The 221,432-nt window shown below is 41.0% G+C and overlaps 7 protein-coding genes and 1 pseudogene across 12 annotated transcripts; 3 read left to right on the forward strand and 5 right to left on the reverse strand.

The window, feature by feature from the left end:
- Positions 1–2,337: 2,337 nt before the first annotated feature.
- DIXDC1 (DIX domain containing 1) lies at positions 2,338–67,735 on the reverse strand. 4 transcript variants are annotated; one of them, XM_060017965.1, is made up of 21 exons: positions 67,634–67,735; positions 66,309–66,428; positions 46,503–46,632; positions 40,768–40,893; positions 38,604–38,835; positions 37,608–37,715; positions 32,124–32,236; positions 30,585–30,733; positions 27,822–27,911; positions 26,026–26,079; positions 24,303–24,353; positions 22,119–22,223; positions 21,693–21,746; positions 21,124–21,216; positions 20,984–21,043; positions 20,235–20,324; positions 19,727–19,888; positions 19,162–19,228; positions 8,146–8,251; positions 7,102–7,210; positions 2,338–5,565 (listed from the first exon to the last, which is right to left on the reverse strand). In XM_060017965.1, exons 2-21 carry the CDS (start codon positions 66,366–66,368, stop codon positions 5,485–5,487), a joined length of 2,040 nt encoding a protein of 679 aa, XP_059873948.1. In that variant the 5' UTR covers positions 66,369–66,428; positions 67,634–67,735; the 3' UTR covers positions 2,338–5,484. The 4 variants fall into 4 exon arrangements, with proteins under 4 accessions (XP_059873948.1, XP_059873949.1, XP_059873950.1 ...); XM_060017966.1 differs by lacking the exon at positions 67,634–67,735 and having other exon boundaries at positions 66,309–66,592; XM_060017967.1 differs by lacking the exons at positions 66,309–66,428; positions 67,634–67,735 and adding an exon at positions 65,964–66,157.
- Positions 42,983–44,005, reverse strand: LOC132429333 (Krueppel-like factor 17; annotated as a pseudogene).
- Positions 67,736–77,337: 9,602 nt separating the features above from the next.
- On the reverse strand, positions 77,338–84,063 carry C8H11orf52 (chromosome 8 C11orf52 homolog). Its single transcript, XM_060017174.1, has 4 exons — positions 83,928–84,063; positions 79,148–79,185; positions 78,039–78,091; positions 77,338–77,806 (listed from the first exon to the last, which is right to left on the reverse strand). Exons 1-4 carry the CDS (start codon positions 83,957–83,959, stop codon positions 77,558–77,560), a joined length of 372 nt encoding a protein of 123 aa, XP_059873157.1. The 5' UTR covers positions 83,960–84,063; the 3' UTR covers positions 77,338–77,557.
- Positions 84,064–86,143: 2,080 nt separating this feature from the next.
- Positions 86,144–88,643, reverse strand: HSPB2 (heat shock protein family B (small) member 2). Its single transcript, XM_060017969.1, has 2 exons — positions 88,444–88,643; positions 86,144–87,952 (listed from the first exon to the last, which is right to left on the reverse strand). Exons 1-2 carry the CDS (start codon positions 88,535–88,537, stop codon positions 87,501–87,503), a joined length of 546 nt encoding a protein of 181 aa, XP_059873952.1. The 5' UTR covers positions 88,538–88,643; the 3' UTR covers positions 86,144–87,500.
- Positions 88,644–89,325: 682 nt separating this feature from the next.
- Positions 89,326–92,934, forward strand: CRYAB (crystallin alpha B). The gene is made up of 3 exons (XM_060017970.1): positions 89,326–89,806; positions 90,940–91,062; positions 92,592–92,934. Exons 1-3 carry the CDS (start codon positions 89,606–89,608, stop codon positions 92,793–92,795), a joined length of 528 nt encoding a protein of 175 aa, XP_059873953.1. The 5' UTR covers positions 89,326–89,605; the 3' UTR covers positions 92,796–92,934.
- Positions 92,935–102,771: 9,837 nt separating this feature from the next.
- On the reverse strand, positions 102,772–107,928 carry CFAP68 (cilia and flagella associated protein 68). Of its 2 annotated transcripts, XM_060017175.1 has the most exons (4): positions 107,383–107,928; positions 105,127–105,357; positions 104,521–104,587; positions 102,772–104,081 (listed from the first exon to the last, which is right to left on the reverse strand). In XM_060017175.1, exons 1-4 carry the CDS (start codon positions 107,422–107,424, stop codon positions 103,912–103,914), a joined length of 510 nt encoding a protein of 169 aa, XP_059873158.1. In that variant the 5' UTR covers positions 107,425–107,928; the 3' UTR covers positions 102,772–103,911. The 2 variants fall into 2 exon arrangements, with proteins under 2 accessions (XP_059873158.1, XP_059873159.1); XM_060017176.2 differs by lacking the exon at positions 104,521–104,587.
- Positions 107,929–108,050: 122 nt separating this feature from the next.
- Positions 108,051–112,871, forward strand: FDXACB1 (ferredoxin-fold anticodon binding domain containing 1). Its single transcript, XM_060017972.1, has 5 exons — positions 108,051–108,248; positions 108,483–108,639; positions 109,502–109,705; positions 109,868–110,026; positions 110,814–112,871. Exons 1-5 carry the CDS (start codon positions 108,077–108,079, stop codon positions 111,994–111,996), a joined length of 1,875 nt encoding a protein of 624 aa, XP_059873955.1. The 5' UTR covers positions 108,051–108,076; the 3' UTR covers positions 111,997–112,871.
- A 2,622-nt stretch (positions 112,872–115,493) lies between these two features.
- ALG9 (ALG9 alpha-1,2-mannosyltransferase) lies at positions 115,494–211,178 on the forward strand. 2 transcript variants are annotated; one of them, XM_060017973.1, is made up of 16 exons: positions 115,494–115,648; positions 116,692–116,830; positions 117,663–117,797; positions 122,590–122,660; positions 128,284–128,372; positions 130,543–130,678; positions 134,681–134,768; positions 134,952–135,057; positions 142,420–142,542; positions 145,248–145,402; positions 147,794–147,923; positions 148,911–149,058; positions 150,220–150,349; positions 185,949–186,079; positions 207,276–207,394; positions 207,684–211,178. In XM_060017973.1, the coding sequence occupies exons 1-16, from the start codon at positions 115,518–115,520 to the stop codon at positions 207,719–207,721; spliced, it is 1,869 nt and encodes a 622-aa protein (XP_059873956.1). In that variant the 5' UTR covers positions 115,494–115,517; the 3' UTR covers positions 207,722–211,178. The 2 variants fall into 2 exon arrangements, with proteins under 2 accessions (XP_059873956.1, XP_059873957.1); XM_060017974.1 differs by having other exon boundaries at positions 207,276–207,441; positions 207,684–207,729.
- The last annotated feature ends 10,254 nt before the right edge of the window (positions 211,179–221,432 follow it).

A 221,432-nucleotide genomic window follows, 5' to 3' on the forward strand; every position in this document is an offset into this window, starting at 1 on the left:
CTCAGAGGAGGACTTCACCTAAGCGCTGTGTAGAGCACGGCCGAAAGGGAGGGGCCTAAAAAGGTGGCGAGAGCGGGGCTGATACAGGCAGAGTGTTCAGAGGTGGGCTGAGGGGCGTGGCCCGGTTTTGAGTAAAGAATGGGAAGGGTCTCGAGGACCAGCCGGGCGCGGAGAGCCTGCGGCCGAGGGGCGGGTCTAGGCGCTCCGGCAGAGAACTGCCAGAGGGCGCGTCACTGTGCTCGCCGGATGCGCTCGCAGCCTCAACGGACCCAACCGCCACCAGGTTTGGGGCTTCGCTGCGCGCAGGCTGTACTGGGTTACAAAGATTTAATTTCAGGTTTGTAGCCCAACAGGAAACCGGGGTGAACAGGTTTTCCAGCCAAATGATGTGAAGGGCAGCTGAATGGAAGATATATTCCCACATTCTAGAGTACTGTAGCAGGATTAAGCATATTCTATGTATGAAGCTACAAGTTTACAAAACAGATTTCTGTTTCTAATTTGCCATGTAATCCCGTCTACCTACATTTGTTAGGTACCCTTCTGTGTAGGGTTATCCTATAATTAGAAAATGTCTCATTTCTCAGCTGAGAGTGACATTAAACTAGAAGGAAGCACGTGTTATATTTATATCCCTAAATCCCCAGTGTACATCAAGAACACAAGAAGTAAGAAAAACCAACATTTGAAAACATGTTCACCTTTGCTGGTAATTAAACATTTGGAAAAATAAGGCAGCCAGAAGGCACTATATCATACCTACTTAAATTGGAAACTTTAAAAAGTCTAACATCTCAATACTAATGAGATTGAAGAGAAGGAGATGCATTCGTCCGGGAGGTTGTTTTTAGAGATGGTAGGATAGTAAGGAAAAAGAACCAGGGAAAAAATGTTTGCACATTTCCCCAAAATCCTATTCTAGTATCCTTAAGGCATCCAAAATAAGGTTAAAAAAAAAGTTTTAATATCTTCATGACAGAAAAAGAATTGGAAAAACGTTAACTATACAAAAATGAGGAAAAGATTAAGCAGGCACGGCTGTCTGGCAGAATAATATGCAGGGAGTACAACTGAGAAACAAAATTCCCAGATTAAATGGAAAGGCACATTTGAAATACTAAGAGTAGAGAGACTTCCCTGGCGGTCCAGTGGTTAAGACTCTGCATTTCCACTGCAGGCGGCGCAGGTTCAATCCCTGGTTAGGGAACTAAGATCCTGCATGCCCCACGGTGTGGCCAAAACATTAATAAAATAAAATAAAAATAGGAGTAGAGCAATTATATTGTTACCATAATGTAAAACTACTTATGAGTAACAACTGGAAGAAGCAACGTAAGAATAATTGTGATTAGTGAAAGGGCTTATACTGTAACTGTAAATTATTATAAAAATGTTAACGATTTTGAATTGGCTAAGATATCTTACTACAGTACTTCCACTGCATTTGAATAACTGGATCTAAATTACTTTAAATTAGTCTTTGTATGAGATGATCTTCAGTTTGCTGTTCAGTTACTTAGGTAGCCTTGCTTAAACCTGTTTTGCATCTTTCAGTGCATAGCGAGTTTGCATTTTGAATATACTCTTTACAGGTGTAGCTAAATCATGAGAGGGCACAGGTCAAACAGTCTAGGAGTGGTAAGTTTACCCCAGAGGTAAGCTAGGAATAATTAGGTTTGTCAAATCAGTCCTGAGACTTGTAGAATGATATTACTGATACAGAATGGGTTAGATGTAAAGAGGAATTAGTTGGTAGTGAAAGTTCTTTACATGTTTAATTTTAACATAATAATGGAATAACCCAGTTAAAATGGCTTGTAATTAATAGTTGAAAATATGTAATTGGAAGGCAAGTGAAAGCACCCAGGGCTAAAGATTTAGCTATATAAAACATTTAAAGTGATAAATGAAGGCTAAGTTTTAGGAAGGCATCTTTCAAATTAATTTGAAAGTTCTGGTTCTTTTAAATACACATTCCTGAAAGCCTCTTGTTAATGTTTCTTGCTTTTGCATTAGAGACTGTTTTGTCATACAGTTTAGAGTCTTGGGTTCTTACTTGTTTGCACATTTATATATAATGTCAAAAGAAGTGCTACGTAAATGAATTTTCTTTGATAATATAACCTATTGATATTTTGCACTTACATTAGAAATACCAATAGTAATATCTGTAGCAATAAAGTAATCCTTATCTCTCCAAGTAATCCTATTACTCCCCAAGTAATGAGTAAACATGCTACCAGGGAGATCACTTGAGGAAATTTACTTTCACTAAATGTAAATGGCTTTCTTGATTAATTTCAGTCAGTAAACACAAGTGAAAATTATTAATGGTATTTAGTTTGCAAACTCCATTTTATTCGTAGTTTGTTTCTGGGTTTTTTTAAAATTAGGTCACAAATCTGGTACAGACAGTTAAAACTGTTTATCACTTTGATAATCAGAAGCCTCTGGTATAACACAATATTCATGAAAACGTAAAACAGAATACATGGTAATAATCTCTTTGAAAGCAATGGTTGCAAACATCCATGTTTCTAAGAAAATATAACTTTACATATATATTTTAAGCAAGCTGTACCTCTTACATAAATTCAGACAATAGAAGGAGTGTGCAATCATAAAGCTTATTTTATGGAAAAAAATGAAAATTATTATTATTATGACCTAAATGATTTTAAGTAATTAGAGTCCTCTTGGATTGAATACAGAGTATAAAGATATTTTCCTTAATTTACAACCTTCCTGGTCAAAAAGAGCTGGAAAGTTGGTCAGTAAGCAGCATTGATATTACCAAGTAAGTTTAACCTAAATTCTTTAGGTAGAAATTGTAAAGTGTTCCAATTCCAGCTACTTTAGTTAACTGAGTGAGAACAGTCTTCAGTTTTTAAATGAAGACTGTTTAAGGAATTGAGCTTTTTACTTAGTTTTTGTGAGAGGGTCATTTTTTAAATCAGGTTTAGAGATTATTTCATGAACTCTAAACATTCTAGTTCCTTAGTTTTCTCAAAGAAAGAGAACTTCAGCAGTAGCAGGATGGACTGTCCCACACAAATGCCAGTAGGGGGTAATGCTCTGAATAAGTCAAAGGGCCTCTTAGTGTATCAAATAGGAGACAATTCAAACCAGAATGAATCAATGCACACTCCTCCTAGAAGGCTCCTCTGTTTAGAAACTGGAATGAGGATTACCAACACATTTTATACAAACACTCTGGTGTGCCATCCTGTAATGGGGGTGCTTAGTTATCACCCGTGGCATGCGATTAATGAGCTATTAATTCAACTTAAGCTTTCTGTGGAGGCACTAAGGCCATGCAGCTCCTTTTCCAAAAGACATAGAGATAAAAGACAAAGAAGGTAGAGGACTCTGAAAATTTTCTCTGATTTAATTTTCTCTGAAAAGTTAAATTCTACATAATAGTAAGAATGTTTGCTGAAAGAAAACTGATTTAAGCGACAGATGTTCAAGATAAACTGTACTGAAAATACAATAACAAATTTTGGCCTGATAACCCTCATGCTGTCTTATAGCAAAACACTAAAATACATGCAACAGAGAAACTGGTGACATGAGGACTTCTTCTCCAGATTTCCTGGGGGGGCTGGCTGGGGGGGGGGAATGGAGAATATACTGTTTTCTTCTGTTTGCTTTCATAATGAATTATTCTTGCTTATAAATGACTTTCCCAAATTTTCCCAGTCATTTCTGATGAGAAATCATTCTTCAGTAGGAGGAGACCAGGTAAACTTACATGAAGGACATCAGGTGTCTTTTGAGTTCCTTCCGTCAGCTAGAGGAGCCATCAAATAGGTTCCGTAAAACTAACTCCATAACTAAAAAGGCTGGTAGAATTGGAACAGGAGTAATCTGTCATTAGTATACTTGTAATAAAATAAAGCTTGTTCCGAAACCACAAGGGCTGGTAAGAAGAGCAGAGCCTGTATAAAAGCAACTGGGTTCTCTAGAAAATGGATCTAGTATACAGAATGTGAGAATATACAGAACTCTCACTCAAGTTATAAAAATAGACATGGTTCTTGGACAAAAAGCAAATGAGTAGAAAAGAATTCTCCAAACATGAACTTAAAGACACATCTATATAAAACAACAAAACGTCATCTCAGAGCTCCGATCAGTCGTCTGTTGAAATGGCTGAAAAGGGGAGATGAACTAGAGACAGACAGGTCAAGAACCCACAGCTGATCTGTCTGACTCTTCTGGTTGGCAGTGTACACTGGTGATCACAGGCAGAGAGACTGATATATCTGATTGGTTGATGGTGCTTGGTGAATGAATGAGAAAACTCAAGATATAAAGTAATCTCTGAAAGTTTAAATCTTAGCTTCTACACTTGACAGTGTTGCACATGAGAAAGGATTCTAGGTGTTATCACCCAGAATCAACCCTGCCATTCACAACTCATGCTCCATGCCCCCATGGTTTCTTTTGTGGCCAAAGGATCAGCCTAGACTAAATATATAATAGAAAATAACTCTGGCCTTGAAATGAAGAGGGGTAGACCAGTAACTCATGCTCAGTACTTATAAATCACAAATACTGAAGCTAATGGTCTGTTTCCTTTTGACTGCAAAGGAGATGCCATGAGCTAAAGAAAGTCATGAGAGAAAGAAAGTCAAGAAGACATGGGTAGCAGCACCTTTCCATACCCGCCTGGATTTGAAAGGAGACTTTCACTCCTTATTCCTTTCAAACACAAAGTTCATCAGTTGGAAGGAGAAAAAATGGCTCTAAAGTTAAAGAGTCCCCAGAGAAAATGAGCAGTACATGAAATATGCCCTCTGTGGGCTAAAGGACAAGTTGCAAAACCAGTTAAGACACAAGAGGCAGCCCAAGGTCTTACTTAATTATGGTTTTAGCGTAGTATATAGCACAATATGGGCAGCCCTTTTTCAATCCATTCAACAATTCAGCACCATCCATGTCCAGTCCAAAAAATTCCTGAAGAGTGGGCTTTCATCTTTGGTACCACCTTACGAGTTATTCTTGGTTTGCAATAGCTGCAAAGAAGCAAAAAAGCTGGTACCTTCACCTTGTCTGTGAGTACAAATGCTGGTACTCTGCTGCAACCACTGAGGCCAATTAAAATAATACTGTAACACACAGGAGTGATACATCCAGTTCCCAGGTTCCAGATAATAGCAGCCATGCCCATAAAGGAGTGGGATCAGCCATCCCCATTGGTTAAGGCCTTCGGTTTGTTGTCCTCAGAGTAGAATAAAACACTGTGTTCCCACGGACAAGGAACTCCACAAGAACCCATGGTCTACTTTTGGACAGGGACTTTAAGTACCACACGTGCCAGGCACAGAAATAGGACTGGCCTATAGCTGTCACACTTGGAGAAGCTTCTGTTTTGGCAGCACAAACTAAAAACTTCTTAGTGTATTCTGGTTTTAGTCTTCTCTCCTGAGTGAAGCAGCCAGGGACTGCCAAGTTCCACAAGCCCTCAATCTAATAGCATTAATTCTCTCCATGGTCTTCTTCCACCCAGGCTACAATTTTCCCTTCCCATCCAGGGATGGCATCGTCATCATGGAAAACCTGGAGAAAGAAAAAAAGCCACCATGAAAAAATTACAAGACAGGGAGTCTCACTAAACATCTGTGGTTGAAAAAGAAGATCTCAGACATAAAGGATAAAAAAGTATAGAGGAAAGCCTTGAGTTAGAGCCTATGTCCCTTTGGTTTTGTCCCTAAAGTTATAACTGGTTAAAAAATATATATACAGTTGACCCTTGAACAACACAGCGGTTAGAGACACTGCCCACCCCCCTCCCTGCCCTGGCCCTGTGCAGTCAGAAATCCACATATAACTTCACGGTTGGCCCTCCATATCCACAGTTCTGCATCCTCAGATTCAACCAGCTGCTGATTGTGTAATACTGTAGTAGGTATTTATTGAAAAGCGTCTGTATATAAGTGGATCCATGCAGTTCAAACTCATACTGTTCAAAGGTCAACACTGTATGTGTGTATATATACATATGCCTTATATATCCTTAGTTCCGCATCTATGAAATGGTAAACGCATCCCATCCCTCTAGTACTGCTTTGCTCATAGAGATTTATAAGAATTAATAAATTACTAACCATAGAGCACTCTGGGCTTCTCAAAAGAAAGCAGTACTATAAGCATTTAAAAAATGAGAAAGGGGAAAATTTTGGCCCGAAGCATTGTAAAGAAAGGGTTAGAACGAAGACCAATCTTAACATATGTGCATGCAGTTCTTTTCACTCATTTGTTCAATTCATTTCCTAAGCCACTAATAAATAGAAAGGGTTATTAAAACATTTCAGTGAGAAAATCTTTTTTTTTTTTTTCGGCTGCACCACGCAGCGTGCAGGATTTTAGTTCCCCGACCAGGGATTGAACCTGTGGCCCCTGCAGTGGAAGTGAGGAGTCTTAACAACTGGACCGCCAAGAAAATCCAGGAAATCTTTACAAAACAAAGTATTGGCTTTTCCAACCTTTTTCATTCTGTAACCACTATGAGAGCGCTCGTAATACGTCATGACTCAGAACTCTCTTTCAAAAAAAAAAAAGAAAAGGTCTGTTTTTGGCAGATATATTACAAAGAGAAGTATAAGCTAAGAAAATAGCCAAGGAGTTGAGAATAAGCATAGATGACTTTGCAGAATTTCCTCATTTTCATTATATGAGAAACTACCACCACAATATACAGTTTCATATATTCATGCCAGGTTGTTTATTTTGCTCTACATAGGAAGCAGAAAGTTTTCTAAGGTTTGGTTACAGATAGAAAAGAGACTCGAAAGCCAAGCATTTGTTCAATGTAGGTTCTTTATTTTCCCTAACAAAACTTTTTCCTTTTTAAAATAAAAATTCTATCCAAGTTTGATTAGAGTGATTAAGACCTTGAACTAAAGAAGCTATCAACTTCTTGGGCCATTCCCTGAACCTTCTCAGTCTAGAGTAATCAACTGGTCGGAGGCACTGGGAAACTCCTCTGACCTGGTTAGGGAACTGAGGTACTTCTGGGTACTAGTCCTTGAGTAGAAGTCTTTGGGGTTCAAGAACAACCAGCAATACCACCCAGACTCCCTGTGGATTCTGTACCTCCTCCTTGACAGTGCCAAACTCAGGATCCAGTGCTTTGAAGTGATACCGATGATTTCCCTCCCGGTCAATAGCTGCTTTAAAATCCTTCAGTGTCACCTCCCCCAACCTGCAACAAAAAGAGAGAACACTAAAATAGACTCTTTATCAGTAGGTTGGAAAGATAAGATGTCAGCTTTAAATCCAGGCTCCTGCCAAAGTCTCTGGAGGCAGAAACAATGTGGCCTTGTTAGGTCACCACCCTTGATAACCTAGATGATTCTGAAACAGCAGAAGTTAGGGAGCCAGTCACTATTAGGGAATGAAAATGGCATTACAAATGGGTTGATCTGAGAATTTAAAATAGATTTATTGCTTTGGCAGCAGCCAAATTACTTTTTTTCTGTTTTACTCTGAAAATAAGACACAAAGTCTCTGAAATCTAATTTGTTAAACTATCAATATGTCTAAGTTCTCTTGATTTCTTTATTTGCAACAATTCCATTTCTATAGGCTGGTAGAATTAAATCAAGTATCACCATCTTTACTTCAGAAAGCTCCCCTCTAACACAAACCAAGCAGACTCTTTAGGAAAGGGAAATCTTATCACCTCTCCCAGCAGTTGGTTCCAGAGTTCAAAAATCTTTATTTCAAAGCCATTTACCTTAGAAGGGAGTATATTAATTGAGTGTTTAAAGGTTTTTAACATGAATTCTCTATAGGTTAGCTGCAGTCATCAAATAGTAACAAAGATCAATGAGTAATAAGTAGCCCTGGAATGCCAGGCTGTAATCCAAAGCTATCAGCAGAAGCTATTTTGAACACTTAAAAAATTGCTTTCCTAACTTGGAGCATCTTTGCATATCAGGATTGGAAGCACTATTATTGTGTCTGTACCTTGTAATGCCACTGGTTAGTGGTGAAACTAGAACTTGAATCTCTATCTCCTGTGCCCTTCTCACTACACTGCTACTCAAACACCTTACAGCTGGTTAGATGGGCAGTAACTAATGATTCTGCCTTCCTGTCCTTTTTAAAGGAGAAATAATGATCCCAGAATCTCACCTCTTTGGTATATTGACCATGAAGGGCGTAAGTGACCGGTCAGTGAAATAGAGCACCTTCGTGCAGGCGCTGCTGACAGTTGGAGAGCTCTGTGAGTGAGACAACTCTGCAATCAGAGAGAGACTTTGTGGTCAGAACATTCAATTTGCTTCCAACAACCCATCATTTCTAGTTATTCAAAATGTCCCAGGAGAATGAAGCTGCTTGAGGTCATAGCACAGTTTTCACACTCTTGCCAAACACCTTGTCCACAGGGTGTGTGACCCACAGGAAGTCACCACTGGGGCCACTAAGACAAGAGGTGCTTCGGACATGGATGCTATCACAAGGACCATCATTTCTCACCCGTCACAGGTGATTCTAACAGGGGAACAGCAACTGTTCTGACAGGCACTGTTGCCAAGAGTCAAAAGAGGTCAGAGAAGCCAGGCAAGATTTCAGCTAGGGCAGAATAGACACACAGCAGGAGCTGCAGACACTGCCAGCATTTAGACTGCGGAGGTCAGTGGTAGAGAATGCACATGAACTTCATGAAAAGACAAATGATTACGAACAAGAAACACAGAAGCAAAGTAACCGTAGAAACTCAGATTCCAAGAGGCCTTATATTTCCAGTCTAAAAGGCAAAAAGTCTACTTTTATCCCTTAGCTACATAGGATCTATATGTGTTGGTCCCCGTGGTTTTTTTTTTTTTAATAAATTTATTTATTTTTGGCTGCGTTGGGTCTTCATTGCTGCGTGCAGGCTTTCTCTAGTTGCAGTGAGCGGGGGCTACTCTGTGTTGCCACGCATAGGCATCTCATTGGAATGGCTTCTCTTGTTGCGGAGCACGGGCTCTAGGCTCGCGGGCTCAGTAGTTGTGGTTCACGGGCTCTAGAGCACAGTCTCAGTAGTTGTGGCGCCCGGGCTTAGTTGCTCCACAGCATCTGGGATCTTCCCCAACCAGGACTCAAACCCATGTCCCCTGCACTGGCAGGCGGATTCTTCACCACTGCGCTACCAAGGAAGCCCGGTCCCCGGGGTTTTTAACTTAAATTTCTTAATCCATATCTTGTCTCTATTCTTTGTATAGGTACTTATGGAAAAATTTAATCAATGAGTTATTTGTGATTATGACTTTAAGAGAATAGAAGAAAAGACCAATTAAAAACTTTTATCACAAGGACCAAAAATAATTAAACTTTTATTAAAATAACTCCTGCAATTCCAGCTACACGTTTTCTTCATTTATTCTAGGCATTTATCCCAATCAAACAGGCAGCCACCAGAGAGCAGTTCTAGGAAAGGGTTTTTTGGTTTTTGTTTTTGATTTTTTGGCCGCACAGTGCGGCTTGTGGGATCTTAGTTCCCCAACCAGGGATCAAAACAGGGCCCTCGTCATTGAAAGCATGGAGTCTTAACCACTGGACCACGAGAGAATTCCCTAGGAAGGGGTTTAAAATAAGGAAGTAGGAGGGATGAATAATACAGGAGAGAAAGACAAGGGAACATTCTCTCTTTGCACAGCAATCAATCAGTTTTCAGAATTTTTTTCAAAGAATGCCAATTATTGAAACCTACATGCCATGATGTTCCTTTGTCTCCATCACCTAGAACAGGGCCTGGCACACACTGGCTTTTTAATAAAATAAAATATTCACTCTTATCATTAAATTTATGATGGATCCTTTCACTCATTCATTCAACAAACATGTATTGAGCACTTACCATGCACTAGATTTTGAGAATATAAAATTAATTATATGCCTCTGACCTCAAAGATTTCACAGTCCAATATAGATGACAGGTATGATAATAAATAATTACAATACACTAAAATCAGATTGGTACAAACTGCACAAGAAGACTGAAGATGAAGTAGTTAATTCTACCTGGAAGAGGTCAGAAAGGTCCCATAGTTGGAGAATTGTTAAGCAAAGCACCTAAAAAATATATCAGATATAGAAGTTGGAAAGGGCATTCCCAGAATGAAGGATACTTGTAAAGGCATGAAAGGGGATGGATCATGTATTTATAAAACTGAAACTCAACTAGTAAGGCTGGAGTGTAAGTAATACATTGGGAAGTAATGGAAGATGAGGATAATAAAGCAGGGCCCAGATCACAAAGGACTCTGCCAGGCTAAGATGTTTAGATATTAGTCTTAAGCTCTGGGGAGATATTCAAAGGAAGTGATACGATCAGACTGGCATTTTAGAAAGGTCAGTCTAGCAGCAAGTATGGGTCTAGTATGGGTTGGATGGGAGAAATTCTGGAAACAGTAATCCCATTAAGAGGCAATTAAAATAATCTGAAAGATGAGGAAGGGTAAGATATAGCCCTGGAGCTAGAGAAGGGATGGATTTAAGAGAACTTTAGAAGGTAAAAGTCTTAGTACTTTGGATATAGTTGAACATCAAGGATAAAAGGGAAAGGGAAAAATAACTAAGATTTATAATCTAGGAAAACAGATGCATGGTAGTTACCAGTACCTAAGATAGGGGAACAGAAGTATCACACATTTAAAATGTTTACTGGGTGCCTATTATGTATCAAGTACTAGAGATACAAAGGTAAACTAGGTACAATTCCCACCCATTAAGGAGCTCAAAGTCTAGTGGGGTAAAATAGCAAAACAGTTATAATATAATAAAATAAAACATGAAAATAATATTGCTATGGACTCAGTTGTGTCCTCCCCACATTCATATGTTGAAGCCCTAGACGCCCATGTGACTGTATTACAGATAGGGCCTTTAAAGAGGGATTAAAGTTAAATGAGGTTATAAGAGTGGAGCCCTGATCCCATAGAACTGGCGCCCTTGTAAGAAGAGGAAGAGACACCAGAGCGCTCTCTCTCCACCACGTGAAGACATAGCAGGTAGGCAGCCATCTGCAAGCCAAGAAGAGAGCCCTCCTTCAGCAGAACCTGACCACACTGGCATCCTGATCTTGGGACTTCCAGCCTCCAGAACTGTGAGAAAATAAATTTCTGTTTTTTAAGTCACTCAGTCTATGGTATTTTGTTATGGCAGCCCAAGCTGACCGATAAAATGTTATGTACACATTTTAGGTGAATTTGAAGGTAAGAGTATGTCAAATGCCACACAGAGGTCTAGTAGATAAAGACAGGTTTGGTAAACAGGTCACTGATGACATTAGTGAGAGGAGTTTCAGGTTACTAATGAAGAAGGCTGAGTTGGATTGCACAGGCTTTTCGAGTAAAACAGAAAAAGATTAATGAGGGAAAAATAGTCTTACTCAACATTAACTCATGTGATAAAATGATAATTGCTGTTTCAGGGTGACAATACTATAAAAATCATATACAAAAACCTCAGCGAATAAACGACCCAGAAACATAGCCTTGCGTATACATGTGTGTGTAAATTTAATACATGATTTTAAAAGGCATCACAAATCAGTTTTAGCTTTTAAGTTTAGGTTTATGATCCATTTGGAGTTGATTTTTTATATAGGGTATGAGGTATGGGTCAATGCTCTTTTTCTGAATAATTTGTTGAAAAGCCTATCCTTTTGCCATCAAATAGTTTTTGCACTGTTGTTAAAAATCAACTGGTCAAATATAAGTAAGTTTATTTCTGAACTTTCTACTCTGTTCCAATGACCTATGTGTCTATCCATTCACCTATACTGCACTGTCTTGATTACTCTAACTTTATAGTTAGTTTTGAAATCAGGTAGTGCGGCACTTCAACTACTTTATTTTTTCTTAACTTTTTTTTTTGAACTATTCTAGTTTCATCCATATAAATTTTAGTATCGGCTTGTTTATATCTACGAAAAGTCTGATAGGATTTTTATTGGAATTGCATGAAGCTATAGATCATTTGGGGAGAATGAACCATCTTCACAATGTTGAGCTATGTTTTCCCCATCAAACAAGGCTGCTTCTCAATTAATATGATGCTGATAAACAATAATTTTGTAAGTGGTAAAAAACTATGTAATAAAAACCAGATTATTTTTAAAATCTATCATCTCCCTTGTTTCTATTTGTTCCATGTTTTTTGTTCCTTTTCTCTTTTATCCTCTTTTTCTCCCCGCTTTTGGAGTGTGTATGTGTATATATGTATATATATGTATATATGTATGTGTACATGTATATATTTTGGTATTGTCTTCAAAGCCCAGTGTGTTTAGATTCTCAGTTTGAATACACCATTTCAACATGGAAACTATATTTTAAATAGTGAGATATTTTAATTCTTTTGCTATTGGATTGGGTATTTTTACAATTCCTTTTTATCTCCCCTATTCATTTTGTTATTTAATTCTTTAAAAATTTAGTGGTCGCTCTTGGATTTAAATACACATCTTTAATTAGTCAGTCAGCTTTCAAATGATATTTACTGCATCACATGTAATGTAAGAACTACAGAAGTGACAACAGTAGAGTCCTAATTCCTCCATCCCAATCTCTGTATTATTGTCATACATTTTACTTTTACATATGGCATAAACCAGTAATACATCAATACATTTTTTGCTTTAAACAGCCTGTTATCTCTTAGAGCAATTAAAAATAAGTGGGGGAAGGTCTTTTATATTTACCTTCATTTTAACCACTTTTTTTGCATCTCCCAGTTTCTTTCATATCATACTCTTCCTGTCTGATGAAATTGCTTTAACATTTCCTGCCGTGCAAGTCTGCTTGTTATGAATTCTCTTGGTTTTGTGTAAAAATATATATATATACTCTCTACCTACAGAATTCTAGCTTTTTATAGAATTCTAGATTTTTTTCTTTCAGTGCTTTAAAAATATCCCCCCACTATCCTATAACCTGCAAGGTCTAATAAGAAATCTGTAATTCTCATCTTTGTTCTGTATGTAGTAATTTTCCCCCTCTTCAAGGGGGAAAAGATCTTCTCTTTTCTTTGATTTTCAGCAATTTGACTCTTTTGTTGTTTTTGTTATTCATACTTCTTGGAATGCTCAGCACTTCTTGGATCTGTAGTGTGATGTTTTTAAAGCATTTCTGGAAAAATAATTGGCCTTTATCTCTTCAAATACTTCTTCTGCCCTGTTCTATCTCTTCTTGTTCAGGGATTCTAATTACTTGTATCTTAGTCCATTTGATATCGTCCCACAGCTACTGGATGCTCTCGGTTGTTTGTTTTTTCCTCTCTCCTACTCTTTTTCTTTTTGTATTGCAGTTTGGGTAATTTCTATTGACCTATCTTCAAGTTCACTGATTCTTTCCTTAGCTGTGTTGAGTCTTCTGATGACCCTGATGAACTTGCTGAAGGCACACTTTTTTTTTAAGTTAATTAATTTATTTATTTTTGGCTGCACTGGGTCTTCGTTGCTGCACGCGGGCTTTCTCTAGTTGTGGTGAGCGGGGGCTACTCTTCATTGCAGTGCACAAGCTTCTCATTGTGGCGGCTTCTGTTGTTGCAGAGCACAGGTTCTAGGCGAGTGGGCTTCAATAGTTGTGGCACACGGGCTCAGTTGTTGTGGCTCAGGGGCTCTAGAGCGCAGGCTCAGTAGTTGTGGCACATGGGCTTAGCTCCGCAGCATGCGGGATCTTCCCAGAGCAGGGCTCGAACCCGTGTCCCCTGCATTGGCAGGCATATTCTTAACCACTGCACCACCAGGGAAGTCCCTGAAGGCACTCTTCATCTTCGTAATATTTATTTTTATTTCTAACATTCCATTTGACTCCTTTTCATAATTTCCATATCTTTGCTAAAATTCCTCACCTGTACATGCATTATATTAACATTTTTACTTCAGCCATTAACACAGTTTTTAAAAATTCCTTTTCTGATGGTTTCAACATCCTAGTCATATCTGAGTCTACTCTTGAATAGACGCTTATTGACTCTTGACAGTAGCTTATATTTTTCTTGCTTCTGTGGATGCCTCATAATTTTTTATTGACTATCAGACATCACGTGTAAGACAGTAGAGACTAAGGTAAAAAAGGTTTATGTCTAGAAATGGGCACACTGCTTGTACTTCCCAGCCATTGGTGGGGACAGCTGAGCCAATCTAGTCAGGAATTGAGCTGGGATTGGGATTTTTGTTAAGGTTACTTTCAGCACACCATCACCTTCAAATTTCTCTAGGGTTATGTTTAGGAAGGTAGCTGGATTGCTGGAGGGTTTTTCCTCAATATTCCTGCTCCACCCTCAACTTTAGACTTTACTTGTGTGCCTGTGCATCAGAGTCAGTCTCTTCACACGTGTGCCCCTCCCACAGAGGCAGACTGCTATTGCTTCTTACACGGTACTTGCTCATCTGGTGGTGAGGGATAAGGGGGGCTTCTCTGTTGTCATGATCCAACCTCAGTCTTGAGGGTGGGGCTTTCTCAGTGATCCTACTCTTTCCCCAGTGGTAGGCAACCTCTAGTGATCTGAGCCCAATACAGTTTCCTGCCACTCCCCTGGGATAGAGAGTGCTTTCATCCTTTTTTCTTCCCCCTAGCTGAAATAGGTCTTCACCTTTACCTGGGAAAGCGAGGGAGGGGCAACAGAATTTGCTGCCCTTTCTTAGTGGCTTAAGACTTTTGTTCTTTAAGGGACAAAGGTCCAGATGGGGCTTCACATTTTTCCAGCAGTGACAGGTGCTCCCCTGCTCTGGGCCTCCACCACCAAAACAGGTTTTCTCTAGACTCTCTTCCCACAACAAATCTTTGTCATAAGCACCCAAATGGAAGTCGATGGAAGAGTCAGCAAGGAGGTGCAAACTATTCTTGCATTCATGGCCCCCAGGGTTCCTATAATCTCTGCAAAGCCTTTCACAATTCATTAAAATCTTAGCTGTGTGTATAGTGGTCCCATTTTCCTCCCATGCTCTGCCACAAGTGAACAAGTGCTGTAACCTATCTGTCCACTAAGGGACCTGTTTACATTTCTGGCTAGTTAGCTACCCTCTGATTTCATCTCTCTGATGGATTCAAGAAAGTTATGGTATTTTGGACTATTCAACCTTTTCTTTCTGTTAGCATAGGAACAAGGCTCCTTCCAGGTCTTTTTTAAAATTCACATTTTAAAAATTGAGGTAAAATTCACATAACACAAAACTCACCATTTTAACCATTTAAAGTGTACAATTCAGTGGCATTTAGTACATTCACAGTGTGGTGTAATCACCACTATCTAGTTCCAGAACATTTTCATTATCCTTAAAAGAAATCTTGTACCCATTAAACAGTCACTCCCTTCCTAATCCTGACATCTGTCTAATCTACTCTACTTTCTGTCTCTATGGATTTGCCTGTTCTGGACATTTCATATAAAAGGATCCATCCAAATTGTGCCCTTTTGTGTCTGGCATCTTTCACTTAACACTTCCAAGGTTCATCCACGTTGTAGCAGGTATCAGTACTTCACTCCTTTTTATGGCTGAATAGTATTCCATTGTCTGCATATATAAGAAATTGTTTATCCACTCATCAACTGATGGACATTTGGCTTGCTTCCACCTTTTAGCTATTGTGAATAATTCTGCTATGAACATATATGTACAAGTTGTTTTTTTGAACACTTGCTTTTAATTCTTTTGGGTATATACATAGGAATGGAATTGCTAGGTCATATAGTAAATTCTATGTTTAACTCTTTGAAGAGCCACCAAAGTGTTTTCTATAGTGGCTGTACCATTTTACATCCCCACCAGCAATGTACAAGGGCTCCAATTTCTCCACATCCTTACCAACAATTGTTATTTTCCATTTTTTTGGAACCACCTAGTAGGCATGAAATGGTATCTCACTCTAGTTTTGGTTTGCATTTCCCTAATAACTAATGATTTTAAGCATATTTTCATGTGCTTATTGGTCAATTATTTATCTTCTTTAGGGAAATGTCTATTCAAGTCCTTTGCCCATTTGTTATCAGATTTTTCTGTCTTTTGTTATTAAGCTGTAAGAGTTCTTTATACATTGTTCATCCCAGGCCCTTATCAGATATTTGATTTTCAAATATTTTCTCCTATTCTGGTTGTCTTTTCACTTTCTTGTTAATGTCCTTTGATGCAAAATAGTTTTCAGTTTTGATGAAGTCCAATTTTTCTATTTTTTTCATGCTTTTGATGTCTAAGAATCCAAGGTCATGAATATTCCCCCCTGTGTTTTCTTCTGAGACTTTCATAGTTTTAACTCTTGTATTTAGGTCAATAATGCACTTTGAGTTAATTTTTGTACATGGTATGAGGTAGCTCTATTCTTTTGCATGTGGATATCAGTTGTCCTGACACCATTTATTGAAGATACTATTTGCTGGTCAAATGATCATAGATATATGGGTTTTATCTGAACTCTCAATTCTATTCCACTAGTCTACTGTATTACTTTTAAAATAATTATTGTTGTTGTTTTTCCTTAAGAGTAAATGGCAAGACAGGAAGTGGGTTCAGAGAGAAGATTACTCTTTTAGGAGATTTGACTGTAGTGAAAAGGAGAAAGAGCATAGCCTTGCATATCTCACATGCCACACGCAACACCAGATGATTTGCATATAATATTGTACTTAATGCTCATAATCCTTTACGATTATCTCCATTACATAAATGTGAAAACTAAAATACAACATTAATTAATACTCTTGCCCATGATATACTCTGCTGATAGCTACAAGTGCATCGCAGATCTGTTTGATTCTATACTCCATCTTTTTTCCACTCTATTGTTTTGTGTCCAGTTTTGCACATGAGTTTGAAGTGCCTTTCAACCTACAGAGATACCCAGTTGGCATTCAAAAATATAGCCCTGAAGCTCAGAAAAGGTTTGGAGTTAGAGATGAAAGTTTAAGAATAATTGGCACATGAGGTGGATGGACCTAGAGCCTGTCATACAGAGTGAAGTAAGTCAGAAAGAGAAAGACAAATACCGTATGCTAACACATATATATGGAATTTAAGAAAAAAAAATGTCATGAAGAACCTAGGGGTAAGACAGGAATAAAGACACAGACCTACTAGAGAATGGACTTGAGGATATGCGGAGGGGGAAGGGTAAGCTGTGACAAAGCGACAGAGAGGCATGAACATATATACACTACCAAACGTAAGCTAGATAGCTAGTGGGAAGCAGCCGCATAGCACAGGGAGATCAGCTCGGTGCTTTGTGACCGCCTGGAGGGGTGGGATAGGGAGGGTGGGAGGGAGGGAGACGCAAGAGGGAAGAGATATGGGAACATATGTATATGTATAACTGATTCACTTTGTTATAAAGCAGAAACCAACACACCATTGTAAAGCAATTATACTACAATAAGGATGTTAAAATAAAAAAAGAATAATTGGCACACAAGAGTAGCTGAAGCCATGGAAGTAGAAGGGATCACCTATAAAGAATATGAGACCTAAGTCTAGACCTTAGTGGAACCTCAGGGCACATTCAAGGGTTAGACAGAGAAGGAGAAGAAGAGGAGGTTGTATCTACTTCATGAGACTACAATCCAGTGAGGGCAAGTACCAAGTCCATCTTGTCCATCTCTATACCTCCAGTGCCTAACAAGGGTGTTACATAATGGATGCTCAGTAAATATCTGTTGAATGAATAACTGTTTGGTAGTGAAGTTAAAGGAGAAAAATGTTTCCAGAAGAAGACTATTCAAGAATAGTAAATGCTTTTGAAAAGTCTATGGACGATAAGGTAACCACTTCGATTAGGCAACGAGAAAGTCAACAGTGATCCAAAAAAAAGAACACTAAGTGGAGTAACTGAGTCCAACTAGTCCAACTAGTGGTTTAAGAATTGAATGGGAGGTAAGGATGAAAAAAGAGCAATTGCAGACTACTCTTTCAAGAAGTTTGACATAGGGGAATAAGAGAAGTAAGCCAGTAGCTAGAGGGCTAGCAAGTTACACAAGTGTTTGTATTTCTAGATGAGAGACATTTCAGCTTATCTGTAAATATAGATATTAGATTAACACCCTAGTTTATAAGAAGCTCTGAATTTATTTGTAGTATTTTAAATAAGTAATTCATATACACAAGAGAATTATTCCAGGGAGGGAGAAATTTATTATACTTCTGAAAAAGAATTTCCAAATATTTAGCCTACGTACATTGGCAGTTTATACTAACCCAAAGGAAGTACTGAAGAGGATAACAATAAAATAAAAACCCTATCAAGAAAACAGAAATGACTGGGTCAAAACAATGCTAGAAGAAGAAACTGAAACAAATTTTGGTACTAACATAATCTGTTTCATTCCCAGTGTAAAGATCTCATTCAAGAGGAAAAGATACCTGGAGGCTTGAGAATGCTACCTTATCTACTCTACAAAAAATATTTTACCTTTCATATTTGTGCAAATGCTTTAAATGTTTTACTTTAGATTTTGTTTATTAATGTGGTTTTAAAAATTATATATTTAACATATAAATCTGATATGGTCAGCCTTTAACTATTTGGTTTTTATAAATTATTATTTAGATATTTTAAGATTAGGCCTGGGTAAACTATAAAAGGTAAGAAAACGTGAATGCTATTAGACCAAAAGGTAAGATACAAAGTAAAATAGAAATTACTAGGCAGGGTAGATTTCCAACCTGTCAGAATTAACAAGGCAAAAAGATGTAATGAGTGGGCACAGAGCAGGTTCAAACAAACGGAATGACCTATGCACTCAAAGTTTTAATGAAAGTCCACAAAGAAATTAAACTTCTTGCCTCTAGGAAGAACTGGAAATATTCTGTGCTATTTGGAACTTTAGGGTGATTTGTAAGTGTGTTTTTTTTAATATATATTTTGCTTTGCTTGGTGTAACTATTTTGAGCTTGTACATTTCCAAAGATATTTTATTTAAGATATTTTAGCCTCTCTGAATCAGCAGCACCTTGCACGTGGCCAAATGGTACTCAGGTGGTGGTGATGATGATGTTATGGGTCTTCACAGTCCTAGAAATAACTCAATTCTAGTATTGCTACAGAAACAACATATTACAAGAGTGAAGTACTACAAGAAAAACTCTATCCCCAAAATATCAGTAGCATAATAAATACTAAGTTTCTGATCTAATATGCTAGGAGTCCTTACTAAGCAATAATGAGTACTTACTTGAATTAGGGGGCCAGGACTCCCGGTATTCACTACCTGCTTGAGTTCTGGGTGACTTGCCCCGAACCTGGGGAGCCACACAAAAATCACGAGAGTTATAATTAATGGGAGAATTCAACCAAGAAACTTAAATCCTAAAAGTGTACTTAAAATATATACTTTTCTACCACATCTTTTTCCACAGTATATAAAATTGGACATGTTTATTCTAACAATAAAAATGTACATTTATAAAAAGCTTTTTAGTTTCCAATGTTTTCCCCATATATTTCCCATATATAATGCCAAGTTCATTCGGGGGGAAGAGGACAGAGAATAGGCAGTAAAGGGACACCTGTGGGTCAAGAACCACAGTTCCTTAGACAGTTACACAGTTGCCAAGAGCAAGAGTTACCCGTGAACTCCCTCCCTGGACTGTCATACCATGATGAACAGTCAGCTCCCCAGAGAGGAAAACCAAAGAGAAAAGCAACTGTATATCTTAGCACTGCCTTCATCTACATTAAAATTGATAAGACCAAGCTTCTTTGGGGGAACAAGAGAAACACCACCGAAAGAGGGTTACCCTTCTGTCCTGTTTCCTCTGGGTCTCCATGGCGTGCAGGCGCTCCATGAGGCTGGAGATGCCCTGCTCCAAGCTGTCGATGGTGTGGTGCTGAGGGTCGTGGCCACTGAAGCTGTTGCGCAGGCTGCGGAGGGCATCCCGAACAAGCTGCAGGTCACTGCTCTGTGGGCAAAAATGTGGTGCTGCTGGCACGGCACGCTGCCATGTTATTAACCACATCCCAACTGCTGGGCTTAAGAAGATAGAGGTGAGAGGTTTCCAAAAGAGATCTTTTATTTTTGAGGGAGGAGGTGTAAACTGTAGGAAATTTTCCTCCACAGATACAAGCCCACTGTTTGTCCACTAATTCTTAATTTTGGATAGCAAGTGCCTCACAACTTTACACACCCAACAGATGCAAGAATTGGGGAATGGGGATATGAAAGGCCTACTCCACTGGCGATGGCTAGGGTACTCTTCTGGTTTTGGCTGGAAGTGGCAAGTCTGTACTCAAATCCTAAGCACCTACCCCTCTGTGAGTGACTGAAGCAGCTCCTTTTCCTGCCACTGGAAGGAGAAAACCATTGCTTTGAGGGTTGTGACTGCTGCAGTGGGTCACCTATAGCGGCAAGAAGAAATGATGCTTCTATAATGGACAATTCCAAAGTAAGATGTCCCACCTTATTTTTCCTCTTTACACTGGTCACCTCCTGACACAGTGCAGAGATGTTTTTCCCTTTTGTTCACTGCTATATCACCAATACTTGACACTCAGAAGGCACCGCTGAATGCAGAGTGAACAAAATGAAAACCTCGCCTGGAGGCCCCAACCTAGCCTCTGCCTGGCCCCTGGAGGGCCTGAGAATGCTGCTCCAGCATCTCCTGCCTTTGCTTCAGTAGCAGAAAAAAAAAAGAACAATGACTAGTATTTTTTGAGCCTAACTCTGTGCCAGGTGGATCTACCAGGACTGTGTTTAGTAACTTAATGGGTTATCTTATGTACACGTCATAATGTCAGAGAAGGCCACTGTCATTTTCCAGATGAACGTTATTTCTAAGGTTCAAAAGTGAAGCAAATGAAGGTACACAATGGTAAGAAAGTAATAAAGCTGGAATTTGAAACCAGACTTTCTTATCCCAGAACCCGCACTTGTAAGTGCCTCGCCAAATCGCCTCCTGACAAACTGACCTGTGGTGTTGGTTCAGCCCTGAGTCGATAACAGAATCTCCCTCTTTGCCCTTGTAAACATGGGAGGGAGACCCCAAGTGGTAGGTTACCTCCTCTGCCTCTCTTTTCATACAGTGAGCCAGAAGGACGTCTTTGTGTTCCAGATCCACCTGCAAATCAGACACTCCATCAGAAAAGGACTTGTTCAGGTCAGAGGGGCAGGAAAGTCCGTGGCAGAACGTGTCCCCACCTGCTGGTAACTGGCCTCAGAGAGTTTCCGAAGTGCTTCCTCCAACTTGGCCTGGTACTGCTTCAGGAGGCGGTCCTTCTGCCCCAGTTCTTTCTGCAACAGAGACACAGCCTTCAGATGCACGGCAAAGCCAAGGACGTCCAACGCTTCACCTGCTGTGATGGAGTTTCCACCTGAGGAAAGCAGAGCCTCAGAGGGAACAGCCCTTTCCTCAAGCTGCATGGGAAGACGTTATATACCATGGGAGCCTCACATGGAGCAAAGGATTCTGGGAAAGGGAAGGAGGATGGGAACTACCATTAGCAGGAGGACCACTGCATGCCATCCATGCTAGCTAGAGGTAAAGGTTAAGACTGAAGTGAAGTTTCCAGACTCCTAGTTTTGTGTTCTTGCTCCTAGCCATGCTATCTACCTTCAGGGTTAGTGGATCAAAGGAACTCAGAAAAAGATTTCCTTGCAGAAAGCAAGAATGAGAACAGAGTACTTAAGTGTTGTTTGAACAACAGTAACAACAGGCTGTTCACCAAAGGTCAGATGGAAATAATTTCCAAACTGATATACATTCTTACTTTATATTCTCCCAAGAGCCGATTCCTCTCGTCTAGCTTCCTCTGCAGATCCACCTGCAAGAAGAATAAGAAAGCATTCTTTGGTGTGGAAGTATTGTCTGCCAATCCAGTAGGAAACCAGCTACTTAGTAACTGGAGTTGATGTTGGCAGTTACAGCATACAGCACAGAGAGGGCATGACTATGGTAAAAAAAAACACACAGCCGCTCTCCACATCTTCAGTGAGATAATCAGACTATAGAACCACAATGCAGCCTCAGTGTCTCAGTGCCCTCAAAGTTGAAGGGCTCGAGGCCAGTGTGGCAATGGGCTTTCACCTAGGAACAGAGAGGAGTCTGATGGGGAATAGATCTAAACGGACTTTATACTGTATCCTACTTTGCTACCTGGGGCTCAGTGAAGTCCAAGTTCACTCTTTCAACTCACGTTCTGGTTGTGCAGCTCATCTTTGTCCATATTTGCCCTCAGTAGTTCTTGTTTGAGCTGAAGGACAGACGTGTCCTGCTGAGTCAGCCTCTGCTGCAAGGCATCCTGGGGAGAAAGCACACTCACTACTGTGGTCCCAACTCATCAATCGGCCAGTTATCACTAAACTGGGAGACAAAAAGGGTACAGGGTCTTGCCACAAGGAGATGAGCAGAAATTTTTCAGTTCCCTTCCAGGACACTAGAATCTAAAGGAAAATCATGTCCATTGTCCTACCAAGCTGATGGAAACCTGATTTTTTCCTCCATCCATTACTTGCCCCTACTTTCCACTGCATTGCTGACAGCATGATGGCCTAGAGGAAGAATAAGTGGTCTTTGGGATCAGACAGACCTAGTCTCAAATTACACGTCTACCACTTGCTTACGTGACAGTGACCTTGGACAATGCACTCTCCCTCCTACCTCCCTGGCTTTCTTCTCTGTATCTTGGGCCTATAAATACTCAATCTAGATGAGCTCTTTTGCCCTAGAGGGCTGGGCCCTATCACTGTCTGACACCCTTTTCATATAGGAGCCCTGGAAGCACTGCCACCCTGCCTTCTACAGCCCTGCTGCTGCCCTGCTTCCACTGCCTTCCAGTGCTTAGTGTGGACCAGGACTGGGATTCTATTTCCATGTTCACAAATGTTCTTAGACTGATGCTTCCTCTTCCCAGTGTCATAGGATCCTACAAGCTTTAGGCTGTCTTTCTCTTAGCTTGGACCATCTTGGTTTCCACCAGGCCTCAGACAAGGTGGGTTGTACATACTTATTTAAAAGGATCAGCTATGACACAATCCTCCAACCGTGGTGACTTCAAATGGAACTAATGGGCTGGAGCTGCATCACAGGGGATTTGCCCTGATTTTTCTCTCTTTACAGACTGCAGAGAAACGGTGTAGGCTCTGGAAAATGTGGGAGCCCACTCTAAAATATGCTGTCTTGCCATGACAGTACATGGCAAGATGGTCTAAGACGCCCTTGGCACCAGTGGTGCAGAGGAATGTTTCCCGAAGTGTGCTCCATGGGATGTTAATAAGTGTTACATGGGGGAAAAAGCACTTCTGTGGTTAATAGTCTAACTTTTTTTAGGCCAAACTCTTTAGGACAGACCTTCTCTGGTCCTTTAATATGCTATTATTCGTTGTGACTCTTCAAGCCTGTAGAGCACTGCTTCTTATTTGAGCATGAAACATGCTGTTTTCTGGAGTATCTCAAAGGACTAAGGCTACAGAATATACTCTGGAAAACGATGCTGAGTTATACCCTAGTCTAGCCCATGAATGGGAGTATCGGGAAGAGGAGAGGGAAAAGCAGCAGCTTGAGAACATCTTTTTCCACTTCCAGGTATTCATTCAGCACATATACTCCTACTTGGGTGAAATAACATATAAGCAAGATTATTAGCTAGATCACTGTTTGTATTAGCAAAAGACTGGGAATAACCCAGAAGACTATCAGTAGGAACTGATTAAATGAATTATCCGATATACACATACTGGAATACTAAGGTCTTTATGTACTGAAATAGAATGATCTCTAAGATACATTGCTAAGTGAAAAAAGCAACGTGTCAAACTGTATTTATAATATGTAATTATTTGGGGAAAAATCACATACATACATATTTGGTGCTAACTGATAAGTTGCCTCCAGGAAAGAGAACTAGGTGACTGGGAGGACAGGGCCGGAAGGCCGACTTCTCAAGGATTATCCTTTTGTACTCTTTTAACTTCAAACCATTTGAATGTTAACTATTCAAAACCTAAGTAAATTACAATTTCTAAGAGTATATTCTTCTTAGAACTGAAGAAAACTGACAAAAAACTGTAACTGAAGAAAACTGTAATAACTGATTGTTTTCACACATAGAAACAATCAAGGTGGCAGAGGGAAGTGACAGCACCATGAGTCATAACCACCAGAAATAAGCCTCAGCAAGAGGTATATTCCTCCACCTGTCTCACTTCCCATCCACAGAGCCCTCTCTTTACTAGTAGCACGGAGCCTGTGAAAGGCCCCATCAGATGTACACAAGAAAAGACTATAGGACCCAGCTAGCCCCCAAGTACCCACTCTTATCCACAGACTGCTTTACTTTGTAAAGAGTTTATTTAAAGAGTTATATGTCTTTTTTTTTTACCTTTATCCCCTGTAAGTTTCTGCCTTCTTGTTTATACTTCAGCAGCTCCTTCTGCAAACCAAATATAGTTAGATCAGATGGTAGCATCTGGGTTGCTTCAGAAGCATTACCTCATTCCGTCAGTAAGAACACAAAACTCAGATAACCATTCCAAGAAAAATCAACCTTCCACCGAGGCAGAAGGCAGCTCTGCCTTCTAGTAAACAGTAAAGGTTGACCCACAGAAACAAACAGGACCCATTCCATTCTTCCCTGTGGCACCCAGGCTCAGCTGTCCAGTTGTCCAGGCTCAACTGCCCATGCTCTTTCTTGCCAAGAAATAAGATACCATACATTCCCATAGGCTCTCATTCCTACATTTAGCAATCCTCGCCAACAGGGAAACTTAATCATAAATCATAACAATCTAAATCCCTCTCACTGAAATATATGATCATATCTTAATATGGCTACCCCCAATTTCATGAAATAATTATCTTCATTTTTAATGTTCAGAAAGGATTAGAGTGCTTCTGTTCTCGAAGAGTGTATTGTTCTTTATGGACCAAACAAAAACACATTCAGCCCAATAATAAAATACTTAGTTAACCCTCCCTTACAACAGATTATGATTGTTACTAGGACAGAGATTATAGGAGAGGAACACCCACAACTCAGACTGTACTCTCTTCTTTTCCTATTGCACCCCATCAAGAGTTTGGAATTAACATATCTAAAATGGGGATTCTTGACCTGGACTCCACAGATGGGCTCCAAAGTTACTCCAATCAAAATTCAAGTCAGTGAGTGGGTGTGTGCGCTTTCATGCAAATTTCTGGGGAGAGGGTTAATGGCTGTAGTCATATACTTATGGCCTCAAAAAAGCTAAGACCCACTGAACTAAAAGAATTTTGGAAAGTGTTCATTAAAAAACACCATACTAGGGGTCTTCCCTAGTGGCACAGTGGTTAAGAATCCGCCTGCCAATGCAGGGGAAACAGGTTCGAGCCGTGATCCGGGAAGGTCCCACATTCCACGGAGCAACTAAGCCCGTGTGCCTCAACTACTGAGCCTGCGCTCTAGAGCCCGCAAGGCACAACTACTGAGCCCACACTCCACAACTACTGAAGCCCGCACGCCTAGAGCCCGTGCTCCTCAACAAGAGAAGCCACCGCAATGAGAAGCCCACGCACCGCAACAAAGAGTAGCCCCCGCTCGCCACAACTAGAGAAAAGCCCACGCGCAGCAATGAAGAACCAACACAGCCAAAAATTTAAAATTAATTAATTAATTTTAAAAAGTTCTAATCGCAAGAAAAAAATCTGTAACTATGTATGGTAACAGATGTTAACTAGGTTTATTGTGATTATTTCACAATATATACATATGCTGTATACCTGAAACTAATATAATGTTATGTCAATTATTTAAAAAATGACCATATTGATATTAGATCCACCATTTATTTTAATTAAAAAGATAAACAATATGAAACATTTCAAATATACAGAAAGGTATAAGCAATAATGACATAGATACCTATTACTAACCACTGAGATTAAAAAGGTATCACCTTTTTGCTATATTTAGGACATCTCTCTCTCTCTCAATTAAAGACATAATACAGATACAGCCAAAGTCTTGAGTCTGAATCCTTCCCTGCTCCCCATTACTGTCCTGAAGTTGGTGTGTGATAGTCCCGTAAATTTTTTTTAAAGGGCAAAATGTACATTTCCTGACATACCTTTAGGTCCTGATTCTCCTCCATACTCTGATCCAGACGACTTTGGATTATAATCTGAATGTAAGGCAAAAAGAGATGGTTATGTACCTATGCTGTAAAATTCAGAGGGCATTCATTCAACAACTATTTATTGAGCAGTTACTAGATGCTAGCCCTGTACAGTGGCTGCAAAGAACAGGAAACAGTTCCTGCCCTCCAGTGATGCATATGGCAGGGGTGGTGCGAGTAGATGAATGTAGATAAAGTTTAGAATGAATATGTGTGTGTTGTGTGCAGGGGCTGGGCAAGTGGAAAGAGAAATGACAAGAGATGAGGCTCGAGAGGAAAACGGAGCAGGATGATGAAGGGCAATGGGGAACTGATGAAAAGTTTTAGGCAAAGGGATGACAAAATAAAATCTGCTTTGAAGTCAAATTATTCTTGCTGTTTTATGGAAAATGAATTAGAGGAGGACAGGACAGGAATCAGGAAAAACAGTTAGAAGGCCACCAGAATACTGGATGGAGGTCTGAAATTAAAGTAGTAGCTGTGAGGATGGAGAAAACTGGATGAAGATATTTAAAAAGTATACTGAAAAACTTGGTGGCTAACTGGATATAGAGGGAAGGGCCGCAAAGGATTCTAGGATGAGATTCAGATTTGTTTGGGGTATTTGGGTAGATGGATAGTGATAAAGAACAGAAACCTAAAAGACAAGTAGTTTTGGGGATGGGGAGAGAAGGAAGAGAATGGTATTTAATTTAGGACTCATTGAAATTGAGATGCTTATGGGGCATATAGTGGAGATAAGCAACAGGCAGGTGCATGTTACATTTATAAATGTAGAACTCCATGGAGAGAGCTAGGCTAGAAATAAATATTTGAGAGGCAACATATGAGACAGGTGGGAAGCAAGTGAAGCCATGGCAGCAGGTATTACCCAGGTGAATGGACAAGATAGAAGAGGGCCCAGAGTGGAACCCTGAGGAGCAGCAACATTTAAGGCACAGGCAGAAAAAGAGAAGCTTCAAAGGGGATGTGAACTAAGAATGCCACCTGCCAAGTCAATAAAGACAGCCATCAAGCCACTGCAGGACAACGGCCTGGGCAGTGAGCCCTGAGAGAATTCAGGGTGGACAAAAAGAATGCCCGCCTCTAGCAGTCAACTGCTGCAACCACCTCTGAGGAGACTCAGGATGAGAAAGCACAGGATCCTGGCCCCAGATAGCTGAGGTGCACATCAAAGGAACGACTTCAGTGAGCCCAGACTCTTGCATCTTCCCATACATAGAAAAGCACGAAATTCCTTGAAATACCTGGTTTTCTTTTATTAAGAGTAATCTTTTGATGTTCTGACTACCTGTTTTTGTTGCAAAAACTCCTATATATCCTGGCTTCCCCCCTTCCTTTTCGGAGCAGTCTCTCAGAGTTATCTGAGGTGCTGTGTCCTGGGCTTAAGTCCTCAGTTTTGTCCTTAAGTCCTCACCGAATGACACATAAGCCTTGACTTTTAGGTTGTGCATTTTTTATCAGTCGACAGGGACCTGAATGTAGACTCCACAAGGAGAGGGCCTGAGGTCTGATCTGTCCTTCAGGTGGCTCTGGCTCTTTGAAACAGTGTCTGGGACATAGTCAGCACACAATAAATATTTGTGGGAGAAAGGAAGTAGTAGTCAAACATATATGAGGAAAACCAGAATAGTGGAAGTCAGGGAAGGGAGCATTTTAAGAGGGCACAGATGAGTGTCCAATGCTAAAACTAAATCAAACACTCAAAGCAGATTATTCAGTGTCCAGTCACAAAAGAAGGAGCTCACCAATTGTTCCTCGGGATTGACTCCTGGTTCACAGAGGGCCAAGGGCCTCTCCTGTTCATCTTCGGGTAAGGATCCACTGAGCAGTAAGGCCTGGACAACCACAAAGGCAGAAAGAAACTTAACTCCCATCAGATGATGGAGTCTAGAGTTGGCCTTGGTAAGCTCATCCCAAAATGAAACTACAACTGGGCTTCCTCTAGAAATCTCCCTGGTAACTGTGGACCCTTAGATACATCCAACTGCTCATCCTGAATCTGTCTAGAGTGCTTTTGTCCGGCCGGTGCTCCAGGCCTCTTTCACCTCTCTGGATACACCTGAATCCTCTGCTCCAAGGCTCCTTGGCCCCAGGAAAAAATTCTAAAAATAAACTTTCCTTTCAAAAGTGACATTTCAAACCAGAGCTGTTTAAACTGAATTTTACCAGCTGGAAAGTGAACTAGAAACAGTGTAGAATTATCCTGGCATAGAAAAGTTTATTATAAGGAATTATTTGGAATACATTTAGAGCTTGGACTTGGGTTTGTTTGATTCTTGTTTCATTTAAAAATTCTTCATTTTTGCTCCCTAGGGCAACCTGGATAGAACAAGAAGGAAAACGTATTTGCGGAAAGGTGTCCGTATTTATTTCAAGGCTTCACACCAGGCTTTGTTTTCATTAGAATATTGGCGGTGGGGTGTCGGGTGATGCAGATTTACCCTGAGGCTAAGGAAGCTCAAACCTCAGGGCGCCTTCCCAGTCCTGCCCCTCCCAGGGTCCTATAGCTAACATTGTAGTCTATTGTAATCTGTAATCTTAATTCTTAAAGAAGCCCCCCCGCAAATGGTATGCTTTAGGACCCACAAAACTTGGATCTACCCCTGCAGGTAGGTACAAGACCTACGGGCTCAGTGAAAGATTTAAAAATCTAGCACCATTTTGTATCAAGATTTTTTTCTCAATCCAATCCAAAGAGAAGAGATACAGAGGTTAAACCTTGTTTCAATAAATATAACATAAATGACATCATAAATGTTGGTATATAAAATCATTTTAAGATCCAGCCACTACCAAGTCTACCAAGTACTAATTAATAATACAATTTTAGCCAAGCAAATGAATTTGGTTATCCCATGGAGTTGTGGCAGGGACCTGGGGAGAACGACACTACAGAAATACGGACTCTAGGGTCAAAGTGTTCACCCAGCTCTAATAACATACACTAAAAAGTCAGAAATCCTGGACGTGGCTCAGTACGCAACTTGTTCATCACTGAAAGAGTTAAGAAGCCCAGTGGATGCTGTGAGTCCCATTGTATTCTGTAATGGAACTGAATTCTCATTGTGATCCTGCGGCTGTGAATTAAAACTCCTCTGTTTGCAGGGAATATTAGGATGCTGACTTTCTGCCTGTTGATTCTCTTCTTTTTCTGTCTAATCCGCTATGGGATTTCTCCCAGATTGAAAAATGCAAACCAAACTGAAAACCAAATTGATGGATATCTATGTTCATACAATGAAATTATCCTGGGGAAAACCTGGTTGAGTACAATCCCAAAATTCTCCATGCTTTAATCCTTCCTATTAAAGGACAGCACAAAAAAACCATTCCATTAACTAAACCATTCCTTATTGGAGAGACAGAGAAGGGAACTAAAAGGCAGACATTTAAAAATACAGAGCAAATGAGGGAACAGCAACAACCTCCTTGGGAATGTTTAGGCAGTAAACGTTCCTCCAACCCCTCTCGGTTCCTGGGGCATACATTATGCAAATTATTTTACCACTGCACGAATCTCCCTTTTTCTTTAGGAACGCTTTGTGTCCCCACCCTGTTGCTGGCTGGCTGGGAGTATGCCCTCCACCGCCTGCAGGCTGCCAGAGCCACTCACATAATGTGGGCTTTGTTTACGTGTCCATAAATATTTGACAATTCAGAAGCAGTGCAGTTCCCAGCACAAACAGAAAGGAATATTCCTAGGCAATTTCAGGGTCATCAGAACACTATAAGGGCTCCCCCAAACACGGACACACAAAGACGGAGGATTGAGGGGGGTCATTCAGGGTAGGAACTAAGTCAAGTGGGTCAGTTGGCCTCTGGGGGAGATTTGCTGGCACAGAAGGTATAGGAAAAACTGAAGGGCTTTGTTGCTCTTCTACCTGATCATTATGCCTTGGCGTCCACTTACAAATGCACTAAGAGTGAGCTAAATCCCTTAGCTAGACCAGGCAGAGACCTGCAGCATTACTGGCATTTACAGCCTTCCTGATGGTGAATTCCTAGGAGAAAATCCTGACTCTTCACAATGCCATTCTTCGGTGAAAGCTGCCATTGCAGGTCTGTGGCTGCAGACAGGGGAGAAACCCACCCACAAAGCAGAGAGCCAGAGTAGATGTTTGGTAATGGTGGATATGGCTCCCATGCTTGCAGAACTCCTAACAGCTGTGCCGTCAGCAAGAGTCCGTGAGGCCCATTTAAGCATACTCACTTGTAAGGGATTTTCTGCTCTTCCTGCATTACCCCCTCTATGTAAACTCCCCAATTCTGACCTCATACATAACTGAGTCAGTTTACTTTCAACTGATCCTAGTGACTCAAAAATAATAAACAATTGGTGCGGGAATTCCCTGGTGGTCCAGCGGTTAGGATTTGGCGCTTTCACTGCCATGGCCGGGGTTCAATTCCTGGTTGGGGAACTAAGATCCCACAAGCCATGCAGCCCCGCCAAGAAAAAAAAAAAGGAAAAAATTGGTGCACCAAAGACAAACTACGAGGGAAAGAGCTACCTGTAATCCTGATATCATTTTCTTGGCTTCCTCCATTTCTTTTTCCAAATGTTCTTGTTGTTCCAACAGCTGTTCTTCCCATGAAGTCTCCAGATAGGGCCGGGGGCTGCCTGGTCTCCAGTCCCGGGACAATGGAGAGTCTGTCTCCTCTACAAGAGGAAAGGAGGGAGTACAGTTCATGTTGAAGAAAACTGAGCTGCAGGCAGAAAGCAGTTACAGACCTGTGTGTTCACAGGGCCAGGTCACCTGCCTGCTGAACCTTCTCTCACGGCACAGACTGGACTCTCCACCAGGTGGGGTTGTGAGACAGAAGGAATTGGACATTGACTGACTCCAGGCTCACGGGAGTGACGCTTATTCTGTTGGGGAGATCCACCCTCTTTCAAACCTTCAGGAAGCAATAAGACTCCCTGGGAATCTTGGTATGGGACAGATTTTACTCTTAATTCTCTAGAATTGGCATTCCTAGAGCTTGATCCTGCCTGCTACAAAGGGGGAAGCTGTCAGAGGCAATGAAAACAAAATTCCTGTTGGTTGCTCTGGAGCTTCAGAGGGAAGACCTCAACTCAAATTCCTTTGACCGTTCTGTTATGACTGAACCCCTTTCACGTATAACATTGTGTGAGTCACAAAGGAAACAAACCATACTTGTACAAAGTGTTCCATCTCTCTCTCTGGTTTTATTTCCCTATCTTTACAGTCTCTTTGCTCTGATTTCATTCATAAGAATGAATATGATAAGTATAATCCCTCTGGGTTGTTGTGCGACTAAATGAGGTAACCTATGTGCAGGGCCCGTGGTAGCTGGTTCAGAGCCAGCACTCTGTAAAGGCCTCCCTCTCCCTCCCCAGGGTGCCAGGAATTTCTGACTCAGGAACAAGACTGACTTTTTCGTACTAACACCAGGGCTAGATGGGAAATGGAATAAGGAAGAATTTAATTCCAGTTTTCCTTCAGAGGGCTTCAGTTTCATTATACTCCTTACAGGCAAATAAAACTCTAAGTCTTGTGCTTTGCTTCTTCCATGCTTTCCTCTCTGTTTAATGTAAGAAAAAGATCGACTGAGACAGAGGAAGAAGTCTACACAAAGGGAACTCTGTGGTCCTTTGTGTAGCCTTTATACCAAACATGATGCAGACCTGCTCTGTGCTGTATGTTCTCACAGATGCCTCACCTCCTACTATATATTCCTGGCCCCAATTTAAGTTAGAGAAGCACTGAAGTTATTTGCATAACACAGAAATAATAAAAACTGTTAACTTGAGTAGGCTTCTGCCTGTTTCAAAGTCATCTCCTAACTCATAGGCAGCCAGCTAATGAACAGCCTGTCTACACGGCTGCAGGATATTTGACAGCTCGGACATCAGAAGTGACAATCTATGAGAGGATACAACATTCACTGGCTACAAAGCATTAGAGCTCTCTAGAGTGGACCCTGCATGCACAGAATATGGAGGGAGAAGGCCAAGGAGACAGTCAGGACCCCCAGACTCTTGAAGCTGTTCCTTGAGCCAACCCAGGCAGGCTGAGAAATAGTACCTGTTTTGTTCTCTATTCCTTCAGAAGGAATAATCACGAAATCTGCCTTCTCCTCCAACTGGGTTATAATAGAGTCGCTCTTTGCACTGTGGATAGGACTGGGGGAAGTCAGGCTGTGACCAAAGGAAAAGAAAGAGAAACAATTACTGCGAACCGTTGTTTAGAAGCCAGCTTTCCTAATTTATCCCAGAAACGTGTTCTTATTCATCTAACTCCTACTGCCTGACACAGTGCCTGGCCCACAGCAAGAACAAATGTTTGTTGAATGAATGATGAGCTTGTTAAATGAATGAAATGAATATTGAATGAATGAATGACCCAGTCCCAGGAAGTCTTTTCCACAACAAGGCTGCCTTTAAGCCTAGCTCACTGAGAAGAGATTTACCAGAAGGATGGATAATCTAGCATTTTAAAGAACCCTAATTTTGTTTGGTTTGGCTTTTTGTTTTTGTTTTTTACTTAACCACCACCTCCTCCACCATCATCCCTGGGCCCAAGTTCAGGGGCTGATGTAGTATGTGTTTTAGTAGCTTTGGGAGCTGGAAGGAAAATCTATTTCCAATATGTTGATCTTTCACTGACACATGCAATACCAGCAGAGTAATCACGGCAGATCAGCTCTGGGCTGATCCCAAGGTAGGGGATGGTGTGGAGGGTGCCTCAGAGGGGAGAAACTGCTGGAGTGCGGACAGTGCCAGGCTGGGCAAAGGAGCAGTGACATATCAACAAAGCTAGGACATGATACAGAAAAGGATGATACGTCAAAAGGGGAAAAGACCTGCTAGGGGATGGTAAAGGTTTACTTGATTTACTGCCATCAAGGAGTTATTCATATCTCTGCCACACTATTTTCAAATTGTCATCAGAAACCTTGCAACAATTCTTAAATTCTGGTATAACTACTAGCCTTGGAAGGAACTGTTTGCATTTTTAGGGAAGCAGAATTTTAAATCCCCAGAAGCAAATCTACAGGACACGATGGGAATGTGGCTGATGCTTCCGTCTGAAGAGCCATCTTTCTTTGCACCACACCTTGAGAACATCAGCACTGAAACAATCTCAGGGGTTGTGGGGTCTGCAGACCCAGCCCCCTCTCAGGAATTCTTTCCAAATCCATCACCCAGACAACAGTGAAAGTGTCTTGGATTCATTGACCCACTTAATGTGCCCCTGAAGTCTCCCAGGCTAATCCTCCCAGCCACGATCAGGAGTTAACATTTCATCTTCCTAGAAACCACTAAAAATAAGAGCCAAGCACACTGGAGTTAGCAAGAAATTTCAAAAATCTCTGAAGCAGCCTGAGGACTAGTGTCTCAACCTCCTCGTTGTCCAGAGTTTTGGGCTTTGGTGGGAATGACCTCAACCAGTAACACACCCTCATCCTTATTAGAACCACAGAAAAAAAAATTAGTTTTTTGCTTCTTCAAATTAAAAAAAGTCACTTAATCATATCTATAGATCTACAACCCAAACAGGCAAGATGGGTGGAGAGAGGCAAGAAGTGGTATTCAGAAAAGGTAATTGCTTTACAGAACTCTCTTATCCATCTTTCACCACTTAGGCAATCTGACTTCCAGGCCAACATGCATTAGCTGCTGGAAAAGCATTAGTCTAAGGGTACTATGTCATTCATAAGAAGAACAGATTTATGACACTTCAGGCCTCAGCATCCGCCTTCTTATAGAAATGGGGGTCCAAGTGCAGAAAGAGGTCTGCACCAGCTGCTCCTCTTTGAGAAATGATAAGACAACACTTTCTCAGCTGACAAGGTGTTATGGCTGACATGTTCCCTTGCCTGCATTTAGCTGGACCACTAAATGTGGGTATGTGTGAGACGAAGGGGGGCGGGGGCGGGGTGGTGTGAACCTAGGATGCAGGCGGAAAAATGCTTTCCTAAAAGCAGAGACGCATGCTCAGCTCCACTGGCTCCCTCCTAAGTGAGCTGTCTCCCATATAAGGGCAGAAAGAGGCGGATGTCGGCATATCCAACCCCACTGGGGGAGTGGCAGAGCAGCCAAAGGAAAACAACATTTCTCTTTCTTGAATTGGGGCTGCCAGTGTGTGAGGCCACGGAGAGGTAAAACCATGAAACTAACTGGCCAAGTCAAAAGGTAAAGGATCTGAGGAAGAAAAATCCTGAGGCACGCGTCAGAGCAGGCATCTTGCCGCCTCCCCAAGACGAACCTCACGGATGAGGATGGTACACTAAATCCTCTGCCTCAAGTCAGACAAAAGTATTTTAATGCTAATTAATTATATGATTTAGGCTCTCCCTGATTAGCTTTAAAACCCTATTTTATAAACAAGTAATTTCCTACTTGCCATCATAATCCTGTCAAGGAACAAGTGATTACAATATTAATTCCCACAGGTCTAACATCTCTCCAATCTTATCAGACAAACAATCTCCCAGAAAAGCTACCTTCAAATTAGAGTCAAATCAATTTTTTTAAAAAAAACGGGTGCTGGGCAATATGAGTTCTGTTCCGTCCTGAAGTGCCTCCTTCTGTAGAGACCAGACAGGGTCAAGGTCCACTCCTTCCCCTATGCTGGTTGCAGCTTCCTAAATCCACTGTATTTTACAGTGATAATCCCAGGCCAGCAGCCTGTTCTCCCCAATATAGCGCCCCCACCGATCCCCGCCTGTCTCTGGCTAACAGCATCCTCCAGTCCTGGCCCTGCTGCCACCCATGCCCCCCACCTCCAAAGCCAAAGTGGCTTCACCTCACCATTTGACTTGCGTCCCTCCCATGGTCCCCCTCGTGGCTCCGGCTTCAGCAAGTCGGCTTCCCGGGGTGAAGTGGGAGGCTGAAAGTCACAGCGCTCCCCAATTCGGGCATGTCTCCCCGCGCTGAGGCCCGAAGAACGACTCCACGGGCAGGCCAACTACCAGAGCCGCTCGCCCCGGTCCCGAGAGGGAGGAGGGAGGACAGAGAAGCAGGCGTCTCGGCCCCAGGGACGGGGATGCTCCCGGTTCTGAGGCGCGCTGTCCCAGCAGCTCAGACACTGCAGCAGCCCAGCCTCGGCGGAAGCCGCCTCCCCTCGCAGGCTGCGGGTCCCCGGCAGCGGCATCGTGGTCTCCGCGGCCGCGCGGCTCCGGGCGTGCCCCCGGGCGCAGGCATTTCAACCCATCTCCGACCCACCGGAGAAAGGCTGCCCGCAGCTCCGGCTGCGCGGTCGAGTCCCGGTCGGGCGGCAGGCAGCGATCCCAGCTCCGCACCGCCTCCCCGGTCCCACCCTCCCGACGCCCTCCCCCGCTTCCCAGGCTGTCACTTGCGGGCAGGCAGCGCCGGGCTCGGACCCAGGCTGGCGCTCGGCCGGCCGACTGAGCTCGAGGCGGAGCGGGGCGGGGCTGCGGGGCCCAGCGGGAGCCCCTGGCGAGGCACCGGAGAGGCCGCCGGTCGGCAGAGGGAGGGGTCTGTGGTCCCGGTCTGGAGAAGCCCAGAACTGATAGCGGTGCCTTCTCCTCTCTGAACCCTGCCTTCGTGGGCACGGAGGTCGGGGTGGGTCTAACGCGGCTCCTTGTGGGAGGGGGCTCCCCCGGAAACCCGCCGAACGCCTGTCTCCCGCACCCGCCCCTCGGGCGTTTCATGTGTTCTTTTTTCCCAGCTAAGGATCGTTTTGCTTGGATATGGTGAGAGGCTGGCCCGAGGTCTACAGGTCTACGAAGCAACAGGCGGGCAGTCGGGCAGGGCTTTGCCAGGGTGTCTCTCAAGGAGCAGGGGGAGGGGATGGGACATAAGGGCCTGTCTTTCCTACCTTCTGAACCACTCCCCGTTCTGAATCACATACCAGGGACCTCCTGGCCTTCATGGATCACTTAGACATTAGGTGGACTCCCCCTGAGTGGGGGGTGGCGGAGTGGGGGGAGGGGTGCAGAATGTGCCAGAGCCTTCTGGGTCCCAGCGTGCTGCCTGAGGATCCCAAAGAGGTGAGTGAGAGGTTGGCTTAGAAGAAAACGACCAAATCAGGAAGGAGAGAAAGAGGAAAGCAAACTATTCTTTGACCCCTCGCCTAGAAAACTGTCACTGTCGACCCACTGGAGCCTGATTTCCAATGGCCCCTAATTCACACGGTCTCATACCCCTGCTCCCAGTCTGAGTTCTGCCAGACAGGAGGAAAGCAGGTGCTCTCAGGAAAAAATCTAGACTCTTTTTTTCTCTAACTCTGGCAAGCACTATCAGGCACAGAAAAGTAAAAGGCCTGAAGCCATGCAGGAAGCAACAGATCTCATTATACAATGAAATATCCTTTGATTCTGTACCAAGTGATAGTCCAAGCAGCAAGCAAGGAAGGAATGGTTTAGATTCTCAGTAAAAGCACATCTATTGCTTAATGGGTACAAGGGTTCCTTTTAGGGTGATGAAAATCTCTTTGGACTGGAGAGAAGTGATGTTGCACAATATTAATGAAGGTACTACATACCACTGAATTGTACACTTTAAAATGATTAATGGCTAATTTAATGTCATGTGAATTTTAAAAATAAAAAAACACAACTATTAAATGTGAAAATTAAAGTCGAGCAAGGTTACCAGTATATTAAAATGATGGAAAGAATTCCATGTGACCTCAGCAAATTAGAAAATGGTCCATCAAACTAAGATGGAATTTTATTAGGAAAAGAAATAGGAGGAAGGAAACAAACACATAAAATACATACGTATTAGACAAAGAACAATTAGGCTTAACTATAACAGACTAATCCTGGGTTGAGGTAAGAGAGAAAAGGTTATAAGAGCATAAATTAAATATGATTCAGCAATGAAATGAAGTTAGTAAATAAGCTAACATGACCTGGGGATGTGTTTATAGGAGCATGATTTACATGAGCCAGGAGAATAATCTTTTTCTGCCACTATACTTGGCATTGATCAGGCTTTTATTAGAGCACTGTGTCCTGTTTTGGTCTCTGCATTTGGCTCTAAGGGATATAGACAACATTTTTCAGCTAGAGTCACACACATTGTTAGCCCACTCAAATGTGTACTAATCGGCCACAATTCCCAGCCCTGTAAATGAAAGGTGGGAACATTCTAAAGGCTCTAAGACAACTCTGTTCATTTTCTCTTGCTATGAGCTTTATACAGCCTTCTCAGGCCATAACTTAAGAGTCAGACTCAGGCACAAAGGCAGTGCAATGGAACTGGCTCTCACAAACACTGGCAGCTGATACGCAAATATCAGAACCATCGGGCTGGGCCCTAGCAAGTCCCAGTCATGCCCCCACGTGGACACAGCAAAGCACTGGCACTGATGTGTAGGAAATTCACAAGCATCCCAGCCTACCCTCCTGTCAGCACAAAACCACAGACCGTGCTGAGGGCTACCCCTTTAAAGCCAAACATAAACTGAGGGAAAGAGAAAGGGCTTCCGTGCCTTATTGCCTGTTGCATTACTACCTGAAGCTGACAACGCTGAGAATCCCCACAATTCAGCTCTTAGGGAGGACTGTGGTGGTGAAGAATCTGAGGCCACAGTTACCTGGAGCAGCTGGACTCGGATGGGGACCTTTGCTGCCCTTCATACTGCTGCACCAGGGCTCGCACGCTCCAGCATGGATTCCCAATCTCCTCATCCACGCTGCTGTTCCTAAAGGCAGAGGGCACCAGCGAAGGAGAAGGTGTCAGTCCTTCAGGTCAACCCAACAAGTACTGATAGACACCACTTTGGGAGCACTATGGGAAAAAAGATGAATAAGGCAAAGCCCCTGCCTTAAGGACACTTGAAACCTAGTAAGAAAGGTAGATACAAAAAAACAGTAATTTCACCAATCTCTGCAACACCTCAGAGTCGTGTTCCCTCTCAGCAGACGCACACCCACAAAGCATTTCCTGCCATGACTCTCTAGGACAGCCCGCCCTTTAGGATACACTCCAGGGGGAGACTCAGGGGATGAATCGGGATGTTGCTGCCACATATATCTCCCAGTGCAAAAAACACACTGTGCCAAAGGCATCTATTTAAAACTCTGGGTACTTCCCTGGTGGTCCAGTGGTTAAGAATCCACCTTCCAAGGCAGGGGACATGGGTTCGATCCCTGGTCAGGGAACTAAGATCACACATGCTGCGAGGCAACGAAGTCCATGTGTTCTAGAGCCTGCATGCCACAACTAGAGAGAAGCCTGCGGGCTGCGACCAAGAGTCCGCGTGCCACAACTAAAAGATGCCGCAACTAAGACCAGATGCAGCCAAATAAATAAATACATGAATATTTTAAAAAATAAAATAAAACAAAACTTTGCACACCAAAGCAAAAAATTACATATACGATTCCTTTACTTTCTACTAAAGGCAAAATAAACATCTCTAAAAGAGAGGGCCTTTTTTCTCTTTTGGAGTGCCCTCTCCAACCTCCATTCCATGCTCTTTTCTGCAATGTGGGCTGTTTAGGTGGTATTTCCCTTTACTGCACTATATCATTTAAGGGAAGAAATATCAGAGTGGGTTGAGTTCCCATCCCCAGATTTCCATCCTTACCTCTGTCTGTATCGAAAGACATCCCGCCCTGACCGTGACATGTCGTGACACACATCAGCTAGGGCGGCAGCTGCTCCCTGGGCCACAGCAGTGGCACAGTGCGGCTGGTGACTCTGCAGAGGGGCTCTGGCGTCCTGTCCTTGGTTCACTGTCCTGCTGGAGCCCGGTTTGAAATGAGCTGCCAAGGCCAGGACCAGCCTCATGATAGACTTCAGGTTGCCTTCCACGATATCTGAGGATCGGAACAGACCGAGAGGTCCTAAGAGAGAGGTAGAGAGCTGAGGACTCCTTCAGTTACTACGTATTTGCTAGTGAGCAGGTAAGCAAGGCAATCAAGCTCTCTGTGTTCAACAGGGAGACAGAGTATTTGAAAGCAATTACAATAACGTACAATAACGTACAATAACGTGTGAGAGGAGAAGTACAGGATTCTCTGGGAGCTCAGAGAAGAAGCATCTTGTCTAGTCTAGAGGGCTCTGGAAGGGATTCCCTGAGGAAGTGAGTTCTAAACTGAGACGTGACTGACCAATAATGGTTTATCAGATGAGGGAAGGGAAGGAAAAGAGTATTCCAAGAAGAGGGAACAGCAGGCATGAAGGTCTAGAGGTGAGACAGCACGACACACCCGAACTGCGCCCTCCAGTATGGGAGCCACTAGCCACATGTGGCTATTGAGCACTTAAAAGGTAGCTGTAGTCTGAGCTGAAACGTGCTAGTACTAACCTAGCACACACACAGAAACAGAATGAAAAATCTCATGAGACTTAGTACAAAAAATAGAATGTAAAATGTCTCATTAATAGTGTTTTACATTGATCATATGTCGAGCTGATAATATTTTGGATATGTTGGGTTAAGTAAAATATATTATTAAAATTATTTTCAACCATTTCGTTTTTTTTTTTTAACCGTGGCTATTAGACACATTCAAGTCATGTATGAGACTCACGTTATATTTCTATGGCACACGCTGTGGAAGAGGAACAGAAAGCAGCTCAGCATAGCCAGAGCTCAGAGTTCAGGGGGAGAGGGTGAAAGATGGAGGAGGATGAACAGGAGGTGAGGTCAGAAAGGGCATGGTGAGCCAGAGGAAGGACTCTTAGGATTTTCTCCTAAGGGCCCTCAGATGCAGAGGGATGGCATGAGCATATATACTCTTAGAAAGATCATTCTGGCTGCGGTGTGGAGAGCAGAGGGGAGGGGGACAGAAATGGATGCAGTGGGACTAATTAGGAAGCTGTTGCACTTCTCCAGGTAAATGACAATGATGTCCTGAACGGCAGTGTTCCCTCAAAATAGCCGACTTTAATGGGCCAGATCCCCAAGCCCACTCCTCATGGGGACCAGATCTGAGATATTATGGCATTCTAAATTTTGTCCTAGAAAAAAAAGAGAAATGCAGGCAGAAAAAAATATAATAGGTCTGGTTAACATAAGGAAATAGGTAAAATTCTGTTTTAGTTTCATAGCCTTTTAAATATGCAAGGCTTCCAAAAGGATTGATTGATACCTTCTACAGGCACTCTCAATGGTCAGTATCTGCCCCGCATGAATGAGCCCAACACAGAGAACACTAATAACACACGAAAGGAGGGCTCCCTCCTGCCCCCCACTCTCATTAGAGCCACAGGCAATCAGGCCTAGAAACTGAAGGCTGAAACAGAATATAATCAGTTCGACAGAAGCAGTGAGAGGACCTGGGAGCCTGTGCCTTCTGAGGACACCTACACCATTTCTTCCCTGAAGCCTGGGCTCAAACTGGATTGAGAGGTGTCCTCTTCTGGCCATGTGGCTCAAAAAACTCAAAAAACATAATCTATCTTCATTTTTGATAGCTTAAACAAGACATTCTAAAATTAATATCACAATTTTATAATTTCTTTTCTGTTAATCTTCCTACACACACTCAAGCAAAACTTTGCTCAGTTAAAATGAATAGAGAACTTCTATCTTCACCCAGGTTTCCAAAGCACTTGGATTTTGATAATCGCTCTGTCCCAAGAGGATAACTTTCTTTATGGAAAAATGATACGAGGTCGTGGGCCTAACCCTACTAGAGTCTACTTGGAACGCTCAGCTACATAACAGATAGTTCTTCTGAGGGTGACAGTCACCAGGTAAAGATGAGTGTACTCACCCACCACGGACAGGATGAAGCACTGACCTTTAGCTGAAGTCTGGTGCATACGAATCTTTTTGGAGGCTACAAACTGTAACACTTTCTCCACATTATTTTTCATCTCCTGCTGGTTACTGGGACTCAGCTGTACACCACTCAGCTTTTCTCCTGCTGTTAGGATAAAGAAAATATTTGAAGTTATGGGGAGCAGTACTATCACAGTTTCATAGTAGCCAGACACAGAGAAAGAGAATATTTGAAGTAAACACTAAGATTATCTATAAATATGCAAGTGAGTTAGGCCTTGGTGTTTGTAATTTGGATGGGGAATAGGAAAATGAAAGTCTTTTGCAGGGCCTTCAAATTTTCAAATTTATTCCCAGGGGCCTGTGAAGTTGCTGTGCATACATTTTTTCATTCCACAAATATTCATGAATATTCATTCCACAAATATTCATGAATATTCATTCCACAAATATTCAGCACAATATGCACTGTGTGCCAGGCCCTATTCTAAACACCAGAGAAACAGCAATGACCAGGACTTCGTATTCCTTCCATCATAGAGTTTATACCTGTAGTGATGACAGATGACCAAGGTAACAAATAAATCTTCAATATAATTTCAGGTAGTGATAAGTACTATGAGGAAAGACAAAGAAGAGTGATCACGGTCTCTCTGATAACACATTTGGGCAGAGGCTTGAATAAAGTAAGAGAGGTTAAGATTTGCGGAGGAAGCATTCCAGGCTGAGAATGCACAGATCCCAACCCCAAGGTGGGAATGAGCTCAGCTTATCTGAGGAACAGCAACAAGACCATAGGGCTGGAGTGGAGAGAGCAAGGAGTCGAGTCCTAGGGTAAGGTGGAGAGGTAAGCAAGGCCAGGCCATGTGGAGCTTTAGGGACCAGAGGAAAAGAGCAAAGACCTTGAATTTTATTCTATGTGTAATGGACAGCCAACAGAGGGTTTGAGGTAAGGGAGTTACATGATCTGATTTATGTTTTTAAAAGTTGACTCTGTGTGGACATAGATTATGTGAAGAGGAAATAGGGAGATTAGCTAAAAGGGAAGTGAAAACCATCAAGCAAGAGATAATGATGGTTTGGGAAGAAGCTGAGAGCTGAGAAGTCAGATACTGGGTACTTTCTTTTTTTAATTTTTAATTAATTAATTTTTTAAAGTACCAATGTTTATATGGGTGATTACAGGGCACTGAGAGTAAGAAAAGGGACTCAACACAAGGAAGAACAGGAGGTAATGCCAGGTGATAGCGGGTGGAGTCTGCTTCATGACAAGCCTCGAAGAGGCACAAAAGCTGTGTCCACTGGCTACTTGGGAGGTCTCCCCAGTGGGAGAAATGGTATCTTGCACCAGTTCAGGGAAGGGAGGGAAGAAGGGGGAATTTATCACCTGGATTTCTCCCATCTCCCATTAGTCAAATGTTATCCCAGGGTATCCACATTCCTGGGTTGCTAGTGGCTACTTGAGATACCAGATCCCATGTCCTGTGGGGTCATTCCGTCCAAGTCTGGAAATGATGGGAGGAGACAAACTCTGGGTATGCGGCTGGTGAGTGCCGGAGAGAATCTGGTTTTGTACGTAAGATGTGTTCATGACAGTCCAACAGTGTTTTTCTTTTACCAGAAGAGGGAACCTGGCATAATGATCAAAGACCTTTCCCAAGGCCACATAGCTAGTAAGTGGTAAATTCAGGATTTGAACATAGTCTTGGCTCTGGAAACTGGCTCTGGAAACTGTCAAAGACCAAGATAAGGAAGTTGGATTTTATGCAGCAGGCAAAGGAGAGTCACTAAAGGGTTTCAAGCTGGGAATGATGTAAGATAAAGAGCTTTTTATAAAGCTCCCAATCTCTACTTTGCTCTGTCTTCCCATGTGGCTGAACTTGGCACAAAAGTAGGTGGCCCCAGAGATGTGAGGACATCCAAGACAGTTTTTGAGCTCTGACTAGATCCAGAGCTCACATGGGCTTCAACACTGCCTCATAATCTTTCTGTCTTCATCAAAGCCTACACCTACCAAAGAGACTAGCTTGTCAGAGGCAGGCAGGATCTGGGCGGAAAGGTCAAAATGAGGGGAAGAGTAGATTGACCTAAAGACCAGGAGCAGGAGAACCAGCCATACATCCACTGTCAGCCAGTGGGTCTGGGGATGTTGGCACCCGCATATGAGCCCTTTGGTGCTGTCTGAGATGGTCAGATCTCATGAATTGTCGGCTGCACTGGTCACATTTATGGGGTCAGTATTTGGCGTGTATCCGAGTATGTCTTCCAAGTTCATCAGATCGGAAGAAGGACCAAGTACAGGCTTCCCACATGCATTTACAGGGCCTTTCACCTGTGTGTTTGCGTTGGTGACTCACGAGGTGGGAGCCCTTAGCTTTTTCACAGTTCTCTCAGTTGCAGCAGTTAAGGCCTTGAATCTGGGGATCTCCTCCTGGGAGCCCTTTCCTGGGCCCCAGAATACTGCTCTGCTCTCCGTGGAGCAGGTAGACTACTTAGGTAGGAAGGAGTCTTCCTGGGAGACTGGCTGGCTCACAAAAGAGCCCTGGGATTCCAAAGCCAGCAATAATGGGATCCAGTGGGGGCATCCCTAAGTTGTGGGGTTTCTAGACTGCAACATCTGAGCCAAAGAGGGGAGCATTGCCTGGGCCTCAGTGGAAGGCACGGTTGTATACAATAATGTTTTACGTGTTAAAGGGTCTCTGTTAGAAGTTACTGTTGGGAAGCCAGAATAAGGCATTGTTCGCATTCTGATGTGGGACATCATTGGGATTCCACTGGCAGGTGAGACTGGCGGCCCATTGGGGGCCATTCTTAGATTCCCACCAAAGGTCGTAGCCCCTGGAATACTGGGCTCTCCTAAGGGCATTGCTTGGGGCCCCTGGAAAATCATCATTCCTGGCTGGGAAGGAGACATTCCCTGAGTAAATCATCTGGGAAGGAGTGAAAGTCACTTGGGGGCTCACACCATGGTCAGGCAGCAACATACAGAACTGTGGTCCCATTTCACTGGCATTCTGCCTGGGTGCCTCAGCAGAGACCAAGGGGATCCTATCCAGCTCTGTGCACTGACGGACATGTTGAAAACCTGATGGGCCATGGTTCCGAGAGGTGTGCACTCCACTGCTTCCAGGAGATGAAGACATGTCCAAGATAGACAGTGACTTCTCAGTCTCCTCTGTGAACTGGTGCAGAGCCACATGCCACCGGCTCAGGCCCTTGGCTCCCTGCTCCATCTTAACCTGGGATCGGTTGCACATTGAGACTACACAAGGGTCCAGACCCACACCTGAGCAAAGCTCCTGGGTACATTTTTAATATAAAGCGCACAGCACACGTGAAGGACTGGATATGATATATGAGGAAAAGAGAATAATAAAAGACAACTTCTAAATGTTCTGCTTTAACAGCTGGGTGAATGGTACTGTGATGTGTTAGATGAAGAATCTCAGAGGATAGAGGGATCAGCAGGGAGAAAGAAAAACTCTGATTATGACACATGAAGAGAGCTGCAGTTTTTTCTTTTGGCCCAATCAGAGATTGAACCCAGGCCCTCATCAGTGAAAGCGCCGAGTCCTAACCACTGGACCACCAGGGAATTCCCAAGAGCTGCATTTTAGACATCCAAGCAGAGACGTTGAAAAGGAAGTTGATATTCATGTCTAGAACTCAATGAAAAGCTTAGGGCTAAAGATACAAATTTGGGAAGAGCTCACTTAGGGATAGAGAATATATAAGGACTAAGGTCTAAGCCTCTAAGGAGAACTTCAACATTTAGAGGTCAGGAGGGAGGAGACAGCCAGCAAAGCTAACAGGAGAGGCCAGTGAGGAAGGAGGAAAACTCGAAACCACAGGGTCCTGGAGTCCAAGGGGAGAAGGTGTTTGGAGGAGGAGGGAGTGATCCACTGTCAGGTTCTGCTGAGTTGAATACAGCGAGGACTGAGGCCTGGCCACTGGATTTGACAAGGCAGAGGTTGTGACCTTGAGGAGAGCAGTTTCGGGGGAGTAGTGGGATCAAAAGCCCAGTGAAGGCTGGCTAAAGAAAGAATGGGAAATAAGGCAGTGAATTCTGTGAATTTTTCTATATAGCCAAGTCACAACAGAACGCAGCATTTAAGAACCTGGGTTTGGGGTAAACAAGAATATGTATTCATATTGCTTGTATATGCATATAATATCTCTGGGGAAAAAAAAGCAAGAAACTGCTAACACTGGTTGCCTCCAGAAAGAGCAGGTAGCTGGCAGGGGGAGAGAGGTGGAAAAATGGCTTTCGACTTTATATCCTCTTGTGTTGTCTGGATTTTCTAACTGACTACATTTCCAGTATAATCTATTCAAATGAATGAAGAATTAAATGAACTCATTTTAAAATGAGCTTTGGAATTACAGCAGATCTAGGTTTGTATCTCTGCTTTGCCACTTACAGTTATGTGACGTTGTAAAGTTGCTTAACCTTTCTAAATCCTATAAAATGGGTGAAATAGTACTTACATCATATCTATATCATAAGTCCATCAAAGTAGCATGCTTAGCACAATGCTTGATATATACATATACATATATATATAATATATAAAGTACTCAATGAATTTACATATTTTTATAAATTCTCTTTTAAGTTTGTTTCCTGAAAATGGGGCTATTATGTTTCTCAAAGGTTGATGATCAAATGAAATTAAATGAGATAGTGTTCAATAAATAGCAGCTGCTATTACTATTACCATGGTTATTATAACCATAAGTGAATACTCTAATGAATCCATGAGCTGTCTGAATGAGGTATTCATGGACAGGCTGTCTGTTGCAAACCTGACTTCTTACATACCACTTGCAAACCCCACATCCCTCAAAGACTCTAGGCAAGGTAAGCTGACTTACATACAATGAACGTTTGAGTACCTACTATGTGTCTGGCACTTGGTTAGGGGTTGTAGAAACAGAAAAAAAATTATACTGTACCTGCTCTTAAAGAGCTCAGTCTATACAGGAGAAATAGATAGTAAATAATTACCTTTTGATGAGAGAAATAATAACAGAGCTACAGACAAATGCTATGGAAATAAGGTTATGATACCATCTAATAAGAATGACCGGCAACAACTCCAGGGCTTCAAGAAAACAAGGTCTCTTGGGAAGCATCATGGTAGTAAATACCATAGAGGGGTCCTTTTGCTGCTAACACACCTTCTTTTTGCCTGGCTACTGCTTCCTTTTCCAGCCTCAGTCTAGACATCAAATCTTCTGGCAAGCCATCCCTCAACCCCTAAGACTGGGTTGGGTGTCCCCCATGTGCTCCTATCTGTACTTGCCCCATCAGAATACTAAGTACATTAATGGAAGTGACTTCACTTTCCAGTCTTTCCAAATAGATTGGGAGACTCTTGAGAGCCTAGACTGTGCCCATCATCATACTCCCAAAGCTTAACACGGCACCTGCAACACAGTGTTTATTGACGATAAATAAATAAAGTAACCTTGGGCGAGTATCTTAAGTCTTCTCTACTTCCATTTCCATTTATTTTATTCATTTATTTTAAAAAAATTTTTTGGCCGCAGTATGCGGGATCTTAGTTCCCCAACCAGGGATCGAACCTGTGCCTCGTGCAGTGGAAGCTCAGACTCTTAACCACTGGACCACCAGGGAAGTCCCATTTCCACTTATTTTAAAGAAGGAGCAATCTGCTCTGAAGGGTATATGGAGGATAAAAGAGGCCATGTTCTGGTTTACACTAACATTGGAGTCCAGGGCCAACTGACCTACAATCTCGATGAGATACGCCAGGATCACCCCATCCCGGAGATCCTGTCGCAGGTCCTGCACAGGCTTCACTGTTGGCCTCTTCTTCAGCTGTGCGTTCACCCAGGCCACATATGCCTGCAGCTGTTGCTGGAAAATGAAAGGTGGAAATAAGGGAATAGTTGCATATTACTCTTATCCTCTACCCTGCACCCTCTAAGGCAGCATTTGAGATTGGGCAATCTATATCCAGAGGGAGGAGGAGGTTTTAAGGAAAGAAAGAAAGATGGTCAGACATGGAGTATGTTCTAAAATTCTCTAGTTTTATGCTAGTCTCCAGGGATAAGCTAACCTCTGACTTGGGTGGCAGTGTGGACACAGGTACGCAGATGAGTGTTTCAGTGACTATGACTCCTGCTTTCCTTGAGTTTTGCTCTGTTAACCAGGGATAAAGGCTGGGCCAGAACCACAGCCAGTTTTCAAGTGTAACCACTGCTGCCAGCAACCCATTATGCTTCTCAGGAACAATCACTCATGTCCTGTATGCACAATGAACTGTGACACTCCTAAGAATTGATCTTGGGGAACCAGGAATCAACAGAAACCAAGCTCAGAAATGCCTCTCCCATAGCTGATTTCTTTACAATGAGACTTAACTGAACCCAATCCAAGGTTTATTCTCCTGAGCCTATAATCCTGGGATTGCTACGGAGCTAGTTTTAATCCATGCTTTATATTGTCAAAGAGGATCTAGTTACCTGAAACCTGCACAAAGAAAGAAAAAGAAAGGCTATGACGAGCAGTGTTCCTGAAGACTGGGGCTGCAGATGGAGGGAGGTTTCATTTTTCAGACAAAGCTATGGCCCAGTACCATCAGAAACCCGTCAGACTCAGGTTGGACACATAACTCATCCCAACACTTAGACAACCTTACATATTCCATTTTAAACACAGCTTGCATTCAGGTGTTTATTCTGATTATCTGGTCTGAAGATGGGCACTAAATATCAAAATAGCACATGAACAATGTCAGTACAGGCAGCAGTTCTGTCTGATTTCTGTAGAAGCCCAAGACCCTGAACCTAAAAATTAAGTTCAAAGGCTAACAGTATTAAACTATAATTTGGTTAAAGTACATTGATTTCTAAGCCCCAAGTACTTCCTTAATGAAATGATGTTGGAAATTACTCACTGGCTGCTTCCTGGGCTTAAATGACATCTTCACTATTTTCTTTCTCTATGTCGATTTGTGGGAATAAATAAAGTCCTTTGGAAGGTAGTGCTAAGGCAATAATCTATCAGCTACGGACAAACTATAGGAAGTGCAATGATCAGCAGGAGGTGGGGGGAGGAATCTGATATTTACTGAGTACCTACCATGAACTAAACACTATTTTTGATGTTTTATATATGTTTTTTAAAATAAATTTACTTATTTACTTATTTTATTTTTGGCTGCGTTGAGCCTTCGTTGCTGCACGTGGGCTTTCTCTAGTTGTGGTGGGCACGGGCTTCTCATTGCGGTGGCTTCTGCTGTTGCAGAGCACGGGCTCTAGGCACTCGGGCTTCAGTAGTTGCAGCACGTGGGCTCAGAAGTCGTGGCTCGCAGGCTCTAGAGCACAGGCTCAGTAGTTGTGGCACACGGGCTTAGCTGCTCCGCGGCATGTGGGATCTTCCCAGACCAGGGCTTGAACCCGTGTCCCCTGCATTGGCAAGTGGATTCTTAACCACTGCTCCACCAGGGAAGCCCCTATATATGTTTTAATGAGTTAATAATGTACCTGGAACACAGCCTGCCACACAGTTGATGCTTACTAAATGGTCATTATTATTTTCATTATCATTATCTAATTCAGTTCTCACAAAAGCACTGAAGGGTCGGTATCATCTCCATTCTATGGATGAGGTTCAGAGAAATTATGCAACTTCTCTAATGTCCCCATAGCTAGGACCTGGCAGACCTGGTAAGGAAACCCAGTAAAGATGGTCCAAGCATTTACCAAGGGCCTCTTGCTATTCAACTCACTCTGCAGAATAGAGGCGGCTGCACCTTCTGCCTTAACATGGGCCAGACTCCTGTCCAGGTCTGCTCCCACTGTACAGCCAAAACACTGTGTGAGGCAGGCCAGGCAAAGGGCACTTCCATAGCAAACCACTATGCTCCAGGCCAGAAAGGCATTATGGGTAACAGCTGGGTCAGATTACCAGGCTTATGTACAACTCTCTGTATCAAATCTCACCCCCAACCCACCCTCCACACATTCCTGCTTAAAATCCTTCACTGGCTTCTCATTATCCTCAAGATAAAACCCAATCTCCTTAGCTGCATTTAAGTCTGTCATGTGCTGGCCCTTACCTCTTCTCCAGCTTCACTCACTCCCTTCCCCCACTTTTGCCCCCCATGTTTCAGTTCAGCCAAACCATGTGCAGTGCCCCAAATGCGCCATGTTTTCCAGCCACGCTACCTCCCCCTGCTTGCCATCTCCTCTTAAATCTCAGCTCAAGCATCACCTTTTCCAGGAAGCCTTCCCTGACCCTCCCACACACCTCAGACTCCGATCTCCTTGAGGATGTCCTGTGTCAAGCAATCCATTCAACAAGTTGAGTGCAGGCACTGTTCTGCTATGGGGCTACAAAGAGCGTTATGCCTTCAAGAAGTTTGCAGGAAAAATACGAGAAGAGAGGGAGAGGAAGAGAAGCTTGCAGGCTGGTAGAGACAAGCACTATGACAGGGGTGTACAAGGTGCTAAGAGAGTATTAGCCCAACCTGAAGCCCATGCTCGGTGGTGGAGGGGTTCCTGAAGGAGGAGAGGAGGCAGAGGGGACAGTGAGCTCAAAAGGAGCTCAGGTCTGAACTACGCTCTATGCAGGAAGTTGTAAGAGTTCAAGATTGTTGGACTCAGAGTAACAGGTGCTCAACAAATATCTGTTTGAATCAGTGAATCATTTGTCACATTTCATCAGGCCAAGACTTAAAATGATTGTAAAAGTTAATTATGCAAGGGCAGACAAGAACAAGTATTTTTCATCATCAGGTCAAGACGATTTTACTTAAGTAACCATAGCCTTCTTTTGGTCAATGAATAAAAGTAAGTTGTCTCTGATGCAAAACTACTTTGAGGCTCCAAACAGTAATGTTCATGCACATTAATCACAGCTCTGGTCTTCCAGTAAAGAGGATTCTACAGCATAATAACTGTCACCACTTTTCTGAACACCTACGCTGCGTCAAGAGCTATGCTAGGTCCTTAAACACATTTTCTCTAATGCTAATCTGCCAGCGATATTTTACTGTATCTATTTTGCCAACTGGAAACTGAGGCTCAAAAAAGGTGAAATAAATTGTTCAAGGCCACCCAGACTGTAAACCATATGAAATTCACCCTGACTCCCAAGCCAGTGCTCCTTCCACTCTACACTCGACTACACTGCCAGCTAAATTAACGCATCCCGGAGGTTCAAATGACCTCACCAAAACTCTTAGAATGGAAGTCACTTCTTCCACCACATCCAATGTTTGAGTCTCTTGTGTAATAATCTACAGTAAGTAGTTGTCTACTAATAAAAGTGTGCTCCCTGGACCAGCAGCATCAATATCACCCAGGAGCCTGTTAGAAATGCACTCCCATAAAACATTGTAAATCAACTATACTTCAAAACAACTATACTTCAAACAGAATAGAATAAAATAAAATAAGGGCTTCCCTGGTGGCACAGTGGTTAAGAATCCGCCTGCCAATTCAGGGGACACGGGTTTGAGCCCTGGTCCAGAAAGATCCCACGTGCCATGGAGCAACTAAACCAGTGAGCCACAACTACTGAGCCCACATGCCACAACTACTGAAGCCCACACGCCCAGAGTCCGTGCTTCTCAGCAAGAGAAGCCACCACAATGAGAAGCCCGTGCACTGCAATGAAAAGGAGCCCCCACTCACTGCAACTAGAGAAAGCCCACGCGCAGCAACGAAGTCCCAATACAGCCAAAAATAAATTAAAAATAAAAATAAATAAAAATAAAATAAAATGGAGGGCTTCCCTGGTGGCGCAGTGGTTAAGAATCCGCCTGCCAATGCAGGAGACATGGGTTCGAGCCCTTGTCCGGGAAGATCCCACATACCGCGGAGCAACTAAGCCTGTGCGCCACAACTACTGAGCCTGTGCTCTAGAGCCCGCAAGCCACAACTACTGAGCCCACATGCCACAGCTACTGAAGCCTGCGTGCCTAGAGCCCGTGCTCTGCAACAAGAAAAGCCACGACAATGAGAAACCCGCGCACCGCAACGAAGAGTAGCCCCCGCTCGCCACAACTAGAGAAAGACTGCGCACAGCAACAAAGAGCCAACACGGCCAATAAATTAATAAATTAATTAATTAAAAAAAAGAATAGCGGGACCCTTGAATGGGGTCCCCAATTTCTAATAAATAAATAAATAAATAAAATGGAAATGCAGACTCTCAAACAGTGCCCCAGCCCTAATGAATTAGAACCTGGTTTTGTTTTTTGTGTTTTTTTGAACCTGTATTTTTAAAAGAGTCCCCTCATCTTGTATTTTCTCTGTCCCAGCTCTGTAATCAGCTATTTCTCAAAAGAAAACAATTCTGGCTCCTTTTATTGGAGAACAGTTTTTCAAATCCAAACTTTGGGCATGAGGTGTACTCATTCTACTTGGGTAACATTCTGGGCCCTCTCGGTAGCAGAGTAGGAAATATGTGTATGTATACACACATACACACATATCTGTATCTACTTATCTTGACAGACTGATGGAGAGACATACCATGAATTATCCTGATCCCGCCTCCAGCCCAACACCACAGGGTTCACCTCTCTTTTCCCTTTTCCTTATATGTAACTCCTTTCTCCCACAGTGAGAAAACTGACTCTATTCACAATATATTTATCAACATTTCCGCAGTCCTAGGAAACACATCAAATAGTTTGACTTGCTAATCCATACCTTGTGAAAAACAAATTTACTAACCAGAACATAATATTTGCATATAGTTCTTTTTGTCTTTGGCCTTACAGTGTACACTCAAAATACTGATTCCAAAGTGACTTAGGTTAGTTCTTTTCTTTCCACCACCTTCAGTGTGGTTATGTTACTAACTGTAATAATGGTTAGGTACATTTATTACAATTTACAGTCCATTTTGGGTTCTCCTCACGTCTTGGTGGATTTTAATTATTTATTTTTGGGGTAGGAGAAAGATTACCATGATTCTAAAAGTCAGAGCTATATAAAAACATATATTCAGAAGTATCACTCCTCCATCATTCTTTCTACTCCATTCCCTTTTCTCCATTCTTTCCACCCCATTCCTATCCTCCCCTGTAGGTAACCAATCAGATTCATCCTATGTTATCTGGGGAAAAAAAAGAGATGTATATTTTCTTATTTCCCTTTCCTTCTTATGTGAAAAACAGCATAGCATTGATATTCTTTTATCATCTGCACTTTTCACTTCAATTAATATTCACTTAATATATTCTGGAAATCACCCCATAATGGTCTAGAGATCTTCCTTATTTTACAGCTACATAGAACTCCATTATGTGGCTATACCATAATTTATTCAACCACTCTTCTACATATGGGCATTCAGGTTTTTTCCAATATTTTGCAATTAGAAACGCTGCAGCAATGAGTAACCTTATGCGTGCGTATTTTCATGTTGATGGAGGTCTACCTTCAGGGTAGATTCAAAGAAGATTGCTAGGTAAAAAGGCACATTAAGTAGATAGCTTTATCATATATTGCCAAAATCCCTGCCAAAAGCATTGTATCCATTTGCATTCCCAACAGCGATGCAAGAGAGTGCATTTTCCCACAGCCTTGCCAACAGAACATGTTGTCGTACTTTTAAATTTTTGCCAGTGTGACAGATAGGTGAGAAATTGTATCTCAGTGCTGTTTTAATCTTCATTTCTTTAGTTATGAGTTTGAACCTCCTTTGGTAGGTTTAAGAATTCATTTTATATTCTTATCTTTTATATCTTTTTTATATCTACATCAATTGTCTGTTCACATCTCTTTCCCATTTTTCTATCAAAGTGTTTGGTCCTTTGTGCCTCCATTTTTAAGGGTTCTTTATATATTAGGAATGTTACCCTTTTGTCTTTGACATATGTTGCAGAGATTTCCCAGTTTGTCAGTCATCTTTTGACTTGGTTTATGGTAGTTTTTTGGCCATGAAAAGGTTTTCATTTTTATATAATCAAATTTACTGATATTTTATTTTATTGCCTCTGAATTTTGAGTCATGGTCAGAAAGCTTTTCCCTACACTTGAGGTGAAAGAATTCACCTCTGCTTTTTTCTAGTTCTCATATGGTTTCAAAATTGTTTACATTTAGATCCCTGATCCATTTGGAATTTATTCGTGTATGATATGAGATATAGATACAATTTATCTTTTTTCAAATGGCTACCCAGTTGTTCCAGCACCATTTACTAAAAAGACACTCTTTACCCCAGGGATTTGAGATGCCACCTTTATCATATACTAAATTTACAGAGTTTAGGTTTATTTCTGGACTTTGTATTCTATATCACTTGTATATTTGTTTATTCATGCACCAGTACCAAAATGTTTTATTTGTAGAGGCTTTATAGTATATTTTAATATCTGGTACTAGTCCCTCCCCCTTGAAATTTTTCTCTTTTTAATGTTTTCTTGTCTATTCTTGCAAATTTATTTCCCCATACGAACTTCCATAAAGCCTGTCAGAATTTTTATTGGGATTATATTACATTTATAAATTGACATAGCCAGAACTGTTACCTTTATGATGTTGAATCACCTATTCAGGAATAGGGGGTGTCTTTCCATTTGTTCAAATGTGTCTTTCAGGAGTGTCTTAAAGTTTTCCTCTTGTAGGTTTTATACATTTCCTGTTAAGTTCACTTCTCAGTATTCAATTCTTCTTTATTGTGATTATAAATGTGGTTTTCTCTACCATCACATTCTGTAATTGGTTACTCTTTGTGTATGTGAAAGCTGTAGGTTAATTTTATATCCTGTTACCTTATCTTCTATTGTTTGTTTTATCAGTAATTCTCAATGCTTTCCAGGATTACTGTCATATCATCTACAAAAAGAAATAGTTTTACTTCTTTACTAAGCCTTGTGCCTCTAATCAATTTCTAAATACCCCTGGTACAATGTTGACCAGTAGTGGAGATAGTGGGCATCCTTACCTGTTTCTGGACTTAGAGAAAATACTTGTAGTGTTTCCCAATTTAGAAAGTGACTGGTTTTTAGGAATAAGGTATGTGTGTGTATATATATATATTTATTTATTTATTTTATCATGTTAAGAAAGAATCCATCAAGTATTCTTTTCTTTTTATTTTTTCGACTTCTTTGGGGTTTTGTTTGTTTGTTTATTTATTTATTTTTGGCTGCGTTGGGTCTTTGCTGCTGCACGTGGGCTTTCTCTAGTTGCTGCAAGCAGGGGCTCCTCTTCATTGTGGTGCACAAGCTTCTCATTGTGGTGCACAAGCTTCTCATTGCGGTGTACGAGCTTCTAGCTTCTTGTTGCGGAGCACAGGCTCTAGGTGCATGGGCTTCAGTTGTTGTGGCATGTGGGCTCAGTAGTTGTGGCATGTGGGCTCAGTAGCTATGGCTTGCAGGCTCTAGAGCACAGGCCCCGTAGTTGTGGTGCAAGGGCTCTAGAACACATGCTCAGTAGTTGTGGCGCACGGGCTTAGCTGCTTCACAGCACGTGGGATCTTCCCAGACCAGGGCTGGAACTCACGTGCCCTGCATTGGCAGGCGGATTCTTAACCACTGCGCCACCAGGGAAGTCCCTACTTTTTTGTTTTATTTTTATCACACACTATAAAATACAGGGCATGCTACACAATACACTGCATAACCTTCTAGCAGGGGTAGACAAGCGTAACTGAGTTATTTTTCATCCATCAGGAAAATGCTTCCTTAATCAATGTTCTCCAAACCCTTTAACACATAGTAACGATTAACTCCAGAGATGCGCCTATGTCTTTCCATCAAGTTCCACTGATACGAATAATGGGCAACCATTTTTTCCTTGCCCCTGTTAGTGAACCTGTGGATGCGCGCAGTGGCCTTTCGCAGTTTGAACAAGCACATGGTAATGATGGCGATCCCAGAGTGAATCTCGAACCACATCTCGATGCCGTTACCAAGCAAGTCTTATTTTCTTGAGTGGTTTTATAAGGAACGGGTGTTAAATTTTGATGAAAGTTTTGTCAGCATTTATGGAGATAATTCTATGATTATTGTTCCTGAGATCTAGTATATGTGGATTTCCTAATAATGAACCTACCTTGCATTCCTGGAGTTAATCCTATTTGATCATAATAATTACATTTTTAGTGTGGTTTTGAATTTTGTTCGCTAATAAAATATTTACTAGTGCTATATTAGTACTATATTTGTTGTACTTTTTCATGGGTATTCACAAGTAATATTAGTCTGTAGTTTTCTTTTTTGCACTACCATGTAGGTATATTCATAAAATGAAGCAGGAAGTATCTCCTTATTTTCAATCCTCTGACATCATCTGTAGAGCACTGGGACTGTCTGACGAGTGGAGGTTTGGTAGAATTCCCCTGTGAAATAATCTCTGCCTGGTACATTTTTTGAGGAATAGGAATAGTTCCTTATTAAGGTTCTCTATTTCATCTACAGAAATTGGTCTGTTTAAATATTCCATTTCTATCAATTTTAGTAATCAGAATTTCCCTCAGAAATTATCAATTTCACCAAAGTTTTAAAATTTATTTGTACAGACCTGCAAAGACTGTTACAGTTTTTTCTGTTTCAAGGATTACTTCTCCACTCTCATTTCTTATTTTGTATATTTGTGCTTTCTCCTTTTTTCTTCCTCATTATGTTTATTTTCATCATCTTATTTTGTCTATTTTTACAAATGGTTTCAAGAATTATTGCTATTCTGGACTAAATTCCTCTAAAACCATAATATCTAGAACCAAACCCAATACTCTGGCTATAAAATCAGACAAGATGTTTCACATTCTTTTCTCCTTCTCTTCCCCTTCTTCCTCCTCCTCTTCTTCTCCTTCTTTTTTTGTTACCACCTCACATAGTTGACTCAGTGCTATCAACGAAACCTCTAAAAATTTTTAACACATTCTGCTGTGAAGCCAGTCTCCTCTATTTCCATTCTTGTATAACTGGTCTTCTTGATGCATATTTATCTTTAACAAATTTCAACTGGTTAGATCCCATCTCACAAGATCCTTCCAGACCCTGTCATTTCATGTATTCATTTATTCAAATCAACCAACATTGCCAGGCATTGTGCCAGGCCCACTGATTACAGGCATATAAATAACTCTAATACAAAATGATTACTGCAACGATGGAGAAGTGTTAAAAAACGCTATCTATGCACAGAAGGAGCAACAGGATGGAAGGATGAGGCTATTAGGGAAAGATCAAGAGGAAAGAAGACATTTGTCTGGTTCTTTAAGGATATTTGCCAATTGGAGAAGAGTAGAAGGGTATCCTAGTGAGCAGTAATAAAAAAAAAAAAAAGAAAGAAAGAAAAGAAAAAGAAAGGAAGAGCCTGAAGGCATATGGTATCTTGGAGGAACAGCCAGTTAACAAATCAGTGTGTGGGCAGAGGTGTAAGTGGCAGGCAATGATTTTGGAGAAATAGGTCAGCACAATACCTACCAGAACTTAGACTTAAAGCCTAAAGAGCTTCAAAAGGAAAGCATGGAGTTTTGGAACAGGAGAGTGAAACGGTGAGACATGTATCTTAGAAAGGTCACTCTGGACACAGCAGAACATGGGACAGAAAGAGCAGCATCCAGGCAATAATTCAAGTGAGAGAAGCTGAAGGCCTAAACTGAAGCAGTACAGTCAGAAAAGGACAAATTACAGAATTAAGTCAGCGATGACTGACAGGAGGTAGGCAGTGACGAAAAGAGAGAGTCCAAAACGTCATACGTGTGTGTGTGTATATATGTGTGTGCATATAGATTTATACAGTTGACCCTTGAACAACATGGGTTTGAACAGTGTGCATCCAATTATAAACAGACTACTTTCTTTTTTTTAACCTTTTTATTAATTTATTTTTTTATTGCAGTATAATTGATTTACAATTTTTTTTTTTTTTTGGCTGTGCTGCGCAGCTTGTGGGATCCCAGTTCCCCAACCAGGGATCGAAGTTGGGTCCTCAGCAGCGAAAGCACAGAGTCTCAACCACTGGACTGCCAGGGAATTCCCTACACAGATTCTTTTCAAGAGTAAATACGACAGTACTATAATGTCTGTGGTTAGTTAATGCAGATGTGGAGGGACTGTGGGCCTCCAAAGGGCTACCTATAAGTTATATGCAGTTTTCCCACTATGCGGAGGGTTGGCACCCCTAACCCCCATGTTGTTCAAGAGTCAAATATGTAAATATTTATCCCCCCCTTCACGTTGATTAGAGATGTGGAACTACTATTACCATATTACAGGTGTGGAAACCACGGTTCAGAGCAACAAGCCCAGGGTCACAGGGCTGGTAAGCGGCAGAACAAGGATCTCAACCCAGTGCTGACTCCAAATCCTGGGATCTACAACACCCACAAAAGTAAGGTGAACCATAAGAAGTTATTTTGGCAGGAAAGGGAGTGGAGAGACAGGGCACTGAGGGAAAGAAGAGAATGAAAATGCACTGAGTGCCCATCCCTGTCAGCCACTGAATGAAGCTCTTTGTATGCATTATCTCCTTTAATCATCATATCCAGTCATTAAAATCGATATTATTAGTCCCATTTTTCATATGGAAAACATTGCTCAAGATCATAGTGCTGATAAGTGGTGAAAATGGAATTTGAACCCACCCCATCTTACTCTAAAGAATGTATTATCTCTACTACAGCAAAGAAAGCATACAATGAGAGAAAAGGAGGGAATGCTCAGGTCAGAGGCTGGGGTATATCAACATCAAAGGGACAAGTGAAGTGAGCAGCAAAAAAAATTCTTTTAGGGAGTCCCCTGGTGGCCTAGTGGTTATGATTCTGGGCTTTCACTGTAGGGGATCGGGTTCGATCCCTGGCTGGGGAACTGAGATCCTGCAAGCCTCGCAGCGTGGCCAAAAAAAAAAAAATTATTTTAGAACATGCAATCAGAGAGACAGGCGAAGAATCAAGAGAAAGTGTTATGTGGGAATCCAGGACCAGAGAATGTTAGGACGGGTGGTCAAGAAGGTCAAATGCTATAGAAAAGTCAGGCTGAGGACTGGAAAACCCATTTCATTTACATTTAAGAGGCTTTGGTGACCTTTTTGAGAACTGATAGCATGCACGGTGGGGTGAAAAGTCAGATGGCAGTGAACTGAGAAGACCTCAGGAAGGAGGAAAACAGAAATGGTGAGAGGAGGAGAGAGGGTATTTGCTGGAGAGGAAGGTGGGAAGGAATGAGGGTTTTTTAGGATGAGAGGACATTTGCAGGCTGAGATGAGGGGTTAGTGAAGCAGAAACAGATACAAGGGGAGGAGCATGAATGAGGAGGGAAGAGGGCCACTTCCTCTGATGATGATGAGAGGCAGGAATAGGTACCTCTGTGGGGAGACGGGGAGGTGGGGAAGACGGCAGCTGAAGGAGCTCAAATCCAATTGCCCCTCTATCCATTACAAAGTAGGCAGGTCTATCTGTTGAGAGTGAAAGGGACAGGGAGAGTGACGCAGGCTTCAGGAAAGGGACGCTGTGGGAAGCTGGAAAGAGCTAAAGATTTCCTGGCAGCACCAAGGACTCAGCTGGGGCTGGAAATCGTAATTTTGTAATTGAATCAACCCGCAAGGTTCTGTGTTTCCTCTAGAAGTGCTCAGCAGGCCTGGGCCCTGAGTGGAGGAAACCAGAAATAGGCTAATGTAGGACCAGAACTGGTCAGAGGAGAGGCAGAGATCGCTAAGGCAAAGGAAGTGAGGATGGTGATGAGAGTGTATTTGAAGGGATTGATCGTGGAATCTGCACCTGGGAGAAGAAACTAAATGAAAGCTGATAAACTGAGAAGATGGAGAAGAGTAAGGAGAAGAGAACTTGATGCGATTGAAAATAAGTTTCATGGGAATGGAGGAGTGTGGAAATTGGGGCTTTGAGCACCAAGTAGAGTTTCAGAGTTCAGATTTCAGGGGTAGGGCAATTCTGTGGAATAAGATGCAGGATGTGGCCTCAGTACGTGCCCTTAGTGAAGTGGCACAGAGGGGGACAATCATTGCAGTGGGGATGGTCAAGGAATTACAAGGCAGGACTGTCTTCATCATGGATCCTGAAGTCATTCCAGAAGAGTGGTAGATGGTTAAATCCTGAGGATATTTACTACTCTGCCCAGAGTCATGTGATTTTTAAAACTGATAAGCATGTCTTCAGTGCAATCATTGATAAAAAATTTTAGTTGGGGCTTCCCTGGTGGCGCAGTGGTTGGGAGTCCGCCTGCCAATGCAGGGGACACGGGTTCGTGTCCCAGTCCGGGAAGATCCCACATGCCGCAGAGCGGCTGGGCCCGTGAGCCATGGCCACTGAGCCTGCGCGTCCGGAGCCTGTGCTCCGCAACGGGAGAGGCCACAACAGTGAGAGGCCCGCATACCGCAAAAAAAAAAAAAAAAAAAAAAAAATTTTAGTTGAAGAAAGGCCTTTGTCATGTCACTACTATGTCTGCATGTTGATCTGTTAAGTGGCATCTAACAAAGAGATCAGAGATTCACGCGTGAGTGGGACTATTCTTGTCCACAGGTTAAGGGTCACATTGACTTCAGGTCTCGGCCTCTCGCTTTAAATCTAACTTGGGAGCCAACCACTAAACCAAGCCTCAGTTTGTCTCCTCTTTGACTTGAAGATTCCTGTACTTCTCACCTAGGGGGCAGGCAAGACCTAGTTCTTGCTATAAATGCCTGCTGCTGGCTCTGAAAAAAATTGATTTGAAGGACAAAGTAGACACTTATGAGGACCAACCACACCACCCACTTTCCTTCCCCACAAAGATGTTTATCTTAAAATAGGCCTGTGGTGCAAGCCCAGGCCCTGAGTAGCTCTGCTGCTAGGTTTTACAACTGACTACACCTGCTCCTGCAGCAGATGAAATAACATGTGCTTTTTGTAAGAGGCTGTTACCCTCTGGGGTGTTGGACTAGTAGTTTTATTCTTATTTTCCTCCTCCTCCTTTTCGCTTCATAATCTTTTTTCAAATTATAACTTCTATGAACTCCAGATATGTAGAATAGGGAAAAGCAGAGCTTCTCTGTTAGGGCTGGGGTGGGAATCCACAGGTCAGTTCACTTACTTTCTTTTTCTCTGACTCCACCCACCCCCCACCCAGACCCCCAGACATCTGAAATAACTCCTTAGGGCTTCTTTCAGCAGCCGGGGGAAAAAAGCACTGCATTTTGTTTCCTTCTAGCACTGTCATTTTGTAAGTCTATTATTCAGTGAAGACAAGATGCAACAGGTTCCAAAATATGAAAGTATCTTGGTTATTAAGAAATATATCTTGAAAATGCCCCCCAGTTCTTGATGTGTTTCCAACAGCAGCTGGAGAAGCACAGTAGGACCACAGTCAGGTTCAAATCAGGCCCCTGGGGGTGTTGTAGCTCACAGCTCTTGGGGTAGCTGCCCAGCTCACAATAATTCCCTTCTCTAGAAACACGCCCCCTCTGCAAAAACAGTGGTGGGCCCCAGGACCAGCTGGTATCATGTAACCCCATCTACTGGCCACAGGTGACTGGTCTAGCTGAGTTGATTGGTCAAATCCAGCCAATCCCTGGAATTTTTTGATCTGGCATTTAGGAATCGAATCAGTTTTCTCTCTCTGTCTCTGACAAAGTTGTAAGATATAAAAGTTGGATGTTGCCATAAGCCATGTTGCCCACCTGAGAGAAAAGTCATTTGTAGTGAGAAGGAAGCTACCCACAGAAAGAACCAGAGATAAGAGACAGAGAGCAGAGGGAGAGATCCTGCCAGTGTTTTGAGATCTTGATTTTCATTGTTTCTGGGACACAGCCCAATCCTTGCACTTTCCATGGTTTAGTTTTTCAGCCTTTTCCTTGGATTCCATGAGTCAGTAAATTCCACTTTCTATCTCTGCCATTTCAAGATGGGTTCTTGGCACTTTACAACCAAACTAATAAAGGAAACAAGACAATCCAACAGACGATGTCAGTGGCAGCACAGAAGTAATCTCAGTCCAGGATTAACATCTCTCATTTGTTCTGGGGAAGCTAGAAGGATGCCTGTGCAATCCAGAAGTTAAGAAAGACAGAGTTTTTATGACAATCTGAGTCAGGCCTCAGGGGGAGGAAAAGTAGACATAGCAATAGTCAAAACTGTGTGAGCAGGATTTTGCGTTGATGAGACTGGACCGCTAAAGCTGTGAGAGCCGTGGTAATACCAGGGAGCGGCTGGAGGTATCTCCATCAGCTTCCTCCAGGTCACTCCAAAACCGAACAAGAATATGAGATAAAACTCTTCCAGAACAGACAATTCTGTCCACATTCTTCCTTTGTGCAAGGAAGCTTTCTTGTCACCAAATGTAACTTTCTTTCTGTTTTTCTTTGGGACCTGAACTTCCTTCCAAACAAGTCTGTAAACCCAGCCTCTGCTCTCTATCTACTCTAAGCCTCTAGGTCAAAGAGAATTCCTGCAGGGGACTTATGCCATTAGAGTTGCAAAAGCACTGACTGGGCTTCACCAGGGAAGTCTGTGATACCTAGTGTTCCCAGTGGAGAAACATCCAAGGAGTTGGCTTTATGGCTCCCTGCTGGCCAGCAAGAAAGACAAACATGAAAATCAGGGCTGGAGAGAGAGCTCAGGAGGAGGCCTGAATGGCTCAGGAAGGAAATCAGTTCTACAGTGAAACCAGATACCTGTTTAGAACGCTGAGACCCTCCTCCAGCTGCAGAAGATGAGATGGGGGTGGAGACATTGCTGAGAAACTGAGAGGAAGGCAGGAGGTTTGGAAACCTGGAGTTATTACTGGCCTAAATTCTCCCAGTAAAAGAATGCAATATTGTATTTCTTTTCTATTAACTCTTTCAGGCCTTTACTGAACCAGGAAAAGCTATTCATTGAACCTGATGGGTAATCACTTAAAAATAAAGTTAGTAAGTAAAAATATCATTAAATGTCTTCTTCCCTGTATGGGCAGAGCTCTTTGTATTCCTGTTCAGCCCAGTGGTCAAAGAATAATGATATGATGAAATCTGAAAACATACCATCTCCTAACCTTATTTTAACATTTCCATTAACTGTGAGTTCAACAAACACTGTTTCTTCATGAGTACATGTTACAAGGTAAGTCCTCAAAAAATGCCTGTGAATGAATGAATGAGGTATCACTGTATGGTCTACGACTGTCCCTTATAGAAACAGAGCATGGAGCCCACCGTTAGGGCCTTTCGGATTGGTTCCCTACCCCCTTACCATACCTCACCACTGAAGGTTATGTCCATGACCACTCGAAGCGGGCCTGGTTTAGAGATAACAAATTAGGAAATACACTCAGGAAAACGTTAGTTGGAATCTTTGGTTCGCACAGCCTAGACAACAAGGCCAGTCAAGGCGGCTGAAGCACTTCCAATGCTCCCCAGCCTCTCTGAACTGCCTGGGGGAGTGGCACCTGGCAAACCGCACCCTATCACTGATCCACATGCCTGGCCAGACCATCACTCACCGCAAGGAACATAAAACTGCCTGACAGCTTGCTGCCAGGGAGCATCTGTTGAGCTGGCATTGACTTCTGTGGGAACAAAGCCAAGGAGCCTGGGTGAGGAGAGCAGAAATCAGCCAGGAGAGAAAAAAGAAGGCTAGGGGGTGTGGTGCTCTGCTACACTGAAGATTTAACAGGCCTTTACTTTCTATAGTAAATCACAGAGGAATGCATTGTGGAAATGACTGAGAGCCTCCGACTGGCCCATGCTGCAAATCCTCCTCCATGGAAGGCATGGGGCACTTAGGAGAGACGTGCCCTGCAGCTGCTCCACCTGCCAATCCCCTTCCTCACTCATTCTGTGTCCCCCTTATGGGCATGACACCACAGAAAGGCCCTTCCTGTATTTCTCAGGGCCTGCAGATGATGCTGAGGCAGATGACTCTCAATGTGGGATTTAAATTTCTATTTTTCTAGTTGGAGGGAAAATTGTAGGGAAAGTCTTCCAAGTCATCTGTTGGAATGGTTAAGGCTCAGAGAACTGATTTCCTGTCAACCAACATTTTAATAAACCATTCCCACAACTTCCAGTCCCTCAGGCCATTACACTGCAGCCGGGCACAAGCTGGCTCTGCCTGACAAGCAAGATTTCTGTATAGTCAGAATTTTCCCAAGTTTCCACTCTGAACACTTGCTCTATTTTCACTGGCCTGTGAGCGCCACTTGGGCACAGATTCTATGTTATTTGCCTTCTATTTCCAGAGCTTGGCACAGTGCCTGGTAAGCACAGTAATTCAGTGACTGTCTATCGATTGAGTGTTTGCATGCATGTTTACCAAATGAGCAGGAAAAAAAAGTCTGGCTTCAGTGATCAGGTAGGTTGGTAAATATTTGGTGCTTTTCATGATATAAATAGCTGGAAGATCTCTCTTTCATCTCCCAAAAACACTATCTCTTTTATGACACTTAGCACATTAAGCACCCTTTATGGTTTTTTTCAGTACAACTATAAATCTCTCTCCCTATAAATTCATTGGCAGCAGGGACCAGGTGTTTTTCAATTATTTTATCTATCCCCTCACTCAGTAATGAACTAAATAACTAAGTGAATGAATGCTTACTGGCCAAACCATATTGTAGTCTCAGGTTTGTCAAAACCTTTCAACACAAGCACCAAAGTCTTTTTTAAAAGAAAGTTCAGCCCCCAGAAAAAACACTGGCACGTGAATCAAAGACAACATTCATATAACATCACTACCAAGAGGCAGAGAAAACAAATAAATAGCTTTGAGGCAGAGGCAGAATGGGGAAATTCTGACCGATAGAAAGCCTGGCCAGGCCCAGAACATAGGAGACAGGGGACGACAGCCAGGGTGAGCTACAGCATGAGGCAGTAGCCAAAACTTGTGGAGAATTCACAGTGCAGATCTGCTGTATCAATAAAAGCAACTGCACTGACAGCACTGACATGGATCAATCCTGTGAGTAATTTGTTAGGTGTGTGGAGGCCAGGAAGGTGGAAGAAGACAGGTGGTAGAAGAAAGAAAGGAAGGTGGTAGAAGAAAATTCTGATGTGCATAGTCATCCATGAGTGGCAAGTGGACTGAGAACAGAGGCCAACAGTGGGTAGAGGGAAGCCTTGATCCAGAGGGCAGAGTTTCACTGCTGCAGGGTTCGCCTATAATTAACCAATTAGGGCCATAGCTTCATTTCCTGTGGCAGTTTTCTCTGCCATAGAGAATGAGGTCACAGCCCTAACCACATAGACCTATAAAGCATCTGGGTGATAAAGAACAGCTTCAGATATGCCTGGCTCATTCCCAGGGGATGACTGGGTACGTAAGTGGTATTCTTTGCCCCAGTAGGAAGAGTTTCTCAGAGAAATTGAAGTGTATTCTGACATTAGCTTTTAAGTGCCTCTTTACACCCTTATCACATGACTCTAACAGAAGAGACTGAACATTACTGGATCTATTAAGCAACCCTAGAGGCTGGAATAGGTCAAACAGGGCCCCACTGACTCTGAAATGACCAACTGTACCATTATTCAGTAGCACTATGTGTGATCCCATATGAGAAAAGCATTATTTAATATAATTTATTATGTATATGAAAGAATTATTTAAACTGTAAGGAATCATTGAGATTAAACATATTACTATTATTTAGACAGTGTCAATTTCTCAGAGAAAGCAAAAGTACCTATTGGCTATCAGAGTTCAAATCTACTAAGAAAAGGGAGTGGACTGTACATTAGCCTGTGGAGGGCATGGAGGGAAGTTTACAAGATGGGTAGAAAAATCCAATGTCAGAGAGGGAAGAGAGGCATTACTGCATTATTCTAAAGATGAATTAATTATAAAGTTGTCTGTTGTTTTTATGAAGACTCTATTACCACCACAAAAAGAAAACTCTCCCACTCTCCTTTTCCCTTATATTTTATAAGAATTGGGTGTCAGGAGACATTTATGGAAGCACCAAAGCGTGAGAAAGAAAAAGACAGTCTAGCCTCTTGTTTACCTGGCTCTTCAGCTGAAAGGTTTGGAGGTGAAATGAGCAGAAGGCAAAGACTAGGACTCACTCTGTGCGGGTTTCCTCTTCCTAATAAGATAGTGGAACCTGGTCCCTGGGGACTGACTGACAAAAATGGGAGACTATAAGATGGCCTAAGGAGCTTCTATGAGGCTCAAGACCAGGGGAGGCCCAAAGGCAGAGAGTGAAAAAAGAATACTGGAAGCACTCAAAAAGGTGGCTTCCTGGCTCGTCTGTGTTTCAACTCTCAGACTGTAGCTCTTTGTTAACAATCCCCTTCCACGTGTTCAAAGGGGAATGACGCAAAGATGAGGACCCGCGCAGTGCAGATGGGACACAAGCTCTACCCTTCAGCGAAGGCTGTGACACCCCTCAGCCAAAGGAAAATTCTGTCTCAGTTGGTTAGGTTGGGACAGCATGTGTGCAGTTTTCCTCTCTGTGTCAGGAAAAAGGCTGGGGCACAGGGGCCAGGAATGGGGAAGGATCTGAGGCAGGTCAGGCTGCAGAGCTTCTTAACTAAAAACAGGAATTAAGGAAAGAGTCTGTAGTGCAGATGTAGAAAGAAAATCTTATACACAAATTCATGAGAATGGTTACCTCCAGGGAAAAGGCCAGGATGGCAGGGTGGCCAAGGCACTCGGTCTTGCCTGCAATGTTCATATTTAAGAAGAGAATGTATTCATATGTTAACTGCTTAACAAAAAAACACACTTTAAAAAAACTTAAACTTAAGAAAGAGCGACATAAAGGGAAGAGAGGGAGAGGGAGAAAGGAAGAAAGACACAACTAACAGTCCAGCTCTCCTCGTAGGGGTCTCCCTGGATGCTGGGATAAGGCAACCCAAGGGGTGGGGTGCAGAAGCAGTGGAAGACATACGGAGCAAATTGCAAGGGGCAAAGGTCCTAAACCAGAATGTCCGGAGTCACAAGAGAAGAAAATGGAATAAATAACAAAATTCTGAGAGAAAACATTGAAGAGAAAAAGACTCCCCGCCAGCCCTAGCCCATACTGCCTGTCAGATTGAGGCCCCAGTTTCCCACTCTCACACAGAAAGGAACAAACACTGCTCCCCTGAATTGGGCCCAGAAGCCTCTCTCTCCTCCTAGGTCCTGTCTGCCAATCACATCCGGGGTTGTTGGAGAAATGTACTGCCCTAGATTTAGAAAGAGATGTGAACATGAAGCAGGCACTTCCTGTGGACCACCTACTCACCCTGCCCCCTCTCAAACTTTCTACCAATGCAATGACACCCCACCCTCCCTTGGCTCACCCACTTAGCTCCTGAAACAGAATGAGCACCTCTGCCATATATTCACAGGCTTCCTGGGGATTTCCTTAAGGCAAAGCCTGGGGAGACAGGAGACCACTTCCTTTGGAAGGAGATGACCTCTGAATTTGTGGTCCTGTCTTCTGGGCTCAGGCAAGCTACCAGGGAAGGTCATCGCCCAGCTCAGCTGGAAGTCGGCCCTTTTGATTTCACCAGGCTCGTCTGTACCGTACCCACCACCTTAGCTTCCTTAGGGCTCTGTGGGGGGTTTGTTCTGGGGTCCCGGTGAGGATGGGGGCAGAAGAGGACCCCTCCCAGAGACTAGGCGGGAGGCGCTAGGGCAGGGGAGCTGGGGTGCGGGAGGAGCGGACAGTTACCTCATTGAAGCCCTCCTGCAGGACGTCCAGTAAGTTCCCCCGGGTTAGGCAGGCTAGCATTGTTCCTGCCGGGCCCCCGGGGCGGGGTCTCCGGGCCCGGCGGCCACCGCCTCCTTCTCCCTGTGCACACAAAGACTCTCGGCTCAGCTCATTGGGATGTCTCCGGAGTCCCGCATGCCACTTACTGGAAACCTAGACCCGGGCCAAACTAGCGGCTTCCACTGGGCATGCTCGCACCCTGGCTCCGCAGGAGGGGCCCGGGCGCTGTCGCGGTTCCTATAGAAACTGCTGGGCGCGCACCCAGCGGAGGGGCGCTGGCTGGGGGCCCCCTGCCCGGCGTGCGTCAAGGAGAGCCCCGCGGCGCGCACACACACGCACACTCTCACACACCGGGCCGGGGGATGGGCGTGTGTGCGTACGCTGCACGCGCACACACACACACACACACACACACAACCAGGCTGGCCTGCCGGCGTGTGTATGTGCATGTCCTGTGCGCGCGCGCGCGCGCGCACACACACACACACACACACATACACGCACACATACAGACACACACAAGTTCTGATGACTTAAGGCCTCAAGTGCCCCACCACAAGGTGGGTAGGAAGGGGAGTGAATCATAAGATTATTTTTTCCCCCAGACTAGCTGAAAATAGCAACCTTTTTCCACATGGGGCCTGGACAGTGAAGTTAGGCTAAAGAAGGGGAAACAGAAAGGAAAGACACAAAAAGAGGATAGAGAGAGCTTTAGTTATTGATGGTATTAGGGTACATTTAATAAAGTAGTACTAAACCAATCACAGGATCACAACAGAAACATCAAGGGTGAACGAAGGATGAACAAGGTTTTACCAAAAAACCTGTCTTTCTTTTTCAAATGACTGCTAAAATGTAAAACCCATATTTTAAATGAGTTTTAAATTAATTAAATGGGTTTTAATGAAAATGGGTTTAACTGCAAAATGTCCTGGTACTTTTGAAAGGGTTAGGTAAAAGCTTCCTCAAGTGACACAGAGAGCTATTCCCCTGTTTTTAGTTATTCCAGTCACAGTCATATTTATTTTTAAAAATACTAATCATCTTTTCTCTCAGTGCACACCCTTGTCTCTATAGGAAAACTGGAAGCTGAAAGAACACCCGTATTATGTTACACCTCGTGATCCCAGATGGGCAGAAGGGTTTACACAGTGTTAAGGCGTGCAGAAGGTCAGGCCTCGCCCAAGGACACAGCTGGACAGTGACAGAGGCTATTTGAGGAGCTAGGACTCTACACTGGTGATTTTGCAAAAGGCCCAGATTCCCTCCCCAAATCCCATTAGTACCTTAGGACGAAAAGTCAGTCATGGCTCTTGTTCAACCTAACTGACCTCCTCCTCAGGTCACTAGAAAAGAAGAAAATCCTTATCCAAAGCAGCTGGAACTAACCACATCTGCCTGAATGTCTAAAGCTGCTAAGCACAAAGAGAAAAGACACCCCTCCCTCTGACCACTGCAAAGAGGAAGCAGAAGTCAGCCGAGGTGTTAAGTGGCTGCTGCTGGTTGAATGCTGTGGGTTCAATTCTGGCTAAGGCTGGGGAAAAGCCATGACACCTACTCAGACTGAACCCGAACAGCCCACAAGTCAGAAGACCACTGTCCTTCATCCTCTAGATGGGGAATTTGGTTGCCAAGAACTCCCCTCGCGGCCACCACAGTTCATGGTGTAACACCCTCAGTTGAGTCACTAACCCATGTTAATGCAACAAGGCCCCTTTTAAAGAGAATTGTGAAACTCCCAAGAGTATAAAGTTGTATGCAACACATCTACATACTTAGTGATGCAAGTCCAGAACACCCAGTTGGTGGATCCCCGGATAAAGGATTCTGATTGGTTGACAGCCCATCATGCTTTGGATACAGCATAAAATATTGAGACATCAGAGGGAGGTTCTGCTGACAGTTATCTATGCCAAGAGGTCACTGTTTCTCAAACAACAAGCTATTTATCAAAGTAGGACCTGTGAACTCAATATTCCTGGGGCAAGACATTAAATCACTGAATTTTAAAGCTCCAAAAAAAGATCTCATCTGGCCCAACTCTCTCATCTCACAGATGAAGGAACCAAGGCTAGCAGAGGGGCTCACAATCACTTAGCAAGTCAGTACAGGAGCTAAGATCTGAACCAAAGGCCTCTGAGGCCCAGTACTATGCTGTTTGCCCTATGCTGGAGGAATTAGAGAGAATTGTGGTAAATAGATACAAGATCTATTATAGGGCATATGATCTAAGACTACTATTCCTTGGAAGTCTATAATAATACCAACCACATATTCTACAGCAAGAGTATCCAATAGAACTTTGTGTGATGGTGGAAATGTTCCATATCTGTGCTGTCCAATCCAGTGGCCACGAACCACAGGTGGCTAATGAAAACTTGAAATGTGGCAAATGCAAGGTTGGAACTAAAATTGACATGGCATTTAATATTAATTCATTTAAATTTAGGTAGTACAATTCCAAAATATTCTGTTCCATTGTCCCCACACAACTACTGGAATGTTCCAAAAATTATAATATGTTCACATAGAGTCTGCCGCTCAGACTTGGAAAAAGCAAAAAATTCTTGTTGGACCAGATAATCCCAATTATTTTTTTTCCTCAAAACATATGTTCACCATACTTATCATGGTCTGACTTAGAAAGTGACCCAGGTAAAGAATTAAGCTTTAGCTCTAAGCAGAACTAACATTTACTATTCCTTCTATCCTCTCCATCTCACCCTATTGTGATATCAACACAAGAGCTGGGAGAATCAGTGGGTTAGCTAAATTACCTAGGAATAACTAGGACAATGATCTGCATCCTGTAGTGCCCCAGCCAGGGAAAACTGCAAGCCAGTCCAGTAGCTGGAACCACTCCCGCCGCTACAGGCCTCTTGTTCACTCTGCCTGGAGCAGAGGCAAAGAGTCCAAGCAAGCTGCTTTCTGCATATCTCTGTCATACTGCCTGGTTTCTGAAATTATACCAAGCTTCCTCAGTCCTGCATTACTTTAACAATAAAGGCAATGGATAAACAAGATCCTACTGTATGGCACAGGGAACTATATTCAATATCCTGTGATAAACCATAACAGAAAAGAATATGAAAAAGAATGTGTAAATATACGTATAACTGAATCACTGCTGTACAGCAGAAATTAGCACAACATTGTAAATCAACTATACTTCAATAAAATAAAATTAAAAAAAAACAGTAAAGGCAGATACTTTCCTCACCAACTAAAAGCTACCCAAATATCTATCTACAAAAGTAATAATAGCAAAATTGAGCTCTTACTATGTGCCAAGCCCTGTACTCAGCACTTACATACATTAGCTCATGTGATGGTCACAGTTACCACAATCAGTAAGTTATTTTTATTGTCCCCACTTTACATACGCAGAAAGGGAGATCTGGAGGGTAATTTGCCCCAACCCCATAGCTACTAAGCAGTGAAGCCAAAGTCCAGGTTCTTAATCATTATGCAATATTTTTATATGATGTTACAGAATAGAAGAAACTCAGCATATGTTTTTAGTTGAATGAAAGAATGAGCCAATGGAGGAAACACTGGCAAACTGATTCGTCACTTCTATTAATACAGATAATAACATGTTAGCCTAAGTAAGACTTTGAACCTCAAACAAAACTGTCATTTGGTGAAAATATTGACTGACTTCTCCCTGCAGAGAACTAAGAAGTGTGAAATTCACACCTATGTAAAATTTAACACATCTATTATGGGCAATCATTAATAACTATCAGGAAGCAGAAAGGCAGTTTGAATAAACAAATAATTAAAATTGTCAATGGAAATATTTTAAATGACTCTCTGAAATAATTTCTCAGTCTTTTTCTGTTTTCTCACATTAGCAAGTTCCTTGGCAGTAACATATGTTTACAATTTCTATTGCATTTATCTTCAGAGACATCACCATAAATACATATACACAAAAGGGTTCACGTCCACCGGCAAAGGTCCCAAACGTGTCCTGGCTCCTAAACTGCTCTCTTTTGTCTCCAGGCTTTTCTGCCAGTCTGCATCCCTTAATCTTCCTTAGGCAACACATTCATCTTGCTGTTCAATTGCTCAAATGTCTTCAAACACTCCCTTTTCCTAGCATGTCAGATATAAATTCCTCATGCCCAGCTCTTAAGGCCTCCCCCCTCACTGCCTATGCTCAGTTCACAGGCTCTTCACCATTTCACAGATGCACAGGGCTCATTTTCACCTCTATACCTTCATGACTATCCCTCTGCCTAGAATGTCCCACACTTCTGCTTCAAATCTATTTACTCAAATCTTCACTATGCCTAGTTTAAGTTCCACTTCCTCATGGAACGCCTCTGACCACTCCTGAGTTTGTTAAAATCAAGACAGATCTGATCGTAATCTGTCTGGAACACCCACCTCTCAGATAACCGATGGTGCATCCCTGCTCTTCTTTCAGGTCTCCGCCCAAATGTGTTTATTCTGTTTGGCCTTCTCTGACCACTCTACTTAAAATGATACCACCTCCTCACCTCAGCACTCCCAAACTTCTTTGCCTGGTTTATTTTTATTTTCCTTCCTAACATTCATCACCATCTTGTGTACTCTAATATTTACTTGTTTATTGTCAGCCTCCCTTCTGCCCAGAATGTAAGCTGCATTAAGGGCAGGGAGTTTTGTATGTTTTGTTACTGATCTATCTCTAGAACCAAGAATATTTCATGGCATATAGTAGATGCTCAATAAATATTGGCTTCTTCTCCTTAAAAGTGATAGCATGCTATATACTGTATCATTTAGCACTTTATAGTTAATTTAGGAATGTGATTTTTTTTATCTCTTTTACTGCATTTCCAAGACAAATATAAACAATTTCTGGTATTCTTCTATACTTTCCTCTCCTTCACCAATGCAGTCTTTGATTAAACATATATTAAATGTATACTGAGCACCTATTATATACAGCAGGTCCTATTCTTTTAGCAAAAACTTCAAGAAGTCACAGTTACACATAAATACACACACATACAAACACACAGAAGGGCAAGAAGACTAAAAGAAAGAATAGTAACAGGAAGACTAGTAAAACAGAGAATCCAATATTAGTATGTAGGAACAGAGTGTACAGGGTGATTGTGACAGACTGAGTGGGGAGAAAAAGGAAAAAAGAGACAGAATGGTGTGAGACTAGAGTAGGATGCTGCCAAAGTAGTCACCAGATGCTAGTGCTTAATATAAACTGTACCAAAGCAGATATGCAAATATATTCTACATGATTTTTTAAAATTCACATTTCAAACGTTATCTGTCAACTATCCCGTGGGTAAAAATTAGATTAGGACTAGCACCATCTGGTGGATATTTTGGAAGTGACTCTGAGTTTCTCTAAATAAAAACACCTGTAAATGCCCCCATGTCTCTGGACTGCCATTTATAATGTGTTAAGGTTCCACATGACTAATTATACTACCGTGAAATAATCTTTCTGCAGGACCCTGGGTCTCGTTGCAAGATGTAGCCAGATTTCCACCAAGGACCTTCCTATCTCCCAACTGACGTCGCTCTGCCTTCGGAAGGATGTATACAAAATCTGACACTGCAATTCTTCTTTTAAAAAGTAACATTACTTAAAATGTTCACAGCCTTTGACCTAGCATTCTACTTCTGGAACTGTATCCTGAGGGGAAAAAAGTCTTAAATGAGAAAATCAATTAGTTATTCACAAGGCAGGGAGGGGAATCTAAAAGTCCAACAACAAAGGAATGGTCAAGAAATTAACAGCCATAACAAAAAGAATAAAATACCTAGGAATAAATCTACCTAGGGAGACAAAAGACCTGTATGCAGAAAACTATAAGCCACCGTTGAAAGAAATTAAAGATGATACCAACAGATGGAGAGATATACCATGTTCTTGGATTGGAAGAATCAATATTGTGAAAATGACTATACTACCCAAAGCAATCTACAGATTCAATGCAATCCCTATCAAATTACCAATGGCATTTTTACAGAACTAGAACAAAAAATATTAAAATTTGTATGGAGACACAAAAGACCGCAAATAGCCAAAGCAGTCTTGAGGGAAAAAAACGGAGCTGGAGGAATCAGACTCCCTGACTTCAGACTATACTACAAAGCTACAGTAATAAAGACAATATGGTACTGGCACAAAAACAGACAAATAGATCAATGGAACAGGATAGAAAGTCCAGAGATAAACCCACACACCTATGGTCAACTAATCTATGACAAAGGAGGCAAGGATATACAATGGAGAAAAGACAGTCTCTTCAATAAGTGGTGCTGGGAAAACTGGACAGCTACATGTAAAAGAATGAAATTAGAACACTCCCTAACACCATACACAAAAATAAACTCAAAATGGATTACAGACCTAAATGTAAGACCAGACACCATAAAACTCTTAGAGGAAATAGGAAGAACATTCTTTGACATAAATCACAGCAAGATCTTTTTTGATCCACCTCCTAGAGTAATGGAAATAAAAACAAAAATAAACAAATGGGACCTAATGAAACTTAAAAGCTTTTGCAAAGCAAAGGAAACTATAAACAAGATGAAAAGACAACCCTCAGAATGGGAGAAAATATTTGCAAACAAATCAATGGACAAAGGATTAATCTCCAAAATATATAAACAGCTCATGCAGCTTGATATTTAAAAAAAAACAACCCAATCAAAAAATGGGCAGAAGACCTATATAGACATTTCTCCAAAGAGGACATACAGATGGCCAAGAAGCACATGAAAAGCTGCTCAACATCACTAATTATTAGAGAAATGCAAATCAAAACTACAATGAGGTATCACCTCACACCAGTTAGAATGGGTATCATCAGAAAATCTACAAACAACAAATGCTGGAGAGGGTGTGGAGGAAAGGGAATGCTCTTGCACTGTTGGTGGGAATGTAAATTGATAGAGCCACTATGGAGAACAGTATGGAGGTTCCTTAAAAAACAAAAAATAGAATTACCATATGACCCAGCAAACCCACTACTGGGTATATACCCAGAGAAAACCACAATTCAAAAAGACACATGCACCCCAACGTTCATTGCAGCACTATTTACAATAGCCAGGTCATGGAAGCAACCTAAATGCCCATCAACAGATGAATGGATAAAGAAGTGTGGTACATATATACAATGGAATATTGCTCAGCCATGAAAAGGAAAGAAATTGGGTCATTTGTAGAGATGTGGATGAATCTAGAGACTGTCATACAGAGTGAAGTAAGTCAGAAAGAGAAAAACAAATATCGCATATTAATGCATATATGTGGAACTTAGAAAAATGGTACAGATGAACCAGTTTGCAGGGCAGAAATTGAGACACAGATGTAGAGAACAAATGTATGAACACCAAGGGGGGAAAGCAGTAGTGGGTGGGGTTGGTGGTGTGATTAATGGGGAGATTGGGATTGACATGTATACACTGATGTGTATAAAATGGATGACTAATAAGAGCCTGCTGTATAAAAAAATAAATAAAATAAAATTCAAAAGAAAAAATAAAACAACAAAAAAAGAAAATTACAGCCATTATAATGTCTACCAAACATTTGTATTCATATGAAAACAAATATTTTAACAATTTCATATTAACAAATATTAAGCCAGAAAAAGCAAAAGGCAAAAGTATGTGCATAATATGATCTCAAATATGTAAATAATATACATAGAAAAAAGACTAGAAGAAAATATTCTAAATATTAACAGGATTGCTTGTAGTTGGGAAGATTATGTTTTTTAAAAAATCATGGTTTGCACTCTTTCCCAAATGCTCTATAATTCACATACATTATTTCCTTTTTTTTTTTGGCTGCACCATGCAGCACACAGCATCTCAGTTCCCCAACCAGGGATCAAACCCATGCCTCCTGCAGTGGAAGCATGCAGTCCTAACCCCTGGACCACCAGGGAATTCCCATGTACATTATTTCTATAACACATGTTATTGAAATCTTTTAAACAATCCATATGTTCTGATTAATTGCTAGAAATTTTCAACCTCTGCCTGATTTTATTAATTCCAGAAAAAGATAATAAATCAAGTGAGCCAGAATTTCCACAAGAAGGGGAAGCTAGAAAAGAAAGCAAATATATTATAATTTTGTTCCAGGATCTGAGTACTGATGGAGAAATCCCCCAGTTGTCGAGCTGTACTGAAATTCCATTAATGTCATCACACTCCTCTCAATGGTACCAGAACTTACAGAGGGCTCTGCTGGTAGCAGGGGGTTACAGAGTCTCTTAACCACTTGGGTACCCATCTTCAGAGTCCCTAGAAGAGCTGGATCAGGGTCACCTTAAAATAGGAAGAGAAAGATCCATGCCAAAATACAGGTCAGGAAAAAAATTCCAAAAGTTAAACCAATTTAGAGGGGTCAGGTTCCTGCCCCAAGTCTACCCATTTAAGTCATCTGGAAGTATGAAAAAATAGGACCCCAGTGAGCAGGAAATCCAGCCCAAGGTAGTATAATTACAACAGGGCTATCACAGTGGCATTTTTAATACTAGTGACTTAGGTTTTAATAGTAATAAGTAAAGGCAAGTGCTTCCCTATCAGTCAAGCAAGAATGCATTTTCCTTCCTCCCTAAATGTATCAGTCTGTTGACAGAAATAATCAATAAACAATCTATAATAGAAATAGAAAAGAGTTTTATTTGAACCAACCTGAGGACTATAGTCCAAAGATAGCTTCTCAAATAACTCTAAGGAACTGCTCTGGAGAAGCATGGTTTTCAGCACAGTTTTAAATCTTGTCAGAACAAAGAACATCAAACAAATCAGAGATTCGTTCCTTCAATCTTTCAAACAAACAGATCAGCATGTACACAGCAAGTCAGTATGGCCTTGGCCCCTGGGAAGGGAGTCTTATCATCGAAGGAGTAGCAGCATTGGTGTCCCAGGAAGGGAGGCATTTAATCTTTACTTTTAACATGGCTATTCTTTACTTCTAGTCAATGCACCCTTTTCTATAATGATTAAAGCAGATGTACAATGTATGTTTGATAAGCCACAAACAGGCTGTTATAGTTAGCACAAAATTCAAGTTAAACTATGTATAAGCCATAATGACTTTCCCATACCTCAATATGTGAAAATTTCTTCCGTTAAGTCACAGATCATAGGAAGGATTCTGAAGACGATGAGGAGAAATAACCGGGAGCTCTGCTTCTGGCTCACTCTTCCCTTCATCCTCAGGAATTCAGTTTTAACCTAGAAAGGCAGCACTTACATTCCAAGGCAGAAATTTTTATAAAGCACTTGAAGTTTATAAAGTGCTATCACCTATATCAACTTATTTGACCAGCATAGTAAACAACCCTTGGAAAGCGAGTTCATTTTATTACCCGCAGCTGACAGGAAACAGGCTAGTGTGTTGTTCTGCCAATTAGTAGTGCAGGCAGTGTTCTAGCCACCTCTCCTGAATCCACTTGCACTAAATCTGTGCCAGAGAACAGGCCTAGAATGGTGCCTAGCGGTGGTGGTGATGATCATGGTGACAGGCATCATTTGCGCACATACTATGAACTCTTCCAAGTGCTTTAAATTCTCACAAATACTCTAAGTACTTGATACTATTATTTCCAACTATTTTTTGTGCTGTGATTCCATTTTTCAGTACTCTATCCATCTTAAGGAATCTTCCCTCTCAGGAGCAAACCCAGGGGCCACCGTATTTGGAGAGGATGGTGTGCAGCTTGAGAACGGGAAGTCTTCAAGCTCCGAAAGTCTGAATCAAGAACTGCACACTAAGAACCTACAAAGCTTGGAGAGGGTTCGGAACCTGAAACTTCCACCTCCTTCTTCCCACCACACTCTCGCCCCTCCGTTTGTCCCCAGTTCTGGTCTGGAAGCTCAACCGGTGGTAATAATACTTTCCTGGTAGGTACCCGCCACCTTTCAGCACCTACCTCTTAAATCGTCGATGTGTGGTTCCGCCTTTCTGTCCCCAGCCCTTCTGAGCACGGCCTCCTCCTGCTATAGCGTCGCCTCTGCGTGCCCGCTGCCATGGTGACGGCGGAGGCCTGCCCGGACCGGTCCCGCCTCCAGCCATCCGGAGCCAGCCCTGGTCCACCCGGGCTCCGCCCCATGCCTGCTCAGACCCCGCCCCCTGCGTGTCCAGCCTCGCCTCCTAATGGCACAGAGCACAACCTCTGCGGGCCTTCACCCCGTCTCTTGCCGGCCCGGACCCCGCCTCCCGACTGCCAGAACCGCGCCCCCTGCCCGTCTAGATCTGCCTCTCGCTGGCTCGGACTCCGCCTCTGATAGCCAGAACCTTGTCCCTCTGCCCGGACCCCGCCTCCTGCCGGCCCCGACCCCGCCCTGGGAGCTCTGCCTTTTGTAGATGGGAACCTGCCGCCAGTCCGTGCAAACTACTGCCTCCGGCGCTCTACTCCGGCCGCAGCCGGTAGTGCGGCAGAAAGTGGCTGGCCTTCCCTACTACCCTGAGGCTGAGTGAGACCCGCTGTGCTTCGAAGAGCCCGCAGACCTCCACCCAAGAAAACACACCAGGCATGTTCCTTATGCGATTTATTGATCCTAACGGCTCTGCACCCGCGAGAGAAAACAGTCCAGCTAAAGGGAGTTTCTGGGCCTCGCAGTGCTGTCAGCATCTGTGACTTGACGTCCTTGTAATCGATGGTCAGAAGACGCTTGCTCCATGCCTCAGCCCCTGTCCTCATTTGTTTGTATAGGTCTCGGACCCTTGACCCAGCCACTGAGGAAATTGCCCAAGACAGCCGTAGAAGCTGTGTACGAGAGCTCTGAATGCTTTCCAGAGCACCTCTTCTTCTTCAGCTTTGGCGTTTAAGGTGTGTAGAAGGGATACCATCAAATTAACTCCAACAAAATCAGCTCAAGTGCAGATGCTTCAAGGGTAACCTGTTCTCTCTGCACTTTTCTAGAGAGCAGGAGCAAAGGAGGGGGCAAAACCCTACCTTCCCGCACACTCAGCCTAGCCCCCTCATTTTGTAGAACTCCATCCACCCCCAGGTAACCCAAATACAACCCCAAGCTAATGGTGGCAAATAAGAGAGAGGCTTAGGGAGAGCGCAAGACTGGGGCCCTCAATTCCAGGGGCTCTGTAGTTCTAAAACGTGTCCGCCATCCCTGGGCTGCTAGCCAGTCCCCCAAAGCAGTAGATTCTCCCCACAGCCATAGTGATGAAATGATGCAAGCAGGTCCATCCTCCCCAGGGCTCATACTAGGGTCCCGTTCTTGCTGTCATAGCGGGGTGTGGACTGGGGGAAGTAAAGCGTCGCATATTCTGTAGCATTTTCTAGCTGTAGGTGCTTCACCTCCTGGGCAGAGCGTGTCTGGGTTAGGCTGCACAATTGAATGTCTGCATAGTGTAAGCTGCTCTCCTCCGACATGAGGCCTTGACTCATCTCCTGAGACACAGGCTGCTTTAACACCTGCTCATACGTACGTCCCGTTGGGTCATGGCCCTGAGAGGAATGGACAGCATTAAGGGAGATTCTTGACTTGGTTTTGCCCCTCACCTCCAATGCAGGGTCTATTAAATGACACTTTGCTTTGCTGCTTTGGGGGATGGAGGAAGATGGGCAAAGCCAGAAACTTCTACAGATGACTGAGATGTTTCTGTCCCAGGATGGAAAAGCTGAGTCCTGGGATCCCATGTCTGAGCAGCCTCCTGGAAGGGATGGAGGTTGTCATTACCTTTGTGCCATTCTGTTGCTGCTGCTGCTTTAATGTCCGTCTTGCTTGGCTCCCTGAGAGGAAGAAATCCGACTTAAATCCACCGACTTAAATCCATTTTCTCTTCCTGTCTCTACTGAGATTGCCTTCTTCAAATCTCTGTGAAATTATTATGGTGGGCTTCTAACTAATCTCCCTGCCTCTGCTCTCATCTCTTACTTCTACCATTCCCACATTCAAACTCCTTAGCAGAGTATACAATCTGGCCCTTTCACAGTCTGCCCCTAATATCTTCCATCCTATTTTTTCACTGGCCCCTAACATAGTTCAACAGGCATATGTTGAGAGCCCACTGCATGCCAGGCTCTGTGCCACATTCTGGGGATAGAAGATTGAGTAGGCTGTTTTCTCCTGTGCAGGGGAGCTTGCAGTCTACTAGGGGAGACAAGTAAACAGACTATTACAGGGCAATATGGTAAGAGCTCAGCTACACCAAACATTTGGTCACTTTCCATAAAGTCACTCTCTTCTCTTGTCTTTCTTTTCTCTGCATGAGATAATTTCCCGGCCTAAAATACCCTCTCCTCCCTGCTCCTCTTCCAACTTGTGAACTTGCTATTATTCCTTCAACATCGGTGTTTTCTCCCCTTCTCTCACAGCATGAATCTGGTGCTGTTGGGAGCACTAGTATCAATACATGGTATTATGGTTACTTGTTAACGTGTATAATACGTGGTATTATGGTTACTTGTTAACGTGTATCTCTTTCTCAAACTTGATTTTCAGTTCCTCTAGGGCCGAGACCATGTGCCCTTCCTCTTGTGCCTCTCTGCCTCCTTGGAATCCTGCCTAGTGCTTCATATACAATATAAGGGTTGAATAAATTTTTGCTAGATGAATGAAGGAATGAGCAACAAACCTTGCCACTCTGAGATAATGGAAAGGACGAGACTCAGAGTTTCAGAGCTGGTCTTGAACACAGTAACCTAACGATTCTCTTTGGTGTACTATCTCCCTTTAGCCGCCCCCCACCCTATGCCCCTTCTAAAGACACTGGTTCTCTTATCTTCTTTTCTCAAATTTGCACTCCCCCTAGCATCCCCCACCCCACCCCCCCCAACACCCATTACCCATTTTCTTTTTCCTCTGGAAAGTTGATGGGCAGCTCCTGTGAAAGGAAAAACAGATCACTCATGTGTAAGAGCCTGGCCTCTTTCTTCCCTCCTTCATCATTTGCTCTGTGGTCTCCTTAGCATTCTGGTAGGATGACCTTCCCTCACCTCCCTCTAACAAAGATTCACCCTGAGCCAGTCCCAAAGCATTTATCAAGGGTACCATAGCTCTCCCAAAGGGATGGTTCTGGAAGGTGGAGTGGTACAACTGACATAACCAAACCCAAAATACAGCCTCAGGCAACCAGGCGCTACATGCCAGGTATGTAGCTGGGTTGAGGGCTATTCTGGGATTGTCTAACAGGCTAATCCCAGCAGAGGGTAAGGGAAACTGGCCAAATAATGGGATATTCCTGGATTCAGAGACCCTCTTGCTTCTTCTCTGGTGTCTCTCCTTCAGGGTCTCTGCCAACCTGGGGTTCTCATTCTGGGAGTCACAGAAACTGCCACAACAAGGGCTGACTAATTAGAGCCCTGCACAGCCCTTTCCTAACAGGTGACCTCCCGCCCTGCTTTTTTGTCCTTGTTTTTAATTAACAGAGAAAGTGAGAGATATTTAAGCTTTAACATCCATAGCACAGGAAGTTCTGAATTTGGTGAGTGACTCAGCTACATTGCCCTCCCTGCAGGACAGACCTCTTATACTAATTTCTGAGCCCCTGGGGTCCCCGATGGAGCCAGTGTGTCTACGTGATTGTCAACTGTTTGATGGCCAGAGAAACAACACTTGTCTGAGGAAATAGGCTGAATAGTTTGTGGCTTACTCCGGATGCTTTTTCTTGCTAGTACATTTCCAACTGTAACAGAGCCAACCCTATTTATCTGACGTCTGTCTCCCCAAGGAAGTTTCCTTCTTTTGCTAATTAAAAAGAAAGAGGGTGGGGTCTTCTAAATCGTGTTCATTTTACTAATATAGAAAAATCAGGATTTTTCCACACATATCTGTCAGAGGTTTGTGTTTTGGTTTGATTTTTGGTTTTACTGCAGCTTGCTGAGCTGAGAATAGTTTGAGTCTCCATTTGAACACTAGAGGTGGTTCAGAAGAAAAGCTTTGAAACTATTTCTGGGTCTTTCTACTTCCTCGTCTTCCACTTTAGCTCTTCCTTTCCTTTACCACTGCCTAGTCATAGCCTAATCCCAGCCTCTAATTCCTTGCCCCTGGTCACTACTGTCTTCCTACTTACTTCTACTTTAACAGATAAAGAGAATATTAATTCTAAAATAACGTAGACTTGGGTGACTCAATTTTAGTGAACAGAGCCTGTTCCCACGTTGGATGTTGTACAATGCCTGGACACGGCCCAAATGGAATATTCAGCTAGACTCGCGGGTGATAGGATTTTATTTTTAGCCCAGAATTAAGGAAACCAAATGGGCACTCTCCTATATTGGTAGTAGGAATAAAAATCGGTGCAGTCTTTCTAGAATGCAATTGGCAATAAGTATAAGAAGCCTTAAACGTCAATGTGTGTACCCTCCGATGTAGCAGTTCTAAGCAATAATCAGACAGGTGCAAATATGGAAGCTCATTGTAGCATTATTTATAATTGCAAAAAATAGGAAATATCCTAAATGTCCAACATTGGGAACTAACTAAATAAATGGCATCTCCAATCAATGGAACATTATACACCAATTTAAGAAAGATGTTATGTTGGAAGAACACCTAATAGCATGGAAAATTTTCCTCTTTATTAAGATGATATAAAGGTAATATGTTTGGGGATAAAAACTATGTATATAGGCATTTAAAAAGGATTACATGGAAATACACTAAAATGTTCCTGTCATCTCTGGGTGCTTATATTTATGGTTGTTTCTTATTTTCTCCTCTTTGGTGCTTTCTGAATACACAGTGAATGTGTATTACATTTGTAATCAGAAAAAAAAATTTTTTTAATAAAAATCTCAATTGTCACAGTGTCTTTAAGTTTCTGAAGTTTATTGAGATAATGAGAAATAGAGAAGAACAATATTTATCCAGTCCTACTAATATTTTAAGAGGAAAAAATATATTTTGGTTAGAATATCTGGTGTAGTGTTTCTAGCCAGGCTCTAGAGTCTGATTGACGGTGTCAGACTAGCTGTATGACCTTTAGCAAGTTTTTTACGTCATTAGGCTTCCATTTTCATTTTATTTATTTAAAAAATTTTGGCCATGCCACATGGCATGCGGAATCTTGGTTCCCTGACCAGGGATCGATCCCAGGCCCTCAGCAGTGAAAGCATTGAGTCCTAACCACTGGACCGCCAAGGAATTCCCTCCATTTTCTTATTAATAAAATGAAGATAATAATAGAACTTAAGACTCATGGGATCATTGTAAAATTTAAATAAAATAATAAATGTAAAATACTCAGCTAGGTGTCTGGCATATAATGAGTGTCAATCAAAGCTGACTACTATGACTACCACCATCTGAGGAAGAAATAACCAAAAATGGAAACTATGAAGACTTGGGAAGAAAGGGAGTGAAAGATGCTTTACACCCCCTTCTCTGGAAGTTTTCATGTTTCTAGATGTCCCATGTCTATAGGACATCTCAGAGTTTAAAAAGTGCTGTTCTCGGGCTTCCCTGGTGGTGCAGTGGTTGAGAGTCCGCCTGCCAATGCGGGGGACACGGGTTCGTGCCCCGATCTGGGAAGATCCCACATGTCACGGAGCCGCTGGGCCTGTGAGCCATGGCCGCTGAGCCTGTGTGTCCGGAGCCTGTGCTCCGCAACGGGAGAGGCCACAACAGTGAGAGGTCCGCGTATCACAAAAAAAAAAAAAAAAAAAAGTGCTGTTCTCACTTTATAGATGCCCTAGAACTTTGGTACCTTACTCAAGAAGGCAAGAACCAAATTTCCTATTATTGCTATGTCTTCTGCCTCTATCACTATGCCTGATACATATAGGGGTTCAATAAAATATTTGTTTAATAAATGAATGAGTAGTAGGAACAGGACTTGAATCCAATGTACTGACTCCAAATTATATGTGCTTTTCAATGTACCTCACCTATCTCTCTAAACATAATGATACTTTATTCATAAACAGGACACCCTCAAGACAGATGCAGGCATGGAGTGGTAGAGCTAAGAAGGCAGTGGACAGGATAAAACTAGGCCCACGGGTTTATAGTGTTAAAAAGAAACAACAGGCCGAGACTTCCCTGGCAGTCCAGTGGTTAGGACTCTGCACTTCCACTGCACAGGGCATGGGTTCGATCCCTGGTCGGGGAACTAAGATCCCACATGCCAAGTGCAGTGTGGCCAAAAAATTAAAAGAAAAGAAAAGAAACAACAGGCCTCAAATGGTGTTGCTTGTGCTAATCTCATACCACCAAACCATGGCTTAATACCTAGCCTAACAGGAGTTTCAACCTTCCCCAGGAATGTAGTCTTAAACGTCAGTTTGGAATTTTCTGGTCAGCATCAATGAGATAATCTGCCACACAGACCTTTTCCATCACCCAAAGGAAGATGAGGTCATCTGCTCTTCCCTTGATCCCTTCCCCCTTCTGCCTATAAAAGCCTTTCATTTTGTACAGCTCCTCGGAGCTCCTTTCTACTTGCTAGATGAGATGCTGCCCCATTCATGAATTGTTCAATAAAGCCAATTAAATTTTTAAAATTTACTTGGTTGAATTTTTGTTATTTAACAAGTGATGACAATCCTGGGAAAGAACAATAAAGACAATATGATTCATTTATTGTGAGGCTTTCACATATAATCTGCTCTTCAAGTCCGTGATCTAAACAACACAGGTTGTGTTATCTACGTATTACACGTGAGGAAAAAGAGAAGTTACAGAATTTGCCTAATGTCACACAGCAAACAAGTGTGAAAGTTATATTCAAATATTGTATGGATATTCTCATTTCTGCCCTTTTATTTTTTATTTTATTATTAATTATTTTTACTTCTACCCTTTTTTTTTTTTTTTTTTTTTTTTTTTTGCGGTACGCGGGCCTCTCACTGTTGTGGCCTCTCCCGTTGCGGAGCACAGGCTCCGGACGCGCAGGCTCAGCGGCCATGGCTCACGGGCCCAGCCGCGCCGCGGCATGTGGGATCTTCCCGGAACAGGGCACGGACCCGCGTCCCCTGCATCGGCAGGCGAACTCTCAACCACTGCACCACCAGGGAAGCCCACTTCTACCCTTTTAAATAAACATTTCTCCAAAGTTGATTTGCTTGATTCAGGAGGCAGTATTATGGCATGATTATAAGTATGGGCTTTGAAGTCAGATAAACTTGGGTTGGAATCTTGGTTTGTTTGCTTACTAGCCATGTGACCCCAGACAAATTAGCTAACTTCTCTGAATTTCAGCTTCTTAGCTGTAAAATGGGAGGAGTAAGACCACATCCCTCAGAATTGTTGGGAAAATTAAATGAGATTATAAAGTTCCAAATGCTACAATTATTACCATTATCTGGAGGAGAAAGGAAGAGAATAAAGGGAAAGAGGAGGCAGAAGAAGACAAAGAGAAAAAAATGTCAATTTACCATTCCAGCCCTGTCCTAGCCGTTGGACAGACAGCTGGCTTGGCTGTTTTTTGAGGTTTCCTGAAAGGAGGGAGCACAGAAGGGGTGCTGCTCTGGTGTTTGCCCCTGGAGGTGCCACGTGGAGGAGGTGCCATGTGGAGAAGGTGACAGTGGGAAGTTGGCAGAGCACTAGCTGCAGGCTCTCTCTTATTCTTGGGACCTTCATGTCCACCAACAGAGACCTTACCCTCCGACCCTTCCCCCTACTCACCAGCTTCCCCCGCAGCCGAGCCGGTTTCCCATGGTGCTCTGTCTCCCAGGGAGCCCAGCTGTTTTGCTATAGATAGGGGCTTGTGCATTTCCTGGTTCCCGGTTCAGCTTTCAGTAGCAGCTCCCAGGGAGTCTCCGTCAGGGTCAGATTTCAACCTAACAGGTTGGACTTTGGAAGCCACCTGCTGGAAAGATTCCCAGGTGACTGCTCCCAGCCAAAGGGTAGAGGAACACACACGGGCTCCAGGTGAGAGCAATCTCACCTTCGGGATTTGGAGCTGCTTTGATGAAGCGTTAACTTTTGAGCTTCAAGCTTCAGTGAGAAGAAACCTGAGACAGAAAAGGGCTCTGGGTTTCCTTAGGAAATGTTTCTCTACTACTTCACACTGTCATTGAAATGTAACGTCTATAATAAAGAGTCTTACCTATGTTTCCCCAGCAGTACGCAGGTCTAATTGAGTTTCACTTTCAAGGTAATCGGTGTCAGTCTCTTATTATCCTTGTCCAGAATCTGGGATTGAATACTGGACTCTTTGGGAAACTAAAATTTAGGGAAATGTATTCCTTTTGTATTCTCCCTTGCTATTGGAATTAATGTGGGCAAATCACTTTTTTCGAGGACTGTAAAAATGGAGGGCTGAACTCATTACTTAATCCCCTTTCTGGTCAAAAATCATATGATTCTATGATTGGAATGGTCTCAGCACTTCTTAACCACTCACTTCCCCATCCCCAGTACAGAACTACGGAATCTCCATTTAACCTCAACTCAGCTTCTCCTCCAATGACCTGAAGCTGATTCATTCCACACTCACTGGCAACTAGGATGAAGTTGAGCAAATTCCTCTGTAGAAAATAGGGGCTCTAGGAGAATTTGTGGAACCTGTATGGCTTGTCTTCAGTGTTCCCACCCCCTCTTTAGTGTCTTGTTCAGATGCCCAGTTATTTGTGTGTCCCTTATGGATGTTCAGGACCCAGCACTCAGCCCTGTACTCCACAGAGGGTACCCTGGACGCTTCATTCCTCCCCATCTTCTTTCCTTACGAAAAATGGAGATAATAAGATAATAAGAGTCACAGCCTTGTAGGATTGTGGTGAAGATTAAATGAGATAATGTATATAAAACTCTAGTCCAGGGCCTGGCACATGGGACCCTCTCAGTAAGTCCTAGCTATTGTTATTATTATTACTTCTTTTTCTCAGCTAATTGTTAGATGGTAAAGCATCTTACTTTATTGTCTGGTGATGGATCAGTGCACTAGCCTCTTATTTCATGGCCGTGCTTCTCCCTGGCAATCCATTCTGTACTCTACCATTAACTATATTCTTTTCATCCTGTTACCCAAACTTCTTAGCTTGGCACTCAAAGCCCTCCACAATCTCGGTCCCTTTCTAGCTACTCTCTCTAATTTAAAGAAAAAATTTAAAGGAAAACATGTGAGATTTTTATATGACCAGAAATTCCAAAGGAACCAACACTGTGTTGTGGTGGCCAGAAAATCTGATATACCCAAAGCACCATTAATAGAAGTCTAGAGTGATAAACAATGGTATTGATTATTCCACTGAAGTCTGTACCAGTCAGTCCATGATTGGAATAATAATTTTAGGTTTACATGTTGAATTTCAAGTTACAGTGTCAAGAGGCAGTGTATTGAGGAGAAAGTTGTCTGAGTTATAAGTGGTATGGAAAGTCCTATAAAATATGGTTAAAAGAATTAGGCATGTTTAGTTGGGAAAGGGAAGCTTTTGGAGGACAGGATGGTTACTTTTAAATATTTGAAGGGACTCTCAAGTGAAAGAAGGATTGCATTTAGTTTCTGGACATAACCTGAACCAATGGGCAGAAGTTACTGAAATGCAGATTTTGGATCAATGGAAGGAAGAATTTATAACAGATGTGTCCAAAAAGAAAATGAAATGGGCTACCTTATGAAGTTCTAAGCCCTCGGTCACTGAAAATGTCTCAGAAGTTGGCTAATAATCTTCAAAGTATTTGAATGGGATGGGGATTTGGACAAAATCAGAGGTTTCAAATTTTTTTCTAGCTAAGGAACCCTTTCTTTTAAATGAAGCTCAGGTAAAAATTCCAACTACGAAACAGATCAAAGTGAAGCTGTTCTGGTTGAAGTCTGAATAGGATCCTTTTACAATTCTTTTTCTTCTCAGCCAGACGTTAAGATGCCTGAGAGTAGACAACAAAGGAGCATAGTTTTAAATTTATATTTACAATGTATAACCTCCACAGTATATTACTTGGGGTTTAATTTGTTGAATGAGTGAACAAAAGAATACATCAATAGTTATTTCTCTAAGGCATGCTTTAATTTTTAATAGATGGCAATCCTTTAACCAAGAATTGTATTCTTCAAGTGAGGGTTCTTATCCTGGGTGTCCACAGATTCCCTAAGAGGGGCATATGAATGGATCTCAAGAGCTGTGTGAACCTATTCAAATTATATGCCAAATTTCGGAGCATGTGTGTTTTTCTGGAAAGAGGATCTATTGCTTTTATTGTCCATAAAAAAAGTTAAGAATCAACCACTTTAATGGAAGAATTTCAGATATCCATCACAACCTAGTAAAAGATATATTTGGGGGCAGGGAGGTCTTCTGGACACTCCTCAAAGCATACACATGCATGTTCTCTTGATTACAGAGAGCAATTAAGAGGTCAACCCCCCCCCCCCCAAGGCTCTCCTGAATACATCATACCCCTAGTATTAAGACTCTACTTCCAAAGGAAGTTTCCCTGGCCATCACCACCATACCAATAACTCTAGCTCCCCTGCATTTAGACTTGGATTGGGTGGAGTGATGCAGCAATTCCTCTCTTTGGGATGTTTCAAGGTTAGAAACAAATGCTTTCTCTCATAGGCAGAGGGTTGGGAGGCTTTGTGATTTAGTGACAATGGCAGAGGCTTCTGTGTCTGTGCCCCTGTGTCTGCATACTCGATCCCTCAGAATCAGAGACCATTTACAGTGGACAGACCTTAGTATGGGAAACCAGGGCTTTAGGCAACTCTGCAGCCAAAAGCTGATTTCCCAACCCCTACCCAAAACAGGCCAGACAGTCTGGAGACCCTTGTTTTTGTGTCTCTAATCACCAGCTCAGACAGTGCCCTCTGGGCTGTTTGGATGGCATATCCCTTTTCCCTCCCAGGATCACTCTCTCTTTTGTTGCATTGTGAGAAAATTATGGCCAGGAATTTGATCTGGAGCCAGTGTCAGCTTCCAGGTGTGATCTCAGCATCCAAGTGTGAGCTCAGGGTGCTATGACATTGGGTACATCTAACTGAGGACCTTTTTGTCTAGCTGTCCTTTTTGTCTCCCTCCCTGCCCATCCCATCCTCCAGGCCACAGAATAGGGAGCAGCACAAATAAGGCCCTGAGATTTGGGTTTATTCAACTCCACCCAAAACTAAATGAAAACACTATGACACGTCCCAAGGGACCAAACCATACATTGTGACCATGCACTTTTCCCTTCCCCCAAGGATGCTGCTACCTCTGGGGTGGTGAGCAGCTAGTCCTATCACCGCGGGAGCTAGAAAGGGTGCTGGCTCTGTGGCACTCAGGGCTCAACACTGGCTTCCTCCTCTTCCTCTGGATCAGGAGGTGCAGGGAGCAAGGAGATGTAGACCTCATTGACCTCTGTGTCCAAATGTCGGCCACCCCGAGGCGCCTCCAGGTTGAGGATGCCATCATGGGAGAGAGCAGCGCGGACCCGCCAGGGGTCAACATCAGCAGGCAGGACGTAGGTTCGGCAGAACTCTCTGGACACGAAGCCATGGCGGTCCAGGCGCTGGGGGTGCCGGGCAGACACCTCCAGTAGGTTGTCCACAGTCCTCACGGTTACCTCATCGGGGGTAAAGTGGCTCACATCCAGAAACGCCTGGAACTTGCCCTCACTGAGCCGAAGCTCAGAGGCCCCTGCCCTGCTGCCCTCCCCAGCTTGGACAGCCCGGGGCCGGACATAGTAGCCATGGTAGAGGGTGGGGGTCAGGATCTCTTCTGGCAGGAGGCCTGAGGGGCAGAGAGAAAGAGAAGGCAAGAGTTAGAATGAGGGAGGATGGGGTGGGAAGGAGGGCGACATGAGAGCAGATCAGGAGGTGAGGCCTCGGGAGAGCTGGAGGGGAGTCAGGAGAAGCAGGGAAGGGGAAGGAGGGGTCCCAGTGGCTGGAATGAGGCGGCTGGGGAGAGGAGATTGAGAAAGGGAATGAGTTGGGATGAAGAAGAGCAAACCAGACAGGGTCTGGGTGGTTCGCAGGGGAAGCATCCCGAGGGGAGCAGGGGCAGGTATCAGAGCACAGCGGGCAGCAGTCCGCACCGAGGTCAGTAGGAAGGGAAGCGAGCCCTGCCCGGAGCGGGGTGAGGGGGGAGTCTGGGGTGGGAGACGGCTCGCCCCAGGAGTTCAGTTAAGCCCAGAGTGGGGTGGAGGCCAGTATCATTGGGAGGTCAGCCCAGAATTTCAGCAGGTGGGGGTGGGAGGCAAGGGGGTGGCGTCCGTGCCATACCTTCCCCGAAGCGCTGCTCGCCCAGGCGGCTCGGGTTGGCAAACTCGTACTCGGCGGTGGCCGGGTGGGCATGTGGCACCGAGCGGCCCGACATGGCTGCAGACCCGCCGGCGGCCCCGGCTCGAGGTGCGGCCCCAGCAGGCGCAGCAGCACCCCTCCAGCTGCCGCAGAGCCCCAGCGCACTTGGAGGTGGGGGCGGGGTCTACACCACCCAAAATAGTGCCGAGCCCGGTGGGGGAGGGGCGGGCAGCGCCCGCGTCGAGTGTGTGACCCGCGCCGCCTGGACCCCCGTCCCCTCCGCTGCACACCCTTCAGCTGTCACGGGGGGCCCCCCCGGGGAGGACAGCTGGGGGTCCTGGCTGCGGAGCGAGCTGGGGAGGGGAGGCTGGTGCCGGAGGCCCCGGAGAGACCACGCTGAGACCCTCCCAAAGAGTTTGCACGTTTTCCACGCCCCTCTTCCCCTCCTCAGTGGTAGGCAGCCGGCGCTCTGCTTCATCAAGCTCCCCTGGATTTACTGTTCTGCCAGGCCTGTAAAGTGAACGACGCAAACAACTTTCTCCCCTTTCTCTGGGGTGGGGTGAGGGGCCTTCTTGCCTAGGTTAAGGTCAGGGTCCTCTCTGAACCCAGGGCGACCCAGGGCACCACGTGGAAACCTGCCGTTGACATGTTGGTGATCACTACTCTCCTTCAGGGACCCACAAAGAGTTAATATCCTGGGGCCCAGCCTAGGAAGATTCCAGTTCCTGCCCAGGCCCAAGATAGTCTCTGGCCGCATTCCCTTGGCATGCTAGGCTGCAGAGGAGGAGGAGGGGCCCACTGCCCGCCCGCCTGGGATTCCTGCCTCAGTCCCAGCTCCAGAGAAGGGGGGCGGGGGGTGCCATGGGGTGCGGACAGAAAGCGAGTAAAACAAGACCAGGACAAGTCACTGGCCGACTCAGACGTGTTTGTATTTCTCTTTTCTTAGCTCAGTGAGTACTGGGTATGTGTCACACTGCCAAATCCCCAATCACAAGTCTCCATGAACGGGCAGTGAGCTGGGATAATAAAACCCCTGACATCACCATTCCAGAAGCTTCAGAAGACTGCGTATATAAGGGGCTGGCTGTAGCTGCGGCTGAAGGAGCTGACCAGCCAGCTGAGTCTCCACACTCACCTAGCCACCATGGACATCGCCATCCACCACCCCTGGATCCGCCGCCCCTTCTTTCCTTTTCACTCTCCCAGCCGCCTCTTTGACCAGTTCTTTGGCGAACACCTGTTGGAGTCTGATCTCTTCCCAGCTTCTACTTCCCTGAGCCCCTTCTACCTTCGGCTGCCTTCATTTCTGCGGGCACCCAGCTGGATTGACACTGGGCTCTCAGAGGTAAGTCTCCCCTCTGCCAGGACAGGTGAGTTCATTCTGGAGCCTCCTGGAAGCGTCTCCATCCACTGTCCTTTTCCTCCTGGCCTAAATCTGACTAGGTCTAAGGGTCCCAAGTGTCTTAGGCTCTTGTGTGTCCTGCAGTGAAGAAAGATGAGGTCCCTAGTTCCTCTCTTCCCCAATCACCTGTTTGTATTCGATGCACCTCTGTATCCTTATTTATTACATTTTTTCCATGTGTTATGAAGATCATTCTCTGTCCCATCTTCTAAGTAGGATGTCCCTTTCTGGTTTAGTTCATAATGATCTACAGGGAAAGAGCTGCCTTTGCTCAGACTCCTTCGCTCACCTCTTCTAATACCTCACACTCCTGACAAATACTATCATCTCAAGTTCCAGAGCCAGGAGGCAGTCCTACCTCATCCTGAGCTTTTCATCCCAGCTGCATGGAGCTGGAGACAGCAGCCACTATTTTCTTCCTTTCTATTCCCTCTTCTATGATTTTCTGGGTTTCTCAGGGCTGTGACAGGGCACTGGCCTGGGTCCAAGCCTAATGAGGATAGAAGGTAGGTCAAGTTTAGGGACCCCCCTCCACTTGTCCTGAGAGGGTAGGAGAATGGGGCAAACAGATAAGATTGATAGAAGATGTCACAGATAACACTCTGGTTTAAAAATATTCAAGAGTGAGTAAACAGGAGCCAAGTGGGCAAGGGCTTTGGAAGGACAATCAGAGCTAGCAGAACATTCCAGATTGAGTGGGTGGGAAACTTGGCAGAGACCTGAGTAAGAAGAAGGGGCCTTTGTCTCACAGACAAATGACAAGGCCAGGCATTGGGTCAGAGAAGCAGCAGAAGCCATGCCCAGACCCATCCTTGTGATTTGTCCCCTGGGTGGTCTGTCTTCTTCCCTGTCCCTGTAAATAAAGTTTGGCCTGATGACCAAATGGTGTGCCTTGGGTACCACTGTGGTGGCACCCCTGAACTAGAGAGTCATGTTTATTCAAAAAGGGATTTTTAGCTAAAACGAGGAGGATAAACTACCTGGAAAGAAAGCAAGTCTGCAGAATGAGACTGTACTAGTGTTGTTCATATTCCTACTATCTTTTGTCTTCCCCTCCCCCACCTTGCTATTTCCAGATGCGGCTGGAGAAGGACAGATTCTCTGTCAACCTGGATGTGAAGCACTTCTCCCCAGAGGAACTCAAGGTCAAGGTGCTGGGAGATGTGATTGAGGTGCATGGAAAACATGAAGAGCGCCAGGTACGTAGCTGACTTTCTCTTCTGCTCATTCATCCAGCGCGTACTATATGCCAGAGACTGCCATCAGCCCCTGAGGCTGGAAGCATTCCAGTCCTAAGCCATAAGAGTCAAGAACAGGGATAAACCTGTTGTTGTTATTGTTGTTGTTGTTTTGGCTAGAGAAGTGATCTTTGTTTGTTTTGATTTGATTGCCTCAGATGGGATAGATGGGATGTTAACTTCCTGTTTAAGCCAGTGGTTCTCAACCTTGGGCACATTAGAATTGCGAGGGGAATTAAAAAAAATCCCAGGGCTTCCCTGGTGGCGCAGTGGTTGAGAGTCCACCTGCCAATGCAGGGGACACGGGTTCGTGCCCCGGTCCGGGAGGATCCCACATGCCGCGGAGCAGCTGGGCCCATGAGCCACGGCCACTGAGCCTGCGCGTCCGGAGCCTGTACTCCACAACGGGAGAGGCCACGACAGTGAGAGGCCCACGTACAGCTTAAAAAAAAAAAAAAAAAAAAATATCGCAATGCTCAGGCATATCCCAGGTCAGTTAAATCAGGATTTTTCAAAGCTCCCTAAGGGATTCTAATGTACAGTTAGTCAAGGTTGAAGACCACTGATTTAGGAGTAGTGGTTGTCAGACATCTGATCGCCTTATATAATTACATTAACTGCATGCACTCGGAAGGCCCTTGAATTTGAGACTTTTCTTTCAGATGTTTTGGAATTCATCTCTCGTTAGCCCATCTTAATGCTGAACTACTTGCTTTGCCTAAGCTTCAGAGCTCTACTCACCTCCTAATACCCTAGACCCATGTGGAAATCAGTTGAGAGCCTGTCTGGATAAATGCTTGAGATTCAGCAGGTGTAAAGGTTAGGGTCAGAATTCTTTAGCCAAATTCTAGAGAATGGAATAGCTTTTCATTACTTTCTGGGAGAGTTTTTCAATGAGTTTGCTTCCTACCAAAGGCAGTGAAAGTGCGGAGTCCTTACCACTGGACCGCCAGGGAATTCCCACCTCAGAAACTTGTGCATCAAACAGTATAGTGTGAGGTCCTCAAGCTGTTTCAGTTTTGCTTGTATGATTCAACTCTAGATCAGAGCCTCCCTGGAGGGAGTCTTTATTGTTGTTGTTGTTATTATTAGGTCTATTGGTCTGGAACCTTCTGGAACATTCCTGAAGAGTCAGGACAATTTCTGGGTTTCCTCAGGGACTCAAATCTTCAAAGCCAGATGATATTCCAAATCGTGTAGGCCCAAAAAACATTGATCTAAACCTCTGGGAAATACCCCTGAACATGTCCATGCCTGAGGGTTTAGAGAGCTATGAAGTTTTGGCTGTTCAGACTTCTCAGACTCTCATTGGTAGGAGTGACCACCTAGGCAATTTCATCTTAGCCCCAAACAGAACAGCTATTTAGCTTTCTCTCATGTTGCCATGCATTTGGCCACACCTAAGGGGAAGGAGGATGTCTGAGTTCTAGGCAAGTGATGCTATTTCCTGTTCTTATCTCTCTACCTCTTTCCTTATTCTCTTGGATTAGGATGAACATGGCTTCGTCTCCCGGGAGTTCCACCGGAAGTACCGGATCCCAGCTGATGTGGACCCTCTCACAATTACTTCATCCCTGTCATCTGATGGCATCCTCACTGTGAATGGACCAAGGAAACAGGTCTCGGGCCCTGAGCGCACCATTCCCATCACCCGTGAAGAGAAACCTGCTGTCACTGCAGCCCCCAAGAAGTAGATGCCCTTTCTCTAACTGCATTTTTTAAAACAAGAAAATTTCCCCACCAGTGAATGAAAATCTTGTGACTAGTGCTGAAGCTTATTAATGCTAAGGGCAGGCCCAAATTATTAAGCTAATAAATATCATTCAGCAACAGATAACTGTCTTGTGTTTGAATATTTTGTAATAATCATCACATATGATTTAGGGGACTCCAGGAATATTAGAGTCAGAATGACTGTTTCCAGCATTTACTCATGGGATAAATTTAGCAAGTCACTTAAGCTTTATGGTCTTTATGTCTTCCATTTATAACATGGGGTACTGATTTGTACACTAGTTGTAAGGAGTAAATTAATGAGAAAAAGGAGGTAAAGCCCTTAGCAGAGTTCAAGGAATATTAGTTCCTCTCCTCCCTCTTTGATTTTGGCCCTCAGTTCCAATAACAAACCTGAATGAGGTCTGGATGACAATGCATAAAAGGCCCTAGTGCGTCTCTGAAATTAATCATGTCACCAGGGAGGAGATGGTGTCCTCAACTTTGACATTTTGCTACTGATAAGCATTGCCTTCAGCTGATTCACAAGGTGGACAGGTGATTATCACAATAGGACAAGTGATTATCTCCAAACAAGCCTCTCAGGTGTAGTCCCTTAATTAGCCGGTAACACCTATTAAAACTAAGACTGGGGAATATACAATCCATTGACCCACAATTTAAAAAGTTTAACTTTTGTTTTTTATTTATTTTTAAATATTTATTTATTTAAGCCACTCTGGGTCTTAGTTGTGGCATGTGGGGTCTTTAGTTGCAGCATGTGGGCTCTTAGTTGTGGCATGCATGTGGGATCTGGTTCCCCAACCGGAATCGGAACACTGGCCCCCTGCATTGGGAGTGTGGATTTTTACCCACTGGACCACCAGGGAAGTCCCTTATTTTTTTTATTTTTTAAATTTTATTGAAGTATATTTGACTTATTATACAATGTTGTGTTAATTTCTGCTCTTCAGCAAAGTGACTCAGTTATCCACATGTATATATATATATATTTTCATATTCTTTTCCATTTTGGTTCATCACAGGATATTGAATATAGTTCCCTGTGCTATATGGTAGAACCTTGTTGTTTATCCATCCTGTATATAGTAGTTTGTATCTGCTAATCCCAAACTCCCAATCCTTGCCTCCCCCATCCCCCACCCACAGGCAACCACAAGTCTGTTTTCTGTGTCTATGTGTCTGTTTCTGTTTCGTAGGTATGTTCATTTGTGTCATATTTTAGTTTAGTTTTTTTTTTTTTGGCCGCACCACGCGGCACGTAGGATCTTAGTTCCCCGACCAGGGATCAAACCTGCACCCCCTGCATTGGAAGCATGGAGTCTTAACCACTGGACAACCAGCAAAGTCTCTTTTCATTATTTATTTATTTATTGGTGTGTCATATTTTAGATTCCACATATAAGTGGTATCATGATATTTGTCTTTAAAAGGTTTAAGAATTACAGTGAATAACAACAGATCAATAAGTGATCATATTATTTAGCTTAAACAAAGACATACTCCTCTACAAAAACACCTCTATTTCACTTTTGTGAGTCTAGACAAACTTCTGATTCAATTAATGAAAAATAGCCCTGGTATAAATGTTTAGAGACAACTCTTATTTTTCCTGCACCCTCTTCCAGCTGATTTCTGATTTCTCACAAGGACTCTTTCCTTCACAAAACCTACAATTTGGGGATTGGCCATGCTTTTAAAATATGACACATGAAACAACTGTCGAAAGTTTTTATGTTGTAGGGGTGTGGAGCTAGGACAATATACATTGCAAATCTATACAGGTTCAAAATGTTTTATCTTAAAAAACAACTTCCTAATAGTCTGAAATGCTGTGATCTAGCCAGAAGTCAGATGTCTCTAAACTTAGAGCCAATTTTTACGGCTGTGTAGCAGACGTTGTTGGCTGCCTAAGTAACCTATTTACCACCTTCAGTCTTGCCAACAGCACCCCAGATTGGTTTAGGTATCCACCATATTCTTTCTCCCAAGCTCCAGCCAGAGTTGGTCTAAATCAATCACGGAAATTCCCTTCCTTCTGTAGGGATTAGTCTTGAAAGGGCTACAACCCAATTATGATCAATGAGACAGGAAGGAAATTCGCTATAGATGCTTCTTGAAAAGCTTTTTACCTTTAAAAAGACTTGCCAAAAAAGAGACAGGGAGGGAGGGAAGAGGGAGAGGGAGAGAGACAGCGAGAAAGAGAGAGACAGAGACAGAGAGAGAGATTGATTTTTTTTCTTCCTCTGCATGTTGGAGCATGAGAATGTGATACTCAGATTGCTGTAGGCATCTGGAAATCATGAGGGAGCATCCATGATATACTGATGATGGCTGAGCAAGAAGATGGTAAGACTCCGAGACCTTGATGGGTCATTGAACTGCTTAACTGGTCACCTTTAGAGCTTCCTTACTTCACAATGTCTTATTACATCTCGTTTTTGTTTAATCTTTTTTGATGAGGGTTTTATGTTACTGGTATGCAAAAACACCTTAACTGATTGAGGCTGAATTAAGTAGTGTAAAAAACTGAAGAATGCCCTGGAAACCATGTGTCAGCTTTAATCATTTTAGTGAATTACCAGATTTCTCAAGCAGACATAATCTTAATGATTTGATCTTAAATGAATCACACTTTGTCTATTAGAGTATGATATTTATGTTTTTGACAAATTTGTTCAGAATGTGCAGGGTCACCTTTTTTGTTTATTATTACCATCCCCAAGTTAGACTAGTTTTTTGTTGTTATTCTTTTCCAGATCACATGCTTTGCTATAGCTATTTGTCCACTGCTATTAGTATAGGACTTTTCTAGTCTAGCATATTTGAGGGATTTTTCTTTAGCTTTATAGCTAGCTCTTCCATAATTCTACTTCATTCCTTATGTCTGAATTATGCCAGAAGTTTGTTGAGGCAATTTTAATTAGCATTTATTGTTTTTTTAATATGAGCTAACATTTATTAAGCACTTACTATTAGGTATGCACTGTGCTAAGAAGCGCTTTACCTTTTTTAAACTATCTTTTTTTAAAGAAGAAATCTGGGAAATGTGTGTAGAGTACATACATATAATTTCAATAAGATGTAACATTTAGAAACCAAATGGATGTTTTGCCTAATGGTTTGGGAATGATACATATTTTCATGCTTAGAAAAATGCTATTCTATTTAATACCTCACCTTTTATTTGAATATTGCACTGGATTTGATCTTTGCTTTGAAGATTTACAATGACTATTTTTTTGATGTATATATATTTTAATTAATTTATTTCTTTTTATTTTTTTGACTGCATTGGGTCTTCATTGCTGTGCATGGGCTTTCTCTAGTTGTGGCGAACGGGGGCTACTCTTCGTTGCGGTGCACGGACTTCTCATTGCAGTGGCTTCTCTTGCTGCGGAGCATGGGCCCTAGGCGCGTGGGCTTCAGCAGTTGTGGCTCGTGGGCTCTAGAGCACGGGCTCAGTAACTGTGGCGCATGGGCTTAGCTGCTCCGCAGCATGTGGGATCTTCCCGGACCAGGGCTCGAACCTGTGTCCCCTGCATTGGCCGGCGGATTCTTAACCACTGCGCCACCAGGGAAGTCCCTTACAATGACTATTCATTCAAGAATTATTTGAGTGCCTACCATGTGCTGGCTACAAAAATAAGACATGCTTTCTTGCCCTAACACAATTAAAAATTGAGCAGAAGAACAGGCAAGTAAAAAGACGTAGATTTCAAGTTTCTACGATGTCCACTCAAAATGTCTGTTATGGGGACCCTTAAGAGGATTACCTACTCTGGACATAGAAGGAATCCTGGAGATGGTTACCCCTGACCAAATTTTTTAACAGCTTTATTGAGATATCATTCATTACTATACTATTTACCCATTGAAAGTGTACAATTTAATGGTTTTATTTATATTCACAGAGTTGTACATCCATCACCAAAGTCAATTTTAGGACATTTCATTAGCCAAGATGCTAACTTATGCCCATTAGTTATCACCCTCCAATGCCCACCCCTCAGCCCTAGGCAACCTCTAGTCTACATTCTGTCTCTATGTATTTGCCTATTTTGGACATTTCATATAAGTGGAATCATACAGTACGTGGCCCTATGTGACTAGCTTCTTTCACATAGCAGAATGTTTTAAAGTATCCGCCATATGGTTGCATGTATCAGTACTTCACTCCTTTCTATTGCCAAATAATATTTCTTTACATGGATCTACTGCCTTTTATTTACCCATTCATCAATTGATGGACATTTGAGTTACTTCCACTTTTTGTCTATTATGAATAATGCTGCTATGAACATTCATGTACTAGTTTTTGTGTGGACATGTTTTCATTTCTCTTGAGTATATATCTAGGAGTGGAATTGCTGGATTATATGGTAACTTTCCATCTAGCCTTTTGAGGTACTGTCTGACTATTTTCCAAGGCAGCTACCCATTTTTTAAAATTAATTTATTTTATTTTTATTTATTTTTGGCTGTGTTGGGTCTTTGTTGCCGTGCACGGGCCTTCTCTAGTTGTGGCCAGCGGGGGCCACTCTTCATTGCAGTGCCCAGACTTCACTGCAGTGGCTTCTCTTGTTGAGGAGCACGGGCTCTAGGTGTGCGGGCTTCAGTAGTTGTGGCTCGCAGGCTCTAGAGTGCAAGCTCAGCAGCTGTGGTGCACGGGCTCAGCTGCTCCGCAGCATGTGGGATCTTCTCGGACCAGGGCTCGAACCCATGTCCCTTGCATTGGCAGGCAGATTCTTAACCACTGCGCCACCAGGGAAGCCCAGCTGCCCATTTAAAATTCTCACCAGCAGTGTATGAGGGTTCCAACCTCTCAATATCTTCACCAACAGTTATAATTATTTATCTTTTTGGTTATAGACATCCTAGTGGGTGTCTGACTGAATTCTTAATGGTTTATAGGACTTAGCAAGGTTAAGAGGGAAAAAAATGCATCTAGAAGGCGGAACAGCATGAAGTGCCCAGGCAGGTATTGATATTTATGTTTGGTTGGAGCACTAGATATATGAGAGGGAATGTGGGAGATGAGGAATAAGAGTCAGAAAGTAGAGAAAACTCTGCTAAGGAGTTTGAAATTTATTTTGAAGGCTATAAAAGCCAGTGAAAGATTTTAACCAAGAGAGTAGCATGATCCACTCTGCATTTTTAGACTTAATCTGGGAGCAATATAGTGATTGATAAATACAGACCAAAATGGAAAATAGAGACATCAACCAAAAGGGTAAGAGCGAGAAATAATGGGAAAGTGGAATATGGCAAAGGCGATAGAGATGTAACAAAGAGGGACATAATCAAGACATAATGTGGAGATAGAATTTCTAGGGCTTGGTATCTGTTTTAATGGGAAGGATGAGAAAGGGGGATTCAAAATAATTCCTTGCTTTCTGTTTTTGACAACTGTGTGAATTTATTATGCAATATGTAATATTAAAAATAAGAAAGAGTGGTTAAGACACATAAAAGAAAACTATGGAATTCACCAAGATATGAAATATATAAGATGGACAAATTTGAGACTGAAGATTATGAACTCAGTTGTAGGTATCAGGAAATTACCTCAACCATATATGAAAAACCCACAGCTAACATCATACTCAGTGGTGAAGATTGAAAGCCTTTCCTCTAAGACTAGGATCAAGACAGGGATGTCCACTTTTACCACTTCTATTCAATATATTATTGCAAGTTCTAGCCAGAGCAATTAGGCAAGAAAAAGAAAAGCATCCAAGTTGGAAAGAAACAAGTAAAACTATTTCTATTTACAAAAGACATGATCTTACATATAGAAAACCCTAAAGATTTCACCAAAAATATAAATTAGAACTAATAAACAAGCTCAGCAACATTGCAGGATATAAAACCAACAAACACACAAAAATTAGTTGCATTTCTATACATAACAATGAATAATCCAAAAAGGAAATTAAGAAAACAATTCCATTTACAATAGCATCAGGAAGAATAAAATATTCGAGGAATAGTCGAGAAATAACCTCGACTAAGGAGGCAAAAAACTTGTACACTAAAAACTATAAGACATTGCTAAAATAAATTAAAGAAGACATAAATGGAAAGACATCTATGTGCATGGATTGGAAAACTTAATATTGTTAAGATATCAATACTAGCTAAAGTGATCTACAGATTCAAAGCAATTCTTATCAAAATTCCAATAATGTTTTTTGCAGAGATAGAAAATTCCACCCTAAAATTCGCATGGAATCTCAAAGGGGCCTGAATTAGCCAAAACCGTCTTGAAAAAGAGGAAAAAATTTGGAAGATTCACACTTCCTGATTTCAGAACTTATTACAAAAGTACAATAATCAAAAAATATATACAATAATCAAAAAAGTGTGGTACTGGCATAAAGGCAGACATAGACCAAGGAATAGAATAGAGAGCCCAGAAATAATCTCTTGCATATATAGTCAAATGATTATTGACAAAGGCACCAAGACCATTCAATGCGGAAAGGACAGTCTTTTCCCATGGTGCTGGGAAAACTGGATATCCACATGCAAAAGAATGAAATTAGACCCTTACCTTATATAATATACAAAAATTAACTCAAAAAGGATCAAACACCTAATCATAAGAGCTAAAAGAAGAAAACATAGAGACAAAGCTTCACAACATTGATTTTAGCAATGATTATTGGATATGACACCAAAAGTTTAGGCAATAAAAGAAAAAATAGATAAATTGGACTTCATCAAAACTGAAAACTTTTGTGCATCAAAGGACACTATCAAGAGAGTGAAAGGACAACCTACAGAATGAGAGAAAATATTTGCAAATCATAGAGTATCTGATTAGGGATTAGTATCCAGAATATATAAAGATATATAAAGAACATGTACAACTCAACAACAAAAAAGCAAACAGCGCAATTCAAAAAGGAGCAAAGGACTTGAATATACATTTCTCCAAAGACAACATACAAATAACTGATAAGCACATGAAAAGATGCTCAAAGATCACTAGCCATTAGGAAAATACAAATCAAAACCACAGCGGGATACCATTTTACACCCACTAAGATGGCTATTATAAAATGAAAACAAACAAACAAAACACCAGAAAATAAGTGTTGGTAAAGATGTGGAGAAATTGGAACCCTTGTGCATTACTGATAGGAATGTAAAAAAGTGCAGCCACTATGGAAAACTGGCATTTCCAAACTGTTAAACAGAATTACCATATGATCCGGCAATTCCACTTCTGGGTATATACCCAAAAGAATTGAAAGCAGGGATTCAAACAAATATTTGTGCACCAATGTTCAGAGCAGCATTATTCACACTAGCCAAAAGGTGAAAACAACCCAAGTGTCTATTAACAAATGAATAGAGAAGCAAAATGTGGTATTATACATACAATGGAGTATGACTTAGTCTTAAGAAGGATACATGCTGTAACATGGATGAACCTTGAAAACATGCTGAGCGAAATAAGCTAGAGACAAAAAGAAAAATATTGTATTATTCCACTCATATGAGGTACTTATAATAGGCAAATTCATGGAGACAGAAAATAGAGGTTACCATGGACAAGAGAAGAGGGGAATGAGGAATTATTGCTTAATTGGTACAGAGAATCAGTTTGTGATGATGAAAAAGTTCTGGAAACGGATAGTGGTGATGGTTGCACAACATTATGAATGTATTTAATGCTACTGAATTGTATACTTAAAAACAGTTAAGAGTTTCCCTGGTGGCGCAGTGGTTGAGAGTCCACCTGCCGATGCAGGGGACACAGGTTCGTGCCCCAGTCCGGGAAGATCCCACATGCCGTGGAGCAGCTGGGCCCGTGAGCCATGGCCACTGAGCCTGCGCATCCGGAGCCTGTGCTCCACAACGGGAGAGGCCACAGCGGTGAGAGGCCTGAGTAACGCAAAAAAAAAAAAAAAACCAAAACAAAACAAAACAAAGTTAAAACATTTTTTAAAATTTATTTTTTATTTATTTTTGGCTGCATTGAGTCTTCATTGCTGCAGGTGGGCTTTCTCTAGTTGCAGCGAGCTGGGGCTACCCTTCGTTACAGTGCGTGGGCCTCTCGTTGCGGTGGCTTCTCTTGCTGTGGAGAACGGGCTCTAGGTGCTCACCTAGAGCTGTATTGGGCCACAGTTGTGGCACACAGCCTCAGCAGTTGTGGCTCATGGGCTTAGTTGCTCCGTGGCATGTGGGATCTTCCTGGGCCAGAGCTTGAACCCGAGTCCCCTGCATTGGCAGGTGGATTCTTAACCACTGCACCACCAGGGGAGTCCCAAAATGGTACATTTTATGTTATGTATATTTTATCACAATAAAAGATATGCTGAATCAGGCTCCTGGACTTTAGACTATACTACAAAGCTACAGTAATCAAGACAGTATGGTACAGGCACAAAAACAGAAATATAGTTCAATGGAACAGGAGAGAAAGCCCAGAGATAAACCCATGCACATATGGTCACCTTATCTTTGATAAAGGAGGCAAGAATATACAATGGAGTAAAGACAGCCTCTTCAATAAGTGGTGCTGGGAAAACTGGACAGCTACATGTAAAAGAATGAAATTAAAACACTCCCTAACATCATACACAAAAATAAACTCAAAATGGATTAAAGACCTAAATGTAAGGCCAGGCACTATAAAACTCTTAGAGGAAGACATACGCAGAACACTCTCTGACATACATCACAGCAAGATCCTTTTTGACCCACCTCCTAGAGAAATGGAAATTAAAAAAAAAAAGGGACCTAATGAAACTTAAAAGCTTTTGCACAGCAAAGGAAACCATAAACAACACGAAAAGACAACCCTAAGAATGGGAGAAAATATTTGCAAATGAAGCAACTGACAAAGGATTAATCTCCAAAATTTACAAGCAGCTCATGCAGCTCAATATCAAAAAAAAAAAACAACCCAATCCAAAAATGGGTAGAAGACCTAAATAGACATTTCTCCAATGAAGATATACAGATTGCCAACAAACACATGAAAGGATGCTCAACATCACTAATCATTAGAGCAATGCAAATCAAAACTACAATGAGGTATCACCTCACACCAGTCAGAATGGCCATCATCAAAAAATCTACAAACAAGAAATGCTGGAGAGGGTGTGGAGAAAAGGGAACCCTCTTGCACTGTTGGTGGGAATGTAAATTGATATAGCCACTATGGAGAACAGTATGGAGGTTCCTTAAAAAACTAAAAATAGAACTACCATATGACCCAGCAATCCCACTACTGGGCATATACCCTGAGAAAATCATAATTCAAAAAGAGTCACGTACCAAAATGTTCATTGCAGCTCTATTTACAATAGCCCAGAGATGGAAACAAGCTAAGTGTCCATCATCGGATGAATGGATAAAGAAGATGTGGCAAATATATACAATGGAATATTACTCAGCCATAAAAAGAAACGAAATTGAGCTATCTGTAATGAGGTGGATAGACTTAGAGTCTGTCATACAGAGTGAAGTAAGTCAGAAAGATAGAGACAAATACCATATGCTAACACATATATATGGAATTTAAGAAAAAAAATGTCATGAAGAGCCTAGGGGTAAGACAGGAATAAAGACCCAGACCTACTAGAGAATGGACTTGAGGATATGGGGAGGGGGAAGGGTAAGCTGTGACAAAGCGAGAGAGAGGCATGGACATATATACCCTGCCAAACGTAAGGTAGATAGCTAGTGGGAAGCAGCCGCATAGCACAGGGAGATCAGCTCGGTGCTTTGTGACCGCCTGGAGGGGTGGGATAGGGAGGGGGGGAGGGAGGGAGACGCAAGCGGGAAGAGATATGGGAACATATGTATATATATAACTGATTCATTTTGTTGTGAAGCTGAAACTAACACACCATTGTAAAGCAATTATACTCCAATAAAGATGTTAAAATGAAAAACAAAAATGGCTTTGAAGAGCAGTGAAGAAAGTATGGTCTTTTTAATAACTAATATGGGGACAACTGGATAGCCATACAGAAAAAAAATAAAACTTTGTCAGTACCTAACATCATATATAACATAATTCCATATTTATACCCGTAACATAAAATAATGAAGGTTTGGGAGGTAATATATGGGAGATATCTCTCAAATATTATATTGTTATCTTAAACAGGAGAGCAAAAAAATTGGAAAATACTGATGTTTAGCCATGTTAAGACTATTGTCTCCCAGTGTTCACCAACCCTAAACTATTCACAACATTTTCTCAATCGCTGCCAGTTCCCCACAATGCAAGACCCATCTTAAAGCAGCTGAGTCATCCCAAATTCCTAAAAATACCCTACCCTAACATCACCCTTTTCAATCATTATGAAGACTGTGTCAAGTTGAGGTTCTTCCTTGCCAAAGGCTTAATAAATAACTCCGTTTTGTTTGATCAAGTTTTCTTAGGTGACTTTTGTGGGGGAGTAAAAAATGGACAGTCCTTATCTTTTTTAGATATAAACTGAACTATTTATAGATGAAATGATATAATTTCTGAGAAAAATTTAAAAATAGAGAAAGTAGATAGGGATAGATAAGATTGGTTATAACCATTGTTGAAGGTGGGTAATGGTACATGGGAGTTCTTTATACCATTCTGTCTACTTTTGTATGTTTTAAATCTTCTATAATAATAAACAGTTATTTTTCTTTTTCTAGTCCTTAAGAGGGGATATATTCATTAAGGTCACAGTAAATGTAAACTATCTGACCATGACTACCAGGCTCACATCTAGAAAGCATCTAGCCAAATGTATCCTAAGTCATGATGGATTCTGCAGTTCCGCCCCTGATGGAAGGCAGGGAAAAGCAGAATGGCTGTAGATTTGAGAGAAATAATTCTTTTTAATGCCTTCCTACAACACCCATAATGTAGACCTAAGAGTAGAAATAATTAACTTAAATTTGACATTTAAATTTTGGTTTAAAAAAAAGGAATAGAGAATATTTTTTTGTGCTTTATTTACTCAGAGAGTAAGATTGTGCTACAGTCAGCTAAATTCTTAGTTGTTCTTAGAATGTGCTCCTTCCTACACTCTACACTGGAAAAATGAACCTTATTCTTTCTTAGCATCATGGACTCTGAAATTGGCAGTTATTAGGATTCCACACACACACAGAGTGATGCTCAATGTGAGGCTCTGAATAGCTACTCATGTAAGTTGACTTTTCTGTGCATTTGTATGGAGGAGGAACCAGCTCAGGTTGATGTCCTGGGAACCAGTGAGGCTCTCGCTTAAACCCTGAGGGAAGAGAAAAGAGGAGTCTTAGTAACCAATCTCATTCTTATTTCTGAGGGAATAGACAGTGAGGGAATAGACAGTGAATCATGTCAAAATTGAGAAAACAGAGAAATCATTCACTCATTCATTCATTTATTCACTCATTCAATTTACTTTTATTTGTGTTCCTTCTATGTTCCAAGCATTTAGTTAGGTCCTGAGAATATAAGAATTAAAAAGAATAGTCCAGGGCTTCCCTGGTGGCGCAGTGGTTGAGAGTCCACCTGCCGATGCAGGGGACACGGGTTCGTGCCCCGGTCCGGGAAGATCCCACATGCCGCGGAGCAGCTAGGCCTGTGAACCATGGCCGCTGAGCCTGTGCTCCGCAACGGGACAGGCCACAACAGTGAGAGACCCGTGTATTGAAAAAAAAAAAAAAAAAAAAAGATAGTCCACCTACTATGGGTTGAAAGTGGTATTTTTTTGTTGTAGCTTGTATCATATGTCGTTTCAAAATAGTGTCCAAACTGCAAAGAAAAAGTAGTAGATTAAAAATACAGAGTCTATAACCAATACTGGGAAATACAGGATACAATGACATGAATTCTAACAGGCTGTGTCATATTTTAGATTGACTATAAGTCTATATGTCATTAGCCTATATCCTACTAATGTTCACATCCTTTGTTGGTTTGTTTGTTTAGGAGATTTAAGGGAAAGATGCAGATAAACAACAAGTCTACGTAGGCAGGGACCAGGGAAGAAGCTACCCTGAGTCAGAAGACATTATATATATATATATTTCTGTAGATTGATGAAGTCCAAAGAGAAGCAAGAGAAAAAGCATGCTACCCATCCTTTCATTACCTTACAATACTATAATGGTCAACTTGATAGTAAAGTGGGATAGGCATTCCAGCTGAGGACTGTTGCCCTTTCCCAACCACTCAATGAACAGAAGTCTGAGAGATCTCAGCATTGGAAGTTATCAGATTCCTGACTCTCAAATGGTCATTGGTATTTCCTTTTCTAACAGAAGGAAACAAAGAAGAGAAAGTTCGATTACCTGGGAAGGCAAGGGTTTGGGCTGCACGATATGCTTTAGGTCATATCTCTCCTGGTTCCAGTTGCCCATGAGGGTACGGTTTGAATAGGCATCTTCATTAGTGGTACATCTCCATCCATACTGGAAAAACTTGGACATATCATTCCAATCTGTCCATACTTCAGCATGGCCATCTGCATTAACGAGGCTGCCACAGTGTGGGTTTGTAAGGAATGAGATGAGGAACTCTCTCTGGGAAAAGGCAGGAATAGAAAAGCTTGTTGCACAAACCAGAGAGGAGAAAAGGCCTCCCTTTCTCTTCCTTCGCCAAGCATAACATAACACCTTCTAAGAATCTAGGCTTTCCTCCCAGTTTAATTGTTGTGGTTCAGTTTCTTTCTCTCCAAGTTCATGAATCCTTTGACCTGCCCTCTCAATCAGCAGTAGTAGGTGACTATATAGATTAAATGTCCCCCCCCCCCGGTAAAAGACAGGAGAACTTCAGTACCCCCAATACTATATGGAGAACTAGAAAATGTTCTGGTAATTTTGAGATGTAGGAATTTAAGGACTAAGAGTATTGCTATCGTCAAAGGGAACAGGAAGAAATGAGAGTTGGATAACTAGATAATACAATAAATGATCAATAAATGACAGTTTCCTTCCCTCTGGGCCCAGATCAAATGTCACTTCTCAGGATGTGCCATTCCCTTTTCATGATGCCTTCCCTCAAGTTAACTTCTCTTTCACTTGTCTCACACAGAACTTTATGTTCACATCTTTATATATTTATAAATTTATACCATATGTTAGAGTTCTTCAAGGAAGTGTGGAATCTCCTACACTGATCCCTTGAGGACAGGATCTGTGTCTTTTTCATTACCGTATCCTCTCCTTCTGTTTACCCTCCTAATCAATAGTACTTGGCACATACCAGATGACCAATGTCTGAATTTCAATTTTTTGTAAGTAATCAGAAGCCTAACCATGTTTACTTTTGGTTAAAAGACGAGTCTGGTCCCTTGGTTTAGGAGCAAGACAATACCTCCCCTGAAGCTGAGTAATTTGAAGTTGAGGAGCTTGTGTTGTCTGAAGATTTTATAGTAGAGTGACAGAAAACCTTACTCTGCCGTTCCATGTTCTTTAAAGGAAGAGATGTTACCAAACCTGGCCCTCCCAGTTCTCCAAGCAAAGAAAGAATATAGATCACCCAGATCACCAGATGGCCATGATTTGGGAGTCACCACCCACCCACTTTTCCACAGGTAGAGACAAAGCCAACACTGTAGGTTTAAAGGTAACTGCTCTCACACCATGTGCCTTTGTGAAGAAAGATGCACACACTGATGTCAACAAACAGCATGATGACTAAAGAGTACCTGGTCCTACAAAGCCCAACAGACCAAGTACTCAGACTGCAAACCAAGATGACACCGTCCCTGGGGCTGTAAGGACAGACATCACCACCCACTCAGTTGTCCAAGTCTGAAACCTGGGGCTTATCCTAGACTCTGATTTCTCTTTCAACTCCCTACATCCATTCTCAATCACTAGGTCTTGTTGATTTTTGAATCAGTCCACTACCCTCCATCTCCACTGCCAAGTTCCAGTTCAGATCACTATCAGCCTTAGTTTCCATTACTGCAGTAGCCTTCTCTCTGACCTCCTTGCCATCCGCCTTTTTCTCCTCCTATCATTTCTCCATAGGAAAGCAGAATTTTTGAAAATGAAAATCTAATTGTGTCATCTTCCTATTTAAAATTTTTCACTGGCTGGCCACTGTTTTCAGAGCAAGGTTCAAGGTTGTTAAAATGTCTATATGACCTGGTCCCTGCTTAACTTTTCCGTCTCATCTGTTACCCACTCTCCCTCAAAGTACATTTCAGCCAAACTCAGCTGTTGTGTTTTTCCATCATGCTTGTGCATGTATTGTTCCTTCTGTCTCTTCACTCCTCTTGACTCAGGTAAGGTGTACTTTCCTCCCTTTAGCTTTCAACCCAGGTGCACTTCATCCAGGGAATCTTTCCACTTCACCCCCAAACTTGGTAAGGTTCCCCTCTGTGTGCTCCCACAGCACCCTGAATTACTCCATTCATAGCACTGCATCCCACTAAATCAGAATTGCCTCTTTTGCTGTGCATCCTCCACCAGACTACAAGCTTGGTGAAATCACAGGCCACATCTTGTTCCTCCATATATCTAACTGCTCTCACAGGCCTGGCACATAACAGACACTCAACATTTCTTGAATGAATAAAAGGTAGGAAATAGAAGCACCTGGAGAAATTCCGAACAGCAGTAACAATGGGTTGCAGTCATTTCGGATGAGATGAAGGCTGTTAGAAAATCCTCTGTGTCAGGATGCAGGACACAGCCCAACCTCTTCTTGGCCTCAGCCCGGCCCTGCTTCCTTCACTCAGAACTCGCCTCACCTTCGACCTGTCCCTCGGCACTAGTGACTGCTTGTGACCTCATATAGGTGTGATGAAGTCGCTCAGGGCTCAAAGGCATCTTTTTTTTTTTTTTTTTTTTCGGTACGCGAGCCTCTCACTGTTGTGGCCTCTCCCGTTGCGGAGCACAGGCTCCGGACGCGCAGGCTCAGCGTCCATGGCTCTCGGGCCCAGCCGCTCCGCGGCATGTGGGATCTTCCCGGACCGGGGCACGAACCCGTGTCCCCTGCATCGGCAGGCGGACTCTCAACCACTGCGCCACCAGTGAAGCCCAAAGGCATCTATTTTAACACTTCCGATAGGGTGAGGGAGTGAGGGAACGGGGCGGTCGGGGTATCGCTTTTGCACTCAGGGATATTTTCCTCCTCGGATGTTGCTGCACCAGACTGTCAAGACAACCGGGCGCTCTAGAGCGTCATCAACCAGCGACGGGTGAAGAGGTGGGGCCGCAAGAAACCGGCGAAGGAAGTGACGTAAAAAGGAGCGCCTCCGAGAACGCGAGCTGGGAGCACGTTGAGGCCATGGCCCCTCGGCGCCTCCTGTTGGTTGGGGAGGGGAATTTCTCCTTCGCCGCCGCTCTGAGCGAGACCCTGGATCCGAGCACCAGTATAACTGCCACCTGTCTCCAGCGCCCGGCCGAGTTGGCCCGGGATCCGCTGGCCCGGGAGAATCTGCAGCGCCTGCGCGAGCGAGGTAGCCAGGCCCACCCCTCCGTGAAGCCCCGCCCAGCTGTGGCACCGCCCAAAGTGGAAAGGGTGGGCACGTGGGGATTCAAGGAATCTGGGGGTTGCTCTTGGTCTTTACGTGGACATTTACAGAGAGCCTGCTGTGTGCCTAGACCTGGGTTGTTTTGCATGGTTCAGGTTACGGAGGGGTTTTCTCTCGTTCCAGGTCTTAAGACATCTTTCTGTCTATATTTCGTTCCAGGTACCGAGGTACGCTTTGGTGTGGACTGCACCCAGCTGGTAGATGCCTTTGAACTGCAAGACAGAGAGTTTGATCGAATTTATTTTAACTTTCCGCACTGTGGACGCAAAGCTGGAGTAGCTAAGAACAGGGAACTGCTTGCCAAGTTTTTCCAGAGGTGAGCACTCAGAAGTGAAATGTTTAAGAGGTACATTACATAGTTACTGCGCTCAAACATGGTAGTCTGGGAAATATGGCGTACAAGAGAATATAATGCTCCAAAGGAACCCACAATCTAGTTGGAAAGGCAGACATTTAACCTTAATGCTAAATAAAAGTACTCATAATGTACTGTTCGTTCGGCAAAGGGAGGATCATCTATTTTTGATAATGGGAAATGATGGTAGTATAGTCTAATTTAGGAGCCAGACTGCCTGCATTCAAATCCCCACCCACCACTTAATAGTTTTGTGATTTTGGGGATTAAGTTTACTTGATCCTTACTTGCTTTTGCTTCCTCATCCATAAACTGAAGATATTAACAGTAACTACCTCATAAAATTATTGTGAACGCAAAACAGTGCTTTATACTATTATACAATAACACATGATACTAATGGAGGTCTCTTTGGCTCATAGTTGTCATGAAACTTTTCACAGAGGCAGTATTTTAAGTTAACAGGCAGGAGGGGAGTGAAAAGGACAACTGTCTAAGTGGAGAAGAACAGCCTGATCGCTGAATCACATATAGGAACTTTGCAGACATTGACTTTTCAATGAGATATAGATGTACAATACAAAAACAACGTTGGATAACTCTGTTGTCAGCCACTAGTATCAGTTATGAGTTGAACATTGAATTTAAATTCTTGTTTACTTCCAGCTACTTTTTTTTGCATGTTTGAAGTCTAATAGACCTTTGCAAATAGATATGATTTGATTTTAACTATTTAACAGCCAAACCATATATATACAGCTAACTCCTATGGTAACTTGTACTTGTTTCTGATAAACGGCTGGTGTTTCCCTACCCCCGTTAGCTGTGCAGATGTTCTTGCGGAGGAAGGAGAAGTCCATGTGGCATTGTGTAGAGGACAAGGTGGGACTCCTGCTGATAAGCCCATGAGAGAATGGCACAACAGTTGGCAAGTGGTTGCTATGGCAGCTCTAGGGGGATTCATTTTAAGTGATGTGCATCCCTTCAGCTGTGAGGCTGTGCCAGGGTACAAGTGCACTGGATATAGGTAAGTAATAACAGAGTTCTAAGCCTTTTCCATCTCTCTCACTAATGATAAAAAAAAATCTCAGAGACATACTTTTTCCTTGTCTATTTCTTGATTCAGTCTCTAGAAATACTTGCTTTCTTTAATAATGACAGTCTTAATAATTGCTGTCTATTTTGCCAGGAGTCAAGATAAGTCCTTTCATGTAGAAGGTGCTTTGAACCATATCTTTACCCGGAGCTTACCCTATGAAGGTTTGCAACCAAGAATTTCCAGGATCAAACTGGGTGACCAGTGGTTTTCTTTTCTAGAACCGGAAGTACTTGTAGGAAAGCTGAACAGGTAACCTGATTTTACCAGAAATCACTTCTATCTCTAGTTGTATCCTGATTGGCTTGATAATCAGGCAACCATACATTGAATGGATGCCACATTAATTGTTAATGATGTCATGCTGTGAATACTTGTCAGTCTGGCCTGCACAAGTCTCTTTAGAATTAAAAATTATATTTTTAATATAATATATAATTTAAAAATCATATTTTCTGCAAATATCATATGATATCATATGATATCACTTATATGTGGAATCTAAAAAAAGGGGTGCAAATGAACTTATCTACAAAACAGAAATAGAGTTACAGATGTAGAAAACAAACTTATGGTTACCAGGGGATAAGGTGGGGTGATAAATTGGGAGATTGGGATTGACATATCCACACTACTATATATAAAATAGATAACTAATAAGGACCTACTGTATAGCACAGGGAACTCTACTCAACACTCTGTAATGGCCTATACGGGAAAAGAATCTAAAAAAGAGTGGATATATGTATATGTATAACTGATTCACTTTGCTGTACACCTGAAACTAATACAACATTTTAAATCAACTGTACTCTAATAAATTTTTTTTTTAAATTGTCGTATTTTCTGGTTTATTGTAGGCTGTCAGAGTTCTGAAACACATATCTCTCTTTATGGTAGATGATTTCTTTGTTTCCTTTCCGGATCAACTTAAGGATAATTCTTTTCTATACAGCTATTTGTGCTTTTAATTCTAGCTACGTTATAATTATTAATAATTTTAAGTTAAAAAAGTTTATTTTTGTGTGTGTTTAAACAGGGGTTTCCTAGAAGCACCTTCATATCATCCTATCAAAACCATAAATGAGAAACTCATTGCTGAATTGGGGAAAGCTTTCCCTCTAAAAAGGCTGAAGTGTTCTTCCCCTTTGCTGCCACAGGGAGACACCAGTGTTCTCACTTCCTGCCACTGTGACATCCTATCATCTGCCTTTTGGATTAGTCTCCATGAAGATAACTCAAATTTTGAGTCCCTCACTGGTGGGACAACAGAAGACATGGAGGATTTTCTAGTGTCATTTTCAGAACTCAGCCTTCCCAAGAACCCTAGAAGAGACAGTAAGGAAGAAGCTCAGGAAGGAACGTATAGCCAGGCCAAGGTCTGCCTTAGACCTTCTCTTCTAGTTCATGTTCAGGCTCTAATCCAAGCACCAGACTTCCTCCCAGGTTCTCTGTACATCCTCAGTGGACCTGTCTTTCAGAAGTGCCGCATCTCACCTTTCACGATGCCAGCATTTCATGAGACTTTGTTTATCCTTGGATTTAATAAAAATCTGAAGGATGGCTGTCTTCAGTCACTACTGGATCATCTGAAGGGCATTCTAGATAGCCTTCTGACCCAGACATTGCTCAAGGGCTCTAAGCTGGGCAGTTCAGTGGAATTTGTCTTTCAGCCACCTGGGGAAGATTATATGATTACTGTGAAGTCTCAAAATTTTGGCCCAGATTGTGTGAAGGATTTGATTATTGGGTCTGTTACCACATCTGCTACAAGCATCATACACAAAGACCAGTGTTTTGTGTGTGTGTCTATGAACTTGGACCTATTAGCCATGCTTGTCTGGGGTATCTCTGATTGGAGAATGTTGTGGACCTTTGATAATCGTTTCCTGAAGAATTTTGCCCCTGGGAAAATAGAACCCTTTAAAAGCTATTCCCTATATCCTCCATACTATGTGCATGATATTAGTTTTTGGTTAGATACAAAGAAAAGATTTGATGAAGTAGAGTTTCACACTGTGGCCCGAGCAGTGTCACAGGACACTGTCATATCCATACAATTCCTTAGTCGTTTTCAGCATCCAAAGACGGAACAGGTCAGCCTCTGCTATAGATTGACCTACCAGACCTGTGACAAGGCCCTTACCCAGCAGCAGGTAGCATCAATGCAGTCCCAGCTAAGGAAGGAGATTCAACAACGACTACATGTGATACCTAGGTAGTTTAGTAAATTCATCTCTACTTAGTGATCCTCACAGGTGTGGATGAAAAAGACCAATTTGTAACCTGTAGTTCTTTCCAGACTTTTTTTTTTTTTAATCTTTTACTTTGTGACTATAGCTACTGATGGTTGACTTTAAACATATCTGTGACTCGATCACTTAAAGTTTACAGACTATAATGTGAGTGGTGACCTTTGGAGTTGTGCAATATTTTGTTCGTGAGTAATGACTAGGAAAACAAACAAAACAGCATCTTATACACTAGATGCTGTAATGCTGAAGCAGTAGAATTTGAGTGTCTCGTCAAATATATTTATAAATATATTTTCCGAATTGTCAATTCCTCTTTCCTTAACTCTATCATATCATCTCTCTAAATCATTGAGAATAGTTTTTAGAGTCAGACAGACCGGCATTTATTACCTTGGGTAAAAGTTGCAAGTGTCCCGTATTATTGGTATCGTCATCATGTTTATTCTGTGGTTGACTGCTGTTAAAGTCATGGAACTAAGTAAGTGTCTCACTTAGAGCTCACACCTAGGTCTGTCTGACTCAAAAGCCCCTGTTCTTTCTGCCACTTTGTTACTTTACTTTTCCTTCCATAGTTTTTTCAACAGTAATCTCTGAACTGTGATTAACTTTACACTTTTCCCCCCTAGGTTTTGGGACTTCTGTTGTAAGCATCTCTAAGGGACTTTGGGAGATTGGCTCAGCCCAGGACTCTGCAGAATGGGGTGCTATAATGTGCATTAATGTATGTTCCTGTTAATTAATAGTTAGGCTCCACCAATTGGAGCTATATTGTAAACTCTGTGAAGGAAATAACTGTCTTATTAATTCCTTTAAAAAAATTTTTTTTAATTGAAGTATAGTTGATTTAATATGTTGTCTATTTATTCTTGCATTTGGAGAAGAGCATGTGGAAAGGCAAGAATTGAAGCAAAGAAACAAATTAGGAGGTTATTATAATAATGCAACCAAGATATGATGGTGACCTGGACCAGGGTGGTAAAAAGTGTTTGGACTGGGTAATAATTAGAAGAACTTACTGATGATTTAAATATATGTGCATGCATGAATGTTTTGGAGTTAGAGATATAGAGGAATCAAACAGAATCCCTAGGTTTTTGACCCAAGCAACTGGGAGAATAGAAGTGTTTTTAATCAGAATAGGAAAACTGGCATGGGAGTAAGTTTGGGGAGTGAAGAATCAAGGGATGTCTTATGGACATATGTATTGCTTAGCTCTCCACATAGACTTAAAGCTACTCGAGGGCAGGTAATGTGATTTATAGCTTTCTTCCATCCCCAGTAGTGCCTGGTACATGTGAAACCAAGCAGACCCTGCAGGGCCTTCCTGAAGACAGATTCCCCCACCCTCTCCGAGTCTCCTGCCTCTTGTTTGCAGAAAAGCTTTAGCCTCCTAGGCCTTCCCCGAACTCTAAAGAGTAGTTTTTTTGTTTTGTTTTTTTGTTTTGGCCGCGTGGCCTGCGGGATCTTAATTCCCTGACCAGGGATCGAACCTGCGTCTGCTGCAATGGAAGAGGGAGTCTTAACAACTGTACCATTAGGGAAGTCCACCAAAGAAAAGATTTAACCTGAGAAATGAGAAAATGCAGAAACAAAGGAAAACAGTCATGTAAGACAAAATTATGATAGTTTAGCCATAAAAAAAGTCAAGTATATTTAGTTCCTCCTCAAGGGCCATAGATAATATTCTGAGCCATATCCTTGTATGTTTTATTGATACTAAACCCCTACCAGGTGGAAGAAGTTAATTGCATGCTGATCACCAGCACAAAGACCCCAGGAGGTTGATGCTGTTGACCCCTGAAATACCAACCTGTTACCTCATCACCAACCAGTCAAGGATGTCCATGAGCTGATCATGCACACCTCAACTCTTTCCCTCACCTTGCCTTTAAAAAACCTTCCCTGAAAGCTTCAGGGAGTTTAGGTCTTTTGAGCATAAGCTGCCTCTTCTCCTTGCTATAGACACTGTACTTTGCTTCAGCACAACCTGGTGTCAGTACATTGGCTTTTCTGTGTGTAGGTGAGCAGACCCAATTTTGGTTTGGTATCACTTGGATGAGGTATCATTTGAGCTGGATCTTAAAACAAGGGCAGGGTTGTGATGGAAGGATTGTTAGGCAAGGAGGGCATGCATTCCAGGCAGAGGGCATACATGAGCAGAGGTAGAGATATGGGAGCATTTGGGGTACTTTACAGGCTAGTTGGAACATAAAATGTGTATAGGAAAGTAGCGGGAGATAAGAAAAGTAGGTTAGGGATGTAGTATTTTTGAAAATTAATTGGACAGTATTGCACAGGATCAATTTGAGATGGGAGATCCCTGTAAGGATGCTACTGTAGTAGACTTGGGTAGAGTCAGGGAGGGGCCTGCACTAGAGTGAAATGAAAAGGAGGTGGCTGTATGAGATATAGTTACATTGAGATGTCTGAATTTGGCAACTAGTAATTTCATGTGGGAATTGAGCAATAGGATCAATCTCCATTGTTAATACTCAGGAATTTTTAGTATGAAGTCATAACTTGGGACCCTGTCAAGTTTAGCACTCCCTCTATAACCTTGTTTTACTTACTGGTACGGAGCTTCACAGGGTGGGATAGAGCTCTGTGATTGGGGGAGTAGGCAGAGTATCAGGAACAGATGAATGACCTCTGAGAGTCACAGGCATGATATCATCAAAGTGCCCATGTAAAAATGCCTGTGTGAAATCAAGAGCTTTCTCCTGATCTCCTGGTTGGAAGAGCATGGATTTTGTAGGAAGACCTGGGTTGGAACATGGCTCCATCACTTCCTAGCTATGCAACCTTGGACCTCAGTCTCCTTTTTGATAAAACAAGGTTGTTGTATTATATTTTAAAAGGATAAGGTATATTAAATGCTTACCATAATGCTGTAGTAGCAATGGCAGTGACTGGTGTCTGGTTAAATTTGCTGCACAGAGTTTCTTCAGTCTTTCACTTTTCTCCTCATTCTGTATTCTGCCATTATGGCTTCATCTCTCTGAAGCAGTTAATTAGCTGCAGGCTGTCCCTATCACTTGCCAAAATATAAAGGACAAGGTGCCAGTGATCTTTAAAGAACTTCCTCTTTTGTAGGCGGCTGTGCTATGATTTTTAACTGAATATCTGCGTACTCGGTGGAATTAATTACTCTCTATTTGTGCTTTCTTTTAAACAGGGATGCTGAAGGACAGTATTTGTAGGAGAGTGCAGAATGCTGAGAAGTGAAGGCAGAGAGAGAGGGAGGAAGGCATGCCTAGCGTTACTAGTATGTGGAAGGGATAGCGATAACGGCCAAGTAAAGTCTCAGGTCGCATTTCTTTTCTACCCAGGGATTTGCCCCAATTAGCCCAGAAAACTATAATTTAGTCGTGTCTGCGCATGTCGAGGTCTTTTGTCCCTCGGCGGACACCGTTGCCAGCCAAAGGCTATGTCTCCGCGCTCGTCGCCTTCGTAGGGCGCCGAGTTCTACCTTTTTTCCCACTCTTGCCATGGCCAGCCGAGGAGCCCGGCAGCGCCTGAAGGGAAGCGGGGGCAGCGGCGGGGACACGACCTCGGCCGCCGAGAAGCTGCGGGAACTGCTGTGCAGCCGGGAGGCGGGCAGCGCAGAGCCCCGGCCCGAGTAGGTGTGCGGGCGCGGCGGGGGCGTGGCCGGGCGGCGGGCGGCGCGGGGCTGCCGGTAGAGGGTCTCGCCCGCGCTGTGCTGTGCTGCGCCCTGCCCGACTTTCCCGCCGGGAGGGCCCGCAGCCTCTTCACCCTGCTCTTTCTGCTCTTACAGGGCGGGTGGACGCTGGGTCTTCACCCGCCTTAGATTAGATCCCCCAGCTCGGGTACCGTGTTGCTAGTGAAGAAACCCTGCAGGTCTGTGCGGCTTCCGGCCCAGGCCCAGGGCGTCGCTGTGTGTGTGTGTGTGTGTGTGTGTGTGTGTGTGTGTGTGTGTGTGTGTGTGTGTGTGTGTGTGTGTGGTGTGTGTGTGTGTGGTGTGTGTGTGTGTGTGTGTGTGTGTGTGTGTGTGTGGTGTGTGGGTGTGTGTGGTGTGTGGGTGTGTGTGTGTGTGGTGTGTGTGTGTGTGGTGTGTGTGTGTGTGGTGTGTGTGTGTGTGTATCCCAGCTTCCTTCAGTCCTCGCAGAGTCCCGACCCTTTACTCTTCTGTGTGGGCCCCACCACCTTGCACACCAGCAAACACCTCTCTTTTCAAGCCGGAGGGCTGCAGGTTAAGCCTGCGCTGGGGAGCTGTCAGCATATGGAATTGGAAAAGGTGATGTCCACTGCACAAGTTAGCTTCTGGGCATTTGAACAGATGGGGAAATGAATAAAGCCATGGAAAGTAATGACCTTGTTAGGAGAATAAGGAAAAGACGAATAAGAGCTTGTGGCCTGTAAGTGAGCGATTTGTTGGCTTGGGGTAAGCGGAGTGTCATAGATGCAAAGAACTAAAGTGCATGAATTAGCTTACACCTTAAAAGCAGGCAGTAATGACTAACGTTGATTAAGGTCTTAATTCGTTCCTTATTTATTCTAGTCAGGACAATTAACGATTCACCCTTTTAGGTGACTAACTCATGTGCTTTGGTGTCTCTTGACCTGTTGTCCTTTCTGTCTAGTTTTAGCCCTTCTAGTTAGCAGGTCCTTTCTGACACATACTTTTTTTTTGCTTCTGAGCAGGTTATCTGGGAACAAAGCAGGACAAGTCTGGGCACCTGAAGGATCTACTGCGTTCAAGTGTCTGCTCTCAGCAAGGTTATGTGCTGCTCTCCTCAGCAACATCTCTGACTGTGATGAAACATTCAACTACTGGGAACCAGTAGGTGATTTCTTTAGTTTTCTTTTTTTGTTCTTGATTTCACTGCTTGGAACCTTGTTATGAATCAAGATACAAATAATATACAAGTGTGACTATTAGTAAAATAACCTTATTTTCATTTCTGTATTCTAAGCTGATGATTTACCTCCTATTGAATGATATAGGAATTGCTGTTATACAAAAAAGGTGTAATTTGTAATTTTCTTAAAAAGTTTTTAAGTCAAAATATTACTTTGAGGTAGTTTAAAAATATTAAACGTAAAAGAGAAGCAGAAACTCCCTGTTCCACTTCTCATGGCCAAATCCTTGTCCCCAGAGGCAACCACTTTCTTTAAACATTTTTGGTTTTTTTCTTCTGATGTCTAGTAAAATAAACAATGTTGCTACATACTATGCTTATATTGCTGTTTCTTGATTTATACTTTTATAAGTTTGTTGGACTCCCTGTTATAGGAAATGCAGAGGTGAAATTTTCTGATCACATTTTGCATAAAAAAATAAGGAATGCTTAGGGTAGGTAGTTTAAGGAAAATACAAGATTTAGAGTTTTCCTGTTTTGGTTAATGAGTATTTTTTAAAAAATAAATAGAGGGTAAAATTCCAGCTTTCAATGTTGGCCAAACAATAATCTTGTAGGATTTATAATGTCTTAATATTTTTCAGTATTGGGTCATTTTGATTCTTATCCATTAGTTGCAAATCTTATTGAGAATTTCAGCTTTTTTGTGTACCTTTGTCTCATTAATACTTTTGCTTAGAAACTTCACCTGCATCCTCTTAACAAGGATTTTTGGCCAATATAACCCTGAATCCATCCGTTTTGTACTTTCAGACACACTACCTCATCTATGGGAAGGGGTTTCAGACTTGGGAGTATTCCCCAGCTTATGCCATTCGCTCCTATGCTTACCTGTTGCTTCACGCCTGGCCAGCTGCATTTCATGCAAGAATTTTACAAACTAATAAGGTAAGGGCGGGCCAACCTGGAAGCAATCACAACTGATCAAGTGGTGGGTGAGTCTCTGGAACAATTTGGGAAAGGGACCAAATATATTCATAGTTAGGAGGGGATTGTTTTTAAGAAGAATCATTTATTCATTCATTATTCAACAAGTATTAATGGAGCAACTTTTATTTGGTAGACACTTTGTTAAGTGCTCTGGGTGTAACAATGACCAAATCCTTGCCCTCATGGAATTTATAGTTTAGTGGAGAAGACGAACATGGAACAAGTAATTATAAATGCAGTGGGTCATGGAGGAAAAGTACAATGTGCAGTGGGTTAGCATATTAGGGAGAGCTTAATTTAAACAGAATACTGAAGGATAATTAGGAGTTAACTGAGACCTAACCTGATTACCTTTCAGAAATTTGACTATGATGTGTCTTAGCATGGATTTCTTTGGGTTTATCCTGTTTGGAGTTTACTCAGCTTCTTGAATCTTTAGACTTATGTCTTTTCACAAATTTGGGAAGATTTTAGCTGTTATTTTTTTAAGTGCTTTTTCAGTCCCGCCCTGTTTCTCCTCTCCTGAGCCTCCAATGATGTGAATGTTAGATATTTTATTACAGTCCCATGGGTCCCTGAAGCTCTCCACTTTTTTTTTTTTTTTTTTTTTGCGGTACACGGGCCTCTCGCTGTCGTGGCCTCTCCCGTTGCGGAGCACAGGCTCCGGACGCACAGGCTCAGCGGCCATGGCTCACGGGCCCAGCTGCTCCGTGGCATGTGGGATCTTCCCGGACCGGGGCATGAACCCGTGTCCCCTGCATCGGCAGCCGGACTCTCAACCACTGCGCCACCAGGGAAGCCCTCTCTTCACTTTTTTCCAGTCTGTTTTCTCTGTGTTCAGACTGAACAGTTTCTGTCGTCTTTTTTCCGGTTCATTGATGCTTTCCTCTGTCTCCTTCATTCTGCTGTTGAGCCTACTCATTGAGCTTTTATTTTGGTTACTGTATTTTTTCAGTTCTAAAATTTCCTTTTGGTTTTTCTTTTTCTCTTCTGTTTCTTTACTGAGACTTGCTATTTTTTCATTTGTTTCAAGCGTGTTCTTAATTGCTTATTGAAGCATTTTTACAATGGCTCCTTTAAAACTTTGTCAGATAATTCTTATATCTCATCTCAGTTTTGGTATCTATTAATTGACTTTTTTCCTTCAGTTTGAGATCTTCCTGGTTGACAAGTAATTTTTAGTTGAAACTTGGACATTTTGGGTATTATAGTATGAGACTCTGGATCTTATTCATGGGCCCAGCCTGCTTCCTCTGCACTATTCTGCTTCTCTTTTAGATGGCTTCTTTTGATACCACTGCAGCTGGAAAAAGGAGAGGGTTCACCACCTTGTGACTGCCAATTGGGGCTAGAAGTCCAGGTTCCCAACTAGGCCTCCACTGATACCACCCTAGTGGTCAGGGTAGAGGTACCTCATTACTGCTAGGTTTGGGGGAGTGGAAGTCCAGGCTCTCCAAGTGGCCTCAGAGGAAAGATATATAGGATGGGGGAGTTAGTAGAGAAATAACAATATGCAGCGCTTAAGGTTTTCATCTACATTTGGATATCCACTGTCACTTCAAATTTGGCATATTCAACCCAGAGTCCTACCTCTTACATCAGTGATACAAACAGCAAGCAAAACAGGAATGAAGATATCTGTTCTCTTGTTCTTTCTTCCAGTTTCCTCCTTTTTAGGTTCTGCCAGTGTGAGCCACAGGGCAAGGGGGAGTTGTAGCTTATAGGGTCCCAGCCCCATCATCATAATTAGAGTAGAAAAGGGTGGATTGTTGCTGAGAGACAATATGGTAATAATTGGCACCCCTAGTGATGGTTACCTTTACAACTTGCTACCCTAAACAAGAACAGCTTTGTTCTCTCTATGGATTGAGGTGTGAAATTCTCTGAATTATACACTCAGGAGTGGCATCCTGTACATAGATCCATGGGCTACTTAATTTCATGGAGCACTGCCAGATTGCTCTCCAGAATGGCTATTCAACTTTATACTCCCTACAATAATGTTTGGGGTTTCAGCTTCCTAATATCTGAGCACTTGATATTTCTGACTTTCTAATTTTTGCCCTTCTCATGTATATGAGATGCTTCTCATTTTAATTACATTTCTCTGACAACTAGTAAGGTGGAGAATTTCTTCATGTATTTATTGGTCATTCATATTTCCTTTTCTGTGAATTACCTATTTGCATCCTTTGCCTGTTTTTCAGTTGGGTTTTCTGGTTTTCTCTTGTGATTTGTAGAAGTTCTCAATAGTAACCCCTTGTAGGTTTTAGATACTGGAAATCCTTTCTCTTAGGCTGTCACCTGTCTACTAACTTTGTCTGTGGTCCTTTGTTGAACAGAAATCTTTAATTTTGATAGAGTCAAACCAATTAGTTTTTCACTTACGGTTGGTGGGTTTTGGGTCTTTCTGAAAGAAATCCTTCACCACAGGTCACAAAGATATTCTTATGTATTTTTCCCTAGTAACTTTATTATTTTATCTTTCACATACAAGGCTTTAGTCCATTTGAATTTTATTTTTTATAAATTGTGGAAAGATCCAGCTTTATTTTTTCCTATATGGCGAACTGGATTTTCCAGCACCATCTGCTAAATAATTCATCCTTTTCCTTCTGGTTTGTAATACCATCTGTATCATACATCTCATTCCCGTGTATGTTTCTGGCCTTTTTAATTCTGTATCATTGGTCAGTTTGTCAGAGAGTACTATATTGCTTCTATTATTATGGCTTTGTAGTATGTGTTAATATTTGGCTGATGAATTTCTCTATCCATTTTAAAAATTGTGTTTTATTTTTAATTTTTTAAATATTTATGTATTTATTTATTTATTTGGCTGCACTGGGTCTTAGTTGCTGCCCACAGGATCTTTAGTTGCGGCATGCGAACTCTTAGTTGCAGCATGTGGGACCTAGTTCCCTGACCAGGGATTGAACCCAGTTACCCTGCATTGAGAACACAGAGTCTTTTAATTGCTGGACTGCCAGGGAAGTCCTTAAAATTGTATTTTAAAAATCATTTTAGAATCAATTTGCCCCTCTCCCAAATTCTGGTGAGTCTTTTAATTGCTGGACTGCCAGGGGAGTCCTTAAAATTGTATTTTAAAAATCATTTTAGAATCAATTTGCCCCTCTCCCAAATTCTGGTAGGTATTGATTGGAGTTGCATTGAATTTATGTATTAATATGAGAATCAATATTTTTAGAGTGTTGAGTCATTCCATCCCTAAAATGATGTATTTTTCCACTTAGTTAGGTTTTCTGTGTCTTTTAATAAAATGTAAACAATGTATCCATTTTAGGCTTATCCATTCTTTGACTAGGATAATGACTAGATTCTTTATACTTTTTGTTACTGTTATGAACGGTATCTTGTTTTCTGTAATTTTTGTAGGAGGTCATTGCAGGTGAGGAACACAATTGTGAGGAACACAGTTGATTTTTGCTTTTTGATCTTGATCAAAATCTCACTGAATTTCCTTATTAGTGTCCGTGGTTTGTCAGGTGAATCTCTGGATCCTCTTTCATCTGTGCATGTAGAGTTTAGTTTCTTCTGTTCCATTCCTTATATCTCATTTCTTTTCTGTGTCTTTTTGCACTAACCCGACATCCAGTTACTATGTTGAATATTAGTTGCTATGGGAGCATCACTGTCCTATTCCCAAATACAGTTCTTATATTAACTTGTGTTAATTTTTAACTTTCTAAGTGTGTTTTTGTACTCTCCTCAACCAGATGAAGAGTCCTTAAGTGTGGATACCTTGTACTAAAATTATCTGTATTCCTAGTAGCATCTAGAGAGTGCTCAATGTATAGTAGGTTTTCAGTATGGTTTTATTGAATTAATGAATGAACTTGGGCATTTGCTGATTACTTGATTGAACATAATGATGAAAACTGAAAGAACTTTTAAGTTATATGTAGTAATATTAATCATAGAATGTATTTAAATAGTGCTTATTTTCAGAGGTATTCATTGCTTTTAAACATACCAGTATACTGTAGTATAAAAGCTATTCGGTACAATTCTTATTATTTTGTTATTTTTATTTGTAAAATTCATGTCAATTCCTACAATTAATAAAAACCACATTACAGACATTTGAAAAATAGGAGGAAAAATACGTACCTAAATCTCACTAGCCTGATATAGCCACTTTTACCATTTTATTATATTTCTTTCCAGTTTTTTCATATACAGTACTTCTGATTTCCATAGCTGTAACTCTGATGTATAAATAATGTTATATCATATATTTTCATTTAGTATTTTATAATATAATTTTATAATAATTATAATCAGTTATTATAATTGTCTAAGAAATGCTTGTTGAATAAATGAGTTTTATATCATAAGAATTTTTCCACTGTCTTTGTAACCATAAACTTTGATATGTGTATAATAATACATGAATAGATATAATTTAACCATTTCCCTGTAATTGAACATTTTATAGTTTTTAAAATAGTTTTTACTAAGTTAGTAGAGCTGCAATTAACATTTTTATGAATAGAACTCCTCCCCTCCCATATTTTGAGTTACTTCTGTGGGCCGGAATCAGAGAAGTAGATATACTTCTATACTTGAATTTAGGGATATGAAAATTTGCATGGTTCTTGATACATATTGCTTTTCAAAAGGATTATACCAATTTATAGTTATTAGTGACAAATGAGAGTGGTTTCATCTTTAAGAGTTTTTCTAACTTATCTTTAACTTCTGTTTTCTTGTTCTGGGTTTCTTTCAGATTCTTGTCTTTTACTTTTTACGATGTTTGCTGGCTTTTGTGAGCTGTATATGTGAACTTTACTTTTACAAGTGAGTATAAAAGCTTTGCTTCTAAAAGTGCTATGAGGAAGCCCAATATAGCATAGATTATTACTGTGATAGTAGAAGCAGTGTTTAGAAACAGAAAACATTTTCCTTCTAGCTTCTAATATTATATCTAAAGTGCAATTTCTTGTTTGAAACGAACCATTGGAAGGGAATACTTCTAATTATCACTTTCTTTCCTGAGGTGATAAATGGCATATCTTCATATTATTAACTTTAATTCTGTTAATAAATATCTAACTGGTATTTTATTTGGTAGGATTTAGTAGGGCCCTTTTTTTTTTTTTTTCTTTTTTGGTCCTGAGAGATAGGATCATGATTTCTTTCTTCTCCCTTTGAGCTGAGCTGATAGGAAATTATTCCCAGTGTGGAACTCACTGCTCTTATTTGTGCCCAGTACATTGTCTTTCACCAAGTACCTATTGGTTGAATGAATATTAGTGAAAGTATTAAGCAGTTAAGTGTTCCAGTAATAAAAATAGCTACCTTTTTTAACATGAAACCTAAGAAACATTTTAATAATGCTTTAAAAGGTATCTGGACTTAGTAATCATTATTTAAAGTCTTCCCACTGCAAAACAGCCAAAAATATAAGATAAAAAAGTTCTTTGGCCTTGACTCTGGGTAGAATAGAGGAAAAAAAAAGAAATCCAGGGCTTCCCTGGTGGCGCAGTGGTTGAGAGTCCGCCCGCCAATGCAGGGGACACGGGTTCATGCTTCGGCCCAGGAAGATCCCACATGCCGTGGAGTGGCTGGGCCCGTGAGCCATGGCCGCTGAGCCTGCGCGTCCGGAGCCTGTGCTCCGCAATGGGAGAGGCCACAACAGTGAGAGGCCCGCGTACTGCAAAAAAAAAAAAAAAAAAAAAAGAAAAAAAAAAGAAATCCAGTGCTGCCTTTGAGGATTGTAATCTTAAGTTGGTCTTTATATGAGTTCAGGACTGAATTCAAATCACCCACATGGCCCCCTAAACCCCAAGTTGAGAGTTTACTTTAAATTGTTCTGGGCTGTTAGTGTTTCCAGGCATCTTGCAAAAACAAATGTAAAATTTCTCTAGAGAAGTGGATCCTTAATCCAGGTGTCAAAGCATTACCATAGATAAAATTCTAGTGAACAAGAATTTATAGTAAAAATAAATGACAAATCACAGAAGGGAACAAAACATTATGAGTGAGAGCCAGCAGAGATAACAGATCAATAGAAAGCTGACCTGCAAAACTTCATTTATTAGGAATTACTAAAATAAGAAAATAAAATAATTACATTTAATATTTTTAAAGAAATAAAAGAAGGAATTGAAAACATAAAGAAGAAACAAGAGACTAAACAATCAATGGAGTGAAAAAGAACTTGCAGAATGGGAGAAAATATTTGCAAACCATATATCTGATAAGAGATTCATTTCCAAAATGTATAAGGAACTCCTGTAACTCAATAGTAAGAAACCTAATAATCTGGCCAACATACATGAAAAGATGACAGTATCACTAATCATCAGGGAAATGCAAATCAAAACCACAGTGAGATCACTTCATATTTGTTAGAATGGCTCTTGCCTAAGGAGGCAAGAATATACAATGGAGAAAAGACAGTCTCTTTAGCAAATAGTGTTGGGAATCCTGGACAGCCGCATGTAAATCAATAAATTTAGAACCCTCCCTCACACCATACACAAAAATAAACCCAGAATGGCTTAAAGACTTAAATATAAGACATGACACCATAAAACTCCTAGAAGAGAACATAGGCAAAACATTCTTTGACATAAATTGTACTAATGTTTTCTTAGATCAGTCTCCCAAGGCAAGAGAAATAAAAGCAAAGATAAACAAATGGGACCTAATCAAACTTACAAGCTTTTGCACAGCAGAGGAAACCATAAACAAAACAAAAAGACAAACTACAGACTGGGGGAAAATATTTGCAAATGATGTGACCAGCAGGGGCTTAATTTCCAAAACACACAAACAGCTCCTATAACTCAATAACAAAAAAACAAAAAACCCAATCAAAAAATGGGCAGAAGACCTAAACAGACATTTCTCTAAAGAAGACATACAGATGGCCAGTAAGCACGTGAAAAGATGCTCAACATTGCTAATTATTAGAGAAATGCAAATCAGAACTACAATGAAGTATCACCTCACACTGGTCAAAATGGCTATCATCAAAAAGTCTACAAAAAATAAATGCTGAGAGGGTGTGGAGAAAAGGAAACCCTCCTACACTGTTGGTGGGAATGTTAATTGCTGCAGCCACTATGGAGAACAGTATGGAGGGTCCTTAAAAAACTAAAAATAGAATTGTCATATGATCAGCAATCCCACTCCTGGGCATATATCCACAGAAAACTAATTTGAAAAGATACATGCACCCCAGTGTTCGTTGCAGCACTATTTACAATGGCCGAGACATGGAAGCAACCTAAATGTCCATTGATAGATCAATGGATAAAGAAAATGTGGTGTGTATGCATATATATATATATATATATATATATATATATGTATACACACACACAAAATGCAATACTATTCAGCCATAAAACAGAATGAAATAATACCATATGCAACATGGACGGATCTAGAGATTATCATACTAAGTGAAGTAGGTCAGAAAGAGAAAGACAAATACCATATGATATCACTTATATGTGGAATCTAAAATATGATACAAATGAACGTATTTACAAAACAGAAACTCACGTAGAAAACAGACTCACATAGAAAACAGACTTACATAGAAAACAAAGTTACGGTTACTAAAGTGGAAAGGGGGTGGGGGAGGGATAAATTAGGAGTTTGGGATTAGTAGATACAAACTAATATATATAAAATAAACAACAAGGTCCTACTGTATGGCACAGGGAACTATATTCAATATCCTGTAATAAACTGTAATAGAAAAGAATATGAAAAAGAATATATATATGTATATATACTTTGAATCACTTGGCTGTACACCAGAAAGTAACAGAACATTGTAAATCAACTATATTTCAGTTAAAAAAAAGAAAAAAGAATGGCTCTTGTCTAAAAACAAAGACAAGTATTGGTGAGGATGTAGAGAAGTTGGAACCCTTGCACGCTGTTGGTGGAAATGCAAAATGGTACTGTCACTGTGGAAAACAGTATGAGGTTCCTCAGAAAATTAAAAAAAATAGAGCCACCATATGATCCAGCAAACCCACTTCTGGGGATTTATATAAAAGAATTGAAATCAGGATCTCAAAGCAGTATTTGCACTCCAATATTGGTTGCAGCATTAGTCACAATAGCCAAGATTGGAAACAACCTAAATACCCAGTGAGAGATGAATGGGGTGGGGGACGTGGTATACAATGGAGTATTATTCAGTCTTAAAAAAGAAGGAAATTCTGCAAATGTGACGTAGTGGATGAACCCTGAGGAAATTGTGCTAAGGGAAATAACTGGTCACAGAAGAGCAAATATTGCATGATTCCACTTTCATGAGTTATCTAAAATAAATGGTTGAACTCATGGAAAAAAGGGATAGAATTGTAGCTGCCCAGTTTGGGGGCAGGTGGAAATGGAAAGTTGCTAATCAATGGGTATAAAGTTTCACTTACGTGACGTGAATTAGCTGTGGAGATCTGCTGAACATTATGCCTATAGATAACAATACTGTATTTTACATTTAAAAATCTGTAGAGAAGGTAGATATTATATTAAGTGTTCTTACCACAATAAAATTAAAAGGATTAAAAACAAAACAAAAACAAATGAGATTACAAAAATGACCGGGCAGATTTGAAAAAGAACCAAACAGAACTTCTAGAAATGAAAACATAATAATTGATATTGAAAATTCAGTAGATCAAATAACTGATTAGACACTTCTAATAAGTAAACTAGAAGATTGATCTGAAGCAATTACTAAGAATGTAGTACAGAGTGACAGAAAAAAGGAACTATGAAAGGCTAAGAAATGTGTGTGGGGGCTTCCCTGGTGGCGCAGCGGTTGAGAGTCCACCTGCTGATGCAGGAGACACGGGTTCATGCCCTGGTCAGGGAAGATCCCACATGCTGCGGAGCGGCTGGGCCCGTGAGCCATGGCCGCTGAGCCTGCGCGTCCGGAGCCTGTGCTCCGCAACAGGAGAGGCCACAACAGTGAGAGGCCCGCGTACTGCAAAAAAAAAAAATGTATGTGGTCGAGTTGAAAGATCTGATATATATCTAATCGAATCTAGGAGAGGTAGAATAGGGAGAGGCAGGATTCAGGGAAGTAATAGCTAATAAGATTTTTCCAGAATCAAAGGAGAAAATATGCTAATCCACAGATTCAGGAAGCCTAACATGCTGAGCTGGATAAATAAAAAGGAATTGGTAAGACTGTGTAAAACAAAGGACAAAGAAGATCTTACAAGTTGACAGAGGACTAATATAAAACCTACAAAGGAATGTCAGGCAGTTAGACCAACAAAAGCATTCTCAAAAGCCAGAAGACAAAAAATATGTTCAAAGTTCTGTGAGAAAATGACTGTCATCCTAAAATTATGTACTCAGCTAAACCACCTTTTAAGACCAAGAGTTAAATAAAGACTTTTCAGACAAAATATAAAGAAAGATCAAACAAAAGCCAGAATTTACCATTAAGAGATCCTCACTAAAGAACCTTCTAAAGGATATATTTAGGAAGAAACAAAATTATTTCAGAAAGAAGGTCTGAGATGCAATAAGGAACCTGAGCAAGAAAATAGGTAACACATAGTTAAGTCTGAACAGATATTGACTAAATGAAGCAATGATCACCTCTAATACTGTTTTATTTATAGGGTTGAAAAAGCCTGTAAGACAAAAGTAAAAGGAGGTATATAATTGCTTTAGAAACATTGACTTAGATAACTATTTATTAAAACTTTGGGGGCTTCCCTGGTGGCACAGTGGTTGAGAGTCTGCCTGCCGATGCAGGGGACACGGGTTCGTGCCCTGGTCAGGGAAGATCCCACATGCCGCAGAGCGGCTGGGCCCGTGAGCCATGGCCGCTGAGCCTGCGTGTCCGGAGCCTGTGCTCTGCAACGGGAGAGGCCACAGCAGTGAGAGGCCCGCGTACCGCAAAACACAAAAAAAACCTTTGGTGTAACTCCTAGTCTTTTTTTCTAATAACTGCCATCTATTGAGCAACTCTGTGCCTGGCACTCTTCTGCGCACTTTACCATGCATTGCCCTCACAGAAACCTTATGCAGTAAGTATTATCATTATCTGCATTTAACAGATGAGCAACCTGACAGATTATGTAACTAGATGAGGGTACCACTGCTAGTGAGTGGAAGGGCCAGGATTTTAACTTGTGCCCATCTGAGGCCTGTTATTTTTCCACTATATCAGGCTGTTTTCCTACTGATATTAGAAATAATCTAGCACAGAAAGTGTACATTTCCTCTTAGGTAGAGAGCTTCTCTCCTGCTTAAGGAATAAGAATGTTTGGGTTTCTTATGCACATGGAATTGCTAACAGACCTGTTGAGACAGTTCTGTATTTGACTTTAGATCTTCAGTGTTCTCTGTGATGCAGACATGTTTTTGTCCTTTAATTTGAAACTTCCATCCCGAAGGTTTGCTATGCTGATAGTCTTTGCCTTTCCTCTAGGGCTGTGTGCAAGAAGTTTGGGCTGCATGTGAGTCGAATGATGCTAGCCTTCTTGGTTCTCAGCACTGGCATGTTTTGCTCATCATCAGGTAAGTAAAAGAGCAGGTGAGGGCATAAAAGTTTCACTGATATTTCACAGTTGCATCAACCAGAAGAACTTGTCCAGATGTAGGTTATATTTGTGTAACATGTCGGTAATTTACAGTCCTGTTATCTACCTGCTCTTGATTGACCTTTACAGCCATCCTGTGGTTGTAAGGTCAGATAAATATTTATAAGTCAGATAAATATTTTCTCATTTTTGCAGGTAAGGACGCTGAAACTTAGAAAGGTGAAGCGACTTACTGAAAGCCAAAGAACTCATAAGTTGTAGAGCTGTTATTTTCATCAGGTTGCTTTCTATTACGTTAATATTTTTTATCACAGCAGGGCTGAGAAACAGAGGCATCCACTGCCTTTCTTTGCTGTTAGGGGAAGGACAATAATTTTGTTATTTTGCTCAAGGAAGCACTTTATGTCTAAAAGCCCTGGTCTTGATGGTTCTATTTTATGCCAGTTATTTGCAGTGTATTCTATAAAAGTATAAATATATACTATAAAATACAGTATTCTATAAAGTACTGTATTTTATAGAATAAAGTAAGCTTCTGGAAATTTAGAATAAAATTGTTAATGTAGAATGGTGGCTTTCAAACTGTGCTGCCATTGAACATTTGTGTCCTATGAGCTGAGCCAAAGTGGCCTATTGCCAAAAGGTAGCCTGTTTGCAGTTTTCCAGAAAAATTAAGTTACTAGATATAATCATCTCAATTTTAATTTTAATTTTTGCTTGTGTGTACCAGAATCTAGTATACACACTAAATATACACAAAAATAGTATCTAGCTCAAAAGTATATATTTGCTTTTCACTGACTGTATCAAAATCCATGTTCTGCAGAGATCTCAGGGCCTCACGCCTGAATAACTTTGAGATCCACTGTCCTAAATGAGACTATGCTTTGCCCTCTGAGCTGGCAGAGACCTCATATTCCTCTGCTCCCCTTGGAGCTAGAATCAACAGCTTTGGATGGCATCAATATTATTTAGCATTTATCTGGGAAGGTTATACTTCACATGTTTTTGTTTTGTTTTGTTTTGTTTTTTGCCGTACACAGGCCTCTCACTGTTGTGGCCTCTCCCGTTGCGGAGCACAGGCTCCGGATGCGCAGGCTCAGCGGCCATGACTCACGGGCCCAGCCGCTCTGTGGCATGTGGGATCTTCCCCGACCGGGGCACAAACCCTTGTCCCCTGCATCGGCAGGCGGACTCTCAACCACTGCGCCACCAGGGAAGCCCTTCACATGTTTTTTTAGTTACTTTGCTACTCCTAAAATTGATTCTTATGTGAGGGAGATACCTGAGAGTATTTTTAGTTTTATAATTTCAGCTGAGGATGTTAAGGCACAGATAAGTTAAAGGCATCCTTTGATATGAGCCTCTGAACCCTTTGCTGAGTTTCTCAAATCATACTGCCTGTTCATTGTGGTCCCTGTTGGAGTTGGTATTGATTTTTCTAGTGCTAGGTGAAGCACTTAAACAGCAGGGAGAGGCAGATCTGCATTTTTTGTAGAGTTGTTAGAAACATTTTGATGAAATGTTACTGTTGCAGAGACCCTGAAGGTGGTCAGTCCTCTGCTGTATGCAATAAGAAAGTTACCTTGATGGAAGTAATTAGGGGGACATCTAAAGGCCAAGCTATCTATGTCAGTGTATGAAGGATGCAAAGCAGTGCTGCCATCGAACGTATTTGTTCCTTGAGAAGGCTTCTGAGAATTCCTACGGGGTACAGGTTGCTAATAGGACAGTCTCAGAAGACTATCAGAGGATAAACTTCTTCAGAAACAGATTGTTAGCAATGGCTCTAAATTTCTTGAAGCATACTTCCTGTCTGGAAATGTAACCTGGAGGTACCTCTGGGGAACCTGGAATCCTGTAAGTTTTAGACTTGGGGTACAGGCCAGGAGATAAATGGCATGGTTGGCATTGTATAATTGGGTGATGTGTTGGTACATAAAAAACAGGAGAGAGAAAATAAAATCATTGAAGTTTGTTTTTTAATGAGTATCACTTTACTCCTCATTTCTAATATAGCATTGCTCAAAGTATGTTCCTGGTTATTGACATATTGCAGTGCAGCTATATTTTTAATAACTGATAACTCATAAATCTCAATCTCTTGTCCCTTTCCCCTGTTTTTTTTCATTTCTTTTGTCTTGCAGCATTCCTTCCTAGCAGCTTCTGTATGTACACTACATTGATAGCCATGACTGGCTGGTATATGGACAAAACTTCCTTTGCTGTGCTTGGAGTAGCAGCTGGGGCTATCTTAGGCTGGCCATTCAGTGCAGCTCTTGGGTAAGAAACTAACCTGATTCATCTTCCATGTATCACTGAGTATATAGTCAATCCTAATGTTAGGTTACCTCCATATTCTTTGGGTAGGACCTAAAGTTATAGAAATTAATTATTCAAAGATTCTGGGAATTGGAAGAATATTTCTCTTAGTACTTATTGTTATGATTAATTCTAATAAGAAAGTGACTGTTAAGCATCTGCTGTATCCTGTGCACAGCTAAACCCTTTATGAACTTTATTCCTAAACCTACTCTGCAAGACAAATACAATTATTAGTGCTTTTTTTTTTTTTGGTGGGTCTCCATTGCTGCGTGTGGGCTTTCTCTAGTTGCAGCAAGCAGGGGCTACTCTTTGTTGTGGTGCGCAGGCTTCTCATTGCAGTGGCTTTTGTGTTGCAGAGCATGGGCTCTAGGTGCGTGGGCTGCAGTAGTTGTTGCACGCGGGCTCAGTAGTTGTGGTGCGTGGGCTCTAGGGCATGCGAGCTTCAGTAGTTGTGGTGCATGGGCTCAGTAGTTGTGGTGTGTGGGCTCTAGGGCACATGGGCTTCAGTAGTTGTGGTGCATGGGTTCGGTAGTTGTGGCTCGTGGGCTCTAGAGTGCAGGCTCAGTAGTTGTGGTGCACAGGCTTAGTTGCTCCGTGGCATATGAGATCTTCCTGGACCAGGGAACGAACCCGTGTCCCCTGCAATGGCAGGCAGATTCTTAACCACTGTGCCATCAGGGAAGTCTCCAATTATTAGTGCTTTATATAAATGAGAAAGTGGACTTCGAGAGGTTTTGAGTAATTTGCCTTTAAGGTTATGTTTGCTTTGGATCCAGGCCTTCTGACTGTAACAGCTGATGTTTTTTCCACGCTGTACCACCCTGTGCTGTGCATTTTCCCGGTCACCCAGGCTTGTTATCTGAGTTTCCTTTCAGTCCTTCTTCTTTCCTGCCTGCAGCATCTTTTTTTCCCCCAAGTTCCATAGTACCTCTCATTCCTTTTGTACTTTTTGTTTTCACAACTTCTCTAGTTTGTGCTGCCTTAATTTCTTGCCTGTACCACTAGTTATTTAGAAAAATATGTTAGTTTGTGTTAAGGTTATTATCATAGTAGTATATCTTTATTATTTTAAAAAAGTACCAGATTGTATGAGGTAAAAAGAATTCTTAGCTCTTTTCTCCCCTAACCCAGTCTTCACAGTTAGTCACTGCTGATAGTTTTGTACATATCTTTCCAGAAATTATCCTTACATGAATAAATGCACACATACACATTTATACATACATACTTAAATTCTTAAAACAAACAGAATTATCCTATACATATGTATATCTTCTGTACATAGATTTATATCATCCTTTGTATCGGTTGCATAACATTCCATTATTATATGGCTGTCCATAATTTATTTAACCATTGTTTTATTGGTAGGCATTTGGTTTTCAGTTTTTTTGCTGTTACACCCAATGCTTCAGTGAACATTTTTGTACATATGTCTATACACTTGTGGAAATTTATCTATGGGATACATTTTTATAAGGGAGTTACTAAATCAGAATAGGCATTTAAAATTTTCTTAAGTGGATTTTAAAGGCTGGTTTCCCCACCTCCAATCTTCTATTCTGCACATCATTCTCAAATTAATTATATTTCTCAAGATTTTGTGTAAGAGCCTCTTCTGTACTTTCTGCTCTCTCCATCATCTTGATGAGTCCCATATCTTTATATAGTCCAGTCATCTCTTAAGCTTCACTCATGTATACCTAGCTGCCTATTGGATATCTCCATTTATATAGCTAAACATTTACAGACTGAACTCATTATCTTCCCTCCAAATCTGTCCTTTACCTTTGTTTCTAGCCCAGAAATGGTACCACCGTCTGTGCTGAGCCAGGACCTGAAAATTATCTGTGACTGTTTTCTCTTTCTCATGTCTTATTAATTTCTTGTACTTCTTGAATATCTTTTTTTTTTTTTTTTTTTTTTTTTGCGGTACGCGGGCCTCTCACTGCTGCAGCCTCTCCCGTTGCGGAGCACAGGCTCCGGACGCGCAGGCCCAGCGGCCATGGCTCACGGGCCCAGCCGCTCCACGGCATGCGGGATCCTCCCGGACCGGGGCACGAACCCATGTCCCCTGCATCGGCATGTGGACCCTCAACCACTGCGCCACCAGGGAAGCCCCTGAATATCTTTTAAATCTACTTTTCTTCACCTCTCTCTGTTCTTTTACGTAGGCTCATAAATGATCTTCCCATCTCTAGTCTTGATCCTTATAAATCTGCTCTCCACGCTCAAACTAGAGTTATCTTCCTAAAATGCAAATATGATTTTATCACTCTGTTTTGTCTTTGTAATAGCTTCCCCATTGCTCTGTGTCACAGAGGTTGGCATTCTGTAGCCTGTGGGTCACACATCCAGCTGGCCTGTTTTGTATAGCCTAAGAACTAAGAAATTTTTACATTTTTAAAGGCCTGTTAAAAAACAACACACACACACATGAATATGCAACAGAGACCATATGGGGCCTGCAAAGCCTAAAGTGTTTGCTATTGGATCCTTTAAATAAAAAGTTTGCCAACCCCTGCTCTATGGGGTCCAAACTTTAATGTGACTCACAAAGCCTTGTTCTTCCCTCCTTTTTACTTTTCCATCCTCCTTTTGTCAGTTTCTGCATTCCTTTTACTCTCTACTGGGTTTACATTGAACTTCATGAGTTCCCCAAATACCTCTGAGTTGGCGCATTTTGATTAGTCTGCCTTTAGATAAATGATTTCAGGATCACAGTTAGTCAGTTAGCAACGTACTATCATTTATTGACTTATCAAAGGAGAAATGCAGGTGCTATGGAAATGTAACTAGTTGGGGAGAAAAAAATAAAAACACAGAATGTTAATGCAATATTTAGGTAATAGAATGTGGAATTTCAAATCTTAGAAGAGATGTTCACATGACATTGCCAAAGAGATGATAGAGATGATAGTGCCGTATAAACGTAAAGACTTTATGGAAGAGGCAGGAGCAGAGCCTGTAATTGACATTGGGTAGATTCTGTGTAAGTAAATAGATTGGTGTGGGATGGAATTCTTTGTGACTGGAGCACAGGTAAGGGCTCTGACTAGTGTCCTAGATTAGGAAGTCATGGATATGAAGGTGATTGTTCATGCAAGAGGAGTTGAAGCACCCGAGAAAATGAGTATATATAGAGAAAAGTACAACCTTGCTTTTGGGAGCTAGGACCATGGTAGGGCACACCATGAGGCAGGGAAAAAGAAGCCTAGAAAGGAGCACTAGGGAAGCCCCCAGAAAAGAACATCTGAGCCAGGGGGTCTAAAGAGGAAGGAGCAGATGCTTTGTGTCAAGTGCAACAGAAAGACAAAGGGAGATGAAGCTTGTGGAAACATACTGGGTCTGGCGGACAGGAGATTCCTGGTACCTTAGATCAGTCTTAATAGCTTGATGTTAGGCCTTAAGGAAGAAATAGTGAAGACAACACACATATGCTGTTGATACTTGCTTGAGGAATTTAAGTGAAAGGAAGAAGAACAAATATTACATATTAAATTTTGGAGCGATATTACATATTGGAAAGGGATATATCAGAATTGAAGTGAAAGTTTGTAATATTATTTTATTACTAAAATCTTAATACATCGTGGAAGGGAGAAATCAGTATTTATTTATTTGGCAGGGTGGGAGTAGGGCAATAGGGTACATTTACTTACAATTAATATATTTTAAATGTCCATTACACATAAATACGTGTAAAATGGAGCTCATTCCGAATATGAATATTTATATTTCTTGTGCATTGTGGGATGCATCTCACTCTGATGAGTCCTGTGAAGAGATCACATTTTTTATTTTTGAGAAGACATCCTTTCATGTACCAGCTTTCTTCCCTCACTGTAATTGCTAGAGACATTTTATTCTCAGTTCAGCATGAGGTGTGTGTAAATCTGACCTGTTTCAGTTTCTATTCTAAGTATTTAACTCCCCACTTTCTATCTCTCTGTTAAATAGTTTACCTATTGCCTTTGATTTGCTGGTCATGAAGCACAGATGGAAGAGTTTCTTTCATTGGTCACTGGTTGCCCTAATGATCTTTCTGGTGAGTTTTCTTTTTATCTTGTTTTGTTCTAAAGTTGTAATGAAAGCAACTTCTGATGTGGATGGAAAAGAGAACATTAGGAATTGATTCTGTTTTTCATTCTGAAGTTTATCCTATTAGCATTGTGAGAATGTTTCCAGAGCAAAACTCTGCAATTGCTATGTATTTTCTGCTCTCTTTTAGGTGCCTGTGGTGGTCATTGACAGCTACTATTACGGGAAGTTGGTGATTGCACCACTGAACATTGTTTTGTATAATGTCTTTACTCCTCATGGACCTGATCTTTATGGTAAGGCCTTATGAAATTAGGGAAGAGTTAGGGGATAGCTTAATTTGCCTCAGCTTTGAAATTTTAATTCAGCTGCCACATTTTATCAAATATAGCCTTTCTTTGCTGGTAATATTTTCTTATTTAAAAATAAATGACATTTGAACATAGCACAGTGATGATATATAGCCACTAAATATTTTTCCTTGATTAATGTGATGTTCAGATCTGGCTTTCTGTTAGTCCTGCTGCCTCTTATTCTCAGTTTCAGAGTAGTGAGGACTATGTTGGGTATGCCTTGGGTTTTGATGCTACTCGTTCAAAATTAAGTTACTTTTTTCTCTTCTCATTAGAAAATCAATATGATAACAAAAATAAGAAAATTAAAACATTCATAATCCTATCATCTCTAGATAGCTATTGTTAACACCTTGGAAAATATTCCTCCAGAGATTTTCTATACATTTGGTATAACATTTGGAGTTACTTTTTCTTTTTTTAATTTGTTTTACTTTAGTATTATGCATTAGGGGAGAAAGTTTAGAAAATCTGTAGACAAAGTGTAGCAAATGGGGGTGAGGTCAGCATGAGAGGGTGGATAGTTTGGCCAGTTTAGGATTAAGAGAGGGAAAAAAGGGAATGCCTTTAGTCTGGGGTTGGTTCTCCAATTTCCGTCCATCTCCATCCCTGCCCTTTTTTTTTTTTTTTCCCCAGCCAGCCCTTGAGCTTGTTTTGGGTTTTTTTTGTTTGTTTTTTTGGGTTCTTTGTCCCCTGAGGGCATTTGAGTTAGTGACCACTACAGAGGGATAAGCTAGAGATCTTTCTAATGAGATCAGCCAAGTCAGTAAACATTTTATGAGACAGTTTCTCATTAAATAAGTATAGTTTCTTCTGCCTTAATCTTTTGAAGGTCTTAGAGCATTCTGTATATGTGACTGTCTTGGGCTCTGCTATGAAGCAGGTTAATATTATTTCTGTGTCTCTTATCAATTTCACCCACGCCCATCATTTTTCTGTGCCACTTTGCCAATAGAACCAACAGATTGACTGAGGAGAATTAAAGTAAGCATATAAATGAGATTTAATTGGGCCTCCTGGGATTTGGGGAATGTTGTCATTTTAGATGGCGGGTAATAGGTTAAAAATAAACAGTGTTTTGTTCAGTGAATTGAATCCACAAACTGCATAGTTAGAGAATAATTGCTAAGTGAAGGAATTTTAAAAGGCTCTTTTATGTGGCTCCAAGATCGCTGAGACTATGAGAAAAAGCCCCAATTTTAAGCTTTTGCCTCTAGATGTCTCCCTTTATCTAGGGAGAGTTGCGTGTTTTTAATTGCCCATTGTTTTAGTTTACTTGTAAAACTTCAGTTGATTCTACAGGACAATAGAAGGGGGGACTGTCCTCCTACATCCAGATTGCATATTAGAAATTGATTTACGTGGAACCTATTGGAAACATAATATACATTATATATAGGTGAATAAATTGTGTTAATTTGAGTTAAATTTTGAAAAGTTGGCTTCTCCACCTTTTAAATGGGTTATTACATATTGATATTCTGACTGCTTATTTATAAATAAAACTTTGTGTGAGAGTATATGAAAGTTTCATAATTTTTATAGTCCTCTAGATTGATGAGGATTTTACATCTAGAGATAAGCAGGTTGGTAGGGAGAATAGGAAAGAAAGAGTAAATTCTGACCTAAGTTTATGTTTCTAGCTTAACAGTGGGTAGGTTTTAGGATCCAGCGGAGCAGTGGCCAGTCTTTCTCTGCATGTTGGCATCTGCTGTTCATTTCAGCCAGTGTTTTATGGGGAAGAGTCCTTGGGTCTCTGTTCTGCCAGCTTTAGTGAACCTAGGTTAGCTTCAGTTCAGATTTTGCTATTTTGGATGTGCAGGAGCTGATCACTTTCCTAGTGATAGAAAAAGCTTTGTTGGGACAGAGGGAATTGTTGTACTGGGTATCAACAGGACTGATTGCGGGGCTGTAGTCAGCCAGACTTTAGGGGGTTGTTCCTTGATGGTAGAATTTTTGTGCTTTTCCCTCATCTTTGACAAATTTTCAGGGGTGTCTGATTTCCATGTTAACTCCATTTTGCTTTAGCAGACTTACAGAGAATGTTTCTTCCATTTTAGGAGTAGGTAGTCTTTGTGTATTCTAGGTCTTCAGTAAAGATTTCTTATGAATGAATGAATGAACAAATTCTGGAGTACCTATCAGATTACATAAGTGCTCTGATCACTATTATGTCCTAGAACTAGATACAAATTAAGAACAATAGAGGTGAAAGTAGTACTTTACCATTGTCAGCTAATTTTATTGTAATTGTTGAGTCCATTCAGTAAATATCAAAGACTTATATGCTGTACAGTTGTCAGACAGCCTGTTTTTTGTCATGGAAACTCTTTCACTTGTTTGGCACTTTTTGGCATCATTTTGACTATTTTCTAAGAGTCTCCTGCTTAAAGTGCTTTGTTAGCTATGGTAGGCACATAGTTTTTTTTTTTTTTTTTTAAAGAAGATGTTGGGGGTAGGAGTTTATTAATTAATTAGTTTATTTTTGCTGTGTTGGGTCTTCGTTTCTGTGTGAGGGCTTTCTCTGGTTGTGGCAAGTGGGGGCCACTCTTCATCGCGGTGCGTGGGCCTCTCACTGTTGTGGCCTCTCTCGTTGCGGAGCACAGGCTCCAGACGCGCAGGCTCAGTAGTTGTGGCTCACGGGCCTAGTTGCTCCACGGCATGTGGGATCCTCCCAGACCAGGGCTCGAACCCGTGTCCCCTGCATTAGCAGGCAGATTCTCAACCACTGCGCCACCAGGGAAGCCCAGGCACATAGTTTTTTATCTGAAAATTTAAAATGCGTTGTGCTGATAGTTTTTGCATACATCTAGTGTTGTCTCTTACATATAAGAACATAATAAGCCTATAAATACTTCTTGAATGAATGGATAAATGACTTCAGCTAAAGAAACATTGAATCAATTGCTTTTGAGCATTTATCATGTGTCCTCATAGAATTTACTGTCTAATAAGGCTGCAGACACATGAATAGATAATTACAGTCCAATCTGTTATGTGCTACAGTGGAAAGATAGGGAATCAAAGGAGCAAGTTCATCTGGTAGTATCAGGAAAGACTTCTTAGAGGTAGTGATCTTTGAGCTGAGCCTGGAAGGAAGAGAAGGAGTTTGCCGGGTAGGCACCATGCGGGTGCATTGTAGAAAAATAGAATTTCAAGTGTAGGGACTGCTGAGACAAAAAGATTGAATATTGAGTTCTTTTTTAAAAACTTAAAGTAGTTTCACAGCATTAGCTGAATTTTAGGTAGGAACTACACAGGCATGAGCAAGATAATTTCAGTCTCTCCATTGTGATTGTAATAATGGTCCCCAACTTATGATGGTTCAACTTAGAATTTTTTTTTGACTTTATGATGGTGCGAAAGCAATACACGTTCAGTAGAAACCATACTTCGAATTTTGAACTTGGATCTTTTTCCAATAGGCAGTATGATATCTCTCGTGATGCTGGACAGTGGCAGCAAGCCATACCTCCCAGTCAGCCACTCCATCATGAGGGTGAACAATGGAAACTCATACAGCCATTCTTTACCAGCAACCATTCTGTTTTCACTTTCAGTACAGTAGTCCATAAATTACAGAAGACAGTCAACATTGTGTTATTAAATAGGCTTGGAGTTAGGTGATTTTGCCCAACTGTAGGCTAATGTAAGTGTTCTGAGCATGTTTGAGGTAGGCTAGGCTAAGCTGTGATGTTCGGTAGGTTAGGTGTATTAAATGCATTTTTGACTTACGATATTTTCAGTTTATGATGGGTTTATCAGGACTTAACTCCATCATAAGTCGAGGACGATCTGTAAATATTTATTCTCTCTGTTGTTTCTGGTTTTCAAAGGGACCTTTCTATACTTTCTTGGCCAGATAACATATATTAATGACACATTCCAGACCTGGGCTGACTCTTGACTTTTGAAGCCAGGGGAAAGAAATAGTTTTCACAACTATTACTTGGATGAGGTAAAGAATACTTGGCATTTAGGAAATTTAGAGTAGTGTAGACATAAAGTTGCAAAGTTGTAGGGGAAACATCTCTATAGGGTCAGAGATCAAGAGGTGAAATTTAGTGTTGCAAAAAGGAAAGTGACTGGGCTTGGCACTGATTTTGCCTCTTTCCCTTGTAACATTTCAAGTCCTCAGATGTTGAGGTTAAGTATTTTTGTGTGTGAGTGAAGAGCAGTGCTGCTGTCTGATGAGCAGGACACAGGCCCGGAGAAGGTGTGGGAGGACAGGTGTAAGAAATGCTCTCCCCTCAAAAATAACAGTGGGTCTGCTCAAGGATGCCACTTGGTGGCCTAGGATGTGATCCCTGCCTGTTTGTGTGTTTTATCAAATCTGTCAGCTCACAGGACAGGAGATTTCAGAAGGTAGGGGCTGGTGTCCTCTATCTAAAGGCCCACAGTTTTCCATTCCTGCAGCGGCAGAGGATGAAGCCCCAGAGGAGTCTTTTGGGGAGTGCTCAGGGTCACCTGCCAGCCACAGCTGTTCTAGAGCCTTCCCTCTTTTGTTAATCATTTCTGTTGAACCTTGGTGGCTTTTTCTTCTTGGTGGTGCAAATTTGACATTTATAAGGATGATTTACTATAATTTAGTTCCTAGAGTTCTATAAAATTGTAGGCCTATAAAAGATTCCAGATTCCATTCAATCTGTGGAACAATAAACATTATCCCCTCTTCTTTTAGCCTCTTGCAAAGCTCCCTTTAGCTCCTTTGAATGAAAGGAATTGAGGCACTTTCCATAAAGAGGGAGATAGGTGAGTCACTCCCTGCAAAGACCCTGCTTCCAGCTTCCTTTCACCTTTCATTTTGCACCAGTTAAATGCTTAGCTTCTCATTCCGACACATTTTTTCTACATAGTTCAGCTTTGATATTTTCTGAGAGCAGCGCTGAATATCTCCCTGGAAAGAGATAAAAGTTTTTACTCTTTGAAGGCAGATGCCTCATCAAGTAGGGGAGGACACTGGCTAACAGAATTCACTATTTTTGTCCCCTTTTGCTCTTGTTTTTAAGACTGTTGTCAACTTGAACCTTCCCAAATCTTGACTTATCCCCCGATTTTTACCCCATCCTTCAGGGAAGTAACAGTCTTACGAAATGTTCACAGCCTAACTGTGAACTTGATCTATGAGCTCCTAACACATAAAAATAATTGAGTTTACCAACTTAATGCTTTTGGTTCCACATCTCAGAGTACAGTGTACCTTGGTAAAAAGATACCCCTAACAGGAGGGCATAGTAAGTTGTGGTAAAGACAAAAAGACTAAAGAGCTTTCCTGAAAAAAACGTATATTTGCAAAGATCAAAGAGAAAGAGGCTTTTTTCTTTTGATGTTTAGCACCTGTAGTAGATGATGTGGAAGGTGATCTCCTTTCCTCTAGTCACTCTGGTTTTTCTTCTCAGGGTCAGATTTCCAGAATTTTGTAAAGAAAAAGGTGGGTCAAGGTTGATAGCATTGCCACCACACTGGCAGTCAGGAGAGGATTGTGCAAAAACTTACTTCGCTGGAAACTGGATGTCTAAAGAACTCAGTTTAGGAAATGTGTTGTTAAATAGTAATAAAAATCCAGAGAAGACGTGTATTTCTGTTTTGAAAATAAAACCATCCATTAGTTTTCTATAACCCAAAAGGTTATTTGTAGAGAATACAAGATATAAATGTCTCTAATGAGCTTGGCCTGGGACAAAATCTCTGTTCCTGAACAGTCCCTATCATTGTATTTAGACAGGAAGGAGAGAGCTTTCCCAAAAGGTGACCCACGATTGAATTTGAGTCCTTCCCTAGGGTCCCCCTCTTCTTCTTCCTCCTCCCTTAGATGTTTCTAGCATTAAGGGTTTGGTTTCTAATCTTATTTTGCTGTGCAAGCTGCAAAAATGTCAGGCTTTTCTGCCTATTTCTCTGCCTTCTGATTACCCTTTTAAGCAATGCTGATTGCAGTAAATTGCTGTGGTGCAACGCGGGTGTCACAACACACAGTGATTAAAACCCGCATGTGTCATTCACTGCCTGATTGAAGTAATCACATGGAGGGGAAGAGCAGATGAAAAACCTGCTAAATGTGCAGAGGGGGGCTTTTTCTCATCATTTGGATTTAAGGATTTTGAGTTAAAGAATCAAAACTTGTGTGAGTAAGGCTTGTGTTTTCAGTCATTTTGTTTCATTCTGAATCCCCAAAACTTCCGAGCAGGGTCTGGGTCTCTGAACATGGTTTTCCTAAGGAAAACAAGTTGTTGCTTTTTACGGAACACAGGGGACCTGTATACACACTATCAAATAGTGGTTGAGTGTATCAAGGGGAAGGATGCTAGAATGTAACTAGGAGAAACAGGTAGGAAGGAAATGGGAAAGGCCCTAATAACTCAGCCCTGCAAGACTGCAATCCACCACGCCCACCCTCCCCCAAACTCTGTGCCCCTACTTCACGTGCCAATTCAAAGTCCAGGTTGTCACCTGGGCTTCTGACTGACCAGCTGTAGATTAGTTGTCCCGCAACCCCCACCTCAGGTTCAATCAATTTGCCAGAGTGGCTCCCAGAACTCAGAGAAACATTTACTTGTGTTTACCAGTTTATTATAAAGGATACAAGCCAGGTGGAAGAGATGTGTAGGGCAGAGTGTTTGGGAAGATAACGTGGCACTGCCGTGCTCTCTGGGTGTGCCACAGCCCTGTGGGCTCCTCTGCCTGTTCACCAACCCAGAAGCTCTCTGAACACTGACTGTCCTTTTGGGTTTTTATGGAGGCCTCATTACATAAGTACCATTGCTTGAATCATTGGCCATTGTTGATGAAACCCTGTTGCCAGCCCCTCTCCCCTCGCCAGAGAAGGGGAGGACAGGACTGAAAGTTCCAACCCTCCAGTCACTCGATTGGTTCCCCTAGCAACTAGTCCTCATCCTTAGGTTACCTGGGGCTTTCCTGAAGCTCCCTCATTAACAGAACAAAAGACACCTTTATTCCTCTCACCACTTTGCAAATTACAAGGGTAATTTTAGGAGCTTTATACTAGGAATGGGGGTGAAGACCAAATAAATACTTCTAATTATAAATCATTGTGTCACCACTAAGCTATTTATGTTATTTGGTGGTTCTGAAAAGTATTAGTTCCGTTTGGGCTAGGTATAGTGGTCATGATAGAAAATACAGCTAAATATTTGAAACCTGATTTCTAAGAGGGGGGCGGCTTGTGGACTCTCATACACATGAGGCACTGGATCATCAACATTACTTGAACAAAAAACAGTATGAGTCAAGCTCATACTGGTATTGGAGGCATCCACTAATGATTTCTTATCTCGTTATCTCCCTCAGGTACAGAGCCCTGGTATTTCTATTTAATTAATGGATTTCTGAATTTCAATGTAGTCTTTGCTTTGGCTCTCCTGGTCTTACCACTGACTTCTCTTATGGAATACCTACTGCAGAGATTTCATGGTGAGTGGCATAACGGATGATAGACTTGGTGGGGCGTGGGAGGGAAGAGAAGTAACAATGGGTACCAAGAAGTGAAAAAGAATCTACTTACTTGATTCTCCATTTTCTTCCTATGGAAATGTTTGGTTTATTGCATTTTCCATTTGTGTTCGTAGATTATTTAACTTATGTTGTTAACCTGTGTGAAAGTTTGGTTAATAATTGCAAGTGAGGAGTCTGTATGATTTACAGAACCACCTGGAGAGGCAGAAACATTTATAAAATCTTGGGAGATAAGCCTATCTATACGAGTCTTCTGTTTTTTAAAGAACTGTGTGTTGGCATGCAAAATTGCTTAAGATAATCAATGCTAGAGGCAAACATTCTCTGGGAAATTCAACCAAAAATTTGAGAACTAAACCATATAGAGGTTCCCCCAAATTGGATGCTTGTTCTGATTCTGTATTGCACAGCCAGTGTTTTCTCAGGTTGTCATGGCTCTGGATATGTAGTGCCCATAGTTTCTTTTATGGAAGACAGATCTGAGCAGAAATGCATCTGAGCTTTGGAAGGAGATTTAACTTCAGACTTTTTAGTCTGATTTGGATGCCATATGATCCCTCAGTACCATTCCCCATTCTGCTTTTCTACTATTAATGGTTTATAAAGACTTCACTGTGTTCATAGAATATGAAAGCAGCCTTCAGAGTCACTTTTGTTTTGTTTTAGGACTTTCGTTGTAACATAACCGTGATGCCATTATCCTAACAAAATTAACAGTAATTTCTTAATATCATCTAATACCCAGGTAATGTTTAGATTCCTACATTGTCTGAAAAATAGCTTTTTATAGTTTTTATAGTTCTTTATAGTTTGTTTAAAGCAGGATCTAAACAAGAGTCATATAGTGAACTTGGTGTTATGTTTCATAAGCTTTTTTAGAGGTTCCCCCCTCACCTTTTTCCTCCTGGAGATTTCTAAAGAAACCAGGTCATTCATCTTGCATAGTGTCCCACATTTGGATTCAGCTGTTTGTCCCCTCGAGGTATTAATGTATTCCTCCATTCCTTGTATTTCTTAAGGATCATTTTTTCTTTTTTTTTGAAAAGTAACTTTTTCCCTGACTATAAAAATATTTATGCTTGTGGAAAATTTGGAAATGCTTGTGATGTAAGTATAAAAACAGTAAAAATAAAATAAAAATAGTATATTAAGCTGTTCTCTAAAGTATGAATCCAATTTTGGTTTAAAAGTGTGTAATGTATCCACATGTCCACCTAGTAACTAGTCCCCATCCTTAGGTTACCTAGGGGCTTTCCTTTATACTTTTTAAAATACTTTTTTAGTACTTTTCTTCTGTTTTTTTCTTTATTTTTTTTTTGTATTTTATAATGGAAACAATCTTTTTCAAAAGAGGAAACATTAAGAAATAAAAATAATAAAAGAAAAAACGTAGAAAAATATAAAGAGGCAGGAAAGAAATTACCCATTATCTCATCATGTAGTACAACTGGTTATAATTTTGTACATTTTATAGAGGACATTTCAAAATTTTAGGCCATATTTTTAAAATGTATTCGTTAGCTTTTAAGATACAGAAGAGGAAGAGATTGTTTACTTATAGAAGACAGATTTTTTTCTTATGATGAAGAAAATTCCAACCTAAAATACCTCCTGGAAAGGTATAAGTCCTAAATTATAACCTAAAATCTCATGATAAAATCTTAGAGTGAAAAGTTTAAAAGATAAGGTTGTTATTGCAGTTCAAGAATTTTTATTCCTAAAGAGTTTCTGCAAAAGCACGGATAACTACGGAGCACAGTTAAACATTGCTTAGTTGGGCTTTGATGACAACCCTGATCTTTTTATCTAAATTTGCTCAGTGTAGACATAATGGACACCAGGGGGCGCTATCTATCTACCCTAGGCCAGTGATTCCTGCGCACTTCTTGTTGTCACTAGTATAAGCACAGCAGGGGATGCCTTCACTGTAGGTTGCAGGTTTATCACTCAGTGTTCATGTACCTAACCACAGGAACCTTCCAGTAGGTGCTTAGGTCTTAGTTTTCATTAAATTCCTTTAATTCTTTCACATGCTTTTAAGTACACCTTGACTTTAATTTTGTGATACAGAGTGGATGGGTACTGCAGAACAGGAGAGAAAACTTGATCAGTAAACTTCCTTTAAGAGTGTTTTTATTTTTGCTTTGAAACAAACTCTGTCATTTGTAGCTTGAGGAAAACCAGTGATGGGTTTGAGAATCCTACTTTTTTCCTTTTCTTTGATCTATAGCCATTTGGTGTATAAGTAAGATTAATGCAGTAAACAGAGCATAGGAATTAAAATACAAGAAATGAATTTATGTTATGCTTTTGGTTGATCTCAGGAACTTTTAGTCTTAGTGGCAGGACTCATTAGGAAGAGAAATCTGTTTTTTCTTCATCCAGTGTAGAAATTATTAAGCTCTATTACGCATTCACCTGTTCTAGCTAAATCCAGTATTGTGCCTTCCTTTAAATGTTGGACCTCTTGGGAGGGCTAAGGAGTATATACCTCTTTCTACTTGACTCCTTTATTATATCAGAGAAAGTGTGAATACAAGAATTGAAACATTTTATTGGGTGCCCTAGGGTATACATCCCAGTTTGAGGTCAAGAGAACATTGAAACTAAACATGCTGTTTTGTTCTAACATGGTGAAAGGTGGATATTTTTCTGTCTTACAGTTCAGAATTTAGGCCACCCATATTGGCTTACCTTGGCTCCAATGTATATTTGGTTTATAATTTTCTTCATCCAGCCTCACAAAGAGGAGAGATTTCTTTTCCCTGTATATCCACTTGTATGTCTCTGTGGTGCTGTGGCCCTTTCTGCACTTCAGGTGAGTTTCAGGGAAATGTATATCTGCTTCATTCTGTTTCACTTTAAATCGTTCATAAAACTTATAGGCAAATTACAGAATGCTTCCACCTAAGATATTTTATCTGTACATTACACCTGATACAGATATTATAAAGCTTTATGTATTGATTGCTTAAATGTTGCTTTGACTCTTATTTGCTGATTACGTATTTGCAGTGTTAATTTGTGTGTTAATTTGTCTCTGTTGCCAATAAGAATCCAATTGCTATGAAAGGAATTTTTTTAAGTCACTGAATGGGCCTAGCACAGAACGGTGGAACCACAGCAGAGCTAATGGAATGTGTACTCTTCCACTACAAGACCTGAATGAAACTGGCTCAAGTGTTTGGGATTACATCAGGCAGTTAGCAATGTGGGACACTTTGTAATCCTGGCTTAAAAACCTGTCCAGGTCAATTCCCTGTCAGAACTAATCTTGAATATCTCTGTAATTATGGCTTCAGAAGCGCCAGACTCTTTTTTTTTTTTTAACCTCTGCTACCATTTGCAGTTAGCAGAAGAAGAATAATTAGGGTGATAGTTTTTTTCTAGTTTTTTTTCTTAACAGATTTATGTTAAGATATAATTCACAAACCATAGAATTTACCCATTTAAAGTGTATGATACAGTCTTTTTTAGGCTATTCACAGATCTATGTAAGCCTCACTGCAGTCAATTTTAGAACATTTTTATCACCTCAAAAACCCTGTACCCTTTAGCTGTCGTAACCCCCCTTCCATATCTCCTCAGCCATAAGCAACAGCTAATCAATCTACTTTGTATCTCTATAGATTTGCCTATTCTGGACATTTCATATAAATGAAATCATAAAATATGTGGTCTTTTGTGACTTCTTTCATTTAGCATAATGTTTTTATTTTTTAAAATAAATTTATTTTATTTATTTATTTTTGGCTGTGTTTGGTCTTCGTTGCTGTGCGTGGGCTTTCTCTAGCTGTGGCGAGCCGGGGGGCTACTCTCCGTTGCGGTGCCTGGGCTTCTCATTGCGGTGGCTTCTCTTGTTGCAGAGGACCAGCTCTAGGTGCGCGGGCTTCAGTAGTTGTGGCAGGCGAGCTCTAGAGTGCAGGCTCAGTAGTTGTGGTGCACCGGCTTAGTTGCTCTGCGGCATGTGGGATCTTCCTGGACCAGGGCTCGAATCCGTGTCCCCTGCATTGGCAGGCGGATTCTTAACCACTGTGCCACCGGGAAGTCCTAGCATAATATTTTTAAAGCTCATCCATGTTAGGATGATAGTTTTAAAAAATAATTTTAATTATAAAAGTAACTGAACTTTATTGCAGATAATTTTTCTTTTACCACTTTCTAAATCAGTCCTACTACCCTAACAAAATCTCCTTCTAGCATTTTTGCCGATCATATAACAATCTATTTTGATTGTAACCTAAGGTTCATGTAACTTTACATCCCTCTTAATATAATTATAACATTCTCTATATTGCTATATCTGTACCCATCATTTTAATAGCAATATAATATTCTAAGGTGGATATAATATACAACATTATTATGTAATATACTGAATTGGTTATATATAATGATTAGATATAATTTATGTTAAAGTTTAGATTGCTCACTTATTTCAATATTATAAATAATGCTAGGGTAAATATCTTTGTTTAGGTATTTGGATTGTTTGCTTAGGAGAGATTCCAGAAAACATGAAAGGGATCCAAACATATTTATGGCACTTGTTATGTATTGCAAAATTGCTTTCCAAAAGTAGTTTCTAGTCTAGGAGGGAAAGAATGGAGGACAGAAATCTCATGGGAAGGTGTTCAAAGGCTGCAGAACTCATGCAGGTGTGTATATTGTTAATGATATTCATCTAGTTTGTGAAGTAGTTTAGCAGATAATTAACAGAATTTTCCTAATATTCTATGTGAGGAATTCTTTTTTCTTTTTGTTTGGTCATGAGACATTTTGTTGTTGCTAAAAACTTAGATGAAAACTTGTTAGTAAGGAAAGTGAAGGTTAATAACTAGTTATGTCAGAATAGATTGAGATACTTCATATATCAAAAAAACCTAGGAAAAGCATTTTTGTTTAAATATGTTTAAAAAATAAATTATTAGGACTTTAAGCATTAGGGAAGTATCCAAATGATTTTCCTGTGAAGCTAGTGAGATTTCATTCTTGGCAAGCCCTCTGGCTAGGCTGATCTACAGACAATTGAGCAGAATTTGCTTTAATGTGAGAATTTGGAGTGGGTACTTCACTGTTTGCTACTGCTCAGACCCTTGGTAGAACCTCTTTTTCTGCTTTCTTCCTCTCAGTTATGATGATGTCTTGTGATTGTGTATATTTTGCAAGGTGTATCTTCTTTTTTCAATAACGTTTTCTTTCCTTCTAGAAATGTTACCACTTCGTGTTTCAGCGATACCGCCTGGAGCATTATACTGTGACATCGAATTGGCTGGCGTTGGGAACACTCTTCCTGTTTGGGCTCTTATCTTTTTCTCGCTCTGTGGCACTGTTCAGAGGTAGATGTACTGAGAATATCTTAACCTGTACTCACAAGGCACTATTCCTTGGTTTTGCTTGACCCATGATTGTTCGGGTTTTTTTGCTTTTTTTTTTTTGTTTTTTTGCGGTACGCGGGCCTCTCACTGTTGTGGCCTCTCCCGTTGCGGAGCACAGGCTCCGGACACGCAGGCTCAGCGGCCATGGCTCACGGGCCCAGCCACTCCGCAGCATGTGGGATCTTCCCGGACTGGGGCACGAACCTGCATCCCCTGCATCAGCAGGCGGACTCTCAACCACTGCGCCACCAGGGAAGTCCCCCATAATTGTTTAATACAATTCAGCTTAAGCTGCAGGGGGAGGACTTTTCTACAGGGAGAACCTATGGACTTCATATTAAGATTAGGGGCTTGGCCCCAATTGAGCCATGGCTGCTGAGCCTGTGCGTCCGGAGCCTGTGCTCCGCAACGGGAGAGGCCACAACAGTGAGAGGCCCGCATACTGCAAAAAAAAAAAAATAATAATAATAAGATTGGGATGTGACCTCTGTACCTTAGGATTGAAGAGAAGATTGAGAATGCCTTTTAGTGTGATTAACTATAAACGTCTTCTCTATTCCTACTAATTTTTTTTTTCCTTTTAAAGGATGAATTAAGGAAGCCTTAAACTTAGGATGCAAATTTGGGGCTCAAGTCCCATGATTATATTCTTTCTTATAATCATTATTTGGATCCAGAATATTGAAATGTGCTCAAAGAACGTGAAATTAAAAAGGTGGAAGGGTATAGAGAAGGGCAAGAAAGCAAATTATTTCTGGCAAAAATAGGGCCTCTGCTTTAATCATCTTCCTGACTGTAGAAGTGTTTTACACCGTAGAGTGGGCTTCCTGCTGGGGTTGCGGTGTACCTTTCACATGGATCACAGTGGGACATTAACACGCATTATAATTAAATGTCAGAATCTCATCTCCCTCATCTTTGGCTTTCACAAACCTTTCTCCCTTCCAGGGTATCATGGGCCCCTTGATTTGTATCCAGAATTTCACCGAATTGCCACAGACCCAACCATCCACACTGTCCCAGAAGGCCGACCTGTTAATGTCTGTGTAGGAAAAGAGTGGTATCGATTTCCCAGCAGCTTCCTTCTGCCCGATAAGTAAGTTGCCCTTTAATTCTCAGAGTTTTAAATCAAGGTGTAAAAATAGCAATCCTGTAGCAATGTCTTCTTAATTTTTCCTTCATTTTAGATTTTTCACAAGTTTTTGAATGATTTTCTATCTCAGAGAGCTGTGGGAACTGTGCTGGGCACCCATGGCCTGTGTTTGGTAGAATGAGTGCTGTGTCCGGTAATGCACCCTGCACTGCCCTTATTGACCACAGAGGTCTGGGGACGTCTGAAGACATTTTGGGCTCTGGGCTTCTGCTAGTGGCTCTTCCTAAGGATCCATGTTTAAATTTTTATAATGAACTGATACCCACTTTTAAAAGTGGTTTAGAGACTCTAGGTTTCTAGAGTGTTTTTAGAGAAGACATGTTTGTCGTCCGACAGCAGTGGACATTCTCTACCAATGTATGGACACTGGGAAAGCTGTGGCTAAGACCTTGGTACCACTTTCCTCGATGCTGTCTGTTGTTGGATGTGATAGCATAGGCTCTGAGTTCCCTTGTATTTGCTTCATTTGGACAGAGAAGAGCCCTATTTAGGGAAAAGGGAAGTCAGGTTAAGATGAGTCATGTTGCTCCATTTGGGGACTGGCTTCAGCAGCTTAGCTGGTGGTAGTATCTTTTGATTGATAAAGATCCTGTATCAGTCATTAATAATTAATTAAAACTTGTCTTTTAAGCGTTAACTTTAGCATTTGCCTTTTACATTTGAAATAGTTTCACAACCAAAGATACTTTTGAGGATTACTCAGGAACAAAGTACTTTTCCCACAGTGAGTTCTTACATTTCACTCTTTTCTCTACACACCTGATGAATTTGCTTTAATTTTGATAAGTCCCTCTGATTACAGATAATTGGCAATAAACTTTGATGTTTCTCTTTTGATGGTATGATCACTATTGCAGATTTCACTGCTAAGAGTTGGTGAAATGGGTTGAGAGACCTCTAGTTGAAAATTTCTCAACGATTTTGGACTGAATTGTGACCTCTGTCTCTATTCTCTCTGGTTGAGGTTTTAACAGAAACATTTTGTCTCCAAGTGAAATGTTTTTCACATGAAATTTTTTTTTTTTTTGCTTGTGTATTTCAAGTACATTTGGCAATGTGAGCCCCCTGTGTTTTTCTTATTTTCCTTATTTGTGTTTCTGACAGTTGGCAGCTTCAGTTCATTCCATCAGAGTTCAGAGGCCAGTTACCAAAACCATTCGCAGAGGGACCACTGGCCACCCGGATTGTGCCTACTGACATGAATGACCAGAACCTAGAGGAGCCATCCAGATATGTAAGGGCATTATTCTCCTTTTACTACTTTGAAAAGAGTTCTACCCTTAAAATCTGTTGGCATACATAATAGAGCATTGATGAAATGGGACTTTTTTAGAAAGTGATTTCTTTAGGGTGAGGGATATAACGACTTTTGTTGAGAAAGGATGAACAGTATCATTTTTATTTTCAAATGACCTCCTTAATTTTCTATGTAAAATATACAATTCAACATATTTTCTAAACTGGGCTGGAAAATTTCCTATGTTTAATTCAAATCATCATCTTGAAACACATTCTGCAGCTCTTATCACTCCTTGGTCCATTAAAATGCTTCATGGGGAACTTTCAAGTTATAGGTGGACCTTTGACCTAATTATTAGTATACTCTGGTTTTAGCAAGTGGACAGTCAGTGAAGGCTGTTCTCACACTGAGTCAATGAAGCAATATCTGCCAGGGCCGTGCTCTTCTACCCACTCATCTTTACGCACTCGGAGATCCCATGTGGATTTTATTTCAGTTCCTTCGAAAGATGACACTTTTGTCATTTGATACCTGTAAAATCTTTGATTGTGGAAAAGGTGAGAGCAATAAAGATAATGTTCCTGGTTCCCAGAGACAGTAAAGGACTATTTTGTAGAATTATTAGAAAACACATTTTTTGGCAACCTATCTGTTAAGAAACATTTAACAATTTAAATGTCAAATACATTTCATTTAGATTTTCTTATGTCATATACTTAAAGTGAAATATCAGGACGTTCAGTTCTCTTCCAAAGTAAACCTGCAGCCACAGCTGGCTTTTTGTCTCCCGGATTGGGGCAGGCTATACTTCCATGGAGACCCTCAGGGTTTATGAGTGAGATTCTTACTGTGTGAACTTTCGCTTATAAGCTATGAAAATGGACATGATAAAATACAAACTTGAGTTGGCTCCCTGAGAAGGTGACACATGTATTCCACTAAGTGACTTATCCTGTAGCTTCCTTCTAACTTAAGCCTCTGATTCCTGTAACAGTGACAATACCCCTGGGCAGTATGTTCTGTTGCTAGTCATTTTTATTTTAGCTGCAGATATTCTCCTGAGAGCAGGCTTTGATGTACAGGGGATCACTATGGGGACACTGGATAGTCAGAAGGGTAGGAGAATACACTGTGATAGGGGGAGGATATAATAAATTCAGAGTGTTGTTGTCACAGCTGTAATTTGGGAAGAGATAGTATAGGGTAGTAAAAAAAAAAAAAGAGCATGGACTTTGGAGTCAAGTAGGCCTGAATTCTAGTCCCAACTCTGTTGCCTACTTTGATGACATTGGGCAAATTAGTTAACATCTGTGTTTAATTAATTTCAGTTTTTGTCTGTGAAGTGGGAATAACCATACCTACTTTTGGAAGAAATAATAGGAGATTGGATATCATATCTCTCTGTCATATATAGCATAGTGTTTGGTACATAGTTTTTCCCACATATGTTCTTAATTTGATAATGGTGTATTTGATGGATTAATTTTATTGCTCCCCAACTTGATTTTTATTACAGTCTGTCCAGATTCAGTGTTGCTTTTTCAATCCCAGTGACTTTGCTTATCTTGGTGACACTGCCTGGACTTCCCTTGTCTACCTTCTTATACTATCAAAAGTCTTTCTCTCTGAAGCCTTTCCCAACTATTAAAGTCCACAGTGGGCAGTGTCCTTCTTTAAATGCCTTAAATATTTATCTGTATAACTCATTTAGCCATTTAATTTTGTTGTCTTACGCTATTTAAATATTTCTGACGTGTATGTCATATTTTTCACTATCAGATTGTGAGTGCTATGGAGAGAATGACTGCACCTTATTTCTTTTGTATTCACCATAGTGGCTAGGATAGTGCTGTGTATCTAGTAGTTAGCCTATACATGCTTTCTGACTTGAGAGATGAATATTTGTCATTGTTGAGATAGTGATATTGAGAGAAAGCTGGCTATAAAATCTTCAGTGGCTTACAGGCACATGGAAAGATGCTCAGCATCACTAATTATTAGACAAATGCAAATCAAAACCACAGTGAGGTATCACCTCACACCAGTCAGAATGGCCATCATCAAAAAGTCTACAAATGGGACTTCCCTGGTGGCGCAGTAGTTAAGAATCTGCCTGCCAATGCAGGGGACACAGGTTCGAGTGCTGGCCCGGGAAGATCCCACATGCCGCGGAGCAACTAAGCCCGTGCACCACAACTACTGAGCCTGTGCTCTAGAGCCCGCAAGCCACAACTACTGAGCCTGCATGCCACAACTACTGAAGCCTGCACGCCTAGCGCCCATGCTCCGCAACAAGAGAAGCTACTGCAGTGAGAAGCCTGAGCACCTCAAGGAAGAGTAGCCACCACGTGCAGCAACGAAGACCTATGCAGTCTGAAAAAAAAAGTCTACAAATAATAAATGCTGGAGAGAGTGTGGAGAAAAGGGAATCCTCCTACACTGTTAGTGGGAATGTAAATTGGTGCAGCCACTATGGAAAACAGTATAAAGCTTCCTTAAAAAATTAAAAATAGACTTACCATATGATCCAGCAATCCCATTCCTGGGTATATATCCAGAAAACACAAAAACTCTAATATGAAAAGATACATGCACCCCAGTGTTCATAGCTGCACTATTTACAAATAGCCAAGATATGGAAACAAACTAGGTGCCCATCAACAGACAGTTGGCTTAAGGAAATGTGGTACACACACACACACACACACACACACACACACACACACACACACACACACACACACACACATCCAAATATTGCCATTTGCGGCAACATGGATGCTTAGTGAAGTAAATCAGACAAATACTATATATCACTTATATGTAGAACCTTAAAAATAATACAGATGAATACAAAAACAGAAATAGGCTCACAGACATAGAAAACAAACTTATAGTTACCAAAGAGGAAAGTGGGGGTGGGGAGGGACAAATTAGGAGTATGGGATTAACAGATACAAACTATTATATATAAATAAGCAACAAGGATTTACTGTGTAGCACAGAGAATTATATCCAATACCTGTAATAAACTACAATAGAATATAATCTACAAAGAAAAAATGGAATTACTGTGCTGTACACCTGAAACTAATAAAATATTGTAAATCACCTATACTTCAATTAAAAAAAAACTACAGTGGCCTGTTGTACATTTCTTAAGGTTTGGTCACAGGTTGTCTCTGGTTAGATCATATTTCCATGTTCTCCACTACCAGATACTGTTAAATTTAAGTGACTATATTAGCTTTACCCAAAAGGAGAAGATTTTCTAGAATACCTATAGGAGTCACCAAAATGCTGGCTGGTAAAATCAGGGACAAACAGGTCCTCTATGTGTTCTGAGTGTGTAGTGTCTGTCACTGTGCTCATACACCTTTCTCTCTTTGGATTTTCCTGAATGGTGGGGGAAGTGCCCTTCAAATCCAGTCCACTCACCTTTGACACTTTGGAAAGAGACACTTGATGGCTTACTGTGAATTCCACACAAACTATGATCAGGGATTAATTTCTTGCAGTTAACTGTTTAAAAAGGTATTTGTTTTTCTTTGATGATAAAAGTAATAAACACTTGTGTAAAATAATGAAAGCTATCAATAAAAAAAATCAGCTATAATCAAATTACCCCAATATTAAATCACTGTTACCATTTTGATGGTTTTTTCTTTCACTTTTTTCTCTTGCATTCATATATGTATACGTATGTAAATAAAAATCTCAATTATTTTGAAAAATAACATAGTTCTTTAAGAAACGGTGCCAGGATCAAGACTAGTGACCAAATAATTTTGGTCTCACATTTGGCCAAAATGTGAGAGCACACGTTGTTGTACGTTTATGTTTGTTACTTCTGGTATCAGCCCTGGTTTTAAGTATGGGTTCATTCAAAAAGGCAAAATAATTATGTTCTCTGTCTTTCCTGAGCATGCTAAATAGCAGCATTATTTTTATTTGCCCTTTGGTTCTGAGTGACAGGTTTTAGCCAACTCTTGGCTTCAATGCTAAATGATGTGGTCTGTCTCCTATTCCTAGTCTGAGTGGAAACTAAGAAACATGCATGACCTCCTGTATTTCCCTATGCTCTTTTACCTCTGGGTTTATCAAGAATTAGGAGTGAGTGTTTGTAAAGGCTCTTGGTTTCTACTGTATTGTTAAAACTATACTGCAGCAATAATATTTTTTCGCTGCATATTCTTTCATGATAGATACTGAGTAGCTATTGAACAGGTGGTATTATTCAATGGTACCTGCCAAGATTTTCTGCCAGAATCAAGGTCTGAATTTAGAAGGTACATTCAGTGTCTCCTCTTTACTTCTTGACAAATCCAAATATTTGTTCACTGTTTCAAGGTGAATGATAACCTTCTGTTTCCAAATCTGGTGTCTGATGTGGGAGCTGCTTAGTCAGTGGATGGAGTTTGGGGTAAAAAACACACGTTCAGGAGGGATCTTACAGATAAAGACTTTTCCCTGACTTTGACTTAATGCTTAAGCAGATTTTCAGGAAGCTTTTCCATCTGTTACCTTTGAAAAAATAAAACTGGTCATTGATTAATTTTTTTCCCAAATAGTAATATAGTCAGTTCTGCTTTAACGTGATATACAATTGCCAAAGATAATTGTGTGGAAAACCACAAGGCTTGTGGGAAAAATGGAGTTAGGGACACAATACTCAAAAACTTTGTCAGTGACACATAAAAAAGATAGGAACCTAATAAAAACCGTGGCATAGTTTTATATATGTTAAATGGCGAAAAGTACATAAATGCTACAATAATATGGCAGTTTACCTTGAAGAAGACCTCAGGTTGCTTCTTGAAGTGGCATTGGGAGGGCTGCAGCTTGTGAAATAAGGGTTATTTGAAACATGACAGAAAGCTGTAATACCAAATATGGATGATATGAATGGGTGTGGCTCATAACAGGCAGTGAACGGAAGAAGCTGGGAGATAATTTGAGTGTGGGCTTGTATGCACTTTGTTTATTTCTGGGCTGATTGGTTCAACTGGGTGTAATTTTCTGGATTCATCTAGTTTTTCTTGTGGATTAAATGACACATAAGCAAACACAGAAATTGAATTGTGCTCACATTGTTCCCTAATATATCAATTGCGTTGGAACAAATTTGCATTTTCAAAACAAGTGTTACAATAGAACTGACTGTATATTCTTTTTCTTCTTTATCCCTGCCTTTACCATTTAACCAATGGGAAGAATTATGGTTTTGGAAGGGAACTTAAGGTATCATAAAGTTTATGATCTCTTCTTTTTATGGGTGAAAAAAATTGAGGCTCAGAGGGGTGGTAACCTGACAAAGGTTAGTCTTAGGATAAGAAACTTGGTTTCAGGATTCTTCAATATTCTTTTCACGCCTCCTCTTACTTCCAAGTTTATACCATATGGTGTATCACTTGAATATATGTTTTCATGCAATGGTTAATTGTTCTTTCATGTAACAGGGCTGAATAGACATCAAGTGGTTGAGCATTACTTTTTTTTTTGGCTGCGCTGGGTCTTCGTTGCTGCACGCGGGCTTTCTCTAGTTGTGGTGAGCAGGGGCTACTCCTCGTTGTGGTGCACAGGCTTTTCGTTGCGATGCGCAGGCTTCTCATTGCGGTGGCTTCTTGTTGCGGAGCACGGGCTGTAGGCACGCGGGCTTCAGTAGTTGTGGCACGCGGGCTCTAGAGCGTAGGCTCAGTAGTTGTGGCACACGGGCTTAGTTGCTCCGCAGCATGTGGTATCTTCCTGGACCAGGGCTTGAACCTGTGTCCGCTGCATTGGCACTTGGATTCTTAACCACTGCACCACCAGGGAAGTCTGAGCATTACTTTTTTAAGAAGTTACTTTCCATTTCTAGAGCTCTATTACATGTATGCCAGGTACTTTATGTAGTAATCAAAAAAAATGATTGGGGTCTTCTCCCTTTTCTTTTTTCTCTCTTTCTTCTTTTTCTCTCTTTTAATCATTTCTCCTACCCTTACTGGAAGTCCTTATTTGAGGAGAAAATTAATTGCCCTGTAGATAGCCTTACTAATTTTTATTAGCCTTGAGTAGCAGAGCAAGCATATTAAAATTGCTGTAATATGTGCAGTAGAATAAGATTGGAATCCACTCTGAATTTAAGTTAAGGCTGTTCACAATTCTTCTTTCAAATTAATTCACTAGTATCCATTGTGTTGGCATTTAGAAATGAAGTGATGTTTTCATGATCTTTAGTGATTGAATGACCCAAAATTTTTACCTGTGAGTTTACATTTTTATAGTGCAGTAAATTTTTACTTGTGAATATAAAGATTCATTCAATAAATATGTATTTAGCAAGGCTTTATGGGAGACAGTAAAACTATACGACAGCCTATGCCTCTGGGTGACAACTACTTTTTAAAATTTAATTTTAGTATATCAAAGAAATGAAAATCCCCCAAAATACTTGGAATCTTTCCCTATCAGATGTTTCCTCCTAGGCCCCACTGTTCCTATTTCAAAAAAAAGGGACTATCATAGGATAATATTGATGCCTGGCACAATGATGTAGTGGCAAGAGCACTGGGCTGGGAGTTAGGAGAGCCTATGATGCTTTTCTAGAATTCAGTGAAGTATATTTTATTCTTGTATGATTTTATGAGTTTCTAAGACCCTTGAAATAGGTTTGCATCTCTCTCATTTTCTGTAACTACATCTGAAATCCAGTTGCAGTGTTTAGATTTCAGCTGGTCCTGTTTTGTAATCAAATATTTCATGGTAGCAAATCTTATCTTGAAACATGATTTCTGGGCCACATGACCTCATGACCAGAGATGGAAGTCTGTCTGCTGTTTCTGTCCCAGAGGAGGTGGGTATCTGTGTCATGCTACCTGAGTGTGATGTTTGAGAGTTGAGAAGACATGGCTGCAGACTCTATCCCTGGCAGAATCTCTGCAACAGCTGATGAGGAAAAGCTGTGAGAATATTTATTATTGCCCAATCCCCTTGGCCCACTCCTGCCCCAACAAAACGCACACCTTTTATTATTGATGTCTTGATCTCTGTCTCAGGCCTTTTATTTTCTTCTTAGATTCTATATTTTTGTTTACATCTGAGGTGGCATTAAATTGTCATCCTTAATATGTAACATCCTTACATCTTCCTGATAAGATGTAAACAATGTGATATCGATTATCAGTAAATTCGTTTGAATTCCCCTCCCACCACCTTTCTTTTTCTTTTGGTTTAGAGGTGCCGATATTTTCTTCTTCAAAGCTTCTAGTGGATTGTTAGAAACTGAAAGAAGTCACATTTCCTTCGGAGTGATTCTTAAATGCTTGTATTTTACAAAGTTTTATACTAAGACATATTTTTAGCTTCGACAGCTGGTTGATATGTAGCCTGTGACTAATGAAATGAAACACATTTTTGTTTCACGATCATGTGTTAATGTCACCCTACAATTTTGTTATTTTTGATGCAAGAAAGAATGATTAAATCTGAAGAAACAAAAAAATGAGCTATTTGGTTACAATTTAAGTTAAATTTAAATCCAGCTTTTTGATTTTTGAATTGTATATTATGTGGTTATGGAGTGTGGTCTCAGATTTTGCACTGAGACATTGATAAAATTGAGAGAAGAAACTATTCTTTCTGATTCTCTTAGAACTAAGGGGCAGTAGTCACTTGGTTTTACCAGGGATTCAAACTGAGAAATCTCAAACTATAAATAGTCACAGTAAAATAGAATATATAGCATGATCCAGATTCTATGAAGAAAAATCTTTATCTCCAAAGAGAAAAGCCTGGAACATAAACTAACAGGTTGATGTTGATTTTCTTTGGGTGGTAGGATTATAGGTGATTTTTAAAATGCATTTAAAAAATATTTTATAATAAATCATATTTTACTTTCATAAGTTAAAAAATTACCATAGATATCTATAGATTACTATAGATATCAAATCTTTGAAACTACTAAGATCTCTGGTAGGCTTTACAAACAGTACTCGGCATGCAGTCAACTGACCTCAGGTTTTTGTCTTTGAGCACAAGAACTGCCGACTCAAAATTGAGAGAGAGATTTTCTATTAAGTAATTTTTGCCTCTTAGCCTTCTGGCCTCTTAAGTCATTTCAGTCATTATATCTGTGACTACTTTTGCTGCTCTTTCTGCAAACTAGATCTAGATTGCTTCAAAGAGATAAATTTGTTTACCTATTGCAAGCTATGAGGAAAAAAAATTTTTTTAAATCTAAAACTAAAAGAAGATGTTGCTGTGGCAAAGAAACTATATAAAGTAATATGTTCAATTCTTCCAGACAGGAGGGGAGTTAAAGAATTATATAAAAATGTAAATAAAATTAAATAATTTGCCTACTGTTGAGGTTTGGACAAAAGGCCTTGTCCATCCAGTGAGTGCCGGAGACCACCTGTTGGCAGGTGCATCCCCAAGCAGTCCTAGAGCACTGGCTAAAAAGACAGTGACCTGTAAAGCTTATCAGCACAATAACAGTGATCTCCAATCCTTTGTCATCTTTTTATTCTTAATTATTTAAAAATGTTTCTTATTTTGTTCCTTCTTTGTTTATTCGTCCACTCATTATTTAACTTTTTATTGTTCTAGACTATGTGCTGAAGATGCAAAGTGACAAAAAACATAGTCTCCTGTCATTTAAGAAAAGTCCCTAACAAGTAAAAAAGGAAAGAAAAAATTTATGGGGATAGAAAGGAATTTGGAAAACAATGTAAGAACCAAAAAAAAATTTTAACTTCTATAATTAGTGTTCCCTGATAGGTTAAAAGAAAAGTTTGGGGACCATAAAACAAAAACATGTTTTGAGAAGGGAACAATCAGAGAATAAGAGTTCCTAGAAATGAAAAACAAGATAATGGAGATTTAAAAAATCAATAGCATGATTAGAGGACAAAGTTGAAAAATCTTCCATACAGTAACAATACAAAAACAGAACAAAAAAACAAAGAGATAGAAAATAGGAAAAGGAAAAAAAACCAGAGACTCCAGCATCTAGCTAATAGGAGTTCCAGAAAGAGAGACCAAGTGAAATGGAGAAAAGAAAATTGCCCAAGAAATAATGTGAGAAAATTCCCCAAGAACTGAAGGACATTGCTTTTCAGATTGAAAGACCCCACAAAGTGTACCTAAAATGATGAATGAGAAATGATTCATACCAAGATGTACTAAGTACCAAAAGAAGTCAGCATGTATTATTATTTGATAATTGAAACATCAAGAACTACCAGAAGAAAACATTGGAAGAGTTGTGAGTTGTTGCCTCTGGGAAGTGGGACCAGGGAATAAGAGTGTACTGCTGTTTTTCATAATAAGCTTCTTGTACTACTTAAATTTTGAACTATGCACATACATTATTTTGATAGACCTAAAGATGAATTTAGAAAAAACCATAAATCTTTCCCTCAGAGTTTAGTAGGAGAGGCAGTTCTAAAATATTATTCAGTAGTATAATGAATATCATAGTATGCTGTGGGAGCACAGAGGAAGTAGGAAGCACTCTTCCTACTTCTCTGTTTGGGGGCAGCTTCACATAAGAGGTGGCAGGGGAGCTGGGTCTTAGAGGAAGATCGAGAGTTCTCTGGCAGAGGAAGGAAAGTGTACATTTCCGTCAAAGGGAACAGCACATGCAAAGCCTTGAAATATGAAAAAACATCGAGTGTTCAGGGGAAAAGAAATGGTTTGAAGTTTCGAGATTTTAAGTAATTGGGCAGAGCATTTTTAATTTCTTACTTCCCTGTTTCATTTATTCTCATTATCTATGTGTGTGACTGTGTTCTCTTATAAATTATACATTTATTTAAGGACAAGAGTTCACGTACCTCCACAGTACCTCACTCACATAGGGCTTATATACAGCAGATCATTTAAAAAATTTAACTAAAATACTCAAATAGCCCTTCATTTAGTCTTCTTGAACTGAAGAGAGGCCTCCGCAGACCCTGATGATAGTAGAAATTTAGACTAACTAGGATTTGAGCACTGTCATTCTTCAAGGTCTGGGTATATAGTCCAGTTAGTGTACTAGGTTACAAGCCCCTGGAGGGCAGAGATCATGTCCTTTCCATCACTGCATCACCCACATGGCCCAGCACTGACAGATACTAATTGAATGAACGTTTTCAGTATTCATTAACAGATGCCAGACTGAAAGAAATAAATGCTTCTGCTTCCTCTTGTTTTAATAGTGAGATCCTTAAATTAGCAAAAACCCGGATTTCTATAGCTGTCTCTGCCTGCCTTTAGTAAGGAATAGAACTAAATAGGTTTGTGTTACCTACTAAAATGCCAAACCACTAAAAAGATTCGTATTATTGCCTTAATATCGTAGCATTTACTACAAGACTGTTTAGTTTATTTTTTAGAAAACAAGGTTGATATTTTTTGATTAATATTGTTTCTATTATTTCTTCTTCAAGTCTCATCAACATGTTCAGTCTTCTCCATTTCTACTGTCATGTTGAAGGATTTTTATGAGTTTTGGCCATTCAGTTTATATTATTTGAGTTTGTTTTGAGAAAGATATACCCTTCTCATAGATAGAAGTTAAATAGTTCAGTCACATATACCATCCCCCCAGATCTTGAGTCTCCTTGCTGCTTTATTTTCATTTTAAAAAACTTTTTATTTTGAAATAATTATAGATTCACAGGAAGATACAAAGACAGTACAGAGAAGGGTACATGTACCCTTCATGCAGTTTCCCCCAGTGTACCTCTAATATAATGCCAAAACCAGGAAGTTGGCATTAGTATAGTTCTGTGCCGTTTTATCACATGTATAGATTCATGGAACCACCACTGCAGTCAAGGTACAGAACTCTTCCAGCACCACAAAGATCATCTTTGTACTACTTCTTCCTAGTTGCAGCGCACCTTCACCATCCCTAACCCCTGGCAACTGCTAATTTGTTCTCCATCTCTGTAATTTTGTTATTTTGAGAATTTTATATAACTGGAATTATGTAGTGTGTTACCTTACCTTTGAAATTACCTTTTCCCCCTCAGCATAATGCTCTTGAAATCCATCCATACTGTATCAGTAGTTTGTTCCTCTGTATTTCTGAGTGGTATTTGGTGGTATCAATATACTAGAGTTTGTTTAACCATTTACCTATTGAAAGACATTTTTGTTTTCAGTTTTTGGCTCCTACAAATAAAGCTGTTATAAATCTCTGTGTACAGGTTTTTGTGTGGATATACACTTTAATTTCTCTGGGATAGATGCCCCAGAATGTGATTGCTGGCTCATATGGTAGGTATGTGTTTAGTTTTTTCAGGAACTGCCAAGCTGTTTTCCAGATTGGCTGTACCAGTTCAAGTGATGTGTAGAGATCTTACCTCCTTTTGCATTCCTTTACCCTCCCCTGTTTATAATATAATTGTCTTAAATATTTCCTCTATGTATATTGAGAACCACTTTGGAACATGTTATAATATTTGCTTCAACCTCTAAACATAATTTAGAAAACTCAAGAGAAGGAAAATCTATTATTTTCATCCATATCCTTACTCTTTCTGTTCTTTCTTCCTTCCTTATGTGATTTCTCCTTTTATCATCTCCATTTTGTTTCACGAATTCCTGTAGCCATTCTTTCAGGGTAGGTTTGCTAACAACATATTTTCTTGGTTTTCCTTCATCTGGGAATGTCTTTTTTTTAAATTGCAGTATAATTAATTTACAATGTTTTGTTAGTTTCAGGTGTACAGCAGAGTGATTCAGTTATACATATATATTTTTCAAATTCTTTTCCATTATAGATTATTACAAGATGTTGAATATAGTTTCCTGTGCTACACAATAGGTCCTGGTGGTTTATCTATTTTATATATAGTATGCGTATCTGTTAATCCCAAACTCCTAATTTATCCCTCCCCACCCTTTTTCCCTTTGGCAACCGTAAGTTTGTTTTCAATGTCTGTGAGTCTATTTCTGTTTTGTAAATAAGTTCATTTGTATCATTTTTTTAGGTTCCACCTGTAAGTGATATAATATGATATTTGTCTTTCTCTGTCTGACTTACTGCAGGTAGTATGATAATCTTTAGTTCCATCCATGTTGCTACAAATGGCATTACTTCATTCTTTTTTATGGCTGAGTAATAGTCCATTGAATAAATATATATGCCACATCTTCTTTATCCATTCAGCTGTCAATGGGCATTTAGGTTGTTTCCATGTCTTGGCTATGGTAGATGGGTGCTGCTGTGAACACTGGGGTGCATGTATCTTTTTGAATTAGAGTTTTAATCTTTTCCAGATATATGCCCAGGAGTGGAATTGCTGGATCCTATGGTATTCTATTTTTAGTTTTTTAAGGAACCTCCATACTGTTCTCCATAGTGGCTGCACCAATTTACATTCCCACCAACAGCACAGGAGGGTTCCCTTTTCTTCACACCCTCTCCAGCATTTATTAGTTGTAGACTTTTTGATGATGACCATTCTGACCAGTGTGCATCTGGAAATGTTTTGCTTTCCCCTCGATATGGAATTCTGGTTGACAATTTTTTTTCATTTAACACTTGAAAAATATTATGCCCCTTCCTCTGACTTCCATGGTTTCTGATGAGCAATCTGTTGTCACCCTACTTGTTTCTCCCCTGTAGGTAAGGTGTCATTTTTCTCTGGCTGCTTTCAAGAGTTTTTCTTTGTTTTTAGTTTTTAGAAGTTGAATTATGATATGTCTTAGAGTGTATTTCTTTGAGTTTAGTCTGTTTGGGGTTCACTCAGCTTCTTGATTCCATAAGTTTAAGTCTCTTGCCAAATTTGGGAAGCTTTCAGCCATTATTTTAATACTTTTTCAGCCCTACCCTCTTTCTTCTCTCCTTCTGGGACTCAGTGACATTAGTGTTAGATCTTTCGTTACAGTTCCACAGCTCCTGAAGCTCTCTTCTCCTTGTTTTTTTTTTTTTTTCTTCTCCTTGTTTTTTCTCTAGTCCTTTTTCTTTCTGTTATTCAGATTATATAATTTTATTATTCTGTTTTCTACTTCACTGATCTTTCCTCTGATTCATCTGTTCTGCTCTTTAGCACATGTACTGAGCTTTTAATTTCAGTTCTTGTCCTTTTTATTTCTAAAATTTCCATTTGGTTCTTCTTTACTTCCTCTGTTTCTTTGCTGAGACATTCTATTTCTTTGCTGTGACTTTTTCTTTAACTTTTTATTTTATATTGGAATATAGCCGACTAACAACATTGTGATAGTTTCAGGTGCACTGCTGTGACTTTCTATTCTTTTGTTTCAAGCATGTTTGTGATTGCTCGTTGAAGCATTTTTATCATGGTGGCTTTAAAATCTTTGTTAGATAATTTTAACATCTCTGTCATTTCTATGTTGGAGTTTGTTTGTTGTCATTTGTCATGTCTTGAGATCTTCCTTTCTTTGAAACCTGGACATTTTGAGTATTATGAAACTCTGGATCTTATTTAAAGCTTCTGTTTTAGCCAGCTTCCTCTGACCCTACAGTGATGGGAGAAAGGCTGTGTTGCCTTGTTACTGCCAGACGGGGAATGGAAGTCCAGGTTCCCCACTTGGCCTCCGTTGACACCTGGAGCTGGACAGCAGTGTTTGTTACTGCTGGATGGCAGCAAGAGTTCATGCTCTCTACTAGGCTTATACCGATATCGCCTTGCTGAGCGGGGCAGGGGTGCCTTGTCACTGCTCTCCACATAGCCTCGACCGATGTCATTGGAGGGGGGTGCCCTCATTACTGTTGGACAGTAGTGAAAGTCCTGACTCTCCAGTAGGCCCTCTCTGAGACCACCTTAGCATGTAAGAGGAGGGGTGCCTCATTACTGCCAGGTAGCTGGGAGTTCAGGCTCCCTGCATGCTTTCCACTGTTGCTACAGGGTGGTAAGGGAGAGGGGAAGCTTGTTACTGCCCAGATCCCTACTTGGTCTTTTCTGACACCATCCACGCTGGGAGAGGGGGTCCCTCTTACAGCCTGATGAAGGTGAAAAGCTGGGCTCTCCACTGGACATTTACTCTCAGAGGTATGGGTGGAATGACATGTTTTTGATGGTGTGTTGGCTAGTATGTTAGGTTTCTGAAGAGAAACAGAGATCAATAGAATGTGTGTATATGTATGCATGCATGTACGTATGTGTGTGTGTGTGTGTGTGTGTTTGTGTGTATTAGAGAGAGATTGATTTAAGGAATTGACTCACAATTGTGGGAGCTGGTAAGTCTGAAATCTGCAGGGTTGATTGGTGGACTGAAGACCCAGGGAAGAATTGATGTTGCTGCTCCAGTCGGAAGGCAGTCTGGAGACAGAATTTTCTCTTCCTAGAGGGGTGAGAGAATACTTATTTTTCTCTTAAGGTCTTCAGCTGATTGGATGAGGCCCACCCGCATTATGAAGGGTAATCTGCTTTATTCAAAGTCTACTGATTTAAATGTTAATCTAATCTTAAAAATACCTTCATAGCAACATCTAGAATGATGTTTGGCCAGATATCTAGGTATTGTGGCCTAGCTAAGTTGACACATAAAATTAATTATCACTGTTGGAGTAGAGTGGTACTGTCTAAAAATATTGTTCCTGGGGTCCTGAGGTTCCTAGCCAGTCTGCCTTCTTTCATCTACTCTTTCTAGTTGTCTTATATTTGTTTCATTCATAATGTCCAGGGTTTTCAGCTGGACTCAGCTGAAGGAATATGGAAAAGTACCTACTCTGGTTTTTTATTTGTCACCTTCTTTTAACATGTTAGATTAAATGCTTCATTGATGTTTGAGGCCATAGGTTTCTATTTCTAATTCTCTTCTCTCTCTTCTCCTGAAACTTAAGTTCTTCCTTCTGTGTGTGTGTGTGTGTGTGTTTTAATATCACATCTTTTGGACTAGAGTGTCTGATTTTATGATTTTCTCTGGGTGTTTTTTTCCTCCTTCAGATTTTAGTTTAAATTTTTCTTTATTTAGTTGTAAGTTTTTCTAAGCACATTCACTCTGGTCTTGGTGATACGTATCCTGACCCTTGCCTAGAACTCACTAGTCTATAAGCCATAATTCAGAAATACAGTCCTGTAATTTGATTCCATTGTTTATATCCTGCTGTTCACTTCCCTTATCTTTCTCTTCCAAAATCCCAACCTTTAGCTTGGACAGAAATTGAAAATATCATCTCTTGGTTACAAAGACCTTCAGTATACTATCTGTGACCTCAGAGTCACTTAGGATACAGTGTCGCTTTCTTCTGTTGTTTGTTTCTGATGTGAGTTGGCAGAGCTTAGTGTTTGGCAGATTTGTGTCCTAGCTGGTTCCCTATCAAGTTTGATGTATTGCAGGAAGATAGAATACTTTTCTACTTTTCTTTTAGCTATGTTAGGTCTGTTTTCACATGGATGCTTCTGAATTCCCTAGTCAGGGTCATGTACAGAAACACTAATTCAAAGCCTGGGAGCCACAGCTGCTTCACATAAGTTAGTCTCTTTCACCTGGCCTGTCTGGCTCTCTTACACCTGTGAGTCTTTACAAAGGTAGTTTGCTATTCCTGTAATGCCACTCTTTTCTGCTGCCTTTCCTCCAGATAGTCTGCCAAACCACTTTTCAAACTACAGATCTTGTTTTCTACGGGAGTTCTTGCAGATTTAGCAAAGGAGAGCATCTTATATTTCTTTTTATTTTGTTATTGTGACATGATTTTCCCATGGCTCTTTACCCTCTCCAATCCCCTATTAATTATGCACCATCCATTTCCCTTTAAAAAAATCTAAAAATCTTAATCTTTCAAAAAATCCATTTATAACCACCCTTCAATTATCTATGTTACTAGAAACAACAGTACATAAATAACGGCTACTCCTGAATATATTTTGCTCTTAATATTTTGAGAATTCACAGAATTTCAAATAAACTAACAAAGTTACCCACTGAAACCCAGCATAAGAATCACCAGAAAATTATCACCTTTCCCAGTCTGTTTCCCCTACCTCTCTTTTCCCAACATTCATGTACAGAACAAATTATGTAATTTCATAGGTTGATGCAAATATTAACCTAGGCAGAGCTTCATTTATTGAATTTATATCCTTTTGAATGGGTAATGAAAACAACTGTGAAAGGTTTGAATTTAAAAACCTTCTTTTCTTCTTGGAACGCAAAATATATACCAGGAACTGATAATAATGTCAATCAACTGATTAAGCAGAGAAAATTATAATAGAAAAAATTGTGAGCATGTTTTGCCAACTCTGGATGATTAAAAATTAACTTTCTGTTACTTTTTATTTCTACTTTGGCATAATTGCTTTATTCTCTTGGCTGAATGCCATTTGAAGTTTATTCATCTTGTATTGTCCATCTTAGGTAGTGAGCTCCTAAAGGGTAGGTATCTATCTATATGTTTGTCTTCCTCTGGTCTTCTTTTAAATAACCGTGACAGTATAAAAACCTTAAAGAAAAAAAGGAAAATTTTGACAAAAATGGTGTATAGCTTTTTGTATATATGACTCAACTTAAGTAGAAGTTTTCTGAAAGTTGTGTGATTTATTTTTCTTTCTTTCCCTAATTTGGCACTTAATAGACTTTTCTTAAAGACGGTAGTGATAGTGACTTCAGTCATAAAAACTGATGAATTTCATTCTATATTATAGATGGAGTCTTAAAATATTTTATATCAACTGATATTTTTAAAAATCAAATATACAGGGAATTCCCTGGTGGTCCAGTGGTTAGGACTCGGCACTTTCACTGCTGAGGGCCTGGGATCGATCGATCCCTTGTAGGTGAACTAAAATCCCACAAGCCACATGGCGGGCAAAAGAAAAAAAAAATCAAATTTACAGAAGAAACCCTGAATTTGCTGTTGTAAAACAAAAGAAATGAAACAGTCTCCCATGATTTCTCAGTCTTCTGAAAATGCATTTTGTACAAAATAGTAGATTTGTTTATATTGAGATGTGTTCTTGAGAACTAAGAGATACGTAGATTGGGCTTCATTGAGTGGCACTACCACTATCCTGGGTATTCACCCGCCTGTACATTGATTAAAGCCCTTGGAATTGAAGAAGCTCTGTAAAAATTTAACATTTTTTCAAGCACACAAGCCCACAAAATTTCCCTAACCCTTTACATATTTAACAATGTCAGAATAACAATGATAATGTCTTGGCTTTAAATAGCTCCTTGACTATTTAAGGAGTTCAGAGAACTGAATGATCTCATTTTGCCTTTGCCATTCCTGACAAATATGTATCTTCAACTATGTTCAGTGCTAGTAGTAACATAGACCTTCTAATTGCCCATGTCTTGGCAATATGAAAAGCAGACCCTGTGTATTTGTTACCTCTAGTATAGGGATGTCTTTCAATATGAAAATACATCTAATGATGAACAGCAGTAGTTTGAGAAGAGTAGAATCAGCAATGTGGAGTATATTTACAATTATAATGAAATTATTTTCTCTACAGTGATCCTTAGAGCTGAGAGGGATTTTAGTGGTTTGTAGTCTAAACCCTTTGAAGAGATGGTAAAACCTCTGAGGCTAGGTTAAGAACTTCCCTAAGTCACAGAGCTAGAGCTAGAGGCAGAGTATTTAGAGGTCCCATTTCTTGACATGCATGGTAATATTAGACAGGTTTAAATAAGAAGAGCTCTTAGTTGGGGTCAAGGGGTTCAGAGCATTATTCTGCTTTGCTATTGGTGTCATTTCAGAGAGTTAGCTGTTTCAAATACTTGTTTGTATTATGATTCCTTGCTGGCAGAATCCACATCTAATTATAATGGGATTATATACAGTAGGATTTCTTTATACATTTATATTCTTTATAATGAAACGTTGTGGCTAAAACGGAATCAAAAGGTATCTTCTCAGAGAAATTCTTTACATGCAGAAAGTTCTGCAAGCTTGTAGAACTGGACTTAGTTGTCTCTAACATCTTGTTTGTGAATTGAGAATAAGCAAGGAATATCCATGTGGAGTTTTGCTTTACTCTTTTTTGTTTTTGGCTGCGTCGGGTCTTAGTTGCGGCACGCGGGATCTTTGTTGAGGCGTGGGGGATCTTTTATTGCGGTGCACGGGCTTCTCTCTAGCTGTGGCATGCGGGTTTTCTCTTCTCTAGTTGTGGCGCGCAGGCTCCAGGGCATGCGAGCTCAGTAGTTGTGGCACACGGGCTTAGTTGCCCTGCGGCATGTGGGATCTTAGTTCCCTGACCAGGGATTGAACCCGTGTCCCCAGCATGGTAAGGTGGATTCTGTACCACTGGACCACCAGGTAAGTCCCTGGTTTACTCTTAAATGTGATTCTTCTGTTCATTTTCTGTGTTCTTTGTGTTCTCTAATCCCCTTCCCAAGAGCAGGAATGCACTTATAGATCTGAAGGGAGTTACATATTCTATTCACAGTAGTGGGATCCCAGAATAATTGTTTAAATTGATTTTTCTAGGCAACTCCCATACTTTAATTTTTTTATTCTATAAAATATCTAAGTAAATCAGATCTTGTTATGATGAATTGTCTAGCCTTACTCAAAATTAGTAGCCAGTTTACTAGAACTTGAACTCATTTTGATAGCTAGAGACTTTTTAGTAGATTTATCACAATGTGATTTGATCTTTATTGTATATTTTGGAGGAAATAGGTTGTCCTCCTGGGGCTTAGAAGCTAAGGGAAGAAATTCTTGGCACTTACAGATAGTTGGTCTCAGTTTTGATGTTTGAAGTTATCCAGCATCCTGATGCAGCTGGTGACCATTCTTTCCTTCAGCAAATACTTTGTGACTGCCTGCTGTGTGCCAGGTACTATATCAGGCACCAGGGAGACAGTGTTGATCAAGAGGGACTCAGTCCCTGCCTTCACAGAGCTTAGAATGCTCAGCTATAAGGAGTCCTGGGCCTCACTACAGTTGCTCACAGAGGGACATGAAGACATGTAGTGAATCAAAATGTATTACATGTTTTGGAAAGAAAGAGGACATCCTGAGTACTGCTTAAAAGTTAAGTATTAAATTCATAGTGTATGTCAGCCATTGTTGCTGTTTGGTAGCTTCAGTTAGAACCAAATTTTACTTAGCTCTGGGCAAAGCGTCTAAACAGTTTTTTCAGCTTCAGTCCTCCCACTTGCCTTGGAGGTTACAGGACGATTGATTTCGATTGATCTTTCACATCATCACCTTAAACTCAGAGGATTCTTTATTGCATTTGTTTACCAGAGAATTTTCAGTGACATTTGAGAAATAAGATGTTTTCTACATGGAGATGGTTTCTCTGTGATGTTCCCTGAACTTCACGTTGGCCCTTGCCAGAGATCTCTATTTTTACAGCTATGTGCGTCATTGTTGTTTCCAACTGATAGATGCATGAATGCAAGTTCACATCCTTCCTGCCTTAGGACTTGTGGGGGCTTGGCTCAGGCGGCTGGATAGACAGCAGGGAAGGTCACTGAGAAAAGGAGGTTAGACTATTAGTTCTTTCTTTGTCCCCACACGACATTCTAAGCTGTAATAAATTTATTGTTTGGTACAACTGTTAAACCCATTCCTGTTGTTATTTTTTCTCAGTCTTCAGCCTCCTCCACAGCCTTTCTGTGGCTTTTGAAGTCCACTCTCCCCGAGTTTCAAAACAGTGTACTTCTTTGATCCTTCTCCTACGACCTCTCTAAGGGGTCTTTTCATACCCTACTTCTGCCACTTTCTTCTGCCCAGTACTTTAGGTATCTCCCCAAACTTTTTCTGGGGTCTTCTGCTCCTCTCTCTTCTTTCTTCTCTTTTCCTACCCTTTCACCTTTTCCTCCCTCATCTTTCACTTTTTTATTCATGCACTCTTGGGTACATTTGTTAAATATATATTTACTTAGCACCTACTGTGTGCTTTGTACTATGCTAGGTACTAGGTTTTGGAATGCATGCATGAATGAGATAGATACAGCTCCAGCTTCCATAGAATTTACTATTTTCCCAATTGATTCATAAATTATAATTATGCAGTGTTTTAATGGAGAAGTATTGGTTGATATGAGAGCATGTAATTTAGGGACCTGTCCTAGTTTAAGTGGACAGTGAAGTCTTCCCTAGGAAATCATTTTTAGCTAAAATCTAAAGGGTGAGTAGGAATTTCTGAGGTAGAAGCAGGGAGTGTTCCAGGCAGTTGCAACAGAAGACTCTAACTCAGCAGATTTTCCTGGCGGTGCAGCGGTTAAGACTCCGTGCTCCCAATGCAGGGGGCCCGGGTTTGATCCCTGGTCAGGGAACTAGATCCCGCATGCCGCCACTAAAAGATCTCTCTGCTGCAACTAAAGATCCCACATGCTGCAACTAAAAGACCCCTCGTGCCACAGCTAAAGATCCCACATGCCACAACTAAAAGGTTCCTCGTGCCACAACTAAAGATCCCGCGTGCTGCAACAAAAAGATCCCGTTTGCCGCAACTAAGACCTGGTGCAGCCAGATAGATAGATATCTAGATAGGTAGATAAATAAATATTAAAAAAAAAATTCTTAACTCAGTATTCTAGTCACATGGGCCTTCTTTCAGTTCCTTGAATACACCATGTTTCTTCCCACCTCAGGTGATGAAACACAAGTTACCACCTTTTCTCAATCTTACCTAAACTGATTCTTCACTGCAATTCCTTCTTTTCCCCAGTTCACTGCATTAGAAGTCTTGGTGTCATTGATTTCCTTTGAAATAGACCTGAGATCTACCCTTTCTGCTTCCTTCATTTGCTCTGCCTGCCATAGGGCTTCAAGGTATGGTCGCTTCACAGCTGGATACTGTGATAGTGACTAGAGTCCTTCCAGCCTTCTCCTCCAACATTTCCTTGCCCCACCCTCCCCAGCATAGCCAATACGGACCTCTCGTTCTGAGACCCGTTTTTAATTATATTACTCCTTGGTTAAAAAACCTAGAGTAGATTCCTGGTGCACAAAATCCAGATTCCCCTAATTTGGGTCCTCGGTTATCAGTCCTCAGACTGCCTCTCTAGTTTTGTTTCTCAACACACACCTCCTGGGACAAGCAGATATTCCACCTCTTTCCCCTGTAAACCATGCTCCTTTCTGCCTTTGTTCTCTGTTCTAACATTTGCCACCGTCTCCAGGAAAGCTTTTCAACTAGTGTAGCCCCCAGTGATTTCTTCATCTCTGAACTCTACTTGTAATACTATCTGCATTTCATATGTGCTAATATTATTTCCTGACCTAAATTTTAAGTTTAAAAACAGAGACATGTCTTACAGGAATTTTACATACCCTGCTTTAGGATTCACCTAAGTATAGGTACTTAATAAAGGCTTTGATGATGCCCAGAAGACTGACTTTTCCAGTTTTTTTAAATTGAAGTATAGTTGATTTATAATATTGCATCAGTTTCAGGTGTACAGCATAGTGATTCAGGGTTTCTGCAGATTATATTCCATTATAGGTTATTACAAGATAATGGGTATAATTCCCTGTGCTATACAGTAAAGCCTTGTTGCTTATCTATTTTATGTGTAGTAGTTTCTATCTGTTAATCCCATACTCCTAATTTGTCCCTCCCCTCTCCCCCTTCCCTTTGGTAACAGTAAGTTTCTCTTCTATTTCTTTGAGTCCAGAAGATTCATTTCGATATTATTTAGTGGAGGTTGCTAATCAAGGATTATGAGTCGTTAATATTGTAACTGTTGTGTCCTACACATTGGGCATAACTTGAATTGACAGTAAACACCAACCTAGGTTGACAACAGGAATAATTCATTGTAACGGGCTCTAATGCTCCAAGGTTCTTTTATATTAGTCAAGTTCTCACATTTCACAGAAGTAATTAGTATTCCTTCTAATATTACAGCTATTTGCATACTAGTCCTTTATAGTTTGCAAGTTTTATTTAAACGAATCATCTCATTTAATCCTTAGTACAACTCTTTGAGGTAAATGGTATTATCCTTTTTCCTTTTAAACAAATCATCTCATTTAATCCTCATTACAACCCTTTGAGGTAAATGGTATTATCCTTATTTTTTACTGAAGAAGAAGTTGAGATATAAAAAACTTAAATCAGTGTGAGTCACCCAGCTAGTTTATTTTGGAGCCCAGACCAGAACCTAGGCCTCTGACTTAGAGTTCCTCTTCTAATTTAAAAAAAATTTATTTATTTATTTTTATGTAGTTTTTTTTATTGGAGTAAAATTGCTTTACAACGTTGTGTTAGTTTCTGCTGTACAATGAAGTGAGTCAGCTATACGTATACATATATCCCCATATCCCCTCCCTCTTGAACCTCGCTCCCACCCCCCACCCCATCTGACGCAGCTAGGTCATCACAGAGCACTGAGCTGAGCTCCCTGTGCTATACAGCAGGTTCCCACTAGCTATCTGTTTTACACATGGTAGTGTACTTATGTCAAACCTAATCTCCCAATTCATCCCACCCTCCCCTTCCCCCTCTGTGTCCACATGTCCGTTCTCTACATCTGCGTCTCTGTTCGTGCCCTACAAATAGGTTCATCTGTACCGTTTTTCTAGATTCCACATATATGCGTTAATATACAGTATTTGTTTTCCTCTTTCTGGCTTATTTCACTCTGTATGACAGACTCTAGGTCCATCCACATCTCTACAAATGACCCAATTTTGTTCCTTTTTATGGCTGAGTAATATTCCATTGTATATATGTACCACATCTTTATCCATTCATCTGTCGTTGGACATTTAGGTTGTTTCCATGTCCTGGGTATTGTAAATAGTGTTGCAGTGAACATTTGGGTACGTGTGTCCTTTTGAATTATGGTTTTCTCAGCAAACCCAGTGGGATTTCTGGGTCATATGGTAGTTCTGTTTTTAGTTTTTTAAGGAATCTCTATACTGTTCTCCATAGTGGCTGTATTAATTTACATTCCCACCAGCAATGCAAGAGGATTCCCTTTTCTCCACACCCTCTCCAGCATTTATTGTCTGTAGATTTTTTGATGATGGCCATTCTGACTAGTGTGAGGTGATACCTCATTGTAGTTTTGATTTACATTTCTCTAATAATTAGTGATCTTGAGCATCTTTTCATGTGCCTCTTGGCCACCTATGTGTCTTCTTTGGTGAAATGTCTATTTAGGTCTTCCACCCATTTTTTAATTGGGTTGTTTGTTTTTTTGATATTGAGCTGCATGAGCTGTTTGTATATTTTGGGGATTAATTCTTTGTCCGTTCTTCATTTGCAAATATTTTCTCCCATTCTGAAGGTTGTCTTTTTGTCTTGTTTATGGTTTCCTTTGCTGTAGAAAAGCTTTTAAGTTTAATTAGGTCCTATTTGTTTATTTTTTAATTTTCATTACTCTAGGAGGCGGGTCAAAAAAGATCTTTCTGTGGTTTATGTCAAAGAGCATTTTTCCTGTTTTCCTCTACGAGTTTTATAGGATCTGGCCTTACATTTAGGTCTCTAATCCATTTTGAGTTTATTTTTGTGTATGGTGTTAGGTAGTATTCTAATTTCATTCTTTTACATGTAGCTGTCCAGTTTTCCCAGCACCACTTATTGAAAAGGCTATCTTTTCTCCATTGTATGTTCTTGTCTCTTTTGTCATAAATTAGGTGACCATATGTGCGTGGGTCTATCTCTGGGCTTTCTGTCCTCTACCATTGATCTGTATTTCTGTTTTTGTGCCAGTACCATACTGTCTTGATTACTGTAGCTTTGTAGTATAGTTTGAAGTCACAGAGCCTGATTCCTCCAGCTCTGCTTTTCTTTCTCAAGATTGCTTTGGCTGTTTGGGGTCTTTTGTTTTCCATACGAATTGTAAAATTTTTTGTTCTAATTTTGTGAAGCATGACATTGGTAGTTTGATAGGGATTGCACTGAATCTGTAGATTGCTTTGGGTAGTATAGTCATTTTCACAATATTGATTCTTCCAATCCAAGAACATGGTGTATTTCTCCATCTGTTTATGTCATCTTTAATTTCTTTCATCAGTGTTTTATAGTTTTCTGAGTACAAGTCTTTTGCCTCTTTAGATAGGTTTATTCCTAGGTATTATATTCTTTTTGTTGCGATGGTAAATGGGATTGTTTCCTTAATTTCTCTTTCTGATTTTTTGTTGTTAGTGTATAGGAATGCCAGAGATTTCTTAATTTTGTATTCTGAAACCTTACCAAATTCGTTGATTTGTTTTCTGGTGACATCTTTAGGATTTTCTATGTATAGTATCATGTCATCTGCAAACAATGACAGTTTTTCTTCTTTTCCAATTTGTATTCCTTTTGTTTCTTTTTCTTCTCTGATTGCTGTGGCTAGGACTTGCAAAACTATATTGAATAAGAGTGGCGAGAGTGGACATCCTTGTCTTGTTCCTGATCTTAGTGGAAGTGCTTTCAGTTTTTCACCATTGAGTATGATGTTTGCTGTCGGTTTGTCATATATGAGCTTTATTATCTTGAGGTAGTTTCCCTCTATGCCCACTTTCTGGGGAGTTTTTATCATAAATGGGTGTTGAATTTTTGTCAAAAGCTTTTTCTGCATCTATTGAGATGATCATATGGTTTTTATTCCTTAATTTGTTAATATGGTGTATCAACATTGGTTGATTTGCGTATATTGAAGAATACTTTCATTCCTTGGATAAATCCCACTTGATCATGGTGTATGATCCTTTTAATGTGTTGTTGGATTCTGTTTGCTAGTATTTTGTTTGGGATTTTTGCCTCTGTGTTCATTAGTGACATTGGCCTGTAATTTTCTTTTTTTGTGATTCCTTTGTCTGGTTTTGGTATCAGGGTGTTGGTGGCTTCATAGAACAAATTTGGGAGTGTTCCTCCCTCTGCAGTTTTTGGAAGAGTTTGAGAAGGATTGGTCTTAGCTTTTCTCTAAATGTTTGGTAGAATTCGTCTGTGAAGCCATCTGGTCCTGGACTTTTGTTTGTTGGAAGAGCTTAATTACAGTTTCAATTTCATTACTTGTGATAGATCTGTTTATATTTTCTAATTCTTCCTGGTTCAGTCTTGGAAAGTGTACCTTTCCAAGGATTTGTCCATTTCTTTGTGGTTGTCCATTTTATGGGCATATAGTTGTTTGTAGTAGTCTCTTATAATCCTTTGTATTTCTGTGGTGTCAGTTGTGATTTCTCCTTTTTCATTTCTAATTTTATTGATTTGCATCCTGTCCCTTTTTTTCTTGATGTGTCTGGCTAAAGGTTTATCAATTTTGTTTATCTTCTCAGAGAACCAACTCTTAGTTTTATTGATCTTTGCTATTGTTTTCTTCATTTCTATTTCATTTATTTCTGCTCTCATCTTTATGATTTCTTTCTTTCTACTGACTTTGACTTTTCTTCGTTCTTTCTCTGGTTGCTTTAGTTGTAAGGTTAGATTGTTTATTTGAGATTTTTCTTGTTTCTTGAGGTGAGATTAAATTGCTATAAAATTCCCTCTTAGAACTGATTTTGCTGAGTCCTATACGTTTTGGGTCGTCGTGTTTTCATTGTCATTTGTTTCTATGTATTTTTTTATTTCTTCTTTGACTTCTTCAGTGATGTCTTGGTTATTTAGTAGCACACTGTTTAGCCTCCATATATTTGTGGTTTTACAGTTTTTTTTCCTGTAATTGATTTTGAATCTCATAGCGTTGTGGTCAGAAAAGATGCTTGATATGATTTCAGTTTTCTTAAATTTTCCGAGGCTTGATTTTTGACTCAAGATGTGATAGATCCTGGGGAATGTTCCGTGTGCACTTGAGAAGAAAATGTATTCTGCCACTTTTGGTGGAATGTCCTGTAAATATCAGTTAAATCTATCTGGCTTACTGTGCCATTTAAAACTTGTGTTTCCCTGCTTATTTTCTGTTTGGATGATCTGTCCATTGGTGTAAGTGGGGTGTTAAAGTCCCCCACTATTATTATGTTACTGTCAATTTCCCCTTTTATGGTTGTTAGCATTTGCCTTATGTATTGAAGTGCTCCTTTGTTGGGTGCATAAATATTTATAATTGTTATAGCTTCTTCTTGGGTTGATCCCTTTATCATTACATAGTGTCCTTCCTTATCTCTTGTAACAGTCTTTATTTTAAAGTCTATTTTATCTGATATGAATATTGCTACTCCAGCTTTCTTTTGATTTCCATTTGCATGGAATATCTTTTTCTATCCCTTCACTTTCAGTCTGTATGTGTTCCTAGGTCTGATGTGGGTCTCTCGTAGACAGCATATATATGGGTCTTGTTTTTGTATCCATTCAGCCAGCCTGTGTCTTTTGGTTGGAGCATTGAATCCATTTACATTTAAGGTAATTATTGATTTGTATTCTCCTATTACCATTTTCTTAATTGTTTGGGTTTGTTTTTGTGGGTCTTTTTCTTCTCTTGTGTTTCCCACCTAGAGAAGTTCCTTTAGCATTTGTTGTAAAGCTGGTTTGGTGGTGCTGAATTCTCTTAGCTTTTGATTGTCTGTAAAGCTTTTGATTTCTCAGTCAAATCTGAATGAGTTACTTGCTGGGTAGAGTAATCTTGCTTGTAGATTTTTCTCTTTCATCACTTTAAGTATATCCTGCCACTCCCTTCTGGCCTGCAGAGTTTCTGCTGAGAAATCAGCTGATAACCTTATGGGGATTCCTTTGTATGTTATTTTCTGCTTTTCCCTTGCTGCTTTTAATATTTTTTCTTTGAATTTAATTTTTGTTAGTTTGATTAATATATGTCTTGGTGTGTTTCTCTTAGGGTTTATCCTGTATGAGACTCTCTGCACTTCCTGGGCTTGGGTGACTATTTCCTTTCCCATGTGAGGGAAGTTTTCCACTATAATCTCTTCAGATATTTTCTCAGACCCTTTCTTTTTCTCTTCTTCTTCTGGGACCCCTATAATTTGAATGTTGGTGCATTTAGTGTTGTCCCAGAGGTCTCTTAGATTGTCTTCAGTTCTTTTCATTCTTTTCTCTTTATTCTGCTCCTTGGCAGTTATTTCCACCATTCTGTCTTCCAGCTCAGTTATTCGTTCTTCTACCTCAGTTATTCTGTTCTTGATTCCTTCTAGTGTATTTTTCATTTCAGTTATTGTGTTGTTCATCTCTGTTTTTTTGTTCTTTAGTTCTTCTAGATCTTTGTAAACATTTCTTGTATTTTCTCAATTGATGCCTCCATTCTATTTCTGAGATTCTGGATCATCTTTACTATCATTACTCTGAATTCTTTTTCAGGTAGGTTGCCTATTTCCTCTTCATTTATTTGGTCTCGTAGGTTTTTACCTTGCTCTTTCATCTGTGATATATATATATATATATATATATATATATATATATATATTTTTTTTTTTTAATGGGTGAGATTGTGTTCCTGTCTTACTGGTTGTTTGGCCTGAGGCTTCCATCACTGGAGTTTGTAGGCTGTTGGGTAGAGGTGGGTCTGGTGCCAAGAATGAGGAACTCCAGGAGACCTCATTCCTATGACTATTCCCTGGTGTCTGAGATTCTCTGTTAATCCAGTGGTTTGGACTCAGAGCTCCCACCACAGGAGCTCAGGCCTGACCCCTGTCTCATGCACCAAGATCCCACAAGCCATGCAGGGTGGCAAAAAAAAAAAAAAAAAAAAAAAGGAAAAATAGCAGAACAATAACAAAGAGTAAAAAATAAAATAAGATTAGAAAACTAACAGATATGTTACAAAGAATAAAAAAATAAAAATATAGATGAAACAAGAACTGGAAGGTAAAACAGAACCATAATAGTAAAAAAGAGGAGAAAAGGAAAAAAAGCCTTGGCTGTGGAGGGTGAGGCTTAGGCAGGGGCGGGGTTTAGGCAGTGGGCAGGGCCTTTGCTTAGGACCACAGGGCTGGAAAAGGCCCTGGGGGGTTGGGGGTGGGGCTTAGGCTCATCTCAGCTGGAGGGGGCCAGGAGTGCCTCTGGCCTTCGAGGGCAGAGGGCCAGGGCCAGGACGCCAGCAGGATCACTGGGCCCAAGTGGGTGGGGGAAACGCCAGCCAGCTGTGTTTCCCCCTGATCCTCCCATCCCAGAGGGCCCCTCCCTGTTGGCCTCTCTTCTTCTTTGCCCATCCCTCCCTCCTATGCCCCTAGGATCCACATGGCGGAGGGGGCCCCAGAAAGCAGGGGAGCAGACCTGGAATCCTAGTAGGCTTCCCAGGGCCAAGTGGGCAGGGGAGATGCCCGCTGGGCCTCCCCTGATCCTCTGGTCCTGGAGGATTCCCCCCATCATCTGCCTCCCCTCCTCTTCCCCCCCACCCCGCTCCCTCCCTCCCATGCCCCTAGGAACCATGAGGCTGGAGAGGACCCCGGGGAATGGAGAGCCAGACCTGGGAGCCCAGCAGTCTTCCCAGGCCTGGGTGAGTGGGGGAAATGCCCTCTGCACCTCCCTGGATCCTCCAGTCTTTGAGGGCCCCTCCTTCCAGCTTCTCCTCTTCTCCCCCCACCTCCCTCCTACACCCCTAGGACCAACGTGGCCCAGAGTGGGGCTCGGATGGTGGAGGACCCTTCCTGGGAGCCCCACAGGCTTCCCGGGCCCGACTGGGCAGGGAAATGTCTTGGAGGATCAGGGTTCCTCCAGGCGTGAGAACCCCTCCCCACTCCCAGCCACCCCTCAGAGGCTCCAGTCCTGTCTAGCCTCCACTTTGCCTCCCCTCTCACTCCCCCTATGTCCTGCCTGGTCGCTGAGGGGTTCTTCCTGTCTCCTTAGGCGGTCAGGTCCCCCACTAGCATCTGGCAGGCGCCCTAGTTGTGGGGAGACACGAACTCCACGTCCACCCCCACTGCCATCTTGACCGGAAGCCTCTAATTTTTTAAATAAAATTTTTTTTCGGCTTTATTGAGGTATAATTGACAAATAACATTGTGTAAGTTTAAGGTATACAATGTGATGATTTGGTATATGTATATATTGTGAAATGATTACCACAATAAGTTAGTTAAGGCATCCATCACCTCATGTAGTTACCATTTTTTTGTGGTGAGAACATTTAAGGTCTACTCTCTTAGGTGATTTCAAGTATGCAACACTGTATTGTTCACTGTAGTCACCATGCTGTACATTAGGTCCCTAAAACTTCATCATCTATAACTGAAATTTGACCAACATCTCTCCATTTCCCCCAGTCCCTCGCAACCACCATTCCACTTTGTTTCTATGAGTTCAACATCAGGGGCGCAGATATTGCTTCAAGGTAGTGATTTCATTTCTTTCAGATACATACCAAAAGTGGGATTGCTGGATGATATGGTAGTTCTATTTTTGATTTTTTTGAGGAACCTCCATACTGTTTTCCATCATGGCTATGCGAGTTCCCGTTCCTACCAACAGCACAAGGGTTCTCTTTTCTCCACATATTCGCCATTGCTTGTTATCTCTTGTCTTTTTGATGATAGCCATTCTGTCAGGTATGAGGTGATAATCTCATTGTGGTTTTGTTTTGCATTTCCCTGATGATTGGTGATATTGAGCACCTTTTTGTGTACCTGTTGGCCATTTGTATGTCTTCTTTGGAAAAGGGTCTATTCAGGTCCTTTGCCCATTTTAAATCATATTATTTGGCTTTTTGCTGTTGAGTTGTATGAGTGCCTTATAAATTTTGGGTATTAACCCCTTATCAGATATATGGTTTCCAAATACTTTTTGTCTTTCCATAGGTTGCCTTTTTATTTGGGGCTCCTTTTTTAACCACTGTATTTCTCCTCTATTAGAGAATCTGCCCTTGATCATACTTGACCATTTTCTGCCAGAGACCTTTGTCCTTGTGTATTTTAGTTGTTCAGTAACTGATTCCTAGAAAAAAAGAATGTTCAGCAGCTGCTTCTCAGGAAGCATGAAAAGAGGTTACATTTTTTTAAATGGATTAGTATTTCAATTAATATGATTTTGCCTTAGTATCTTTCTAAAAACTTTAAATGAAATTTGCATATGGATGGTGTGATGAGTGAAGCCTAAAGCTAACTGGTGTAGTTGGGTATTAATTAGTTACTACCCACATCTCTGGTAGACCATGTATCCAGCACCAAAACTAGATAATCAGAACTGTAGTATGCCTAGCCAGAAAAGGCCAGGCTGAGGTCAAGTATTGAAATGTCATACTCAGAGCTCCCTCACCAAAGGAGGTCTAGGCATGAGACCATGAATCTTTACCCCTTGCTGGTTCTATTTGATTACAGAGACATGGTGCTGGCAGAGCTTTTAAAAACTTGTTTCATGTTTTTAAAATCCTTGGGAGCTACAGAGTGGGTGTTCAGACCAAAAAGGCTGCTTCCTGGAGTGTTTATGCAAAGGGTCATTTTTAGAGAGTTATGAGGAATGGAATTGGGTCTGACGTCAATTCTCAGTGTGCTTTCTCTCCCCGGAGGAATAGCCCATATGTAGAGACAGATGTGAGACTGAAGTCTCTTTTACATATAAATAATGCTAGGAGAGAATGAGAACATTACTGTGAGTTAGAGGTTGGGGAAGAACCAAGTTTACTGTAAGCCAGAGATGACCAAGTTGTTTTTTATACGCACTTTTTCAAACATTCAATTGTGTATAACCCATAAGCCTAAATGTGCACAAAACATAAATGTACAGTAAATTAATAATAATTAATAATAATAGAACAAATACCTGTGTAATCATCCCAGGTCAAATACTAGAACATTACCAGCACCCAGAAGCTCCCCCAACAATTCCTTTTGATCACTACCCAGTTCCCCCTTCAGGAGTCTCCTGACTTTTATGGTCATAATCTCCTTGCTTTTCTCTTTAGATTTACCGCTTTTATATGCATTCCTAAACAACATAAATTCATTTTGCCTATTTTTGAGCTTCACATACATGGAATCATATTGCATTTTTATGTGTCTTGATCCTTTTACTTAATGTTTTGTTTGTAATTACCCATTGTTGAATATAGCTGTAGTTTGTTCTCTTTTATTAGAGTATTTCATTGTATGACTATATTATTTTACTTTTGGTAGTTGTTTGGTTCTTTCCAGTCTGGGCCAGCTGTAAATAATGCCACTTTGAACGTTCTTTTTTTTTAAACAAATTTATTTATTTTTGGCTGCATTTGGTCTTCGTTGCTGCACGTGGGCTTTTTCTAGTTGTGGTGAGCAGGGGCTACTCTTCGTTGTGGTGTGCAGGCTTCTCATTGCGTTGACTTCTCTTGTTGAGGAGCATGGGCTCTAAGTGTGCAGGCTTCAGTAGCTGTGGCACGTGGGCTCAGCAGTTGTGGCTTGCGGGCTCTGGAGTGTAGGCTTAGTAGTTGTGGCTCACGGGCTTAGCTGCTCCACGGCATGTGGGATCTTCTCAGACCAGGGATCAAACCCATGTCCTCTGCATTGGCAGGCGGATTGTTAACCACTGCGACACCAGGGAAGTCCCCACTTTGAACATTCTTGAACTTGTCTTTTGGTTCATGAATTCCCGTTGGATATACATTACCTTGAACCATGTGAAATTACCTTTTTTTTTTTTCCTGTGTCGTGCAGCTTGCAAATTCTTAGTGTCCTGCCCAGGGATCGAACCTGTGCCTCCCTGCAGTGGAAGCGCAGAGTCCTAACCACTGGACTGCCAGGGAAGTCCCTGAAAGTATCATTTTTGTGGATCAGTCACATATTAATGATTCCATATGGTTCATTGTAATACCTAGGAGTAGAATTGTTGGATCATAAGAATTGCATATGTTCAATTTTAGTAGATTCTGCCAAATAGTTTTCTAAAAATCTTGTACCAACTTAATCTCCCTCCAGCAACGTATAAGAATTGTTCCACATTCTGGCCTACATTTGGTATTGTAATTTTTCGTTGTAGTTTTGATTTGTATTTCCTTGGTTACTCATGAGGTTGAGTACTGTTTCATTTGTTTTTGGCTGTTTAGATTTCTTCTTATGAAGTACCTATTCAAGTCATTTGCCTATTTTTCTGTTGAATGGTCCATTTTTGTCTTACTGATCAGCAGGTGTTCTTTATATATTCTAGATATGAATACTTGATTGTTAATGTGTCACATGTATCTTCTTCCATTCTGTGTCTCATCTCTTTACTCTCTTATTCGTGTCTTTGATGAACGGATATTCCCAATTTTAAGGTAGCCAAATTTATTCATCATTTTTTTTATAGTTAATACTTTTTGTGTTTGTCTAAAATGATTTTTGCCATACGTAAGATTTTGACGATAGTCTGCCATATTATCTTCCAAGAGCTTTGTTTTTCACATTTAGTTCTGTAATCCATCTGAAGTTGATTTTTTTTACATTATCAATTTTTTTATTGATGTATAGTTGATTTACAACGTTGTATTAATTTCTGCTATACAGCAAAGTGATTCAGTTATATATAGATATAGATATATACACACATATTCTTTTTTATATTCTTTCCCACTATGGTTTACCATGGGATATTGAATATAGTTCTTTGTGCTATACAGTAGGACCTTGTTGTTTATTCATTGTGTACAGAGGTCCAATTTCATTTTTCCCCCAATGGATATCCAGTTGTCCCAGCACCAATTAGTGAAGAGAGATACTCTCACCACTGCTCTGAGGTGTCACTTCTGTCATAGATCAGGGTCCATATGTGCCTGTATCTGTTCCAGGCTCTGTTCTATTCAGTGGTCTGTTATATTCCTGCACTAATACCTCATTGTCTTAATTACTATAACTTTATAGTAAATAAGTCCCCACCTTGTTCTTTTCTAAGAGTGCCTTGGCTATCCTTGTCCTTTTGCATTTCCATATACATTTTAGACTCAGCTTGTCAAGTTTCATCAAAAAAGTCTGTTGGCATTTTTATTGAGATTGCATTTAATCTATCAATTTATTTAGAATTTACATCTTTATAATAGTGAGTCTTAAATCTAGAAATAAGGTTTATCTCTCCATGTAATAAGGTCTACTTTATTGTTTATCAAAAAATTTTTTGAGGTAAAGTTCATATTTCAACAATATTTTATCATCAAATTTACCATTTTAATCATTTTTAGGTATACACTTCAGTTGCATTAAGAACAGTCACACTGTTGTGCAACCATCACCACTCTCTACCTCCAGAACTTTTTCAGTGGCTTTCAGTACATTCATAATGTTATACGACCACCAGCACTATCTAATTTCAGAGCATTTCATCATCTCCTCCCCCCCCCCAAAAAACCCCCATGTGCATTAAGTTGTCACTCCTCCAGTCCTTAGCAACCACTAATCTGCCTTCTGTCTTCATGGATTTGCCTCTACTGGACATTTCATGTTAAGTGGAGTCACACAAAATATGGTCTTTTGTGTCTCATTTCTTTCACTCAGCACAATGTTTTCAAGGCTCATCTTTGTTGTAGTATGTACCCTTTTTAAGACTGAATAATATTCCATTGCATGTATATACCACATTTTGATTATATGAATATACCATATTATAAATTCATCAGTTGATAGACTAGTCAATAAAATTCTATAATTCTTTACAGAGGACTTGCCCATATTTCGTTAGATTTATTCCAAGACACATGTTTTCAAATCCTTTTAAATGATATTTTTATAATGTAATTTGAAAATACATAATTTTTTAAAATGTAATTTAATATGTTGTTTACCACTGTTATATAGGAACATATGATGTTAATTTTACATTCTATAAATAGTTTAAAGTTTGATAAACTCTCTTAATCCCCAAAATTTATGTTGATTCTTTTGGATTTTATATATATCAATCATTGTGATGAATGAAGGACTTTTGTTTGTTTCTTTTCATTTCTTCTGCCATTTGTTTCTTCCTTGTATCTTACCCTGCTGACTAGAACCTCTAGTACAGTGTTGAATAGAGTAATGATAATAAGCAGCCTTGACGTTTTCCTGATTCCAAAGGAAAAGCTTTCAACCCTTCACTGTTAAATATGAGATTTGTTATGTTTCTATTCATATTTCAAATGATTTTTATCTTGGCTGAAACCTGGATTTCTAGGACAAATCATTTTTGGTTTTAATTTTTAAGAAACATTTAAATGAGCTCCTGAGGGTACTTCCCCTCTGATTCGGTCATTTTTGGCAGTCTTGATGTATGACTTTGGAAGTCACACTGACCTGAGTCCAAATATGGCTCTACTATAAACTCATGTGATTTTGGTTAGGATTATAAATCCTTTTAGGGCAAGAACTGCATGCTATTTATTTAATTCTGTATCATTAGCTTTAACTTACTAATGCCTCGTACATTGTAGGGGCTTAATATAGATCTTGAAAAAAATGAAGTTACATAATTTGTCTCTGAGTCTTGGCTTCCTCATTTATAAAATAGGAATTAATAATCCCCTATAGGCCTTTATATAATGATTTAAAAAATAGTATGTGTAACATAGTTGCATGTAAAAAATGCAACTTTCCTTTGAGATTTACTTTTCTTTAGCTGACTACATTAGTAATTAAGAGGGTTCTGGGATCCACTTTCTAATATTGAGTGTTGGGGGGGTTCTCCACAGTAACAGCAATTCTCAGACACCATCTGGGTGTCTTACAACTCAACACAATTCTTACACTGCCTACTCAGAGATACCATCAGATTCCACAGATTGAGGGCTCAGTCCTACAAGACTGCCCCCTTCTCCTGCCTACTTCAGACGCCAGTCTTAAGCCCAGGTTGTTACCTGTTTCTGACTGCCTGGCTACAGATTGGAGCCGTGACCCCCTCCTTGAACTTTAGGTGCTGGTTGTAAGTCCAGGTTGTTCCCTATACTTCTGACTGAATATAAAGCAGAGGTTCACATGACCCTCTCCTTGTGTTTGATTAATTTGCTAGAGTGGCAAAAACAGAGAAATATTTTACTTACTAGATTATTGGTTTATTATAAAAGGATATAATTCAGGAACAGCCAGATGGAAGAGATGAATAGGGCAAGGTATAGGGGAAGATTGGGGATCTTCATGCCCTTTCCAGGTGCAGCACTCTTCCCGAATCTCCACGTGTTCACCAACCTGGAAGCTTTCCGAACTTGTCCTTTTAGGGTTTTATGGAGGCTTCATTACACAGGCATGATTGATTAAATCATTGGCCAATCTCCAGCCCCTCCCCCTCCCCCAGTGGCTGAAAGGTCCAACCTTCTTTTCACATGGTTAGTTCAACTGGTGACCAGCACCTCCTCCCATCTTTACAGGATTTTCAAAAGTCACCTCATTAACATAAGCTCAGTTGCGGTTGAAAGGGGCTTGTTATGAATAACAAGACACCCCTTTCACCATTATGGCTTTGAAGGGATTTCAGGAACTGAGGACAAGAGACTGAATATTATAACAAAAGATGCTCCCATTGCTCTCATGGCTTAGGAAATTACAAGGGTTTGGGGTGCTCTGAACTAGAAACATTGGAAGAAGACCAAAAAAAAATTTGATTATAAATCACAATATCACAGTAATGATTTCCATCTTTGGGTTTTTATTTAATCTCATAGAAACTTGTGTACTGTATTTTTTGGGACTATCATTGATTTACAATATTGTGCTAGTTTCAGGTGCACAGCAAAGTGAACTTTGGCTGGGTGAGTGCATGTCTCACCCCTGCCCTCAGGAGCCTAAATAACACCCCCACACCCAGCACTCTTAGCTGAGTGAAGAGAGCACTGGTAACATTTTCTGAGGACTTAGATGTTTGTGCTTCTAAAACCCTGTGGGAATTCTTAGGATTATAGTTGATGTTTCTTACCCTGAAAGAACCTTTGCAATTACTGATGAAGAGTTGGCCTTTCTCTGTTGCAGATTGACATCAATAAATGCCATTATTTAGTGGATTTGGACACCATGAGAGAAACACCCCGGGAGCCAAAATATTCATCCAATAGAGAAGAATGGATCAACTTGGCCTACAGACCATTCCTTGATGCATCTAGGTATGTGGCTTTAGTCCTAAGAAATGTACTGGGATTAGTAAGGGCAAAAATTGGAATCTGGGATTGAATAACTTCCAGTCCTGGGCTAAGTCTAGTAGCCATTTAATTTTATTTTTATTTGGGCCCAAACATCTTCTATTCTTGTCCAGTTCCCTGAGAAATCTAAAAGAGTGCTCTTCTTTTCTAGGCATCAGAGTACAAAGTATATTCTGGTATCATTCAAATAACAGAATCTAAACAGATAGATCCACTGAAGAAAACACAAATAAGTGTTTGATTATTTTTGGCAATCAACTTCAACTTTCTTAACCAAGAGTTTTCTAATACTGTTAGGAAGATTGACTGTGTTCTTTAAGGAGCTAGAAGTTCATATCCGCATTATTTTTGGGCTCAAGGCTCAGTCAGAGATGGGGCCAGGCCTTACTAGATCTTAAGTAGTGAGACCAAATAGACCAGGGCTTGGCTGGCTCTTCAGAAAAGCCTCAGAATTCATGATAAGAGGTTGAGTCAGGATATCCAGGTGAAGGAGTGGGGGAGAGTTAGAAAGGTGTAGGTTGTCTGTGGGCAGAGGTCCAGGTAGACAGACAGTTGAAGTTAAGGAGGTCCAGGGAGGCCTGGTGGGCAGAGCCCAGGATCCAAGAAATCAGGCAGAAACAAAAAGGTAGAGGACCAGGTCTTGAGAGGCAGGTTTGGGACTCAGAAACAGGGAAGAAAATATTTTCAGGAAGAGGGAGTGATTAGAACCTACTGATAAATCAAGTCCGTTTGATTAATATAACAGTTGTTCATTGGATTTGGCAGCTGATAAAAGCCATTTTAGTGGAATGGTGGGGGCATAGGGACTTGAGAGATTGGAGGGGTCAAAGCAAAACTAGCAGGGGAGGAAGGAGGCAAGATGGCGGAGTAGAAGGACGTGAGCTTACGCCTTCTTATGGAAACACCAAAATCACAACTAACTGCTGAACAACCACTGACAAAAAAACACTGGAACCTACCAAAAAGGATAGCCTATATCCAAAGACACAGAAGAAGCCACTGCGAGATGGTAGGAGGGGTGCAATCGCAATAAAATCAAATCCCATACATGCCAAGTGGGCAACCCACAAACTGGAAAATAATTACACCACAGAAGTTCTCCCACAGGAGTGAAAGTTCTGAGCCCCGCATTGGGCTCCCCAGTCTCGGGGTCTGGCAACAGGAGGAGGAGCCCCCAGGTCTGACTTTGAAGGCCACTGGTGTTTGACCACAGGAATTCCACAGGACTGGTGGAAACAAACTTCACTCTTGGAGGGCACACACTGGGTGTCATGCACACCAGGACCCAGGGAAAAAAGTGGTGACCTCATAAGAGACTGGGCCGGGCTTACCTGTTGGGGTTGGATGGTCACCTGCAGAGGCAGGGGGCGGCTGTGGCTCACTGTGGGGACAGGGACAGTGGCTGCAGTGGCTCTGACAAGTGCTCATTGACATGGGCCTTCTAGGAGGCTGCCATTTTCTCACCAAGACCTGACCCCACCCAACAGCCTGTAGGCTCCTGAGTGCTAGGATGCCTCAGGCCAAACAACCAACAGGGTGGGAACATAGCTTCACCCATTAGCAGACAGGCTGCTTAAAATCTTTTTTTCTTAAAGATTTTTTTTTTTTTTTTGATGTGGACCATTTTTAAAGTCTTTATTGAATTTGTTACAGTATTGCTTCTGCTTTATGTTTTTTGGTGTTTTGCCCCCGAGGCATGTGGGATCTTAGCTCCCTGGCCAGGGATTGAACCTGTACCCCCTGCATTGGAAAGCGGAGTCTTAACCACTGGACCGCCAGGGAAGTCCCTTAAAGTCTTCCTGAATAAACAGCTGCCCAATAATAAACACACCTCCCAGATATGGCCCTGCCCACCAGAGGGACAAGACCCAGCACTATGCACCCAGTCCCTCCCACCAGGAAAACTGCACAAGCCTCTTAGACAGCCTCATCCACCAGGGGGCAGCCAGCAGAAGCAAGAAGAAATACAGTGCTGCAGCCTGTGGAACAGAAACCACAAGCACAGAAAGTTAGACAAAATGAGATGGCAGAGGAATATGTCCCAGATGAAGGAACAAGATAAAACCCTAGAAGAACAACTAAGTAAAGTGGAGATAGGCAATCTACCTGAAAAAGGATTCAGAGTAATGATAGTAAAGATGATCCAAGATCTTGGGAAAAGAATGGAGGCACAGATTGAGAAGGTATAAGAAATATTTAACAAAGACCTAGAAGAACTAAAGAACAAACAAACAGAGAGGAACAATACAATAATTGACATGAAAAATACACTAGAAGGAATCAGTGGCAGAGTAGCTGAGGCAGAAGAACGGATAAGTGACCTGGAAGACAGAATGGTGGAAATCACTGCCATGGAACAGAATAAAGAAAAAAGACTGAAAAGAAATGAAGACAGCCTAAGAGACCTCTGGGACAACATTAAATGCACCAGCATTCGCATTATAGGGGTCCCAGAAGGAGAAGAGAAAAAGAAAGGGTCTGAGAAAATATTTAAAGAGATAATAGCTGAAAACTTTCTTAACATGGGAAACAATCATCCAAGTCCAGGAAGTGCAGAGAGCCCCAGGCAGAATAAACACAAGGAGGAACACGCTGAGACACGTATTAATCAAACTGACAAAAATTAAAGACAAAGAAAAAATATTAAAAGCAACAAGGGAAAAGCAACAAATAACGCACAAGGGAACTCCCATAAGGTTATCAGCTGATTTCTCAGCAGAAACTCTGCAGGCCAGAAGGGAGTGGCACGGTATGTTTAAAGTGATGAAAGGGAAGAACCTACAATCAAGAATACTCTTCCCAGCAAGGCTCTCATTCAGATTCAGTGGAGAAATCAAAAGGTTTATAGACAAGCAAAAGCTAAGAGAATTCAGCACCATCAGACCAGCTTTACAACAAATGCTGGAGGAACTTCTCTAGGCAGAAAACAAAGGCCACAACTAGAAACAAGAAAATTACAAATGGAAAAGCTTACCGGTAAAGGCAAACATACAGTAAAGTTAGGAAATCATCTGCACACAAATGTATCAAACCCAGCAGTTGTGAGGAGAGCACAAATGCAAGGTATTGGAAATGCGTTTGATATTAAAAGACCAGCAACTTAAAACATTACACTGCTATATCAAAACCTCATGGTAACCACAAACCAAAAATGTATAATGGATACACACACAAAAAAGAAAAAGGAATCTAAACACAACAATAAAGAAGAGAACAAAAGAGGAAGGGAAGAAACAAAGACCTACAAAAACAAATCCAAAACAATTAACAAAATGGCAATAAGAACATACATATCAATAATTACCTTAAACGTGAATGGATTAAATGCTCCAACCAAAAGACACAGACTGGCTGAATTGATACAAAAACAAGACCTGTATGTATGCTGTCTACAGGAGACCCACTTCAAATCAAGGGACACATACCGAAAGTGAGAGGATGGAAAAATGTATTCCATGCAAATGGAAATCAAAGGAAAGCTGGAGTAACAATATTCATATCAAAGCTGGAGACCCACTTCAAATCAGGGGACACATACTGAACGTGAGAGGATGGAAAAATGTATTCCATGAAAATGGAAATCAAAGGAAAGCTGGAGTAACAATATTCATATCAGAAAAGGAACACTACATAATGATCAAGGGATCAGTCCAAAAAGAAGATATAACAACTGTAACTATATATGCTCCCAACATAGGAGCACCTCAATATATAAGGCAAATGCTAACAACATTAAAGGGAGAAATCAACAGTAACACAATAATAGTGGGGGACTTTAACACCCTACTTTCATCAATGGACCAGATGGATTTAATTGATATTTCTAGAGCATCCATCCAAAAGCAGCAGAATACATATTCTTTTCAAGTGCACATGGAACATTCTCCAGGATTGATCACATGCTGGGCCACAAAGCGAGCCTTGGTAAATTTAAGAAAATTAAAATCGTATCAAGCATCTTTTCTGACCAAACGCTATGAGATTAGAAATCAATGACAAGAAAAAAACTGTAAAAAAACATGAACACTTGGAAGCTTAACAATATACAGCCAATCCAACAGCCAGTGGATCACTGAAGAAATCAAAGAGGAAATCAGAAAATACCTAGATAGGGCTTCCCTGGTGGTGCAGTGGTTGAGAGTCCGCCTGCCGATGCCGGGGACATGGGTTCGTGCCCCGGTCCGGGAAGATCCCACATGCCGCGGGGCGGCTGTGCCCGTGAGCCATGACCGCTGAGCCTGTGCGTCTGGAACCTGTACTCCACAACGGGAGAGGCCACAACAGTGAGAGGCCCGCATACCGCAAAAAAAAAAAAAAGAAAAGAAACACCTAGATACAAATGAAAATGAAAGCACGACGATCGAAAAACCTATGGCATGTAGCAAAAGCAGTTCTAAGAGGGAAGTTTATAGCAATACAGTTTTACCTCAGGAAACAAGAAAAATCTCAAACAACGAAACCTTACAACCTAGAGCAACTAGAGAAAGAAGAACAAACAAAACCCAAAGTTAGTAGAAGGAAAGAAATCATAAAGGTAAGAGCAGAGATAAATGAAATAGACACAAAGAAAACAATAGAAAAGGTCAGTGATTGATCATGGCCTTAAGTGGGTAGGGAGGGAGCGGGGAGGGCACTGAGGGAGTGGAAGACCATGACAGGTGGTAGGATCATGGCCTGATATTCAAAAAATTGTCAGAATCAGGGCAGTAGTAGGAGAGAGCTTGAAATTCTCTTTCAAGCAGCAGTGAAGGTATGAAGTTCTGTGCATCACACATATTCTTTGGTGCCTGACTTGTTTGATATAGTATTTAGGGGGCAGGTCGCTATTGTGCCTTCATTTTTGAGTTAAGAAAACTATGATGATGTGAGATCTGGGCCTGAAAATATCTCCAGCCCTGGAGGCTCAGTAGATCCCAAACAACCTTCCTGTTAACAAAGGGAAACTTAGTGGTTCACAAATACTGACCAGCAGTACCTTGGTCACAGAATAAACTCTGTTTATAGCAAATGGGGCAAGGGAGTATTTTTGAGGCAAATTTGTTTTCCTTTTGGTTTTGAAGGATTGAAGTGAGGTTCCTCATCTTCCCATTTCCCCTTTTGGTAGCACACAGGCACCACAGCTGGTAGACATGAACTGAGAGCCCATTCAAGGCAAAGAAGCCTGCTGCTTGTATGCTTCTCACTGGAGAACTGGAAATCTTTTGAGGGAAGAGCAGAAGGTGTTGGTCACCTTCCCATCTGCCTTGTGGTGAGCAGAGAGTGACCAGAGGTGACCACACAGTCACACAGTGATGTGCTTGAGCATCACTCCTCCAGGGCCCTCTGTGTTCAGCCGTCTCCTCAGCCAGAGGGAGCAGTGGACACAGTGGGAGACCATGAAATATGAGGGCCTTTCCCAGGGGTGCTACTCACTGCTCCTCACTGAACATCCTGCTTCCCTAACAAGCTAGATTTTAAGGGCAGAAATAGAGCATGACTGGCTCAGTTTGATAAACGTTTGTTGAAAATCTTCTACATGTAAGACTATGTAGACTGTGTGCAGGCGAGATGGCTGCCCTGGGAGTTTATAGTTTACTTGGGGAGGTACACCGTAGTTCAGAGAGGTGCTGTTGGGGCATCAGAGGGAGGGGTTAGTTCCAGGAGGCTATGGTGAGAGGGACTAAGGAAGACTCCAAGAGGAGGTGACATCTGAAGGTCACACTGGTGCTAAGTATGGGAGGTGGATGAAGGGAGAGAACGTTGGAGGCATACAGCCAAGTTGGGAGGCTATTCTGCTTGACTAGATGAGAGGTGACGAGAGAGTGAACTCAGCTGCAAAGGATGGATGGACTCAGGAGGCACATTTTTGCAGAGAAAGATCAGGCCAAAGTTTAGATCCCAGAAGCCTGCAACTTTCCCCAGTGAACTGTATCAAGCTTTTAAATTTTTTCCTTTGCTCTGTTAGCAGTGAAGTACTAATCATTTTATTGTTTGCTTTCTGTGGCTGGGTTGGTCCCTAACCAGAAGCTTTCACAAGTTGAGCAGCACTTGCTAGAGGGATGAGACCCTAAGCTTATCTCCTTGTACGTCCTGTTCTCCTGTGGGTCCCTGGTGCAGCTTCATTTCCCATTTGCCCACTGAGCACACCTCTATTGTAGGTGGAGGGAAGGAGAAGGCTATTGGGGAATGCCTTCACAGATTTTCAATTTCCCATAAATTGTACTAATTTCCCCTAAACTGGAATTCTTTTCATGACCAAATGCTGAGAAAAGAAAGAAATCAGTTGGTTTAAGAACTGCAAAGGTACAGTTACTTGAAGGTATGCAAAGTATAGTGAAAAAAGCATGGGGTCAGAAGACATGTGCATTTAATCCTGGTTACTTGCTGGTTGCTCTTCTCTATTCCCAAATTTCCATATGAGTAAAACAGAGATAATATTTTACATACTTCATGGGAAAACAGAGATAATAATATTTTACATACTTTATGGGAATGTTGTAAGGATTAAATGAGAGCTGAAATATGAAAGTGTTTTTAAATTCTAAACTATTATATAAATGTCAGGCCTTCCAGTTAATTAGCAGGCTGCCTGAAGTTCCAAAGTTATGCTGATTTTCTTTACATTTCTCTTCCTCAGCATTTCCTAGTATATACTGACCTAACTGCAAAAACAGCAGGATCCTACAGCCCCATCTGCCACAGCAATTTGTAACTGTCAGCACTGTGACATCTCCTGTTGCTGACTTAGGGCCAGTCGAGCTGGACTGTACTGTCAGAGGCTGTGGGCCTCAGGGATACCACTCTGAGGTGGTGCATATGAAAGGCTCTTGGGAGATTGACCCTGGAATGCCTTTGAGCCTATTGAATGGGGCTGTTAATGTTTCCTCTGTCTTCTTGAAACAATGGTTTTTGTACTTTAGCTATTTATATAACAAGGAGAGAGAATGGTACTATCCACATGTAATAGTCACTCATGTCTTAGACCCTAGATCAGATGGGGCTGCAGGCCTACCTATTTATTATTTAGCTCTTCCTGAGGAAAGATTTTCATAAGCCTGTGACATACCACCACATGATCTTTTTAGAAATGTAAGCAGGTTAGTTTCTCAAATGTTGAAGCCCCTAAAATTTTTTTCCAGGTTGTTTTTTTTTCATTTTATTGTGTTAATTAAATTAAATTAATTTTTATTGGAGTATGGTTGATTTACAATGTTTTGTTACTTTCTGCTGTACAGCAAAGTGAATCAGTTATATCCACTCTTTTTTAGATTCTATTCCCATACAGGTCATTACAGAGAGTATTGAGTAGAGTTACCTGTGCTGTACAGTAGGTTCTTTTTTTTTTTTTAAACATCTTTATTGGAGTATAATTACTTTACAATGTTGTGTTAGTTTCTACTGTATAACAAAGTGAATCAGCTATACGTATACATATTTCCCCATATCTCCTCCCTCTTGAGCCTCCCTCCCACCTTGCCTATCCCACCCCTCTAACGTGGTCACAAAGCACCGAGCTCATCTCCCTGTGCTATGCAGCTGCTTCCCACTAGCACCCTGAGGAAACCATAATCCAAAAACAGATATATACCACACTGTTCATTGCAGCACTGTTTACAGTAGCCAGGACATGGAAGCAACCCTAAGTGTCCATCGACAGATGAATGGATAAAGAAGATGTGGCACATATATACAATGGAATTCTACTCAGCCATAAAAAGAAACGAAATTCACTTATTTGTAGTTAGGTGGATGGACCTCAAGTCTGTCATACAGAGTGAAGTAAGTCAGAAAGAGAAAAACAAATACCATATGCTAACACATATATATGGAATCAAAAAAAGTGGTTCTGATGAACCTAGGGCCCAGACAGGAATAAAGATGCAGACATAGAGAATGGACTTGAGGACACGGGGCAGGGTAAGGGTAAGCTGGGACGAAGTGAGAGTAGCATTGACATATATACAGTGCCAAATGTAAAGTAGGTCCTTATTAGTTATCTATTTTATATATAGTAGTGTATATATGTCAATCCTAAATCTCCCAATCCATCTCTCCACTACCCCCTTTCTCCCTTGGTAACCATAAGTTTGTTTTCTACATCTGTGTAAGTCCCTAAAATTTAAATCTGCTTCTTTAGAGTTCACTTTGAGTTCATTTTTTCTTTCTTCCTTTATCCATCTATCCGTCTGTCTATCTAAATGACATCCATCTAATCAGCAGATATTTTTTGAACACTGTCAGGAACTGTGATGGAGCTTAAGTATATGGTGGTGAACAGAACACACAAATTCCCTGTCCTCTTGGACCATACAGTTTAACGGGGAGGCTGGCATTAAACAAATAACCGTACAGATCAATCTGGAATTACAACCCATATTAAGTACTTTAAGAGAAGAGTACAGGGTGCTGGGAGAGAAGGAGTCAGCAGCAGGACGTCCCTGGAGTCTTCTTTTATGTCCTGAAGCCAGCTGGTTAAGCAGGTTTGGAAATCAGAAAACATTTATTGAATAGCTATTATGTCCTTGTCACAGGGCTAGATTATTTAAGGGGTATAAGAGAAGCAATTAGACACAGATTTTTACCCTTGAATAATTTACAGCTTTTGTAGTTACATATACAAAAACACCTTGAAAGACCATAGATGGTGCCAGATTGTGTGCTAGAACTGTGGAGGTTAAGAGTGTACTAACCTCCTGTAGCCTGTGAAGGTTTCCTGAAGGAGGTGGTGCTTGAGCTGAGGCTTAAAGGAAAAAGAGGATTTGTACCAGTGATAAAGAGGGTAGAATCACGTCTATAATTCAAGGAGAAGAAAGCATGAGCACAGGTATAAAAATAAAAAGAAGCCTGTTGGATGAGGGGGCTGAGGGTCCATAAAGAAAAGTTTAGGGAATTCCCTGGTGGTCCAGTGGTTAGGACTCGGCACTTTCACTGCCATGGCCCAGGTTCGATCCCAGTTGGGGAACTAAGATCCTGCAAGCTACGAGGCACAGCCCAAAAAAAAAAGAAAAGTTTAATTTAATTCTTTGATTTAAATTTGCTTTTAGTTAAAGTGATCCACAATATATCATCCAAATCAGAACACTTTTAAAAGTGAAAGGGGCCCTGCCCTGGGTGAATTGAGATAGGTGGTCATCCTGTTGTAATGTGGCCAGGATACAAGAGCTTATTCCAAAAAGCAGGATGGGAGAATGGAGCACATAGATGTAGTTCCTTTGTCCATATTCACCATGTGGATTTGCCCATAGCTTACTTATTTGATAATCTGTGGACCTTTCTTGGTGCTGTAGCGTGGATTGGGTCTTAGCTCTCTGAAAGGGAAGCGATGAGTCTAGTTTGAAGACAGTACCAGCACATAAAAAAATTGTACTCTGAGTGTATGCCAATGGAGACTCAACCCCAGGGGGAAGCAACCTAAACTTATTAGGACAATATTGTGACTGGTGCAAATTTAGGAATTCTGTATACCTATGAATATGTGAAGAGGCGTGTTTTCTGTTGAACTTGTTGGAGATAAGCAAGGCCCTTACCGTTGGACTATTGGAGAAGGACTCACAAATAGGGCTGAATGTTGTTAGCCTGTCTGGGAGAATAGCAGCCCAGATGCCCATCCATTCGTTTCCTGTTAGGCTTCTTCTCTGCTTTATCAAAGGACTGGAGACCCCAGATCCCATTAGTTTGAGAGAAGATCCGGGCATAAGATCTTGATAACCATCTTCTTGTCTCCCCTTGCACATAGCTGGTACCAGAGCTGCAGCTTCCTCTCCCTAAGTTTGCTATGTCTGTGTCTGGCTAATATTAGAAAGGTTTATCAAACTTCCAAGATATGGGGGCTAAACTAGGGGAAATACCACTTTTTAAACCAGACACATTCGTTACTCTGTGGACATCTCATACAACAAAGTTTCTAAAATGAGAGGATTTTTTTTTCTTTCTTTGAAGTATGGTATAATGGCTACTTGTGTAAAATAGCTGGACAAGTGGGTGGATGTAATGCTTACTTTGAGATTCCCCAGAGAGGAGTGAAGGGAGACTGTTGCAATAACTTGCCAGCTCAACGGTGGGTTCCTTTCTAAGTGTGGTGAGAATATTTGGCTGAGGGAGTCTGGTGGGAAATGCCTCTCCAGGATGTTGGAGTTGGCCTCCTGAGCAACAGAGCCTGTTTGTAGCTTTAGAAACAAATTGGGAGGCCCTGCCAGTGCTTCGCACAGCCACTTGCCACCCACTCTTTCCTCCTTCATTATAGGTCCCTTTTGTTTTGCTTGCTTTGCTTTCGCCTTTGGTTTTTGGATTGTGATATTTTCTTCTTCCCCATTTTGGAGCATATTAGCCTCATCCAGCTGGATTTTAGGCTTTGCCTGACTAAGGATGTGAGATAATTTGGGGAGACTTAAATAGGACAGGATTTCAAAGCCCTGCCAAGTTTATGATTACAGGTAGATGCAAGCAAAGAGTTAGAACTTCACATCTTCAGCTAGTGTGGTAGGAGAGGGGCCTTTTCTAGTCAGAGGATTTCTATAGAGCCAGGTGGGGATTGTGGTGATAGCATCTGCAGCTTGTGTTCATTCACTGCCCAGCACAGGATTCTCATGTAGGTTTTTCTTACTGAGACTATTACTCTCCTTTTAACATCCAAGAAGAACTGAATCAATCCAGCAGCTGTGAGGCCTAAAGAGTACATGGCACCTGTATCCATTTTGGTTCTGTGTCGTAGTCTAGTTCATGGCAGCCATTGTGTCCCCAGCCCTAACCCCAGCATAAGCAGAACAGTTTATTTCTGGAAGATAAGAAGACCACTGGAAAACCACTGTAAAGTGAAAATTAATTGGGAACTCTTGTTCCAGTTATTGCTGTGTAACAAGTCATCCCGAACTTAATGTTATAAAAGGACAACAGTTATTTATTATTGTTTTCTCTCATGGGTCTGTGGACTGACTGGGCTCAGCTAGCCAGTTCTTCAGCTACTCCGGATTCTTATACATTGGCCATCAGATGGTGGTGGGGACTGGAGGCATCTCAAAGGCTTTCCCACATGTCTAGCCGTTGATGCTGGATATTGGTTAGCTCTCAGCTGGGGCTGTTGGCCAAAACACCTACAAGTGGCTTCTCCATGTGGCCTGTGCTTCCTCTCAGGGTGCTGGCTGGCTCTCAGGAGCTAGGATCTCAAGAGCTGTATAGTTTTTTATGACCTAGCCTTGGAATTCACACAGTATCACTCCCACATCATTCTGTTCATTGAAAGCAAGGCATTCCAATAGCCCATGTTCAAGGGGGAAAGGAATTACACTTCCCGTATTGATGGGGAGGGTGTAAGAATTTATGGACATGCTTTAAAAACATCACAGCTCTTGATGCATTTCTTCATCCAAATTAGATAATTGTTGAAAAAGAATTTGTTTTGAAGGAGATTTCTTGCAGAAGAGACCTATGGCGCCCAAAATAGTCCAGCAGGCTGTTTCCATCTGCAGCTTCTTGCTATCCAGGTAGAAAGGGAGACTACACTCCCTGGCAGAATCTGGCTTTAGGCCAACAGTTTGACATGCTTCCGATGGCATTCAGATCCTTTGGGTGGAATTAGTTCTCCCTCCCAAGCAGCGATTGAAGTGCTCTTGTCTTTTCCCTGAGCGTCAACCACAGTGGTGCCCTCAGCTCCTTCACCTCTGCCAAGAGTGCTGAGAAACTGTGAGGAAGAAGCGATCAGAGTTTCTGTACTTTTGTAATTCTTTATCACCTTATTATTCTCTTATACTTTCTGTTTCTTTACCAGTTTGGGGACTGTCCTTTTTTTCTTCTCCCCAGATGCTCTCCTGAGACCCTTTGTCTGGCAGGACTACTACCTCAGGCTAGATTTGGCTTCGGAACACACTGGTGTTTTGCTCATTGTATTCTTCAACTGCTTAATCATTATCATTTTGTTGTTCTGAAGCTCAGAGAGTCTGCTTTCCATTGTTGTCAAGTTAGTTCTCCAGAAAGAGACTGTCTGTTCTCCAAGTCCAGCCAAGTCCATGCTGTAGAGCCTCTCAGGCTTGAAGAGTATACAGTGTCTTAGAACTGCCACCACGTTTAGCTAGCTTAGACCAAGCAGCTGGTTTCTCGTGAGTTAGAACAACATCTCTTGTTGAATCTCACAACTCCTAGCACATATTAGGGTCTCAGAAAATATTTATCAATTATTTGATGTATTTCATGCTCTTAAAACTGGATTTATGTCAAAGCAAGAAGGAAAAAAAAAGGTGAAGTAAGAATTTCTTCAGAAGTTTCTCATGCTCTTATTTGATAAAATAAAGATTGTGGAGTAGCTGATTGGCTTCTATTTCCTGTCTCCTGGAATGCTCCTTCTTTGGACCCAGGTACCACCCCTTAAGGAAATCCAAAGGCTGTGTGGAGAGAGGAGCCCCCATAAAGGAGGACTGAAGGCCTGTAGATCTAGCTGAACTTGCAGCTCATGGCTGGCCATGAACATTCCAGCCAAAGCCCAGTGAAACAGAAAACCCATCAGTCAGCCACAGATTTGGGAGAAATAACAAATTGTTTTTTTAAGCTAAAAAAGAAAAGATTGTTGAGTTATTTTAAAGTATACTCATTATCTCCTCTCTCTAAAACTTGCCGGAATCATCTACCTGTTGTGACCTCCAGTGCTACTTACTGTCTGTCACAGAGAAGTAGCTCAAATTAGGGTCCAAAGAGTAGGGACAGAAACTTTCTTGAACACCGTTTAGTGTCTTCTCCACAGGAATGGTGAATGGAGCATGTAATACCTTCACCTCTAAGTAGCTATCAGATGCAAAAAGGCTGGTCAAGAGCATTTCTCCATCAACCTTGGTGGGACTGAAGGTCAGACAATGACCGCTTGCTTAATACCAATTCTTTCTCAATTCCCCCATTCTGAATATTGGTGAAAGGTGACTTGGTCAAGAGCTTATGCTGTTACGTCAGATGATTGGCCAAGGCCACAAAGCAGTGAAATGATTCACTCTGTACACCAGTCTTGCGGTGATGTGATTCGTTTGTTCCTCAGCAAACTTCCAAGTCATCCACAGTGTGGATCTCTGGAGTTGTGGATCAAACAGTCCAAACTGTGAATGTATTCATTGAATGCTCAGGGTCTGTGGACATGCCCACTGAAAACAGTGTCATTCTGGTCACATGGGTAATGATGATTTAGTAAATTTTGTGGAAACTGAAACCTGGAGAGCGAGCTTCCTTCCTTCCTTCCTTCCTTCCTTCCTTCCTTCCTTCCTTCCTTTCTTCCTTCCTCCCTCCCTCCCTCCCTCCCTCCCTCCCCCCCCTCCCTCCCTTCCTTCCTTCCTTCCTTCCTTCCTCTCTCTTTCTCCCCCCTCCCTCCCTTCCTTCCTTCCTTCCTTTCTGCCACGTTCGGTCTTCATTGCTGTGTGTGGGCTTCTCATTGCGGTGGCTCCTCTTGTTGCGGAGCACAGGCTCTAGGCACCTGGGCTTCAGTAGTTGCAGCACGTGGGCCCTACAGTGCACAGGCTTCAGTATTTGCAGTGTGTGGGCTTAGTTGTGGCAGATGGGCTCTAGGGCACACGGGCTTCAGTAGTTGTGGCGCACAGGCTCAGTAGTTGTGGTGCGTGGGCTCTAGAGCACAGGCTCAGTAGTTGTGGCACACGGGCCCAGCCGCTCTGCGGCATGTGGGATCTTCCCGGACCAGGGCTCGAACCTGTGTCCCCTGCATTGGCAGGCGGATTCTCAACCACTGTGCTACCAGGGAAGTCCCTGGAGAGGTTTCTTGACCTTTTGCATTAATGTTCTCTTTGCTAGGTAAGAAATGGGAGGGTGCAAGTAGTTCTGTGTTGCTGGGTCATAAAGTGAGAGGCTGGAGGGGAGGAAAACGAGACAATAAAGGAAATAGGAACCAGAAGATGATACGAAACATGGAGTGTGAGAGTAATCTGATCAGCTCCATGAAGCCCTAGCAAAGACTGAGAAATGCAGGTCTGCAGAAATGATTTGTACGGCCAGCACAATGCTTTAAAATGGATTTGAATGCTTTTTTCCACTTTGTCAGAGTCTTCAGTATTCTCTGTGGTTTTGTCTCTTGTCTCTCCTCTTCCTGTTCCTTCAGTCACTGTCGGTTCCCCTGGCTCCTGTTTTACTGACATTTAGGCCATTTGTGTTGTACAGGTGTGTCCTACAGGTGTTTCTCATCTACTTTTACCAGATTTTGTTTTTTAAACCCTTGATGTGTGAAGCCTCCCTCCCCACCAAAAAAAAGATTAAAACTTTTTTGGGGAAAAAATATATTCTCGGGCTTCCCTGGTGGCGCAGTGGTTGAGAGTCCGCCTGCCGATGCAGGGGACACGGGTTCGTGCCCCGGTCCGGGAGGATCCCACATGCCATGGAGTGGCTGGGCCCATGAGCCATGGCCGCTGGGCCTGCGCATCCGGAGCCTGTGCTCTGCAACGGGAGAGGCCACAACGGTGAGAGGCCCGCGTACCGCCAAAAAAAAAAATATATATATATATATATATTCTCTTTGCTGTGATATGGATGCCCTCTGCATCTCACTTGTGCTCTAAGATCCCAATGGCCACTGCAGCTTCCCCCTCCCCATGCGCACACTGAAGACTCCTACTTTGCTCTGCCCCATCTGATGACTTTAGGACTGAATTGGTTGAGAAGAGATGAGAAAGAAGAGATTCATATTTTTGATATTTCACTTTCCTTGTAGATGATGAATATTGCCAGAAGCGAGGGAGATAAACTAGATGCTCTGATTTAAGAGTCAGGGTGTAGTCATTCATTCATTCACAGGATATTTATTGAGCACTTTCTGTGGCACTGTTCTAAACGCTGGAGTACAGCAGTTAGACAGGTAAAGTTCTGTCTTCAAGGGACTGATATTCTAGGGGAGAATTAACATATAGCATGTAACTCCTGTGTCCATTTCTTTATTTTGGAGAAGTGATAAATGTCACGTCTGTCTTACTTACCATGAGAGTAGTCTCTCACCCCATTTCCTATTAGAGAATATTAAAGACCAGCCACATTTTTGCTGCATATCAGCTTTTTGAGCAGTTCTTAAACGGCTTGATATGAGACTAAAGACTGACTGTGACTAAGATTAAGTCTTGAGGGAATTCTGAGATTCTCTTCAGAACTGATGATTTCTCTGAAAGGCCAGTTCTGTTCTGAGGGTTGTGGAAGTCTGTCACTGAACTGTGAACTAAGTGCAAGAGAGAACAAGAGACAAAGACAAAAAGAGAGGGAACTAGCTTTAAAAAGAAAGAGAACTGGCAGTGAGCTCAGACTACAGGTTTACATGGATAGTAATGTTTGGATGGATGGATGGATGGATGGATGGAGAGATAGATAGATAAAAATAAAAGAAAACCTGAGTACTAGGACGTTTTCTTTTTAAAACGAAAAATTGACCCAGCATTTCCATTGTGTCTGTTGAACTGGTGACATCAGGGACCAGCAGCCAGTCTTCCACTGACGTCAGCAAGAGCAGATTGAAATCTCCACAGCAGAGTGCTCCCCAGCCCTGATAAGTAGGGCTGGTAATTGAATTAGAAAACATTCTGAGCTATCAGCTAATTACGCTATTCAGGCAATCGCTTTGTTCACGTCTGTTTCATCCTTGAATTGCCTGAGTGACTTTCTCACTGGGAGGGGAAGTACTTCAATGTCCACGATAGAGGCACATATTTTGCGTCTCCCTCAATTATGCTACCTGTGCTTCCCTAGGGCAATACTTCGGCATTTCACATTATTACAGACGTTGTATGAGTTTTGATCGGCATTAGTTTTGTTCTAATTTGTGATTCAGTCTGATCTTTGTTTCCACGTGTCTGAATGTGTGCACATGCATGTTATTCCAATGCTCTTTTCTTTCACAAAGGCAAATGACCAATTTGATTTCCCTTCTTCCAGCAATCATACAATATAACAATTTGAAAGGCCTTAGTCATGCTTAACATATTAAAGCTACTGATGGGAAAGAAATTAATCTAGAACAGCAGCTATAGTACTAGAAATGAAGGATTCATGTCAACTTCGTCTTTTGGTTTTAAAAAAAAATCACAGAATCTTCCCTTCCCAGCTCCGAAGTGTATGTGTTGATTGTTTATTCACTTCATCCACTGGAAGAAATTAGTGGCTTTAGGTGTTAAAGACAGACAATGCTATTAAAAATCATAAGCAAAATCTGCAAGAGAAAAGAAGGTTCATCTTCTAGTAAGGATTTTTCCAGTACGAAGCACTGATGATAAATTTTACTTAACTTCTCCTTACATTTAGTTCCCACTTCTTATATGGTTTTGTGTTCAGGCTTAATTAGAAATGCCTCCTTGCTTCCTGAACACGTTATCTAGAATTTGATGCCGAATTTCTTATGCTTATACACTGAGGAAGCATGGGAGAATCCCAGTGCTTCTTGGGTCTCTTGGGACAAACACATGCTTGTCCTTAGCAAGATGGTTATTGCAAACCACACATTCAGTGGGACTTTGAAATCCTCATTGAGAGTAGGAAAGAACTTGTAATTTTGAGGAACTTGAAAGGAGGCTGGTATGGTGAGAGTGTAGTGGGCAAGGAAGAAAATGGCACAAGGTGAGGTGAGACAGGTAAGTGAGGGCTAGATCTTCAATGGCTTTGTAGATCATTAGAGTTTGGATTTTATTCAAGCCATTCTCCAGTTGTTGCTGAGTGGACAGAGCATTTAACCTGAGTTGCCTATAGATTTGGTTATGGATGGGCAAGTTGCTTTTTTTTGCCTAGTGTACCTTGGAATGTTGGATGGACAAAATGGAATAATGTATAGTAAATGCTTCTTCCACACCTGTGCAACCCTCAGTGTTTGTTCTCTCTTCTGAATATGTGTATTATCACTTTGAACTTCTGTATCAGCTATTTAATATTTAGTGTATGCTACATTATGGTTATGTCGTTCATATTCTGTTTCTTCCAACGATAGATTATTAGCTCTTTGAGAACAGAGGCTTCAGGGCTAGCACACAAAGCTCTACACACAGTAAGCACATAGGGGTTTTTTTTGTTTGTTCATTTTAAGGATTTGAGGTTTCCTTTATTTAACTTTGTCTACTGGTTTTTAAAAATTATTACAAGTAATATATTTCATGTACTTTTGTATATATTCGAAATTTTCTATGTAACAAATGGAAAACAAAGTAGGTTGTTAAAAAAAAGTAATATGGTGCAAAGTACAAAATAAAAATCATCTGCTATATCATAGGGACTGCATAATTTTTGTTTTAATTGGTATTGTTAAAATTGCCTTTCCAAATGGCTCTTGCAGGTTTCCACTTTTACTGGCAATATCAATTTCCTAATTTCTCGCCAGTGTTTGATACTGTCAGACTTCTAAACTTTTGCAAACCTGATTATTGAAAAATTGTATCTAGATTTACATTTCCCCAATTACTAGTAAAATTGGACATTATTTCATATGGTTATTGGCCATTTACATTTCTTTTCTCTGTTTATGTCCTTTGTCATTTTTTTCCTTTTGAGTTGTTTGTCTTAGTGAATGCAGGAATACTTTATATATTCTAGGTACTCTTCCTCTGTTAATGTATGGTAAATATTTTGTCCCAATCTCTTTTATTTTTTTACCTTTGTTTCAGCTTGCCTTTTGCATTCAACGGTAAAACATAGTGGCCCTTCTTCCATTTTAGGGAGGTCAGTATTTTTGATGATGATTATGTCCCATGTATAGCCCAAGATAGTTTTCTGAAATGATCTTTTAGAATGAACTCCTTTGCATGACCTGTCAGCCTAAAAATAATCATCACCATTTGCTGTCTTGGCCCAATAGACCCTGTTTGTTTTCATATATTTTAGTTATTTTAAAAATAACTTATAAGAATAATGAAAGGATAGTTAAAAAAACTTCATTTGAAATTTTAATAATAATATAAATGTAGCAACCCCAATCTTTATTCCATATTCTCCTGGTTTTGAATATACATACCTGAAATGGGTACCTCTGAACTCAACTAACTACTCATCAACTGTCATGCATGAACCTGGAATATATACATCTTGAAAATACTGGCTCCAGACTTCAGATACATCTCTAATAGGTTCTAGCTTGTTACTTCTGGTTCTTCCTGCATTTGTATTATCAAAATGCAAAACTTGAAGAATTTTTTGAAACCTTAAATGGCTCGTAATTTTGTTGAAGAGAAGACAGCTATCTTCTTTGCTCCATAATTTAAACACTTTCATCTTTAGATTTATAAACATCAATCAAAATGATCAATGTTTTGGATTTTTTATTTCTTTATTATCTGTATCCTTCTAGCCACTTTCATATATTAACCTGCCCTCAGCATTTGTCCACTCATGAACTGTATCAAATAGAATTTGGCACACAGACCCCATAAAAGATAAAAGAATGTAGTCATATGCCCTTTTAGCATAGCAGGATAGTCCAAGTTCTTGTTGCAAAATATTGCATGATGAAGTCGTAGGGGAGCAAAACTTTTCCTTCTACCCTTCTAGGTTCTTTTGGTTGGCCTAATAACCAAATTGATGTAAGATAGATTTACAAGAGAAAAGCCAATTTAATTTCATATGTACAGGAGCCCCATAAAAATGAGAGACCCAAAGACAAGCCTCAGGCCGTTGAGGCTTATATGCCATCCTGAGCTAAGGAACAGGATAGAGGCCTGGGGCTTTGGAGGGGAGGAGGATCATTCACAGGACAGTAAGAAGGGCAGATGTTTTCCCTGCCACACAGATATGTCATTCAGATAAAAAATTATCTCTGGTAATACCTCCCTCTCTGAGCCAGCTTCCCTACCTAGATTCTTTTAGGTAGTTAAGGGGGAGGTAGAAAGTTCTTCCTGTGTATCTTGGGCCTTATCTTCAACTCAAAATAATCTGCATGCTAGCTGTATGCTTTGGGGAGGCTCATTCTGAATCCCTCCAAAGTCCTTCCTGTTGAATGACTAACTGAATGAGAACACCTATTTCCTTTTTGTTCTTAGAAATACACTGTTCACCCATCATTTCTTGAGTTAGAAAATTTGTCTAGTATGTGGTCATCTAAAGACTCATAGTGTGAAATTTTGCCTTTATGATAAATGTTACCATCATCATTAGAGTCTTAATTGCTGCTATTTGTCTCTTTGCATTCATCTTCTGATTTGTCTAATTGTGAAATGTCTTCCTCTGTCAGTTTTCTTCTCATTGGCATTATGGACAGAAAATTTTAAAATTCTGAACTCTCAGCAGTGCTCAATTAAAGCTAAGTGCAGACTACAAAGATAGTGTCTCAAGTCTTTTGCACCTTATTGAAAGATGATGCATACTTTGGACAGTGCAGTGAGAAAATTGAAGGATAATATAATTGAATCACTTTTGCATCATCCTTTTTGGGGATTTCATCACTCTTCCTTTCTCTTATCATTTGTCTTTTTTTTAAAGCACAGTTGTAAATAATCCAAGATGTAGGGAAAGAAAAAGACCACTAAGATTCAATAATATAGCTTAAATTTATAAAAGCTTGTGCTGGACCCATATGGTAGTTACAAGATAGAATGAGTTTTACTCTATTTTTGATAGTAAGTATAATTTCCCTTTGTTGTTTGGAAGACTCTAAGAAGAATAAAATTATGAAATAACAATCCTTCCAAATAGTAAGGAATAGTTCCAAAAAGAAAGTAAAATTGGGCCCAATGGACCTAATGTTATACCAAGGACTGAGTTGACCGGAAATATATACTGACTGTATTAGTGAAGCTTTTAGTGTGGAGTCAACTGGAATGGAAATAACGTTTAATTCGGTTTAGCCTTTCTTTACTACACTGAAGCCTGCAGGAGTTTGCTCCAGCTTACAACTTTCTGTTCTGACCTTCCCCTTATCTGTACAGCACGGACAGAAAGAATAAATTAACTTCTTTTTGACTGAGGTAGGTGCTTCCTCCTCCTGTTCATTTTGTTTGCAGGAGCCCTGCTTTATCTCGTGTGTCTCTCTTCTAAGCCTCTTTTCTCTATCAAAGCCCTTGAGCTGTTAGCTGTTGAAGTGAAGTGCATCTCTGTAGAGCACAGAGCACTGCCAGCATCCCAGTTGGGGAGAATCTCTAAGAGGTGTGTATGCCAAGCACGATATCATTGTGTGCAGGCATTGCAGGAGTCTGCCAAACTCAGGGGTAGGCTGCCAGTACAAATGCCACGTTGACATGACATTTACAAGTTGAGAGTCTGGAAAAGGACTGGCAGTGGAACACCCTTCAGCTACCTCATTTAGGTTGGCAGTTTCAGGGCCAACTTTTGGTTTTTAGACTCAGAAACCATAGTCAAGAAGTAATACTTTGTATAGAATTTAAAACTATCACTGCCGCTTTTTCTAGTAAGTGATGAATCCTGTTAGCCTGTTCCTGGGATGCAGGATAAACCAGAGTGGTAAGAGTGCAGAACCTGGAATCAAATCTGGATTTGAATGAGGGCTTTATCACTTACTGTGTAACCCTGGTCAAGTTACTTAATCTATGTAAGTCTCATTTTCCTATCTATAAAATAAGGATAATATCACTTTCCTCATAGTGTTATCAGATGGATTAAATAATATCCTTAAAAGTATAAGCACCAGTGCCTGTTCAATACTAGGTATTCAATAAATGTGAGGTATTTTTCAGATTCTTTAGAAACTTGTGAGAAATTCAGGTTTTTAGCTGTTCCTATCTATATTTTAGTAAAAAGTAAAAAGATTCTCTCTTTGACTTAAGAATTGCCAGAACAGTACGCACAGGAAGCCCAGAACACGGTTTTCTCCAGCTCTCCAGGAAAACTTAGAGCCAGAGTCAGGATCATTTGAGCATTTTGGCATCTCTACATTAGTTTCTTAGGTACAGAAACCTTTGAGGTATTAAGAATTTATTTCTGTAATAGCAGTCCTTTGATTGAATTGGAATTTTTCTATGGCAAATTCTAATGCAAAGTGCAGACCTAGAGCTATTCTGAAGGATATCCTGTGGCTTAATAGAGAGGCTATCATTTGGGTGCAGGTAAGAAGGTACTTGGTCTTGAGTAAGTCTTTTATCAAGATCTAGTAGCTAAATAACAGACTTTTCTGTGCTGCTTGTATAAAATATCCTCACCATAGCACTTTGTTTATTTCCTTTAATCATTTTCAATACATTAGTAAATTCTCTCAAATGATAAAATTCTGTCTTTTCTTTTTTCTCTTGTTTTTCAGATCTTCAAAGTTGTTGCGGGCATTCTATGTTCCCTTCCTGTCAGATCAGTATACAGTGTATGCAAACTACACCATCCTCAAACCCCGGAAAGGAAAGCAAATCAGGAAGAAAAGTGGAGGTTAGCACCATGCCTGTGGCCCCAAAGGACAACCATCCTGTTAACTGGTAATTCCACTGACAGGACTCCCTCCAAGTCATCGTTTGTAACATTTGTAATAAAAGCCGTCTGACAAGAATACTGGAATCTGGGCTCTTTGGGCTTGTCAGAGTCAATCACATTCACTTCTTAATGTGTGTCTCTGTTCTGCATGTACACTTTGTGCAGCTAGGTGGAGAAAGGCCCTAAAGTCCGGGTAGATACATTGCTCCACATCTCATTGTTTTTCTTCTGTTCAATTATTTACTAGACCGGAGAAGAGTAGAACCAACTTTCAGGAAGAATTGAAAATCCCGAGACTGGATGGCTGTGTTGAGCTGTTCTACACACTCTGGCTTGGCATCCAAGAACTAGCCTCCCTTGGGCCGTATGAGCTTCTCCACCAAAGCTCTTTGGCAGCTCCTAGCAGACGACCTCGTTCCAATCCTAGTGCTGAAAATGACCACAGCCTAATTGCCAACCTACATGTCCTTTTCACCTCCGGCAAGACTAAGCTTTTCTAAAGCATGTCACAGGACCAGGACCCTACCCTGGAGGTATCTCAGGAAAAATGCAACCAGTTGAGGAACTGTGGCTTAATTTCATTACATAGGATGCCTCTTGCTTTCATCTTATTTCCTTTACAACAAACTATAACTATATGGGTGTGGGTTTTTGTTTGTTTGTTTTTTAAGCTTTAGCATGCTGTTTCTTGAATTCAAGACTTCCCTGTATAAAGGTATCAACAGACCAGACTATAACTGTACAGGACATACGTGGAGAAAATTAACTCTATCAGTTGGTAGATTTGGATGACATCACATTTTAAAGTAATTTATTCTGAGGCCGTTTCTGAGGAAATTAAGAATCTCCCTTTTTAAACAACCCTAGTGAGAAAGACCAGTGTATATTCATGGCACCTGTTTTTGAGTATGTCTGTTGCAAAGCACATCCTGCATGGGGCACCTCTAGTCAAGTAGGCAATGATAAGGACTTAATTAAAACATAAGTATATACCTTACTTTGCTTTTACACACAGTATTTCATAGTTTACAAAGCACTTTCACATTATCTCATTTGATCCTCACAGTCATGACGTGAGGTAGACAAAGGAAGTGGTTTTATCCCCATTTTACAGATGAAGAAACTGAGACTATGGGGCAGGGGGCAGGGGGAGGTAAGGTGACTTGCCCAAGGCCACACAGCCAATAAGTAGTAGCGCTAGGACCAGAACCTGGGTTGCCTAACTTCTCATCCAGTGCTCGTCCGTACTCCTCACTTGACTATGAGAACATTACTTGAAAGAATGATGAGGTTGGCCAGAGACCTAATTGATAACGTAACTTTCTATTTTAAGGAAGAATTTTATCTGTGTTTCTGTGAGTTCTTTGGAGCCTCCAGTCTGCCTATTGGTTAGACCATCATAGCGGTACTCCGGGATGCAGCCTGGCCTGTGGCAGGAAAGTAGTGCTCATGTTTGGAAGTCAAGCTCCTTTGCAGCCACACAGGATCCAATACAAGTTCCATTCCTATAGTCAATCTGGGGTCACGTTATAGTGCCTTATTTCCCTAAGGGTGATTGTGTCTAGTATCTGCAAATAGGATGCATTCATTTTTCAGAGTTTCCATCTTTCATTTTTCAAAGAGAAGGGATTTTCAGTAGGAACTGATCCCAAGAGAGGAGAAGTGACAAGGGAAGAAATGGCTAGTTACCATATGAAGAGTCCTCATTCGGATCCCCTCTAAAGGAATATCTGGGGAGGGGTTGAAGAATTGTGAGTCAGTAGGTCTAGATAGCATGAACAATGATAACTGGAGAGTGAAGATAAACTGGGGTCCCACTCGCTGCTTTAAGGATTTTTGTATTTAATTTTCAATACTTGATTACTGTTTCCCAAGGCAGATATTGGCACATGTGGTCTGACTATGGGACAGAGAATTTCTAGTGAAAAATCTTGCCATACCTGCAGTAATAGTGCACTGTCCTTCACAGTGGCTAGAGCTCTTTTTTTTGCCAAGGTAAATGAGAAGGTACAGTAATGGAGGTCCATGGTGAGTGGTTTTTTTCTAATCAAAGTGGTACAGTACTGATCCATTTTATCATGTTGCATGTTAAAAAAAAAAAGCCTTCTAAGCAAGAACTTACTGTAATATAGCACAAAAAAGGTCATGATCAATCTAGGTATTCCTTGGGAATATCAGTTGCTATCCCTTTTAAAACCTGATTTCAGTTTGCTCTGTTCTATGAATATCTTTAGTGAGAGCACAGTAAATTGCAGAACACTCTGCCAAATTCGATAGGTAAGGGATATAAAAATGAATGTTTTTTGTTGTGAAGGTGTTTTTCACATGATATATAAACGCGTTAAAACATCTCCACCTGGGCTTCCCTGGTGGCGCAGTGGTTGAGAGTCCGCCTGCCAATGCAGGGGACGTGGGTGCGTGCCCCGGTCCAGGAGATCCCACATGCCGCGGAACGGCTGGGCCAGTGGGCTGTGGCTGCTGAGCCTGCGTGTCCGGAGCCTGTGCTCCGCAACGGGAGAGGCCACAACGGTGAGAGGCCCGTGTACCACAAAAAACAAAACAAAAACATCTCCACCTCAGCAATACAGGGAGGTTAGCTTTGCCTGGGAAGAGAGTTTCAAAACACTTGGTGAGAGTAGCATTTCTCCTCCAGAGAATCAGTGTTCAGCATGAGCTGACCGCTCTGCTCACTGTAAGGATAAAGTATCTCAGGTACGTTTTTCTCCACAGATTGTTGACTATCAAGGAATGAATGAAGGTCTACAGCTTATTGGGAATAAGCTTTGATTGTAGAGCTGAGCGAGGGAGTTGGGTGTATTGGCAGTCCCAGGGCTCTCTGATCTCTGGATCTTAAGCAGCCTTGTCTGAACCCCAGATCTCACAACACTGAGTCCTATTACTGAACCAGCCTGTGTAGTAGCATCTGCTATCGAAGTATACCTGTCAACTGGTAGGTGTCATCTGATAAGAAAGACCACTCATTTTAATCTCTTGAGATTATAACATTAAAGGGAAGCCCACACTCTTTATTACTGAATTCAAGTTTAGAAACTGATTCTCTGTTTTAAATCAAGGTGGTTCTTGATCCCAACAATTTATTTGGGTCATTTTTTCTAGTTTGGAGTTCTGGGAAAGAACCTTCCAAACCCCATGTAATTCTGCAGCATTAGATCCAGATTGACCATTTGGGCAAAGCACAAATGGAAATCCTTTATTGTGTTTTGCATTTTGTAGGATTTATTGAAATAAGAATTCACTGTGATTGTGCTGTCTTCTGGCCAGTGTTGGGCAGCTCTGCTTTAAATTTGGTTAATTTTATTTTCTCTGAAGAGCGAAAAGAGGCACAGTTTAATCTTTGCTTCCACAGGCATATTAAGCTCATGTATTAATTCATTCTTAGGCTCCTACATTAAATGCCTTGGGTAAACAGATAAATGGACATGTGCTCAGCTGTAATTTTTTTGCAAAAGAAAGATCTGACTTCCATATGGCATTGTTGGATTTCAGAGGCTCTCTGGTGTTTTGATAAATCTAAATGAATGTTGCCTTTAATTTTTCCAGTATATAATCTATTTAACCGTGAGATTCATGCTGCAAGTGAAATCAGGAAGCACTGCAGTGTTGAAGCAAGAGTATTGTTCAATTCATTTGTCTTCCTGATCCTTGTACTTTATTTCACATGTCAGTGTTTACATTACATACTTGTATTTTCTGTGAAAGAAAAAGTTAAATAAATCTTGGCAGTGTGATTTTCCTTTTATTAAGTTGATATTTTCTCTTTTGCTTTTAGCTTTTAAATCTTTGGTGGAGATTGGAACCTGAAGGAGCTCAACTCCTTCCATCACCCCCACTTTCCTACTTCAGTGTATAGACCTGCCCTCTGTAGACCAAATAGCCCAGAATGTTTATTCTGAAAACTCTGGGAAGAAGCCATTGGAAAACCCAGTGAGGGTTAGTTTAATTTTGTGGAAAAACCAAGCACAGTGGGAACTACTCAGTGTGTCAACATTGTGCCTAAAAGAGAGTTTCTGGGTCCATGTTACGTTTTTGGATTAAGAATCTCTGGGCGGGCTTCCCTGGTGGCACAGTGGTTGAGAGTCCGCCTGCCGATGCAGGGGACACGGGTTCGTGCCCCGGTCTGGGAAGATCCCACATGCCGCGGAGCGGCTGGGCCCGTGAGCCATGGCTGTTGAGCCTGCGCGTCCGGAGCCTGTGCTCTGCAATGGGAGAGGCCACGACAGTGAGAGGCCCGCGTACCGCAAAAAAAAAAAAAAGAATCTCTGGGTTTCGAGAGTCTTAATATTCATAGAAATGTGATCTAGTAATATCTAACATTTAGGTAATTTTCCACTTTGTCAGGGGTTGTCAGGAGCAATAAAACTTTTTTTGTGAATGAATTTCTAACGTCATTCCTGTATCTTGCACCTTATAGCCAATAACTTCTAGTAGCCATCTGGTTTAGTACCATTGGTTACCAGTTTTCTTTCCATAGGACCCAAAATGCCCAGGAAACTTGGTTTGATTATTTCTTCCAAGTTGTTTTAGAGAAGGATATTTTATTAATATAATTCCAGAAGGGAGAAGTCCACAGCCCTAATGAATTTCTTTTCCCCTCCTAGAAGGCCATCCTTCTCCCTGTTTATTTTTCTTACTTTTAGGGCCAGCTCGAGTCTCCCTCTCTTTTATGAAGTCTTTGTAGACTTCAGACCCCTGTGATTACTTCCTGAACCCTCTTGAGTACCCAGTGTCTTTACTAATGACATAGAACCTTAACATGCAACCCCTGCAAGCCTGTCTCTCAAGAACATTGTTGGCACGTCTGGGGGCAAAGACCATGTCACACTTCAAGAAACCTGCAACAAAAATACAGCTGTTGCTTTCAGTTTGGTCGATTTTAGGCCACAGAAAATAGAGCAAGTCATGAGCCCTATAGTAACTCAAAGGGCAATTTGAAAGATGTGAATGAGGCTAAATGCTATGTATATTTTAGGACACATGCTTTCACACAAAGGAGGATTCCTCAGAATACCTTCGAAAAAGAGAGATTGTGTACCTTCATTGAATATTTTTATTATTACTTGGTTTTGGAGAGTCAGACAGCCCACAACACCTTCTGAATGAATTTGGAGCAGAAAGCCTCTCCTCCAGGTGTGAGGAGATGCTCGGTTCCTACCAGATACGTGCCCTGCTAGGAAAAGGAAGTCTATAACTGCAAGATGACTTCGTAGTGATACGTTCAAATTCAATAATATCAAGTAGTAAGTGTTTTTTTTTGCAGCTGAAAGCTGTTTTGGCTCTCTTCAGCCCTGGAGTTCACCACAGACCTGGCATTGAAACAAATTATAACCAACAGATTTGATAAATGAAATGAGAGACATTCAGATAAGGGATGTGAGAATACAGAATTGTAGTGAGACGACAGGCAGACTGGGAACTCCTATTGTAGCTCCTTAGAATAAACAGCTCGTGATTAACAATTGGGTTAAATAGCATACCTAAGTATGAGCATCTCTTTAAAATATTTAAGGAAATCTTAAGGTATCTTTATAAAACACTTGAAGGTAGTAGGGGTTTTTGGTTTGTTTTTGCTTCTCGTTTCTGGGCTGCATGTTCTGCCTTGACATGCCTAGAGATAAGAGTGTAAATTGGGTGATTCTTGATGGTCCCATCAGCCAAAAGATTGTGTGAGATAAAAGTAACTTCTTCTGACAAGGGTTTTTTGCAGACCACAACCATGGATGCCAGCCATTTACTGCCTTAGGAGATTATCTTTGACTTTTATTTGCCTGCAGGTATTTGGCAACTGGTGCCATTGGACTGTAATTTGCCATTTTAACCCTCGGATTCCAACTTGACAAATGAGAAGGGTATGGTTTCTGGTCTGTTTGCTAGGCTGCTTCAGCAGCATTATACTCAATGCTGGAGAAGATGTGACCCGCAGAGCAGTGATTCTCAACTGGAACTCCACGAAACAATCACCTGGGGACCCTTTGAAAATTGCCACTGTCTGCTTGGACCCACCCCCTTCCTCCCAGGGAATTCTGAGTTAGTGGCCCAAGATGGGCCTAGTCATCGTTACTTTTTTTTTTTTTTTTAAACAACTTAGGTGATTTTTCTAACTACCCACTGTTATTGATATTAGAGACTGGAAAGCAAACAATCACATGAAAGATCAAAGATAAATTAAGTCAGCAAAATGTTTGGCGTCTTTTTCCAATTACAACACCTGTTAACCCAGCCCTCTTCCCCTCCCCAGACCCTTTTCTCTGCTTTTTCTGCCCTATCAAACCTTACCTGTCCCATCTCTCATTCTTTCTGGGCCCCGCTTTCTGGGAAACAATTAACTAATGTGGTACTGAAGTACACTAATGGATGTTAATAATTTACTCCAGTTCCCTTCTCATTGATCCTCTCATCTCAGTACATTTGAATGATAACAATCTGGAAAAAAGGAATGACTAATTTTGGCAATTTCAGACCCATTCAAGTGCCATTTAATTTATTTGTTATATGGGAGGAGAGAGTTTGAGCTGGCAGATCCAACCTTCAGGAAGAACTGCCTGGCCTTTTTCAAACCCTATTGGCCTCCTCAGATAAGGACCTGTGGCTGTCTTGAATAGGAGGATGAAAAAAAAATGTGTGTGGGTATTAACCCCTCCTGCTCTGGGCACACTGAGGGAGGCTGCTTTGTCGATCTTATATGTTTGTTTGAGACAAGTACAGTGAAGACTTCCCCTTTGTTATTGTGCCACTGGTCTTCGGAGCTTCTCTGGAGCTGCTGCTACTTCCCCCTCCTCACTCCCGCAGACATGAGAGCAAAGGTTAATCTCATTTTGAGAGAAATGACCTGATATGTGTTCACCCAACCAGCAAGAAAACACCATGTATCACTCAGGAATTGGTCTTGCTCCTTGTCTCCCTATTAACAATATGTCTCTAAGCCTCCTTGGTATTTCCTATAATATGTTCCCATTTTTTCTTGCCTGTGAAATATTTGTGGAGTTATGTAGAAAAGGAGGCTGGCTTTGCAGTGCTACATTTATAAAAGAATCTTGTGAATTTTTTAAAAAAAACTCAGCCCCTTCCCCTTTCCTTGGGCTTTTTTCTATAATTGTGTTCCCAGAGTCTGTGATATTCTAAAAAATAGAACTCAGAGTTTAAATTTGTTGCCATGCTTTTTGGGTTTTGTTTTTGTTTTACTCCCAAGTATCACAGTTTCTGAAAACTCGAGGCAGCCTTGTCTGCAGTGCCCTAGTGTCCAGCAGAGGGCAGCCTATTCTCAATAAAAATTTCAGCTCTCCTTTTCCTCCAGGAATCTAATTAGTTCCACTAATTGCTTGGTGTCAAAACTCCAGTGTAAATTGAAATATCTGAGTTGCATTTCTTGAGAATCTGTATACTTTAGAATTACACTCCTATATTTCTATAATTACAAAATTTTCCTGGAGAAAACCGTGACCATAATTTGTGACAGCTGGATCATCACCGCTAACAGTGATTCCCTGGTTGGTAAATGATCCACAGGTCAATTCTTCCCAGTTAATTTTACCTCTGTTGACATGACCTTGATGGTCTTCATAGGTAGTAAAAGATATGTGTTTGGTGGAGAGGGGGAAGCAGCTACTTTTAGGGGTAATTACCAGCCATTTACTCATTTTCAAGTTTCCAGACATGAGCAAAGCAGTCTTAACTTTCCCTCTGCTAACTTATTATCAAAGGCAACTCAAAGGCTATATGAATGTTCAGGGTTCTCCCCTCCATCAGGTGCCAACACATTATCTACAGCACAGTAGCTCAACTTAAGGTAGAAGGGGCTGAGCCCCTAGAAAGTAAACGGTCTGAGAGTACCTTTGATTTCTCCTCATGTGTAGGTCATGGGGTGAAAAGCAAACATTTGCAGAAGGAAGTAGAATTTGCATTTAAACGTATAGGGTATCCACTTAGGCAGATTTAGGCCTTTAGGGACAGACAAGTTCAGCTCTTTGATAAAGAAGGAAGATTTCCCTTCTTTATCCCATTTCTGAACTCAACCTTAGAACTATCTGGGGAATAGATTGAAGTTTGGGGTTTTTGTCATTTGGGGGGTTTCTTGTTTTCCTTTTATGTTTTTTTTACCCTCTAGATCATCAGATTTGCTCTGTGCAGAAATAATACGAGTAACAGCTAACACTTACTAAGCATTTACTATATGTCAAGAAGGTTTCAAGTTGCTTTTTTACCTCACATAATCCTCACAACAACCTTGTGAGCTCGGTAACTATTAATCCTCTTTTTAAAGATGGGGAAACTGATACTCAGAGATATTAAATGTCTTGCCCAAGATCACCTGGGTAAAAAGTTGCAGACCTGGGATTCAAACGCAAATAGTCTGTCTGGCTCCAGACCCTCTCTCGTAACCATGATGGTACACTCCCTATTTCATGACCTCTTGTTTGGGTATTGTGCTCAGGTGTCTGGAATGGCTAGATGGGCAGAGATAAGAACAGGGTCTAGTCATAGTCATGTCATTTTTTCAACGACCTTCTTATTCTACCTTCCATAATCGGAGCCCAGAGCTTGTCCTAGTAAGACAGAGTGTTCAGTCTTTGTAGGGGCTTTTCTTTTCTTTCTTTTTTAAAAATATTTTTTATTTTATATTGGCGTATAGTTGATTTACAATGCTGTGTTAGTTTCAGGTGTACAGCAAAATGAATCAGTTATACATACACATACATCCATTCTTTTTCAGATTCTTTTCCAATAGAGGTTATTACAGAGTATGGAGTAGAGCTCCCTGTGCTATACAGTAGGTCCTTGTTGATTATCTGTTTTATATAGAGGAGTGTGTATCTGTTAATCCCAAATTCCTAAGGTATCCCTCCCCCCACCTTTCCACTTTGGTAACCATAAGTTTGTTTCCGAAGTCTGTGAGTCTGTTTCTGTGTTGTATGTCTATTGCCACACCACCCTGAATATGCCCGCTCTCATCTGTAGGGGATTTTCTAGAACACTGTGAGCCCTCAGCTAATTTTAATTTCACACTAGAAAGGGAGCTGATTTCCTGAAGTCCTAGAAGTCAGTGGAAATTCTGGTTTCTAATTACAGTTCCAGCTGAATCTCTGCTGAGATGTGAATGGTGTGTCCAGGGGTCTTGGCACTGCTTCTTTCTTACTCCTGTGACCTTTTTCCTAACAGTTCTGTTGGGCAGGTCAGAGAAAAAAAAGGGGGGGCTTCCCTGGTGGTCCAGTGGTTAAGAATCTGCCTTCCAGTGCAGGGGACGCAGGTTCGATCCCTGGTCAAGGAACTAAGATCCCACATGCTGCAGGGCAACTAAGCCTGTGTGCCACTGCTACTGAGCCTGCATGCTCTAGAGCCTGTGCGCCACAACGAGAGAGAAGCCCGTGTGCCGCAACAAAGATCCCACATACCGCAACTAAGACCCGACGCAGCCAAATAAATATTCTTTAATGGGAAAGAATACCATCTTCAGGGGACACCACAGGGAAGAGCTTTTAGGGGACCTGGAATATTTAAGTAATCCCTGCTTTTGCTAAATCAAACCTCTGTCTCATTGGGATCTGGGGACAGTATGCCCTGATGCTGGAAGCTACTTATGTTGGCTGGGCGTAGTACAATACATGGTGATGAGGGCTTACAAAAATAAGGGAGAAGGGAATCTGGACTCTACCCCGTGGACATAGCAGGGCTAGTTAGGGAATAGCTGGCAGGAGGGCACTATTAATACACATCTATGGATGTCACAGGGGAAACCAACCAGGGGGAGGCAGAGTGCAGTTTACAGTGTGGTAACCAAGAGCCAGAAGGTGTGTTTGTTTGAATATGTAATAATTTTTATGGTTCAGTATTCAAAAAGCTTAAATGCAATGTGATATTCCGGATTGGGTCCTGAAACAGAAAAAAAGACATTAGTGGAAAAATGGATGAAATTTGAGTAAAATCTGGAATTTAGTAAATAGTAAAAACCAAACAAACAAAAGGATAAATGGAAAAACTGAAAAATCTCCATTTCTGTTTCCCAGATACCCATAATCAGCCAATGTGATTAGTCATGTGCGTTCTTCTAGAGATTGTTTCAGTGCTTACACAAGCACATGCATGTGCATTCTATTGTATACAAATAGTAAATACTGTATACATTGTTCTGGCACTTGCTTTTTTTTAAAAAATCAAGATATTTTGATATTAACTATTTAGGAGTAATCTATTAATTCTGAACATTTTCAGTTTAAATTACACTGTGTACCACAATTTCAATAACGCTGTGTACCTTGCTTTTTCACTTAACACTGTAACAAAGGTTTTTTTGTTGGGCTGTATATAGCATCTGGCAAGATAACCAGGGGTCTGTCCTAAGAATGTTAGGGCCCATAATAGGACTCAGGGGCCTAAGACTTTTGAGAAAGGTCACCATGTCTGCTTGATCTCCAGATTGGTTGTATCGTAAATCTACCCTTGTGGTCAGGGGAAGTACTAATTCTGACTGCTGTTCTTCGGGAATTGGGGGCCGACAGACCTTGAACTTAGGTCTCCAGGTGTTCTCTTTATGTGTTTGGTGTGGGCACCAGATTCAGCGATTCAGTGAGCCCCTGGAAATCAAAAACATAACTGCTAACAATTGTGTCGTGCCTGCCATTTACAAGGTACTTTACAGTATGGATCTTATTCCTCACAACAACCCCAAGAGAGAAGTAAGGTAAGATTTGTCCCTATCTTACCAACGAGAGAGCCTTCTGGAAGGCCTTGAGTCAGGTCTTCTGACTCTAAATCATGTAGATTTCATCATCCTTTCACATTGGTCCTCTCTGTTGCCAAAGCTCAGTTGATTGGAATGTTTTCTTTCCTGCTTCTGTTTCCTCAGTAGATGATACCTATTAATGGCTAATATCTGAGGGCTTACTCTTGTCAGGTACTAATCTAAGCACTCTATGTGAATTATTTAACCTTAACCACATGCGGTAAGCTTTACAGCCCCACTCTACAGATGAAGAAACCAAGATTCAGAGAGGATAAGTTATTTGCCCAAAGTCACACATTAGTAACTGGTAGAGCTGGGATGTCAATCTAGGTCTTCCTGATTCCACTGTATACTCTCGTAACCACTGTATAGACTGCCCTGAATCAGAACTGTCTCATTTCTTTGATTTGTTCTTCCCAAGAATTCAAACAAAGTTTTGCTCTGGAAATCCAATTTTACCTACGGTGATAAGCTGTGGCACGGAGGGAGAGGATAAAGCAAGGGACAGTGAGAATCCCTGATTATGAGTTCTGTAGCTTCTTCTGAGTCACTGTGTGGGTCCAGGTAAAGTCTCTTTCTCTTTGTCAAGTATTCCCAGCCATAATATTGGGATTAAAATTTTGCCACAAAGTGGAAAAGAGAAAAAAGGAGAAAATATTGAGGTAAAGTTGAGGGGAAAATATTTGAGTCCCTCAGAATGAAGACATTCTTTGTATAAATATAAATTGGAAATATCGTTAATGCTACGGTGATAATTACTACTCTGCAGTGAATTAAGTACAGACCTGGGAATCAGTTTCCCAGGGTCGTCTTGCTAAATGAAGAGAGTTGGAACATGCCTGTATGTGCCTCAGGTTTTCTGTTCATGAACTGGGCCACCCACCGCTTCCTTGACGGCCTTCTCAATGGGATGACACTTCTGGGTCTGCCCTGAGAGAACCACCTACACATAGTTCTCTCCCCTGGCTCAGCCTTCTCCCAGTAGGGTGACTGTGGAGCAGATCAGCCTTTGAATGAGTGCTTATTTGCAAAGCTCTGTGAGGAAGAGGCAACCTTAATACATGTGAGGCAAGAGGCAGGAGGATATGCCAATGTCATCCAAGCTTCCTCAGGACTGACCCTTTTCTGTTGTGACACTGAGAGCTGTTGATCCCATCTGCCTGTGCTTCTCTGTATTCTCCATGCTTCATCTGACAGGAACTGGCAAGTCTAACCTTGTCTTCCTTTGATTCATTTGATGAGTGAACTGTATGTGGGTGTCAGAACTCAGTGCTTTCGTGCTGAGCGTGTCACGTTGTTTCCCAAGGGTTGCCTTAAATCCTCAGCCTAATCTCAGCGGCTGCCTCTGATGCTCCCCGGCCACTAGCTTCTTGTGGTGTGTGTGGGATGTGGAAAGGAGAACCAGAGGGAGCAACAGAGGGGGGAGGGGGATATAGAAACAGCTCAGTGCCGCAGGACTGTATTTGCAGTGCTTTGCTAGCTTCTAGGAACCACGCGAAAGAGGGATCATTATAATCTGGCAAAAACCACAACCAAAAGGGACAGAATTGTTCAGTGATAAGCAGCTGTAGCTGTCATTTGCTTTTCCTGGACAGAGGTGGCCTCCACAGTCTACCTGAGCAGACCTTTCAGACTCTCCATGAGCAGATGCTTCTTTGTTGACATGGAAATTATTTTTCCAGATGAATTTTTAAAATCAGTGACTTTCAAACATCAGTGAACATTAAAATCACCAGGGGTGAACAGCAAGATGTGCCCCATTCTCAGGGATTCTGATTCAGTAGATCTGGGATGGAGGCCAGGAATCTGCATTTTTAACAAGCATATTAGGTGATTCAGATAGTCAGTGGACTACATTCCCCAAAAGACAGTCTTAGATTTAGTTCCAGTTTCCATTCAGCCCAGTGTTTGAAATAGCCTCTTTCTGCTGCAGTCTGTTTGTTTTAATCACTTTATTGAAGGATTTACTAGCATCTCCACGTGTACTACCTGTTTCATCCTCACATCATCGCAGTAACTAGAGAGGGAATCAGAGGTGGTTAGCTCTATTTTATTGGGGGTGAGGGGGTGGGAGGTGGGACTGAGGCATAGGGAGAGGTAAGTCACGATAAGTCAGAGACAAGAGGTGGGAACGGAAGTCCAGAATTGATGACTCTCAAACCGGGCAATTTTCTGGGGCCTATTTTCTCAGCTTGTGTTATTCCATAGGTGTCCAATTCATTGTGCTTGGGTAAGCAAAGCATATTTGAGTTTTAAACAAAATAGCTTAGCATCCATCAGTTTGCTAGTTTAGCATACCGAAGCTCGTCTAAGCCTGAGCTAATATCTAGAGATGATATGTGTGGAACTGACTTAATGTGCTTCTTTCTGCACTTGCTTCCTTCATCATTTCTGAAGCCTTTTCACATAAACTATAAGGGAACCAATTTCTCCTCCTCATGCCAATAGGAACCCCCTCTGATCTAACTGGTAAAGTACTAAATCAAAAAAACTATTAACTTTCCGCTTCTCAAGTAGTACTTGGATCCATTTCTAAGGAAAAAAATCTTGAAAACTCTAAGTTTACTTCAATTATTTTTATTACCATGCTACTTAAATTTACAAATATAAAGTAGGAATATAATGTTCTTTTATTTATGGTTCTTATACAACTAAAAAAACCAAAATAGATTTATAAGTTAAATACAAATGAAACCACAAAACTAATACTACTCATATTAATATTATAGTAATTTAACATGGCAAATGATGTATTTTGCTGAGACTAAATTATCCCTTGTATTGTGACTGTTATTGCCTGCGAAAGCTCAGCTTCTTTTGAGTTCAACATGCTTATGCCACCAAGTGACCTATATTATCTCAATTTTCTCACCACTTTTCTGTTAGAACTACTGTGACAGTGCAGTCCTATGATGTGATTTGGCTTTCATTTTGTGCTTGAAAACACCATTTTCATTTTAAATCCACCTCTGTTCTTTTCTCATGATCCCAGAACAATAAAAGCAGCAATGAACACACATGCAATGTAGGTATTGAGATCACGTGGCAATACCAGGTTATAAAGTAGTCATCCAAATAATCCAGAATATGCTTATGCAAATCTAAAAAATAATTATCAAAATGAAAACAAAACTAGGGATTTCCCTGGTGGTCCAGTGGTTAAGAATCTACCTTCCAATGCAGGGGACGTGGGTTTGATCCCTGGTCAAGGAACTGAGATCCCACATGCCGCGGAACCACTAAGCCCGCGTGCTGCAACTA

This window comes from Delphinus delphis, chromosome 8 (genome assembly GCF_949987515.2).
Source record: "Delphinus delphis chromosome 8, mDelDel1.2, whole genome shotgun sequence".
NCBI lineage: Eukaryota > Metazoa > Chordata > Mammalia > Artiodactyla > Delphinidae > Delphinus > Delphinus delphis.

Excerpts from the sequence above, each read along its gene's own strand:
- CRYAB (XM_060017970.1), top strand. The coding sequence starts at position 89,606 with ATGGACATCGCCATCCACCACCCCTGGATCCGCCGCCCCTTCTTTCCT. Across the intron at positions 89,807-90,939 it reads TTGACACTGGGCTCTCAGAG|ATGCGGCTGGAGAAGGACAG; the intron begins GTAAGTCTCCCC and ends TGCTATTTCCAG. Across the intron at positions 91,063-92,591 it reads GAAAACATGAAGAGCGCCAG|GATGAACATGGCTTCGTCTC; the intron begins GTACGTAGCTGA and ends CTCTTGGATTAG.
- DIXDC1 (XM_060017965.1), bottom strand. The coding sequence starts at position 66,368 with ATGCTAGCCTGCCTAACCCGGGGGAACTTACTGGACGTCCTGCAGGAG. Across the intron at positions 27,912-30,584 it reads AAATGATATCAGGATTACAG|GCCTTACTGCTCAGTGGATC; the intron begins GTAGCTCTTTCC and ends GTGGTTGTCCAG. Across the intron at positions 5,566-7,101 it reads TTGGCACTGTCAAGGAGGAG|GTTTTCCATGATGACGATGC; the intron begins GTACAGAATCCA and ends TTCTTTCTCCAG.
- FDXACB1 (XM_060017972.1), top strand. The coding sequence starts at position 108,077 with ATGGCCCCTCGGCGCCTCCTGTTGGTTGGGGAGGGGAATTTCTCCTTC. Across the intron at positions 108,640-109,501 it reads CTTGCCAAGTTTTTCCAGAG|CTGTGCAGATGTTCTTGCGG; the intron begins GTGAGCACTCAG and ends TACCCCCGTTAG. Across the intron at positions 109,706-109,867 it reads TACAAGTGCACTGGATATAG|GAGTCAAGATAAGTCCTTTC; the intron begins GTAAGTAATAAC and ends CTATTTTGCCAG.
- CFAP68 (XM_060017175.1), bottom strand. The coding sequence starts at position 107,424 with ATGACTGCAACCCATTGTTACTGCTGTTCGGAATTTCTCCAG. Across the intron at positions 104,588-105,126 it reads CCAAACCCTTGCCTTCCCAG|TTTGGACACTATTTTGAAAC; the intron begins GTAATCGAACTT and ends TTTTCTTTGCAG. Across the intron at positions 104,082-104,520 it reads AATACCACTTTCAACCCATA|GGTTTAAGCGAGAGCCTCAC; the intron begins GTAGGTGGACTA and ends CTCTTCCCTCAG.
- ALG9 (XM_060017973.1), top strand. The coding sequence starts at position 115,518 with ATGGCCAGCCGAGGAGCCCGGCAGCGCCTGAAGGGAAGCGGGGGCAGC. Across the intron at positions 128,373-130,542 it reads CATGTTTTGCTCATCATCAG|CATTCCTTCCTAGCAGCTTC; the intron begins GTAAGTAAAAGA and ends TTTGTCTTGCAG. Across the intron at positions 147,924-148,910 it reads CTCTGTGGCACTGTTCAGAG|GGTATCATGGGCCCCTTGAT; the intron begins GTAGATGTACTG and ends TCTCCCTTCCAG.
- C8H11orf52 (XM_060017174.1), bottom strand. The coding sequence starts at position 83,959 with ATGGGAAACCGGCTCGGCTGCGGGGGAAGCTG. Across the intron at positions 79,186-83,927 it reads CTCGGCTGCGGGGGAAGCTG|GAGCTGCCCATCAACTTTCC; the intron begins GTGAGTAGGGGG and ends TTCCTTTCACAG. Across the intron at positions 77,807-78,038 it reads AGCAACAGAATGGCACAAAG|GGCCATGACCCAACGGGACG; the intron begins GTAATGACAACC and ends CATTCCTCTCAG.
- HSPB2 (XM_060017969.1), bottom strand. The coding sequence starts at position 88,537 with ATGTCGGGCCGCTCGGTGCCACATGCCCACCCGGCCACCGCCGAGTAC. Across the intron at positions 87,953-88,443 it reads CGAGCAGCGCTTCGGGGAAG|GCCTCCTGCCAGAAGAGATC; the intron begins GTATGGCACGGA and ends TCTGCCCCTCAG.